Below are 266,220 nucleotides of genomic sequence, written 5' to 3' on the forward strand. Positions count from 1 at the left end.
CTGTTGTTCTGTCAGGGTGAAGGTGGTTTATTGACATCATCATCATCTAATTAAGGATGTTGTTATCCAGTCTCTCCCCTCCACATCCTGAAGAATGGCACAAAATATTCTGCTACATACATGAGGTCTTCCTTCTGTTGACCAGTCATCGTGATCGTTGAACAATGAGGTCTCCGTTGTTTCACGTCATCATCATCAAATAAAGCTTCAGTTCTTCTGCCTCCGATAGATTCATGGATGGTTAAAAAAACAAACAAAAGCAAGTCAGAGAGAAATAGAAAAATAATCAATTAGTTGGTAACAATCAGACATTATTACATCAGAATTAAATCATCAGATTAAAGTAGAAATAAAGACACTGGCACCAAGAAATCCACAGTCCAGGAGAAATCATGAAACTGAATGTAATCATAAAAATCTAATGTAGTTAACTTACTATCTGTTTTTCCTACACAGTGTATATCTGACAGCTTCACTGCTTTTTACCTGAATAGCTTTAGACATACAGCAGTGATCACAACAAAACACTGAATGTTAATGCTATAGTTTAACCACATGTAAGAAGTTACCTAAACATCATGTGAAATTGAACTATCACCACGTCCTCGTGGACTTTTTAAATTTACATTTTTTTCGAGCGCAACTGTTACACCTGGTTAACACAGGTAAGCAGCCCTGAGGGAACTAATAGGCCCAGCATTGCAAAGCTATCGGCTAACTAGCTAGCTTGGTTAGCATCGTAATTCACATTCACTGGGACAGTAACTAGCATGCTAACAGTTTCCTCCTCTCTGGTCAGAACATATAGAAACACACAGTAACTTTTGTGGACCATAGAGAACACGTGAAGATTAAGACTGTAAAACGTTAAGAGAACAAGACTTTACTCACCGAACAAACCGTGTCTGATACAGTCTATGGTTGTTGCTGAAGAACAAGCCTTAAACCCGGTGAACTCAAAACTAATAACCGAAGCTAAAGCAATAAGGTCCGCGTACGCTGTTCGGGTCGTAATAAAGACAAACTAACATTAAATGTGTCGGTGTAAAAACCTTCCCCAGTTACTGACATCGACAGAACAAGAGTAAATATCAGAGAAGTGAGTGAACACGATGTAAATTAAGCTCCAGTTTTCTTCGGGGATTCTCTCTCTCCTCTGGCCGGTCGCAGCTGCTGCCTGTCAATCATTCGGGAGTCTGTGTGTCAATCAAACAGACACACCCCTAAATGTACGGCTTTTCAACTCTGATATCTAATTAATTACGATATTATTTTCAGATTGACCACCAGATCTCTGATAAGAAGGACAGTATCTAGCGATTGAGACCATAATCACCGGTGGGAATTTCATGGGAGAAATCCAGAGATTTCTTGGAGCCAGTTGGAGCCAGCCCCTGCTGGATCTCCGGCGGTACTACACTTTTAAGCACTTCTGCAAAGGTTTCTTCTTTTGGAGCGGGAAGCTACGTCCATCTTTTATATACAGTCTATGAGACAAACACAGATATGACCCGCCGTACTCTGCCCCTGATTCGCTTACTCGAATATTCTTACCCTAACTAACCAATCAGAGGCAGAGTAAGGAGGGTGATGCTTTCACAGTCTAAGGAAAACGGTTTATTCCAAGGTCCAACCCGTGAGAACTGGGTTAAAAGAGAAAGCTAAATAAAAATGAATAAACATGGATACAATAAATAGAATGCATGTATGTATTCCCCTACAGCTATACAACAGGTGGCTTATCACATAGCATCAGCTAATGAATACACACATGTAGCAGTATAGCTTGCAGCTTAAACATAAATCCTTTGTTCATTAATAAAACATATCTTTGCTTACACACTACATACGCTTACATAGTAAATTATGCACTTCAAATATAGCTGAGAAAATATAAATTTAACTTTTGGATTCATATAATTATTGTTCTGCACTGCACAGCTAACTGATTATCAAATATTCAAACGTAAAAAAAAAACGACTGAAAAAAACATAACTGGAAGCCCCGACATTCAAATTAGACTAAATGGAGTAATTTACGCCATTTTTTTGCCTAGATGTCCTCTGATGTCCTCTAATCTCCTCTGCAAGCGCGTTCATGTTTTCACGCACACACCTGGAACACTGCACACACTGCGCACAAGCTCTCATCCAAGGGCACACGCAGGGTGCGCATTAGCATCGCTACTTCTGCTAGCATCGTTACTTCTGGTAGCAGACTTTTAGGACCCTACGCCGTACCCTGACATGCACCCCCCCAAAAATATTTAACTACGCGTTACAGCGACGCAGACCCCAAAAGAGCTGTAATCGTCTGCTTGATGTAATGTAAATGTTAACTGTCTGTGATACCTTGAATTTAATGTCTTTCTACTCCATGAACTTTCCTTTACCTTTTGCGCTTGAACCTTCCTTGTCATTGTAAGAAACAAATGCAGATGCAACCAAAAGAACTGGATTTGATTCAGTACTGGCTGCGCAAACTACTGAAATACTGATTGCGTTAATGGAAGAATTATTGTTCCATTGTTGTCTCTCTCCTATTCAGCTGAATATAGACTCTGACTTAGTATATACTTTTATTATTTTTTGTTATATTCTCTGTTGTATTTCCTGCTTCAATAAATTCACAAAAGACAGTTCGATCTGAGAATTCTTGTTTAATTTCTCTCACTGAGAATTTCCACCACACTTGGTAGCATTGCATTTCCTGCACAGTATTTCTGTAATCTTCTGCTTCGCATCACTCGGTTTAATGGTCTTACAGACCGTCTCCTCCAACATCTTTTCTTCGTTGCAGTTTTTTAAGAAAAAGTAATTGCTCTTCAGCTCCAGCATATTAACACTCTTCATTGTTCAGAATTTGAAAATAAGCGGACTAGAAACCAGAAGAAACTCAACACAGTAGCATAGAAACTCTGCGGCAAATAGCGTTTCAGCATGGTAATCGCAGGGCGCCATCTCGCTGTTATCAGACTAAACATATCCAAAGAAATAACTTGTTTGCTAACATTAGCCCGCATTAGCATTCCAACAGCTACCTAACTTCAGTAATAGAGCGCTGCCACAACGCGGTTATAACTACTCTATATATATTATATATATATATAATATATAAATATTATCCACTACAGTTTACAGGATAAACAATCAAATAACATCGATAAATATATTGATCTATAGACACCTCATCACTGGAGAGGAGACTTCTTGATGCTGTCATTGGCATTTTGATGCAGTAGAGCCACCATGGCTGAATTAAGGAGTATTTAGGCTGGCTGCCAATAAGCCACAGAATTGATTTTAAACTTTACTGCTTATTTTTAAATCTCCTAATGGAGCTGATCCCAAATACATAACAGATCTGTCAGTCCAATCTAATCCTATGACACCCATGAGCAATTGCAGACTGCACATCGGGAGCACTGGGATGTTTCCCCTCTGGCCCGATAGTCTTTTTGGCCCACCTTGAACTGATGCAATAATATTGCAAGCATGAGTTGATGGAACTTTCAAATCCACTTATCCGTCAACAGACGTAACCTACGTAATGTCCTCCGACGAGTTGTCTCTCGGTGACACAAATAGCAACCAAATGATATTACAGCTTCGCAATCTGAAATCGTTGTAGCAGCCATGCTCCCGCTTTAAAGTAAAAGCCCTTGGAAATTATTTTATATATTTTAATATTTTCACTATTTTGGTTGTAGCAAAAGAGGAGATTATGGAGAAAATGTCATTGTAAAGATGGCAGAATGCAGATAGTTACTGCACCGCCTACTTGTTTTACCTTGTTTACTAGTCTGGTAACTGTTAGATCAACAAATAGCGCTAGCCTACAAAATTAGAGGTCTGGCGCTTTGCGTGAAAAGGGTGGCCTGGAGGTGAGCTGGGAAGGTAATGGTAGCATAGAGCATCAGGTGCCAGACTCTAAGATTTACAAGTTGCCCAACATAACTTGAATTTGCATAGAGATGCGCTAGAGCGAGTTAAGTTCAAATGGGCAAAGAAAAATGGCTAGAACTGGGAAAAAAATTCTTACACAAGGTAAAAAACACGACGGATGGGTGGTGAGTTGACCGCAACAAGCTAGCAACGTTAGGACAACGTGCAGACGGGTACTGAAGGGGAGCTACACCAAGATGCTAATCTGTGTCTAATCTTGAAAGAGCTACGGGAATTCCGAAAGGACTCTAGCCAGCAACTGAGCTGCATAAGAGAGGATATAAACAAAATCTACGAAAGAGTGGAAGAAGCAGAGACGCGAATCAACCCGTATCCAGTCAGCGGAGGATGTATTGACGGAGCTGGTGAAGCTTCAGGTGGAAACAGAAGCAAAAATGACTGACTTGGAAGGATGTTCACACTGCGACAATATCAGAATATATGGAGTAAAAGAAGGAGCGGAGAGGAGTATGGCATCAGTCATTACTTTTGTGGAGGATTTGCTAAAGAAAGGTTTGGAGCGCCCCCACTCCCACGACCGAAGCCCCGCCAGGATCATTTGTGGTCAAGTTCTCCAGCTACAGAATGAAAGAGGAGTTGCTTAAAAGAGCTTGGCAGAAAAAGGGTTTCGACTTTCAAGGGAAAAGGGTTCATATCTGGACCACAATTACGCACCAGAGCTGCTGAAGAAGCAGAGAGAGTATGCTGAACCGAAAGCCGCATTCAAGGAGAGTAACATCCAATTCCAGACCCCTTACCCGGGCAGACTCAGAGTGTTTTATGAAGAAGGTACGGTGATCTACGTTTCAGTGGAGGAAGCAACAGTAGACATGGCAGAGAGGGGGTTACGGATGATGGTACTGAAAAAAACAGTTTCCCTGCTGGACCAGATAAACCAACTGACGTTACGATCGGGCAGAAAGCGAAATAGCCGGGAGAAGCTTCAAGGAACGTCTCTGGAGGATGAAAATATAAACAAAGGATAAACATAAAAATACACTGAATCAAAGAATAAAAATGGAAATAGACAGGAAGAAAAACCAAATTACTTGCCTACAAATTAAAAAAAAGCAACAGGCAGAGAACACAATTTATAAAATAAAAGACCCTGTAACAAACTCGATACACTCCAAATTAAAAGATATACAACTATTTGAAACAGCCCAAAATAGAAGAAATAAAAATGGAAGCCTTTTTTGATTGATTCAGTGAAATTACAGATGAGGAATTTAAAAAGGCAATATCAAATTTAAAATCACACAAGGCTGCAGGGCCAGACGGTTATCCTTCGGAGTGGTACAAAGATATGAAAGATCTGTTGATTCCTATATTGAAGGCTACTTACAACCACATGCTCAAGACTGGCATAACTCCTCCCTACTGGAGAGAAGCTGTGATTTCCTTGATTAAATTACATTTCATTTTCATAATTCCAAAAGAGGGTAAAGATAAACTAGATTGTGGGAGCTATCGGCCAATAAGTGTACTTAACCAAGACTACAAGATCTTTACCCACATCATGACAAAAAAATTCTCCCCCAGATAATAGGTCTAGATCAGAACGGGTATTATTCAGCAAAGGCAGACACAAGAAAACATTCGCCGAACCTTTCATGTAATTCAATATATAGATAAAAAATAATCTCCAGGCAGTATTGTTGAGCCTCGATGCGGAAAAGACTTTCGACCGAATCAATTGGAAGTTTTTATATTGAGTACTTCAAGATTTGGGATTTCATCAGACCTTTATTAAAACCATTCAAACGTTGTATGATAACCTGAGGGCAAGCCTAAAAGTAAATGGAGCCATATCCAACTCATTCAGCCTGAAAAGAGGGACTAGACGGGGTTGCCCAATCAGTCCGTTACTGTTTGCAATATTTATTGAAGCGTTAGGTCAAGGGATCAATCAGGATAATAATATCACAGATATCAAAATGCAAGGTCAAGTACATACAATTTTCTTTATTCGCAGACGATATTTTAATTTACTTGTCGAGACCAGAGATTTCAATTCTTAAATTGTTGTCTTTTCTAGATACTTTTGGTTACGGGACTCGGCCACATGAGATATTTTGGAGTAAACATCCCCCAAAACTTTACAAATCTGTATGACTTAAACTATAACTTGTTGAATCAGAGAATAAAGGAGCACATACAGAGATGGAATTTAATTCCAATATTACATTTCGAGTCACCAATTGAGTCGGTAAAAATGAATATCTTGCCTAGGGTATTATATTTGTTTCAGACTCTTCCAATTGAAATAAGTGATAAACAATTCAATGAATGGGATAAATTAATATCGAGATACATTTCGCAAGGGAGAAAACCAAGTATACGATTTCAAACCCTTCAATTGGTAAAGAACAAGGGAGGACTTGCACTCCCATGCCTAAAATTCTATATCATTGGTGCAATTCTGATTACCAAGCCAGGTGGTAGGGAATTGAGGAGAGCATGTCCAGGGGCCTCATTTATAACCGTTACGTATGTACAAAATGGGGCTTGAAACGTGCGTATACCACTTCTCACGCAAACGTTGGGATTTATAAAAACAAACTTGAGTACGAACATTTTGGAGACAGAAATGTGGCGATGCTGACGTGAGGTGGTGAACTGATACCAGAATATCGATCCACTAACATTAAAACCAAAAGCTTTAGTTGTGCTCGCGCTACATAACTGTTCCATAAGAAGCTTAAATTGAAAAACAAACTATAAAGTGAACTTTTTTTTTTTGCATACGCCATTTTCGGCTTTTGTGCGCACGTACACTTTTAGTATGAATCCCACGCACTGTTTTATAGAGAGTCCCCAGAGCAGTTCCAATCCAGGCACGGTTAGAGGACAAAAGACTAATTAAAGACGTAACGGAAATGGGTAATAGGTGGATTAAGTTATCCCTGAAAATATGGTTAAATATTATTACTAAGAGGGGCTGGTTTAAGGAGATTAAGATTCTAAGATGGTGCTCTCATGACTTTGACTTCACGCCAAACAAACTTGATGCAAGCTAAAAGAGACGGGTTAAACAGGAAATCTCCTCATACTGTTCTTTTTTAACCAGGGTCTAATGAATGCATGCATTTCATGCATTTCTCTGAAACGCCCTTCTTTTGTTTGATTATGTGTATAAAATGTATATTTGTGTGTTTGTGTTCTATAATTTTAATAAATAAGTGGAATATATGGATCACTTTGTACAGAAGACTAAGATGTTATGTGAATCCTAATAAAGGTACATTAAAAGAATAAAGAAAAGGGTGGCCTGGAAATTAGTCAAAATCCCCAGCCTGAATTATTGTCCCAGTCTGCCCCTGCCCCTGAGATCACTGGGGAGTGGTCGGCCAGTGGTACTGTCAGTGATATATATATATATATATATGATATAAAAAACATATATCTCTACATTTCCTGAAGGCAACATGATTGAGGAAGGTCCTGAGCCACTCATGATTCATTACATTACATTACATTACATTTCCTTTAGCTGACGCTTTTATCCAAAGCGACTTACAATAAGTGCATTCAACCATGAGGGTACAAACCCAGAACAACAAGAATCAAATAAGTACAATTTGCTTCAAGAAAGCCAAACTACAAAGTGCTATATGTAAGTGCCCCCATCCATGTTCAGGCCAAATGTTTGAAAGTGAAAATAAAATTGAGGTGGTTAAAAAAATCTGCAACAGAAAAAAACTATGAAAAATTATTTCACATATAAAAGTATTTTACTCAAAAGAATTCTAAAATAGAACCAAAATTATACTTTTCTCAAATTTATTTTTTATTTGAATACACCCATGTATTTTTCAGAGTTCAAGATCAAAACTCAAAATTATAGTTTTTTTCCAAATTAAAATTTATATTTTTTCAAATTAACAAAAGACCTCACAGAAGCTTCCTTTGTGAGTTAATATGTTCTCCCTGAGTCAGTGTGAGTATTCTCAGGGTACTCCAGCTTCCTCCTAAAGCCCAAAGATATGCAGATTAGGTTCATTGGAGACTCTAAATAACCCATAAGTGTGAATGCCTGTTTCTATTTATGTCAACCCTGCGATACATTGGCAACCTGTCCAGGGTGTACCCTACCTCTCGCACAATGTCAGCTGGGATTGGGTCCAACAACCCCTGTGACCCTCAAAGGATAAGGCACATCTATTTATGGTAAGCGGTGTAAGGCGCATGTATTCAAACATGATACATTTCTCAGTGCATAATATTAGAATGATAGACAAGGATTAGTTCATACATTTTTCAAGATACTCTCCTAGTTCTCATTGTGCATAGACATTCAGATTGTTTTGTTATTTATGTGTCCTTCATTCTACAATGTAAATACCTATATATCTGTCAATGGTGGTGGTATTCAAATTAAGTTTAAAATAAAATTACAATTTAAAATTTCAGCAACATTTCTTTGTCAAAAAAAGAAGCAGTACACATGAAAAAACAATATTCTACCCTGAATATTCATTATTGTTTGGATGTTGTTTTAAAATGTTCACTTACTTCTTACTAATTATTAATTAGCTGTAACATAACTCCTTCCAAAACACATGTAAAACAGTCTTATGGATCATTTTCATTAATATTTGAGCCAATAAACACATCTGTTTTTTTTTTTTAATAATTTTTTCTTTAAGATTTATGACACTTACTGTCTTTCCATTACATCCAAAACAGCATGTCCACAGAGAAGGGTGCAATAAAATGCATTAAAATAATTTTAATGATTAAAAAGAGCTTGTTTCATAAGAGGAAAAACATATGTTATCTCATAACAGAGCAAAGTTGTTTTTCAATGACACATGCATATTTCATCAAGTTTCAAAGTTGGGTCACAACTTTTTGTCAACACCGTCAGGCATTCCCCTATGCAGAGTGCATCCATGGCAGACAGGGTCAAATGAGTGTTATAGTTTTGGAATATTTTAATTCTTAATATTTCTTGTGTTACAACCATGATATGTCAAAACAGTCTTCAAATTTCTGAGGAAATTGTTTCGAAGGATTGGATCACATATATATATATATATATATATAATTTAATATATATACTACTTTGCTTTTGTGAATTGATAGTCATCAACTCTATCAGGGTTTAGTTATATCAGGAATATAGTGCTTACACACACAATGGTGAAGGTACATAGACACACTCCTTCTCTATTACAGGAAAATATGATTGATAATATTGAGTGTTCTTTTTGTGTGTTTTAGTCCAGCAATGCTAGGCAACATCTGTCACTAGAGTAATGTAGAAGGCGGAACAGATAGTATCAAAACAGCAGAGAGAGAAAATCAGTACACAGCCAGAATTAAAAGAAGAATTTGAGAATCTTCAGAATGCGTTTTTAAATCTTTCAAATATTTTGATAGCTGTTTAAAGTAAAGTTAAAATTCTATTATACAGGCCAATAAAAAAAACACAGATGAAAATCTTTATAATATAAAAATATACACATTTTGAAAGTAAATTACTTGAGGGCTCTGTCAGCCTTGGTGGAAATTAGTTTTGTTATAGTTTTTATAGGTCTAGCATAATGTGAGTGAAAAAAGTGTTTGACGTGTCTGATTGTGTTGACACAAAATAAGTGATGGCAAGGCAAAAGCACATTTTGGTAAATAAAGAGAAATATTGGGAGGTTTTATCAAAGCATAGCTCAGTAGCTTAGTACATGGTAGATGCATACATGTAGTTTAATTTGTCTGAGCTTAAGGTTTTAATTTTTCAATATTGGATCCTATTTTGTCCCACTTCTCAAGAATCAGTGACATGATTCTAAACTCTCAGTCAACTCTGAGCCACATGTGAGCTTTTATTGTCCATGAACTAATGTACAATACATTGTCCATACATATAAAATAAATGATATCTTGATTTCGATGTAAATTACTAAATGTCTAAATACTTTTTAAGTGGTGAAAGGGCTCACTGTGGGACCCAGACCTGCACTGAATCAGCTGAAGTATACTTGACTAAGATGCAACGTTAAAACATCATAGCTGTAGTCAACACAAAATCTTTTATTAATTTGATATGTGCTCACCTTCTAATAGTGTTTTTGCCTTTTTGAATACCAGGTTGTACACACACTGTTTTGTGAATAAAACAATTTTTTATTCAGTTTTCAGTGATGTTGTTTGAATTCAAGATTTAAAATCCCTCATAGTGGGAAACATGTCTTGAGGTGTCCACCCACGCTGGAGCCATTAAAAAATGGCATTTCTTAGTGAAGACACACAAATGTGTTGATAAATAATGAACACACGTACTGAAAATATAGAAAGAAAACATGTTGAGATGATGGTATGCAATAATAAGTACAGTCATACAGAGTAACAATTGCACTCTTTTTTTCTCCATACCGTAATTTTTTTACAATCATCTTAAAAACTGGACAACCGAAAAACCCATCTTCTAAAATCACAACATTTTTGAACGGTTTGCACTCTTTCACTCTGTCTGCCTCACTCGTTCTCTATTCTCCATCCAACCTTATTAGGGCTGGGTCAAGTCCAGGTGAACTGACAGCCAATTATCACTATGTCAAACAGAATGATGCACTCCACTTTCTTTCCTCTTTCTCCCCTTCTTCTTCCCTGGCCTTGTTAATTCTTGAAGCATTTAGATTTTGGGACTGGGAGAATACAGAACATGTCACTTTGCTTTAGAAAACTGTTTAAAAAATTGATGAGTTCTATAAACCACGTATGTGTGTAAATTAAAGACAGGCATGCAAACACACAGGCTGCCACACCAGACAGCATGGACATCATAAGGCCTATTTTAGGGGGGCTGGAGCTACCCAAAAATGTTGTTAAGCCCCCCCCAATTAATTAGGCAGGTTTTTAAAATTTATTTTTTACAAACAGTGCAGACAGACACTTAAAGGGATCGTTCACCCAGAAATGAAAATTCACTAATTATCTACTCACCACTATGGCGATGGAGAGGTGGGTGAAGTGTCTGAGTCAACAAAACACTTTTGGAGCTTCAGGGGTAAACAGTTTAGGAGCCGAATCCAATACAATTTAAGACATTAGTGACCTATCTTCAGACTAATAAAACAACAGAAACTAACAGAACACGCCTTCATACTGCTCCTGTGGTGTCATCCAAGTGTCCGCAAGCCCTGACATTCATATTCAATTCGAAACCAGGTCATTTCCACCGTGTTTTGAGCCTAAAAGTCCACCAGAAGTGGCTAAGCTAGCGGACAGTAGCATTTCCGACAGTCCCTGAATGCACCTCGTCAGAAGATATCAGCAGACATTTAGGCTTAAAACATAGTGTAAATGACCTTGTTTCGAGTCAGATATAAATGGCGGGGCTTCCGGACACTCGTATGACACCACAGGAGTAGTATGGAGATGTTGTGTTTTTTCTAGCTTTTTTTTTTGCGTCTGAAGATAGTTCACTAATTTCTTCAATTGTATTGGATTTGCCTGCAACACTGTTTACCCCTGAAACTCCTAAATTGTTTTGTGAACTCAAACACTCAAACACTCAAACACCCACCCCTCCATCGGCATAGTAGTGAGTATAATGAGTGAATTATCATTTTTGGGTGAACCATCCATTTAAATGATCATAGTTCTGGTTGTTCCCTTCGGGATGTGTAAATCCTGGTCAATATAGAGGGCTCCGTAAGTGCTTCCTTATCAAATCCATTCTGCTTTTTCATTGAGAGAATTCCCACATGTCCACGTTTTCACTGGTACCTTGTACCCAGGCGGCTACAGCTGCACCATATGCTGCCCAGTACTGAGTACTGCTCGCACCTGTTATCCACATGAGACTGCCACCGTGACAAAAAGGGATATCCAGAGATTTTTCAGGAGGAAAGTAAGTCATCACTGCTGATACTAGTAATTAGTTAACTCCAGCTAACTAACAGCAGAGAGTCCCTTGTAATCAACAGGTGCTCCCCATTTTGACAAATAAAAGCCTGGCTAGCCCAGTAAGTTAGATTGTTAGCATGATGTTGATTTCTGTCACTTGTGTTAGCAAAAAAAGAGAGCTTGGCCTTGTTCACTGACTTGTTATCATTATCATCAATGCAAAATAATAATACACTAAATAATGATCACCCCACCACCACTCTACTGCTAAGGTGAGTCCAAATAATTTGACAGTGTAGAGTAATTTGTGATGCAGACAATCTTTTTATGGAGGGCCATAAATAGGAAACATTTCAGTCAAGTTGGTAACTTTCATTTAGGAAGAAGAGGCAAGATTAGAAAGGAGAGAGAGATGTATATGAGCTGAATCAGCCTGACCCAAAATATTTTGGGGTTCTATTTTATTTAAGTATATTTCAAGTAATTTAAATCAGTTCTTTTAGCCCAAAGATCATCTATTAGGGGACAGTGCCATAATGCTATTATGATGTTAACCTGCTAACTTGATGGATTTTTTTCAAACACAGAACCTACAGACACTTATGAATTAAAGACTTTTGCTTTTCATGAAAGGTGGCAGGCAGTTGTTACACTGATGTGGAGAGCTTCTTGGTAGCAGTGTAATGTGTGTAAACAAAACCATCAAGATACCTGGCTATCAACATAAACTAGCTTTGAGACACTAGTGATTTGTCTTATTAGTAGTATACCTCATTGATTTAATAACATCAACATCAGAAATTAATTTTACAAAAGAAGCATGCAAGCATAAAGAGATCCTCAAGTTTCGATAAACAATGAGTGGATACAATTCAAAGTGGCTCTGAATTAGTCATGAAATTAAATTTATGTATTTTAGCTTTTTAATATCATAAAATATGTTCTCTGGCTGGGGCCAACCACTTCCTCTTCTAGTTCTAGGATAATAGGATCATAGTCTGAAGAAAGAATATACTGTAGAAAGAATACATACTGAGTTTTTGTAATGCCTTTTTGTGATTTTGTTGTAGATTTTTTTTTATAAACACTGTATCCTCATTTTGCCTGAATAAATTACACTTATTTGTGAAAAGTTTATATTTATGTTGTCATATTTAACTATGACCTTTAAATTCTGTCTTGGGTTATTCAGCTTTATACTGTATGCAAGTCAAACTATGAATCAAAATCATACTCTGATTGAACCAATCTACAGTACAGTACATTAACATGTGTAATCCAATAACATTATTTAGACATGCAACTTATCTCATAAGGAGAGGAATAAGATATGGTATATGCCTGTTATTGGCATTTAAATCATTGCTTACAGTAGAACTTAACAGGAGCCGAGTCTGGTCATGGTAACCCACCCACGCCCCATGCTTTGATTTGTATAAAAGCTAACGTCACAGTAACTGTTGTTCAACAGAAGAGAAATGGAAGATGTTGCTTTTAACTTGTTACCATCTTGGCTTCTTCACTGGTTTTTGTGTAATTCTAATACAGTGCCAAAAAGATGCAAGCACAAAAAATGTTGCGGCCATGCGCTTTGCCCGCTGACATATAGGCATCCCCTTGTGTTTATTATACACAATAAAAATTACCATTGAGCAGATGTGTTGCTGGTACTAAATTATAATCAGCGCGTGTCGCACTATTTTCCCAAAAGCTCACATACACATAAATGCATCACAGCAGCGACGTGGTTTTCATCATGATGAATCTCAGAGTGGTTCCTAATGAGAGCGAGGCACTCACACTGACTGCAGTGAGTCTGAGCGAGCACTGGCACTTGTGTCTTACCAAAGAAAAATTTAACTAATACATGACATAAAGAATGTATGTGTTGCACAATGATCCAGAAATGTGAATTTATATAAAAGAACATGGGCCACTGCATGCAGATCTTCTTTCATGTAAGATGCTCTGGCCAAACGGCATTTCAAAATGTGCTGAATTTATGCATCTTCAGCCATCTCAAAAGAAGAGTTATTCTGAGTTTGTGAGTCATTTTATAACTGTTCCAGCATTTCATCTGCATATTGACAAAATGTGCTCATAAAAGTTGACGTGGATCTATTTTCTAAGCATCATCTCTCAGTTGTTAGTTCATGTCGAACTGTGTTTCAATTACATGTGGTCAAGCTATAGCCTAATATCACTCTACGTGACATATATATGTAGCGTAGGCTGTGTAATAAGCAAACGATGAATTGATTTAATATTTGATTTCTTTTATGATTATTTTGTTGTCAGATTGGACAGCAATGAGCGTCGAGTTCTGTCAGATGTAAGTTCGGGTTGACGGAGTTGTATGAATATTCAAAGTTGAGTGTGCAGGTCGTTACTCTAACATTATCCCCACACAGCGCCGCATCTCTGACAGCTGACATAACGAAGCAATCACAAAGCCATGTTTGTAACTCACCATTTTCTGGGCTTCTGTGGACGTGGGTATGCCGTGGAAGATGCTGTAGAGCAGCAAGGTCCCCCTCACAGTTAATCTCAGAGTCGCTCTGTTCCTCCAGTCCACTTCCTCTAATCCTCCGCGGTTAACAGGAGAATGGTCCGTACGCACCGTGAGGAATGTCCGCTAATGTTCTGCTGGGCTGCTTTTCAGCCTGTATATCGGACAGTTCACGGTACGACAGCGCTATCCGTCTGCCTCCTGGCCGTCCGCTGCTCCTCCCTGACAGAGCAGCATCCCCAACACTGTCGGCATACACCTTCGGGAGTTGTCGGCAATGCTCGGCTGTTTCCGGAACCCCTAAAGCGAAGTATGGGCTGTCAGTGACGTCCAAGCACTGTGTAGCATATTGCCGATTATGAAATGATGTGTGCAACAGTGCAAATATTATTTTGACTGGTTAAAAGCTACAGGGATGCTGAGTTGAACAGTTTGATTCCAATTATCCCCTTAGATAAAGACTATTTTGACTTAATTCAAACATCACAATATTCGGTCGAACAGGCCACAGGATAGAGTCGCATTTAAAGAATAAAGAAAACATCAATTAAAATCATAATAAAATACCCTTATCATTTGGTTCGCTTTTGTCTTCTCACCTTTGTGTGTGTCGTGCGGATTAATAAAATGTTACCACTTAAAGTTGTTTAAAATATAAATAGCATACAGTTTATGAAGTAAAACTCTAATGATGGTTCTCCAACCTCTAAAGGATCTAATAAAGCCAGCGGGGTAGGCTAATTGGTAAAAAAAATATATACATTTGTGGTTTAAAGACATTGATATTTAAAGTATAAATAATTTGAACTCAAATATTGCAGTGGCTTGCATGACTGTGTGCCAGACAAAAAATGTAACCTAGAGGAAAAAAGGAAAAGGAAATCTTGTGATTATCTGATGTGTAAAATTGTGTTTCTCTGTTGCAAACAGGTTCAAACTCAGGCATTAAAGAAAAATGGGGAATGAAGCTTCTAGCAGGTGAATGCAGAGAGCAGGGGGGAGCTGGTGGCTGGGAGGGCAAAGGTGAGTTGGAAATGAAGGCTGGGCAGTAAGTGATGACTGACCAGGGCAGACCAGTGAAGGAAAACTGACATGTGGGTAAACGAGAAGGTTGAAGGAAGCTGGAGAAAACAGAGGATGAGCTGGTTTAGGTGAGGGTGGCTGAGGCCAGTACTGTGAAGCAGAGTTTGTGGTTATAATGGTAACTTCTGATTTAACTTGGGTTAATCCTTACCGTAAATCTCCATAGTCATTTATACTGAGTCTCTAACCTGCTCTGGACAAAGTTAGATTGAGGGAACAGAACAAGACCTGTTCTGAAGCACTGTGCCCCTAGGGGACCTAGCCCCTAGGGGACCTAGCCACTAGGGGCACTGCTACAGACTTGGCTGAGTAAAGCTACACTATACTTTAGTGTGGTTTTAGTTCAGTGTTAATTTGAGTTGCTACTCTGCTGTAGTGTGTGTGTTCTTCCAAAGAAAAGTAAGTATGTTGTTTATTTGTCAGCCACATTGTCACTGCATCTTTTTAAAGTTGTGTAATGGTGTGTTCATACCGAACGTGGCGCTAATTTTCGCGATGCCCTGAACGCGCTGCGCGATAATTTGTGTTTATCTGGGTTAGTCGCACATAACCCACAAATTAACACAACCAAGGAGTATTTTACTTTTCCCCCCCCGGAAGAGAGGAGAATGACTGGCTAAAGCGATCAAGTTGCTGCGTTGTATATGATATGGAAACACTGAGGGAAGCCAGCGGAAGGGAGGAGAGAAGTAATGGCTGAAGTAATTACAACTGCTGCAATGAACATGCGTTCTCATCAAATGCGATGCCCAGGGCTCTCGATGCAAATTCGTCTTTGCATTAACTTGGTATGCAATCTTGACGCTTGTCAAATTCGCGCCACGTTCGGTGTGAACACACCTTAATCCTTGTGACTAGGATGTTTGATTTTCTTGTAAACTAGTGTTTTTTAGCTTGTGCATTGATGTTAAACTGAAGGCTACTGTGGCTGTGGCTGATAATTAGGTTTATTATGATTGAGCTGGTATCAATAGACTCATTGTTTGGTTTATTTACACACACACACAAATACATCTTTATGTTCATTCAAACTCTGCTGGATTAAAGAGAAGGAAACTGAAACTGTCTCAAGAGTCATCATTTACATTAAGTCTTGAGGGAACATGGATAGTGCACTCTTTTTTTATTATTATTTTTATTTATAGAATTTTTACTTTACAATTAAGACAAATAAACAGGACAAGGTCAAACACAAAGAAGAACAGAGCAAACAAAGGAAATACAAAAGACGATCTTGGATGTCAGTCCATATTGTCCGAAAAGTCCAGAAGTGGCCTGAGGGCCAGAAACCAGTCCATGTGATTAAAACCAAGTGTTGTTGAGGAAGGTCCAAAGAGAAGACCATAAAACCCAGAGTCCCGGCAGATCAGCCACAGTGCAGTATCGTTCAGTGATAAGCAGTAAACAGCGTAATAAAGCAATATATTAAATTCTTAGACTGCTGCCTCCCTGCGAGTATGTTCAATGAAGGTTTCTCAGATCCTAAGAAACTTAAAGTGTGAACTTGACGGAGTTTAGCTAATTTCTTCGAGGTATACAGTAAATATGAAAGGAGGAGAATCAGATCTCCACTCTCTCAGAAGAACGCTTTTAGCTATTATCATATCGAACATGAAGGCTTGCTTTAAGGCCAATGGAAGAGTCAGGACGTCATTGGAGCAGCTTTAAAAACACAGAGAGACCATCATGAATTAACTCTCCATTGTATATGTCTCTCTGTAATGAAAACGATGTCATCCCAAAAACTCATAAGCTTGGGGCAGGATCAGAAAAGATGTGCCAGTGTCCCGTCACTGGACTCGGACTGCACTTATCACAGACAGAGGAAAAGATTTGTAGTTTAGTCTTGGAGAAGTGCATACGAAGCATAACTTTAAATTCAATGAGTTGTAGCCTAGCATTAATAGAGCATGCTTTGACCCTTGTCTAACCAATGTGAAAAATAAGCATCTGTTAAACCTGGCTTAAAGCATGAGTTATGACTTATAGGTGCGAAAATTAACAAATCTGAGAGGCTCAGCACACCCTTAATTTGCTATAAAATCTTAAATGAATTGTGTAAAAAAATTAGTAATCTTTAAGACGTTTTTTTTTATTTTTTATATTCTTTATTTTTTGACAGTTGTTTTCAAAAACATACATCAGCCCAAGGGCAATTTTCTTTCTTCTGCTGTCAACCTTTTTCAAAATTGGGTAACTTTGTACATTTTGGGAGAGGTATAGTGTGTACATGTAGACAATAAGCACAGATCAAACGAGAAAAAACTAATAAATGAATAAAAACAACCCAAAAAAACAACAACATGCTAGGGGGTGACTTGAGAGAGAATGGGATAGAGGTCGATGAGGCTTGCTAAATTAAGGCAACATTACAGGGTCAATCATTCAATACCTCCACAAAATCTGGCCTTAAGGGTTTTACATATCTCACCCATTTGTTCCATAATTGAATGAACACAGTTTTCCGAAGACGAAGGGAAAAAGTAATCCTTTCCATAACATAAATGTAATTTACTATATCTATCCACTCCTGTATCGTGGGGGGCCCAGGAAGCAGACAGCGCCTTGTGAGCGCTTTTTTACAAGCGGTTATTAGTATGACAATCATATATTTATCTGGGTGCCTTGTTTGGAAATCAACATTTCCTAAAAATAATGTTGTAAATTGCAGGGGCAGGTCAGTATTAAGAATGCTTTTTAATGCTTTATGAAACTCCAGAAAGGTTTTATCACTGGACAATCCCAGAATATATGCCAGTGATTTGCTTCCCGAGACCCACATTGTCTCCAACATGTGGGCTCCCCTCCAGCAAAACGTGCTTTCTGCTTCGGTGTAATAAAGAAACGAATAACACACTTCCACCCAAATTCCCGCCACACGTTGGTTGTGTAAATTCCCGCCACACGAGTTGATGCATTCCCACTGGAATTTACATACATCCAACCAGTCCTCATTTGATATTGAGAGGCCACCTTCTCTTTCCCATTTTTCTCTAACATATTCAGCAGTGTGGGATTTTTTTGTCATGAGGCCTTTAGCAGCATAACTAAGAGCAGGTCTAAGACAAGCCTGTACCAGCTCTAACTATAAGCTTTATCAAAAAGGAAGGTTTTAAGCCTACTCTTAAACGTACAGATGGTGTCTGCCTCCCGAATTGAAAGTGGGAGATGATTCCACAGGAGAGGAGCTTGATAGCTGAAAGCTCTGGCTCCTACTCTACTTTTAGAGACTTTAGGGACGACAAGTAAGCCTGAATTCTGGGAGCGCAGTGCTCTAGTGGGTTGATAAGGTACTATCAGCTCTTTAAGGTATAATGGTGCCATATTATTAAGGGCCTTGAAGGTGAGGAGAATTTTAAATTCTATTCTAGATTTAACCAGAAGCCAGTGTAGTGAAGCTAATACTGGAGAAATGTGGTCTCTTTTCTTGGTTCTTGTCAGGACACGTGCTGCAGCATTTTGGACAAGCTGCAGAGTCTTTAACGACTTACTGCTGGAGCCTGATAATAAGGAATCACAATAATGAAGTCTGGATGAAACAAAGGCGTGGACTAGTTTTTCTGCATCTTTTTGAGAAAGGACATGTCCGATTTTTGAGATATTAAGCAAGTGGAAGAAGGCGGCCCTAGAAATTTGTTTTAAGTGTGAATTAAAGGATAAATCAGGATCGAAGATCACTCCCAAGTTCCTGACTGTTTCATTGGAAGCAAGGGCAATGTCCTTTTTGGCCACATCTGAAGCACACCATGTCGACGCTGTCAGCTCCACGGTCATGTGCAGTTGCCGAGGTGGGTTTCGACCTGGACTGCACCCTCACCTTCATGACATTGTCAACCGATGCTGCTGAGCGCATTTTCTCAGTGTAGTAGTTTAGTCTTGAAATCAGCGAAAGGTATCTCCACTTCACTTTGTGTGACATGAATAGCAAACGGTTAGAATGACTCTGGCAGTCCCTTCAAAACCATTGCTACTAGCAGTCTGTCGCTTAATTTCTCTTTAGTGTTTCTGAAAGCTGTGATGATCGTCTCTGCACAAATGACATATTTAGTCACACTCTCACTACTTGACTTTTGAAGTGAAGTTACTTCAGTGTACAGGCCAATTTCCCTTGCCCGCATAATAGTATCTTATGTGCTTTCCGTCCATCTTCCGCTGCTTCTCGCATGACCAGCGACAAGCTCTTATCATCCAGAAACTGAATTAGCTCTGCATATGCCTCGGCATTTTTCTCCTCTTCTTCGTACAACATAAAGTAAAGTATTTACATTTGAGAGCATATTTTGCATACATAAGTCAACACAGTGCACCATACTGAAGTTGTTCACATTGGCAGTGTGTCTGTCGATTGTCTGCAGCGAAACTGCTTTGTGAGGTTTCTGGTATGACCACTGTATTTCCTTGAATAAAAGTACGGTTATATATGCAACTTTATACCAGGAAAAGCCATGCATCTTCCGGTCCGAGAATAAAAATCAAAACCCTGTTAAAATAAATGATTTGATTCAGTGAACAGAAACGCAAGGGTGCTTTGATTTTGAAAGGGGTACAGGAAGTGTTGCAAATATTTATGTTTGTGACATATTAACCAGATAAATTGGGGTTTACCTGTGTGGAGGTTGAGTCTACATGCCTTGCATAGGTGCTGTAAGACGTCTGAATTCTCTTAAAGTGGTTACACAGCATATTTTTGCATACAAAGAACTTTCTAGAATGCGTAATACATTAAAACCCAAGGAAATACAAGGAACTTTTCATTTCGTTGATAGAGAGCTAGTGTTTTCACTGTCTCCTGTAGTAAAAATCTCGATCTAGCCTGCCTGTGCATTTGTTTGGAAAGAGTGAAAGAAAGACTCACAGCTGTTTGCAGGATACATAGTGATGAGGAAAAGTATTTTTGATGCTGTATGATTGTTATCATTATTTTCTCTGGTTGGGAAATTCACATTTTTCTGATGTTTGTGTGATGGAAGTTTTCTGGAAGCTGGTGAAAGGAGAACTCAGGCAGCAGCTGATGTCTTATGCAGAAGATTTTAATGTAGACTTGATTCATCAAGGAGACCAGAAGGTGAAACAATACACAAACGCTAACAGAGTAACATGAGCAATTGTCACCCCCAAGTCTGAAGATGTCTTCCACAGCATCCCCATATATCTCTCTCTACTTGAGTCACCCATTCCAACAGCACATCCATGAAAGGCTACAATTGCTTTCACTCTCTATGTTACATGTAGGTGTTTGCATCCTATTGGATAGTATGCATTCCTACATCACATTTGTCCTTAAGTCTTGCCAGTAGTTTCTCTATCTGAGGCATCTGAGTTAGATATGAAAGTCCATGAGCATCGACACTACAATGTGCTGTTGGTTGGCCCTTTATCTATAACCTGATTTTGGGTACTGCTTGAAGAGAGAAGGGAGTATGAGGAACGAAACAGGCCCCACTCTCCCAATGCTGTACAGAAGTAATATACACTATATACATAGTATAATGTGTGAGGATGGTCAAAAATTCCTCAACAGTTTGGGCTTGATTAGTTTAAGATCTGGAGGATTGAAGTCCCCTGCTACGATGAGCACACTGTAATGCATGTAAGTCTTATAGTGAATGGATTTGAACTGCCATTTTCTCATCCTCCCTTGTTTAATCAATACTTGTTTATTATTTAATTATCTTAAAAATAGAATCAATTACAGATTCAGAACAGGATTAGAATAGATTTATATTTTAAATAACAGCCCTACAGAGTTTCAGTAGAATAAATAATATTCTTGACATCAAAATACTGTGGAAAATGAAATGTCAGTGTTGTGCGTGTGTTTTCAGTATTCATATTTTCTCATGATATTTCATTCTGCACTGCAAACATGCCTTGTAAAGAGAGATCAAAGCAAAAAAAATTAGAGGCTGGATTACAAAGAGCACAAAAGGTAAGAACCAGACATGTACTAGTTGTTCAGAATGCAGTTGCTCAATTTTAGAAAACAACAATAATAAACAACATAACATTGAAATATATTAGTTCTTTAATGTATTTTATCATTATTTAAGGTGGGTCTATTATTGATTAGGTGCAAGAGTAGATGATTATGGTTAATACGAGTATAGATTAATGCTGCAATAGTAAAGTGTGCCAGCAAGTGGAAAGTGATGTCACGACTTCAGCCAAATCTTAACAGTTTCATTGTCTGTTTTCTTTTTTTTTGCATCACTAACTCTCATGTCATTTCAGATGTCAGCCACTCCCCTCTGCTCTGCATCACGTCATCACACGGATCCCATTACCTGCCCCACCCCCAGACTCACCTGCTTTCCATTAGTCATTACTCACCCAGTATATCTACCAGCTCATTTCTCTTGTTCTCTGCCAGATCGTCTAGTGTGTTAGTGCCTAGCCTTCCAGCGATTTCCCTGCTTTATCTGTTTTGCCTGATCTCATCTCTGACCTGCTTTCTGGACCCTGGATTCCCTTTTGCCTGCTCCTTATTGGATTTGTTTGCTACCTGACTGACTACCTGGCTTTTGACCCCCGGATCGTTCCAATAAATCCTGAACTCTTGTATTTCCATAAACCTGTTTCTGTGTCGTGCTTTTGGGTTCACGCTTGACATTTTGCCCACCCTGACAAGTGATGAGTCAGATGAGGAGATGGAGACACAGCAAGGAGAGAAAGAGGGAAACATTGTACAGAGCAAGAGTGCAGGGATAACGTGTTTAATCAGCTAATATCTCTCCCATATATATATTTTTTTATGTCTAGAGTCTCAGATCAATACAGCCCTCCAGCAGCAGCAACAACAGTGACAGCAGCAGCCTCTCCAGCAACCCCCTCAACAGCTACAAGTTGCTGTTGAGGGGGCCTTTTTCCATTTGGCCCTTTTGAAATTTGAGCACCTGCCCCTCTAAAGGTCTCTGCACGGCCCTGGTCATGGAGTCCATAGGGGAGTTCGCTCCAAAGACAGAGTCGTGGTCGGCGTATGTTGAACGTGTGGAGCTAGTTAGACGAGGCGCTGCGAGACCGGTTTGTGAGTGGGATTCACAAGTGGGATTCACAATGAGGCATGCCAGCGGCGGTTACTGTCTTAGTCCAACCTGACTTTTGCATGGGTGTTAAGCATGGAGACTGCGGAGAGAGACACGCAGCAGCTTCGGGGACGTGTGCATAAAGTCCACGCACATGTGGCCGGCCAGGCGGGAAGGAAGTGTTGCAGATGTAACGGCAAAAATCACAGTCCACAGGATTGTCATTTTAAAGACACCAAGTGTCACAGCTGCAGGAAAACGGGCCATATTAAAAGAGCTTGCGAGGGAAAAGTGGCTCGTGCTCCGGCACACAGAAAAAGTAAGCGGTAGGCTGGGAACAATACAAGGTATGTGGCAGCAGAAGAGATTGTGTTGCCAATTTTTCGTCCAAATTTGTGGTTGATGACAAAGAAATTGAACTGGAAATTGTCACCGTGAGCATAATTTCACGTTCCCAGAAAAGCCACTGGGTGTCGCTAAAATCATACTGAAGACTTACCGGGGGGGGGTGGAGAGAGTTATACCTGTGTTAGGACAGTTTGAAGCCACTGTGAGCTATGAAGAGCAGAGAGAGCACCTACCTGTGATTGTGGTTAAAGGGACAGGTCCAGCATTGTGTGGCAGAAACTGGCTGCAAAAGCTCACTCTGAATTCAAAAGAAATAAAACATGTCAGTGGAAGGTCTCAACTGAAATCTATAGAAGACGTGCTGGAGCTGCATTCTGAGGTGTTTAAAGATGAACTTGGCACTCTGCGTGATGCTAAAGCAACAATTTTGGTGAACCCTGAGATCCCCCCAAAGTTTAGCAAAAACCACCCACTGCCATTTGCCATGAAGGCGCGGGTGGACACTGAATTGGACCGACTGGAGAAGGCCAACATAATCACACCAGTCAAACATAGTGAGTGGGCAGCCCCTGCCTAGCCTGTAAAAAAAAAGGACCGCACCATCCGTGTGTGGAGATTACAAACTAACGGTGAAACAGGCTGCCACTACAGAGACTTATCCATTGCCTCGGATTGAGGAGCTAATAGCCACACTAAGTGGGGGGAAAGGGTTCTCAAAGATTTACCTTGCCTCAGCGTACCTGCAGGCACTTCATGATGACGAGTCACAGAAGCTGTTGACTATCAACATGCACAGAGGGCTGTTCATCTACAATAGACTGGCTTTTGGTGTGAGTTCAGCACCCTCTATCTTCCAAAGAATCATAGAGAACCTCATGAAAGATCTTGATGTTGTGGTTTATCCGAATGATCTGCTCGTCACAGGAAAAACTGAACAGGAACACTTGCAGAAACTACAGAAAGTGCTGCAGCAGAGCGGATTGAGAGTCAAGAAGTCAAAGTGTGAGTTTGGAAAAAAACTGATTGAATACTTGGGTCAGGTGTTGAACAGCCAGGGCATCCATCCGTCCCCAGATAAAGTCAGAGCAATCATAGATGCACCAACTGTGGGAAAAAGTTGAGAGCTTTTTTGTGTCTAGTGAATTATTATGGAAGATTCATGCCCAGCCAATGCTCATGCCCACAGTGCTTGCTCCGCTCTACAGGCTGCTGAAGGACCTTGTGGCATTGGAGTGGAAAAGTCGGGAGCAAGGAGCAAGTGCAAGGAGTTGCTGACGAGTGAAAAGATCCTGGTGCACTATGGTTTAGACCTACCCCTCACTCTGGCTTGTGATTCGTCGGCATACAGCATCAGAGCTGTCATTCAACATAAAATTCCAACAGGGGAGGAGCGCCCCGTTGCAATTGTGTTGCGAACGCTATCACCTGCTGAGTAGAAATATTCTCAGATCGAGAAAGAAGGATTGGCTCTGGTTTTTAGAGTTTCACCAGTACCGCTGGGTCAGAAAATTCAAACTTGTGACTGACCATAAATGACTGCAAACGCTATTTGGAGAACACAGAAGCCTGCCCACTTTGGCTACAGCCCGGATCCAAAGTTGGGCATTCACCCTCTCTGCTTATGACTATCACATTGAGTACTGTGCTTCAGAGAAACACGGTAATGCAGATGGCCTTTCAAGAGTTCCCCTGCCAGACATGGGTGATGCAGCGACCACTGCTATTTCAGAGAGCGTTCACGCTCTGTTAACTGAACACTTTGAGAAGGCTCCACTGAATGCTGACCAAGTGGCACACGCAACGTGCACAGACATGGTTCTATCAAAAGTTTTGAAGCATGTCATGGTCGGTTGGCCAGATGTTGTGGATGAGAGCCTGAAAGCCTTCCATACACGCGAATGTGAACTATCAGTTGAGCGAGGATGCGTCCTTTGGGGCACCAGGGTAGTTATACCTGAGAAATGGAGAAGACTTGGGGCACCAGGGGATTGTGACAATGAAGGCCCTTGCACGCAAGTGGCCTAAAGTGGATGCAGATGTTGAGCAGTATCAGCGTCAGTAAAGGGAATGTTTTTGTTGAAACTGTTCCATAAAAGGAAGGACTGTTCTGAGAGTTTATTATGGACACATAACTGGACTGAGACACGTTTGTTTTGAAATGAAAAAAAAAGGCTATACTATGGTCCGTACTGTGCAGACATGTTATGTTATACAGGTTGGTCATATCAGAGATATGGCACTAGTTATGTTGAGTTAAGGTTAATGGTAACTGAATACCACCTTCATTTTAAATTATGGGGGTTATTTGATATGTTAAGCATTTGAGTTCGTTATTTTGGAAACTTGGTTGTGCTGTAGCTTTAGTCAGTGCAAAGGATGCTGGGATACCCTGTACTGTTTTCGTGAGCACGTTAGGTAAAAGTCCGCGAGCCGCTAGTGAAAAGCCATCTCCTGTGTCTTATATTTACAAGTACACCACAATGACTGGGTTGGAAAGCAAAGCCGCAGGCCCAGTGTGGAGGAGTCGAAGCAGAAAAAGACATGCGCGCGATCCCAAAATTGCGGGAAGAGCAAAGCTCAAGCGGGAAGCCATTGCTAACTGCTAAGGTAAGTAACTTGCACATCTGAATAGCGGTTAAACAACTGTGGGATAAGCGAGAATGTTGAGGTGGCAAAGAGACTAACCAAAAATAGCACCTTGGCTTCTCTCGCTCCTACTCGCCCCATCAATGCTCCACCCCCTAACCCTAACCCTCCACTAACCCCGGTCTCGGAGTGGCTCCCGCCCACGGGTCCCCCACTAGTACACCCTACCTACCACCCTAACCCTCTAATTCTTCAGGTGAATCCAGACACTGGGGAGAGAGAGAGAGAGAGAGAGAGAGAGAGAGAGAGAGAGAGAGAGAAGGGGGAGGAGCCAGACAGAGGCAGAATGCATAAAGCAGGGCTACAGACAGCTCACTCTGACCTTGACAAGCAAAGGAGAAAGACCTCCACGAAAAATGTGATTTGTAGACAAAACAGTAGAATACTATTAAAACTTTCACAGAAACAGTGATAACAGGAACTTCTGTTTAACATCTATAGTTCACTCGTCACAAAAGAGATTGTGACAATTACCGGTTATATACATTTTACAAGCCCACAGCCTAAAGAAGATATAGACTTATATCGAAACGTCGCGGCGGGCTTGACTATTTTACTACCATGGACAACTGGACAGTAGTGCGATATGGCAGGCCTACAGATAGACCACGCCAATGCATTCACTATCCCAATGAATACTTACCTGACAGAGGACGCTCCCGTACTTACGCGGAGGCGGCCAAATCGTCCGGCTGGACAGGATATAGAAACAGGATGGAGGAGACTAGACCCAGATGTTGGGACACTTCCCATTTTGTCAATCATCGTTATTACAATAGTAATTACAATAGTAATTACAGAGACCAACAACCAAACGCACAAAAGGGACGTGGATTCAGTAGAAACCTGCCCATACGTAAACAAAACACTCCCAAACAGGACTATACATCCCAAAAAAATACAGAACTGGGAAAACGAATCCGCAAAATGTACAACCTTATTAGGCAGGTACATCACCTAAACAATGTGAAAGTCAGGGGAGACGCGGAAAACAATAGACAACTAATCACTTTTAAGAGACTGATGGATTATCTAAGAGACACAATCAAACCAGTCTCCATGACAGCCAACACCAGGCAAGCACTGGATGGAAATGCCCGAAACTGGGCTTATACCACTCAATTAATCCTGGAAAACCATTACATTGAGGGCATACAGGATACCCTATCGGAGCTAGAGACCATCCTAACCACAGACTGGCGCTTAGCATTTGAGATAGCCACCAGGTGGTCAAGAAGAAAGTTTCAAAACAGAATGATGCAAGAAACCATTGATCAAACTGAGGCACATATAGTTGCCATGACCCAACAGGATGAACAAATGCAACAGCCAGATACCATAGAAAAGACAAACCCAACACGGGTAACGGACACACATAAGTCACCCAAAACATACACCAGAAGGGTACGAAGGCAGTCCCAAGAAGGAGAAACCTTCTCCATGGAAGTCTTTCCACCTCTGAGCAAGGTGAACAGGGGAACATCACCCATAATAGACCAAACCAGGTCTCCACAGACTTCCCCAAGGACACACAGTCCTAAAACACAGCGAGGACAAAGAACCTCCAACCCCTGTGTAGTAAAACACAACACTCAGACACTTGATTTGGAACCAATACTCACACGAGCTTCCACAACACCCGCGAGAGCGTTAATCGATCTACCTTTGCACCCTGACCCAATAGTTCAGGTTCACCAACCCATTGAGGGTGACCACACTCTTCCTGAGGATCATCTCTCCATAGATGACTATAACATCTCTCTGCATGAGGAAGACTCTTCATCTATGGAAGATTTTCCACCATATCAGGAAAACTGGCCTGAAGAACCACAAGATGAAGAACAGGTCAACACAGACTTAAATATGGATGAACCAGTGGAATTACACAAAATAGTGACCCATCAGATACCATCTCTATTCATTCTATTCATGTCTTCCAAAAATTGGTATGCTGGAACCTCCAAACCCATGATAAATACCTCATCATCCTCAATCTTTCCTAAATCCCGGGCTTCAAAATTCCAGATCTACAGATAGAAAGCTATCCAGGAGCTAAATACTCACACATTGAGCCGTTCTAACTAAATGTACGCCCACAACAACAGTGGAGAAGGTGGTCCTTTCGGTCGGAATAAACCACAGGGAACAAAAACCCAAGGAAACCTCCATTAAACAACTACAGAAGGCCCTTAGGGTGGCCAAAATCAAATTCCCATCTGCCAAGATCTGGATCCCGATCATAAACTATTCCTCCAGTTTACCTATTATGGAACAGGACAACCTGAGGATCCTGAACTCATACATTGAAGCAAACATGACATTCATACCCCCATTACCAGCCTGTGATTTTAACACAGAGATGGACAACATACATTGGACAGCAACTACAGCTATGGCTTTGTTGCAACACTGGTCCAACCAGTTAAACTTGTAAGCCCATTAAGACCCATTGTTAGGGTAGGGCTCCCAAAATTGGACTCAACAAACAATACTATTGTTCAGCAAACAGATACTAACAAAACAAATGGTCCTTGCTATAATAAAAAATCTACCTCTAAAAACGTGATTATTCTGGCCAAAAAATTCCAGCCAACACAGCCTGAATTAGAGATATTAAATAAGGGCCTCACTTTTATACCTACAGTGAAAATTCATAGAGGCCAAAAAGCACAAATGATGGTAGACATTCAAGATTATCATAGGAGAGTAAAACTAGCAACGTATTTTGAAAGAAAAAGAAATAAGGAACCCCTACCATTCATACCTAAGTCCAATTGGACACCTAAATTAAGTGCACTACCACCATCAATACGCTGTCTAGTTCGAGCAGACACATACACCACCAAAACCTTTAACTGGACAGTCAGAGATAAATCTAATTTATCCTCTGAAGAAGCCCAAGCATTAACCCAATTGAAAAGGAACAATCAAATTATCATAAAACCAGCAGACAAGGGTAGTGCAGTCGTGATCCTCGACAGAGATCAATACATATGGGAGGCCAAAAGACAATTAAACAATTTAAATCACTACAGAAGACTTCAAAGTCCTATTTTTCACAGTACCACACCTATGGTCACAGAAATCATTAATCAGATGTGTACAGAGGGTTTTATAAACCACAAACAAAAACAGTATCTCCTAGGGAACACAAATCCTCGTCCAAGAATATTTTATTTATTACCCAAAATCCACAAGGATCCTTCACAGTGGAGCAAAACCCTTTGAGATACCTCCCGGCCGTCCTATTATATCGGACTGTAACAGTGAGACATACCTAACTGCAGAGTTTATCGAACACCATTTAAATCCAATCTCGACAAAACATCCCAGCTACATTAGGGACACATACGACTTTCTAGAGAAAATCAAGAACATTAAAATACCTACCAATTCCTTACTCTCCACTATAGACGTTGATAGCCTTTACACGAATATTGAAACCAAATCTGGCATTGAAGCAGTCAAGAAATGGCTACATAAGTTTCCAAATCCCAAAAGACCAGACAGTCATCTGATTAAATTATTGGAAATCAATTTAGTCAGAAATGATTTTGAATTTGATGGTGTTTATTACCTGCAGACTAGTGGCACAGCCATGGGCAAAAGGTTTGCACCCTCTCATGCAAATATTTTCATGGCTCACTGGGAGGAATCAGCATTAGCTAAATCTCCACTTAAACCAGTTCACTATTACAGATTTCTGGATGATGTCTGGGGAATTTGGACATATTCCAGGACAGAATTTGACCAATTTATTGGATTATTAAATCACCACTATCCATCAATCACAGTGAAGCATGTAATAGATAACAACTTGGTTAACCTTTTAGATGTCACAACATTTAAAGGGATAAGATTCACAACAGAAGGACAATTGGATTTTAAAGTCTATTTCAAAGACACTGATACACACGCCCTACTCTGGAAGAACAGCTATCACCCACGACATACCTACAGGGGATTAATTAAATCCCAACTACTTCGCTTCCACAAAATTTGCAGTCAGCAACAGGACTTTGAAGAGGCCAGGACGACTTTGTTTCAAGCCTTAAGGCACAGAGGTTATTCACGCTGCTTTTTGAGAAACATCTACAAGACCTTTCTGTCTCCCAAACAGATAATGGAGGAAAACCAACACAAGATTACAACATACTCCAAACAGAGCCTGGGGTTGACTCAGATTGTACACCAGAATTTTGTCAAATTCTTGGGAAACACCAGAAACCTCCAAAAACACAAAGTCATTACAGCATATCGCAGGAATCCAAATTTGAAGGATTGGTTGGTGAAAAGTAAAATAAAACCATTAACAGACATCGCAAGGTCACCATGTTTGGGATACAAACATGTACATTTTGTGACCAATCTGCAGTCCAAGAGAGTGATAAAACTCGGATCTCCAATTGATCCCAAAACAATAAATTTTATTTATATGATTTATTGCTCAAAGTGTAATATGAAGTATGTTGGAGAGACCAAAAAATCAGTCAGAAAGAGACTGGCTCAACATAAATATAACATCAGACAGGCAAAAAATGGACACACATTTAGTACAACATTTTATTTTGCATAAAGTTGAATCAGTTAGGATCACAGTACTACAAGCTGGACCCTTATGGACAGACATCCTACGGAAAAAAAGACCAGAAAAACAGTGGATTAGTACATTAGGAACTAAGCATCCTTATGGTTTAAATGACAAGTGAGGAGCACCTTATGTCCCAGGATGGCCCGTGCAGTCCATGGATATTATCGCTTTCACCTAACCCTAACCCGCACCCTGACCCTAACCTCGGGGGCGGGGACCACTCCGAGACCTCGAACGATCACCTCCCTAACAACTCTGACCTCAAACCCCTACTAGTACCGTTACATTGTCTCTGGTCTCTGGTTGAGACTGTGTCCAGCTCCTTCACTGGTCCCAGAGAGTGAGCTGGTGCATCGCTGTGCCTTTTATATCCCATCTAGCTCCTCCCCCTCCTGGATTTCCTGGCGGCGTAGAGGTAGTTATTTAGACTCTCCAATTAAAGATTTATTAAACCAACTGGTGTTTTCGTATTTATTATACTCAGGTTACGTATACTTTGGGTTGTTTTTCCCTTTACAATAACACTGTTTCTCCTAGTTGGGTGGGGTCTTCCTCAGGGCTGCCATTACTGCCATTTTTCAGGTCTTTCTTCCTATTATACTCTAATTACAGATTCCTACCTATCGAACCAACTGATATGTATTCATTGGCTCCAGACCACATACTCAGGCCTCGACCTTCTTTAGACCCTTCGTCGTTTGCGATAGCTCTGTTAAACTAGCTGGGTGGGGTATGTCTCAGGGCATTGTTGCCTTCCTCAGGAATTGATGGTTAGGTTTAGGCAGGGGGTCCTATGGTTAGGGTTAGAATAGAGGGTCCTGGGGTTAGGGTTAGGATTGGAAGGATTAGGATTAGGGATTGGACAAATTCCGAAGATGTCGTCCAGAAATCTGAGGTAAGTGAGTGGTTTGTGGGTGCACTTGGCTAGTGCCTCTCGCTCCCACTCGCTCATATATATATTGGCGTATGATGGTGCGTATTGTTGGCCCATGGCTGTTCTGTGAATTTGGAGGAATTGGTTGTTACTGAATGAAAAATCGTTATTGTTAAGGCAGATGGTCAGAAGTTGAATGATTTCTTTGTCCGGTCTATTGTTGTCGGGGTTGTTGTTGAAGGTGGATCTAATAGCCTTTATTCCTATTTCTGTGTTGATGTTGGTGTACAAACTATCAATATCTATGGTGAATAAGTATGACTGAGGTGGAACAGCCATGGGTCAGATGGTGTCAATGAAGTGTGTAACCAATTGGGTTTAGGCAGATTGCGGACTACTAGGTTCGGTTGGAGCCCAATGTGTGACTGTAAAGACACAGGAGACACAGGTAGATTTTAAATAGAATTTGTATTTGCACTTAATAAAAAACAACAGTAATACAAACTTTCAACAAAAATAAATATTTCTCAGTTAATTTCTATTTTCAGTTCAGTCATATAATTTCAGTTCAGTCATGTTTTCAGTTCAGTCATAATTTCAGTTCATGCATATATTTTCAGTTCATTCACATTACTTCAGTTCATGCATATATTTTCAGTTCATTGATATAATTTATGTTGATCCAAGGATATTCTACGTTGGAATGTTAAAAAGGGAAAAAACAAAAAGGGGGTTTAGGGTGAGTTTGTTCCTACCACTCGTAGTGGCAAGGAGGTTGGGTCCATATTAATCCATTTTTGGGTAGCTCCCCATCACTGTCAGAGTTTGGGTCCCGCAACATCTGACCAAAGGTGGGGAAAAAACCTGACCTACAAAAGGTCATTGAGGATTGCTGGTGAGATTGGATGAAAAATTGGTAATAGGAAAGTAGATGTCCGCATTGGGAAAGGCAAGTTTGGCTTGTTTATAGAGTGCTTTTAACTGTTTGCAGGAAGTCTGCTTGGGGTCCTGGTCCTTGTTGATCCCGACGGAGATAACCAAAAATTTGGAATTGATTTTTCACAGGTTTTTAGAAAGTGGTACATGTTCGCCCCTGGATAGCTGTCTAATTGTATATGTGAGTTGTTATGGAGGGGGTTTCTATTGATATTAGAATCCCCCAACACCAGGACTGGTTTTCGGCCTTTAAAAAAACTGTCCTGGAGTTTACGGTTGGGTCTGGCAATATGGTAAGTTGGTTTATAGGTACCTGGTGGGATGAGCGTGAACTGTCGTAGACTGAGTGGGGAGGAGGTCGAGGAGGGTCCTGGGGTGCTGTCGTCGGGGGGGTGTAGGTGTGCTGGAGTCCGGAGTGGCACAACTGGGAGGTGGAGTTCCGAGGCGGCATTGTGGGGAGGTCTCAGATGCGGCTTCAAAAGTGGCAATGTTAGCCTTTAATGGCCCGCTCATCATGTTCAATGTCCCTCCCGTTAGTTTAACAGGGGCTCCTTGCTGTTCCATTGTGCCAGTCCGGGCACCAGCGCCACCGGTGGGTGTGGAAGGGGGAGAGGAGATGGTGTCATGGGTGAGGATAGATACATTGGAGTTACTTTGAATGGTGAGTGATATTGTTTGCAGTTCCATGCTATTGTTGTTTGTCTTTTACCTGATGAATCTGGGCCTCTACTTCCTGGGTCTTTCTAATGGGTTCTGGTCCAGTGCTGGTGGTTAGTAAGTCGGGGGTTATGGGGTTCGGGGGTGGTTCAGGTAGGGTGGTTTGTCTGGTCAGTGTTGGTAGGATGGGTGAGAGTTGGGGGTTGGGTCTCACTGTTTCTGTCTCCTGGGTGACCGGTTTGGGTCCCCAGGAGACTTTCTTGGCCCTCGCTGAGAGAGGGGTGGAGGTGTTTGTGTCTTCAGGGGCTTGTATGGGCTCCCTGGTCTGTGTGAATGAAACATGTTGTGGGGGTGCACTCTGGCTGCAGAGGCCCCTTGTTATATATGGGGTGGGTGGGTAGTCCGTCAGGTGTCGTCCATTGTTGTTTTAGTATGGGGGGGGGTCAAGCAGTGTGAGTTGTATGGGGGTCCTGGTTTGGAGCAGGGGGAAAGTATTTTGTCTGTAAATTGGGTGTGAGTTGTCCTGTATAAGTTGTGGAGGTTGTGGTCATCGAGTATGAATAGCTGGCCTTGTCTGGGGTTGTGTGGGGGTGGGGAGAAGGGGTGTCCGGTACTGTTTGTTTGTGTATGACTGTGATGTGATACCTTACTTGGACCTGGTAATGGTGGGAATTCCTCCTCGTCGGACAACTCGAGGATGATGGGGAGAGAGACCTTTCCAACCTGTTCTTGTTTTTGGAAGAAGGTGGGAGGTTGTGGTGGTTAATGATATTGTTATGTTGTGTGTGTTTGCTGAGAAGGCGTTCCGTGGCTGTAATTGTTTCTGACCTGAATCTTTGACCGTACCTCTTCTTAGCCCATCCGGTTGCTATCTGTAGGACTAACGGGTTATGATTTGTGTGGCTGAGGGTGCGTATGGTGTTGTGGTAATGTTCCTGTAGTATTTTCATGTTTGTTTGCATCCAGTGTGTGGTATTGTTTTGTACTTTGTGCCGTGTTATGTCTGAGGGTGTGGCTGGTTTAATGAAGTCTGTGAGTCTGTTGACTTGTCTCATCATGCCGGGTGGGAAAGTGTTGGTTGCTATAGAGTGATCTGTTGTGTGTTTGTGATGTATTGCCTATATCAGTCGGAATATTTGTTTGGATGTGGTTCTAGTTTCTGGGTCTGCTGCATGATTCAATATCTGAGTGGGTGTTCTGTCTATGTTTGTGATCCTGGGTGTGGTGTTGTGGTTGTGTTGTAGTGTTGTATGTGTGTTAATGGACATGAGTGGTTGTGGTGTCGTGTTCCTGTGTGTGAGCTGTGGTCTGAGCACTTTACCACTCGACGGTACGGTCTTATCTCTGTTAAAAAAACATTTCAATTTTCAAAGGTGTGGGCTCTTACCCTGTAGGCGTAGGTGGAGGTCTCCGAGGTCCAAAGTGGGCTGTGTAGCTTGTCCCTGGGCCTTCTGTATTGGAGCTGGGATGGTGTGTTTTGAATTCCCAGCACTGGTCCAGCAGGATAGATGTGGTGTTTGTGGTGTCCTGGTGCCTGGTGGGGAGCTCCCAGATGTCCGTTTTTATTAATAAAAAGCACACAGAGAGAAAGAGTTCCTGGTGGGGGTACTCATAAAAAAAGAGATATCCAGAGTGTTAGCTTTAGTTATTCCAACAAACATATAGAGGGTCCTTTTGGTAGTGAAAAAGGTTTTTACAAAAAAGAAGGCCTCAGGCAGAAACCCCCCATGACGATTAAAGATACTAACTTTAATGATTAAAAAACAATACTCCAAACAGTTAAAAGCAAGGATGCTTTAAAACAAGAGATAAGAGAGTCTAAGGTGACGTACCGTAGAGTGGTTTTAATCTGACCATACTCAGCAATATTCAATAGTTCTTTAAGTACAATATGCATGTTGTGGAGGAATAATGTTGGGTTGTGTTCAGGCTGCACCATCCCTCCTCCCCCCTCCTGTTGTACAAATCCTACAACAAGTCACCAGATGGTCTCCCCCAGGATTCAGTCACTGAAGGGATGTATGCTGAGAAAGGCATCTAATATTAGACATACTAGAGCATTTCTCGAGATACTTCCAATGACAGATGGCATAAAAGCATCTTTGACTCAAAGCACAATGTGAATGAAATGTAACCATGCAAAGCCATGTGAACAGCACTGGAAAGCCTGTCTATATCTAAAAATAGAGATCTACCTGGGTATTCAAAACATATCATTATCCCCCTTTTCTATAATGTGTAGGCAAAACTAAATACATTTTGCTCTCCAGTAAGAATTACTGGAAATGGAAAGATTGCAATATAATAGTAAGAGAAAGCCCCAACAGAACCAGATCTGTATATCTGCTCTCAACTGGGGTTGAGAGCAGATATACAGGAAAGAGAGGAGAACGAGGTTGGACAGAAGGGGACTTTCTACAATTTAAAGTATTTAGGCACTGTCAGACAGGTTAGTATAATGACCATAATAATAGGAAGACCTTTTTGGTGGTATCAATAATAATGTTGCAATCTTCCATTGTTGTGAGATGTGTTACATCGCTGTCTTTAGTTGTTGTCTAATATGGCTTTAAAAGTAAATTAATGATACTTAATAATGTTGTATTACCTAAAAACACTGTAATTTTGTCAGCTCTATTTTGTTCAGGGAAATACAAATATGTTTTTATTTTTCTAACTGATTAGCAGGCTCCAGAAATCACATCTGAATGGCTTTTGTGTTTTTGCCTCCTATAGTTTGTGCTCTCTCTCTCTCTCTCTCTTTCTCTCATTCTGCAGATCTAACTCTTTGCTGCAGGATCCAGATCTGACACTTCTCAACAATAACAACAACAATTGTTGTTATTATTATTATTATTATTATTATTATTAACTGTAGCTGCTATCACTAATAACATCATTACATCTATAAATATCTTATTCTTTTCATTATAACAACCAGTCTGATAGAGGTGAAATATGGTGAATGCTAAATGGTCTGTATTTATAGTCTTGATGACCACTCAAAGCACTTTACAGTACAGTTTTACCTTCATTAATTTACACACACAGTTATGCAGTACATCTATGGGCAGCACTTTTTCTAGGGGGCAAATGGCAGTTCAGTATCTTGCCCAAGGACACTTAGGCATGCGGATGGTGAAGACCGCTCTATCCCCTCAGACACAGCCGCCGCTATAAATATGACAGTTACACAACTCTTCCTAGTCTCTCTCTTCTCTCTCCCCTCTTCCACCCACCTCTCCTCTCCTCCCTGTTTTTTTTCGCTCACCCCAACTGGTCAAGGCAGATGGCCGCCCGGACTGATTGTGGTTGTAGAGGTTTCTTCATTTGTAAGGTCACAACCTTACTATGGAAAGAGCCATGAGATAATGTATGTTATGATTTGGTGCTATAAAAATAAAATGTTATCGAATCGTATGTTATTGTGTGCTGGAGAACCACAATGGAAATAAGCCATTAAAACTTGTTGTGATGGGGGTAACTATTGCTTCAGATTTAACATACATTTATAAAGACATAAATATCAAATAAGTTCACTTGATGTATATCATATTGAGCTGCTGGGAGCTGGACCTCCTACTGGAAGCTGCGGCTGAACCAAACACCTAATTCTGTTTTGGGAATTTAGTGAGACAAGTAATTTACAGCTGTGCACAGCAGCAAAAAAATGTGGCTGTGATTGTTCTGCTTCAGTGAGCATGGAGGCTTCCGATTGCTGTCCCTGGGCAGTGTTGCACAGAGCCAATAGACTGTCAAGCCTTCAGCTGGTTGCTCAATCAAATTTTCCACTGAAAAGAGAAAGGGACATAGTGTGTTAAAAAGTAACTGTCCATATGTCTTGACCAAAAGCAGGCCTCTTGCAACAATAATCAGTGAAAGGTGTAATGAACACACACTAATACAACCTTCTACTGATATGTAGGAATTAGTTTGATGTACAATGACTGAGCTTAGCAGCATCGGAATTAATGTTCACTAATTTACTTTCTCTTGAGATGCGATGTGGCAGTGCCAGTAGATGACATGTCTGACACAAGTCACTGGTTGAGATAATTCTCTCAATATGCCCCCAAAGCAGCCTTGAGGGCCACAGCTGAAATGTTTGCTCTTCCAAACAAACTTTAATGTTCTCATAAAAGTCCTTCAAGCCTTTGTCACTGGAAGTATGGTATGTACTGTATCATCTGATTTCTTAGCCAACAATACCTTTTGGATTGGCCAGGCTGGGGGTTTTCGGGCAAGGAGGAGGTTAGGGGAGCACCCTCAGCTTTTCCTTTGTTTTTCTGTTGATGTTGAATACACTGCCAAGACTTTGTGTGGTGGCCGCTTGTGCTGACGAATCCTCTGTCCTTAAATACAATTAAAGTAACTGGTGAGTCTTTCTTCAGACTTAATAAAACAGAAAAAACACAACATGCCTCCATACTGCTGGTGTGTTGTCATCTAAGAGTCCGGACGCCCTGAAATTCAAATTCGACTCGAAACTGCGTAATTTACACTGTTTTAACTGGAAGTAGTGATGTTAACGTGCACCCCCTGCACATGGCCTTGGGCGAGAGCTTGTGTGCAGTTTGTGCAGTGTGTGCAGCGTTTCCGGTGTGTGCGTGCGAACTTGAAAGCGGCTCCGAGGACGATATCAGAGGACATTTAGGCTCAAAACATTGTGTAAATGACGCCACATTGAGTCGTCACCTTGTAGTGTGGTCTGGGCTGTACACTAGTCTAACCAAACAATATGGTGGGTAAATCTGTTTTTCTAAAATTCTGAATTACACACAGACAGGAGTTCTTCTAAAGTTGACTCAGGCTGGAATATCTGGTGGTAACAGTGAAGTACATAAATTCACATGGCTTGCCGCACCCTATGGCTCTATCTCAGGCACTCTTTCTTAGCACTGCTTGGCAGTAAGAACCAGGTACCTAGGGTAAGCAGCACCTTAGAGTTTTAGAAAAGTATGTTGAAATATATGCTACAATATCAAGCTCTTAGCGTAACACTATGATAACTTATAGTGGGTGTTATTAATAATCTAATGTTATTACTAATTATGAATGAATACATTTCACCAGAATGCACTTGTTTTTAAGTACAGCTGCATGTCTACTCCTAGTAGAATTGAATGCAAAACTTTTGTTTAACATTCCACTTATTTTTGGCATTGGCCAAAATGAAAAAGGTATATTGCACAACTATGAATAATTGCCAACAGTACTCCCCCTCACACAGGGTACCATTAAATGTGTTGCCTTTGGGCAAACATATATTCACAATACATTCGGAATCTGAAAATATTTATTATTTAAAGAGAAAACTCGCCCATAACCCTGCTTTGGTTGTTGTTGGGCTGTTGTGGCTGACAAGCCTCTACAATGTTATCGGAACAGTACCTATTGGCAGGTTAGGGTGGTGTTTCCCATTTTCAAAAAGGGGACTAGAGGGTGTGGTTGAACTACTGGGGGATCACACCCATCAGCCACCAATTCTCTTTAAAATGTTCACGGACAGGATTTCAATGTGCAGCCATGTTGAGGAGAGCTTTCAGGTTGGGAACCTCAGAAGTGCATCCCTAGCTTTTGCAGCCAATTGTGAGGTGGTCATGTTTCTTTGCTGGTAAACAGTGGATTCCTCTACTCTGGTTTGTGGGCAATTGCTGCCTCAAGTCACGGAGTAAGTATCTTGGAGTCTTGTTCACGCGTAATGGGGAGACTGAGCACAGTAATGTGGGTGTTGCGAGCCCCTCGTGTCTTTAAAGAGTTCACCCACAGCGATTGCCAACTGGACAGTGGTCCCACGTCTGTGGCAAGGCCGACTCCTGGTCTCGTTCCTGTTTCCACGTCGGCTGCGCGGTCAAAGCCTGCTCCTCGTCCCTCTAGTCCCAGAACCTTTGTCAGAGCTGCGGCCACCTCCAGTTCCCCAACTGCGGCAGTCTCCAGTTCCTGTGCCTGTTCTGCAGCAGCTGTTTCCAGTCTCTGTGTCAGAGCCATCTCCAGTCCCTGTGTCAAAGCTGCAGCAGCCTCTAGTTAACCTGGTTCACATGTCAGACCCTCTGTCACCTGTCACCACACTTGCTGACCAACCACTGGCATTCGGTTCTCCTCTCCATTTTCACAAGCGGTGCCCACCAGCTCAGTCTCCAGAGTGGTCGCGTCTTCACTCGTGCCCACCTGCTTGGCCCCCCATGAGGATCTGCCTTCAGCACCAGGGATCAATGTATTACTACTGTTATGACTGTTTTCTGTGCACTTAGCGGCTGCAACCTCAAAGTTCATGCCCTTATTTGGTAATTTCACCTCCTGTTGACCCTGATCTGTGCAACTGGGTGCTGGGGTTGATTCCTCTTTCTGTAGCAGCAATGCCAGACGGCAGACGTTTCCTGTCTGCTTTCTGTTATGTTTCCTGTTTAATTATTCTTTGTTGCACTCTAAGCGATGATGCTGACTGTGTTACCCTCTGCAGAGCTTACAATTAAAACTCAAAGGCAACTCCGGTCTGAGAAACTCTTTATTTCACATCTCGAGATAAATTCCCACTACATTTGTCAGTTCAGGTTTGTATTTAAGTCAAGTCCTCTGTTCTGTCTTTGTCAAGGCAGGTTTAAGTTGTACTTGTCAGATAGATTCCAATTTTTTAACGTTAAGAATGTCTCCTCCATGGACACAAAAGTAATTTGACCCACACATAAAATTTGTCTCTAAGACAGCTTTCTTGCACCTGCACAATATTATGAAAATTAGAAAATCCTGTCTCAGAAGGAGACTTTTGTTACCTCTAGACTGGATTATTGTAATTCTTTATTATCAGGATGTCCCAGTAAGTCTGTGAAAAGCCTCCAGTTGGTCCAAAATGCTGCAGCACGAGTGCTGACAGGAACAAGAAGGAGAGATCATATTTCTCCTGTATTCATTTCTCTGCATTGGCAACTTGTAAAATTCTGAACAGAATTCAAGATCCTGTTCCTCACATAAGCTGCTTTCAGACATGCACTGAACTCCCTATTTAGACGTGAAATGTGTGAACGCAAATGTCAGAGTGAGACGCTCCGCAGTCTCTGTGGACTTTCGCCGCAGGTCAAGTTTACATTTACAGTTACGCTGTGCAATAATCCAACCACTTTGAAATGACGTGCAGTTTTTCATTTATTATGGCTTAGTTGGTCTTGTGCGACAGTCTATATGTATATTTTGTGTCTGTCTATGCTGTCTATTATGTCTATTTTTGTTGTGCTAAGGGTACTTGCCTTTTTATGTTTGCACATGGACCTGGGAGAAATTGTATGGTCTGAATGACAATAAAGTTCACTTTGACTTTGACTTATTCCTCTGCTAAAAAGAAAAGGAACCTTAGTAAAATACAAATGGATGTAAAGTATATACTCAGTGACACCAGGGACAGAATCAAAAATAACTGTAAAAACACCTGCTGCTAAATCATGACTCCCCAGTCACTGATTATAAAGTGCGCATTGCATGTCAAAAGTGGTCAGGCGATATGACTCCAACTTTGGTAATATTAACACCTGAAAATTATTCTTAACAATAAACATGGCTAAATGGAAAATTATACCAGCCAGGAATCTCTGAATGTGTGTGTCCTTCACATAAGAGAACTGCTTATCACATCTAGTTTACACTTGGTAGGTGTGTTGCTGGCGACCCACGGAAGTGCAGTGTAAGACTTGACATGTAACATGTTCAATATTATTAAACTTTGAATAGTACTCTGTGCAGTAGCAGTATTCTAACTCACTATACTATCAATCAATCAATCAATCAAGTTTTATTTGTATAGCCCATATTCACAAATCACAATTTGTCTCATAGGGCTTTAACATGGTGTGACATCCTCTGCCCTTAACCCTCAACAAGAGTAAGGAAAAACTACCTAAAAACCCTTTTAACAGGGAAAAAAGAAGGTAGAAACCTCAGAGAGAGCCACATGTGAGGGATCCCTCTCCCAGGACGGACAGAAGTGCAATGGATGTCAAGTGTAAAGGAGAACATCAAGATAAAGGTTTTAGCAGCATTGATTAGGGTAAACATTTTGAAGTATAACTGAAGGTCAGTGATTTGGTGGATTAATGTCATTAATGGTCAAGTGTCTGAGGAGAAATACTATGTATCGAGCAGTCCTGCTGCAATCATAGTCCATGGTCAGCAGCCAGCAAGATCATGATCCACCATCAAGATCGGATGCCACTATAGTCCACAGTTATTGTCCACTGCCGCCATTAGGATCCATCATCAGCTGCCACCTCGGTCGTGGTCCACTACCAGTATCTGATGCCAACACGATAAAGGATCTGCCTTTGTTATCACGATCAGCCAGCACGATGCAGAATCCGCCATACTGGATCCACCATTACGACCTCTGATACGTGATCCACAGATCCTAATCCATGATGTGGCCACAGCCGCGGCCCTGGGTCTGCGGACAATAAGGCAAGGGACTCCGGGGAAGAAGTCAAGTCAGTAACATGTATTGATGGGATATGAATTACTTTGATGTGATAATGATTGAGAAGAGGAAGGAGAAGCTGGAAAGAGAAGCTCCGTGTGTCATGTGTCCCCCGACCTTCTAAACCTATAGCAGCCTAACTAAGAGCAGGTCTAGGACAAGCCTGGACCAGCTCTAACTATAAGCTTTATCAAAAAGGAAGGTTTTAAGCCTACTCTTAGCGTACAGATGGTGTCTGCCTCCCGAACTGAAAGTGGGAGATGATTCCACAGGAGAGGAGCTTGATAGCTGAAAGCTCTGGCTCCTACTCTACTTTTAGAGACTTTAGGGACGACAAGTAAGCCTGAATTCTGGGAGCGCAGTGCTCTAGTGGGTTGATAAGGTACTAACAGCTCTTTAAGATATAATGGTGCCATATTGTTAAGGGCCTTGAAGGTGAGGAGGAGAATTTTAAATTCTATTCTAAATTTAACCGGAAGCCAGTGTAGCGAAGCTAATACTGGAGAAATGTGCTCTCTTTTCTTGGTTCTTGTCAGGACACGTGCTGCGGCATTTTGGACAAGCTGCAGAGTCTTTAACGACTTACTGCTGGAGCCTGATAATAAGGAATTACAATAATCCAGTCTGGATGTAACAAAGGCGTGGATTAGTTTTTCTGCATCCTTTTGAGAAAGGACATGTCTGATTTTGGAGATATTACGCAAGTGAAAAAAGGCTGTCCTAGAAATTTGTTTTAAGTGAGAATTAAAGGATAAATCAGGATCGAAGATCACTCCCAAGTTCCTGACTGTTTCATTGGAAGCAAGGGCAATGTCGTCTAGCGCAGCTATATCGTTAGATAATGTATCTCTAAGGTGTTTAGGGCCAAGTATTAGAACCTCTGTTTTATCTGAGTTTAATAAGAGAAAATTGCGGGTCATCCAGGTTTTTATGTCCTTGAGACATGCTTGGAGTTTAGTTATTTGATTACTTTGTTCAGGTTTTATTGACAAGTATAACTGGGTGTCATCCGCATAGCAGTGGAAATTTACCGAGTGTGTCCTGATAATGTTTCCAAGTGGAAGCATATATAATGAGAATAAAATTGGGCCGAGCACAGAGCCATGTGGAACACCATGGTTAACTTTGGTGCGCACAGATGACTCATCATTAATTTGCACGAATTGGGAGCGGTCTGAAAAATAGGATTTAAACCATTTTAGGCGGTTCCTTTAATGCTAATTAACTGTTCTAGTCTCTGTAATAAAATATTATGGTCAATTGTGTCAAATGCTGCACTAAGATCTAACAGAACGAGGACAGACACAAACCCTGATCTGAAGCTATTAGAAGATCATTAGTGACTTTGCCAAGGCTGTCTCTGTGCTGTGATTGGCTCTAAACCCTGACTGAAAGTCTTCATATATATTATTTTCCTGGAGAAACTCACACAGCTGATTGGCTACAACTTTTTCTAGGATTTTAGACAGGAAGGGGAGATTAGATATCGGACGATAATTGGCTAAAACCTCTGGGTCTAGGGTGGGTTTTTTGAGGAGGGGTTTGATTACAGCTATTTTAAAAGACTGTGGTACATATCCTGATGATAATGACAGATTGATTGTGTTCAGTAATGAACTGTCAATTAGGGGCAGAATTTCTTTAAGTAATTTTGTAGGAATGGGGTCTGAGATACAAGTTGTTGGTTTAGAAGATGAGATTATTTTGGTCAGCTGATCGAGGCTGATCAGAGAGAAGCTGTCTAAATAATTGGTAAGATTCTCGGCCGTTTCTGAGTTTTCTATTCTTGATGGGGTATTAGTGCCAATTGAGGGCAGGAGATGGTTGATTTGATTTCTAATGGTTAGAATTTTATCATTAAAGAAATTCATAAAGATATTGCTATTTAGGGATCGAGGAATACTGTGTTCGGTGGAGGTGTGACTCTCTGTCAGCCTGGCTACAGTGCTGAAGAGAAACCTGGGGTTGTTTTTATTCTCTTCTATTAGTTTTGAATAGTAGGCAGCTCTTGCTTTGTGGAGGGCCTTCTTATATGCTTTAACACTATTCTTCCAGTCTAGGAGATTTTCAACACGGTTGCTGGAGCGCCACTTCCTTTCTAGTTTTCTTGATACTTGTTTTAACTCATGTGTCTTGGAATTATACCACGGAGCTAATTTACTATGTTTTATATGTTTCTGTTAAAAATTCAGTATAAGCCCCAGGAGCACGGTAAACTACAGCAAATATGATTGGCTGTTGGTGTTTCTTGGATTGGCGTGGAAGACTAAGAACAAGACATTCAAATGAGTTGTAGCTTAGTTTAGGTTTAGTATTAATTAATAGACTGGAGTTAAAAATAGCAGCAACTCCACCTCCTCGACCAAATTCTCTGGGAACGTGTGTATTTACATGACTGGTGGGAGTAGATTCATTTAGACTGACATATTCATCAGGATGCAGCCACGTCTCAGTGAGGGACAATAAATCTATTTTATGATCTGAGACTAGTTCATTAACTAAAATAGCCTTTGATGACAATGATCTTATGTTTAACAGACCACATTTAAAAGTCTTTATTTCCTGAGTTGTTGCAGAGGTTGTGTTAATTTGTATTAGATTTTTGTGTGGAATTCTCCCTCTGTTATTGTTTGGTTTAAATAATGTAACGGGACGGTGGACAGACACAATCTCTATGGGTTTGTACTAGTGAGTTAAAAGTAGAGTTTGGTTCCATTTTAGATTGATGAGAGATTGCAACATTTTGTGACCCAAAAATGCTCGGTGGGGTCTCATTAAAATGCCTCCTTGACTGAAAACCCTTTCCACTGGCGCTGAAGTGGCAGGTACTGACAGCACCTTAAGCGCCAACATGTAAAGTTGAGGGAATCAACTACATGGTATTTGGCCCAGAAGACAAGAGCATTGTCAATGTCAGAGACCTGGATGGCATCAAAGTATTTGCTGATCTGTGTAACAATACTTGAATCCTTGCTTGAGCAGCTCTTCTTGTGGGCCTTGTAGCGTCCCGCAGAAGGCTAGTGTCAAGTTTAAGTTAAAGCAGGAGGACCCAAAAATGCAGAGGCAAACAGTTCCAAAGTGTCCTTTAATGCAGGTAAAATCCACAAAACCAAAAAGCACAGGAAAACTAGAGACCGGGTTTACAAACTCCATAAACATAAAAAACAAGGTTCTTACAGAACAAACAAATCCAAAAGTCCATAAACAGAAAAGAACTGGTATCCAAAGTTCTCCAAAAACTCAAAAAAAGGCTAAACAGAAAAAGCAAGGGAATACTAGGAGACACAAGGAACTTACAGGCGAGGGATGATGAAAGACGACGAACTGACAAAGACAAAGGGAAGCACAGAAACTTATATGCACAAGGGAGAATTCAGGGACAAAACATAAATCCAAACACAAGGAAAACAAAGGTACAGTCCAAAACAAACAAGGAATCTATCATAAAAAAAAAAACACTCTGCATTAAATAGGCAAAAGTCCAAAGAATAAAGAGTCCAGAGTCTTGACAGCGTGGACATTTGACTGGTGGTGAGTCATTGGATGAATCCATATCAGTGGCCCCTAAGTCTGTTGTATCTCCTAAACACTTCATGATGTCCCCCACCTCCAAGATCAAAGTAGCTAAAAAAGACTTTAATTTAAATGGTTCTTTATTGTTCATTTTGCAATGACATGATTACATTATAATACTCTCATTGGCCAAAATAAATGTAACACCACTATTAAAAAAAAAAGTAAAAGAGCTGTCCCATAATGGAGACAGGCCTTCAGTATATTTGTATATTTGCTCATATTTTAGGTCAAAGCGCCCTTGTTTTCTGATCTGCTTCTGTTTGGATTTATTAGGCACTGGTTGCATATGGTGCCAATATTACCACGAGTGTACGTTATATATTTTTCAAAATGGATGAAAACATACACTAACCAAAGTATTGTTTAAATGCAGTTGTTTAAATCTCCAAGGATAAATTTAGGTGCCTTCGGAAAAATGGAATCCAGTCTGTATGTGACGTTGGCAATCAGTTCAGCAGCAGCTGACTCGTTAGCTTGCAGATGTACAGTATATACACTAGTGTGTATACCAGCTGTTGGAAGTCACAGGGTAAATAAAAGGTGGAAAAGAGACCCTATCAACAGTTTGATATCAGGAGGAGGGGCGTACTTTAACTTACAGTTACTTTACTATCATCTCTGTCTCTCTCTCCTTTGCTTGCTCTCTCTCTGTGTCTCTCTCTCCCTTGCTTGCTCTCTCTCTGTGTCTCTCTCTCCCTGTGTCTTCCTGGTTCAAGGTTCAATTCTTCAGTTCTTATTTCACTATGACCTCTCAGTATATGTGATTTAAACCCTCACCTACATGACCATCAGACAACTGCGAATCTGCGACATACAAATGCGGCCGCAGCCAGTTTGGCTAATTCTTCAGCATTCAGTCACTCACTTACTTTGATTGCATGCAGGCAAGGACTAAACCATTTGTTTGTAGGGGTGAGACAGGTGACCTCATGAAGACCTCAGGGGACCTCCACTATTTTTGGATCCAAAAATAGTGGAGGTCAATCAATCGATTTACCCTGACAGTTTTCGCCATTTTCATTAAGTACCTAGAAATTAAATGACTAATATTAATTACATATATACACTACCGTTCAAAAGTTTGGGGTCACTTAGAAATTTCCTTATTTTTCAAAGAAAAGCACTGTTTTTTCCAATGAAGATAACATTAAATTAATCAGAAATACACTCTATACATTGTTAATGTGGTAAATGACTATTCTAGGTGGAAACGTCTGGTTTTTAATGAAATATCTACATAGGTGTATAGAGGCCCATTTCCAGCAACTATCACTCCAGTGTTCTAATGGTACATTGTGTTTGCTCATCGCCTTAGAAGACTAATGGATGATTAGAAAACCCTTGAAAACCCTTGTGCAATTATGTTAGCACAGCTGAAAACTGTTTTGCTGGTGAGAGAAGCTATAAAACTGGCCTTCCTTTGAGCTAGTTGAGTATCTGGAGCATCACATTTGTGGGTTCGATTATACTCTCAAAATGGCCAGAAAAAGAGAACTTTCATGTGAAACTCGCCAGTCTATTCTTGTTCTTAGAAATGAAGGCTATTCCATGCGAGAAATTGCGAAGAAACTGAAACGGTGTGTACCACCTTCAGAGAACAGCACAAACGGGCTCTAACCAGAGTAGAAAGAGAAGTGGGAGGCCCCAGTGCACAACTCAGCAAGAAGACAAGTATATTAGAGTCTCTAGTTTGAGAAATAGACGCCTCACAGGTCCTCAACTGGCAGCTTCTTTAAATGGTACCCGAAACGCCAGTGTCAACGTCTACAGTGAAGAGGCGACTCCGGGTGGCGTTCTAGGCAGAGTGGCAAAGAAAAGCCATATCTGAGACTGGCCAATAAAAAAAAAAGATTGATATGGGCAAAAGAACACAGACATTGGACAGAGGAAGATTGGAAAAAGTGTTATGGACAGACGAATCAAAGTTTGAGGTGTTTGGATCACACAGAAGAACATTTGTGAGACGCAGAACAGGTGAAAAGATGCTGGAAGAGTGCCTGACGCCATCTGTCAAGCATGGTGGAGGTAATGTGATGGTCTGGGGCTGCTTTGGTGCTGGTAAAGTGGGAGATTTGTACAAGGTAAAAGGGATTTTAAATAAGGAAGGCTATCACTCCATTTTGCAACGCCATGCCATACCCTGTGGACAGCGCTTGATTGGAGCCAATTTCCTCCTACAACAGGACAATGACCCAAAGCACACCTCCAAATTATGCAAGAACTATTTAGGGAAGAAGCAGGCAGCTGGTATGCTGTCTGTAATGGAGTGGCCAGCGCAGTCACCAGATCTCAACCCCATTGAGCTGTTGTGGGAGCAGCTTGACCGTATGGTACGCAAGAAGTGCCCATCAAGCCAATCCAACTTCAGGAGGTGCTTCGGGAAGCGTGGGGTGAAATTTCTACAGATTACCTCAACAAATTAACAGCTAGAATGCCAAAGGTCTGCAATGCTGTAATTACTGCAAATGGAGCATTCTTTGACGAAAGCAAAGTTTGAAGAACAAAATTAATATTTCAAATAAAAATCATTATTTCTAACCTTGTCAATGTCTTGACTATATTTTCTATTCATTTTGCAACTCATTTGATAAATAAAAGTGTGAGTTTTCATGGAAAACACGAAATTGTCTGGGTGACCCCAAACTTTTGAATGGTAGTGTATATATATAAATATATGTATATATTTTATCATTCAGGATTTTCAAGGACTAGCCTCCCCTTTGGGGCCCTGGGACGTCAGTTCCACTTTTCCCCCAGTCTGACACTATTGGGCTTCCAAACCAACTTATTCTTAGGTCCTCGTCCCGGTCCGACTCGCTTAACCATATTTCAGAGAAGCAGAGAAGACAAGTTTCTTAATTTCGGGTTTCCATTTGACCCAGGCATCGAACTCATCTGTCTTGTATCTCTTAGAATGCACGTTAGACATTAGGAAGGGAAGGTAGCCTGCGGTGGTTGTCCAGCCTGAGTGCCCACTTCATCATTTGATAACCACAGTGTGGCATCGACAACTGTATGTCTTCCACCAAGGCATTCAACTCTTCATTTGTCATTTGACTATACAGTGAAATCATTGACATGTTGTTCTCTGACAGTCTTCTGTGGCCTGTTTGTCTCGACACTCACAACAAACTTGCAATGGTTGTGACAGATAAAGGCATTTCAAGAAGATATGGTACTCTGGGCTGAACTATAGCGTTGGACGCTATGTGTGGTCTGCACCTTTTTGGACCTGATGGTTTGATTCCAAACCTTGTACACTGTGATGGAAATCTGAAAATACAAGAGGCTGGAATATCAAATTTGTACTTGTGTATTTTAATAGGGGCTTTCTGGAGAAAGGATCAACACAGAGAGTCACAGGGATCTCAGTGTGTTGATGGAGAACAGTCAAATGCAAGGATCTTATATAGGAGAACTAAGGCTGTTTGTCTGAGCCAGTTCAGACGAGTTCTGTAGGTGCAGTTTGAGACAGGAATTAAGACACAGGAAACTAATTTGCATAAGTTTCATTTGAAGATAGAGCATAAGTCCTTGGACGGTCAATAAGTAATAGAAAGGTCATAAAGGTAATAGAAAGTTCATACAGGTTACGGGTTACAAACAGTTTCAGGTCATTTTCAACTACAAAATAGTTTTCCACCACACTAAGTAATTTTTCCACTACAACACACTCCCTTTCAACCCTGATCAAACTACACAGTTCAGATAGTGTGTCTATTATGCATGAATAATTGTTAATACAACTTGCAATAGCACTACAAAAAGCCAGGTCTTGAGTACACGCAAAGTCCATGCAGTCCAAATCTAATGGCCTGTGGTCTAAAATGTGTAGTAGCCGAGAATGTAGCCTGTCAAGGATGCTGCGGTGTAACAGAACCTGTCAAATGCCAAATAAGTGGAATTGTGAACCTATTTTTTTTTTACATCAAACGTCTTGAAAACAAATTCACAGAATGACAGAACCAAACTCTCTATGGCAAGTCTAACCTGAATTTAAGTGTGGCGGGGGAGCTGTCTCAATGGGAGCCGGGTGGGCGAGTGGCAAATAGAACAGGGTTGAGAAAATGCCATACAGATTTTGTCCCACTGCATTAAAAACAAGCAGATATTAAAATCATTGAGTGTATACTTAAGGTATTGACACATTATTAGCATTTTGTTAATTTATCTAAAAGTGGCTGTGAGAATTACAAACAACTTTTAATTTTACAAACATGTTGGACGGTATTTTCTTTATACAATGCTTAATAACATGGGAAAGTGTCATGTGTTATGGAAAGGAACACAGTAATTGTAAGCAGCATCACTTAATGATAACTCAGGAGACAGAAATGTGTTACTCAAGGTATATATTTTTAGAAATCAGGAAAACAAACCAAAAAAATATATAAATAAATAAATAATTATATGTTTAACATTTGGCCATCACTGTTACGTGCTCCCTGGCTCCAACCTTCCTGTTCTTCCCTCCCCTTTACTCTTTGCTCTGCTCTGCTCACAGGTGTTGCGGATCTGATCATTGTGTCTCTGCCCTGGTATTTAAGGGAGGGTGCAGGGGAGGCTCACTCTCTCTCAGCCAGGGCCAGTTTGGAGCCAGTGCCTAATCTAGAACCAGTCCTTCTGCCAGAAAAAGGGTTCCAGAGTGGCACCAACTTGTTGCTTGTCTAGAAGTAACAACCGCCTTGATTATCGGGACTAACAAGACCACTTATAACCAGGGGCCTGTACTACGATGCTGGTTCAACCTACTCTGATTTAACTTGGGATTAACAAAGAAAGTCTGGGTTGACAAACCCTGGTTCAGTGACTTGGTGTGGAACAGTACTACAAAGCTGGTTCAGATTTTGTTCTGTTAAGTCTGTGTTAACTGACTCTGAGTATGTGAGAGTGCACTTCCACTTCTATAAAATGGGTGTGGTTGACAGTTTAACGGGCAAATGTGAAACTGTTGCAGCGAACAACGTAAGGAGGTTTATTAAAAAACATTGTCAGAGTACATTCATAAGAGAAGTGATTTTAATGTCACATTAATTTATTTGTAATATGATTGACATGTAACTGAACGTTAATTATGTTAAAACACTGAGGATAATTGAATTATAGTCTACACGTGCACTCAGTTTCTGAAATTGACTCGTTACTCACTGATAATGAATTCAGATATTCTCTCTTAAGCACTGAGGCACTTAGACTGTCTGTGTATCATGCTGATGTATAAAGTACTTACTTGTTTATAAAAAAAGTTTTAGCTGCAACCACAATGGAAACTTTACCTGCAGCAAATCAGGATGAAATATATAAACATTCTATCAAGTAATCTGTATGAATACTTCTATACTTCTAAATTGCTAAATCAAAATTGATGAAACTGAATCCACTTGAGCTTTATCATCACAGCAGAAGTGGTCTTTTAACAATGTGTTCACACTGTTTTATTGGGTTTTCACATTTGTATGTTAACACATTTTTCAACACAGATTTTATCAAAAGACACAAAGCTCTGTGCTAAACAAAAGGGAAATCAAAGGTACATATTTATATATTGCATAATTCATAAGTATGAACTCTCGGTTCACTTAGGTGGAAAGGGGGTAATACAGGAAGCATGCTGCAAGGCAAATGACAAGTGCACGTCTCTACACCCTCCCCCCACACAATATATGCTCGTATGTGGTCAAAGTCGACGTTGTAACATACATACTACATCCGTTAACTCTTTCAAAATAAAACCATTCCTCTTTATTTTATTTTTCTTGCAAATGTGTGCTGTTTTGTTTTGAAAGTTGACCGTTCTGTTTCCTCCTTGGCGAGACTGACACTCCTGTTCTCAGACGGAGGTAGAGCGTCAGTCCTTGTTCTCTGTGGTTAAGCAAATATGGCTCCGCTGAAGTTCTGTGCTAATATTTCCTGGCTGTTCACGGAGATGCCAGACTTCAGTCATAGAATACACGCCGCTGCCTCGGCTGGCTTCCAGGCTGTGGAGGCAGGCTGGCTCTACGACTCCGACTTGAAGGAGCTACAGAGGGCCAAAGCGGCTGCAGGCGTGGAGGTGGTCCTTATCAACACTCCGCCCGGTAAACTGCCCACAGGTTCATTCAGGGGCGGAGAACGTCCGGCCTCTGGGCCGTATGCCTCCCGAACGACTGTTTGATCCACTGCTGCAAAATTATTAGCAGCGGTTGGTTTGTACCGGTTCAATGTCTCCTGTATGTGTGCGCTCACGTTACACTTTCACAATAAACTAATCACAAGTTATTAGGATCTGAACTGTTCTGAAGTTGAATTTGTGTTTGTTTGATCCGCCCCAGAGTCAATGAGAGGTACATTGAAACATATTGCAAAAAGCAAAAAAAAAGTTTGCGCAGACTGCGCACTCTGCCACACACGACACGAGACGTAACGTGACGAGCAGCGCCAGGATATCCGAGTTAAAGTGACGAAAGTGTAAAGAGCGGGGAAGAGAGACAATCAGACACACACATGAAACGCTGCATCACAATACAAACTTAAAAGTTCATGTAAATCATCTTGTTTTGGTTGAGTGTGGTTTATTTTATTTGTTTTATTTATTGAGGATATTTAATAGTTGTAATTCATTTTAGGTGCACCTAAATTATGTGCAAGTTAGGCACACCAGTGCAACCAATGTTAAATAGTTAGTCTGGAGCCCTGGGTTGATATATGTGGTAATAATAAACAATAACTTAGTGGACAACACTACTGGTGGTAATGATGGAATGTGCGTGTGTGTGTTTTCCAGGAGATGTGAAGGCAGGTGATCTTGGTCTTGGAGCAGTTCCTGGAAGAGAGGCAGAGTTCAGGCAGGGTCTGGTTATTGCTATAGAGTACGCAAAAGCTTTGGACTGCAAAAGGTGAGGAATCAGCTGAGTGAAGATGGATGGAGCATAACAGAATTCTTTGTGAATATGAAAGGAGAATATATGCAAGTGTCAGGTCAACAGCAAGGCTATTCAATGAGGTTTACAAATATAATTCCTAAAAAGAATTTAAAAGAATCCCAATGCAACATAATGAAATACATACCGTATAAATAAAGAAAAAAAACAATCTGAAGATATAAAATATGATTAAATTGGTGAAACAGAAAAAACACCAGTTCTGTGAAAGAAGAAAAATATAAAGCCTCAGAAGTAATGTAGCAATATGATGAATTTGCACTTGTTATAAAAAAAGGGCACCAGTTACTCTTAGAACAAATTTATATAATTTGATTAATTAATGAATCAGTCTCAGTGTTTGATCAGTCTTTGATTAATAATCCTCTCAGCATATTTTCTTTCTTTTCATTGACTTTAGGTGCTGCACAAATATGTTTGTGCACTTTGTTGAAGTCCTTAATGGAATGGAAAACCCTGCTGTTAGATTTGAGGGGTGTGGTTTTCTTGTCCATGACAAGAAAACCACACCCCTCAAACCTGTAGAATCTGGGCCAAAACTATAAATAAATAAATACATAAATAATTATATAAATACATAAATAAAAGGATAAACACATAAATAAAAACATAATTATATAATTAAATGCCTAAATAAATGCCTAAATGTGTATTTATACATTTATTTTTAAAAAGAGAGGAAAAGAGGATGCGAGCAAGCGGCTGATGAATGCACTGCTCTGAATAAAGATTTAACTCATTAATAAAAGTATTGATCTTTATGTGATGATCAGTGTTGATATTGTGACAACAAACAAATCAACTTTTGAACTGGAGCAAGTCAGAGACGTCAGCTGAGAGAGAGAGAGAGAGAGAGACACACACAGAGCAGTGCGTTTTTGTGTGGCTGCTTATTCTTATTCAATTTGATTGCCGGTTAGCAACCAGATGCCCGCTACCATCTTTAATTAGGCAGAAGCAGTAGATTCATGTTCAACCACCAATCAGAAGCTTTAACCCGCCCCCTGACTTTTGATGACTGAAGTTGACAGTTTTATATTGTTCTGTCCAGCAGGTTACGCAAAGGATAAATAAAAGTATAAATGAAAGTATAAATAAATAGATCAAATTCGAAATATATAAATAAATGTATAAATAAAATTCGAAATATATAAATAAATGTATTAATAAAAATAATATATGTATAAATGTCTAAATAAATGTCTAAATACACATTTCGCCATTTAATTATGTATCTATTTATGTATTTATATATTTATCCTCTTATTTATGTATTTATATATATATATATATATATATATAGTTTTGGACCAGAAAACCGTCCATAGTAGCAATAGTGAACCAGTGTAGGTTTATTATGGGTAAACGTACTTCAGACATGCATTGATCTCCGCAGTTCCTCCGTATTTTCTCGGGAGGAGGTGCATGCGTGAATGCAAATGTCCGAGTCAGACATTCCTCATTTTCTGCAGACAGGGAATCCATCCCCCGCTGGATTCACTTTTTACTCTTCTAACATGTGAAAGACCCCAAAAAAATACTAAATGAAAACAAACATGTCCCGGTGAAAATGTGGTGACACACACATAGAAGACACTGACGAAGATGTCAAGAGATTTTGTGGTGATAAGAGCCAAGAGTAAGAGTCTCTGTATTGTCAAGAAAATCACGTAATCTCTGCAGTTGAGTTATTACGTCACTTCCTGCATCTGTCTGCTGCACCCTGCTACTCCACCGGTTGTTTTGAACGCGTCTGTGCAGAGAACCTCCTGCTTTGTTGTGCAGGTGTCAAAGACAAATTTCAGGAAACTCCAAACGCCAATTCTACTGATTTGACCCACAGGTCATGTCTGAAAATTGCTCAAAGGACTCCTATCCTGACCAATATCAGGGTCAGTTAGTTATTAAGTAAGGTATTTTCATTTATTGTCTTGTGTATTTAATGTGATTTAACTTCACTTGAAGCCCAATTTACCTGTCTGACAGGTTTTAATATGAACTGTTGAAGTAGAAGCAGTGCATCATCCATGTTCTATTATCAGGATCCACCTGATGGCAGGAAGGATTCCTGTAGGTTCACACAGGAAAGCGGTTGTCAAGGAGATGGAGGCCATCTTTGTACAGAACCTTACCTATGCTGCTGATATCCTGTCAAAAGTAGGTGACTTTTTCTGTCCAACATTCAATTTAATATTATTTGTATAGGGCCATATCACAACAGTATTTTATTCTGTAGCACATTACATAGGTATACAAGGTTGAGGCCTTACATTATTGTAGAGCATATCAGCATAACATGTTACAGCAAACTCATGTTGAAATAACTGGACTGAGACAACGATCTTGATGTCAGCTCCCAACCTGCACCCCATGCTTGGTATAATTGCATGTAGGATGATTTATGCAGCATTTAACGTAGGCACTTTTCATTTGAACAGTGACTGTACCCTTTCAAACACATACCAGAACTTAAAATATAAAACTTTACAATTTATAAATATTTCCTGAACATAAAAAAAACATAAAAACTACACAACTAAATTCAGAACATTTACGCAATATAACGAAGATAAAGTTATAAGAAATCTGTATTTAAGAAGGACACTTAATAGTTCCATGAGCCTTTGCACTCAGTGCTCATATTGTCCAACCCAGTTCCTGGATGATGGAAGGCATTGATGCCAGTGACCGGCCCTCAAGTTCCCCAGACCTGAATCTAATTGAGAATGATATTATGTACCGGTGCATCCGTCATCACCAATTAGCGCCACAGACTGTTTAAAAGCTCGCTGATGCCCCGATCCATGGCAGCCATACACACTACTGAACCACCTAATGAGTAATTTGATCAACCTGTGATAAAAAAAATTCACTTTGATTTTCTCAATGGGTTAATGATTGTTTTTTTCTTACTTAATTTGTTCAGTCATCGTATATCAATTGAGATTTCCAACTTGAATATTTTGTTCATTGAGATCCAATGTGTGATATTAAGTGTACGCATTATTTCTTGAGTGCCCTAACAATGCTCAACCCAGCCTAACTACCAAGATCAGACAAGCTCGGAGAAGAACCTGGTGGTTTGGCCAAATGCCAAGCTCTTTATATCTATTCAAATAACCAAGCAAATGTTGAAAAAAGGAAATCAAGATTATGAATTTCTTGCTGTGTCAAAAAATCCAGACACAAGACAAAACCAATATGATAAAAAACATATATATATACATATACATATATATATATGTATATACATATACATATACATATATATACATATATATATATCTCAATTGGCAGCGTTGCAGAGTTTACAGAGGCAACTTCCCAGGACATATCTTGTGGTTGCTCAAAGTGACACACAGTAAAAGAATAAGGCAGGGCACAAACTAAAAACAGCCTGGTTATTATTTTAACGATGTTCTTAATGTTAATCTGATTCATATGACTCTGTTCCTCGCAGGAAGGAATCACTGGATTGATTGAACCAATCAACACAAGGATTACAGATCCCAGGTATTTTCTGGATTGTCCTCATCAAGGTAAGAAACTGAGACAACACAATCACTAACCAGTATGCACAACTCTTTCTTATACTCAGGAACAGATTGATTGTTAATGCTGTTGTTAACAGGCAAATGTCTTTATTTGCCTAATATAACATCTCTGATGCTGTTAGAAAATAAAATGTTTTTGTGTTAAGACAAAAATATCTTTGGTTTAGTAAAGCTGGATTTGAGTAGATTCCTCTATGGCCCTTGTTCACAACATAAACATGAACGTATACAGTATGCTAAGTTAACATTACACTTAACCCTGGTAGAAACCCACTCTCTATATGACTCTGGCAGCACGAAAAGTTAGTTTACAGTTTGTGAATAGCGACCTCAAACTTGAGGCGACACTACAACATTCATAAAAGCTTACCGGTCGAAAGTACAGCTGTGTTTCATGTGAAAGGGTTCAAACAACGGGACGTGCAGCAAATGTCTGAGCAAGAGCAGGGAGCTTAGAGTTGGAAGTGGGTTAGGAAGAAGGAGGGAGGGAAGAACACGACAAACTTAATAAAGCACCTGGCAACGCACAGGATACATTTGGAAACAAGGGGATGCTCCGTGTTTGACTGTTTACGTACATCTCTTGTCCCAGTAGTGGGGAGACAGTTGATGAAGTCTGGAGCTGGAGTCATTTTGCTGTAGAAAGCACTGAAACGATTATTTAGTGTTAAATTATCGTAGTTGGTTTAGGTTTTCTTAATAGGGCAATTTTATTATATAAATTTGTCAAGAGTTTTGCACTTATTTATGTTTGTATTTTTTAAGTTAAGTATACTTTAAACAGTTAACAGTATGTAAGATTTGAAATTCCAATTTGCTTTCGCTATAAAAAAGCTGTCATTTTGTGTCTTTTTTAAGAAAAAGCTCAGGCACCGTTTAGGCACTGTCATCATTTTCAAAATATTGATTGCACCTGTATTGGGACCTGTTTTGGAATAAACCCCAACAATACCCATAACCCTCGACCAGGGTGAGGAAAAACTACCACAGTGTCTACCATTGATGGAGAGGTGTATCAATATTTAAAGTATTTATCCAACAGAAAATGTCAGACAGAGATGAAAGAATGAGCAATGCCAATTGTAATCATAGCAGTATTGCCAGTGATATTAGTATAAGTGTGCAGACATATTGTGCATCTAAGCAATCTAGATATAATCATAATCCACCATTAGATGCCATGGCGATCCACAATATGGCAGCAGCTGTGATCCTGTATCTGCAACAGTAAAGCAACAGGACTCCAAGTAAGAAGCCAAGTCAGTAATATGTATTAGTGAGATATGGGATGAAGAGGAAAGAGATGTTCCACGTGTCCCCCAAGAGCCGGTCCAAGGCAGACCTGTTAAACAGGCTTAGTTTCCGTATTTGGTTTGTTCTTTGCCCCTGGAAGCTTTATTAGATAGAACATTTTAGTGGACGTTTCAAATTAGTTTTACAGGTATGTTCTTTTACAGAAACTCTAAAAAGCTAAATTACATGCCATATTTTATATGAAGTTGTGGGTCCAAGCAATCAATAAAATTGTTAGTTTGCTAAGAAAAGTATATTTTTTAATTAATTTACTGTTAATCTTAGACTGAATGTGAGGCAGTAGTTGGGCATTATAACATTGAAGTAATTTTAGCAACAATTAAAGTTTGTGTTAGTCCTTTGATGGACGTACATGGCAAATACTGTTGTAAATAGAAATTACTCAGATTATATTAGTGTGCTCAGTTTATGCTGTACAGTTTGAGTACACCAGTATCTTACTTTGTCCGTCTAATCTGTCAGCGGTACATGTCTGGCTGACTGCCAGTCATGTCTCAGCTGATTCTCATGTTTGTGTCTGTAGCGGCTGTTATACTGGGTAAAGTTGGAAAGCCAAACATCAAGCTGCAAATGGTGGGTGCTCTGAAAATGTGATATAAGTTGAATAAAAATAACAAAACACAAGGAATGGCTTGACTTAACAAATGTTGACTTAACTGAACTGTTTCAGGATATCTTTCACTGGCAAATAATGGATGGTAACCTGACACAGAACATCAAAAAGTATTTCCCTATAATTGGTAAGATAAAAAAAAAAAAGGAAAAATCTACATGCCTCTGGAGGTAATACAGATGAAAAATGCATGATGCAGCAGTCAAAGAGGTGTGGTTGTGTTTCACAGGTCATATACAGATTGCTCAGGTTCCCGGCAGGAACGAGCCTGACAGTGCAGGAGAGCTCAACTACAACTACCTGTTCAACACACTGGAAAACTATGGCTACCTGGGATACATTGGCTGTGAATACAAGCCACTAGGTCAGTGAGCTTTCTAATTAATTAATACTATAAAAAAAAATAATTGTGATAAAGAGAACAGGTTGAGGAAAAAAACAAGCATAATCATCATCACTCTTCACTTAAGGCTCCACAAAGGAAGGTCTGGGTTGGATCAAAGATTACTGGACACAGCAAGTGACGACCAGGTGACTCAACCACAAAGCTAAAGATTTTTGCAACTCAAGTCTCAAATCTAAAGTTTGAAATTTGCTAATATGTTATAGTTAATTATTATGTATATGTACTGAACATCAGTCTGCTTTGATGCAATGTTCTTAGTAACTGGCATAATCATTGTTGTATAAAAATGAAATAGAGGCATGAATTGTTATAATTTTTCAATAAATCTTGCAGCCCTAACTTGAGTTGAGACATGCAGTCTTTGCTTCAGTCTTGTGTCGTCCAGTTCACATGCTCATTACTGTTGGTCTCCTGACCCTGCCTAGCAATTAGACTTTTACATAAAATGGATATACAGTCGACATATTAATCAGCTACAGGTGACAGATGGAAAAATGATTCATCACACTTATTTATCCTACTGGTTTATCAAGCATTTCACATACTGTATGAAGTGTTCTGTACATACATAATATACATTATACAGTTGGAGAGGGCGTAATCTCTATAAACAGATTCTGCATGTGAATATGTTGAATCTGTAAGCGAGGGACAAGATTTTTTAAAGTCTTATGGTTTCCCTCCCTAGTTTGACCAATCACGTTTGTCCAGTGTTTATATAACAGCGTCACAATGCTACGTATTACAATTCACATTTGCATCATAATATCCAGTGTTAAATATTTAAACAGAATACTGAGAGTGCTGCTCTGTTCAAAATCTCTTAATTTATAAGCTTAAAGCTCAAACCTCTATAGTTTCCTCGCAACGAAAATGTGCAAAAGCATATGGCTTGAATATGTAATTCATGACGGGTGTTTCAGTGGATATCAAGTCCCTATGTTTGCTGTGATTCAACACTTTTATATGAGGCTGGCTTCAAGCCTTCTTCTAAACTGAGGTATGATTACCAGCCACATGTCAAACTCATCACCCTGAACATTCTTTGGTACACTGTTATGACGACATGTGGCATGCTATTATGCAAATTTTCCATTTTCCTGCTTGTGGAAGGCCATTTTTGTCACAGTTATCAAAAGTGACTCAGGCAATTTCATGCATAACAGGAGGATATGTTTCCAAACGCTGTATATGCAGAGCTGATGGAATGACAACAGTATCACTTCAAAGGTTGGAGAATTCAAAAAGGAACAAAAGGCACTTCAAGGCTGCAGATACGTGGGGTGTAAGTGGGAAGCAAGTCTGACAATGATGGAAATCTAAACATATAAGTCCTCCCACTCTGTGCTGACATCTCAGCTGTCTGTCACTATAAAATACAAAACACTGATGTGGTATGAAAAGATAGCAAAATGTTATCGGAAGGCACAAGATCAGAGAAAACTGACCTATTAATCAAACTGCGAATATGAAACTTGTGCAGTTTTATAGTCAGTGTTTGTTATTGGTTTCTTATGACTAAATGGTGCTGTGTGTCAGGACGAGTCATCGAAATTGCTGGAAACCTGAACTTCTCCTTATCAGAGTATGTGTCATGCACACTACTCCAGGCAGGTCACCAACCTCAAAGCATTTTGTTGACCAGAGGAACTGAAAACAGGAACCCAGACTTTGTTCACCTCCACTTTTCCCAGGTTGTGCAATGAAATTACATTATCAGTTGCTTGCTGACCTGAATATTGATATACTGTCTCTTTATCAATGTAGTTGAAAAATAGAGAGAGTTATAGAGTTAACCATTTCATTCTATATGTGGTCTTTGCTGGATGAAGGCTGATCGTAACCGGCCTGGTTGCGATTGAGCAATTGTAGAATTGGAACATTTTGGCCAGATCAGTCATTGTGGTTGGCTGTGTGCAGTTTGAGCTCTTACATGTAGAGCTCTTGTTTCAGTAGTACTGGAGAAGTATTTTACTGTGAATGCGGTCTTGCTGATGGATCAGATTGTGTGCATCTTTAGTGTGAAGTTTACACTGTTAACAGTCAGCTGATCTGTACATTGTGAATATTCAAGTCTCAAATCGTGGTCATGGGCAGTAAGGTGGCGGTTAGCCTGTTGCTCACAGCAAGACGGTTCCCACCTAAAAATCCTAGTTCAGCCGGGGTCTTTCTGTGTGGAATCTGCATGTTTTTTTGTGTCTCAGTGGGTTTTCTCCGGGTACTACTGCTTCCTCCCTCAGTCCTAAGACATGCAGGTTTAAAGGTTAGGTTAATTTGAGACTCTTAATTGTCCATAGGTGTAAATGTGAGTAAATGTTGTCTATGTTAGCCCTGCAATACACTGACAACCTGTCCAGGGTGTACTCCCCCTTTAGCCCAATGTCTGCTGGGATTGGCACCACCCCCGTGACCCTCAAAGGAAAAGCTGTAGAATAATGAATGGATGGAAGTCGTTATATTTTGTTGTATGAGTTAACAAAACAAACACAATAAGCTTTTGGGTAAAGCCTAACCCCCCCTGTTGAAGCTTAGTATTTTGTTTGACAAACGTAATTTCCTCAGATGTTAGAGGTGTTTTATAATTTAGGACATTGTGGGAAACCCTGTTAGCTGTTAGCCTCACTCAGGGAAATTCCGTACAGGTAGTTTTAGTGTGTTTAGTTTATGTGTACAGAGAAAAATAACACAGTATCCTTATAAAGTACAACATTAAACTGCCCAAATGCTTGTGATGTACTTGCTTCTTAACAAATTATACATACTCGCCTACATAAACATAACATTAACCTAACACTAGATGGTGACACATGTATACTGCTGCCATTCTATATGGGTTTAATTCCACCTGTATTCTGAGGACATTTTTTATGTGGTTATCATACATGCATGATTGTATAGTTAAAAGCAAAAACACTACAGAATAAAGTCTGACACACCAGTTAGGAGACTTTTAGTTTTTTCTGACTTGTTTAGGGCTAGGTGAGCTAACTGATAACTAACTGTCTTGGAGTTTCAGATTGTTACTCAAATCTCATACTACTGTTGCTTCCCAATTTAATGAGTTAACTGTGGTCACATAGACATAGGCTCCAGCAGATCCAGCACTGATCAACTCTATAATAGTCCTGTCCAGAGGTTATAGCAAGCTGTGTTGATGACAGACTCCAGGTGATGATACATGGACACCAGCTGGGGAGGAGGGCTGCTGCTGGCTTGTGGCTGTGATGGCAGTGGCTCACGAAACACAACCTTTAGGCTCTGTTTGAGGAAGAAAATGTTTAGCTAAGACATTTTTGCAACAACAATATATTAATAATATAAATCAAAGTGTAATGACCTACTGTTTTTCCTGCTTGGGTGTCCAAGAAGACCAGAACAAAGCAGTCTGTGAACTTCTGGTTCAGAACAGCCTGAAACAAGATGACAATTTTTATAATTGAACATGTCAATTTATTGATCCTTATAATCTTCCTTATGATGTTAGACATTAAGAAATGGTTTTAATGTTAACATCAGAAAAAATATCTAATTTAAAAGTGTTAAAGCTGATATTATGTTTCTCAAAACAGCAACAGGAGATAATTATGTGAGGTTATGTCCAATGGTTACGCAGTTAAAAATGTAGTGAGGAAGTACATAAACACCAATAATCAGTGAGCCACACTGTTGCCAGAGGTGGGAAGTAACAAAGAACAAATACTTTGTTACTGTACTTAAGTAGATTTTTTCAGGTATCTGTACTTATTTCTGATTTATTTTCCTGACGACTGTTTACTTCTACTCCTTACACTCTCATAACTGGCTTGTTACTTGTTTCAACCTCCACGGATGACAACACGACGTAACAACACAGAGAGGGAAAGTCAACCACGGAGAGAAGGCGTCACGTGAGTGTACAGTTTGTGATACAGAGAAAAATACCAGCATGGATGAAGAAAGTGAACTATGAAACATTGCCACCGCCGATGACGGAACACATTCGGAAAAGCAAGACATTCCCCATCCATTGCATGAGCATAGAGACAGAGGAAAGAAAACAAATAAACAAACCCCAAAAAAACAAATAGAAATACCATGTCATAACATTTTACTTTTCCTGGCCCTCCAATGTTAAAAACCCAGATTGTGAAGTAAGTACCTGCACTACCTACCAATGTTCACCCCTCTTTCATTGACTGCTTCTCAATAGATATACTCAATACCTCCCCTTCACTGAAATAGTAAACATAATCATTGCTGAATTAACAGAAATACTGGTAACATTTAAAAAAAGATTACATTAAACAACTTTACCACTTCTTAATTAATATAGGTAAACATTTGATAAAGATTTTATAGCATTAATAGGGTAAAGAGGCAGCTGTCCTGGGCAAGTAAAATGCCATGTTGGTCTTGTAAATCTAGTTACTCACTTGCCTGAGTCATTTTTCTGACGCTTGCCAAACCTACCAAATTCCATTCAAACTAGAAAATACTGCATTGTGGTTGTATATCTCAGTGTTTCAGTGAACATAATACTATTAATTGTTTTTTCCAGATTTAAGTTCACTGTGACCTTTCACCACTGAAATGTAATCACGTATCTTTGAATCCTTTGAGCTGCTTGAGGGTAAAGAGAAATTCGCTCAAAACGTTTTTTTAAGGCCACTGTGACCTTTGACCACAGAAGTCTATTCAGTTAATCAGTCAGTCGATGTGTACATGTGTGCCAAAGAATTCCCATTTTCCAGAATTTCCTGGGATATTACATTTACAAGGCAAAACATTCACACCATGTTAAAGCCCTATGAGACAAATTGTGATTTGTGAATATGGGCTATACAAATAAAATTTGATTGATTGATTGATTTAGTTTGAGAGCTCACAGTGACCTTTGACCACCAAATTCTAATCAGTCCATGAGTCAAAGTGAATTGTGACAGGTGTAATTAAATTCCCTACTGACAGTCCTTATTTAAGACATTTCCTCAGCTGATCTTAACATATCATGTTCAATAAAAACAAACGTAATTTGTGAGGCCACCTTGACCTTTGACTATCAAAATAGAAATCTAACTACAAGTGAATGTTTGTGCCAAATGTGAAAGGATTCTCTCAAAGCGTTCTCGAGATATCATATTCACAAGGGAAAAAATGTGCTTTGTGAGGTTACAGTGACCTTGACCACTAAATTCTATGCCAACTGAATGTTTGTGCAACAGTAATGAAATTCCCTTTGGGTAGTACCTGATATATTATGTTCAAAACAATGCAAGATCACCTTCGACCACTAAAATGATATCTGTTCATCTTTGTGTCCCAGTGAATGTTTCTACCAAATTTAAAGACATTCCCTCTTGCTGATCTTTGTTAAGCCACAGTGACCTTGATCTTTGACTACCAAAATCAAATAAGTTAATCATTGAGTCCAACTGAATGTTTGGGCCAAATCTGAAAGGATTCCTTGACTATGTTACAGAGATACAACCTTCACAAGGCAAACAATGTGCTTTGTAAGGTCACCGTGACCAGTTTATTCTTGAGTCCAAGTGAATATTTGTACAAAGTTGATGAAATTCCCTGAAGGCATTCTTGAGATATTGTGTTCAAGAATGTGACAGACGTTCGGACATATGGACGGATGGAAAACCCGAAATAAGAATGCCTCCGGCCACACAATACGTAAAACACAATACAAAGTTGAAAGAAGGTGAATAAAACATACCCAACTTTAAACAATAATCAAGTCTAGTTTGGTCAAAAGTTACAACAGTGTAATTGACAATGATTACATTGCTACTTCTTTCTATCGCACACTTCTCCTACACTGTTAGTGTACATGTTAGCTGGCTTGTAAAACACCTTACTGTTTGAGGAGAAGCCACTAGTTCTCATACAGAAAGATGATAGAGATAAAGAACATCTTCTCACCAGGTACTGGATGCCATTGTCGTCGAAGTGTCTACAGCTCTGAGGGAAGCGGTTCAGCAGGACTTTGATCAGACTCTGGTACCAGGCTGGACTCATGGTCAGAAAACAGTCCTGTAGCAACACATCACACATTGCCATTCATCATGAACAAAATGATGAACACTGTCACTGAAGACTTTCATTGTTTTTTAAGTACACGTTCAGTTAGAGTAAAATATTACAGCCGATTAATGTAAAAAGTGTAATTGCTGAACTTGTCTGATAAACGGTCACAGGGACCTTTGACCACCAAAATCAGTTCATCCTTGAGTCAAAGTGAATGTTTGTACCAAATTTGAAGAAATTCCCTTAAGGTGTACTTGAGATATCATATTCACAAAATGGGAAGGACAGACGGACAACCCAAAAAACACAATGCCTCTGGACACTGGCTGTCACAGGTGCAGAGGCAGAAGACCACATATACACGTCTGAAAAAGCAAACAATAACGTTTAACAGCAGAAACTTAAATATTAATAAGCATGAAATTTAGAAACGTAAATTACATTAATTAACAGTTAGTCTGATACTTAATGGTGATGAAGCCTGAAACCATGCATCCATAGTTTGAACCTTACAATAGTGCAATAAAGTAGATTGAACACAAATGACTCACTACATCTCCTTGACAGAGGTCTGTACTCAGAACATTTTCTTGTTTTCTATTTGCAGCAGGTAGACATAATCTTGGACTTGTGACAACAGTTCACTTGGACTTTAGCCTACTGACATGGAATGATTTAATAAAAGCTAAAAGATGCTATAAAAAGCTTGAAAATTTACATTTCAAATCCACATGACAAGAATATTTTTTCATTCACTAAAAGAAAGTCAATGTGGCAACCATGCCAGTTTATTTCCAATTTAGCTGATCACTTAACTGCTGAAAGTTCTTGGCCCATCTTTCCATTTTTCTAGACAGATGCGACCATTTCCCAAATCTCTGCAATAATCCTTGTGCATTAATTGCTTTCATTAGGGAAATGACGGCCAAACAATGTCAACATGGTCTGGGTTGCAATAAACCAAATTTACCATTAAATTATTGTCTTTTATTGTATGTTAATTCACTATCCTACAAGTCAGCACTTTTCAAGGCCAGGTAAATTGTAAGACAAGGCCTAAGGGGGAGACTTACCAGTTGTGGGTCAATCTCTCCGACCGAGCGGCTCTGTACAGCTGCGAGCAGCTCCTCCAGTTCACTGAATGACAGCTTGGTCAGCTTCAGTTTGTCCAGAGCCAGGTGCTCTCCATGGAACAGTCTCCTCCACAGGTTATCCCTGCGGCAGTGACCCATGGCCTGCTCCACGCTGGCCTGGATCTGTCTGCGTGCTAATGCAACCTCATTGTTGAGTAGAGGGAACAAAGGGGAGGGGTAGAGCAGCCCCTGAGCTTCTGGGCCACCCCTCACCAGAGGATAAAACTCATTCCCATCGCTGGGGGCTGAGGTTGCTGGAACATCGGGTGATGTTTCCTCCCAATGGTCCTGCTCGGGGCTACGTGACCCATAGGCATCTGCTCGATCTGGGGGGAGCCGACCGCCCACATCTCCTGGATCACGTTGGATCTGTGGTAGCTTTTTGAAACGGCGCATGTCAGCTGTGAGGTGGGGGAAGAGCTCTCTCTGACTGGTCATGATCACATAGAACCGCAACCTACACATAAAAATAAGAATTATGAGGGGTTATTTTCAAAATAAGTTAAATCTTATTTCATCATCACATTTTGCTCTAGCAATAAGTCATAGACAAGCAGCTATGGCAGCCATCTTCTCTGCAGGGGAAGGCTAACAGCAATCATGAGGATCATGTTTTGATTCAGAGGTCATGAAAAGGAGGGACTATTCGAAAGCCCCTTTCATTCAGAGATCACATGATATTGCCCTGACGAAGACACCATGCTGGCTTTCCACAACATTAGTAACAGCATCGGTTACATGTCATGCTGTCCACTTTAAATATATGTCAATTTAGCCCTATGACTGGCTCCTCTTCTGGCATACAGGCAGAAAAACAATGCCCTCATTCAGTGTTTGTACCTTTTATACAGAATTGCGAGGTGGAATGAAGGTGCAACATCCCCGTGTGTAAGGCAGCTAATATCAACTGCTTGTGCAAGTGTAAAAGGGTAATATGTAGCAAAATGTTTACCATGGTCTCACCAATTAATTTTAATACTTGTTATTCTGCACTTTTTGTACCTCAGCAAATGCCGCTCCCCATCTGACTGCTCCTCAAATGGAGCTGCATTATGGCACACCACGAGGGACACGTCAAAATCATCGTGGTGGTGCAGGCCCTCAAGATCTTTGTAAGAGCCCGAACTAAAGTGGGAATGAAAAGAGGGTTGAAATAAAGCATCTCTTATAGAATAATAGATTTATTCTTTATTTTAGTGGCTTGTACCTGTTCCACAGTGTCACCAGAGCATACTCGTGCAGGTCAGGCGTGCCTTTCTTGTTGTCATTGGTGACTGCAGTCTTGGACATCCTTAGTGGCTTCATTCCATAGGTGCTGGCATGGTCAGTGATGTAGTTGTAGAGCTGGTGAGCCGTTATCATCCCAGTAGAGATGGAGATGCTCCCTGTTGCCCACAAGGAGAAAGTGTCAAGTATTTAAAGTTGGCATTGGACTTTTCATGTGTTGAGCAATCATTTGTTTCATAAATTATAGGGATGAAACTAATGACTCTAAATAAAGATGGAAATGACAGCCTCCATCTGTTTGTACATTGGACATCTGTATTCAGAGTCATTGGTGAAACACATTCACCGGGCCTCTTGTATCAGGTGCAACTCACCTGTTCATGCATGTCCACACACTTGTTGTCTTTCCACACTGTTTGCCTAAGATAATGACCATCAATAATAATAACTGTTGATAAGCAGTTGGAGAAGATAAGAATTTTAACCAGAAAGCAATTTGATTTGATTTTTGATTACTCTCACTGACAGTGAGAGAGAACGAGCACTCGGAACTATTGCCTTTCACCTATTGTTGTGATTTACTGACATAATATCACCTACAGAGGGTTTCTGCTATGACGGCATAGTCCACATGTAGCCTCCACTTGCTTCTATGATGTACAGTCTATTTTTCTCTTGTTAAATACTTGCTGGTGATAATGCACTTAATGTAATGATATAAGCCAGTGTGAAAGCACATAACTTCACATGAAGCAGTAATTCAGTGGCCGTGTCAATGAAATGTACACAATCTTGATTTGTGTTCAATTTCCTGTAAAATCCTACAGTCTTTTGTGTGTGCATATAAACAGATTATAACATCAATAACTAATGTTCTCTTTTTAATTCACTGAGTTAATGACCACTTTTTTTGATGTAGTCATTTGTATGACATTAATTTCCAGTCCAAACCTTTGGTTAATCTTAATACCAAAGTCACCTTGGACGACATGGTTGCGGCCAAACTTGGGAATGTCTGGGTGATGGGAGATGAAGTCATCCAGGAAGTCGGTGAGCTGGTAGCCCTGGCGCAGTGTCATGTGGCAGCCAACCAAGTACTGGTGAACGACTCGCAGATGGAAATCATAGCTGAAGGAGTGAACGTGCATCAGGTCCCGCACCTTATCACACTCCTCGGTGAAGAGCATGGAGAGCTAAAACAGATGGACACAGTCATTGCCAGCACAGAATGACTAGCTGATAATCACAAGTGTTTGCACAGCTGTAAAATGTAGTCTGACTCCATTTGGCGATTCTCTTTACTAGGATCACTGTAAAATGAGAACAATCTGGCAGATATTGCTTTCTCTAATTGGTTGTCTGTGTAATCATCCATTAGTGACCTTGATTTAAATTTGAAAACAACACCTTGCTGTGCTTTGAAGTATGCACTTTAAGTCCAACTGCACAGTGACTTCACTTGCCCCTTTGTGAGTGCCTTTTGTTAACAACTTAAACTAATTCATAATAGTAACTAATTAAATCTGACATCAAAAGGGAGGTGACAAAAGCATTAATTGCAAATGCAAATGGATGCATGGAAAGGCTACACTGTGCAAATAGTTACAGCACATAAAGACAGGAAAGGGCTACTGCTGAGTTTCTTTCAACCGGACCTTTTGCCTGGAACAAATACAAATAGGCTTTATAAAATCAAAGAAGAAAGAAAATAGTGCAGAGTGTCCTGTTTCAGTGTCTGGAACCTTTTCAGCTTTTTTTCTCAACAATTCCAGAAACCAGCAACAGGACAGAAGACCTGCATTTCTCCCCTCACCACAGAGACAAGAAAGAAAAAGAATATTTTTTGGCACAGAGATCTGAAAGATGAACGTTCACTTTTCTCTCCCCGGTGGTGCTCCTACAGTCTGGGTGTGATATTTTAGCCTGTTTTGTTTGGAGCATAGAAGCCACAAGGACTACAGACATATCTTTAGCTCAGAGGTAGCACATTTCCTGTGTGTGTCATCTTCACTGTCCAGCTAACATTTATTATTTCCAAACCTGTAATCACAAATGTTTCATCTTCTGGCTAATTGTACACCTTGTGTAACTCTGACAATAATAAATTGTTAGGTTGAGTCCCGGGGCTATAGCTCTTATCCTGCCAGCCTCACTCAGTGAAAGAGAAATTAAAGACAGCAAAATCTATGAGAGAAGCTGTCATCATGAGGTCTTCCATACAATACACATAGGAAGTCAATTGGACAAAAGACAAAAACAGTTATGATAGTAAAGCTTAAAATAACCACATCCACTGACTTTTCCCTTTGAGGTTGTAGCCCCTCATTTTCTGTCATGGACAATTGACATAATTAAACATGCATTTATACGCATACAAGCATTGTGTCAATCAAGTATTTCACAAACAGGTAGCTAGTAGCAGTGATTCAGTGACACCAGGTTCTAAGTAAACACCAACCATCTTAAAGATGTGTCTAGGTGTTAAACAGAAATTGTTGAATTCTCGTGATATTTTAAAGTAATAGAAGTTTAACTGTCTTCATAGGGCGAGGACTGTAGTGAAAGATGACATATATCAAAAATCTGAAATATTACGTTTCAAATGTGAAATGGTGAAAATCCACATACACTTGTGATTCCTGCATTCATGTGATTATATCATATGATTAGTTTTTTAAGCAATTATATAAAGTACCCAATTTTTTACTTGATCATCAACCACAAACATATTTGAATATGTGAATTCAACACAGGTGAAATGCTTATTTACATGGGATAAACCACACGTGCCTGAATGTAATCTTCATCATATTACTGCTGTCAACGAAAACCTTGCCTCTCCATTCATAAATCAATACAATTTATCATAATTTATGTCAGCTGAACCCTCAGGAGCCCCATATCACTATTGTTTGAAGTCATTACATAAACTAAGTTCTACCAGTTCAATAGGATCTGAATCAATCAGAACTAGGAAATCCAAGGGCCAAGCTTCTGTCAACCCCACTACTATAAAAGAGGAAATCCAAGAAGAAATACTGAAAAGCTGTCAGAGTAAAGAGCAGAAGTACGGAAGCGTATTGCATTCACTTGAGAAAAAACATCAAAACTCTGTTTTTTTTGTCTTATTAATTCATAAAAAAACACCAGATTTAAATAAAAGAAAATTTTCATTACAAAAAATGTGTTCTGCTAGTTTTTTCTGAATTAACAAAATAAATGGTAAAGGGTCTTTATTTATATAGTGATTTTATAGTCCTGATGAATGGTAAATGGTTTTGTATTTATATAGCGCTTTTCTAGTCTTGATGACCACTCAAAGCTCTTTACAGTACAGTTTTACATTCACCCATTCACACACACATTCATACAGTGCATCTATTAGCAGCACTTCGTTGTTCTATGAGGGGCAATTCAGGGTTCAGCATCTTGCCCATGGACACTTCGGCATGCAGATGGGGAAGACTGGGGATCGAGCTGCCGACCTTCAGGTTGGAAGACGACCGCTCTACCCCTCAGCCACAGCCGCCCATGATGACCAGCGCTTTACCATAAAGTTTTACATTCCCACACACATTCATACAATGGATATATGTGCAGCACTTTATGAGAAGGGGCAATTTGGGGTTCAGTATTTTGCCCGAGGACACTTCGGCATACGAATGATGAGGCACTCACTTTTATGGAAGCAAAGCTATAGTCCGTTTGGTTTTTTCAGATTTTATTTTTGTGTGAGACATTTGGAGATACTCTTACCTCTGTTGACACCGTAATGTGTAACTATGCAGCACTGTTAGAGGGTTTCTTATGGGTTTGGCTGATAGGCAGCAACAAGTGTAGCTTCCCTGCCAGTGAGAGCTTCTTGCAGAATTTTGAGGTATGATTTTTTTTTCATTCATCTTGGTAATTAACAAGATAATTTTCCTAAAAAGGAATCTGCTGTTTTTCTGAATTAACGAGATAATTAAGACATTGATTTAGAAAAACAGCAGATTTTTTAAGTCTCAAATGAATAAAATGTGCTTCTGTACAGAGGGGATAAAGGTGGTTGCACAGACACTCTGAAAATCACAAGCTGAGACACCCACAGCACCCAAACCAGCAAGCATGGAGATGGACAGTGTGTTGAAAGTCAAGGAGGAAAAGGTAATCACAGAGGAGCTTGACTCAGTGCTTGATACTTTTTTTTTCTTCCAGAACCTGAAATTTGTGCAAGTAAACCCAGTCTTTGAGACTCTAAATCCAGCCAAACCTGATACTTTTACAATCAAGCTGTATGATGGCAGCTGTAGCTCCTGCTGGTATGAAAGCAGCCTTCATTAAACACTGAAATCCATTCATTCCCAAAAAGACAAAACAGGCAAGTAGATTTGGAAAGGAATAGACCAGGACTGATGGCAGCAAGCAGAGAAGCGGGGAGGGGTGACGCCTGATTGTAATGAGACAACCCCTGCCCCAGAGAATAGCTGGGACATACCGCACAGTCAGATACTGGGGTGGCATCTGGAAACGGCTTGCAACGAGGTTTGTTGAGGATGCTGCCCTGATGGAGAGATGACATAAGGTGGGACTAGGCAGACATACAGACACAGATCGATGAAAAGGAAGACGAAAGAGATACTAAAATGTTGAACCATCTCCATACTAGAACAATCCAATAAGACACATTACATACACACACATTTACAGGAGTTCATTATCACACACACACACACACACACACACACACACACACACACACACACACACACACACACACACACACACACACACACACACACACACACACACACACACACACACACACACACACACACACACACGAAGTTAAACGGCGCAATCCTCTATGCATAATAGCGTATTATTATGTACCTGTGCATTGACAAAAGCAGGAGCATACAGCTACTGTCAATACCATACATTTTAATGTGGAGGCAGAGGTGGGCTTTTATTGTACAAATTAAATGATTAAATAAACATTAAAAAAAATTATAAAAAATTAAAAAAGGAATATTCTCCATTTTGTCCCATGTTCTAAAATAGGTGAGACAATGTAACTTGAAGGGCGTAAAAACTTGAGTTTGACACACAAGTTTATTTATATAGCACCTTTTGAGAGCAGAGACGTCACAATGTGCTTTACTGGGTAAAATAAGCTTATACATGCATACAAATAAGAAAACACAATAAAAACAAATAGACAATTACACAAAGGCTAATCTAAACAAATGGGTCTTAAGCTGCTTTTTTAAGGTTTGCACAGTGTCCACAGATCTTAAGACCAAATGGAGAGAGTTCCAAAGTTAAGGAGCCACAACTGCAAAAGCATAGTCTCCCTTAGTCCTAAGTCTAGATCGAGGGACAACCAGCAAACCCCATTTAGAGGGCCTTAGAGACCTGCTGGTGACATAGGGCTGAAGCAAATCTTTAATGTAGGCAGGTGCCTGACCATGCAGAGCTCTATAGGTGATCACAAGAACTTTGAATTGGATTATGACATTAATGGGTAGCCAGTGAAGAGCAATCAGAATCAATGTCACATGAGACCTTTTGGAGGACCTGGTAAGGAGTTTAGCAGCAGCATTTTGGACCACATGTAAACAATCCAAGAAGGTTTTGCTGAAGCAGGTGAAAAGTGAGTTACAATAATCAAGATGGCACAATATAAAAGCATGAATGAGAATTTCCATCTCTGCTTGAGACACAATGGGCCGGAGTTTTGCAACGTTTCTCAGCTGGAAAAACAAGAGCGAATCAGACATTTGACATGTTGGTCCAGTGTCAGGGCCTGGTCCATAGTGACCACTAGATTTCTTATGAAGAAAAGCTTAAGTTACAAATGTACAAGTCACCACAAGGTGCCAGAAGAAGTCGTCTCACTCCGACGAGGTAAGAGACCCAAGCCCATCCTTTATCTTCAGGACAAGACTAGGAGGGGCAGGAATGAGGACTTCTGTTTCATCTGCATTTAACTGCAAGAAATGATCCGTCATCCAGTTCTTTATAGCATTCAGGCAGTTATTTAAAACTGACAGTTTAGCTATGTTTTGTGGTTTAAAAGAGACGTATAACTGAATATCATCTGCGTAGCTGTGATAGGAGATACCTTTAAAGTGCCTTATTATCTGTCCAAGGGGAAGCATATACAAGGCAAACAGGATAGGACCAAGGACTGAACCTATCAGAGAGGTAAGAGGAGAACCACTGCAGGGCTGACCCAGTGATACCCACCCACTGCTCAAGTCTCTTAACCAAGATACAGTGGTCAACAGTATCAAAAGCTGCACTGAGATCTAACAGAACCAATACAGAACATTCTCCTGCATCGCCCTGCATCATGATATCATTTGAGACTCGGAGAAGAGCCGTTTCTGTAGAGTTCAACCAGCGGAAACCAGTCTGTAACTTATCAAGAATACTGTGTTCATCTATTGCAGTTGTGAGCTGCTTAGCTACCACTTTCTCCAAAATTAGTAGAGAGGGATCAGTATTTACATTTTTTTTTAAAGAGGTTGAATAACAGCCTGTTTGAATTGAGCAGGGACATTTCATGGAGGAGTGCTGTACAGGTTTTAAAACAGCGAACTGCCAGGATTTGGCTAGTCAGTAGATAAGTCCCGGCACTGCATGTCCTATTCTCTGTAAATAAAAGTAGGAGTGTCCGGGGCGTAGAGAGAGAGAAATGTAGCCAGTAGCCTGCCTGAGGTAATCTTGTAGGACTCTGGCATTTCTCCTCCTGTTCCTTCTCACACAAAAGGAGCAGATACCAGTCCTGCTATTTGGTTGATGTCTTCCTACGGCCCTGTCCAGCTCTCCTCGTGTAACGGCCGGTCTCCTGTATCTCCTCCATGCTCTTGAGACTGTGCTGGGAGACACAGCAAAACTTCTTGCGACCGCATGTATGGATGTGCCATTGTGGAGGAGCTGGACTACCGCCTCATTCTACCAGTAGTGACAAGGCCACTAGCAGAGCAGAAAACTAGAGAATAATCTGTCACGAAGGATAAGGAGAGAGCAGCTGTCTGTGGCCACCACATGTAAACCATTCCCTTTTTTGGGGTTGTCTTGCTTTTGCCTCTCCACTGCACCTGTTGTCTTTTTCATTTGCACCAAAGCAGGTGAAATTGGTTCACAATCACTTGTGCTTCCTAAATGGACTGATCGATATCCCTGAAGTTTAACTGACTTGGTGTTATACTGTGAAGATTAAGTGTTAAGTGTCTTTTTTAGAGCAGTGTATATCCCAGATATTGACACTTACTGCTGAACACACTTTAAGACTGTTTCCAGTTTGGTTATTGATCTCTGAACCAGGGTGATGCCCAGTAATTATAAATATCCATAAACAATTTTAAGAATACTGATAATTATCCCTCTCTCTGGTACTAACCAAATTTGCACCTACTAGTGCACATCATTGGTAACCAGGTTTCTTGTCTACATAACGACAAATACTTACTTGAGAGCATGTAAAGGCACTGAATATGATTACCTGGAAAATCAAGAGACCAGTTATGAGAGTGAATTTATTAACCACCTCTGATCTTTGTTCTACCTCAGCCTGCCCTTTTGCACTTGGAACTTCTACAACTAGCAGGTACGCAGGTACGCTCACACAGTTTTTGAACCCAAATCCACTTTGCACGTTTCTTTGCAATCAAAATAGGGCACCAAATTATATAAACTATAAAATGTTGTTTTGTTAAATTCTTAAATGAATATGTTATTAAAATGAAAATACATATTTGTGAGCTGTATTTAAAGATGTACAACTTCAGTAGGAGTCAAAGCCCTTGGAGCTGTGTGGTATAGACAGGACAGGGAAGTGTGAATGTATTGAAAGATGTAAATGGTAAATGGTTTTGTATTTATATAGAGCTTTTCTAGTGTTGATGATCACTCAAAGCTCTTTACAGTAGAGTACATTCGCATCTATTAGCAGCACTTTTTTATTCTATGAGGGGCAATTCAGGGTTCAGCATCTTGCCCAAAGACACTTCGGCATGCAGATGGGGAAGACTGGGGATCGAACTGCCGACCTTCAGGTTGGAGGACGACCACTCTACCCCTCAGCCACAGCCGCCCGTGGGTGTACTGTTCATTTTTGGTTGCCTGGGATTTTTTGTCATCAAATGGTAAATGGGTTGCACTTTTCTAGTCTTGATGACCACTCAAAGCGTTTTACAGTACAGTTTTACATTCACACAAACATTCATACAGTGCATCTATGTGCACCACTTTTCTCTATGAGAAGGGGCAATTTTGGGTTCACTATTCGGAATGGGGTAGACCAGGATCGAACTGCCAACCTTCTGGTTTGTGGAAAACAGCTCTAACCCCTGAGCCATCATTTACACACACATTCATATGGACAGCACTTTTAATGAGAATGGCATGGCTGTCAGGGGCAATTGTGGTTCAGTATCTTGCCCATGCGGAATGGGGAAGACTGGGATCAAATCGCCGACCATATGGTAAGAGAACGATCCCCCCGAAGCCACAGCCGCCCACAACAATCACATGACCAGTATTATACTTCGATAACTGCAGTTTCTGATAAGTCAAGAGCAGAGCCTGACAATCCTTAAACGAATCATCAACTGAAAACACAAGTAACGGTACATAGTGCAAAACAGTTTCGACTACACTGTTTGACTGACCATCTCAAGTTCAGTGTAAAAACACCATAACAGTGACCTTAAATAAATACTATATTGATAGCTACTTAGAACAGATTACTCTTTACAATGGGCTAGGCCATGTAGATAGAAATTTTGTTAAATTGTCTATTTATGTAGAGCTATTCTTGTCTTTATGACCTCTCAAAGCACTTTACAGAACAATTTAGTCATTTAAAAATTCACTAACACATTCATACAGTGCATCTATGAGCAGCACTTCCTCTATCACACATCAATCACACACTCGCAGCACACAGCCATCAGGAGCAATTGGGGGTTTAGTATCTTTCCCAAAGACACTATTTGAACCCTTATATGACTGTCATACCGACCAACTACATGATCGCAGTTTACCAACACAAAAAATATATGCAGTATTAAAGCCACTAACGGTTTACAGCACGGATGGACTTGGACCTCCAATTGAACACACATTACTCCCAAGACTGACGTTTTATATACAGTGCTGTGAAAAAGTATTTGCCCCCTTCCTGATTTTTTTGCATATTTGTCACACTTAAATGATTCAGATCATCAAACAAATTGTAATATTAGACAAAGATAAACCGAGTAAATACAAAATACAGTTTTTAAATGATGATTTCATTTATTAAGGGAAAAAAGCTATCCAAACCTACTTGGCCCTATGTGAAAAGTTGTCCTCTACCGGTCTAGAGCCCTCAAGATGAAACAATATTATCAATAACATGAATTTAAATAGCTAATAAACCTCAGCGGCCCATCCATACATTGACACCGAACAAAACCTCAATGTTTCCATTACGATCCGACAATCCACTATGACAAACCAAGAGCGGGTATAGTAACATACCCCATCTTATGCAGCGTTCGACATGATGACGGGAAAGATCTTGTATCGAGGGCATGTCCTGCATAGGTCATGGGCGCGCTAAATCGATAATTTGCCTAGCAAGAATAATTGCCCCATAAACCTAATAACTGGTTGTGCCACCCTTGGCGGCAACAACTGCAATCAAGCGTTTGCGATAACTGGCAATGAGTCTTTCACATCGCTGTGGAGGAATTTTGGCCCACTCTTCTTTGCAGAATTGTTTTAATTCAGCCACATTGGATGGTTTTCGAGCATAAACGGCTTGTTCAGGGTCATGCCACAGCATCTCAATCGGATTTAAGTCCGGACTTTGACTAGCCACTCCAAAACCTTCATTTTGTTTTTTTTGAGCCATTCAGAAGTGGACTTGCTGGTGTGTTTCGGATCATTGTCCTGCTGCATAACCCAAGTGCGCTTGCGCTTGAGGTCACGAACTGATGGCCAGACATTCTCCTTCAGGATTTTCTGGTAGAGAGCAGAATTCATGGTTCCATCAATTATGGCAAGTCGTCCAGGTCCTGAAGCTGCAAAGCAGCCCCAGACCATCACAATACCACCACCATGTTTGACTGTTGGTATGATGTTGTTTTTATGAAATGCTGTGTTAGTTTTACACCAAATGTAACGGGACGCACACCTTACAAAAAGTTCAACTTTTGTTTCGTCAGTCCACAGAATATTTGCCCAAAAGTCTTGGGGATCATCAAGATGTTTTTTGGCAAATGTGAGACGAGCCTTTGTGTTCTTTCTGGTCAGCAGTGGCTTTCGCATTGGAACTCTCCCATGGATGCCATTTTTGCCCAGTCTCTTTCTTATTGTTGAATCATGAACACTGACCTTAACTGAGGCAAGTGAGGCTTGCAGTTCTTTAGATGTTGTTCTGGGGTCTTTTATGACCTCCTGGATGAGTCGTCGATGCGCTCTTGGAGTAATTTTGGTAGGACGGCCACTCCTGGGAAGGTTCACCACTGTTCTAAGTCTTCTCCATTTGGGGATAATGGCTCTCACCGTGGTTCGCTGAAGTCCCAAAGCCTTAGAAATGGCTTTGTAACCCTTTCCAGACTGATACATGTCAATTACTTTGTTTCTCATCTGTTTTTGAATTTCTTTAGATCGCGGCATGATGTGTTGCTTTTTTAGATCTTTTAGCCTACTTCACTTTGTCAGACAGGTTCTATTTAACTGATTTCTTGATTCAACAGGTCTGGCAGTAATCAGGCCTGGGTGTGGCTAGTGAAATTGAAATCAGCTTTCCAAAAGATGTGGTTAATCACAGTTCATTCATGATTTATCAAGGGGGGGCAATTACTTTTTCACATAGGGCCAGGTAGGTTTAGATAGCTTTTTTCCCTTAATAAATGAAATCATCATTTAAAAACTGCATTTTGTATTTACTCGGGTTATCTTTGTGTAATATTAAAATTTGTTTGATGATCTGAAACATTTAAGTGTGACAAATATGCAAAAGAATAAGAAACCAGGAAGGGGGCAAATACTTTTTCACAGCACTGTATATATATTTCAAAGTAAAGTAATCTCCATGTTGAAGAGTTAAGGCGTATTGAAGTACCAAACTGAAAACTGCTCTCTTATCCTCTCCTTTTCAATCTCACAGAAAAATAGGCAGAGCTTACACCCGGGCCACAATGCCATCGTGAATGGAGCGTGATAGCTGCTCCCCGGATCTGCTGCGGGTCGTGGTCATGTGATGTTCACACAAGCAGCGCATTTCCTCAAATAAAAGTACTATATGTATATGTATATATATATATATGCGACTAAATACTAGGACTCCGCGTTATTAAGCTGTGCATCTTCCAGCTCTGCAATAACAATCAAAACCTTGTTAAAACAAATGAAAGGTTTCAGTCAACAGAAACCTGAGAGTGCTTTAACTTTGAAACTGTGGTGAAAGATCATTTTCTCTTTTGCTGTAAATTTGCATGTTATGCTGAGAAAATAGGCAAGACCCGACTCTAGAAGAGCAGCGCTGCTTACACGTTTGAGCCGAATTGCTGGCGCAGGCAGTGTAGACGTTCTGAAGTTGTTCCGCATAGCACACGCAGCACTCACAAAGTCAGTTTGGCCCGGGCTTTAAAGTTGTGTGACCCCCCAGCAGTGCCAAGCATTTACCTGGGAGTTGACTGTCTGGCCCATGGGAATGCGGGAACACTCCAGTGCATACTGCTTCACACAGAAGTAACAACCCTGTGAAAGGGAGAAGGCACACAGACAACGTGTATATTCAACAGCAAAAAAATCATTATTAGCATTACAGGAAGTAAAATGTATTGTTCAGACATTTTTGTTAAAGAGTGAAAAATATGAAAAATGACTGGATTGCTATGGCATGTTGTTTGGACTTATTTCCTGTTCGGGCTAAATCACTTTGGTGATGCTCCCGACTGTTAATCTGGAAGCATCATCACATTGGTTGCAGAATTTGTTCCAATACTTTAGTTTATGTCCAAAATAATGGCTACAACATAAACATCAACAAAAAATTGAACTGATATTTTAATTACAGTGAAAACATTGTAATTGTTTAAATATTTCGAAAGTTGCAGTCACATTGGGAAAAGTTGCTGTCATATGGGCCAATACTGTACTGTAAAGTGGTCATCAATACTAGAAAAGCGCTATATAAACACGGGCCGTTTACCATTTACTTAGAACAAGTAAAAGTTTAAGCTTTCTTAATAGTTTAAAACTTGTCACTAATCACAGTTCATCATCATCTGCAGTATGCTTCAGAAAATGGTTGGCATTGAATTTACACATGCATGAATTGCAGGAAATGAGCGTTCCAAGCAACAGATACCAAAGGACCGCCAATTGTGATCCCAGCAAACACTGTATGTCAATGAGCATAGTGATGAGCACCTCTAATGATCCGCATCATACCTGAAAAGCCAGTTCCATCAGCACAATCCCACCTGGCAATGCCCTCTGGAGGTGATATGCAGTGGTGCCAGATGCTGTAGTCTGCAATGTTTATTTACAAAACAATTTTACAATTAATTTGTCTGATATAGGTGTTCCACTCCATAAAATTATACTGTCCACTTGGTGACGATGACATTTGATATTGGCGTTTTTTTCCCTATTATAGTAAAAATCTGGCAGTCTTCAGATGATACTAAGTTTACATGCCTGAGATCTACAGAGCTCTCTACATACAGGCTTACTAGTGGTTTCTAGAGTTTCCTAGAGTGGAATGGGAATCAGCTCTTGAGGACCTCTGCCCTGCTCTCATGCAGACAAAACATTGGACCTCATTCACCAATATATTCTTAAGATTTTCTTAAATGTGCTTGCTAGACGGTTCCTAAGAAAACTCTACTTCAGATTTATGAATTTTTCTTAAACTGCATAATTGTTCGCACCTGTGTCCGTATATTGATGAATGCCACGTCTTCGTAAATTCCTAATTAGCATAGGTAAATGCCCCACCAATGCCCATAAAAGGACATGAGACTGCTGTGCTATGTGCACACAGAGAAATCCCAGAAACTGAGAAGAAAATGTAAGCAGTCAAGAATGTCTAAATGAAAATCTAAAGACGTTGGTGCACTGGACTCAAATTGTTAAAAATGTAGTTGTGTCAGCACTGGAGCTAAAATAACACAGTGAATATTAAATAACACAAAAAAACGATAAATTGAATGCAGTTACACATTGACACATACAGTGAAAGCTGCATTGGGAGAAAGTTGCACTGCTGAAAGAAAAACTAGTTTGATCCAAAATCTTGAGTCAAAAATAAACACAGCACAGCATGTGAACCCTAGGTAATAGGATGGGTGTGGGTCAGTCACGTTGATTAGGCCAATTGTTTACACTGCACATGTTGGTAATGTGTGAAAACAAGCAAAAACCATCTGTGTCACAGACAGAGAAACACAAAGTCAGTGCAGCTACATTAACTGCATGGGGCTCGGGTTGGGTCGAATGCCTGTTGGGTCGTTAACACCAGTATGTAAAACCAAACGATGGGTGACTATTTTGCGAATGAGTGTTCTCTTCTACAGTATGTCCATGTCATTGAAATCTCAGAGACACTTAAAGAGATAAATACAAATTTGCAAAATCTGAAAAAATGGTTGGTGCATAAGGCCCATTGAGAGCAAAGGGGGCAAAGGCAGAGAGGAGAGGCTGCATGTGTGACTATAAATTCCACCAAAACCTTATTTCCTTCTCTCCTCAACTCACTCCATGGTTTCTTCAAGTACAGATAAAAGAACCACTCTTAAAAAGTCTCAATATTTTGTACATATTTATAAAAGGTTCCAATTCAGAGCCAGGTTTTGGAGAGCATCCCTAGTTATGAGTTATTAAAGTCATCTGCGTGCTAAGTACAACAAACTTGTAATTCAAGCCACTTTGAAAAGGTTACCATATATATATATATATAGATATATATATATATATATAGATATATATGTGTGTGTTAAATATTTTTAATATTTCATGTTAGATAATTCTTCTGCAGACTGGGTAGAGGCTGTTTTTTGATCAAACATGACATCGTGCATAGCTTCTTAATGAAAATAAATTAAAAAAAACATTTTGAGGAATGAACCCCAACTGTCTTTGGGGAACAACTGAATACATGGACTAAGATTTAATAATGCATTTGAAATATATTTGAGGCACAGCCAGATCCCACAAAGTGTGTGCTGGCAGAATACAATTTCTGCATCTCTGAGGAGAACACTAACCTTAGGGCTGTCCTCACTCTTCTGCTTTACATAAGAAAAAGACATCCTCCCTTCCAGTGACACAGAGTTCAGCATCGCAGCGCGGGCCCGGGCAATGCTGTGAGAGATGGGGTTGGGGTGGAATGGAGAACAAGTCAGTTAGAGTCTGGTCAAACCAGATAGGCCTGGGCCCCAAGGGCTGATGGTACAATAACAGCACATTAGCCAACCCCTAAAATACATTTCAGAGGGACTTGGTCTGAGCCTGGAAAGTGACAGGCATGCATGACAGACATATGCCCTCATCTATTCTGCTTACATCAGCTATGGGCAGATGTGCTAGGAGGTCAAAGATCAGATGAGGATCAAAACAAACACGATAACTAATCGATGAATGCTGATTCCAATGGAAGATAAGAGGCGACTAAGAGAGGCAGAGATAGATGGATCATTTGTTTCACACAAACAATTGAGCAGATGCATGAGAAAAAACACTGTTATGTTGTGCTACACATACAATGCCCTACATTTACTAAAGGAAAGGTTAGAAAGTTCATATTTTTCCCAAAGCAAAACGAAAGTTTAGGCTGTTACTTGAATATTAGTATTTAGAAATACACAGACCTGCGAGCTGGAGACTGAGGCCGGACTTGGACCAAAATAAAGCCCATGCTCTGCAAGTACTGGACATACTGCTGGAGGAAGGTGCTGCAAATGTCGAGCAGCCAGGGCTCTTCCTTGAGTCGGCTTGGCAGCATGTCAGCTGAGTCTGTGCTATAGCTGCGGTCCCGACCTGATGCTGTGGAGTCACTGGAGCGATGTCGTTTCTGGGACACATTTCACAATATTATTAACATTTACAGAACAATATACATCACTTAAATGCCATGACCATTGGAGTTTTGTTTCCAGGTTGGGCCTGGTGTTCCCGATAAAGAGTAATTTATTAGTATAGAGTGCACCCCACTGATTCTATGGTGAAGCGATGGGGGAAGGGGAAGCTCCCTAGGCTCCATGCTCTAGCTCCTCTATATTTTCCCTTAACCATCCAACACTCCACTCAATATTCTATCATTCGTCCATACATAACATCTGTAGCAGACTGACTGTTACGTTGCGGAACATTATGATATTTATATTTTTCAATTATAAATAACTGAATGTAGATTTTGCTTTAACTACTTGGAATACCTCCTGTTATTTGTCATGGTTTTTGAGCTGGTCATGACAGGATACAAAAGAGTGACACTGCCTGTTACCTATGAGGACACATTTTTCAAGTACATTTTTATGCATCAAGCCATCAAAGTGTATGTTCATGCACTGTATTAACTCATAAAATCTGTCACACAACCTAAACTTCCTATAACGTTTCTATTCAGACAGCAGAAATACCTTCACCGGGGGCTGCACAATCTGTTCCTCTTGAATCTGCTTGCGGAAGATAGGGTCAAAGAGGAGAGGGGTTGCACAGTAGTGGACCAGCCTTGATGACTGCTTCAGGGTCTCCAAATCTGCCCCCTGTTGACACAAATGTTATTGTCACTATGGGATAAGATGATGGTGGTGATACAAAGACTACAAGGACTTTGCATTCAAGACTAATGCATGCCAAGGCTCTATATTATAGCTCTTCACAGACTTGTACGGTTTACAGGAAGCTAGGACTTTAAAGAGTCTGCAGATGGACACCCAATGCAATATAGAAAGAACAAGAGTTCAAATCCATCTGACTATGGTGCAGTCATATCACATTAAATAGATCATTTAATCCATGATGTGGTGTGAAAAATCCAAATGCCATCGGATATGGCTGTCGGTCCTGTTGGACCTGGGTCGGAGGTTTTTAGCTTGAGTTAGAGACTACTGTGTGGGTGTAAATCTAATGCCAACATGTAACCTCTATTGAGATGTCATTGAGGCTGACAGAAGCCTCTTTAATTAGCCCAGATATTCCTCACTTTAAAATATGGCAATACATACTAATTCCCATGAAAAGTGAACCTTAATTCTGGGTCCTCCAAACCGTTGACCTTTTAGGTTTTGTCAGGTCCAATTAGCTATATTTGATATTAAGCTACATTCACACTAGAGGAATTGAATACTCAATTCTGAGTTACTGGTCCAATCCGATTTTTGTTGGATGCTCAAATTATGTCTTAATATGTCCGATATCCAATACCTTTATAAAATGGTCAGCTTTCTGAACTTACCTATAAGCTTAGGTACAATACCACACCAGATTTCAATACCATGGATGAGCCTGGCTAAGTACACAGCCTGAAACGTTATTGTCCCCTAGGGGGGAGGTTTTTTTAGTTCAGCACATTTCAACACAGGCACTCCTGTACATACAAGTAACACTCACCAAGGCATTTATTTAGTGCTGCAATGGCAGCTCCTGCTGAAAAGGGCCCTTCTCCATTTAATAATTCTGTAGCGTCTGGATGGCAGTAATGTGAAATGGTGATTGAGGAGGTGGTCTGTGTTATTTTCTAAGACGTGTAATTTGTGATTTTTGTTGGAGAACAAACTCACTCTGGCTTGCCCTTCATAATCACATTGGTGTGCTGTCAGTATGTACGGGTGTTCAGAGCTTAATAAAAGGATTAAAATACATTTTAGAGTTTAGCTCTCAAATCAACCCCTTTAGAAGCAGTAGTCTTAAAACAGTTGACACTGTATTTAGGTTGACATCTGCCTGAATTCTCATTCAAATTATACATTGTGTGAAAGTATACACAAAGCCTTGGGGATCTGTATTAATAATAACAGACCCTGATGTTTTAAAAGTAAAATCCAGAGTTACATTTTAGAAGACACTGTATGTTCATTGCTATAATATAAAAGGTTCAAGAAGGGCAACAATTAAGACATCACATTTTAGCCGTGTAAGTATTGCTGCCATGTTGTCTTTTAAATTTTCAAACATGCAAACACTGAAGTTACAGTAGTTAATTTCCTTTCCCAATGTAGGAACATTATAAATAATTCCTGTTGCTCAGTGTCCCTCTTCTGATCCGTTCCAGAGCAGCTGCCGCCAGCTTTCCTCTAGGGTCATGATACATTGGAGTGAAACAACCATTCAGATTGAGGTTGCTTGCCTTGGCTAAGACTTAATCTAAATCTGTTGACACTATAGTTATAAAAAAAGGGAATATTCAGTGTGTATGAGTGAATGAATAGTAGCCTACCATACATTCTACTTTCCTTTGCAGTATGACCATATCCTTTAACTGATACAATACTGTATTTAAGTCACAAATATTTCATAAATGACTTACTGAAATGGGCATGTTAGACTGCGCTGACCTCTGTTGCCAAGTCACAAAGAGGTTCTCTATCTTCATCTGTTTCTCCAGTTCTGTCAACACAAATTCAAAGTCATCCCCACTCCTATTTAGTGTGGAGTTTGATGGAATCACAATAACAATAACAATATGTCATCATCATTAGTATTAAAAGTAGTTGTAATAATATCTGTATCAACCCCTCCTCTCAGCAGCTTTGATCTCCAAGAGCTGGCCGCCATGTCTGGTCACCACATCCCCCTCTGTCAAGGGTCGAATGGTGCAGATGTCCCTCAGAGCTTCATCAAAGGGGAGCAGCTCAGAGGGGAAGTGGAGTGGAGCAAGACTTCGGCCAGCGCTACCCAGCCTGCCCTGCTCTTTACTAGGCAAAGGAGGAACTGCACTCCGTAGCAATGCATCAGGTTCCACAGAGGGGCTGAGGAAACGGTCGGAATCCTGCTAAAGACGCAATGAAAGCAAAAAATATAGAAAAAAAGTGAAAGGACATCAATCAAATAGCTTGCTATACAATGATATACAAAGAGAGGAGAATGGGTAGATAAGAGCTTGGAAACAGTCTATCGTGCAAAATAAAGTAAGAAAACTGTGTTCACCTTCCCTGGTTTATTTATGACTGTTCATGTGTGTGGCCTTTATATAAGTTGGAATGATTTACTTAACTGATGTTACTTTTCCAAACAACATGTCGGCTGAGTTCTATTAAGCAATCGATACAATCTTCAGACATAAGTTCACAACTTTTCCAAATAAAAGCTTTATAATTCTGGTCAGTATAAAGCATTGCAACAACAAAATGAAAGGACAAATTGCCAAACAGTAACTGATTCTGTGAATGTTGTTGCCATAATGGAGATCTGCACCCGTTGTAAGTCTGTCCTTCTGTGTCTGTCAGTGTGACATGGTGAAATCAAAGTAAAAAAATTGTCGAAGTGATCTGGCAGCTATTTGAACTACGATTTGAACCAGTTACCGACCACTGCTATAGTTTATCTGAAGACGTATGGTCAACTCACTCTCACACTACACTGCCCCACTGACTGCTACAGAGTGCTAATCGTCTGTTAATCCAAATTTTTTTTAATAGCAGGTATCGTGTTTCCAAATTGCACCAAACTCGGCAATGTACTTTCTTGGACAATTAAAAACAGACATGCCATGTGTGAAACCAATTTGTGAGATATGCGTTCCAAATACAGACAGAGAGATATTTGTGGAATTATTAGGTACATTGATTGTAGATAGTTTGTGGAGGAGTCCCAGAAAGTATTATATCAGGTATGCACTTTTAAGGCCATTATCAGCTTTTTTTTAATTATTGTTATTATTAGTACATTTTTGATATATAGTTCATCAGTGGATATATCTTTAGAACCCTATTTACATCCCTATTTTCTATAACAGAAGAAGAACATATTGATTTGTGTCAAGCTCTTTGTGGAGGCTCTAAAAATATCTGAAATAAAACATCTTTAAACTCTCTTAACATAAATCAACTAAAAGGACATAGGCTTTCATATATATGTTTTTATGCTTTTTAAGAAATGTTTTTTGTATTTTTGTAGTGGGTTGCTGATTTGTGTCAAGTATGCATGGCATGGCTCTAAACATCTGAAATAGAATGGCACTCAGTAGAGCGCATGCCTCCACTAAGGCCCAACAGTCCCCTTAAATTCAGTCAAGATGTACCAAATTTCACAAATTCATAAATATCAGTTCCTTGACTGTGCCTGATTTTTTTATATTAGTTATTTCCTTGAATTGTAAGTTGTTTACTATTTGAGAGTGCTCCAACTTGGTGACTATGTCCATGTAAGTATAGTCACACAGCTAAAGTCAAGACATCTTTTTAACAGCTAGTCCCATGTCTGTGTGGGCACTACTAACCACCACTAACCAGAGGATCTGCAGTTTGACCCCAGTCTCCCCCATTCTGTCCTTGTGTGTCCTTGGGCAAGATACTGAACCCCAAATTGCCAGCAGCGTGTAAGTGATGTGTGATAGAGAAAGTACTGCAAAAAGAGGGCCTTTATGAATGTGTGTGTGAATTGGAGAATAGCAAAACTGTAACGTGAAGGACTTAGAGTGGTCATAAACACTAGAAAAGCGCTATATAAATACAAACCATTAAGTGAAGTAGTGAAGAGAGGTATATTTTTCTCATTATATTACACATTGTAAATTCACTGCACTATACATAATTGTTGATTAGTATTATTACTAGATACATGATAATTGTTCATGTGCCCTGCTTGCTGTTGAGTAGAACTTTGGGGCAAGTTTGTTCAGTGGAGCAGCTCAGGGCCCAGCTGCCCCAGTGTGGCAGAGCTGGCCTTGCCATGCCCACAGGCCTGAGGGTCAAACTGTGCACTGGTGCTCCCTCTGCTTCTCATCAGGACCATGACAGATGAAGCTCTGTTTAGGCAAATTTTCTGCTGCTCTGAATCTGCCTTCTGTCTGCACTCATTAGTAGTGCAGGGATAAAGAGCCAGGCCTTTGAAGGGAAAGGAAAAGTTTGGTTCTTCATATTCTTTTAATTGGCCATAGGGGGCAGGCTAAAGAGCATTTGGTGTCTTTCTTTGCTGTAAAATGCTGCTCTAATAAATCCCAAGTTCTGCCTGTCCCACACAACAATGTAGGAAAACACTGTGCATGACATTTTCCTGTATTTTTAAACCTTTTCATTTAAACTCAACCACATTTTGTCCTTTAAGTCAAAATCCCCATGACTGAATTGACCTAGCAGGGAAGAGCGACCCATCCATCCTCACTCCTTTACTCCCCCTCGTTCAACACATTCAGGGTGTTATTTTTGGGCTTGAAAAATAGGGTGACACAAGTTTTCATTTAATGGTAAATGGTCTGTATTTATATAGCGCTTTTCTAGTCTTGATGACCACTCACAGTACAGTAAATGGCTACAGAGCAGAAACCTCTTATTTACAAGGCAATTGCTCTAGGTACTGCCCTATGCGGCAAAGTATATGTTAGTGTTTACAGCTTGCTTCATCATCTCTAAGTGGCCAAAATAGTCAATAAAAGCAGGTTTAACTAATGTTGTAAAAACAATTTTCCATTATGTGTCAATGTTTGTGGAGTTTGCATGTTCTTGGTTTTCTTTGGGAAGACCGATTTCAACAGTACAAAGACCTGGATATTGGGGTTGGAGTGAACTGGAGAATCTAAATTCACTGAATCTAAATTCACAGGATAAGCAGTATAAATGATGGCTGGATCAATCAGTGATTGTAGGCATCAAATTAAGTTTTTTTTTCTATTTAAGCACAACAGAAATTAACAGCATGTCTCCTTGAAAAGCTGGCTCTAAATAAGAAGCAGGGTCAAGACAGACACACCACACATACACAAATTCCTTTAGCAGGGATTTAGTAGAACCGTATCATAACTACTTCTTGTTTAACCCTAACATTAAAATATAATGTATCAATCTATTTAACTATAAATTGTCTGTATTTATATAGTGCTTTTCCAGTCTTGATGATCACTGAAAGGGCTTTACAGCTTTACAGTTTTACCATTCACACACATTCATCAGTGTGCAGCACATTGTCTATCTCACGTCAGTCACACAGCCGTCCAAGACAAATCAGGGTTCGGTTTCTTGCCCAAGGACACTTTGGCACACAGAATGGAAGAGCTGCTGATAAAACCACCAAACTTTCTTGGGTGCAAAGCCCTTTATTACCAAACTCCCTTTGCTCTCTAACTACAGGCAGATTCCTAGTCTGTAAGAGCAGAATGGGAGGTAGAGCCTTCAGCTACCAGGCTCCTCTTTTGTGGATCCAGCTCCCACTCTGGGTTCGGGAGGCAGACACCATCTCTAAAATTAAGGTTAGACTTAAAACATTCCTTTTTGATAAAGCATATAATTAAGGTTGGCTTATCAGGGCCCTGAGACATCCCTTAATTATGCTGCTGTAGGCCTAAACTGCTGGGGGAACTCCTATCATGCACTGATCACATTGTTATATCTATAAGTTACACTATTATAAGTGTCATTATAATAATAGTGACAGTCACACAACTGTTCCTGGTCTCTCTTTCTCTCTCTCCTACACCCCCTTCTTACCTCCTCTCTCCTCTCCCCCAAACTGGTCACTGAAATGACTGCCCACCATTTTTTGTCTCCACTTTCACCAAGTGTTGGGTCATTTGCTCATGCTGGGTTTCTCTATAATAAAGTAAGATATTAACATTATTATGTAGACTGCCTTGAGATAATGTATGTAGTAGATTTGGTGCTACACAAATCAATTTGAACTGAATCAGTTAATTGGCCAAGCTTGGTTGGTGGTGGTTCCCTGCTGTGGATTTATTGTAAAGTAAATCATTATACTTATTGTAAGAACTGTAATCAGAGTGTTTTTCCAGAGCTCTTCTTTACATTTTCATTCCATTCTGCTGTTGATTTCAATAATGCTCCATTTTAGGAAGGATTTTTTTTACCTGCTTGGATTCCATTTCATGCATGGGTGCATCAGAGAAGCAGTAGTGATGGAATAGGCCCATCTTCTGGTTAAGCAGGCAATGGACAACATGACCCCTGGCATTCTGCCATTTAACAAGGCGGACCAACTCTCGGTTCATGGAGGCACCCAGGTCCACAGACCAGTTATAGCTGTACAGAGTCACCTAAAGAAATGATGGTAATGATATCCAAATCAGAAAATCATTGCAGGTAACTTTCTGAGATACAGCTCTTAAACAATCAGTTAGGACAGTGGAACAAAGTAATTGAAAATTGTAATAATAATCCAGTGAATAGAAAAATGTACATATGCAAATATGCAAGAAGAAAGTAGAATCACTGACTCCTGGTTTTCTGCCTCTGAAGAAAATATATTGCCAATATTCGCTTCTTTTTCTAATTTATAGTGTTGAATTAATAATAATTGAATTAATTATGGCCAGAATAGTACTTTTGCAGAACATGAGCTCACTGTGCAGTTGACCTCTCACCGTTTGTATATAAAATGTCACTTCATCATTCTATTGTGTAAGACATACAGTATGCATTTAATGTCATAAGTAGTGTATCAATTGCTGAGTTTTGTGATGTGAAATGTGAACACTTTTGTTTTTGCTCCCATTTTGAATTGAAGTAAAAGATGCAAGATTTCCTCTATGCAAACGAAATAGCTTATTTCGCTCAAATTTTTTCAAATCTGTGTCAGTGATCCCCTCACCCTTGCCAAGATAATCTGTCAACCGTAGAGGTGTGATATATCAATGCTGATAAAAAGCATGATTATTGTACAGATGTGCCTTGAACTGGTCACAATAAAAGGCCACTCTAAAATGAGCAGTTTATCTTGAATAAAGACCTTTATTTTGGCCTGTGGAATATTTGTCCATTCCTCTTTGATGGCTGTGCGAAGTTGCTGGATATTGACAGCTGTTGGAACCTGCTGTTGTATATGTCGATCCAAAGCGTAATCCCAAGCATGCTCACTAGACATGTCTGATGAGTATACAGGCCATGCATGAACTGGGATGTTTTTTTGCTTCCAGGAATTGTGTACAGATCCTTGCAACATGGGCATTATCATGGAGCAAAATGAGGCGATGGCGGTGGATGAATTACATGACGGGCATCATAAAAAGAACCAATGTTCATTGTCCATAGCTTTTGCCTGCTAATCCCATAACCCCACCACCACCATGGGCAACTCTGTTGAAAACACTGACCACAGCAAACCGATCGAAGTCATACTCGCTGTCTGCCATGTGCCCGATTCATCAGTGAATAGAGTGCAACACGCCATCGAAGCTGAGTATTTGCCCCAAATTGTATAGAAATAAGCCTTTTGTGTGCACAGAGGAAATCTCAGATCTTTAACTTTAACTTAAAAAATGTGAGTCAAAAGAAGAAATTTGCTTTTTTGCTATTTAATGTTTTTGTTGTGTATATGCAGTTCATCCTTGAGTTCATGTGAACATTTGTGCTAATTTCCCTCTAGGCATAAGAAATATTGTGCTCAATATGGACACAGGAACAGAAGAGGAGATTGTTATCATATTTTCTGCAGCCTTGCTGGTCTGCAGCGAAATACAATCATAAGGCAGTAATTCTATTTTTTGCACATTTCTATTTGCACATATTTCTATTCACTTACTGTGTATTCATTATTGTTACTATTTTAGTAGCACTGCATGTAGCTCTTGCAGAAAATTATTAAACCAATATTACAGAACCTTGTGTGAAATAGAACAGATCACTTGATGGTCAAGTCGTTGTCACTGGCATATGTTGCAACACGATTTGTTGGTGCCTCAATGAATGAAATGAAATCAGTCAGTTTTTGACCACTGACTGAATATGGGAACCAGTGAAGAGTGATGCACCTCAGTATTTCATGCAACAATACTTCAGTGGGCAGAGAAGCAGTCACAGCAAAGATGGAATGTTTTGAATTCGTCTCATTCAGCGCTTGGACTAAGGGATATTCACAATAGGCTTCCATATACCAAGTCACCTTTTTATCCAGGATGCTGATGAAAAGGAGCCTTTGGCGGGGAGCCAGTCCTGCCCCTGTCTGGCTTGGACTGAATAAATCACTCTGCTCCACAGCCTCGAAGCGCTGGAAGCCCTTATGAGCTGTGCAGAAAAGAGAGATACAGCAAACAAGGAAAATTAAAAGCTACACATCACACTGTGGCAAGTCCTTTAACACAGGCTCCCTACTTTTTGTCAGGGCAATCCTTCATCTGATCCTCCCCAAATTGTAAGAGTCCAGTACAGAAACATACGATTACTTTGAGATCAACCTTTTACATGTAATTAATTTACACATGTAATTTAACTGGATAACTGCTCAGTGGGTCTATGAGAGCCCTAAGGCCAAATGCACTGAAGTACATAAGCATCCTCTGAGCTGTTTCCAAGGTTTGGCTGAGAACATTTGTGGAGAGAAGAACATGGCTAATGAATATTCTTTGCATTGTGGTTATTCAGATTACAGCATATATCTAGGTGTTGGAGACATGTTCTTAGCAGGAAGAGAAGAGAAAATAATGAGCAATTAATTATCAGAGACTGATCAGTACTTCAGCTTCCAAAGAATTTATGGTCTGCTTCAACTCTTAACACTTTAAACAAAAAGCCGCCACTTTAAGATTATTTATGTATGTATTGGAATAAGACTAAAACTGCAATATAATTTATAAAGTTTTGTCTGTAATAATCTTGACAATGTTAAAGTATTTTATCTTTAAAATCTCTTCAAAAGAAAGTCACTGGGCTCTCTTTTCCTCCAGATGTGGAGCACAAATTGCGGCTCTGTACTTCCTCATGTCTCCCCTGGTTGGCGCACAAATATGACAAGACACACTGCAGGATATTTAAGCGAATCAGGAGATGATTAACATTTCTCTTCACGGATCTGCCATACACAAAACTGTGCACCTGAAGTTTACTAAAAGATAGTTTGAGATTCCACAGCACTACAGCAAAAAGGTTCCATGGACAGATGAAACTGAGGTTGAATAACAGAAAGAATACACAGACAAATTAGTGTCTTAATTATAATTGCCAGAGTGGTTTTTCACCAGTTGAAGCTCAAGATATGTTAGGTATTGCAGGATAACAATGCACCTGAATATACAATTCCAGACCTTAACCCAACAGAGAAGCTGTGGAATAAGCTCAGAGTTGTCCACACGGAATCTGTCTGAGATGAAGCAGCTGTGTTGGAAGAAAAGTTCAAAACTCGTCCTAAATATTCATCAGGTTTTATTTGCAGCTACTGGAAAAGATAATCACATTAATGGGTGTGTTAAATTATCCGTTCTTGCTACTGTTTATAGCATTAGGTGTGAAATGTTGAGTCGATGTAGAAGACACACTGAAATGAAAGATATATAAAAACTAGAGGGACTGACTCAAATGTTAGTTGTTTAAATTATTGAAATAACAGGTATACATTTTTAACTAGGAGATTAAAACTTCTGAAACAAATGTGAAATGGACAGCAGAACTTTTAACCACAAAAGAATGATCACATTGTAAATGCAACAACAATCAGTCAACTCCGATTTTACAATGACATTTTAGAGTGCTCTCTATGGCTGACACCAGCTTGTAGACAGCAAGCAACAGTTAATAAAATCTGCTGCAGCGACATTGGTAATTTTTAAGCTTGAGTACGTTGAATAATAGTCAAAATACATGGACCATAACTTGAATATATTGAATGAAATGTTTGAATGAATGTTTGAATATATGGACCATAACTTGAATATATTGATTGAAATGTTTGTATATATGGAATGAAATCTGACATCATCAGGGTAATGGCACTATCTAGTTTTCTTGATGTGTAGTTCTGTATTGATGTTGCGGCAAAAATATATTTTCTAATGGTAAGGGGAGATTTGACCGACAAATCTGTAGTGTAGTGTGGATATCCAACCCTAGACTGACCCATCGGGCCCTGGCAGGCTGTTCCAGGGTCTGACATAAAGTTTGAAATTATATAATGCCACGTTGGCTGGGATAAGGTTTTTACAATAGACATGTGCGTAATAGGGGAAAACAAGCAATAACCATGTGTGTCAGGGACAGGGTAACAAACTCAGTGAAGTTTATATTAATTGAATCGGGATTAGGTTGGGGTCAGAAGGGAAAATGCAATCCGAGCCGCACTTAATCTTGTAGCAACACGCATACAGAATATTACACATCAAAAAACAAGATGGCACCAGTGCTTTGATGACATCAGATTACATTTAATATATTTAAACTTTCATTGAATGTATTTGAACTTTCATTCTACATATTCAATGGACAATAATTTCCTAAATGGCATGCCATATATACACACGTGTACATACATTAAACATAATACAGTGGAAATCGCTTACAGTGATCACATTTGTCCTGGGCCAAAATGATCACTATAACTGCATTGCGTAGCTTCTGTATGATAGTCCCAGAACTTGAGGGAAAAGCAACATTGTGCACTTGCGTATACACACACACACACACACACACACACACACACACACACACACACACACACACACACACACACACACACACACACACACACACACACACACACACACACACACACACACACACACACACACACACACACACACACACACACACACACACACACATCTCTGACCCGCTACAGTTTACTGCGATTTGTTTGAAATAACGCTACAATATCAACACTGGGGACCACATAATGATCAATACTTTTCTTAATGAGTCAAACCTTTTTTTATAGCTGCACATTCATTCCTCAGCATATCCTGCTTGCCCTCTTCCTCTCTCTCGCTGACACAAACGAACACACCGACACACGTACTCAAACACTGTCATCGGACACGTGTAAACTCAGACTGGGCGAAAACTTTGTAAACTTAGACAATGTATGGAGACAAGAGCGTGAAAAGCGTGCGGTTTGGCTCGACTTGGTTGGCAGTGCGCAGCGCAAATGATAAGACACAGAGAGGAGCAGTAAATTACTGACAGAGCTGGTAAAGACTAAAAAATAAGACCCCAAATGAACACTGTCAGTGGATTACTTGATCACTTTAACCAAATTATTTAAACAGCATGTGTACAGGAACAATCACTGCATATCAAGGGCTGTATCTCCATTTAGAAACAAAAAACATAATTAGGTCTACCATCCCATCAGCATCAATTTATCAAGCTGAAAGGTAAACTTACGTGTGAACCTATTTAGCACTGGGGTGTTATCCTCATCTGAACTGTCTTCTGTAGGCAAACAAAGATGGTACAAAGAGCAAGGCGGCATGGACAGTGAGACTTACAGCTCGACACAAACTGATGTAAGCAGACAGTTTCAAAATAACAGGTAAGTTAGACAGCTGATAGCATGGACAGAGAAACAGCAGAGCATGTTGAATGACACAGTGGACTAATGCTAGGACCTCTTCTAATCTACACATAGATGTAAACAACTCGCTGCTGTAAGAAGTTGATTCAAGTCTTAGCACATGGTCATAGTATACACTATGCCTGCATCAACATTCATGCATAACTTATGGGCACCATAATCTTTTGTTTTCCATTTCAGTTTAAACCGAAGCCTGTTATATCAGACGCTAGGGTTTAACATGGAAAGGTCATATCCATTTGTTGCAAGGATAATGTTAGATGACTGGCCGAAATATTTCCAACAACTGAAAGGACATTTCAGAATTGGTGGTGTGGTGCACTTGCAAAAATAAATCATTATCTTTTGAGCAAACTACAAGAAAGCCTTGTTATAAACATCAGCCGATCACAGAGTTGTAAATTTTGTCATTGTGCTGCGTATGGTGAATAAAATAAATGGGTTAAGATGTTTAGAAATTTGACAAAGTTGGCGGTTGGATGTTCTGTTCTTAATGTGTTACCAGGAGTTCAGAGCAGAAAAGCAGTGCATTTCGTTTACCTCTTACATTTTTCACTGTGAGACCAATAGTTCTATTGAGGGCCAAAGCCAAGTCCTAATTGGTCAATGAGGTACTGGTTAGGGGTTTGGGTTAGGCTGTCTGCAATGGATTGAAGTCAATGTAATGTCCTAACTGTGTGAGGTTTATTTTTTTGGTATACAGTTTTGTTAATCTGGCAATATAAAATTATATAATTTATTACCTACAACACGTGATAGATTTTTTTGTTGAAAGATGTTTTTTTGTTAGTTTGGTTGCATCTAGTGCTAGTTTAATCAGACTTTTAAAGTTTGACATTAAAATGTTTTATACTGTCAAAGAAACAAGAGCAACGCTTTAATTATGGTCTACTTCCATATGCAGGAAAAAAAATTCCCAACACTTTGAATTTCATTTTAACAATGTGTCAACAAAAAGAAACACCCTAACAGTATGTAGAGATAAATCCTGTTCTGCTAACATACTAGTTATAGTTGCATTTAAATGTGAGTAGGGTGAATTCAGGTAATCTTGGACATTTTTGAAACTTTGACTTCTGCAAATTATTCGATATCTGTTTTACAAATTAGATCAAAATATTTTTACATGTTTATATAAATTGTTCATAGAAATGTCAATAATTTGTATTAACATGTAAAAGTCATTTTTTTAAATAAAATAATAAAGACACTATAATATCCATTGAAAACATCAAATTAAAGTTTTTTTTATCAATAAAAATGAATTCAACTGAAAGAAACAATAAAAATAACAGATCATTCATTCAGTATTTCTATTGGGGCTACTCAGGGAACAAACAATCCTTGCAGGTGAGAGATCATCATCATCGATCACCCCATTTTATTTCATACTGTAGTTCAAATGCTACATTTCTCTAGTTAAGGTTCAAGGCCCGAAGGGCCAGAACCCTATTGGATTTGCTTCGGTTTGTTATTATGGTTGGAGGCCTGAAGGGCCAGAAGCCTATTGTTTTTACTGTGGGTTGTTATTCGTATTATTATTATTTGTAGTCTGTCGCCTCAGCTCAAATTCCCATGAGTTGGAATGAGCTAGACACGAAACTTGGCACAATAACTGGAATGGATGTTCATTAACTTTCTTCGTAACATGAGCTCAATTGGCCTCATGGTGGCGCTGTAATCAAGCTTTGAAAAAAAATAGTTCACAGGCCACGCCTTTCACACCATTAGTCCGATTGACTCAAAATTTGACACACAAGTCCAGCCAATCTTCCTTAGTGAGACCATCGAAGTCCGCCATGATGATTCTTTTTAGGCTTAAAACACGATGTAAATGACCTAATTTCGAGTCGAATATAAATGTCGGGACCACACGAGCAGTATGGAGTATGGAGTATTTTTCTGTTGTTTTAATACGTCTGAAGAAGGACTCACCATTGACTTCAATTGTATTGGATTCTGCTCTAACAAAGTTTACCCGAGTCTCCAGAAGTGTTTTCTTGACTCAAACACTTCACCCGGCCCTCCATCGGCATAGTGGTGAGTAGATAATTAGTGAATTTTCATTTTTGGATGAACTATCCCTTTAATCCTATGTCATTTATCTTGACATGTAATTCCATGGGGGAGCTTCTGATTGACATTTCCCCCGCCCCTTTCTGTGACATCATCCATGAAGTCATGTGATTTCAGTCACATGATGTCCATGCTAACCTTTAGTAGAAGGCCTGTTGAATAGATTTTGTTAGAACACGAAATAAACAGACTGAATTTTAGGTGTCCCAGATTATCCAATGTCCCAGATTACCCGAATTCCCCCTACTTCAAGAAATCAATTAGGACATGGACTCGACATGCAAACTAAATATTTGGCAGAAATCAGTAATTATGACTGTGTCATAATTAAGTATTTAAAAACAAAAAACCTAATTGACTATAGACAGTCATGTTGAATCACGGACTGATAATCAATAATTGCATATATGGTACAGATTAGTAAACAGTACAGAGGATGAGCATCTTGGCAGAAGATGACAGCAGAGAATTTTTAGAGACACTGGTTTAGCAGTTACCTTGCTCTGTGCTACAATGCCACTGATTGAAGTTGCGGCCAACAAGAATGAAACTCCTTGTGGTATCTGGAGGCTGGCTGAGGTTCTGGATAAGAGCAAATGGTACGAATATGTCTCCAGATGGGGGGCAGCTAAAAAGGTTTAAGAAATGGAGAAAAACATTATTGTAATGTACATATAACACAGCTATTACACAATGCTTGTCTGAGATACTGAGGACAATGTGAAGTTAATATTTGAGAATGATGAGCTGTCAGATGATTACAGATTCACACTGTAAACAAAGAAGTATTATAAATGTTTGCATATGTTGCAGTTTAGGCTCTGCAGTGTAATGGCTGAGAGCATCTGAGATTTGAATTTTGAAGTAGACAGCTGTTGTCAGTAGGACGATTAGCTATTAACAAGAGGTGAAACCAGCTGTAAATGTAATAGAAAAACCTTTTTCTCTATCAGACACAAATAGGGGTGTAATTATTCATCGCATATATGACCACCAAATTCGAATCAGGTCATCCATGAGTCCAAATGAATGTTTGTAACAATTTTTAATAAGTTCCCTTAAGGCGTTCTTGAGATATCGTGTTAACAAGAATGAAATGGACCTACAGACGGCAGGAAAACCTTAAAATATAATGCCTCCGGCAACTGACTGTCAGCGTCGCAAAGGCATAAAAATGGGTTTGTTACATTAGTAAGGTACTGATGGCAGTGATTAGTGTTGAGGGATCACAGTGCAGCTGTTTGTGTCCTGGTTTCTGCCTCACTTTCATGCCTATTCACAAGGAGGTGTAACCAAGATTCTAGGTCAACAAAAAAAAAAAACCGTCTAAAGTTGAAAAAAATCTGTTTTATGTAAACAAAGGCAAAATTTACCCAGTTATGTGATGGTGTTCAGTAAGTTTAGTCTACCTACTGTGGAGACATGTCTGTGGAGGAGATCATTATTGTATTATCTTGGATCCCTATTTTCTACATCCAGACATTACAGAGAAAAAGAAGGAAAAAAGCTACTTGGCACAGTCACGTGCATTGCTGAAAGTGCAGGTTACTAATTTACACAAAATTATTGTGTTAAATGTTGAAAAATGATCTAGACACAATTGGTTCCGTGTTGACAGTGAGGACCCAACGTGAACATTATCACTGTCAGAAATGAAAACAGTGAATTTGACATTTAAAGTGGAAGAGATACAATTTCTGCTAAGGAGTAAAACTGACTGATGATGATCTGATGTAAATAGAATTATCAGCAATTGAAGCTGAAATCATGAGTTGAAGCGCCTGAGGTAGGTCAAGTCTCTGCACTGTAAATAATAGGACCATCAGCAGTATGTCAGCATTGAGAGAAGTTAAATGCCAGTTGAAGTAACTATTGCGGTGCCCATTCTAAGTCTGCCTGTTTGAAATGGGCTGTTTGGTTGACCTGTGGTAATACTCTGATCCGAATTATTCCTTGTCATTAGTGAGTACTCCTAAAAAAGACCCACAATATACTGTCACTTAAAAGTTTGTGATGGTATATACTTATACTTTGGCCCAATCCCATTTTAAGTATATGAATAATAGCACACAGCTTCAGGATGCTAGCAGTGGTCTGTATGCAACCCTGCCAGGATGCTTTGTTATTAGAGGAGAAGTTAAGTTCAGTAACATCGCTGCTCTACGTGGGTTCAATCAAGTGCATCATGTGTCTTCAAAGAGGGCGGATGCAACATGAAACCATGTGAAAATACGGGATTATCATGCAAAAAAAATGGATCTGTAGCATGCTAACTCTAGCATGCTAGCGCTTGCGATCTTTTTTTTTTATGTTGTGAAAAAATTACCATACTACATTGAAATGATATTAAAATCATTATCGTAATTTTTAAATCCTTATTAATGGAGAAAGTACTACATTTGTGGGTCTCTCTCCCAGCTTGACGTGATTCGCAAGGCATTCTGGGTACCTTTTAGTTTGAAGTGTGGGTCTGAAAAATCTTCATTTTGAGGGCTATACAGCCCTAACACGTGGCCCTACCCCTGCGTCGCAACAGGTATTGGGACAGGCTATACCCCTACACGTGAAGGCTGAAAACGAAAGGGAAGGGCTAAGGGCTAGGGCCAAGGGGTGAAATAGGATTGGGCCTTTTTCTAAACAGTCTATGATGCAGAATTAAGTTAGAAAACTTTGTGTTCATGTGTTGGTTTATCCCCAATGATTTTATTGTCAATATTTTCCATAAAATTTAACTAAATTTGCTTTATTACTTTATATTATATAAAGCATTGCAGCAACAAAACAAACATGTTTTTACTTTGAAGACTAATCGCTAAAGAGGAATGTTGTTATCATGAAGGAGATAAGCTCCCGTTACTCCAATGAATATCTGTGTCAGTCCGATATGACCCAATAAAAAAAATGAAGTGTTTGAGTCCACAAAACACTTTTTCGGTTTCAGGGGTAAACAGTGTAGCTGACTCGTGATCAGACGTAATAAAACAAAAGAAAAGACACTCGTGTAGTGTCATCTGGAAGCCCTGACATTCATATTCGACTCGAAGCAAGGTCATGTATTGGATTCTGCTCTAACAAAGTTTACACCCTGAGACTCCAGAAGTGTTTTGGTGACTCAAACACTTCACCCCCCCAATCGGCACAGGGGTGAGAAGATAATGAGTGAATTTTCATTTTTGGATGAATATCCCTTTAAGTCCTGTCCACTTTAGGTCACTTTGCCATGATTCTCAACAAATAATGAGGAACATAAATAAAGGAAATGTGTTGATTACAACCTTGAACATGATTAAAATTATCAATGATTTTATACCCGGCACGAAAACTCACCTTGTCCTTTCAAATACCTTCACAGTCGTATCACTGGCAAGAGTACTGACCAAACTGACAAGCTCTGCTAAGATAGAAGGCAGCAGGAAGTGTGAGGCGATATCAGCCGTGCACTGCTGAATGGAGGGGCAGGCTGTAAGGGAAGGAGCAGAGATAACGGGTAAGAGGTACATCACCTTACAGAATATAAAACCTCTACATCAGGAAATGCAATCCATCAGAAATAATTTTTCACTTTTTGGGAAAAATTATAAGAGAGCTAAATAATATAGGCTCAAATCAGGCTCCAATTAGGGTCACAAGGAATATAGCTTGTAAAGTGGTGTTTAAACATAATTTCAATGTTTTTAGTTGTAAATAGTCGGGCGAGAATACAACTGCATTAAGGAGTATGTAAATATCTTGACTTGCATGGAATGCATTGCACTATTTTCAATCGCCCCAGTTATGGGAGCTGTTAGATTTATTGACTTGTCTAGAAAAAATATTTATAGATGCAGCATGTTAGTTAACCATACAAACCTGCATGATCATTTCTAGCTTGTGCATTATTGGAAAAATGTATATATCCCAAAAAGACTTAAACTTATAGACAACAAAAGAGTCAAACAAAGGATATGAGTGGTGAGTCATTGTGGTTAGGGGTTAGGGTATTCGTGCACATATAAATACAAATCAGAAAACTGTAAAACTCAGTCAGCAGGGTTCTACTAAGCTGATGATCGCACATGGGGCAAGTGTATTTAGTTTGTCTAAATCAACATGTGTGAGTCTTACAGCAGAAAAGAGGTCATTGTGCCAGGCACATGGTTAAGAAGGGTTAGTCTTATAGTTAATCATGGGTGTGGAAAGGTGTTATAGATGTTTAGGAATGAAAAATGGCAGAGGGTCCTCTGCAACCCAGGTGAGTTTGCATGAATAGTTTATAGAGCACATTAAACCATTTTCTTCTCCAGCATTTTCAGATTAAATTTAACCCACCTGGGTCAGAGAGGAGCCCACCAACTCAACCATATTTGAAAATCTACTACAACTTTTGGACAATAGAACCCTCTTTCCTTTGTTAAGACACTTGCATAATGAGTGGACCACCATTGTTCAATCAAATCAGGTGTAAAGACAATGTACATGCAACTGTAGCTTCACAGATATTTTTACAAATAGCAATCTTTTCTATACATGCAAATTCTTTAGAGGTTTCAAAGGTTACGGTTAGGGTTCCAAACTTTGGAATCCCATGTGAACTTTAAAGGCTCAAAATATGTTTGACCCTAATCTAAGGACAAAAAAATATAACATTCACCAAGTTTCGCCATGAAAGTGATCCATGCTTGGCACGTATCCTGGTAGACAGGGTGAAGAGTGCCTAGATCTCCCTCCTCCAAATGAGACACCTGCCGCCTACAGTCACAAAACATGTATTCATTATTAAAAGACATGTAATCAATAAAGGATGGTTAAGCACTTCACATACACTTAACCTCTGGTCTTAAAGCTGTTTCTGCTGTGGTTTAACATATTGTTGATTAGCTGTCAATGGTGGTGGTGTCTTGGCAGTCTATGTATGGGAAAGGGGTCTCCACTGTATATAAGCAATTCTTCTAGTTATCTTTACAACTGAAATACAAATGATCATTTATATATTTATTTCAGTGGATGTAATGCGAGCAGTGGTGTTTGATCATTTTAGTGTAGACACTATTAACTGCTGTCCCTGAGCTGATATATAATTTTTTTAAAAATAGGTCTAACAATTCTGATCCTGTAGAATATGAGGATTCTCATATCCCATGACCACTTGTGATTGGATAATAATAATAAACAAACAACAAACAAACATGACCCAGATGAATGAGAATCTTTATAGACATTGATACTGGGTTATGTTACTGATACATCACCTCTGGGTGTGCTCCTGCTCCATAGCCTTTTCCTGGCTCCACTGCTGCTTTATGGTCTCTGTCTTGTGTCTACGTCGAGCGGCTCGGCCTTCTTCTCCTTTTTCTTGTACTATGTCATCAGTTGTCTTTGGGCTCCCGAGCTCCAATGAGTCTGGCTTACTCTACAACGATAGAAAGCATACATCTGATGCTGCGTCACACGTCATTCAAACACCAAGCTAAATGGTCCAAGTTGCCAAGCTTCCCTCCACTTCGGAGCAAGGTGATGCCCCTAGCCTGTGCACCTGTGGAAAAAAAATTCGAACAAGAACACACACCAGGTCTGCTCTGTGTGTCTCGAGGAACCCAAACCCGGTATGGACGAGGACAATATTCACGAACTGGAGATTCGGCACTGGGGCTCGACGATTGATATGCTAAACTCGCTAAATGATCTTGTTGGATTATGATGACGAGGATGAGTCCGAAGGCGAGGATTGTCTGATGTCTGTTGGTGACTGGTGGTAGCTCACCTTCACCCACGGCTGTCAGCTGCCTCGTCCAGGGCCCCCACCCTCCCCACGAAAGCTGATCGCTTCCAATCCGCCATAACTGAGCAAGCTTATAAAGCGGCAGCTTTGACATGATGTCAGCATACCAAGTTGAGCTTTTTGACGACATAGCCGACTTGTCCGAAAGTTCCACATGAGTGGATGTGCCAGTCGTTCCCTGGCAGTCCAGCTATCCCATGTGTTCTGGGAGAAATTCCCCAGTGCCACCCCTCCTTCTTGGCAACGTGTGGGCCCGGAGATCAGTTTATGCGCTCTAGTCAAGAGGAGAGACAAGGTTCCGATGTGGGACTGTTCAAAGCCACATCAATGTCTCACAAGCACTCACACAGTTTCAGTTTGGGAGGCAGACACCCTCTAAGAGTAGACTTAAAACCTTCCTTTATGATAAAGCTTACAGTTAGAGCTGGTCCAGGCTGGTCTTAGACCTGCTCTTAGTTATGCTGCTATAGGTCTACAATGTCGGGGGACACATGACATATTGAGCTTCTCTTTCCAGCTTCTCTTTCCTCTTCTGCCTCCTTCTCACATCAAAGAAATTATTGTCTCATCAATACATGTTACTGGCTTGACTGTTCTCCATTACACGTGGCATCTATTGCATTTCTGTCCGTCCTGGGAGAGGGATCCCTCACATGTGGCTCTCTCTGAGGTTTCTACGTTCTTTTTTTTTTGTAGTTTTTCCTAACTCTTGTTGAGGGTTAAGGGCAGAGGATGTCACACCATGTTAAAGCCCTATGAGACAAATTGTGATTTGTGAATATGGGCTATACAAATAAAATTTGATTGATTGAAGATTGAATTTCCACTGACGCATCCAGGCTCCCAGCCGAGGGCGCAGGGTTACAAAAACAAAAAGGTGCAGAGCAGTGTTTTTCCCCATAACACCGCAAGAGGGAGACAGCATCCCATGTGTGGTGAAATATTCCACTCCACTCGTCCCGAGTCAGTCAGTCCGAACATGCGCACTAGTACTCAGATGCACGGGCCGTTGTCGACTGCTAGGGGACAGCGTTGTACAGCTAGAGCGGGACTCCAGAGATCATCTGTGTCAGACAGAGCTTAACTCCCCCCTAACTTTAAGGTTAGAGATTTGAGAGGCATGCACAGCGTCAGAATGGGTATTGAGATACCCCCCCCACTTCAACGGTCTCATCGCATCCTGTGCGCAGGGAGAGTCGGCCCGGGTGTTACCACAATATTGGTGGTGAGGCTGGGCAGGCTGTAGATGAGAGATTTCCAGTGTTGGGTGGCTTCTCTCAGACTGGACCCTGGAAACAGTCTGTCAGGCTGGGGCGGTGTGTTCGAGGGAAGATATGCGATCCTCCTGTGGAGCACGGATCTCCGACATGCCCATATAAGTTATCTGGAGCTGTTGGCAGTGTTTCTGACGCTGAGACATTTTCTGCTGTTCCTCCGAGGACATCATGTGTTAGTGAGAACGGACAATATGACCACGGTGTTGTACATCAGTCGTCAGGGGGGTCTACGTTCTCCACAGTTACACACTCTTGGACACAGACTGATATTATGGAGCGAGGTGCATCTCCTCTCCATGAGAGCGACGCATGTTCCCGCTGCGCAGGGTCCTGCTCTCCCAGGAGCCTGGACAGATATTTCATCCGGAGCGGCTTGCCCTGTGGGTTTGGCCTGGGATTGGTCAAATCTGAGCCTCACTGGATTATCACAGAGTGTTGATGTTTTCAATGTCCAGTTGGTACAATCCTGTCCTTCCTGCAGGACTTGATTGATGAAAAGAGGGCATTTTCTACTTAAGTTGACTTGGCAGCTATTTCCGCTTGCCATGTTGGATTTGAGGGAAAACCAGCGGGCCAACACGGTGTGTATGCGGTGTACCCCAGGGAACCTTGGGGTGACGCTGAGGCCGAATCCTGCATTTGTTCCCAAGGTTGTTAATCCATGGTCCCCAGTGAAACTGTGAGTTCAGTTTCAGCCACCACCCTAAAGCTCTGCAGAACAGCAGCGGTTACACATGCTGTGCCCTGTCCGTTCTTTACACACATGTAGAGAGGACGAGATTTTTTTACGAAAGGGGATCAGTTGTTTGTGTCCTGGGCAAAGCCCCACTGGGACAAACCGATCACCAAACAAAGACTTTTTCACTGGATAGTGGACGCCATCGCGTTGGCCTACTCCAGCTCGGGCCTCCAGGTTCCTACTGGTTTACGGGCACATTCTACTATAGGTCTCGCGACGTCTTGGGCCCTGTTCAAGGGAGTCTCTATCCAAGACATCTGCACTGCAGCTAGCTGGTCTTCGCCCGTCACATTTGCGAGGTTCTACTGGTTGGATGTCACATCCCCTGGCCTGACCCACGCTGCCCTGAGCGTGGGCTCCCTTGTGGATCTACCTCATCCACTCACTTCTACGTGAAGGGGGGCTGGAAGGTCAGTTGTCGAAGTTAAGCTTGTCTGGCAATACGGGAGTCTCCATTTCCCATAGTGATACATCGAAACGAATGCTAAGAAAGAGAATTTTAGGTTACTTTCGTAACCCTGATTCTCTGAGTAGCATGAGTAAGATGTCTCACCAGATTGCCCTTCTTGCTGCTGGGGTGAAGCAAGATTTGGTATAAGTGCTTCTGCTAACTTTTAACACAAATTAATTGAACCAGGGTTTTTCAACCCTGACCTCCCTTGTTAGCCAAATTAAATTAGCATAGGTCAAACTTGCTTTGTAGTAGACCACTGACCTCTTAAAAATTAAATCAGCATATTAGAAATGTATAGAAATCATTGTGAATAATATCAGCTGGTCTCAGTTTAGATATATGCAGGGCAGTAAATAAAAATACATCACATGATAACTAATATTTATTTAACCCTTGGTTAATAACCCCTGTTGTTATGCACAACTCATTTACAATACTAATGTAGTTGTTGATGATGTTACACAGAGCATAGTTCCAAAATCCAAGCCTGTAACCAAAAAGGGACTGACCAGTATATCCCAGAAACTCCGGCGGGTGCTCTTGCCAGTAGGGGTGGTGGACTCAGGTGTGCTGGTCCCTGTAATGGGTGTGCTCCCCAAGGCTTGGGTTAAGGTGATGGGAGAAGGGCTGGTTTTAAAGACCCGTGAGCCACTGCGCTGCCTGGGGCTGTCCTTTACTTCTTTTACCTCAGGTAAGGGAATCAACGGTCCTTAAGACACATTTTAGACAGAAATGACCACAATTGCGTAACAGACTGAACAACAAAAAAACTAAACAAGGAAGCTCTTCCCAAATCTTACTCCTTTTTAGTTGAGCCAACCAAATAAAGAGTTAGTATCACAATTCAGCTTCCTAAGGTGAAGATAGTACACATCCATTATCAGATCTCTTGATTTAAGTAGTATACCCTGCAAACATGCTAAAAATGTAAAAAAAGATATATAATTTACTGGATTACATGCTTTTATTGGATTGCTTGGTGCTATATTTTAAATTTCTTGCAATTTGATTTAAAACAGGTATAATACACATTATACAGTGCAGAGGAAACAAACCATTTGGTGATCACCTCACCTTTAGTCTCTTCTTTCTGGGTTTTGGTTGCTAGGCACAGCATATCCACACACAGAGGATGTGGCAGGATTCTCAGCTCCATGACGACATCACAGAGAGCATGGCGCAGTGCCGCCTGCAGTTTATCACTTAGCTGTAAGGGGCTGACGTTGCCTTGTTCCCAGATGTCAAAGCGCACATAAAGCTGTGGCTCTGTTAGGAGACAATCACACACAACAGTGCATGATACCAATATTCAGAGTATGTGACTAAGTATAAGAAAACAAGAGAGAAATTATAAAAGAGGAAAAGCCTGTTGATTCGAAACATAATAATATTGTTTTAGTTCCCAAAGGGGTTCATGGCATCCAGAAATGTCATGGTTTAAAAATAGTTAAAGACATGTACGTAATATACATAGGCTAAGAAGTTGGGTGTCAGGGTTGGCACACAGAGCGCTTGGTTTCTGGAAAATGTGGTTTTAATATTGGGTCACCAGTATAAACAATACTTTGCGATAGAGGCTACTAATGATAATCTACTTTTTTCCAGGATTATTATATTTATCCTGACCATGATATATTGAGCTTTATAAACAGAAGTGTTCACTGTGCAGTAAAATTGTATTGCACACAACAAGGATAATAACAATTCTTCTCCATCTGCACTCACTCGGTCACTCACACAGACCTCTTCTACTTGTACTGGCTACTGAACGACACATCTTAAGAGGGATGATAACAAAATACGTGCACTGGGTAGCTGGACATTATGAGCGACTGCTTTAGCCATTTTAAATTACTTTAATAAACCCTGAAAACTATGATTGTTTTTTACCTAACCCTAAGCCTTTTTTAATGTATTGCCCTAAGGTACAGTGTCACATTTAACAATAAAGCTTCAAGGAGCAAAAATCTCTTCATAGTAGTGTTAACTCACCAATATGATTTACTCATTCAATTTTAGCGGCATTTAATATTTGGATTTTATATATTGTTTGTGCGTGAATTTGTATGTGTGTGTGTGTATGCACCTTGAGCTATACTCTGACTGTCACTGTAATAAGATCTCAGCCAGATATGCTTGTGTAATTTGACCTCAGCATCAAAGATTTAAAGATCATCTAATTAACTCTCTCCCTCTTCTTTTCATAATCTTGAAGCTGCCCAATTCAGAAAAATTCTTCCTCTGAAAAGTAAAACAAGTATAGCCCAGAAAGCAGCATTACTTTTGACTGTCTGGTGATGTGCTAGACAAGAGTCACAAGACCAACTAGTTAGTCAGGCTACTCAAATTAGGCGTAGGAGGACTTCGAGTGGTCTTCATCCTGTGCTTTGTTTGCAACTGGTCCTTACTGAGAACTAAAAACCAGGATAGTTTGAACATTTAAACCTTCATCCCAATATTACAATAATACATTTTGAAAGGTGTACGTAATATACGTTTCCTTTGGAATGTCTAGTAGTGGACTTTTTGGGACTCTTTCACAAGTATAGTAGTTTTTTGAGTTCCTTGACATCTTACTCGCATTGTAACCTGTGAGCTTGTCAAGTGTCATTGTCTCAGCGGTACTGTTATTATCTGAGCTGTGTCTCCTCTCAAAATAACAAAATAGTTAATATTGATGCATGATGGATAATGTTGGATGTAATGGGCTACTGTGGTTTTTATAGTAATGCATATATAATTAAATATGCATCATTCATATACTGATTTGGATGCTGTTTACTTAGGTGACACTTCAAACATCATAGTATTAGGGTCAACCTCTCAGACATTTTGGATCTAAATTTTTTGCTTTAGCTTGTGTTTTCAAAATTTCAAGGGAGCATCTGCTTCAAGGTCCCATTCGTTCATGAACCTTGCATCATCAGTGAACTGAGAATATTTACATTTACTTGACATTGTATTTAGCTTTATACATAAGAGGTAGAAATTAAAATAAATAATTTTATTCCAGAAAGATGAATTGCTTACCTTTTTGAAATATTTAGCTTTTTGTATACATTTGACTTACTAGCTCGTTGCTTCGGGACTTCCAATGTGTGATGAACTCCTCATTTGACCATAACTTAATTTTACATTCTATTTAACTCCAACCACCCCTCAAAAACAAACATCAAGTACATCTCAATGCAGGCCAAGTTGTTTGGCTACAGCTGTTCAGAGTTGTGTTGACTTGTACCTGAGCTGACAAAGATGGAGTCCACTTTAACCACACTGGTCAGCTCATCAAAATGGTCTATGTGAGGAGGGGTGATGCAGTTTTCTGATCTCTGTAATGTAGTGCAGTCCTGAGTTGAACCCTGAAGGGGATGACCATGGGCATCCACAAATGAGAGGGCAATGCAGGCAATACCTGAGAGTGCAGGAGAATGTGTTAAAAGGACCAACAAACTTCTATAAAGCTGTAAAAACGGAAATCTAGCCAACACGTTAGGTTTAAAATTTCGATCCACAGTCACAAATGATTGGCTTTCATTTACCATTACATAAGATCCTTGACAATGAAGCAATGTTCATCAAACCACAGAGTTAAACATCCTATAGTAAACCTGGAAAATGTAATAGTTTGTTTTAATAATTATTTTCTGTCACACCAGCACAGATGTAAAACTTATACAGTAGTGCTTAATGATGACAGTGAAAAGGGGATTCTCATTCCATTTTAAATTATGTTTTACTTCCTTACCACAGTTGTGCAAATGTTTAAAAAGAAAGTAGAGCTGCCCTATTGCAAAGCTTGTGACAGTGTTGCTGGATTCATCAGCATTGACATGGTACTGACAACTATTGTACACAATGAGTAAGCAGGAGCACCATGTATCTCAAACAAGATTATGTGATCAATCCCAAAAAATTTACCTCAGATGTAATGTTTCAAAATGTAACAACTGTGGTTAGCTACTGAAAATACTAACACTGCTACCTCATTGGATGTCATACACAAAATCTGTATCAGAGCACCACAGACTTCTGCTAACCCAAAGAAGATAAAGGAATAATGAAGGGGCGACGACCCGCTTGAACATCGGTAAGCGGTTTCAATGGTGGAGCATTGACAGACTGTGCTGCGGGCTGCAGAGCGATATGTAACATCCTCTGAGTGTGCAACAACCAGTCATTAACATAGGTGGTGCAGCAGTAACAGTACATCAGTGTCTGAGAGGTTGTATTTTGTCTTCAGATAATGCTATTGTTTGTGGTGGTTAATTTCCCGGCTTTACTACTGTTCGGGCGGACAGGGACGTTATACAGAGCGGTAAGAAGAAAGGAGGAGGGATTGCACTGTCTGTGAGTGAAAGATGGTATAATCCCAGATATTAATCAGAAGGAGCGTCTCTGTAGCCTGGACATTGAACTGCTAGCAGTGTGAATGCACCCATATTATTTGCAGAGGGAGCTTACATTCCTCCATCAGCTGATGTAGCTAGCGACACCATTCACTCTACTGTTGCAAAGCTTCAAACGCAACATCCCAATGCTTTTATAGCCATCACTGGAGACTTTAGTCATGTCACACTGGACAAAACTTTACCTTCATTTCATTTGTATGTTAACTGCCCCACAAAAGAAGGTAAAACACTGGACCTTCTGTATGCAAATGCTCTGGATGCAGACAGTGCCACTGCCCTCCCCCCGCTCGACAGATCTGACCACAACCTGGTATTGCTGACACCCAAGTATGTCCCTCTGCAACCACAAGGACTGTGAGGCGGTGGACTCAGGAGGCCATTGAGGCACTGAAGGAATGCTTCAAGTCCACTGATTGGGATATGCTTTGTGAGCCACATGGGGAGGACATCAACAGCATGTCAGAATGCATCACGGAATACATTAAATTCTGTAAACAAACCACCTTACCGGCCCAGACTGTATGCTGCTATCCCAACAACAAGCCCTGGATCACAAATGAGCTGAAAGTCCTTCTTAACAAGAAGAAGAATGCCTTCAGGTCTATGGACAGATACAAACTGAGGATCATACAACATGACCTGATGGGAAAGCTGAGGGAGTGCAAAGACTCCTACAGGAGAAAGCTGGATGCTAGACTCCAGCAGAACAATGTGAGGGATGTGTGGACTGGAATGAGAGAAATAAGTGGGTTCAAGGCGAGAGACAGACAGTCGGGGGGCAGCCTGGAGAGGGCAAATGAGCTAAATTTGTTCTTCAACAGGTTCAGTGCACAGCCCTTATCTGTCCCACCACCACTCTCCCAGACTTCCACACACGCTCACTGCCCCCAATGCTTCGGGCCCTCCCCCACTCTACTTTGCTGTGGTCTGTTGGGGAAGCAACATTGGAGCCTGTGACACAAACAGACTTAACCAACAGATTGAGAAGGCTGGCTCCGTCATTGGCTGCAAACTGGACACTTTTGAAGTGGTGGTGGAGAGGAGGGCACTGAACAAAGTGTTATGTTATCGGTCATGGACAATCACGAGCACCCTCTCCACCACCTACGGGACAGACAGCGGAGCACAGATACAGGAAATCTTTCCTGCCCACATCAAAAGGACTGTACAACTCCACCGTCAAAAGGTGAACCTTCAAAACCATAAGCCCTATAGTTTCTGTCCACACTAAAACTCTCGGATTACTCCTGCAATTACTGTGAACTTATTTTCTGCACATATTATATTCATTTTCTACTGCAAATCTTATAGTTATATTTATTTATTTTAGTCATGTTCAACAACTACTGCAATGTTTCAGTCTTGTGTCTTTTGTTGTCTTTTGTATTTAGCCTTTTGTTCTTTGCTTTATGTGAAATCCCCTTGACATGCTGCTGTGATACAATAATTTCCCAAATTGGGATCAATAAAGTACATCTATCTATCTATCTATCTACCTATCTACTCACAGATAATGTTACAGTCCATTATGAAACAACAATTCTCTCATTTTCTAGACTCCATTAATGCCTTAACTTTCCTTTACCTTGGTATTTAAGAGACCAATTCTTGATCATACCGAAACTAGATGAAAAAGGCTATTACATACAGACAGGTTCCATCTCCAAAATCACTACAACTAACAGTTGTACAGTTGGAAAAACACTCCAACTGTCAACTTTGCTTAAATAATAATAATTCTGAGTACACCATGTGGGTCCCAAATTGCAGCAGCAAACCTTGTAGAGTCAAGCCAAATGTTTGCATCCGTCAAAGCTCAGCAAGGAAACAATCTTGAGATACACCAAAGATAATCTTTTGCATATATTTGTATGTCACTAACTTCCACTTGACTAAGAAGCCTAAGCATGAGGTTTGGTGCACAATAAGAAATAGAGAGAAAGCTAGCTGCAGATACACTGTCCAGTACAGTAGCCCTAGAACCAATGGTAGCACCAGATTTATATTTAGACTACTTTTCTTTCAGAGCTGACTTCACTTTTCTCTTGATCTAAAACATTAACTTGTCTTTTAGACCGTATCCCTACTAGACTTTTTAAGGACGTTTTTCCTTTAATTAACAGTTCTACTTGAAATCAGAATCAAATATCTCTCTTAACCAGCTAAGAACTATAAGCTTTTAATGTAGCAGTAATTAAACCTCTGCTTAAAATGTATTCTCTTAAACCATATGTTTTAGCTTATTATAAACTTTCCTTATTTCTAAAAACCTTGAAAAAAATTACTTGCACAAGAATCTTCATGCTGACCATCAACCAGGATTTTAAGCCCAATCCCATTTCACCCCTCGTGTCTACCCCTACCTTTTGTTTTCGAGGGTTATTTTGCGAATTCGTTTCAAGGGGTAGTGGTTGAAATCTTCCCCTACGAATTGGGACAGCACCTTCAAAACCTGACACGTCATCAGTAGTCATCTATGTAAACAGACGCAACAAAAAGTTTTGCCAGGGAAGTCATTGTAACATTGTTGAGATCTTAAATAAACCAATGCTATTGCTTGCAGTTACTTAACTGACCAACCTATAATATCCAAATAATATCTATGCTAATGCAGCTGAATCAATTACATTTGCCATTCATCCAATGGAAATTGAAAAGCTTGGATGCTCTGTATTATTTCACGCATAAATCAAAAGCACATAGCTAACGCTAGCATGCTAGCGATTTTTTTATGGTTGAGTGAAAAAATCACCATCATACATTGAAACGATAAGATATTCAAATTATTATCATAATTTTTAAATCCTTATTAATGGAGAAAATACTACATTTGTGAGTCTGTCTCCCAGCTTGCTGGTGATATACAAGGCATTCTGGGAAACTGTCATGTGGGTCTGAAAAATCTCATTTTCGAGGGCTGTACGGCCCGAACACTTGGCCCTCTGTTTCATCAAGTATCAGGACACACTACGCCTATACGCGAACAACGGAGGGGAAGGGCTAAGGGGTAGAGAGAAGGGGTGAAATAGGATTTGGCCTTAGAATCCATTGTAGCACAGAAACAGCACTGTTGTGTTAATCCTAGTATACTAGTCCTAGATTACACAACTCGATCAATTCTTATGCAGATGACACCCAGCTGTACTTATCTATGAAGCCAGAATAATGTAGTTAGTTGAACTTCAGGAATGTCTTAAAGACATTTAGGCCCATATAACCATAAACTTTTACTTCAGTTGGGCCAAAAGACTGCAGAACACACACAGAGAGAGAGAGAGAGAGAGAGAGAGAGAGAGAGAGAGAGAGAGAGAGAATGTTGACTGACATTACCTTTGCCTCCTGTCCCTTGGCCTCCAGGTTTGTTGTAGAGGTAGACATCACCATCCACCACATCACTGCTCAAATGAAAGCAGTGCTGCATATAAATCAGGAAAGAAAAATTAGACCCTGGAAGCTCAGAACACGCAAGTCAGCATTTATTTCATATATCACAATGAGAGTTGTCGAAAGTGTAGGGTTTTGCAGAGGTGGGGGCTTCAGATATGTGGGATTAATTCATTTCTAATCAAAAGCACTTAAAAGAGAATTGTTTGCAACAGTCACCTCTCAGTGCAGGAAGGCATTTTTTTGTTTGCAGGCTGCAATTATTTATTTTCAAAAGGTAAATTACAGATTAAACCATTCTAAATGTTAAGGTAAACGGTCAGACTGACTGCGTTTTAATTACACTGACTTTTCCAGCCCTGTTAACACAGTGCACACGGACTAATAGTGTCTCTTCTTATGTGGATTATGAGCCATCATAGATTCTCTGGTGATGAGTGATTGATACCCCTTGAAGAAATGTTCCAAAGATTCTGCAATGTTCTTTGTTTTGAGAAATGGGGAATATGTTATTTCAGTTAGCTTGCTACCTATCTACGTTGTACCTAGAAGTTCATTTAGTGGCCCTGTGCAAGGTTACTGCATCATCAAACTTGTAGATCGTCCTCATGTGCAGATTAACTGTCACCCCAACCTCTTTTTTTCAGTGTTGTTTAGGCTGTAAACAAAGCAAAGAAAGATGCATATGACGCGCATCAGGGCTACGCTTGGTCAGGAATCCAATTATGAAAGTTGGGGTGTGGTGCATGTAGTCTGTCCAAGTGGCAACCTAGCATGATGTTACCCATTAGTTTATGAACTGCCGTTTTGAAGCCAAGAGTTTCGAATTTGATCAGTAGCATCTTGGTGATTTGGAGCCAGGCTGAGCTGGACGTTGTCCTATTGGATAAAAAGGGAGGAGCTGGGTCTGACCTCTCAACTCAAGGAGTGTTAACACGCCCACCTACACCGAGCTCCCGACTGCGCTGAGAACTAGCTGCTAACAGTTAGCTTCATCATCTGAGGAAAAGTTTAAGTCAGTGGCATACATGTCCAGGTAATTCATCGGAGTAATGAGTTGTAGCTGAAGTTAGTGTGTAAGTTAATGCTAATGATTAGTGTTAATGTGTAAAATATTCTATTCTATATTCTAACACTGTTTTAATCTGCAGAACATATAGTGATGTCAGAACAGATGTGAGCTGCGACATGAAATGTGACGAATAAGTGCTCCTGGACTGTTTCCATCACCATCTAAACATTTTAAATGTAAGAGCAGCTTGTGTTCCTCCAAGCTTTGGACTTAACTCTAAGAGTAAACAGATGACTGAATTAAGAGCTGTACAGTTTATATGAAGTACTGCTTTACTATTGTGCTTTCTCAATTCTAACATTGCTAGTGTAATTTATACTCACTAAAGATGAAGCACTAGAGATCCCCTACAGATCATGTTTACCTTGATCCACAACTGTATTTAATTTGTTGGATTATAAATTAATTAATGTACTTTAATGAGCAATAAAGTTATCTATGAAACTCTATTTTACTATGCATGATTCTAAGGAGAACATCTGGTATAAAGTAGCAACATGTACAGTATTGTGATAATACAAGAACACATTGATGAACGTGTTTGAAATTAATCACAGGCCTTTTACAGATTTTAATCCAATCAATCATTGACAATTAAGATATGAGTTAATACTTTCCTTATTTGACAACATTTTATGACAATGAAAACATTGATTCACCAAAGTGTCCTGTTTGATTTATTATAAGGAAAAAGGAAAATGTGCAAAAACCAGTCAACCAAGTCATCTGTAGTCAATTGAAAATGTACCTAGTACAGTCATATTGATTATGTGTGTTAAATACATACTTTTAAAGTGTTAACAGCAGTAAACATTTGTTATAGAAGTCACAATTAATCTAGGTAAACTTCAGGTTGTTCACAATTGAAGACCCTTCATGCCACATTGGTAAACACTTACCAACACACTTGCAGGTTGTGACTGCTGAAGTTGAACTATTTACTAATTCTAGCTAAATAATTTTCAAATTATGTTTTAAAAATGTACCTACCACCTTAAAAAGAGCAGAAATTAAATTAAGTAAAAGGTAAGAAACAGAATCTGAGAATAAAGAGAATCATATACAATTATGTTGTACTGTCATCTCATCAGAAGAAACTGAACTAAAAGGTGGTTTATTGACATCATTATATCCCATTAAAGAATTAAGGGCGTTGTTATCCATTCTCTCTCCTCCACATCTAACCCTAACCCACTAGAGATTTCTTGGAGCCAATTTGAGCCAGCCCCTGCTGAATCTCTGCGTTATTACACTTTTAAGCACTTCCGCATAGGCTTCATCTTTTGGAGCCAGAAGCTACGTCCACTTTTTATATACAGTCTATTGTTCTACCTAGTGACCAGGACTATTTAACTTGACACTGTATGACAACCACCTTCAACTTTCGATTTGTGAAAAGCTTGCTTCACATTTTTTTGTCCGGGGTCCCGCATAGAGGTGGACGACTCTGCATCGATGCAGAGACAGAACATAATCGAGTCATGTTTTCCGCTACGTTCATTGTTTAAGCGGTTTTCCACCGCTAGATAATTATAACCAATGCTGCTTCAGGATCAGGACCTCATTAAAGGTCCGGTCATCCTGTATGTGTCAGAGTCTCTGTCTAAGTCTGCTTCATCCTCACTACTGTTAAGACTAAAATCTATGTTTTTCTTTGTGTGTGTGTCTGTGAACTCTAAACAAATGCAGTATGTTAGACAGGGGTGGGGGCAGGGGCAGTTTGGGCTGAACATGTGGAGAATGTGTGGCCTTCACATAGTGACTTTTAGTAGCCGTTGCTGGCTGGTTTTAATCTTGAAGTTGGTTAGTGTGTGTGTGTGCGTCACATCGCAGTTCAGTCTCGCACCTGTCTGATAATGCCTGTTGTGGAGACTGTACATCTGTGGCATACAATACACTGTACTTTAACTTGTTCTCATACCTAACTTACTATATTACAGCCTAAACTCCATTAGCTTTATTCAAACATCACACATACATGAATGCACTGTTTTCATAAGAAACTGTGACCTACCCTTAGAAAGAATTCAAGCAGCTGCCACTAGGTTCTGAAGGACAGATGGGAAAGGCGTTGTTTTGTCTAGAAAATGTGCATGCTTACGCACAGAACATACAGCCGATAAAGCAGGAACGCAAGGTTTCTCACTCCAATGAACAACAACACCATATCTGCAAAAATACTGAAGACCCACAAGGCTTCAGCTGAAGGCCTGTCTGTAAAACTAGAAGCCAAACACTGTCAGAATGTGAAGATTTTCCCAGCTACTGTCACAGGAGGGGCGAACCTGGGAGCAGGTCCTCATCATTCGCAGACTCCAGGGCCAAGAGGATGGGAACACGCCTGCGCACCAGCAAGGGAGAGCCAAGGTCTGAACCATGGTGACTCCCCCTCGTTATTGACCAATGAAGTTATACCTACTATTATAAGTACTGTACCCGTCGTCCGTTCGGGGCGACTCTAGACTACCCCGTGCTATTAGACGGCCGGGGCTGTGCGTTGAGTGCCCATAGCTATGTTGTAGCTTTTCATTGCTTCTAAATAAATACTTGTTGAACCAAACCGAGACCGGCTCTTCTCATATCTCGGGACAAAAGAACACGACACTACCCCTCTGACCTGCGCTCACTTTAACAATAAACACCATCTCTGATTTTACTAATCACAAGTTATTAGGACATGTACAGGACTGACGTTTACTTTGTGCTTGTTGTGACCAAAATGATCTGGAGTCATGATCAAACATCGATTAATAAACAAATACATGTGGTTATTAGGTGTGTGTGAGGAGGGACAGACACGAGCAGACACAACCACACACACACAGTCCTGCAGACGGAAGTTATTTCCGCAGATTATGACGCAACGCTGTATTTTAACTTCATTGTTGCAGAAGAAGCGATGCCCCGTTTATCGAGGGAACATATATGAATTCAGTAGGTTTTTTATTAAGATCAGGTGTAAGTGTGAGTGATTAGAAAACATCAGAGGAGCAGAGTCACTTGTAAACCTGCACAGTGTAATGCATAATCAACGATTTGATTTATATCATGATATACATCGATATAGACTGATAGTAAAAAAATTATCGTGATAAGATTTTTTTTACATATCGCCCAGCTACAGATAATGATTTTATTAAATTTTTTCTGTTTGATCATCATTTCTATAAGTAATAAAACCATTGTATTCCAGTAAGTACAAAAATCTTAATGCACGATGTGTGAGTTCAAAATAATACCCAATATGCAACAAAGCATAATTTACTCCAGGCAAAAATGCACAGAACACGAACAGATATATGTTAAAATAAATGTATTCTTTTACATGTTCTGACAATAGTCAGATGGGATTGTACCTTGAACTGGTGTGCAGTATTGCTGTCAGTGTACTTGGGAACATGCAGGAAAATGAGGAGGTTCTGCCTGAGGTAGTGAGCCACAGCTGTCATCCAAGGAAAACAGTACTTGGGGAGGCTGAACTTCATCACCTCAGTGGCTGGAGATCCTGATGGCTGGATGAACTGTGCAGAAAACATATGATGAAGGCTTTTATCTAAAGCAATTTTAAGTGGTATAAGTGCATACAAGAGGGTATTAAACCACACAAAAAACACTGCAATTGGAAAATCTAAAAGTGCTTTTACCAAAAGAGAGAGAAAAAGACCAAGAGCACTTTACCTCCACATCAGCTGGTGTCAGTTTGCAGTTCCTGACAAGCATGACAGTGATAATGTCCAAGGTGGTCTCGTCCAGGCGCTTCCGCAGAACCTTAACCAGCTCGTCTGTGATCTCTGGACCTGAACAAAAAAGTAAAAAAAAGGGGTTAAAAAACATCCCTGTATCCCTCTCCTACTGCAAAGTTCATACGAAAGAATGTGATTGGATTTAGTGATTAAAAGTGTCTGTATACTTCAAATGAAGTACTAATTTGATTGTCCCAGTGGCAGAAATAGAAACAGCCAGTCCAAATAGCCAGGTCTTTGCAAAGGTTTGAAATTAGTATGGAATCTAGTCGTAGTACTTTCAGACTTAAATAATTTTTTTGACATTTTTATTTGAAGTCAATAGAATGTAGACATTTGGCCAGTACATTACAGTACTTTATGGCCTTTTGAGCAACTTTTCCATAGAGTTCTACAAGTCAGTGTGTGAGAACAAAAGCGACACTATGAATTTAAATGATCTAAAATTAATTTACAGACTATCAATTAGGGGCACCACCTAGTTTTGTAGTTCTATGAAAACTATTGCACTGACACCCAGATATTACATAGTATTATTGCACTAACTCAGAGAGGCGTGGCATGTGAATGAGATGCCTTGAACTTAAAAGCGGTGAGCAGTTATTTGACAGAGTTCAGTTCTTTAATAGAAAGTTTTCAGTATTCTGGAAAAGCAGGCCTTGATGGACCTGTACCACATGAAGGTAGCTGGGTGTTGTTAGCCACAGAACAGCTAGCATACCACACCCGGATGCTATAGGTGATATGCTCATATAGGTCACAGGTCATATGCTCTCCACTGGACACTAGCAGCTCTTTGGACAGTTTGGCTTTCCTCAGTGTCAGGTTGTTGATGGAGCACAGTTTACAGACTTCATCCCTGTTAGCAGACTCATCACCGTTGTGTCTGAAAACTTGATTGTATTGATGCTGTGGGTTTGTGCGCAGTCGTGGGTATAGAGGGAATAGAGGAGAGGGCTCAGCACGCAGCCCTGCGGAGCTCCAGTGCTGAGTGTCAGGGTCGGGGAATGATGTGTGCCCAGCAGTCTGCAGTCTATTTTTTACAGCTCTGTATATAAAATAGGAAAGTGGATGTGTTCTCCTAAATGTCTTGTACAAATATGTCGCAGTGACTGCACTCAAAACAGTCCTGGTGTTAAGTGAATCCTTCAGGCCAGATCTTGATGGTTTTCACAGAGAGCATTATTTTGCTAATGAGGTTTGTATGCTAGTGTGAGAAAAAGGGATAAGTGGTCAGACTGGCCTAAGCGGGTGAGGGTAGAGACTCTATTCTCCCCTAATGTGGCTGTAAACATGGTCCAATGTGTTTTGGCCTCTTGTGGGACATGTCATCCGTTAGTAGCTTGCTTGTTTGAAGTCTCCAGCCAAAATAAAAAGCCTGTCTGGGTGAGCAGATTGTAGTTTGCTAATGGCTGTTAGCAGGGTGCCTAGTGCCATCTTGGTGCTAGCACTTGGTCCGATATACACGGCAATGAGAATGACAACTGTTAACTCCCGCAGCAGATAAAAGGATTAATTGGCGCTTTAAATTTATTACGTGGCGGACACTTTTATCCAAAGAGACTTACAATTAGTGCTTTCAACATTTTTGAGGGGTCATTTTAGAATTTCAGTATCTTGCCAAAGTACACTTCGACATGCAGACGGAGAAGACTGAGGATCAAACCGCCGACCTTCTGGCTGGAGAACGACCGCTCTACCCCTCAGCCACAATATAGCCAGAAGATTGTGTCCATTGCTTAATAGACCTCTGAAATAGCAGACATGCAGTGACATGCAGTGTATAACTTTAGTTAAGTAAATTATTCAAACTTATATATCAACCACAAACATGGAACAAAGCAATTCAGATTAATTTAATAAAAAAACATTGCATATAAAATCTGTGCAAAAAAACATTAACTGGGTGATCATGGATGTATAACTGCTTTACTGTAGATTAATGAGGAAGGATCAACATTTTTTAACTTCTAATTTCTAACACTCTGAAACATAAGACTGTATATAAAATCTCTGCACTAAGCCAGCACGAAACAATTAAAAAAAAATGTAAGTACAGAAGTTGTCGATCATGGCATTAGAACGTTCATGACAATGGTTAAGTTCAAAGTTCAAGCTTCAATGAACTTTGAATAAACAGGTGAAAAGTTTTGTGTGCAGCAGCGGTGAAGTGGCTTCAGGGTTCGGCAGACTAAATCCCGCTTAATTACTGTAGGCCACTTTCAAAGTAACAAGAAAGCTGCAACCACTATTACCAAAGAGCCCATTCCAAACAGGCATATTTAGGACAGGGACTGCACTAGAAATACTCTAATTTCAAAATCACTTCACTTGCCTCTAGTTAGTCTTAGGATGTGTTTGAGGATCCAGCCTAGTAGCCTTTAAAAACCTTGGTAGTTTTCTTTAATACCCCACAAGTATTTTATCATGAATACCAGTGGCTAGATTTAAACATTTATTAATCCTTATCAGTCCTTGATGTTACCCAGTTCTTACCTGCATTTCCCACTCCATGCACCAGAAGCAGAATGTGCTTGTCTACTTGTCCAACTAGCCGAGATCCCTCAACAGAAGACCTGGATCCCTGAGAAGAGAGAAAGAACACGTTAACAATTTGACAGCAACACTCTGACATTGGTGATATAGTGTGTATAGAAGCACTGTCGGAATGTGTGTGTGAATGTGACTCTTAGTGTAAATCATTTTGAGTGATAAATAGGAAAGGGCTGTATAAATGGAGTCCATTTACCATTTGCTTCATCTTTAATCAGGACCACATGTATTCCCACAAATGTGATCATACATTCAAGCCAGTCCATACCAAAATTATTCTACTGCCCTTATCCTGCCAATTTACTGATGTACTGTCCTATTTAATTAAAGATATGAAGCGCAGGTAAACAATACATATTACTGTATCAATCAACATCTGTTTGTCTTTCTGCCTCTGCTAAGAACAAAACTTAATCTATTCTTGTGCAAGCTTATGTATCTAAAACTGTTTTAATTTGTATTGATCATAAATCAAATCTCCCTAGCTTATTACTGTAAGTCTCAAGTCTGTGTCTACTAAGGGGATTTTATTGTCAACCAACCTTTTCTTGTCAGTATCAAGTATTTCCAACATGAGCTGTAGTTTTCAGTCACAATGGGTTAATAATGCGTTTGTTCACTTACCGTGAAGTCCTCGGAAAACAAGGGCTCTTGACTCCTGAAAAGCCCAATGGAGTGGGTCATGTGGAGGTTTCCATCCACATCAGAGTACTTTCCGGTTAGCGACGTTTCACAAAGTCTAGAGATGAACACAATAAAGCAGAACAGAACTAGGTCTTAATGAATTACAGTATAGTACTAGTTGCTAAATACCCAAAACTGAAAAAATTTAAACTCAGCAGAAAAGACTGGTGATATCTAACAAGCTAAAAGCAGGAGGATGCAAAAAAAACAAACTACATGGTCACGATATAAATACAGACCAAATACCAAAAGTTAGACATTCACTTTCCTAAGAATGTATGGCAGACAGACAACTGTTCATGTTTTTGCTGCAGCAATCTCCATTCAACTAAATTTCGGCCTCAAAAACCTCTGTTGGTGGTTTTTCAGTTCCAGTAGACTAATGGACAAATCTCCACAATGCTCAGTTACAGATGAACTCTGTAGCAATAAACCCAAGGAACAGTTTATAAGAAACTTTGTGCTAAAAACACCTTGAATAAAATTGTTATTCTGAATAAGGAAAAACTAAAATCTGGGTGGTCAGTGCTGTTCTTGTGCCAGTGTCCACAAACAAATCAACACAGAAAAGCATAAAGATATGTTTGATTCATTGCGAAACTGCAGTGGGTCAGAAGTCATCAGCTGAGTAGGCGGTCCTTCATATATGGCCCAGGACGCATTTGCATGCATTGGCCTGATGCATTCCATACCACCTCTGAATGTGGTCTGAGTGATCCCATCTCAAGATGCATCGAGGGCACATTTAGGTGCATTCAGACCTGTACTCAATGCTCACCACTTGTGATTGGATCATTCAGGACAGATGTTAATACCAGGTCTGAACGAGGTATCTGGCTAACCTGAGGTAGAAGACTGATTTGGTTGAACGCTCCTGGTAGACAAACATGTTCTTCCTGTTGACCACACAGAAAGAATTCAACACAGACCGCAGGGCCTGGATTGCTGTGGCAGGGAGAAAAAACAAACATATTATGAGCAATGGTCACAATTCTTTTCTTAAAAAACAAACTGAGAAGTGATTTATTACTGTAAATATGAGAACATGAGCAAATACTGCTTGCACATACTAATTGTCAAATGTGCGCCTGCAATGAGAATCTGAATATGTAATTGTGTTTACATTTAGATTTTACAGTAGTATGTGCAAGCAGTATTTGCTCATGTTCTCATATTTACATAGCAGTGGTAACAGAGCTGAGTCATGTTTACTTTAAATATTTTTTGCCTTAGTCTTTATTGTTTGGCCGGGTTCAATCTAACTGACTTATGGGAGGTTTCAGGTTTTTAAACTCTGTGAGTCTCAGGGAGTTTAAATACCTGAAACCTCCCATTAGTCATTTTGAACTGAAGAAGCCTCTGGGATGAGGTAAAACGTCTTCAGGAAACACAAGTAGGTCCAGTTTGCCGACTTAAACTTGTACAACTTCTGAAAAAACTGAAATATGGTGTTTAAATAAAAAAAGAGATCTACCTTAGATCTACCACTTACCCCTGGACACCCCAATGTTAGGCCCCATCTTGAGACGTGGATGAATGTGAATGATTGTGCTCCACACCACATCACAGGCAAAATGTCCAGGGATGAACTGCATGGTGGCTGCCAAGTAGTCTCTGGCCTGGAAGCTCTCCTCTGTGTTGTAATCTATGTCGTCAAAAAAAAAAAGCATGGCAGCATGAGGGGACATAAATGTTAATTGACAGGGTTGCAATTAGCAGACGTTACAGTAAAAATTAAAGGGTCTGTTCATCCAAATTGCAAAAAAACTTTGTTTCCCCTCCATGACAGAGAGAAATCTATAAAACCTAACAGATAAAACCAAAACTATGCATTCTCCTCTGCCCTACCATCAGAAGTGTTGAGCCTCTGCCTGTAGAGAGATTCATTCTTCCAGATGTCTTCCTCACTTTCAGCAACCAGCAGAGAGTTACACACATGGCTGTCGTGTAGGTCCTGCAGCAGCATACGCTACACAGCAGCATACACGCACACATAGAGTTAACACAACAAACAGTAAGCAGCAAGCACAGGAAACATTCTACAAGATACTACCCAGACAGTTTTAGGACTGTGGTCATATGCATTTACATCACATCGCTATAAGTTTCCACTCTCAGTGAAGGTACTCAAACACCTGAAAATTCAAATTTACAGATGTAATGACAGCTCAGTAGGGAGGTAAATCCTATGTGTCAACAGCAATGGTCACCAACCTTTTCAAGCCCAAGTTACCTTTAATTCCAAATGCAAGCTGATATCCACCATGATATCTTCCAAAAAACCCACATAGCAGGGTCATATATATTTTTTTTGCAATTTCTGTTAAAGCCTCAATGTACGAGCATAAATATACACAAAGAAAGGCAGTTATGCAACTTTATATATTCAATGCACAATATTCACATTAATATCAATTCATATTTACAGCATCTGTTCAATGTGTTCTGTAGAGGAGCTGCTACTGCTTAATGTTTTCACATAGGCTTTGTCTTGAATATGACTATTTCCTTGTATAAGAGTAGTCCTGTGTACTTAAATAAATACCAGTACTATACAGTATGAAGGCATGTCATATTATACTTATTTCACAATACCCCCCCACCCCCATTTAAAAAAAACAAATGAACAGATTTGATTTGAAACGCATATGCGACGTGTATGCATTTCAGTTTATACATAAATTCAACAGATAAACATTAAAACTCAGGTGAAAGGTAATTTTATCTGTCTATGTCACAAACATACATATTTCCAACACTTCCCGAGCCCATTTCAAAGTAAAAGCACTACAGCATTTCCCTTTCTGAATCCCTTCATTTATTCTAAGGGGGCTTTGATTGTTATCACAAGATGCACGTCTTCATACCGTATAGTCCTGACTTTTAGTGTAATACATAATCCGACTTGTATTCAAGGAAATGCAGTAAATATACCAGCAGCTCCGTCGCCAGTAGCAGACATGCTGCCCGTGTGAACAACAGTCAACCGACACACAGTTGGTCTGCGGTGCAACCGCAGCCAGTGTGTCCAGAGAGTTACAGCGATCGACAGTGAAGACTGTCGCGATCGACGGGTTGGCAACCACTGATATACAGGAAAGAACATTACAGTTCAGCAATTGCTGAAACCACAACTAACATGTCTGGACTGTCTCTCTGATTGTCTAAATGTCAGATATACTAAAAAAAAAAACTTAAAGAAAATCTGTGATGCAGGCAGTTGAGTGCTGCAGTGGCCACCTGATTGACTATTCTGCAGATTTCACCAATCTTCCTGACCACCACTTGATGCAATTGTAGGCATTCGGGCAGATCCTGCTCTTCCTCCTTCTTGTCCAATTCGTCAGCACTGACCTCTTTTCCTTCTGTGAAGCACCTGCACAGACAAATCCTATGAAATTAATTGGATCCAATAACAGCCATCACGGCTGTGATGGATCGAATATCAGTCCTTGGAATAGTACTGAAAGTCTGACTTGGACATTATTATTACCTATTTACTTCATAATTCTTGATACGAGAAGAACATTTTCCCCATTTGAGTAAATAATCACAATTTTAAAGGGAAATTAATGATGACACTTCATTATAGTAGCTGAAATTTCCAGGAAACATGATGCAATTGTTTTACTTTGAAAAATGCAAAAATGGGCCAAACTAGTAAGAAATGACACCCTATGATGAGCCACAGACTACAGCCTGATTACTGAGCAAGAATTAACAGTGCTGAAGTATGTCTGACCTGGAGTGGGAGTAGACCTTAACTCTGTCCTGGTGGATCTTAACAATCAGCCAGAAGTCTGGCATCAGTGGTGACTGAAACTCCAGTTCATCCGGGGTGGGGCTCTCACACTCAGAGTCACTGCTTCCGCCATCATAACCTTCAAACAAACACAAAGGCCACATTAGGAAAGCAACACTTAAATCATTTTCATCATTTAAGTCATTTAAACCTTTGTAAAGGACATTTAATGACAACAGCATGAACGATCAACAGCTCCTTATCTCCCGATAGCCTGATTAATCAAGGTGAGTATTTCAAACATTGTAAAGAGTATCAAGCAGTACAATCAGTAGTATACCACAGGATCCAATGTCTGAACAGCATACTAATGATAAGAAACTAAAACATTGAATTTGGATTGTTGATATTAAAACATTCCAAAAGTCACATTAGGCAGGTGATACATTAATGTATTCTTCATTACAATCTATCAATAAATCCAATTATATTTGTATAGCCATATGGGACAAGTGCATGGACAAAATTGGCAGCGCTGTGGAGACTAGGGACTTTGCATATTTCCTTCCTTTTATGATCTGTGCATGACACCCTCCACTCACCATCACACGTGCACTCATGGGGCCTAAGAGAGGACCAAAACTGTAAAATCTGCAGTGAAAAGGGGACACTGGCACACATACTGTCTGGGTGCAAAACAGGACGATACAGGTGGTGCCACGATTAAGTCCTCCTGTCTCTCGCTGAGACACTTGATCAGGAGAGATGCAAGAAGAAGTCAATCAGCACCAGATTGGAAGAGGGCCATCACCTTCAGTAAAGAGGGGGTCAGACCTTTCTCAACCAAAGACCAGAGCTCAATTTTCTGCAAACTGCCAAATTCTAGGAGTTGAGGGTCGACGTAGATAATAGATAACCACATTTGCCAGATGTGGTACAGACAACCCTCCACCCGGACATTGTATTGTGGTCAAGTGGAGACAAGAAGATAATCATGGTTGAACTGATAGTGTCGGGGGAGGAGGGATGCGGAGAGGCACATTAGAGAAAGGCCTTGAAGTACCAATGCCTGGTTTATGAGTGCAAGGGCATGCTTGGTCCTGGTTGAGATCAGTTGCAGAGGTTTCCCAGCCAAGTCACCCGGGAAGTTCAGCTCTGGGCCTGGACGAAAGGAGCATGAAGCATGTGGGAGGAGGTACAGCAATACTCCTGCTGGATATGGAGTAGGCGGGAGAGGGGAAGCTTCAAGCCAGGAGCAGATGGGCAGTGATTTGGCTACCACTGATGGCCCACCAAATGATATAGGTTGGGTACCACCTGATGTCATCTGGTCCTGGCCAAAGCCTCTTAGGTATCCAGAGATTGCACCCCAACAGGTTTCAGAAAAAAGTCACTCCCCTAAACATGCCTGATCGTTGTCATCAAGATCAATAACTTATTCTCTAAGAAATCAATGAGAATGTTGAATAATGTCCCATCTCGAAAATGTTAAAGAAAAGTGAAAAAAAATATCTGGATCCGCCAACTGATCTGGATCCACAATAGAATTTAATGGTTTCTTCCCTGACCCATACCGCATCCTTCCTTTAACCTAATTAAAATCTGTTTGGTTGTTTTTGAGTAATCTTGCTTACAAACAAACAAACCAACCATTGAAACCAACCAACAAAAAACAAACGGGTGAAAACACAATTTTCTTCGTGTAGGTAACTAGAATGACAATTAGTAAATACCTATGCCAATCCAACAACCCCCCTAAAACCATATTTAAATTCACTGGATTTCAATTTGGATCTGCACCATTCTTTTCCAGTATAAATCTCCATCTCCTTCTTCTGCAACAGTCATCTGGATTGAATATTGCTGGTGGTACAAAGGGTTTGGTTTGAAGCAGTCAGAGATTATTTGGAGTGAGGGGTTTCAAGTCCAGTGGGTCATTGGAAGCTTCGGTGATGGGTCCATCATTTATGATGGCCTCCACTTCACAGAGCAAAGTGAGTCCTTCATCCAATGTTTGCTGGTGCATGAGAGCACTGAGAATACATCTGATTGTCTAATTTGTCTTTCAGAGATGCCTCCAGGGTGTGATCCAGAAGGTGATTAAAACAGCCTACAGAATTTTTCCCAGCTTTACTCTGTGAGGTTTTCAGGAGTGAGACCCAGCCGTCAGCGCCGGAGATAGACCGAGCCCACTGCTCACTAGCTGCTAAAGCTGCTAAACCAGCCCCAGGGCAGGTCATCCTTTGCTTGCACCAATACCAGAAAAAGGATCTTCTGGTCCGCAAGGCCCGGCGGAGAGGAAAGCTGGAATAACGCGGCCAGCAGATCCGAATCGTGGAGGACTACAGCCCCGAAGTTTTGAATCAGCGTCCGAGTACAGAGATGCAATACTTGCCTTATGTTTCCATTCTATGACTTATGCCGGGAGTTTTCTTATTGCTTATGTTTATCATTCTACATTTTCAGCTAAGGAGAAAGGTTAGCCTCCTAAATGTTTTTAGCTGGAACGTCAAGGGTTTAAACCACCCCATTAAGAAAAGGAAAGTGCAATCACACATCAAGCAATTCAAAGTTTCGATTGCCTTTTTTCAAGAAACTCATATACGTGCCTCGGACAACTCCCGTCTCACTGGGCGGGGCAGCACTTCCACTCCACATTTCAGGCCAAGGCTAGGGGGGTCTCAATCCTTATAAACGAAAATGTTCCCTTTGAACATCACAGTGTTATATCTGATATAAATGGTTGTTTTGTTATTGTCTCGGGGAAACTGTATAATACAAGGGTGGTGCACGCTAACGTGTACGCCCCAAGTGCAGATGATGTGCACTTCTTTGAACGTTTCTTCTCTTCATTGCCGGATCTGAGCTCATACTCTCTCATTGTGGGTGGGGATCTTAATTGCTGGTTGGATCCAGTGCTAGATCGTTCATCGCCTAACCCTGGAACTCTGAGTAAATCTACCTCACTTATTCAGTCCTTCCAATTAACGGTATTTGTGACGTGTAGTGCTGCCTCCATCCAAGCAGGAGAAAGTATTCCTTTTTCTCTCACGTTCATCATACCTACTCCAGGATTGATTACTTTTTTATTGATAATGATTTGCTCACATTTGCCCACTCCTGCGAATATCAGAGTATAGTGATATCAGACCACGCCCCCGTAGTACTAGCAATGAGCTTCCCTGATCTCCCTAAAGCAAATAGACACTGGCGCTTTAACTCTACCCTACTGTTGAACTTCAAGTCAGAGGTAAAAAAAATTCTTAATTTTCTAATTTAATTCTCCTCTAGAGGAACATTTGGCTAATTTGGGTGAATTCAAAACCTTATTCAAGCTTTTTCTACCTGCCTTGCATTTAACTGTATTATAATGCTGTGTACTAGCTAAATTTACAGCTGTCATCTATGATTTGTACTGTGAATATCTGAACCTTAACTTTAGGATATTGAAGAGGATTACATATCTGTATTAGATCATTTGCTTTTAGCCTCATCAATAGTTTGGTGCTGTAAGTGGCACTGACTGAAACAGACACCCCAAATCTGGCAACAAACTCGGAGCTCTTGTTCTTTTGTTTATTCCCATGATTGTGTACCACAATGTTATTTTATGTTAATTATATTTTTTTGTGTGATTTTATAAATCATTACAAGCAACTAAACATTCAGACTATAAATGTAGAGACACTGAAACGGGATATAGATAGAAACGTTTTTTAAAACAATTTCACAGAGACTAATTAGAATAGTTGACTATATTTTAGGTGATTTAACATCTTTACACTATTTCACCAAAAGGGTGGTAATAAGAGAATTTATCAGAATGAGACTGAATTTACTGTGGATCCATGCTCCAGCTGAGCTGTTGAGTTCAAGATTTAGTCAAATGTATTTTTACACAGGCTATTTGAATTAAAAAATTTACGAACTGAAGAAATAATGATAAATCCCTACAGCTTGATTCCATGATAGCCATCTTGTTATGTGCTCTTACAATGAGAGATTGGCAGGAGTGACTATGTGTTGAAACGGTATCTGTCACATTATTGTAAAGCTAACAACTTAGTGAGGATGAGTGACAAGATTTCAAACTTGTCACAATAACCTCATTCTTCAACAACTGATCATCCATGACTCACCTTTATCCAGCACTTACCTTGCATATCTGAGTCCATACTGCCCTGGCTTGAGACGACACTCTGGACTCGACTCGGCCTGAGTTTGCCGCAGCCTGAGGAAAGACAGTTGAACATTTGTCCGATTTTCTGTAAGCAGGATCACAAGCTGAAATATACATATATACAGCCTCTGAGTCTTGCTCCTGCCTGTCCCAAGGAGATGGACAGCTCATGTAAAAATCTGTACTGAGTCTTAAAATTTACAGCACCGGAAAACAGAGAAAAGCAGCACATCCTTTTTTCTATTTTGTTGCTTCAGGAATGACTTTAAAACTTAAATGACAATGAATCAATCATCAAACTCAATGAAAGGTTATCTACAAACTCAAGTCTGAACTCAGGTGAACATTTTAAATTTTGATATTCAGTCCAGCACCAGGCTTAAGTCTGATACCAGGTTAGCAGTGGATATTCTGGATTTATGGATTTGGATTAATTATCAAAATTGTTGCTGATTAATTTTCCTTTGCGATCTGTTGCTACAGATCTTGAAAACATTACAACATGTTGCAGGCATTAGAACACTTATTTCACTTGTAGCAAAAAATTAAGTGTCAGAGTTATTATGGTAAGACATAACCACAAAGTAATGTGTAATGCTAAAAACCACTCTATGTGCGTAAAGGAATGAAGTTTGATGCTGACGTAAGTAAAGAGCTGTGACAAATTTATGGCCATAGCAATAACTTACATACAGCCCATCTATATATCTCAGGAAATGTATTACAAATGTGTGTTTTTAACAAAAGTGCATAAGTCTATGATGCACCTGTTTACATTATGTCTGTTGGACTTACTATGAGAGGCTGACTGCATGGACTCAGCCAAGTTGACACTTGATGGCATCTTGGGGGGTGAAGTCTGCTCTGTACAGTAATAAGCTTGGAGCTGGGGGGCACTGGGCGACCCTCGGCCTCCAACCATACTAACCGAGCTCTGATAAGCGGTATGATCTTCTTCAAGGTTCAAGGCTTTGATTGGCTCACAAGCGTCAGCAGTTGTGTCACTGGGATTGTCAGTAGTAACACTGACAGTTTTATTGTCTTCACTCTGCAGTGGGATAGAGGTCCAGAGAAAATTAATATTAACAAAGGACATTAAAAGGACTTGACACACTAGTTAGTTGGTATTAATCAAAAGGGTCATTCAAAAAACACAAGAGTAAGAGGCGGCTCAAGGGGTAGGATGGTTGTCCTCTCACCAGAAGGTTGGCAGTTTGATTCCAGTCTTCAAGAAACTGAAGCCACAACATAACATACAATATGCCAATCCTGTTGCCCAACAGTTTTTTTTGGCTGGTCGTCGTGGCAGCTCAGCTGTTCTGTCTAGTCTTTTTAGTCTCTTTCTCTCATGAATTTTCTCCTCACGTGACCTCACCCCTGTGGCAGCTCTGCTGCTGCCTTTTGAATCCAGGGAGAGTTAATTGGACAACTAACCTCAGCTGCGCCAATCAACTCTCCCTGGTTCACCTGGAAGTTCTCTGGCAAGCTACCTCCACAGTCTGCCTACCTGCCCCCCGTCATTGTCCACAGTACCTCTGTTTGAAAAAGCAAATATATATTTTATTTTATTTTTTATTAAAAAAAATCTAACATTAACTATGATAACTTATTTAAGTATAATTATGTGTATTAAAAAAATCACAATAACGTGTGTTGTATAAAATATGAATAAATATGTTCATAGGAATTGTGTGGGAAATGAGTGTTCAGGGCTCATTTGGCCAATCAACACCGTCGAAAATAATGCCCGAGCCCGGTCAATCAGTGTCGCTGGTGGAGGAGGAAATCAGACGGTACTAGTACCAATGATGGCTGTACGATACACCAAACTCCATTTGTGAGGAGAACTTTGGTTGAAAAACTGCGAATTAAAGAAATTGTACTAGATCAACCTGATATTAAAATCAGCCAACAAGCCAGCAAAACGTACACCCGAGGATTTTCCCATAACTGGTACAGCAGAAAGGCTTGGCTAGCAGGATGCAGCCATGTAAATGCAGTCTTTTGCTTTCCATGTTTACTTTTTAAAACTGCTGGAACAGATACAACATGGACTGTTACTGGAGTAAGAGATATGAAACATTTATCCAAGAAAATAAAGAAACATGAGTCTACTTTGCTATGAGTCTACATGGAAAGTACAATGAAACTAGCCATGTAAGCACAACTAACACCGCTGTGCAGCTGGATCAAGGCCACAGGATTGGGGTGAGAAAACACAACGAAGAGGTGGATAAGAACAGGGACATTTTATCAAAGATAATTGAGTGTGTCAAATTCTGCGGAGCATTCGAACTGGCTTTGCGCTGCCACAATGAGACAGATTCCTCTTAAATCCCGGGTGTTTTCAGGGGTTTGGTAGATTTTGTGGCTTCTGTGGACACTGTGTTGGAGGAGCATCTCAAGACAATTACCGTATTTAAAGGCACATCAAAGAGTGCCAAACAAACTTTTGGACTGCATGCTGTCAGTTCTTAAAGATTGCATTCTGGATTAAGTATACAATGCCAATCATCTCGCCATTCAGACGAGTCATTCAGACATTTTTTCCGCCCACTGACAGTGGGTGCTTGTGCTACAGGACATCAACACTTGAGTTCATCCCGCTTCAGAATTGCCACAGCGCTGTTGGAGAGGCTGAGCATTATCCTTCCTGAGGAACAAGAGAGCAGGCTGATCGCCCAGGCCTATGACTGGGCTGCAGTTACGAGGGGGGCAACAGGTGGAGTACAGCATAAGATACTGGATGTTTACGGAAATGCACACTACGTCCACTGATATGCCTTCCAGTTGAACCTCATCATGCAGCAGGCAACATCACACATCCCCAGGATCAGAAAAGTTTCTCAGACCTCGCTGGATTTTCTGCGTTCTTCTCCCGGTCATTCAAGCGAACTGTAGTGCTTGATGAAGTGGTTGCACACAAACTTCCCGGAACTTCAACAACAAGGTGGAACTTCCACAGTCGTGCTGTTAACACTGTGTATGAGCACAAGGATGACCTTTCTACTGTTTTTCCCAGACCATCAGAGACTCTGGTAACTTTGATCCTCAAACTGTCAGAGAGGCTGGGGGCTTTGTGAGAATTCTTGAAGATAAAGATTTCGGGTTTTTCCTGGCATTGTTTCTCAAGACCGTGCCACACATGGACATGCTGTTCAAGTTGCAGATGCAGACTAGGAACATCGACCCGGTCTACATCTCAGGAATCATCCAGAGGTTCACCAACAGCATGCAAATGATCAGGTAAACAATTAATTATTATTGGATTAGAAAATATTAAACATTGAAACAATTTCCTCATAATAAGCAGTATGTAAAAACATGAATGTACGTGGTTTAACACACTAGAGCAACTAGTAAATATTTAATTAAATATTGTAAAGACAGTTCACAGGAAATCCAATTATGATAGTGTAGATAGTTTGTTTAAAACAGTACACGACAGACCTATTTTTATGTTTCCAGCAGGTTAGTTTCTGAAACAATAATTGTGGATTGTAACTTGTGTTTTGTATCAGGGACTCCATTCCTTCTGTGCATGGGCAAGCCAGTGGGTCTGTGCAGCAGAAGCCCACAAAGAAGCAGAGGACACTAGGACAAGGAGAACACCAGCGGTTGGCTACAGAGTTAAGCTGTAACATAATTCTGTTATCAACACAGTATTTGTTAATGTGTAAAATGTGTCAAATGACCCTTTATGTTTCACTGTCTGCCTTCTTAAATTCTGGGTTGAGAGTTGCACACTTTTTATTCTGACATGTGACATGTTTGTTATGTTTGTATGTTTCATTTCATTTCATTTCATTTCATTGGTACATATGTGATACCATTATGAGCCATGCCAGAGACCGGTTCTCTTTCACCAAGCACCATATCAGTGCCACTCTATTACAAGGAGACCTGTTCCCAGAGCACAATAGGAGGTTCCAAGATTCAGCGCTGGATACCACATTGGAGGCCTACCCCATGTTGAGCAAGGACAAGCTTAAAAGAGAGCTATCCCTTATATAAACCTTCCTGAGGAACACCATGACACAGCCTGAATGCCTGAATGCTCTGGCTATGCTCTCCATGGAAAAATGACTAGTCAGAAAGATTCCTGACTTCGATAACAGCCTTCTATTTCACAAAGAACTGGTATCCTGCAGTTTGTGTTAAATCATAGTGGGATGGTTACTGAAAACTGAGTATGGCACAGCACAGCCCCACCAAGAATATTTTTCACCAGCCGCCACTGCCTGGGTGTAAGCTCGTCCTCATCACTTGCCGGCTGCTGAATCTGTAATCGGGTCGGTTCGGACCAAGCTCCCTTTTGTTCTTCGAGTGAACGCCTTGTGAAAGGGTGTTTTTGTGAAGAAATGACCGAATTTTCCGCAGTTTCACTTGAATTCGCCATATCTTTGTCGGTCAGCTCACAGCGGAAGTAAGTCAGTGACAACGGATGTGCCTGAGATGGTGTCGAGGGTTAGAAAAAAAACATACATCAATACCTATTTGCTGGAAAATCTGCAACAACTAATTAAAGAGCAGCAATCAGGTCCCATGGTTGCCAAATGTTTAAAAACTTACATTCACTCTATTTGGCTTGCACCCCACACCAGGAAGTATATGTATTTAGATAGAAATTAACCAAATATAATTTAAAAAACTATTTCTATTGTATTTGGTTAAGAGTAAACTATTATTATCTTATTAAATTATGTCTAACATGTGTAAATAAGCTTTTTCTTCTCAGGATTTCAGAGGGGGCGGCGCCCCATATTAGCAAGCTGCCACTGACAAGGATCATAAAGATTAAAGTATTTACAAATTTACAAAAAAAGGTGATGAATTATTCCTGACAACAGAGTGTCTTTTTCTATGTTGCCAGATATTTAGATTATGATTATTGCAGATACAACTGAAAGACTACAAACTTGCTGCAAACATCTCATGTTTTATACCTCTATCTCCATGAAAGAAAAAAAAATACTCAAAGGACAACAACAAGGGAGGCTCAGGAAAGCAAAATGTGTGAATAGTGTGTGATAGAGAACAGGTAACAAATTGTAGCGCAGTGTGGATGTGACTTGTACTGTAACGCGCTTTGAGTGGTCAATAACACTAACATTTGTTATATACAGTCCATTTAACATTTACCCCTTGAAAGAATTGCATCTTTAAAGGTCAGAGGATAATCAAGACATTATCACAAAGCAAAGACACTAGATGTCGTAACTGAGGCAGATGTTTCATTTCACAACTAAATTGATCAATTGAACTCAATTGATCAAGCTGAGATTTATCAGAATCTGTCTCATTTAGCTCAGGAGGTAACTAGATTTATCACATCATATGTTGCATTCAATGCATCACTAATCAGTAGCTTACTTTAACAAAAAACAGTTTTCAAAGACAAATAGTTTACTATTGAGACAAAAAGAGTAAGAGGTAAATAGATGTGTTGCAAAATGTTGCTAGCATGGCAAATCTAGTTACACAGGTCCAAAAGCAGAACACAGCAAGGTTCACAGGTTCGAAAACAGGGACAGTCAGAGGGAAATGTCTCAGTAAGTCAGAATCGGGTAGGGACATGTGGAAACAGTTACCAGTAACTAGTGGGAACGCTGTGTTGATGTAAGTTTGGTAAAGGAGATCCTTAAACAAAAAGGAGTAAAGACAGACATCACTGTTAAAAATAACATATCTGACCTCGCTGTCTGCCTCTGCTGCCAGAGCCTCTGTTTCACTCCCCAGCATCATGTCCTCCATCTGTGCTCCAGCACTGTGTGATGGGGGGTCTGCAGTTTTCTCTGAGAGCCTCCTGGTAGCATGGATCCTCTGTGGGTGAAGTCTGCTTAGGGACATGTAGTAGAAGTTGTCCTGTTGTCCATTCAGGACATAGCCAGAGAATGACATTCTATGGAACTCCTGCAGGATCAGATGTTATCCAATCACACATCACAATTTTACACTTTTCTGTATGTGTCAAAGCACTGATACAGTCCTCTATGCCCTAATACAAGCACTAAATATTCACATTCTCTGTGATTCTGTGTCAAAGATTGTTTTTTTAGGAGGAAGGGGAAATAAGCCAAAATTTAGTCTGAATGCAGCATCAGTATGGACTGTGCATAAAATAATTACTGAAAAATGAAATGTCACACTCACCACTCAATGAAATTGAACAACTTCAGATTTTTCACAGGGAAAGTCTATCAAGAATGAAAGGGTGCAATGGTGTTTTCCACAACCATTTCACACAAGTAGTTTCTTTGTTTCTGTGCACCCTTTGAACCATTTCTATTCATATTTATAGTTGACAATATGTTGGTTATTGTCTTTCATGATAATGAAGGAGAATTATATTTGGACATTTGGGTTTTTCTGTACACCATACATTATGCAATATGAATTGTGACAATTAATCTGTCATTTAAAATAAATGAAAAAATTATATTTCCTGCTGTATCAAAAATATACAGATAATGATGACCCCAAAACTGTGGTATGAACCAAACTGCAGTTTTGTGTATTTTTTTTCTTTGTCGGTCTGTCTTTCTCTGTCGGACTGTGTGTCTCTGTGTGTCTGTGTGTGTGTGTGTGTGTGTGTGTGTGTGTGTGTGTGTGTGTGTGTGTGTGTGTGTGTGTGTGTGTGTGTGTGTGTGTGCATGTCCTTGCCTCTTTGAATTTTTCCAGGGACTGCTCAGGCCCAAAGACAAACTGAAGTGGGACATCTTCACATTGACAGTGTGGTCGGCCACTGGAGCGCAAAACATGTTCCGCTACTTTCTGTAGCGTGGCCGAGCTGATGACCCGTGTGTGACGCAGAGCAGAAACAATCTCATCCTCCAGTAGCCAATGGATCTAAACAGACACACAGCAAAATCAAGATAAGATCATCACTGCTGTGTGTATACTGACAGCAAAAGTATGGATGTCACTCTTTTCTTCCTTCCAAAAGCTTAAGGCATTCTAGTAGCTCCTATAGGCTGTAATAGACAATATTCACACAAAGTGTTTTTTATATAATTAAATCCTGTGTGTAAGTTTGCCCCTTGGTCATTGAACAAAAACTAGGAATTACTGCATGTCAAACAGTTTGTGCCAAATTATAAGAAACTCCCTCGAGGTACTGAGATGTGGTGTTCATGAGTGACAGACAAACAACCTTAAATCATAATGCCTGAAGCCATGGCTGTTGACCATTATATACTCAGGAAGAACAGTGCAGGATAAGAGTGGACATTTAACATAAAAAAAAAATGATGTTTTCTGCGCATTGGTTATAATAATGTCTGAGCCATCGGACATAGGCAGAGCCGGGGTCCATTAAGGTTTAGGTGTAACCTGAGCGGTAAATTATCTAAATTAATCTATGAGGTCTATGCTGTGCTTGAGATCCTGTTAGCCAATCAGGTCGTTGTGGCGGTGAGGGGGCTGAGAGCGCACCTTCACCACAGAGGATCAATCAGAACAGGTGAGAGCTGTTAGCTGATTGATCCTCATGCTTAAAAGGCAGCGTCTGAGCTGCCTCGGACTCAGGACACTCAGGAACACACAGGACACTCAGGAACACACAGGACACTCAGGAACACACAGGACACTCAGGAACACACAGGACACTCAGGAACACACAGGACACTCAGGAACACACAGGACACTCAGGAACACACAGGACACTCAGGAACACACAGGACACTGGCAGGGTCACGACGACGAGACCAGAAAGGACTGAGCTGTGAAGCTAGTCCCTTTAAGTTAGTTTATTTATATTTGTGTGTGTGTGTGTGGTGATTGAATAAAACATGCTTAAAAGCAACAGTTCTGTCTCTGGCTGTGTGTGGGAGAGCCCCATGGCATGGTCAATTGCCACAGTCGTTTATAAGAATGTGGTTCTACAGTCAGTCAGCTTCACTCAGTCAGCTGATTGAAATATCCATGTTAAGAAGAGCAGCTGATGATATCAATCAAGTTTGCTAAACAAACCCTGACTTCCTGAACTTTCATTGCAGAATTGGCCAGGATTATTGACTGGAAATTAGTGAAACAGGTTCAAACGAAGGTGAGCTAACCCATGAGCTAAAACCCAAGGGTCCAAGTTATGATCAGTAATCTTCATCCTGCCAGTGTGGTAGGATAAGGCAGCTAAACTTTTCACCTACATTCAAATTTCCCTTGATCCACACATACACTTGGCCCAGCACTTACGCACACAACTCTCCTACTCTGCCTAAGAAAATGTATTTGGTGTTGTGCATTATAAAATATTTTTTTGTGCGTCATATGGGGTGTTTCTTGTTTTTTTTTGCATATTTTCAGATGAATTGTGGACAATGGTTATATTGAATATTAGCATTGGTGCACTGAATTGAAACTTAAAATGAAACTTAAATTGAACTTCTTAATCTATCATAATAATCAATAACAAAGTTCTGAAGGTCCATATTTGTTTAATTGTTTATCCCACTAGGTAACATAATTCGCACACATGGTGTATCCTTCCTCTGTTATACTGACAACACACAGCTCTAGGCCCACTCGCCTCACTTAGCTGAGTTCTTTACAGGAGTACATTGTGGATGTAAGAAACTGGATGTCTAAGTATTTTCTTCAGTTAAACTAATCCAAAATAGAAATAATTTTTCTTAGCTCTGGTAACACAAACAGTCAAATACAGCCATCTACTGGACACCAGTCTACATGTATTAAAAGGGCCCTAATTTTGCACTATTCTGTGGTTTAATTTGAGGTATTGGTACCCCTGAGATGATAAATCAGTGGTTTCAAGTCGGAAAAAAACCTACTGCAATGTGTATTTGTGTATGAGAATCATTAACACCCCGAGGCTGTAATAAAACAACAGAAAAACCATAACATGCCTAACGTCCGTTAGCTTAGCCACTTCTGGTGGACTTTTAGCCTTAAAACTTGGTGTAAATGACCTCGTTTGGAGTCAAATTTGAATGTCAGGGCTTGCGGACACTTGGATGACACCACAGGAATGGAACAAGCTCTTGCACTCATATTATTTTGGAGAGACTGTAAAAGGCAGATTAGCAGTTTAGACTGGGCTATATTTTTTGTTGGAATAATGCCTTGCAGTGCATACTTTGTTATATATATATATATATATATATATATAAATGATACAAGTTTTTTATATTATTTTTGATAAATTAATTATATTAATCAAGTAATACAAAAATATCATTAGATTAATGGACAAAAAAATTATCGATAGGTGCAGCCCTACTCCTGACCCCCAAATGTTTACTAATAGTAAAAGCACAGAAAATGTAATTTTCACACTGTGGGGCCTTTAAGGGTATCTCTGGATGATAAACTTTTGGAGCTGATCGGTCAGTGGTGGGGGTGTGGTGGACAACACTCCTGCAATACAGAAATGTATGCCTGTTGCGTGAGGCGCTCAGTGAAAGCAGTATCCACCAAATTTGTGTTGAATCCTGCCTGCCAGCCAGAGAAGACGGGTAAAAGACTGTAAAATATTTATGGGTGGCCACCAACATGGACAAGATTATTCTTGGCGGAAGGTTTTTAAGGGGGATGTTTTATTTGGTCATTTGGGTTAAGGGGATGGCTCCCCTGTCTTCCCTTCAAATCACCATCTGGGTAAAGATCATAGGTAAGGCTGTCCACTTCTGATTTTGTATTAATTATTTGAGTATAACTGTGTTACTTCTTTTATAGCTCACACTAATGATTCTTGCTGTTCTAGGTTTGTAGCCTCATAGTTCAATGCACTTATTGTAAGTTGCTTTGGATAAAAGCCTCAGCTAAATTGAATGTAATGTAATGTAATAGTGAGACTCACCTGATCCATTGTGGCCAGAATTGCTAACTTGTGAGCACCTGGGAGTTTGGATAAAGGATCACCAGAGACCCTGTTGGTAGAAAAACTGAAATTGAATTGACAGAATTAAACAAAATTTTCAAATTAGAGAACGTACAGCTCGCTATTGTCCTGTAGAACAAACTCACCCATCAATTTCAGAACCCCTGAGACTGTCCAACACTGCCATCAGCTCCTCATCAGAGCGATAAGAGGAGGGCTGTCCTGGTGAACGATTCAGGGACACACTGCTTTCTGAGGTGTACCTGCACTCACAGAAGAGATCTGACTTGATGTTTGCTGAGGAAGACATTTACAGTGTTGAGCCATATTCTACTTATTTCATATCTAAAGACGTTTAGGTCCAGGGAGTGCATCTGTTACTGTGCAAGATGAGATATTGCACAGTCACAGGTGAGATCCTGCTTATTCAGACATTTAGTTTACTATGGCATAATGTAAACCTGATAATTGCCAACATTTCTGACTGAAAAATGAATGAAACAATTAATTTTGAAAGTAGTTGGGCAATACTTTAATAGACTGATGGATTTACATATTTTTCACTGATTGAGTGAACAAAAGTTCTATAAATGCACTAAAGAAACAGTCAAATAAATGCATCCAACACAATTTGTCAGCCTTCAGTGATGTACACAATGCATTTTATACTTTTGTTCACTTGCAAGGAAACTATACAGAGGAACTTTAACAGTGGAATGTGATTAAGAATCCAGATTAACCATTTATTAACTAGGTTAAAATCATAGACTGTATATAAAAATGGACAGTGTCCATGACGATACCTGGTCAGATCAGGCTAAGGAGCTGGGCTAAGGAGCGAGGCTAGATGCTATCCTGTGTTTCTAACCAGCAAGCGCTGCAGTCTTGTTGTGTCTGGATAGTGCAGTCATTCAATTGAATGTAGTTACAGGTACAGTAAGTTACCCTGAGACTAGTGAACAAAACCTGAAGTACTAATTGATTTGTTAGCATAATAATACTACATATGCTTAAATGATTCAAGTCATTTTAAATATGTGATATTTTACAGTGTGTGTAAGTTTAATGTCTTTGTGTAAAGTTTTACATAACTTGTGTATTTGGTTGTCACTTGATTGTAATTTTAGTTAATGTTAATAAACGGTATGTGTAAGTTGCATGTGATATGTAACTATCTAAATAAAAATTATAATCTCCCACACCACTGTTGTAAACAATGTGCATAATTATATATTCTGACACTGATAGAAGTCGAGGAACCTGAAGTGGAGGGCTATCAAGAGCACTGTTAGAGATCGTCAACTTAAATATTACAGATGAGACAGACATTTTATATATTCATTAAAACATGTTTATTTATTCTTTTAGTACAGTTCCTGCTGTGGTCATGTGAGGCTTCCACCTGCTGCACACAGCATAAACTATTAGTACCAGCATTTATAGCAAAGTTTTCCTCATTATATGAAGCATTTATCACATATATATCTATATGTATTTATTTATTCTCCTCTTACAGTCACAATGTGGATTGCAGTGATGATGTCTGGTGTGGTGCCCAAAGAGCTGCAGAGACCATGGCATGGTTGACATTTGTGTCTATTGGTTTGGTGGTGGACAAGTATTCTTCCCCCTCTTTACCTATTGCCTGCAAGGATGAGCAGCACCCTATGTCCTCAGCATCCACTGTGGCAGCAGTGGATGGGGGAGGTCAGGCCGATCAACATTAGGGCAACTTGCACCAGCTTCACCTGCACTTCATGTTTTCCTCTCTCAACTAAAGATGACCTGTAACTGCTTACAGTTAGTAGTGTCACTGATAAGTGTCATGGATATTTTTTTTAGAACATAGGACAAGATAAGGAATATCCCTTGTATGATTGAAGGTCTTCTGCCTCAATTAATAAATACCATGTGACCAGCTGAGTAGATCAAACATTATTACCTCTATGAACAGTGTCCCAATTTTAGAACATAGTACAAGATGGAGAATATCCCTTGTATATACTGCCGCACAAATTCATGCCTACCACCAGCTGATGTTAGCAGATGTTAGTGACCACCATATGGACATATCTTTAGTTCTGTATCTTAGTGTCCTCAGGTGTTTTGTCATTTTAATCACAAGACACCCTCTTCTAAGGCAGATCCACCACAGGTTGATCAGACCTGGGTGCATGTCCCTAGCATCTTGGGGCCCAGTGAGGATCTTTTCTCCTGATCCAGAGCCATTGTCTGCAGTGTTCTGCAGTGTGTGATGCTTTTATGGTCTGGCGCAGGGCGTGTCCGTGGATCCCAAGATCTCTGAGTGACCATGAAACCCTTGAAGCCAACCTCCACAGGGCAAACTTTTGATTTCCAAGTTGTTCTGCCCCAAATGCCATGTCTGCAAACTGCACCCTTTTCTTCTCATTCGCTTCATCAACAGCATCCTCCCAGGGTACTGTCAATTCTACAAATTAGACAACGCGCAGGGTGTAGGACTAGAGTCCAGGTCTGGTCTTAGGTCGGAAGGGACAATATGGGATGCCCAGATTACGTCCTACGTCCACCGACATTTCCCAGTCTCGGGCTTGCTCCAACTGACCACTCCTGGTCAGTTGGAGCTATCGGTGCTATCGGTGCATCCCAACTGGGATAATGTGCTAGTAAGCTAATCAGACAATCAGTTTAAACAGACAGGGACAGACTATATTTACCATTAACTCCTGTCTGAGAACTGCAGATCATTTGCTACATCTCTTACTTTGTTTTGTTTTTTTTGTTTTTTACTTCAGGCAGTCCTTAAATGCATATTTACCCATTTAGAGAACTTTTGTCTGTCCCAGATTACCCAAAGCATGCTGTCCCACATTATCAATCATGTTGATTGATAAAGTGGGACAACAAAAAACTGAACTTAAAAAAAATTAAACACATTTTAGACAACTCAATCGATATTTTGTTCCTTGATTACATTACAAACATAAATTGAAAACAATAAGCATTGTCTAATTTGTGACATTTATATGCTTAACATTAATCTAGCCTGAATCCTACATAAGGACCTTATGTCATCCAATTCCAAGGGGGAGCTTCTAATTGATACTAGACCTCCCCATGATGTCATGTGATTTCAGACACATGTTGTCCATAATAAAAGCAAGGGTTCTTATTTATTGTTATTACAATTAACATTGGTGTTGACAAGTTGAGGATATCGAGGAAAAGTATTCGTGCACTTTTTTACCTTAACATGATTGTTGTTATTCTTATTATTGTTATATTATAATTTGTATTATTGAAATATATATATACACACACAATGTATACAGAAAAAACACAGAATAATCCACATTAACAAACAGAGATCAAATTTAGTCAATCCTCTTTTGTGTGTGACTGACCTGTTGTGATGGAAATCAGCCATAACATCTATCTCCAGAGGTAATGTCAGGACAAAAATATCCAAAGTGACGGAGAGCTCATTCAAATCCACAGACTGTAAATCCTCAGCATTCTCCAGGCAAGAAATAATCTCACCTGCAACCAAACAACTAGAATCAGCAATACAATAAAAGCATTTGTCTCAGTGGCAAAAATTCTACTTTTCAATTAAACAATCATCCATTCATAGATAATGAACCCAGATATCTTAACCAGACCTCTCATAGTCATTTTATGATTGGTGTTATTTAACATGTTGCACCCCTATTCTGAAGAAGTGAAGAGACAACCAAGGCTGTACTCACCAAGGCAGGTAGGCAGTGTCTGTATGGGCATAGAGCCATGGCAGCTTTTCATATTAACAGAACATGTGATATGAAGAAACAGTGGTGGCATGTCCAGCTGTGGCCCCTCAGGCTGGAGCAGATAGTCTCCCTCCAGGATGCTGAAGGAGTCCTGGTCCTGATTGACAGTGTTGGAGTCTGACAGGGACTGATCTTCACTCTCTCCGCAGGAGCTTGTTCCTGGATGAAGCTCATACTCCACCACCAAATCTGTGTCACTCTCTGTGGCAAAGCATCCTGGTATATTTTCTACACACACAATAAACTGGTCATTATCATATCACTACAACACAAGCAGATTTTGAAGATTTGAAATACCAAAATAAAAACAAAAGTGAAGCAAAATAAACAATAATTGGAGGTAGGACGTGGGAGTGAGCTTTCTCTTTGCCCATTTTAATGGTAAAATGAAAACCTATCAACTGTACAATCTCAGTTGTGTGGGCTATCATCTCTTTGTTAAAATCAGCAACAGTGCCTTGTATTTACATATGGCAGGTCTGTGCTGCCCTCTGCTGGACATCACTGAAATACAAGAACCCTATTCACTTCGTAATCTGTGTTATTGATTCAATTTTATTGTAGCATGGAAATAAGACCATCCAGCTATTAAAGACAAAAGGCAGAATAACAGTCATTGAACAATTGCCTCATTTAATCATGACCAAGTAAATACATCTATATAAAGCTAATAAACATAGTGTGAAAGAATCTACGAGAACTTAATTAGTGTCTTGTACTGCTTTTTCACATGGTTTTAGCAGAACCGATAATTTGTGATTTAACCGTTCAGCATCACAACTTTAGAAGAACTATTCACAGCAATTTTGTTGCTATCTCAACTTCATTTGAGGAGCAAAGGGAAACAATCTATCAGACAAACATATTAAGGATGCCATAAGGCATGAATGTTTTATTGAATACCAAAATCTATTTCCTCCCCTGATCTTGAGTTCATACTAGAAGACTTAGTTGCTTTTCAAACACAAGCATTACAGTCAGAATTGAGATTATTGAAGATGATGTTGGAAGTTTGTTGAAGTTTGCAGATGATAGAATAGCCTTACTGAAACGATGCTCCAATTTCTATGCACGTACATGGTCTGATGCATGTGATCAACATAGCAGTGACAAATTATATTTCCAAACTGTCCTTTAAAAAAACATGTAAGTAACTTTGAACAGTGATGTGTTGTTTGTCCACAAAGCAATCAGTATATACTCTTCCTCTACAGGACAAATATTTATCTAAACCTGACAGTGCTTTCAATGACTACAAATTATTGATTTCACTCATATGCCAAATGTTAGAGATTATTAATATCTGTGGGTGGTTGTTGATAACATGTTAAAGTGGACAGAAGCATTAAGTGATTAATTCCAAGATTTAGAATTCTCTTAGGCATTGATAGAAATTTACTTCTTGAGTGAAAAAGCAATTAGTAGCAGCACAGGGAATTAAATGGACAAGTCATATCCCATATTTTCCCCAAAGTTCAGGACAAGTAGGATGAACAAAAAAAAAAAAAATCTGAGGTAGATAAATAAATTGGCTTGAAGCATCACCATCAAACACAGGTTTGTTTCCGCTTAGGTGCAGTGATGACACAGAAACTGGTAGAAGATTTAACACAATTGCAAGAGTAAAAGCAGGATTATGTGTACACCTTTTGTCTTTACTCTCTTACACAGATGATACATGATTTATCATTACCATGTGAGAATCTTTTGCATAATTTCCAACCAGGTGAAAAGATTATGGTTGAAATCTGAAACCCTGAAATAGACCAGGGTATGGACCACCAACAATGTGAGTAACAAGAATTGCTATTAAAGTTTAACAACCACAATGGATCAATGCAAGTCAAATCGCAGTAGTCCAGTGCACAAAAGTTAGTTTTTAAATTGAACAATAATTTGTCCATTATTGTCAGTGCGTTTATTTGTATCGATTGACAGTCACCATGATGCAGTTAGCGATGACACTTAACAGCTACATGCATGTTTCCTTCATCCCGACCATGACCTGACATACAGAGAGAAAGACCGCCACTCTAGGGAACATGTTAGTCTAACATTTTTAAGTTGGTTTTCTTGTGTGCTATATAGCTCTTGGAGGCCAGATATTCCCCTCCCATAACTTTCGAAAAGGCTGTTACAGAATTCCAATCACAGAAATCTGATAGATGTTTAGAAGTAATTTTCATATCAGGAAAATTTAACTGAACCAGACTTAATCTTAATTATCCAAACCTGTATTTAACTTAACCAAATGTAACATTACTGAATCTTAATTATCCAAACCTAAACAAAACAGACAAGATCTATCTCAACTGTCTGAAGTTGTAAAAATAACTTCACTTAAAAGTTCCAAGGTCCAGGCCTATGACAGGGGGACCATAGTTTTGATAGGCGCTTTTGAAATTATTATTTCTTTTTTATTATTATTATTACTAACTGCTAATTAAGTCTATATCTAATTACATTAATCTGCCCCATCCAGCTTCTTTCATAGTGGTCAGTGCAAGTAATAATAGAATCATAAAACGGGAAAATTTAACACTGAAACTAGGTCTTTTTTTCTGTAGTTTGTTATTGCTCTGTGAAGCACTCATAGGGCCTCATTCACAAACAGGGCGTATACAAAAATCTGTGCTTAAACTGTGCGTAAGAACGTTTGACACGGAAATCTGGGATTCATCAATATCTTAACTAAATTTGTCAGTACTCTGCGAACAAATTAAGAATTTCCTCAGACCATGTGTACGCACAGATGATGAAGGCCCGGCTGTCCTAGAAAACGTAAAGACACAGCCTTTTAACTAAATGCATAGTATTTTTATTTAAATAAAAATAGTAGATAGACAGCAATAATTTAATTTACTAATGCATTGACCAAGTGTATTAAAAAACTATGAAATTGTCGCACTTTCATCCTCATCTCTATAAAAACCTACTGAATTCATATTTATGTTCCTGGATAAACGGGACCGCTTAAAACACCACGTTGCGTCATAATCTGCAGGAAGAACTTCTGTCTGCAGGGGTGTGTGCGTGTGCGTGTGTGTGTCTACTCGTCTCTGTCCCTCTTCACACAAACTGAAAATCACATGTATTTAGTTATTAATCGATGATGTTGGATCATGACTCTGGATTGTTCCGCACAGTTTAACTCTGATGTCCTGACTGTGCGCGTCACGTTATGTCTCATGTTGTGCAGCAGGTTTAAACATGTGTCTCATAAACTCTAAAGCAAATCAAACAAACACAAAGTAAACGTCAGTCCTGTATGTGTCCTAATAACTTGTGATCAGTGATGGTGTTGATTGTTAAAGTGTAAGGTGAGCACAGGTCAGAGGGGGAGTGAGGAGGAAGCAGACTCTGACAGAGACTCTAACACATTCAGGACGACTGGACCTTTAACGTGCGTCTGTCCTGATCGTGAAGCAGCGGTGGTCATAATTATTCAGCGGAGGCCACGTCCACGTCGTGATGCATCTAAGAATCGAGAAATGTCCACAGCTCTCGTGCTCACCACTGTGCAGAAGGTGCAGGAGACTTGGAGGGAAGGTAGAGACTAGTCTAATCTCCCGAAATTGTATTTTGACTTTTTATTCAATCCGTATATTTGTTCAACAGGGAAGCTGTGCATAAACAGGAAGATAATCTTTATTTATGTTTCCAATTTTTTTTTCTTGTCTGCGATTCTTTTTTTGACATCAACTTTGATTTTCTGACTTGTGCCACGGTCCTAACCTCAGGGGACATTTACCGCCTCAGTTACTGAAGCCCATGCTTAATTTTTTTAAACATCGTCACTCCTGAGGACAGACTAGAGAAAAGTGTGCCTTTTGTGGCTTCCGACACAATTATTTCAGTTTCTGCTGTTGTGGAATTCTTCTGTATTTTACCTTTTGGGGCCATCTCTTATAACTTCAACTTCTCTGTTCAGCACACCGCTCTCATCATCATACACCAAACGGATGTCCTTATATGGAGAAATAGTGGCTTGGTAGTATGCTAATTGAAAAGAGCGGACACGCGCCTGTCAATATAGAATGATTCTAGTTCACAAACATACACAAGTTAGGAGAACAAAATTGGCTGGCGCACACGTTTCATGACTCCGGGTGCGTTTCTGTGCACGCACTTATTATGTGCGCAGGGTAAGGATATTTCTGCACACATGTTACTGAATGAGGCCCATTGTGAATGTGCTTCAACATTTGAACTGCCTGTGTTTTACACTGAATTAATACAGATTAATGATAGATGTACACAAAATTATGCCTTAAAAATCTTGGAATTCTATTGTCCTTAGAAAACCACAGTACAGTACAAGCTGACCTTTCTTACCAGTAAGAACAAGTCAAATAAACCATGCTGTTAATTCCTGGGCAAAAGCCAATGGGTGATTTTAGGTTTGAAGTTTGGAGTGATAAAAATGATAGAACTCCTAATTTTTAATTATCCTCACCGTCCTCTGTCGCCAGCTCAGCTTCTGACACCAACTCCTCACCGGGTCTACTCTCTATCTCATCATCCTCTGAGTCCTCCTGAGAAGACAATTGATCCACTCAAATGAACAGCAACATTCATGTGGGGAAGTGAGAGTGGTTTCTCCTTCCATGCCAAAGCTAATGGATGTGATTTTGATAGATTTTCCTGTATATCACATACACATTCATCAAGTTTTTTAAATCGGTTCAAGGTTAACACAATACAATGTTGTTTTTTATTAACTTTTTTGTCCAGCCAATGTAAATCCAGAATATTTTTTTAATATAAAATATCTGACTCTTTTTCATCATCAGCAATAAAAAGAAACTATAGCAAAGCAAAGTCAGTCTGGCCAACACAAAACAACATTGGAAATTGCAAATGCAATGTGTCAACTCACCTCTTTCTTTGATGAAGGTGGGCAGTAGAAGAAGTAGTGTGGATTGGATGGCACAGTTTTGAAATACTGAGACACAATCTCCATGAATTTATCCTGTCAAATTATTTATTTCACATTTGAATATCTGTTTGACATTGTCATTTGAAATAATGAACTAACTAACAACTGAGTCTACAACTGAAAATAATGACAATGTGAAATTGTCCATTGGAGTGGAGACTGCAGACAATACCTGTATTATTTTGTGAAGATCAGGGTACACTTCACACTTGGGCTGTGTCTGAAGCAGTGTCAGTGGGAACTCTGGGATCTTCGTAGTCTTGGATTCATGCATAATCAACGGAGATGGACCAGACAACTTCCCGACACAATCAGCTCCACTGGCAACCACCATTTCAAGATTCCTGCAAAGGTTTACAGTTATTGTTGAGGGTTTTGTGTTCATTCAGGCAGTTGGTTTTTCACCAAAAACCCAAGACAAACTACAAATACCGCATTGCGGTTGTATCCCTTTGCCAATTAGTGCATTTTCTGTCTACAGAATCTGTTCCAGATTTATATAAGGTCACTGTGACCTGTACCTTGCACCAACAAAATCGAATCAGTTAATCCATGAGTCCCTTTACCTTTGACCACCAAAATCAAATCAGTTAATCTGTGAGTCCAAGGCCCTGTAAACACCTGGTATTAAACATGTGGATTTTGTGATCCTATCTCAAGTGGACAGCTCTAAGTACAGGTGTGAACGCAGTCATATCGGATATAGATCTGATCACACCAGACCACATTCTTTCAGCAATGTGAATTCCCACATTAGCTCACCAGCTGTCTGCTCTGTAATTACTGATGAGTCCCTCTAATAATAATAATAATCTTAATATTTATGCAGCACTTTCAAAACAAAGTAACAAAGTGCTTTATGTGAATAAACAAGGATTAGGACATTTCAATACTAAGGCAAATTAATTCAGGCAATTCAAATAATACAGAACATAAAATTGAATAAATCATAACGGTAACAACAATAACAACAGATAAGAAACAGAGGAATAAAAGGAAGCCAGCACCCAGCAATGAAAAATTATAAATAATTATAACACAGATAAGACATGGTGACAATCAAACATTGTGCTAGATGAAATAATAGGCTCTTTTAACAAGATGTGTTTTAAAAAGTTATTTAAAGGATGTCACTGATTCTTTAAGTCTCAGATCCCCGTGCAGTGAGTTCCAGAGCCTGGGGGCCTTTCATTTAGCTGTAGAACGTCTTTGGCCATCCAGCACCATCTCAGCGCTAGTGAAGAATGATGAAAATTGCTCACAGATCACAGAGGTGAGTTTGTGGTCTAGAAGGAGGGTTGATTATGGAATCGATAGTTTTGAAAATAATTCTGGGGTTATGATGGTTTGCTGTTATGTTTGTAACATTTCATGCTTTGGTGATAGACTGTCTGTCCTTTTCAATTTCTGCTCTACTTGTGTGCATTTTCTCTTTATTTCTCTAGTGTTGTTTAGCCATGGTGTGCTGTGAGTTGATTTGACTTTTCAGATTTTTTCAGGTGCTATGGACTTCAGTAAAGCTTGATATGTATTGTTAAAGTTGTATAATACTCCCTCTGTAGTAATATTTCTGTTATTGCTATATGCAGGTGCAGTGGTGAAGGTTTTGTGAAATCTGTAGAGATAAAGATGCGTGAAAAGACATGCGCAGGCACAGTTGGAGCAGGAGGTGAAAGGACAGTCTTAAAAATTATCTTTTTATGGTCAGACACATGAGGCACTGATAAAGATTGAAGACTGCACAATGGCCATATAATGTGCGGTAAAAGAGGAACCAGATGGGCAGCAAATATGTATGTTAAAATCACCTAAAATCTGTTTATTTTGGGGGTCTGTATATTAGTTTGTAGGCGAAAGTGATGCTAGCGGCAGCAGGAGCTGGTAACAGTGTAAACTGTCTAAAATTCAAGATCCTGTGATCTGATAGGTTAGATATCACATCTTCCTACAAAGATTGTGATTATAAGCTGGGATGTTACCTGGTCAAGTACAAGAAAGAAGCTTAGACTTGGTAAATGTCGAGTTAAGATTGTAGCTAGCCACAAGATGGGATCCAATCAATGAGATCTGACATCTTGCTACAAGAATTGTATTTATAAGTTAGAATGTTGCCTGGTCAAATACAAGAAAGAAGCATAAACTTGGTTAATGTCGAATCAAGACTGTGTTGAGACAGAGCTTCTCACAAGGCACTTACAACCACCTTTGGAATGTAGTGTCTTACAACAGAACTAGACCTAGACACTGTGAAGCTGGTGTTAAATGGAGGGAACTGGGTCTTCACAGAGGATGGAGGAGCCCCTATATTAGGCTTCAGTGAGGTAGAATGTGACCTACTAACATATGATTCAGTGAACTGAAAGGTAGGTAGAGGTTAAGATTCTCCTGTCATCCACAAATTTCATGAGCTGGCAGGCTGGCTTTGATGTGACCCATGATCAATTGTTGCAAGCTCTTCAGAATGACAGAGATCCGATAACCCAGCTTTGCTTTCTTTATGGCTTAGGAGAGGTCAGCTCTTGCCGACCTGAGGGCTATCTGTCCCCCAATCTGAAGACAGCATCCTTGGTTTCTAGCCTTTTCCGGACCTTATGGGGTCTAACCAGAGCTTTCTGCATTCCAGAGGGATGTTAGCCCGTCCAGCTGCATTGCTACGTCAGAGAGACACTTGTGCAGTCAGGTTTCAGTCAAAACAAAAAGTGTGTAGTTGCAGCAGAAGATAATCCAGTTTATTCACCAGGAAGCGGACATTGGCTAGTAAAATGTGTAAAAGCATTGGGATGGTCGGCCTGTTTGGATTGGCTTTTAGCCTCGCGCAGACACCAGCTCACTTTCACCGCTTTCGTCTTCTCGCACACCACTTCCTGTGTGTTGTTACCCAGACAGCTCTCCCATGCTCCACCTCCATGATAAGAAGTCCATAGCGTTCCAGTCTTTTCGAGATTGTGCTTTATGGTTGACAATGTCTCACAATAGTACCTTAACTTGAGCTGCTCAGGACAATCACAACAATAACATATACATTTAGGGTATAATGTCACGCAATTGATATCATATCATACAGATATTGTCATTTGTTTGTAAATGTTATGGTTACCATTCACTCACAGTACTCTGCTCCTCCGCTCCCTTCACTGGTTACCAGTGGCTGCCCGCATCCATTTCAAAACTTTAGTACTTGCGTACCGTGCTGCGAACACATCGGGTCCAGTCTACATCCAGGACATGGTCAAACCTTACACCCCAGCCCGTTCACTCCACTCTGCATCTGCCAATCGGCTTGTTGCTCCCTCACTGCGAGCTAAACACTCATCAAAATCACGACTGTTTGCTGTCCTGGCTCCTAAATGGTGGAACAGCTCCCCAATGACATCAGGACAGCAGAAAGACTACACATCTTCCGCCACAAACTAAAAACACACCTCTTCCGACTATACCTTGAATAAAAGTTTAAACTAACAATTTAGTAGCGCTTAAATGGCACTTACTTATAGCACTTTGTAGTTTTTTTTTAAGAAATTTACATTCTTGATTCTTGTTGTTCTGGGCTTGTACCCTCATGGTTGAATGCACTTATTGTAAGTCGCTTTGGATAAAAGCGTCAGCTAAATGAAATGTAACGTAATGTAATGTAATCACAGTAGCATTAAATGAGTATGTGTTTATGTGCTGCAGTGTCACAGTAATTTGTTTAATGCATCTTAACAACAAGTTACAGCTACAGGGTTTTATTACAATACCTACCCTTACAGTATGCACTTGTCTATGATGTGATACAAAGTTTGAACTATTGATATTGTAGCAAATGCTAAATATTTTTGTGATTATTTCCATGTTGTCTTTAGCTATCTACAGCTACATTCAGCTTGTCCGTTGAGATGAGGAAGAACGATTGAATTTACAGTTGTACCTCCAGTAAGGCCTGAACAGCTGTAGATTGGGTTAGGATGACGGATCTCCTCCAGAGATTTGTCCCACTGTTTGACCACCAATAGCCTGAAGGTGTTTGGTCGGGAATTCGTGCCAACCAAATACACTGGTATGTGTAATGTAATGTTTGTTTTAGGGCTGCCCGATATAATGAAAATCTCTCGTCATCGCAATATCAACATGCGCAATAGATGTATTGCAAAAGAAAATTGCGAAATAAATGGTGTTCCATGCGCCACGGATTCACGCTCTGCATGTCAATATATTTTGTCAATCAGAAGGGCCTTGCTTCCCTAGATGATAAATTAAAGATATTCAGATCATTGACACATTTTTCCTTCAATGGATCATTGTTGGAAGAAGAGAATAAGAGAATAGAGAGAGAATTGCAAAGCTTATTCATGATCCCAGAACCTGAGGTAAAAGTAACAGCACACACAGAATGACTCCGCTGCTCTCCCTGTGTGTGTGTGTGTGTGTCTCTCTAAGCTGACATCTCTGACTCGCTATAGTTTAAAAGTTGTGTGTTTGTCGCCACAATATCAGCATTGATCATCACATAATGATCAAGACTTTTCTTAAAGAGTTAAGTCTTTTCTCAGAGCAGCGCACGCATTCATCAGCCGTCTCGCCCTCTCTTTTCCCCTCTCTTTTCCCCTCTCTTTTACACACACACACACACACACACACACACACACACACACACACACACACACACACACACACACACACACACACACACACACACACACACACACACACACACACACACACACACACACACACACTTTGTAAACTTAGTAAAAGAATGTAGAGCTGGTCGGCGCTCTCCGTTTGGTTTGACACGATTGGTACAGCGCACAGTGTGAATGATAGAGACACAGAGGAGCAGTAAGTTACTGACAGAGCTGCTAAAAATTGTAAAAAAAAAAAATTCACAAGATGCAGAAAAACTAGTCCACGCATTTGTTTCATCCAGACTTCATTATTGTAATTCCTAATTATCAGGCTCCAGTGGTAAGTCGTTAAAGACTCTGCAGCTTGTCCAAAATGCTGCAGCACGTGTCCTGACAAGAACCAAGAAAAGAGACCACATTTCTCCTGTATTAGCTTCGCTACACTGGCTTCCGGTTAAATCTAGAATAGAATTTAAAACTCTCCTCCTCACCTACAAGGCCCTTAATAATATGGCACCATTATACCTCAAAGAGGTGATAGTACCTTATCAACCCACTAGAGCACTGCGCTCCCAGAATTCAGGCTTACTTGTCGTCCCTAAAGTCTCTAAAAGTAGAGTAGGAGCCAGAGCTTTCAGCTATCAAGCTCCTCTCCTGTGGAATCATCTCCCACTTTCAGTTCGGGAGGCAGACACCATCTGTACGTTTAAGAGTAGGCTTAAAACCTTCCTTTTTGATAAAGCTTATAGTTAGAGCTGGTCCAGGTCTGTCTTGGAACAGTTATGGTTAGCTATTATAGTTATGCTGCTATAGGTCTAGAATGTCAGGGGACACATGACACATGGAGCTTCACTTTCCTCTTTTGTCTCATCAATACATGTTACGGACTTGACTTCTTCCCCGGAGTCCTTGAGCTCTATCGTTTGCAGATCCAGGCACGCAGGTGCGGCCAGATCGTGGATCAACATGGTGGATTGCGAATCAGAGATCATGATGGCGGATCGTGGATAGTGATCGTGTTGGAAGATCGTGCTGGTAGCTGATCGTGGATCATGACGATGGATTGTGGTGGCGGATCCTGATCGCGGTGGCAGCTGATCGTGGAGTATGATCAATGTTGTAAATACTGTTTGTTTTACTGATGTTCTCAGTTAGAGAAAAGAAAGTAGTTTTTCTATATAGTTATTCTTTACAGTATTGTTTTTCTTAATGTCCAGAGTTCAATCCGTATATTTACCCCCAATACACTTGCTTGCAGTGAATCCAGCAAGGGATCTTCAGTTGTGTTCACACATAGGATTCTCCTGACTTTATACTAGGGGGTCAGGCGGAGAAAGACTGCAGATAATCAGGAGCCTCTCACTTGGACTTTTCACATATGCACCTCCTCTGGAGAAATAATGGAGAATATGCGGATTTCAGTGTATGTCTGAAAGCAGCTCAAAGAAGATGGCAGATGCCAAAACAGAGTCATAGGAGTTCTTCAGGAGTGCCCCCTGTACTTCAAAAGACCTAAGTCTCCTAAGCAGATACATTTTGCTCTGGCTCTGTTTATAAAGTACAGTGCATTACCAGTCTAGTCCAGTTTATTGTTCAACACCCAGGTACTAGGAAGTCACTACCTCAATGTCCATTCCCTGGATGTTCACCAGGGTCGGGGGGGGAGTGTCTGGGCCAGCGGAAATCTACCACCAGTTTTTTAGTTTCCCCGCGTTGATCTGGACGCAGTTTCTCCAACACAGTCCTGTGTCAGTCCTCTGTATTCCTCTCTGATGACTCGCCGATTAACTTCTACAGGCGACAGGAGGATGAGTTGTAGAGGAAGTCTGCAGTGTATAGGGTAAAGATAAACGTAGCCGTAACCGTTCCCTGCGGGGGCCCCTGTACTATAGACACCCGTCTCCGACACAGTCCCGGATCCTCATATACGTGTGTGAGGTGGATATGCTTTCTTGGTGTTTGCATAAAGAGGTTCAGTATTTTATTGTCTCTTGTGTGGCATGTGACGTACTGGGTGAAAGTGGGCAGAGTGGAGGATGGAGAGGCATGACTGAAGTCCACAGAGATGAGGAGGAGAGCCTTTGGGTGCTGTGTCTGCAGCCTGCTCAACACAGAGTGGAGGACATCACAGGCTGCATCCTCGGTAGCAGATGCAGCCTGCAGGAATTCCTGTGGTAGGTAATGGGGTCTCATGCTTACCGCTATCAGTTCAATGTCCCAACAGCAGTGCTGTCCCTTAGTAATGATGTGCCCAGAGTTACACAATCTATCATTCACAAACACTACAAGCCATCCTCCTTTCCTTCTACCGCTCTCCACTATCCTGTCCGCCTGTACAGTGCATTCGGAAGGTTTTCAGACCCTTTCAAGTTTTCCACATTTTGTTATGTTTGAGACTCATCCTTAAATCGAATCAATACTTTTTTTTTATCATCAATCTACATTACATTACATTACATGTAATTTAACTGATGGTATGCTTTGGGTCGTTGTCTTGTTGAAATGTAAACCTTCGCCCCAACCTGAGATCGAGAGCACTCTGGAAAAGGTTTTCACTCCATCTCCCCTCTATCCTGACTAGTCTCCGAGTCACTGTCGCAGAAAAGCATCTCCGCAGCATGATGCTGCCACTACTGGGTTTGACTGTAGGTACGGTATTAATGAGGGGAACCTAAGTGCCTGGTTTCCTCCACACACGTCATTGGGAATTGTGGACAAATAGTTCAATCTTCGTTTCATCAGACGTTTTTGCTTCTTGCGGTCTGAGAGTCGTTAAGGTGCTTTTTGGCAAACTCGCAGCAGGCTATCATGTGCCTTTTAGTAAGGAATGGCTTCCATCTGGCCAATTCTACTATAAAGGCTTGATTGGTGGAGGGCTGCACTGATGGTAGTCCTTCTGTAAGGTTCTAACCCTGACCATAACCCATCTCCAAAAAGGAACCCTGGATCGAATTCATAGGGCTGACCATTGGGCTCTTGGTTACCTGTCTGACAAGGCCCTTCGTCCGTGATTACTCAGTTTTGCTGGGCGGCCAGATCTAGGAATACTGTTGGTGGTTTCAAATCTCTTCCATTGTAAAATTATGGAGGCTACTGTGCTTTTGGGCACTTGCAGAAATGTTCTTATATCCTTCCCCAAATCTATTTTGACACAATCCTGTCTCAAAGGCCATGGACAATCCTCTCGACCTCACGGCTTAGCTTTTACTCTGACATATACGATCCAATGTGAGACCTTCTATAGACAGGTTAGGGTTAGGCAATAAAACGATAGCGAGAATTATCACGATATAACTTTTCCTCCACAGAAATTTAAGACGTGGTCGATATAACACCTATAGAACTCATTCCATCCATGTTGTGACAGACAAAACGAACAACCAATGATAATGAGAAAAGCGCTGCGCCGAACCAGTCATTTGGATGGAATAGAGTTACAGCCACGCAGTGGTGTATAAAGTACTTGAAAGCCATACTTGAGTAAAAGTACAGATATCTTACCTGAAAGTGACACCGGTAAAAGTTAAAGTCACCCGTAAGAAAATGACTTGAGTCAAAGTCTTAAAGTAGCTCATATTAAATGTACTTAAGTATCAAAAGTATCTGATGTTGAAATGTACTTAAGTATCAAAAGTAAAAGTACAAGTACCAAAATTATAAATGCAAAGGGCTTTTTATAGTAGGTCTATACAGACACAAAACAACCAAAAATTGTTCTCTTCAGGCTTTATTTCAACTGACAAAAATATACATATACTGTATAATTTAAAAAAATTTGGAACCCCAGATGATGAGTCTCAAATAGTATTGGACTAGTGCATCTGAACTTCTAGGGACAACAAAGAACCAACACAACAGAATAAACAAGTGCCTCTTGTGTCTGCCTGAGAACACTAATAGACCAGGCCGAGAAGACGATCAAACTTGACTATCTAGAGGAAGTAAAACTCGTAACAAGGTTTCTGAAGGTGAACCTGCGGAGAGATCATTACCGGTACAGCCTGCTCGACCTCGGTCGACCAAGGCAGCCCGACCAACCTCCTGACACTTAGGGTCTGGCATTGCCCCCCCCTCCGACGGCAAAAACGTTGCCGGGCCTTCGCATCTCCCGAGGCAGGGGGCACGCGAGTGAGCGAGAGACAGGTGCGCCGCGCGTTGCGCCAACCACCGATGCTCAAGTAACGAGCCAGTTTTGAGAATATAAGGAGTAGAAAGTACCGAAATTTGTGTTCAAATGTAGCGAGTAAAAGTACAAATTTGTCATGAAAATAAATACTGAAAAATCTACTTAAGTACAGTAATTAAGTATTTGTACTTCATTACTTCCCACCTCTGCAGCCACGTCAGGTTAGGTTGACGCACAGAGTGTAGAAGCAGCAGCACACGTGCTAATGTTTGGGCTGCTGCCTAGAGGTGGACGAATCTGCATCGATACAGTGACTGAACATAATCAATTTAGGTTTTCTGCTACGTTGATTGTTTTAGCGGGTTTCCACCGCTGCATAATTCTAACCACCGCTGCTTCAGGATCAGGACAGACGCTCATTAAAGATCCAGTCATCCTGTGTCAGAGTCTCTGTCAGAGTCTGCTTCCTCCTCACTTCCATGGAGATTAATAACCATTTTAAAATATAGGACTAGATGAATATTCTATGTGAATATCAGTCTGTGTGTAAAGAGGGACATAGACAAGCACACACACACTACTGCAGACAATAGTTCCTCCCACTGATAATGATGTAACGCAGTGTCTTAAATTCATTGTTGCAAAAGAAACAACGCCCTATTTATCCAGGAACATAAATATGAATTCAGCAGGTTTTTATAAAGATAAGTTCCAAGTGTGAGTGATTAGAAAACATCAGAGGAGCAGAATCTGAGTAAATATATATATATATATAAGTAAAGTGCAGTGGCACAGGATGATTGTACAAGTAAGTGAAAATATGTTTAGTGCATAAGCAAAAATGTTTGTAGATAAGGAGAAAATTGTCCATAAACAAAAATGTATATCGATATCGACTGATTATCGTGATACGATTTTTTCTGTATCACCTAGCCCTAAGTGCCTTTCCTAATAATTTCCAATGAATTCAATTAGGCACAAGTGGACTCCAATCAAGTTGTAGAAGCATCTCAAGGAACATTGATAGAAGTAGGATGCTCCAAGGCTCACTTGCAAATGTCATAACAAAGGGTCTGAATACATGTAAATGGGATATTTCACTCTAATTTTCAATACATTTACAAAACGCCAGCTGTACGTAACAAAACAGTTTTTCCTTTGTAATTGTGGAGTATTGTATGTAGATTGATGAGAAAAAAATGTACTGAATCCATTTTAAGGGGTAGAGCGGTCGTCCTCCAACCAGCAGGTTGGGGGTTCGATCCAAGACTTCCCCATCTGCATGCCGAAGTGTCTTTGGGCAAGATGGTGAACCCCGAATGGCCCCTCATAGAGTTTGAAAGCACTAATTGTAAATGGCTTTGGATAAAAGCGTCAGCTAAATGACATGTAATGTAATGTACTGTAGATTGTAAGGATGATTCTGAAACATAACATAATGTTGAAAACTTGAAAGGGCCTTAAAACTTTCTGGATGCACTGTATCAGCTGGAATTCATCCAGTGCGGTGACCGTGTCCGGGGTTGCTGGCAAGATCTACCTAAATGATCTGTTCACTGTTCATTCTCCTAGTTAAAAAAATGTTTTTGTAGACTATTCTCATTTTTGTTCATGTTACCATACCTACATGCTGTATCAATCCATTTAACAATTAATACTGTTGCTGTAGTGCTGGGCTCTTTTTTTAGGCTGCCCCATATCCACTTGTGATCACAGACCAACATTGCTACATATTACATGTCTATATTTCAATCCTTATTGTCTTTTTCCCTGAGTTTTATATTTTGGGTCTGCGTGTTTGTCATGTGGCTAATAGGGCAGCCACCAACACATTCATGTCTCTAATAAATTTTCTCCACTCAGCGACCTGCCTGCTGCTAACCTACTCTGGTTATTTGCAACTCAATTCTGAGATACCTAGTCATATTTAAACCTGCTGGCGCTTTGGTCAGTCGGAGGTCACAAGAAGTAAAATCAATTTGGTGGGTACTTATGCAAAGACAATGTCGGACTCTGTAGTTTTCTCTGGGCCCCTGCCTAATCTGACAATTGATGTACGGATGTCATTCTTTCAACACTGGCTATCCAGAAAATATTGTGAGCTTTGAAGATAACTGGCAAAGCTTTTGGGGAAAACTTGTTCTGGTAAGGAGAGACGGCATTCTTCCAACTGTGGATAGAGCTACACTCATATCTAGAAATATGACGTCAACGTTTATTGAACAGTCAAAACCTTGACGGTCCAGAGTTGAGACCAGGTGGCAGAGTTGCAGTCTTACACGCTTCTCTGCACTTCTATTAGTTTTCTCAGACCTTTTACTTGAGTTAATTCTTAGCACAAATTAAGTCATTATAGTAGGTGATTTCAACATTCATGTAGATGTTACTTATGATATTAGTTCTGTATTTAATTCACTAATTGACTAGAACACTGCTTTTCAAAGTGGGGGTTCCGACCCCCAGGTGGGTCGCACAATGTGACAATAAAAATATAATTATAAATTATTAAATTTAATTAATTAATCACTGCACATCGAAATCTATGTGTGGATGCCAATCTTTTTTTCTTCTAATGACAATCTTTTAAAAAAAAACACATGCCGCTGCATCAGAAAGTTCCTGTGTGCCTGAGAAATAGCTAGCTACCTCCTGCTAAAGGCAAAAATTTACACATTTTTAAAAAGAAAAAGACCATCAGACAACCAGACTTAAGATGACTCAGCTGCAAAACTGCCACAACCACGGAATACCACCTTGGCATCTAAAACTCTGAGGTATGAAATCTCTTCTTCCATTTGCCACCACATACTCTGCGAGTCTGGCTTTTCTACATTGAAGGTATTGAAAACAAAGCACAGAGCATGTCTGCAAGTGGAGAATGACATTCGTCTGGCACTGACAGCCATAAAACCTAGGATAGATAAACTGTGTAGGAGCCACCAAGCCCACCCCTCCCACTTGTGAGGGACCAGGTATACACACAGAGACAAAGATACTTAAATGACAAGCACTGTTTATAACGGAACAGAGACACTGAATGTAATGAATAACTAACAAGAGAAAAACTAGAATACACACACACACACACACACACACACACACACACACAGTATGTTTACAGTTAATATTACTGTACAGAAATGACAAGGAATGTTTGTAACAGATATAAGACAGATTATTAGTTATTAATAAAAATAAGGGAAATATATTAAGAAGCTGTACGTTTGATTTTGGATATTTGCCATCATATTGCACACGTAATTTTTTTTTAAGTTTGCAACTCGGGGGTCCCCGCCAGAGACATATGCTATATGGGGATGGGGGTCCTTGGCATGGAAAGGTTTGGGAACCCCTGGACTAGAATATCAATATAGATTGTGTGAATAACCTCACCCACTGGCATAGAAATGGAAAATATTAAAATATATCCCCAAAACCCCCTTCTGTCTGAACATTTTTAAATTCAATTTCAATTTACAATTATTAACTACATTGACTTTGGGAAAAAAAATTATATCAGTCAGTATTTATCAGATAATAATTTCCCTGAGGTGGCTCAGAGAGCAACTCCAGATGAATCAGGCAGAGTTGATTGGCACAGCTGCTCTACCTGAAAAGGTTATCGGACAATTTATGTTTTGTTTAAATTTATGTTTGTTCCTCATTAAGAAATAAAGATGCTGAAAAGCGAATGGTTTGTCTCTGGCTGTTGTTAGGAGACCCCGGTGCCATCGTCGATTTTAACCACTGGATCAGTCTAAATTCCAGTCTTCTTAAAGTAAAAGTGATATCATACCACAAAAGTATATGACAGGTACATGACCTTATCACTGTCTGCTCCGTGGCTGCCCCTCCCCTCTGTGTTTGTGTGTGTGTGAGAGAGAATGAATGAGTTCTGATTAGTGTGGCATGTGAGAGTGTTTGTGTGATTTGCATGGCAGATCTGGGCATGGGTGTGGCTTTTACCTGCAGCTTATTTCATGGCAACTGTATCGCCTTGTTCTGCTTTCTAACAGCGAATTGCTGGCAACTATTTGTGCAGGGTGTGGATCTTGGCTGGCATATACTGTATCAGTCAGTTTTCACATCATCTACACAAATCTCATATGTCCTTGCTCAATCAAGCCTCTTGGCACTGAGTCGAAACACACACACACACACACACACACACACACACACACACACACACACACACACACACACACACACACACACACACACACACACACACACACACACAATTTTATATATATATTATATAAGCGGTTTATACTACTGTGTATATAGTTACACTTACGAACATTCTTTTAATTCCAAACAATAAATGTTTAAATTCTGTTTTAGCTTAATAAACAATCCTCATTCAGTTTCCTGATCAAGTAATCTGATCCCGTGAATCCTTGGTCTTACCTTGACAAGAACGCCATGGCAGCCCTGTCATCTGGTTGCTCCTCAACATCACCAATGATAAAGTTGGCAGTTGTCTTTGAAAGTTTTGGATTCCCTCCCCATCCTGGAGCCCCGCCATGTTCACGGAAGACCCTAATGTGTCCACAGAGGGTATGTAGAAAGGTGGTGACGTCGATCTCCTGCAGGGATTCTTCACAGTAGTCCATGGCTGTCAGGACATCCTGAGAGCTGATGCTGTAGGACTGCTGCAGACTGCTGTACACACCTGAGGAACAGGGAGGAAAAAATCAATGACTGGTGCAAATCAAAGTTGTACAGCAGGCAAAAATGTCATTAATTCATTGTTAATCAATGGTAATCTGTGTTAATTAGTAAAACTGTATTGATCAAGAAGGTCTGCTTGGGATTCAAAAGTAAATTTTATATTATTCAATATTTTACTTGGATGCAGAACAAAAGAAATTAAAAAGCTCAATCGCAGCTTTTAAAAGTTTCAATTTGTACATTTACTTCCCCTGGTACTTGAAATTTCCTTTCACGTCAATGATCTAAAGAATAACAAAATAGCATATCCTCAGACAACCCCTACCAGGTAACTAATTTGCTCTTTACAGGTTTTAACAATCGAATCATAGTGTAGTTACTGGACTCATTTTTACACAGCAACAGCAAAGAATAATAATCAGTTTAAAATTATTAATAATTCCGAGGAGGAAGGTCACCTTTGACATAGCTCTGGTGGTAATACTCATGCAACAGGCTGCAGTAGTTCGCCAGCTCCTTTTGTTTGTGCGGCTGAGCCAGGAGGTCTGTCCAAAGGGATGGAATGCTGCGGTCCTGAGACAGTGACCTGATAGAGGGCAATGGCAGAGCAAAGACAAGAAGGCAGGAAACAAGAGACTTATTAAGGATCTGCTGCTTTTCCAGTGGATACGTGTTCATCCACATAACTAACTCTTAACTCTTAAATAACTCTTCTATATCTGTAACAATACAAACCATCTTAAAAGACAGTTGCATTGCATTTAATTGGTATGACTATTAGTCCACAAAAGACTTTCGGAGGTTCAGGGATAAACAGTGTTGCAGCCAAATCCAATACAATTAAAGTATATGGGGACCGATTCTTTAAATGTAAAAAAACAGAAAAAAAATAAAATGCCTCCATAATGCTCGTGTTATGTTATCCAAGTGTTCATCAAATTCTACTCAAAAATGAGGTCATTTACACCATGTTTTTAGCGTAAATAAGGGAGGGAGAGAAAAGCTACAGGAGGAAGATGGAGGACCAGCTGCAGCAGAACAATGTCAGCGGTGACTGGAGAGGCCTGAAAACCATCTGCCCCTTCTCCCACCCTGCCAGTCCAGCTGCAACCCCCCTTGTCTGCTCCCCCAGTAAACTACCCCACCTCCTCCGACACAGCACTCAGCTCTCAGCCACTCATCACCACCAGCCCAGCCAACCCTCCCACTCCATCCAGCCCCCCCCCCCAAGACAAGGCAAGAAAGGCGGCTCGTCCCAAAACATCTCGGCCCCCTGGTGAGACCATCGATGGACCCGCTGCAGTTCACCTATCAGCCTGGCAATCGGGTTGGATGACGGCATCATCTATCTACAACACAGAGCTCTTTCTCATGTGGAGAAGACTGGGAGCACTGTGAGGATAATGTTCTTTGATTTCTCCAGTGCTTTCAACAGCATCCAACCGGCACTTCTGAGGGACAAACTGGAGCACGCTGGAGTGGACCTCCACCTCACATCCTGGATATTGGACTATCTGACCAACAGACCCCAGTATGTGAGGACCCGGGACTGTGTGTCATATAAAGCTGTCTGCAGTACGGGGTCCCCGCAGGGAACAGTCCTGGCTCCGTTCCTCTTCCCTGCAGACTTCACCTACCACTCACCCTCCTGTCACCTGCAGAAGTTCTCTGATGACTCTGCGATTGTCGGCCTCATCACTGACGAGGAGGACAGGGAATACAGAGGACTGATTCAGGACTTTGTGGACTGGTGTCAGCAGAACTGCCTCCAGATCAATGCGGGGAAAACAAAAGAACTTTTCGCCGCATCAGAATCCTCCATTTGTGTTTTGGCACAAACAAGACTTAGTAGTCCTGCCATACAGGCCAGCTTTGTGTAAAGCTCCTGAGATCTATACAGACCTACCAGCAGCCATTAACCTTCAAAACTGCCTTTGTTATGATCAATGTCCTCTTGGCTTGGTCATCCAGTTTTAACAAACGCCCTGTTCTAGGCAAGATGGTGCCATATGATTTCCACTTCTTAATGATGCTCCAAACAGAACTCAGAGGGATAGCTAAAGACTTTTAAATATTTTTGTAGCCCTAACTTGTGCCTGTCAACAACTTGAACTGCCCTGGTGGCCTGTAGAAAACTGTTTCTCGACCTTAGTAAATGCCATTTCCCCTAGTCTAGTTGTGGAATCCTCAAGAAGTAGTCGATTTTATGTTTGAAGGAACCGGGGCTAAGGAAACTGTGACTGAGGAGCATGGTGGTCTCTGAGCCGTTCGAAATGCTGACAAAGGCAACCAGTGCTGAATGAGACGCGCTGCTCTTCTCAAGATTCTTAGTCTCGTCTAACTTCTCTGCGAGCCCCATTCAGTTCACAGCAAAGAAACAGGACTATTAAAAGTTACCAATTATCTTTTCAAGGTCTCAAACATTGGACTCATCTCCATACACATCCTTCTGGACCTTAGTGCTGCATTTGACACCAATGATCACAACATTATCCACAGTTGTGGGGGTTAAAGGAACAGCACTAGGTTTATTTAAGTCCTACTTATCAGATATATTTCAATTAGTTAATGTTGATAGGGGAGGGGAGGTTGAGTGAGTGAGTCAGTCAGTCAACCACCTCTCTGTTATTATTTACATAATAACCAGTCTGAAAAACAAATATGACAGTTACACAATTGTTCCCCCTCATTGCTCCCCTCTTAACTGTATCATGGCAATTATTAATAAAATGTACATATGACACTTTGCAGAAAGTTACTGGATTTTAGTACTGTGCTGTCCCTTGTGTTGTGTTTTGCTACATTAAACATTGGGGGTCTTTGCCGTTTTAATGGCATGATATTCATGTAAGAATGGAATCCTGTTTCTTTTGGAATAAAACTTTATCTTTATCCAAAGGTTTGATATTATCCTCTTGTTTAACTCCATTTGAATTTTGTTGACAAGCAATGGTGGGAACTCGTCACTGATCACTGTGATTTAATTTTTTTTGTTACATTACTTGCAACTCTTCCCTTTTTTTTTTACATCCTGAATAAGATAACATTAAAGACTCTTCAGTTTCATAAAACTTTTTTATCTTTAAATATGACTTTAAGCCAAAGTCATGTTGAAATTCTCTTTCATACAATACACCACTGGCTGAAAAGATTTGCAGTGATGCTCAACTTTTGGGTTGTGTTCAAGAACAGCACAGTGTTTCAAGTTTTCTTCTGTAAAACATGAACTTGCAATTGCAGGACAATGGAAAAGTTGGGCTCAACATCGTTATGACTGTTATGTCTTCTATCTGTCCAAACCTAGTGTCTACAAATACAAGGCTGAGAAGCAGGCACAGATAGAATGGGAAGGGGGGATGGAGTTGGAGATGCAGTTACAGAAGCAGAGATCACTTTCCCACTCTACAGTAGACGAGCACTTCCAATAATAAAAGCTGAGCAGCACCTCAGTAGAGTGGGAAAGGGCGCAAAAAAACAGAAGCAAGCATTTCTACCTAAACTTCATCTGCTGATAAAACTCCTAGGTCTCAGCATATTAAGCTAGAGCTTAATATGGGTTAGCATAGATGCTAACCCGAAGACAACAAGACACACACACACACACGTTAACAACTGAACTGTATACGTTCTGACAAAAAACAGTAATATCATACACTGATGTCAAAATTATTCAACTAAACAATAATCTACATTTATTCCAACTTGGTTCTTCTTTATGTAGTTTTGTCCATCATTACACTGTACTCACCAAAGTAATTACTGAAATATGTAAACAGCAATGTTAGCTGACAAGAACCTGTACTACTTGGATGAACCAAATTAGGACCAATAATATAACTTTAGTTTGACTACAATATCCAGAACAATCATGTTTATGTGATGAAAAACACAAAGACACAAAGACTGTTCAAAGAAAATCCCTAAATTTGGAGCTATAAATTTCTGCCATTACTTTCTACTTTCTACGCTTACATATTATGTAGTCCTCATGAATCCTGTCCCGCATGTCTTCTTTCAAGTAATGTCACTGTAGTCTCATGAATAACCTCGGTGAGTATCATTATTACTGTTAGGAAAGACAGTCACAACTACAATTGTTGTAATAAACTGTAATTAGCCTTTTATTGCAACATCTAACGCCTCGTGCTAAATAAATTTCTTAATTATTTAGGAATTAGCTAACTGTCAGTATATCTTGTTCCTGTACAAGTCACTGGATCTCAAAGTGTTGTGTGGAATTGTTTATGAAGTGAGTGTGGCTCTGCTGCAGAACAGGACCACTGTTTGAAAGACATGCTGAAAGGAAATTTAAAAGCTGTACAGCATTAATCAAAAATCTATTACCCTAATAACTACTACCAGTCGTCTGCATCAGTACCTGAAGATGTCTCTGGGCTGGCGAGTGAAGTTGGTGTGTAACAGGTGGTCCTTTAGGTGCTCCAGAGAGCAGTTGTAGACATAGACTGGACACTTTAACTGGCTGCTATAACTGGTGCTCTGCTGGGAACCATGTCTGTCAAAGCTGAAATCTGCTTTCTGTGGTTCAGAGAACTGGACCTCTTTTTCTCCCACATCTGGAAAAATTTGAAAAGTAGATGTTATTTTCATTTATTTCATTCAAAAATACATGATGTAACAGTAAGAGTTAAGTGTTGCAATATTAGTGTTTTTATACAGGTCCAGGCTGGTTAGAGTGGACATCACGTCCAACCTTGAAGTGGACAATCTACAGCAGCAGAAGACCACGTCAGGACCCAATCCTGTCAGCCAAGAACAGAAATCTGAGGCTGAAGTGACACTTAAAGACTAGTGGGGATGGTGTGTATGAATAAGGTGTATGTTTTCTTGACACACTTTGGTCACTAAATACCAATCAATCATGGTTTGAATGCCACAGCCTACAGCTGTGCACATTCATTCATTAACTCAGCCCGTCTCTCGTACTCATACACGTACTCACACACACAAACAGTAAGATCGGACACATGTAAACTCAGACTGGGTGAAAACAACAGAATTGTAAATAATGTATGGAGAACCGGAGGAGATGATGGGGCGCATTCAGTTTGGCTCCTTTGGCTGGCAGTCAGAGGAGCAGTAAATTACTGACAGAGCTGGTAAAAACTGTAAAAAAATACTTTTTTACTGTCCAAACATGTATGAAATGACCCAAAATTAACAGATTACTTGATCACAATAACTGAATTATTTAAGCAGCATTTGTATACGAAAGATTCTGTCCCTAGTCTTTTGATCCATATAAATGGTTGATTACAGTATCAGTGATCACTATAAGCGGTTTCCACTGAATACAGTCTTGAACAGGGCTCTTCAGCCCCTCCGCAGTGGCTCCCTGTACAGTGTTGCGTTCATATTTTTCATGAACGAAGAACTGAACGAATCGTAAATCATATCAGGCCATCATGTGATAAACCAGGAGCAAAAGAAAACGTGTGTGTTTGTGTGTGCTCCCAGACAGCGCACGCACACACAGGTCCCGGGGATCCTCCCCCCGCACCCACCTAACTCACTCGCTCACAGCGACACACGCAATGAGATCAGAGCTCGTTCACTTGAACCAGCCGGTCAGTGACTTTGTTGAAGAACAGTGGAAACAGTAAAAACACAGAGTTTCTCTGGTCTCAGCTGCGTCATGATCAGAGCAGAAGCTGCAGTTGGTTTGTACCGAGCTGGAGTTCCTGTGTCCTCCTCCACTTTGACCAGCTCTCACTTTAACTAATAAACACTCATCACTAGTTATCAGGACCTGATCAGCACATGAAGTAACTTAGTGTGTTTGATTCGCTCCAGAGTTTGAGACTACATTTAAGCATTTTGTGCTCAGTACAACATGAGACGTGACGCTCACAGTCAGGACTCAGTGTTAAAATGAGCGGAGCGACACGCAGACATGATCCGACACCATCGATTCATAACTAACACATGATTGTAAGTTTGTCACCTAAAACATCCCAATAAAAAAATAGAACAAATGAGCATGAACTAGTTCATTTTTGGAATCGTGAACTTAGTTGAACATTTTTTTTAATTAAATATGAACGTGAACTAGTTCATTTTTATTTGCATCAACTGAACTTTGAACTAGTTAATTTTAAGTGTGAACTGGCACAACACTGAGTATAACTATATATAAAACTTTATAAGCTCTGTTATCAAATATGTTTTGCGGCCCCAGACAAATTTTATTTGGTGGAAGAGGGCAAAATGGCTCTTTTGATAGTAAAGGTTGCTGACCCCTGATCTAGAAGCACACCAGACCGTCTGATGTAGTTTGTCTCCTGATCCAGCAGAGGGCGATCACTGTCAGCTTGAAATATTGCCTGCCCTCTTGACCTGTCAGTAAAGTAAGCCAGTAATGTGTGTTGCCAAGCTATGGAAATGGAGGACGCTAGCAAGCAAAGCCCTCCTGAGTGGACAATCATGACACAAGAGCATCTGAAAAGCCACATGTGGAAGTATATATTTTTTTTTTGCAGAGGACACCCAGCTGTATGGATCAATGAAGCCAGATGAAAAAGTAAGAAACTAATCAGATAGTTACACTTGATAAATGTCTGAAAGACATAAAGGCCTGGATGGCCCATAACGTTTTACTTCTAAAGTCATTGAGCCTAATTGACCAACCATTCTTCTTTCTTCTTAAAACACACTTCTGATATTCACCCATGTTTTCCTATTCGGGATTTGAACAATATCTACACACACTCAAGAGTACTCATACACATACAAGACTGCTTACATGCTTCTGCAAAAGAATCTCTTTTCTTTCATCTACAGTTGTATGGTAAGATTTCAATTACCTTAATATTTTATAATTTTTCCCAAAAAAGACAGGTTTCAATGCATATTACTATTTTTGCAAATTTGTATTCATTTCTTTTAGTGTGTCAGAGATTTTAAATCATCCGCCATTAGGTTTTACACTAGTTTTGTTGAATGTGTCACATGTTTCTCCAGTTTTTAGTAAAAATGTTCTGTCCAATTGTAGCCTGTTAATTCTGAAAAAGGAGCTAACTTTCTGACTCTGAGATGGGAAGTGCCCAGGAGATCGCACAGGCTGCATTCGTGCACAGTACACTCTGTGTGCACACCGCGCACCGAGCCCTTCTCGAACCTGTCTGAACCTGACCCGAGCCTGAAGCAGTTAAAGTAAGCTGGACTGAGTTTGTGTTACTCTGTCCCTGACAGAAAAGGTTATTTTCCTAGATTAGAGACACAGGCAGTGTAAAAAAAAGCATAACAGTCAACATGACTGACCAAAACTGGATATTATAAAAAAAAAAAACACAGTACTATGTTGCCAATGATGCAGTGGTCCAGCTCAGATAACTCTGTGCAGTATACTTGGGAACTGGGTTGTTTTTTCTGGAACTATTTTAAAATGGATACAATCGTATTTGGAAGGCAGGGATTATTTTGTCTTCGTTGGAAACCACATGTCGGAACCATGCCCTTGATGTAGTGGTGTCTCTCAAGAGTCAATTCTGGGACTACCTATGTTCTATCTATATATTACTTGGCCCTATAATTCACAACAATAACCTTGCCTACTACAGATGCTGATGACACTCAGATTTACCCAGCTCTCTTATCTAATTATAATGGTCCCATTATTTCACTATGCAATGGACTTTGAACAGGACTTCCTTAACAGACAGTCAGGCAATTGCAACTCAATCACAGCAGTTGTGTGTAAGGGTCACCTAAGTTCGCTCCATTGTACAGAAAAGGTGATGGGGGGGGGACAAGTAATCTGTTCTATTTGCCTGCACATAATATAGTCTGTATATGGTTTGTCTTTCAGAAGCCTGAATTTATAATGATAAGGGAATGAATCTCAATCTTTATTTTATTGTTTATTCTTTCTACTCACAAGTTATAAATGGGGGGGAAGTGTTGTGCCAGCGGGGTTCGCATGCCGATGAGGGACCAGCGAACAGCGAAATTCTGTCAAGCAGCAGATTGGAGGAAATCATTACAAAGGATTATTTCCAAAAAACTGGATTATAACCTTGGTGAAACTTTCAGGGAATACCGTGAGACCAGGGGTCTCATTTATAAAACATTGCGTAGGATTCATACTAAAAGTGTACATGCGCACAAAAGCCGGAAATGGCGTATGCAAAAGAAAATTCCGATTTATAAAACCGTGCGCACACACACCTGAACGCAATGTTCACTTAATTAATCATAGTCCACCTGGAAACGTTCGTACTTGGATCTGCCTCATACTCCGCCCTCTACACGCCCACTTTCAACCATAAATGGTAGATTCAAAGCACCTAATGAACACTAAATTCTGCTGCTGACCAATGGGTTTCCACAGTGAATCATGACAGAGTCACGGCATCAAGCGATGAGAAGAGGAAGCAAAACTTTCTGACACTGACATCGAGGTGTTTGTTAGTGAGGTGGAGGTGAAGAGCGATTTTATGGGACAGCAGTGATGTCGATAATAAAGAAAATACACTGATACTCTGCTGCTGCTGCGGATAATACAATGAGTGAGTGAGAGTGAGTACGATAGAAAGAACAATGCCTGAATTTTCAATTGAAGGTTTGTATGGAACAGTTTTGTCGTGCGAGCACAACTAACGCTGTTGGTTTTAATGTCAATGATGAAGTGGATCAATATTCTGGCTTCAGTTCACCACCTCACGTCTGCATCGCCACTTTCCAGTCTCCAAAACTTTCGTACACATGGGTCAGAGTTTGCGTGGAAATGCGCATTTTCCAGTCAAGTTTGTTTTATAAATCCCAACGTTTGCCTGAGAAGTGGTGTACGCACGTTTCAGGCCCCGTTTTGTGCGTACGCAAAGGCTATAAATGAGACCCCAGGACTCTTTTTCTGGGTGGTCAGAGGTGGTGAGAATAGTGTGGATATTCTTATTAATTCTGTTTGCGGCAATCTCACAGCGCCACACCAGTTTGAACTTTGTTTTGGGGCATTTTTTCGTTTTGGGACTAAGTCAAACAGTCTATTTAATTTGATGATCTGGGGAATTATATGAATGTGGGGTTTAGGGGAAACATATTGTTTGTATGTAAATTGTTTGGGGTTGAGATCTTTTTCTAACCTTCCGGTCTTTGTTTTGGGGTGACATCCAGGTGGGACGAGTGCATAGTATTTTTTTTTTTTTTTCATATTTTTGTGATTCGTTTGTTGTAAGAAGAAAAGCTGGCAGCGTGTCAGAACCAACAGTTCTTATATTCTACATAAGGTGAAATGTTACATGTGTATGCAAGAATACAGCCCAAATCAACCCGTCCTTAATTCTCCTCACTGGCTGCCAGAAGTTTTACTGCTAATCTTTAAATCTTTAAGTGGAGCTGCTCCCAAATACATAACAGAAACCTTTGTCCAATATAACCCTGCAAGACCCCTGAGATCAGTTGTGAGTGGTCTGCTAGTGGTACCCTGGGAAAATTCCAAACATGGAGAAGCAGCTTTTGGTCACTATGCAGCACAGTGCTAGAACCATAGGAATATAGGAACCTTAGGAATACTCCATCCATTGCAGATTTTAAACCCAGGTTGAAAACTTTTTTAGTCACAAGTGCCTTTAAGTTATTTTAAAAGGTCATATCCTCATTGTATATTATTCAATTTTATTATCTTACACAGTTGTATTTAATTTGTATTATTTTATTTGATACTATTTTTGAACCTCTTATTGTTTTTCTTTCTTTTGTGTGCGTGTTTGTCAGCCAAAATGCTCTTGGACGTCTTCACCTCGAAAGACCAAAAAATAAGGCTAGTTCCCTCCGTCAATACAGCCCCCTGGTTAAACAACAACTTTTGCTCTTTAGAGAGATTGTGGAAATGATCAAAGCTCCATGTGCATCGTGTATATTATAAAGACCTCACAACTGAGTTTAACAACATGGTCAAGAATGCGAGAGCTTCTTATTTTGTCAATGTAATTGCCCCAAAAGTCCTCTTTGATACCATAAATAACATTTTTACTCCTGCATCTCCTAACATACCAGTTTTTTCCACAAATGACTGCAACAACTTTATCTCTTTCTTTATGGATAAGATTAGAGATGTCAGGGCCAGTATCATCCCTTCTGTTGTTCCTTTCTCTACTCATTCAACTTACCGTCCTCTATTATTAAGGACTTCTGGGGTCTGTTGGTCCATGCCTGGACATTATAAATGGCTCCTTAAAAACATTTGGGTCACAGATCATTTTTAGCTTTAGTCTTTTGTGGACTCAAACACTTCACCCACCAATCCATCGGCATAGTGGTGAGTAGATAATGAGTGCATTTTTCTGTGAACTATCCCTTAAAATCTTGGATCAGGGCCTACTGGTAGTCCCTCACACTTATCTGGCAACAAAAGGTGATCGTACTTTTGAGATGGTAGCTACGACTTTGTGGAACCCTCTTCCTATGGACATACGTTTTGAGTCTCTGTTGACATCTTTAAAAAGCAGTTAAAGACTCATTTTTAAAACTTGCCTTTTGTCAACTTGTTATATAGTGCTTGTGATTTAGTTTTGTTTTGGCTCTATATATATTTTCAACAACTCTTTTTTTTCTTTTGTGAAGCACTCTGACTGATCTGTGAAAGGTGCTATATTAAATAAACTTTACTTAACTTACTTCTTTTAATTTTGTCTCCGTCTCTGTGTTGTTTTCAGTGTCGATGTACAGCACCTTAAATCCTCCTCTGTGTACGAAGCATTCTATATAAATCAAATTGCATTGCCTTGCCTGAACCATCCCTTGGGTCTGCTGTTATAGACAGACAGCTGGTTGAACTCCCATCATACGCCAAGCACCTCTTTCTCTCTTTATCTCTGATCCCCAGTATATTTGTATCACATTACAACATATAACTTTGTTTTATCTCTCTCACCTTGTCTCTCTGTCTGTCTCTAATCGTTTTCATTTTAACAACCAGTCTGGCAGAGCTAAATATAACATATAATATAACTCTATACATGAATGTCTGTACATCCAGGAAGAAAGAGATCCGTCCTCTGCTGTACTTCTTGATGTTGCTTCAATTTTGTCAATTTTTGGAAGAATTTATAGATCCAAAAACCCTTTAATATTGATATTGGCCTATGTAAATTTAGATTTTGGACTGTATTATGCCAAGGTGGTTTGAATAGAATCCCAGACAAGAGCATTAGACTGACCTGAGTTTGGGGTCCCATTCTCTATCTCTGTTACCCTATGGTCCCAGCTGTCTTGGTCCAGCATCAGTGAGTCAGTAGGCCATGTCTGGCCTTCGGACTGAGGTGAGAGCACAGGGGATCTGGCGGAAAAATGTCCACTGGCCAAACTGAGGCCGCACTCAGACCTCTCCAGCCCACTGATGGAACCAGATAGAGTGTCAACCTGAGATTTGTTGCTGGGAGTCATCAAAGTGTCATCATCCTGCATGCTGATGTTACTCTGAGGCTCTGTCTCTAGCCCTGTAGCCATCAACATCAAAACATCTGCAAAATAATTAACATCAACATTAAACTTTTTTGTATTATTAGAATGTGGATCAAACAGAAGTCAAGAAGTACCTGTGAAAGAAACAGGGAGGAAAGTGAGGAGGATCTGCTGAGGGCTGATATACTTGGCGTAGCACCTCCACTGTGGCACAGAGCAGCTGCTATCCAACAGCAAGGGTTCATCATCCACAAGGTCTGCATTACTGAAACTCTGCCAAAGGAAGATGGGAAACATTTATTAATAGAATGAATAGAATAGCACATAAAAATGTAACACACAATGTATAGAAAAAAAAAATCGTATTTTTTTGCCAAAAAAAACATTATATATATATATCGCAGTCTTTATTTTTGATTTCCCTGTGTTTTCTAAACACAATTTCACCAATTATATGCGTTACATTTTCCCAGATATACGAATATAATTCATAATCATTTGAGAAAATAAAGAGAAAAAAGGCAAGAGTGGGAAAAAATATATAAGGATTAGGAAGAAAAAAAGCACACGACAACCAAGATGAGGGAGATTGTGGAATGAGTGCGAGTATAAAGTTGGTGGTTGTGATGTGTCAAGACCTCTCTGAATGTGACCACACATTCCTTTGTTCTAAAGTCAAAGGAGGGCCATTAAAAGTAAACCACATTCAGACCTGGTACGAACATCCATCCTGATCCAAAGATAAGATAAGATAATCCTTTATTCGTCCCATCCAGGGGAAATTTGCAACATAACATCAGCAAGAGGGCAGTCATAAATAGACATCAGTAAAGTGAAAACAAGTGGTATGCAATACTTATAAATGTGGGAGATATAAAAAAATATATAAATAAAAATGGAATAAAAACTAATATATACAATTGTAAACAGAATATGTACCGTGTGAACATATTTACAATGAAATGGATTGTACATTAGCCAGAGTTTCACAGACAGAAATGTATATTGCACAGTGTTATGGCTGAAGCCGTCTCTTGTCTGTTTCTCATTATTCATTGGAGTCCCCAGATGCTCCTCCTTCTTCCTGGCCGGTGGTGGAGGCAAAGACGGAGATCCTGATTGGAGCGGCATCTTCCCTAAGCATCCAATCAGTATGAAGCACTTTGGGCTGACAGTATAAATTATGCCCAGCTGTGTCAGTCGTGCAGCTGTATGTCCTGTGGGAACAGCTCGCCAAACTAGCTCTTGCATCACATTTGTATTAAGAGATATATTCTTGCTGCAGTGGCCATCGGAAGTTTGGCCTATTTTGTTACAGTTCAAAATTCACGGGAAAGGGAAGCTGTAGCTGCGCTTCCTGTGGAGGACAGTGTTAATTATAACTCTGTTAAATCTTACGAGCATACAAATTAGTTCCTGAGGCTTACCGACAAAAATTCCGTAACCATAACAAAATCGGAATCAGACTTATATCTATCTATATAGATATATATAGATATATATAGATATATATATATATATAGATATAGATAGATATAGATAGATATAGATATATATATATATAGATATAGATAGATATAGATAGATATAGATATATATATATATAGATATATCTATAGATATATATATATCTATAGATATATAGATAGATATATAGATATATATATCTATAGATATATAGATATATATATAGATCACACCCTAGTTATATATAGTTTTTCTTTTTGTTCTTTTTTTCCCCTTGTTCTATGTGAGTATACCTAAAATAGGCATCATCTGAAGATCTGTATATAAAGTGTAGATTGTCTGAAAGACATCTGTAAAGGTCTGATTGATGCCAACTATCAATAAAAAAGAAAAAGAAAAAAGATATAAATCATTATGACGTGATCAGTGTTGATATTGTGGCAGTGTCCACAAACAAATCAACGTATGGTCACTGATAAGCATAAAAATATGATTGATTCATTGTGAAGCTAAGTAGGCGGTCTTTCACACTCGTCCCAGACCACTCTGATGTGGTCTGAGTGATTGTTTTTCAGGACACATTGAAGAGGTTTAGTTTCCCAGGGTCCTTCACCTTTTCACTCCTGAGTGAGAAGTCTGCCCCTGGATTCAACTTCCAGAAACTTTCCAGAGTTCATATCTGAAAACAGCTTCCGTCTTCCAAGGGGAGAAGACAACTTTGCTCTCTGGAACTTCTGACCTCCACACATGCCTGCCTAGATCACTACACTACACTACCAGTACATCTCTTCCTCAAAGGCAGTGATGCAAGTGCCTGCCTAAGGATCACCCAAACAAGTGGGATTTAATACCAGCAGCCACGACACAGACTCTAACCAGCTGATGTTTTATGCAAGAGGAGCAACAAAGCAGAGTAAATGTCCATAACTAACTATGTGGCTCAGAGGGTAGAGTAGATTGTCCTCGGACAAGACACTGAACCCCTCTAACTGCTCCTGATGGTTGTGTTGACCATGTGTGATGTTGTGTCTGACTCTCTAATTCTCCTTTTACATTTCCACAAAACTGCAGATCTATAATACTTCACAGTTAACAGTGCACTTCCTTGGGTAGTCAACATACACATGTACGTAAAGTGTTAAGTATATATATATATATTATTATTATTATTATTATTAATAATAATGTTTTTATGGGATTACCTGTAAAGTGCTGGTAGATCCCATCACCTCTTTGCTGCTGCCAGTGGTGTGAAATGATGTCATAGTGTCCTGTCTGTCTGGAGTCTTTACACACTCCCCTGACACGATGCAAAACATAATAAGGCAGAAATTGTGAAGGACTAGACGATACACAGTAACTCATCAGGGGGCCTCTATGTATATGACAATCCTGGACACCACAACCTACAGCAAATGTCATCACCTCAAAGCTTGTCAGGTCTATAATGAGGAAGTAAACCTTTTACAAAGTCACACTAGGAACAGCTGCAATGAGATGCAGACACACTGACCTTTGATAATAGGAAAGGAAAATGGAGCGGATTGGCCGTTTCGTTCTCGCTCTAAGATGTGGTGCATGAAGGCGACATGATCACTGTCAGCCAACAGGATCTCTCTGTCATTGAGCTCATGCTCCAGCCTGCTGTGGAAGAGGCTGAGCAGGAGCTCGTTTGGCAGACAGGGGGAGCTGTGATTCTGCTTTGTGTTCTCCATCACTGAGGACAAAAAGGTGAACACACATGACAAGGAGCATTCATTATATTTTTGTTAAAAGGAAACATTTTCTGCCTGGTATTATTTGACTTTCAAAAATGTTATTTAAGTTTGTTTATTTAATTATAAAGAGCTATTTTAAAAGGATTTATTATAAGAGGGATTTTTATGATTTACATTTTTGAAGTAGAGTTTAGTACCTGTACTGAATGTGTGGAAGAGGAGTTCAACCTGCTGGCATTTTGGAAGCAGCTGAATAAGGTCAAACTGAAAAGGAATCATGTGAACATTGTCCTCAGAGGCCACAGCTCCTCCTGCATACACAGAAAAAACACACTTTGTTAAGCTACTGTGAATGAAACCCAACACTTCATGTTAATATATTACATTACACGCCTGGACTACAAACAGTCTTCCATAGGTAAATCTGATGGGATGGAACAAATGTGTGTATATACAGACAACTGTAATGAAACCTAACAAATTGACAATATTGGTTATGTTTACTGGTTATGTTTTTTGGTCATTTTTAGTCATATTTATTTATTTATATATAAGTTAAATGCTTCGTATATGCAGTGATGTGTAAATAAATGCACATCAGTTAATAATAATAATAATAAACTTGTATTACTACTCATACTCAACAACTCTCATAATGGCAACAATGAAAACATTTACTTCAGATATAGCAAGCACATTTTGCTAATGACTTTCACACTTAGCAAACTCAAATTTGAAGTATTCATATAGAGTGGTAATGCTGCTTTTACTTGACTGAAGCATCTGTATGTTTCTACACAACCCCCTGGACAAAATTTATGAATATTCAGTATCTGCAGTGTCAGTCTCATAAACTATATATAAAGATGGACAACATGACTGCTTCCCAAATGTGAAGCCGAAGCGCCTTGATTGCCAGCTAGTGGCTGCCTGCAGCATACATTATAAACCCTGCCTCCTCCAATTTAGCAGATGTGAAAACGGCCAAACTAAAAGACAAAATTCTGGTCAAATAGTAGTTATTATAACATTGATGTATGTATAAGTTTTAAGTTTTAATTACTTATTTGACATTATAAAAATGTGTTGAAATGTCATGACCACTCGGACGGACTCGCGAATGGTTGAGCGTGTGTATCGGTGAGACCTCATAGCTCTACCTCCCAAGGATATTAACTTCGCTTCATTTGTAGATAGTGGGAGGAAGTGGAGATGTGTTGTCCATATTTATATACAGTGTTTGGTCAGTGTTGTATCACCTCTCACATCCTTGAGTCCAACTGGTAGTGAGCAGATCTGGTCCTTATTCTGACACAATAGTCTCAAATACTCAAAGGTCATCATGGTGGATATACAAGTCAGATCCCTTGGGAAAATCTAAAATAACACAGTAGGTCATCATGAAATAAACATGCAAATAATCTTACATACAGAGCAGTAAACTGGGATCTTTGTATGTTAAAAGATTTACACTATAGCCCAAAAAAAACTCTTGAACAATCTGCAGTAGAATCTAGTTATACACACTGCTTGAGGGATCTCCTGGTAACTGAGGCCCTGGAAGTGGCGATGCTGGTCCATGCAGTTCATCACCGCGCCACTCTGAGGTTCTACCCAGCACTCTGTCACCAGGCTCAGTTCTGTGTCCATGTCTACAGCCTCCACCTCTGTGTCATTATCATCATCGGTGGAGAAGCTACAGTCCCATGAAAGACAAAAGGTAAAGTTAACAAATTTTACCATACAGTTCAACTAAACTTGCAAATGTCTTGCAATGACATGTGTTTCTAGGGTATTAGTTATGGTTAAGCTTCACAAGGAGCTCAGTCACAATATAAAGTCAGTGTATAGTTGGTGTCAGCATTCATGAGGGTGATTCTGTTTGAATGACAAGCTAAGCAGACCTTTCATTTGCGTTACAACATTTTTTGTGGGGGCAGCCAATCATTTAACCCCATTGCCTCAGTTGGTGTGCTCTCTGGGTTTCTGCCTATTCTTTGAGGACTGCTAATCAGTACACGTTAATTAGAATCTTTTGTTGGAAATAAAATCTGCTGATTAATAGTGGTGGGACTAAAGCACCACAAAGCAGATGTGAATCAAAGCCAACATGTTTGATATGTTTGCATTGGACTTCTGGGGTTTCATACTACTGGACTACTTGGATTTAGGCTCAGTATATTATATATATTATATAGGCCTTGCACTCGTTCACACCATTACCGTAACCTTTCCTCTCTTATCTATCCCATCCGTTCCACACATACCCAACACCTTGTCACAGGGGGCCTCTGGGGCCACTGCCAGTCAGCTAACCGCAAGACAGACTTCACCTCTGGCTTTGCTACCCAGCAATCGCTTGACTTCCTTGCTCTCACTGAGACTTGGATCACACCGGCCAACACATCCACCCCAGCTGCTCTCTGCTCTGCCTTCTCTTTCACCCACACACCCAGACAATCTAAACACCCTGACGGCCTGCTCACTTATCAGTCTCTTCTCTCCTCTTTCTCTGCCTCTATTTCTGCTGCCAAAAGCTCTTTTTGCCAAACTAGAATTCAATCTTCATTTTCAAACCCCAAAAAACTCTTCTCCATCTTTCCAACCTCCTTGACCCCCCCAGTCCCCCTCCTCCTTCCACCCTTCTACCAAGCCACTTTGTCAACTACTTTACAAAAAGATAGATGACATACGCTCCTCATTTTCAAATCCACCTTCTAAAACTACATTTCCATCTACTTCATCCCCTTCACTTTCCTCTTTCACCCCCCTGTCTCCAAATCAAGTTCTTACCTTGGTAACCTCCGCCCGCCCAACCACCTGCCCCCATCCCATCTCACATTCTCCAGTCTATTGCTCCTGACCTTCTTCCTTTTCTCACCCATCTTATCAACACTTCCCTGTCAACTGGCTGTTTCCCTAACTCTCGGAAGGAGGCAAGAGTTAACCCTCTCCTGAAGAAACCCACCCTCAACCTGTCTGAAGTAAATAACTACAGACCTGTGTCTCTTCTTCCCTTTCTTTCCAAAACTCTCAAGCGAGCCATCTTTAATCAACTCCTCTATCTCCACCATAACAACCCTCTTGACCCTCACCAGTCTGGTTTTTACATTACATTTCATTTAGCTGGCCGTTTTATCCAAAGCGACTTACAATAAGTGCATTCAACCATGAGGGTACAAACCCAGAACAACAAGAAAGTACAATATCTTCAAGAAAGCCAAACTACAAAGTGCTATAAGTAACTGCCATTTAAGTGCTACTAAATTGTTCATTTAAACTTTTATCCAAGTTATAGTCGGAAGAGGTGTGTTTTTAGTTTGTGGCGGAAGATGTATAGACTTTCTGCTGTCCTGATGTCATTGGGGAGCTCATTCCACCAGTCAGTCAGACAGGCAGAGATTTGTGCTGCTACCTGTGTTTCAGATTGGGGAAAAGAGAGGATTAGTTGGGTGTCATCAGCAAAGCTATGGTAGGAAAAGCCACGTGAGTGAATGACAGAGCCGAGAGAGTTGGTGTACAGAGAGAAGAGGAGGGGACCCAGGACGGAACCTTGAGGCAGGCCACTCAACTGAGACTGCCCTCCTTGCTGTCTCTGATCAACTTCACACGGCTAGAGCAGCCTCTCTCTCCTCTGTCCTTATCCTTCAAGACCTTTCTGCTGCATTTGACCCAGTGAACCACCAGATTCTTATTTCCTCCCTTCAGGACCTGGGTGTCTCAGGCTCTGCTCTCTCCCTGCTCTCATCCTACCTCAACGGCCGCACTTACCGGGTAACTTGGAGAGGATCTGTGTCTGAACCTTGTCCTCTCACTACTGGGGTCCCTCAAGGTTCCGTCCTGGGTCCCCTCCTCTTCTCTCTGTAAACCAACTCTCTCGGCTCTGTCATTCACTCACATGGCTTATGCTGATGACACCCAACTAATCCTCTCTTTTCACCAATCTGAAACACAGGTAGCAGCACGAATCACTGCCTGTCTGACTGACATCTCTCAGTGGATGTCCGCACACCACCTGAAAATGAACCTTGATAAGACTGAAATACTTTTCCTTCCAGGGAAAGTCTCTCCCACCCACGACCTGACTATTACTTTTGACAACTCCATCTTAGCCCCAACCCAGACTGCTAGGAACCTGGGTGTGACACAGGTTCTGGTCCAGGCTCTGGTCATTTCACGCCTAGACTATGGCAACTCCCTCCTGGCATATCTACCTGCTAGTGCCACCCGACCTCTAAAGCTCATCCAGAATGCAGCAGCTCGACTGGTTTTTAACCTACCGAAATTCACTCACACTACTCCGCTCCTCCGCTCCCTTCACTGGTTACCGGTGGCTGCCCGCACCCGTTTCAAAACATTATATCGCGCTGCGAACAGATCGGGTCCAGTCTACATCCAGGACATGGTCAAAAGTTACACCCCAGGCCGTTCACTCCACTCTGCATCTGCCAATCGGCTTGTCGCTCCCTCACTGCGAGCTAAACACTCAACAAAATCAAGACTATTTGCTGTCCTGGCTCCTAAATGGTGGAATGAGCTCCCCAACAACATCAGGACAGCAGAAAGTCTACACATCTTCCGCCGCGAACTAAAAACACATCTCTTCCGACGATACCTTGAATAAAAAAAAAAAGTAGAGATTTCGTAGCACTTATATGGCACTTACCTATAGCACTTTGTAGTTTGGCTTTCTTGAAGAAAATTGTAATTTCTGGATTCTTGTTGTTCTGGGTTTGTACCCTCATGGTTGAATGCACTTATTGTAGGTCGCTTTGGATAAAAGCGTCAGCTAAATGAAATGTAATGTAATATGTAAATCAGAACTTTAACAGGGTAGTTAAGATGGGGGGGGATGTCATATTCCAATATTGCTAGATTATTACTTATATGCTTGCATGTGTGAATGGCAAAAGCACTATATAAATACAGACCATTTACAATTGTACACCTCTCATCCAAGAGTCTTGTTCAGTTCTAATTGAGCATTGGAAGGGTGAGGTGCTTAACCTCTGTGGGTCTTTAACTATGTTGGGAGTTGTTGTTGTTAAACATGTTACAGCATGTTAAACATGCAGGTCATTGACACCCATTGACCCCAGCCAAGTTCTAGGTTGTCAAGGTGTCAATGGCTGTATATAGCTGAAAGTTGCAGACCCTGCTATTGTGCTATCATTAAGCCCAATTCATGCTTCTGCGTCAAAGCTACGACTTAGGTACGCATGTAGCCTACACACAGGGCCGAGCTGCGCATAGGTGAATGTGAGTCATGCAGCATTTACACCGCCGAAGCTCTAGTGGCGGTAGAGTTTCTATGCTGGTGTTGAGTGTCTTCCGGTTTCTTATCCGTGTATTTACAAATTCCCTGGCATCTCTATTTACTTCAGAACAATGGTGAAAGTTACTAAGCGGATTGTGTCGGAGTTGGAGCTGATAAATGTTGAAGCACAATTAATTTTCTCAAAGAACTGCAATGAAGAAAAGAAAGATGCCGTCCGTGTTTAATTCAAAAATGGTGCAGAGTCTGCCGAAAAATAACAGCCGCTCTTAAACATAAAATTGACAAATACAATGTCCAATTCAATCCACATATCAGGCAGATAAATGCATACGGACACAGTTCATAATGACCAGTTTTTAAAATTAAGGTGTTTTATACAAATAATCACTCCCAGTCTTACCTGTCCTTTGTTGAAGCAGAGTGGGGTGGAAACAGGATGTACTGAACAATACAAGAGTGACTCTCTTTGTTCGTGTCTCCTGACATCCCCTGAAGATTGAAATTTAATTTATTAGAGACTAATTACAAGTAATACCACCTAGAGAAGAACATACATATGAGAATGCTGAATATAAAACCATCCAAATGAAGCAGATGCAAAATTTCAACATTTAGTATCCTAAAAGAGATTTTATTTGCTGATGTTCTCTACCTTCATTGGCAGCTCGATCACCATGTTTACGATGCCCTCTCCACTGGCAGCAAAGTGGAAGCCTTCCGATATACGGATGCTACACAGAGATTAGGAGAGTTTTTTAGGCAAAAAATTATACAAAGCTGCTTAGCTCACATAAAACCAACACAGCTGTATTTATTTTGGCTTTTATGTGCCAAACAATATTAAAACTGCATTAATCTAATGACATAAGAAACATCAGTTTTTACTCTATTAACTGTTTCATTGTTTATTTAAGTCTGCAACATTGTATCATTGAAAATACAGAAAACATTAATAGCCTGTGTATATCTTTTTACTATAAAATCCAGAATCTTTGTCTGTCTGTCCATCTGCTATCTCAAAAACAGTTCAAAACGTATCTTGAAATTGGCAGGTGTTGCTTGGGGCTTGAGGAAGTGCAGTCAGTGGCAAATTTAGTACAATTTGGACAGATGACATTTCAATATCAATTAATTTTGAATAAGCCAGTGAACAGTGCTCTACAGCAGCGGGGGCTAGTACTAAGCAACATAAGTAATGTCATTGATAGTGACAGCAGTGCGTCACAAAGATGACTGTGCCTGCTCCAAAACATCCATGGGTACATGAATAGACCATCTAAAGTATGGAAGTATTTTAGACTGAGACTCAGCAATGTGGTTCTGTGTCACCTCTGCACATAGGAATTTTGTTTTCACAGCTGCTCTGTACAAGCACTTACAGTGAAAGCACCAGGTTTTTTGTCAAAACAGGCAGGAAGACAGCACAGCACCATAAATCCTGTTTATTTTATGTGTATTGTGTTTATTTGTTTAAATTTTCAAAATTTTTGTTCATCCCCAGTAATTATATACTGCTGCTGTTATTTAAAAAGACTCACCCATGAACAGTTACAATATGTTGAAGTATTTTATAACAAGGAAACAGCTCAAACTGTTGTCACGGTCTGTAACTCATTTTAGTGTCTCAAGTTTCTCAAGAAAGCTGCTACCAGCAACGCCAGACTGAGCAAACGGCCCACTCCAAACATGTTTAAAACAGGCACTGCAATACTAATCTTAAATGTCATACTGTACACTGCTTTCAGACACTAGTCAACTAAAATAAACCCTTGCTCTACCCTAAGAGGTACACTCAACATCCCTGTTAGAGGTATATACATAATATTATACAGCTAACAATTACATTTTTGTGTATATTGATTGTTTTAGCCACAGCAAGAGATCATCTGCAGGATCACTGTGAGCATGTGTGTGTGTTCATTTCTATCATGCGACTAACACAAAAAGAAAAAAAGAAAAATAACTCAGCGATGATGTCAAGAAAGCTTCTGGTGACGAGGGCCGACACTGCTGTCAATGTGCTGTAAACAAAAACATGCGGTCTACCACAGCGGTTGTAATACAATACATCCTGAATCTGCCTGCTGCGCCATCCCTCACCTGAACACTCTGGAGATATATGTGTAGTTGTGAATGCATCTGAGTGGAGAATCTCCTGCTGCATTGTTTGTGTGAAAGGCAACCTCTGGAGAAAGTTCGGACCCAATTCTGTGGACATCCCCCGGAGTTCATGGACACAACAAAATTAACACTTCATAAGAAAAATAAAGTGCTTGAACTCACTCAGAGAGCATCGACAGGATGTGAGCAACAGCTTGCATTGCCACAGCCGATCCTTGGCTGCTCTGCACGGCCCACACCCAGCGCTGGTGCAAGAAGTAACGGGACAGAGAGGCCAGGGTAGAGGAGGCTGTTCGGTTGGCTGCCATGCTTAGTGGCACAGCACTGCTGGAAGGCTGGAAGTTCTCCATGTTTAAAATGAAGGGGGTCTTAAAGTCTACCGGCAGCTTCTCATACCTGCAAAGCATAAACAATTTAAGCCTCCCTCATGCAGAGAATACATTGTCATGGCTTTTTGTCTTTTTAAACATCACAGCTGTACTCATTTGAACTTGCAGCCATTCGTAACTAATATTTTTAATTCAGGAATTCTAACAATAAATCAGTTGAAAAAGAGAGAAAGAGAGAGAAATGGAAGAGCACAAACTCTCTGACTGACAATATGTTTAATGTCTTGTACAGGACCTTTATTTGTTCATATTTTATGTGTATGTGTATTATGAATTTCAACCACAGTCACTAACCTTATGAGAAGCTTCTCCAGGGGCTTGTTCAAGACTACCACACAGGGTCTGTCTGACAGCGCAGGTTTGGGAGCAGGGATGGAAGATTTAGATGGAGATTGATTCCTTTTGGTCTTGGGGGTGGCCTCTTTGTTTTGAACACGGTGAGGAAAGCGAAGTTTGAGGATCTGTTCTCGAAGCTCATCGGCAATCTAATGACAGACACAAACAGTGGCGTACCAGTCTTTGAATTATAAATGTAAACTCATTTTAAAAAGCATTTACATTAAATGCACCTGATGTTGAGTGTAAAGGTTCACGCTTAAAAAATGTACTCAAGGTGCACTTACTAACTCTTCAACGAGCTTTCATTCTTATTTCATTTCCAACTCACAACATGTGTGTCTGCTGCTGTATTTTCTACACTTATATTTAAAACACTATTGACATATGTCTGGTAAATGTTACATTATTAAGCCTGAGAAGCACACGGGTAGATTGCAACCCACAATACAGTAACTACATGTTGTCACATCCTATTAACATCCCACAGTATAATGGAATCCATCACCACCATTAAACTACAACACTGTGTAGTACAAAGTCACTGAAAATCTAAAGCAAATCCTGAACTTTACCATGTTCAAAGAGGCAGGTTCTGCTGCAGAGAAATGTGTCTGTACAAGTTTTCTTGACACTTTATTCACTGGAGGTACCTTGTTTCGGACATGGGCAGGTGTACCAATTGGAAAGCCCAGACGAAGCACCATGCAAGGTGTCTTAGAGATCAGCCGGACCAGGTAGAAAGACGTGGGAGGATGGTCAGATGAACTGTGGAGACAATTCATTAAATGTTACTTTGTTTTCAGGAAATAAATTATTTTGATTGAATTTCTTATTTCAAAGAACAAAAATGATGGTCTTAGGCTTGTGATCCGTTAAACAAGTTATCTACTTAATATCTTGACCTTAGCCTTACTGTGGACTATGGACGTCATACAAGAACATGCTCGTATTCTCATCCTAAATTTCTCCTACATTTGGATGTGAGCCCTCCGAAATGTAAAAAAGTGGAGAACAAAGTGAGAGTGCAAGAGCGTCATCAGCCCCAGGACCAAACGGTGTCCCTTACAGGGTATACAAGAATGATCCTGATGTTCTACGCTTCTTGAATGAGGATCAATCCATTAAAATCAAGAAGCATTTCAATAATGAAAGGTAAGAGATGAGACCATAGGTTCTACATTGATTTAGAATCCATTCAAATGGTGTCCGAGAAACCTGTTAGAAGCCTTGGACGATTCTACGACGCAAGCCTCAAAGACTGCAAGCAGGTCCAGCAATTGAAGCAGGATGTCAGCAGCGGCCTTAAGAACATCGACCAGTCCATGCTTCTTGGCAAGCTAAAGCTCTGGGGTCTCATTTATAGCCGTTGCGTATGCACAAAACGTGCGTACACCACTTCTCACGCAAATGTTGGGATTTATAAACACAAACTTGACGGGAACATTTGCATATTTCCACGCAAACTCTGACCCATGCGTACAAACGTTTTGGAGACGGGAAAGTGGCGACGCAGACGTGAGGTGGTGAACTGAAGCCAGATTATTGATCCATTTCATCATTTACATTAAAACCAACAGCTTTAGTTGTGCTCGCGTGACTGATCTGTCCTACACGGACCTTTTAATTAAAAAAATATATATATATATAAAACAATTTACAGCAAATTACGTTCAGATTCCATTACACAGCGGAGTTACAGAGCCGAGTCATTAATAGGTTTTAATATCTTCTAACTGTGCGTGTATCATCAAATCACTGCAGTGAACGTGACTGTGCCACAGGCGCTCAGAGCGACCTGGAGATCACTTACACGAAATGAAGAAACTTTCCAAATAATATCCCAGAGTGGAGGTTAGGATCCACTGATGTGAGGTAATCGGTCCGATGCTCTAAATAAATAAATAAATACTGCCGTGACACTGGTGCGTGATTCTGCGTGTTGGATGCACGCGAATGGAAGGATGAGAAGGAAACGCGGGTTCAGCGATGTCTGATCAGCTGATATAGATTCTATGGATCTGTGATCTCTGAGCTGAACTGAGTCCAGTATCACACAGATCGACCAACGGAACCGAACCATCCCAGTACAAACACGAGCATAAAATGATAATTCTGTTAAATCTATAGATTGGGGACATCACAGCAGTCTCTTAATTTAATAATCCTGCAGTTTTGGATGATTAAAATACGAACAGACAATACAACAAGTTCCCTCATATTCTGAGAGTGTGTTTTTTAATGCCCCCACCTTTGAATTGGATCTTTTTTTTATTTCAGGCTCCGTTCTTTCTATCGTCTTCACTCTCACATTGTATTATCCACAGCAGCAGCAGAGTATCAGTGTATTTTCTTTATTAGTGACATCACTGCTGTCCCATAAAATCGCTATTCACCTCCACCTCACTAACAAACACCTTGATGTCAGTGTCAGAAAGTTTCGCTTCCTCTTCTCATCGCTTGATGCAGTGACACTGTCAGGACTTATGGTGGAAACCCATTGGTCAGCAGCATAATTTAATATTCATGACGTACTTTGCATTGACCATTTATGGTTGAAAGTGGGCGTGTGGAGGGCGGATTTGAAGGCAGATCCACGTACAAACGTTTCCAGGTGGACTGTGATTTATAAAGTGAACATTGCGTTCAGGTGTGCGTACGTACACTTTTAGTATGAATCCCACGCACTGTTTTATAAATGCGACCCCAGGTGTCTACAGTTTGGCCTGTTGCCCCGACTGATGTGGCCACTTACAGTAGTAAGTCTTGAAAACATGGAGAGAACGATCAACTCCTATGTGAGAAAGTGGTTAGGAGTCCAATATGTCTAAGCAACATCGGCCTGTATAGACATGACATCCTGGAGATGCCTATCTCAAGTCTTGTAGAGGAATGCACCAAGATGCAAATGCACCAAGACAAGGCTGTACATGACCCTCTCAGAGTCCCGAGACAAATCTATATGGGCTGTTGAACCATCACTGACAACAGGATGAAAATGTACACCAAAAGAAGCAACTCCAGCATGCTGTCATTATGGGCCACGTTCAGCAGAAAAGAGGAGGTTTGGGCCTAGAGACCCCTGAGGATCAAGGCAACTTCTGCAGAGCAGCGAAAATTGGTAGTCCTGGAAATCTGGCATCAGGAATAGGCAGCTGCAAAAGCTGTCACTCAATCAAGACAGGGGAAGTGGATGAAATGGGAGAGCATAGAGAAAAAGAAGATCAGCTGGAGGGGCCTGTGAGGAATGGAAGCAAGCAGGATAAGCTTCCTGCTAAGGGCAACCTATGACATCCTTCCCTCACCCAAAAACTAAGAAGATCCATTCTACCCACTATGCTCAACTCCAGCTACATCAATTATCCGTGGGGGGGAATAGGGATAGAAAGGGCCTCCTCCACTGACCAGGAGTGGTCAGTTGGAGAAAGCCCGAGACTGGGAAATGGTGGTGGACGTGGGCCAATGGCTTACAGTCCCATCACATATTGTCACTACAACCCTGAGAGCAGACCTGGTAATCTGGTCTAGCACCCTGCACGTTGTTTACTTCGTAGAATTGACAGTACCCTTGGAGGATGCTGGTGGTTGGAAAAGCAATAGCAGTGTTGTACCAGTTCACACTTAAAAATAACTAGTTTAAGGTTCAGTTCATACAGATGGAAATGAACTAGTTCACGTTCACTGTAAACCTTTTTACATTTTGAACTAAGTTCACAGTTCCAAAAATGAACTAGTTCATGTTGATTTGTTCAGTTTTTTTTGGGATGTTATGATTAAAAGACAAACTTGCGATAATTTATTTATATATTAATCGATGGTGTTGGATCATGAATCCGGATCGTCTGGTCACTTTAACACAGAGTCCTGACTGTGTGCGTCACGTCTCATGTTGTACTGAGCACACACATTGTGTTTAAATGCAGCCTCATAAACTCTGAAGCGAATCAAACAAATTCTAAGTAAACTTCATTTAGTGATCGGGTCCTAATAACTTGTGATGAGTGTTTATTACTTAAAGTGAGAGCAGGTCAGCAGGAGTGTGAAGGGAGGACACAGGAAACTCCAGCACGGTACAAACCAACCATCATCAGATTTATTTTTTATTTTAAATTGATCAAAACTAATACTGGTGTTTTTGCTGTCTCACCTGTATATGAGTTTAACATATGAGTAACCCTCCACAAGCACAAAGCTGCTCCAGTCCTTTAACAGTGATGTGAGGGCAGAGTGGGAGATTCGACACTGAATGGTGCTGTAACGTCCGTTATTTCCAGCTGTGTGCAGGTGCTTGGGGACAGGCCTTGAAGGAACAAATGATTAATGTAATATGGCAGACAACAAGGTTAACACCATGAATCAGTACAACAGGTAGAAAGATAGTACGAATAATTTTAATTATGATCAATGACGCTTCTAAAACAGGACAGACGCAAAAATTTAAAAAAGAAAACACAAGTCATACAAGTAGAAGACGAAGCTTTCAAGAGAGTTTGTGCTAATAGGAGCCGCTGGGGTGGTGTAAACATGATCATATGATCTCAGCAGCGGAGTTAATATGGCGCTTCCAGCATCGCCTGCTGCACCCGGCTGCTCCACCTCTCGTCTGAATAATGCAGGGGATTTAATGCTGTTGTGAAGGTGTCTATAGAGAACCTCCCGCTGTGTTGTGCATGTGTGAATGGCAGACTATGGGTAAACGCTGTAGCCAATTCTCCTGATTCAACCCGTAGGTCTTGTCTGAAAAAAGGGCTTATTTCTCACATGTCATGTTCAAGGATGATGGTGATGCGATGCATATGGAGCCATCTCTGCCAGAAGTTGGCATCCATGGAGAGGATGGGTTTCCAGTAGGAAGCAAACTTGGACTGAGGGGAGTCTTTGGATCCACTGTGCTGCAGGGACAGAACCTGTGAAAAGAGATAAGTCAGTTGCAGGAAGTGTGAAAATAGAGTAGAGAGGGTACAAGGATAAAGGCCAAACCTCATCACCACAAAGAAGGCATGTAACAAAAATTGTATTTATTTATTTATTCCAGAGGCAGCCTACATCTAAAAAGGTGAGCTGTTTCGAATTCGAGCCCCACTTGTCAAGTAGGGAAGTTAATTAAAATAGACCTACCCCCTCACCAAGTGGCCACCCATAAATCCAGAATTATCTTGACTAATGTTCTTATATTTTGCAAGTGCTGGATCTGTAAGAATATGTTAAAGCAAGCCAGGCATGCATGATGCTCTTTTGTTGGCTGCACAGAGGAGCATGCCTCTCTACAGACCCCCAGCCTCAGGTTAGAGTTAAATGGATTGAGTTTATTTATCGTAGTACCTTTGTCCACTATCACTACCTGAGCCCTGCCTCAAACAGGAACCTCGCCCTAAATACTGTAACTGCTGCCTATGTTCACTGTAGCCCTAGAAAGCATGCAAATCGCATCAATCGTACTTTAAATGACTGCTAATACTCTCGACAGGGCCTCTGCCCCATAACATTGACCAAAGTCAGCAGCTCAGAGACACAGATGCCCGCTCAAGCTACTCCTTTACTCTCTTTACTTCCTTTACCAATACTACTCAGTTACTCTTGTACACACCTTCCCACATCTGCACCTTAACCAAATACAATTCAGACACCAGGCTACTGAATTGGCAAGGTTTAACAAAAACACAAACTGTACATGTCCACAAAGCTGGTATTGAAGATCATGCTGCTTCATGCTAACAACACAAGCAATCATATGAGCCTAGACTCCACAGATTCGAACAGTATCTTTCTTGTCTTTCTGTGACCAATACTCACTGAACTAGCAGCAAAAAAACATAGCCATGTACATAAAAAATGTCTTACCTTTGCCCTTTTCTCAACATAGATTGCATCTTTTTTAGTTTGAAATGGTCCCAAACCTTTTGTCTCTCGGCTTTGCTCATCACTATTTTTCCCTGTTTTTCCATTGCGACATTACCTCAGGTCTTATCATGTCATGTAAGCAGGTGACAGCCTATGTATTTTGCGTAAGCATGTTTGACAGTTATAAAGTTCTGTGGGAAACACCGTGACCACTGAGTAATCCGACAGCTCAAGTTGTCACTTTTGACAATTTTTACCGAAACCAATTACTTAGTCTAATTTGTGGTCACTTTGACTTTATTATTGCACAGTACCGGAGTAGTAGAGCCAGGGGGGATGTAGAACAGAGGAACTCCATTTTTGGTGCTTTCAGGAATCATGAAGTTCTCAGGAACTGAGTTGAATGCCTGGAGGTGCACCAACATCTGATCAGTCTGGTTGATGCTGAAAGAACACACATGAGTGCACAGGTGGTTAGTAGATTTATCTAATGTGTTATGATTATTTCATGTTCTATATGTTGGAGAAAATGAGCAGACTCTACATTTGTTATTTTTATAGACTGGAAATTATACTTTCCTCTTCCAGTCACAGATGTTGTACCTCTGCAGTGTGTTCCAAAAGCGGCGGATGACAGAGGTCCGGTACGGGCTGGTGATGGGTTTCCTCTGGGTGCAGCTGATGTCATGTAGAATGTCATAGCTTCCCTCCATCGTCACCTCCACCTTTGTGGTTCTCTTGGTGGGGTCCAGTGGCCAGGAAGCTGCTGCCAGGTACTCGATATGCATGTTGTGTTTCCATAACAGCACCAGTTTCACCTCCAATTGAGTTCCACCTAAACAAGTCAGGAGGTCAGGAGCCACATTTTCAACAAGGATTAAAAGTTCAAGCAATGCGTGTAGGAGCCAAATACTGGCAAAGGGATTTTCACTGCTGTGGGGCAGAATGATCATTTGGTATACAAATGTGGACTTATTTCTATTCTCAGTGCAATTAAAAAGATTATAGCTCCAACAAAAAGAAAGCATGCAGACTCTTTGATGAACACCACACACAACTAAGCCAAGTGAAAGATAAAATCAAGTGTCAACCAGGTCATTGCTAAGGTTAGACATCACAGTATCTTTGTAACAGACTGAGCTTTGGAGAGCTGCTATGAGCAGTAATTTCTGTTTGCATAATGTGAGGACCTATTGGATAAAAGATCCAGAATATCCAGTGCTAATACTGAAGCTAGATGTCTGAACAATACTTTACTGCATGAACCTGAACGTAGTGTGACAGTGTTTAATGGTCATTTAAATTGTGTGCACACATAATGGGTAAAAACCCAATGCTTTGGTAACCAATGACAGATAATAGACTTTGTGTGGACTGTTTGTTGCTGTGAATTATTGTTTGATTGCCTGATTCATCGTAGAGATGTACAATGCGGAGCCAGACAAAGCTACAGTGCGAACTGCTGGTCAAGCTAATAGCATTCATGTAAGTAGTGGTGTTGAAATACACAAGTAACAGATATGTAACAAACTGATTGAAAAGCTAACCCTAACCCCCTAAAAAGGCAACCAGTATAAGAAATCAATCCAAGGTTTAATGGTAAAGAAGGATAAAACACTGGTACAAAATAATCTGGCAGAAAATGTGAATCTCTGTTGGCTCTATTGCCATGTGATGAAAGGGAAAACCATCAAGTATGGTATACAGCAAAAAGGCTGTTTAATCATGAGTGCATTACTGAGCCATAACTGTTTCCTGCAATGAAGAGCATAAACATGAAAGTGGGAGCTCCCACACTGCATCTGATTAAGCGATATGTCCTTGGACTTTCCACATATTCTTAATTTTGCTACATAAAGATATTTACCTTTGGTGAGGCTGATTTCTCTGATGGTGTAGCCCTCTCTCAGTCGCACAGACACTACACTGATTAAATGAGCATGGACTTCCTTCTCTGTGTGCTTCTTCCTCCTCATGACCAGGGCGGGGTTACCACTGGCTGACACCAGATGCTCATTAAACAGTTTGTGCTGGGAAACTACAACACAGTGAAGACATATTTATTATCATCATCATTATCAGTACCAATTAAAATATGTTGTGCTTTTTTATGAAGATAATGAATGAGTGAAACCTACAAGACAGACACAGAAAATTTCCCAAAACATAAATCTGACAGGAACGAGAAGAGAGATGCACAAGGCACATCTTGTCACCAGAACCCCAAGTGCGCACTGGCATGCTCCATGCGCACTGGGTATTTAATCGCATTTACACACAAAAATAGAGCCCTACGAGCCCTAGACGAGTGATTGAAAATGTTTCCACCACAGTGTGGCCTAACTTAAAGTCAGAACCCATAAAGTCTCTAATGGAAACATTTCACCTCTCATCAAAGAGGCTACTTCAGTTCAGTTTGCTCATTGGGTAAGGAACAGATTCATATCTTGTGGCTAAGGCAATATTAAGACATAGCCACAATTTAGTTATCTCATGGCCACAAGTTAATCATCTTATTACCACGCCTTATTAACTTGGGGCCATACAATCATTCTTTTCCCACCAATGTCACCAGAAGGGCTATATATTACAGAGATACAAGAACCATTTCTCTGTGACTTATATTACAGGAGATATGGCCAGTCAAAGTCTGGCCATATCTAGAGTCCACCCAAAAAGCTCAAACTTCATTAGCCCAAATCTCCCTTTAATTGCCATCTGAGGCGCATGCAATTTTGGTGCCACGGATTTGTTATATGACCAGATTAGCAGGCCAAAGTATATTTATATCTATGATGGTGCAGCCTGTGAGGATGTGATGTGTTGATTTGATATTGGAATAACCCATGTGTCTCACCACAGTAGTACTCTGAATTCATTGACTCTGGGGTCTTGAGGAAGGAGTAGGTTAAGAAGGCCTTGTGGTAGGCATTCATATCTTGGCTGGGCAGGTCAACTTCAGGGCAGCTGGGCAGGTATGAGCCAAAGGTAGCTAATGAGATGAACTTCATCAGCTCTACATTAGGGATATATCCAAAGCTGCAGTCATAGGAGTATGCACCACCAACCTGGAGCAGAACAAACGCAGTCAAAAGAAGAGCAGCCCAACTTTTCAGTGCAATAGTTCTTATATGTCTCCTCCATTCTGGATCAAGATGACAGAATCATTTTCATCACATAGTCCTACATATAAAAATAGTGTTTTGAGTGGAATGATTAAGTACATTGTTAGGAATTCTACTCTTATTTTCGTCATATTCAGATAGTGTTTGTGGAACACAGACCATATTTATGATCCTGTTAATTATAACTCTTTACTGTCATATCTGTACCACCACCACTACAATTTAAACTGGAATATTTGTCTGTCTTTTAAACAAGGAGGTGCCACATCGACAAAACACCATTTCTGGCATTGCACTTTGAAAATTAAGCTACATCAGTAACAAATAACACAACTGCAAACATTGTGATGCTGTCATGATCATATTTACCTGTACAAAAGAGCAAGCAATGGTTCCACTTCTGAGCTGGTTCAGCAAGGTTTCGCACACTGCTACATCAGGGACACTTGTCACTCCATCTGTAATTATAATGATACCTGGACACACACACACACACACACACACACACACACACACACACACACACACACACACACACACACACACACACACACACACACACACACACACACACACACACACACACACACACACACACACACACACACACACACACACACACACACACACACACACACACACACACACACACACACACACACACACACACACGGAGGGAGGGAGGGAGAGAGATTAGATTTTTTTTTTTTTTCCCCCACCTACGTTCAGCTTTTCGGCATTCCCTTTCTCTTCTGACCAGCATGGCATGGAGATTTTTTCTTACCAGAAACGACCTTCACCTTTTTAGGAGCAATGACATTTGTAATTTTAGAGTTGAAGTGATTTTCAAATTTGTTGGCTGAGAGACAACATTTTTGCCCACTCAGATAGAACTCTCAAAGAAAATCTAAGAACGATCAGAAGGAGCAACATCACTCACTACAACCTTAGAAATGTTCAGACCATTTGGAGATGATTAAGTCCAGAATAACCACACTGTCATTGTCAGCACAGATTAAAGACATTAGTTCAGCAAAGTCATCAAAAAAGGTTGCACAGAATTATTCCTGTGCATTAGTGAGCCTTCCTCACACATGCTGACAAAATACTGTAACTTTTTTATTGTTTGTGTTCTGGACATTGTGTGCAGAGTGAAGTTAGAAAACATTGTGTTCATCCTACCTGATAAAGTCAATGTATCTGCAGTGAAGCCATTAGGTGTCCATGAACAACTGGACTCTGTTTCTTTGGATCGATTTTGTCATCAATGTTTTTCATTATAGGAAACTGAATTTGCTTTGTTAATGTGGCTTATATTTGCTGACAGGCAAAGAGTGACATCTGGGGCACCCATTGTGCAATTTTGTGTCTTTATCTTAACTATATTATCATTATTAGATATAGGGTTAGGTGGCCACTGGTACAGTATATACTATAGATGCACAACAAATATACAGGTAGGATTCAGCATAAACTCTACAGATACCGCTTTCACTGTGCTTGAATAAAAGTTATATAGAAGAGAAAGTGACAAATATGATAATGAAGATGCATTTTATGTCCAGGAGAACATTACAGTTGTGCTACTGACAGATATTATGACTACTAACATTGGCTGAGGAGTAGAGCTTCCTCCAACCAAAAGGTCGGTGGTTCGATCCCAGGCCTACCTTTCCTTTTTTAGCGTCTCTGTCAGTAACTTACTACTCCTGTCTGTGTCTCTATCATTCGCTCTGTGTAACGCCACCCACACACACCCACCCACACACACACATACACAAAAGATGACGGTCATCTGTGAAGCTGTGTAATAACCCAAAACACATTTTAATGCAGCTGTAAATGTGGTATTTCTTATTTATATTGTTAGGGTAAACCGACCTGCACTTGAGTTTGGAGGCAGCAGCTGAAGGGCCAGGATGCCCTGGCGTACCATGCTGAGCAGACCCATATCAGCTGACACCATAGAAATGCCCTGCTTCCTGTGAGGCTGATTGTCCATGTTGTTCCTATGAAGGCTTGGGTTTAGGACTGGCTCCGTAGACTAAAGGCAAAGGAAAAAATAAATGTATTGGTGTAAATTATATCAACTTTCAAGACTGTAGAATGCAATTTTAACATTGGGCCGAATACAGTTAGATGCAAATCTATCAAATCACAAGAGGGGTTGATTGCCCTATTAAAATGCATGCAGTACACTATGCTTGTGTTGGCAATTCACACAGTGAAAATTCTGCAGAGAACAGTAAAAACAAAGAGTGCTGCGCACAGCTCTACAGTAAGGCAATGGCGCAGAGCAGATATATTTTATATTATTATCAGATGTGTTAAAACTTTTTGGATCAATATGAAGTTGTAGTGGGACAAATTAGACTATGGCTGGCTTATACAGTCAAGGTAATTCTTGGGAAACACTGCTTCCTTAAATGATAGCCTACAATATGAAATAGCGAGGCTGTTAATCCTTCTCAATACTTTGGCTTCCTGATTCTATTTTCAGCTCCAAGCCCATTGGATGTAACTGAATCAATTGGACAACTGTAGGGGCTGTGTCATATATAACCTTGTGCTCATGGTAATGAAGGAACATATCACCCAGGGTATGGATCACAGACTACATTATGTCCCACTGTATAAGAATTATGTGAAAATATCTCAACATGTGAACATAAATGCAATAAGTGTACATTTCACATTAGTGTGATAAGAAGTACTTAAATGATAGAAGTCCTATTTGAAAAACCAATATTTTGACGTGTACTTTGACTCTTTAGTTTGGTACATGGTACACAGATGTTCAATGTTTCTATGAAGGCAGCCTCACTCTTGTTCTGCACTTGATTTTATGTGTGTGTAAGTCAAAAGTGGTACCTACAGATGCTGCCACCTTCATGAAACAGGTTAAACATCAGGTTAAATATAAAAATGTTGCCAAATAGGCACTACTCCACAGAGCGATGTGCCTCTGCAACTAGACCAAGCAGACACTTTTTATCTGATGATGTATACCAGAGATATGAGAAATTTTAACAAATGAGTTTTAGGTCAACAAAAAAATAAATAAATAGTGGGGAATTCCACAAATGTCTCCCTGTCTGTATGTGGAACGCATATCTCGCAAACTGTTCATCTTATCTACTTAAGACTTGGTATGTGTATTTGTAATGGCAGTGTCGACCTCTGTGCAATTAATACATTTTGCATAAACCGGGGACTCTATCAGTCAGACGGCAGAAGGCAGTTATCAAAATTGCGACTAGATCATATATCATTTGTTTCTTTTATGTCACCATATCGGACTGACAGACATTTTTAAGGGGGCTGATCTCTATCATCATAGCTTCAACTCCTCTTTAGCAATTGTCTACAAAGTAAAAGCATGTTAAGTTCCTTGCTACAATGCTTTATATTGAACTGAATTAAAAAAAATTCTACTTTGAAAGGTTATGAACTTGGGTCCAAAGGTCGGTCAATTCAGGCTTAAAACACTGTGCAAATTACCTAGTTTCAAGTCGAATATGAATGTCGGGGCTTGCGGACAGTTGGATGACACCACACAAGCAGTGTGGAGTCATGTTATGTTTTTTATGTGTAGGTTATTAAGTGCAGGTCGCCAGTTACCTCAATCGTATTGGATTCGGCTGCAACAAAGTTTACTTTTGAGACTCCACAAGTGTTTTGTGGACTTAAACAATTCGCCCAGCCCTCCATTGGCATAGTGATGAGTGAATTTAAATTTTTCGGTGAACCCCTTAACAGACCTCTGAAATAGCCGACTTGCAATGAATAGAATTCAGTAAATCATTCAAACTTAATTACAAGTTACACACATCTTTCATTTTTCATTACATTACTTTTAATGAGATCCTTTAATTTGTCATCTTTGAGATATTTTAATATTACATTGTAAATATTGTTCATCTGCACTTGCCTGTTCATGCTGCTGATGAAGGACTTCAGCAATGTTGCTCTCCACAGCTCTGAGCTGCTGATAGATGTGATGCAAGAACTCACTGAGGTCTGTTCTTTCAAGTTGACAGCCCTGTACCAAAACCTGCAGGAAAATGAAAGCTGTCAAAGGACTGCAACAACACTGACAAAAAATTCTGCATCACATGGAAAAATGTGAATATGTACAGAAGTTGGTATTAGGCATCTGCCATCAGAACCCAACATATACATACAATAATCAGAGCATGTTGCTACTGAAAAGTAAACTACAGAGGACTGTCCCAAAAGACTATTACATTTTGATGGATTGGATTGCACCCGGTTTCAAATTAGTCCAGTCAAAGCACATACTCCATGATGTGACATCAATGCTGGTTTTAGTTACATGCGCAAAAAAGAAAAATTCTGACCACTCTTAACCACAACCTACAGGGATATTGGCTGAGTTCAGGGATAAAACACAACAGCCCTCTTAAAACTTTCAACCAGACAGGACAGAAAAAAAACCTCCTATTAATCAGTGTGGCTGCTTTACCTTTTAGGGACATTTGGAATCTTGTTAAACATTTGACATTTGTAATCTTGTAAACACCAGTAAAAAAACTGAGATGACATAAGCTGCTGTCCAATGACCTGATGGGAAGTGAGGCCGATAATTGATGAATACGCCAAGATGGTGATAAAGATCTTTGGCTTGAAAAGCTGATCAGTTCCAGGGATTGTGAATGGTTGGGCCAGACCAGCCAGGCACCTTGACAAGGCATGAAAAACTTCATCAAAGATCATCTCTCCTGTGCTGTCATCCTGCAGAACAGAAAACAAAACACAAGTACAGGTTAATGTATTAATTTACATACTTCTAAAGCATCTGTGTTTTTTTCAAACAGTGGCGTTCACACTATACTGACAGTTGTAAAACAGATAACCCCATACTGCTTTGTACTGCCTAGATGATGCTGATGTCTGCCTCTGCTTTGGTCTCTACATCAGAAAACAATATCCAGACTATCTCTTCACACAGTTGCATATTCCATATGTCCGGGGACTGACCCACTGGGGCAGTTGGCATTGATATCTCTTTAAGACAGTGGCAGTTCACAGTCAGGGGAGTATAGGCTGCAGACCACTACTTCTTTGGACCAGGCTCTAGCAGCTTTGGGGTCTCTGTCCAAGTCAGTCCTTGGGAAAAGCAGTTTCCTAGCAAGAACTGCAAAATTACAGATGCCTTGCTCCCTAAGATGCATGGCGCTATGGCAATTCAGACCCAACTGACAGAAGCAGATGAGGCAGCTGGGAAAAGCCATGGCAGGACTCTGGGGAGTCGGGCGCCACCGGTGGCTGTCGCAGTCCATGCTGCAGAAAGAGGACAGGGCTTGTCTGCTCAGGTTGTCTGAGGACCCATCCACCACTGGAAGCTTCCAGTTGAGTTTATGAGCACCCGTCCAGGAGGCAGATCCACTCTCATGGCAAAATCAAGCCATCAGGGAGTTGCGGCGGGAAAACTAGCAGGCAAAATGCTAACTGTGCTGAGAGAGGAGCAGGCCATCCTTGTAGGTGACTGGTTTGCAACAGTCGACCTCAAAGATGCCCATTTTCAGGTTCCAACCAGATTGCTCAATTTTGCCTTCAAGTGCAGAACCTTAGAGTTCTGTGTTTTCCATTTCGGTATCTCACTAGTCCCACAGTGTTGGGGCCTCTACGAAAACGGGATCTCAGGATATAGAACTACCTCGACGATTGGCTGGTATGTGCTCGAACGGGGGAGCAGTGTTGTCACCACATATCAGTGCTCTTGACACACATCCAAAGTATGGGGTTGCGCATCAACTCTAGGCCTGGCCCCTGAGAGGGCCAGTTTGTTAGGCATGGGTCTCGCATAGTCAATGGAACAGACCATGCAGAGAGCTTGAGTACCATCAACAAGAGCTGCATATTAATTTTTATGGGGTCTTGTTGAGGCATGGTACAGGGCAAACCAAGTCAAGGCACTGTCCTGCAAAGTTCCGTAAGTGCTCCAGCATCTCCAAGGAAGGGCTAATGGAGGCAGGTAAATCACCATCACCCCACAGGTGCATGGTGGCAGCAATCGAGGCCAACGGTTTTGAGGATAAAAGGGCATGGGTGACTGCAGCCTCATCTCACAGTCCCTGAAAGGTGCTCAGAGGCTTACACTGCGCAGCAGAAAGTTGACCATCACGACATGGGACCTACGTCTCATTCTGGCTGCTTTACAACAGGAGCCTTTCAAGCCCCTGGAGTCTGTAAGCATCAAGTGGTTATCACTCAAAGTGGCATTCCTCATTGCAACAACATTGGGTGAGCTACTGCCCTGTCGTTTCTGTCGACTTCTGCCAGATGATGCATGTGCAATATAGCACACGAATCCAGAATTTCTGCCGAAAACAGGAACAGCTCGGCGGGTTTGTGATCCCTCTGCCCTACCCAGGAAGAGGGCTAGTAGGATCAGGAACGGGTGCGGCTTTACCCATTCAGAGCCCTTAAGGTAAGGGGACAGATGCCCATGTCTAAATCTAGTCTCACTGGGTCATGGAAATGTTTCAGCAGGCGTACAAGGGAGCTGGCGCTCCAGCTCCAACGGGAGTGAGGGTGCACTAAGAGTATAGCAACCTCCTGGGCCTTGTGACAGGGTGCCAGCCTCTCGGAGATCTATGCAGCTGCTACATGGTTTTGACCAGACTTTAGTGCTTGAATAGGGCTACAGGCCCCTCCTCTGGAAACGTGTGCTAGGTGCCACTACACAATAGTGGGTGCCGGTAGAGCCAGTCCTAGTAAAGCCCTCGGACCTATCCTTGTAAGTCAGCCTTGCAGCGGGCAGTCCTTCTGAGTGGCTTCTATACTTCAACACCCAAACTAGGTATAGTGGGGAGTACTTGGGGACATGCCTCTCCGTCTCCTCAGCTTCCTCGCTGTGTTTCTTACAGATTCCTCGTACATATTGGATATGTGTGGAGAAAACGTTCGGTTACATTTTAACCTTTGTTCTCTAAGTGAAGACACTATCTCTACAGGTCAAGACTGCTCGGAATCAGTTCCAATCAATGTTAACCAGTGAATGCATACACACCTGGGGGTTATAAAGCTGTGCATGGGCCAAGTACTGGTGTGTCTTAAAAAGATATCCACGTCAACTGCCCCAGTGGGTCAGTCCCTGTACTAATGGAATATGTAACTTTGTGGAGAGATAGTCTCTTCGCAAAAAATTTGCTTCATAAGGCCATCATGACCATCACTTTTCAGAGATGACCTCCGGAGCATGTACAGAGAATTGGGTCCGGACTGTCTCCAGAGGTTACCTTTCACACATGCATAATACAGCAGGACACGTTAACAACACAGAAATCGCAAATGTTTTTGTTTACAGCATATCAACACCGACAACTGCCCGTATCAGCAAAAGCTCTCAACATCTTTGTCAGTTAGGGCTGGGCGATATGGCCTAAAACAAATATCGCAATATTTTTAGGATATATACAGGATTTATATGTCGATATTTTTGAAATCTCGAAATCTAAGGAAGTAGCTAAGCTAGTGGACGCTTTTACCACCTGTGATGTCTAAAATTACTTTGAGTAAAAATTGTCAAGAGAATGTTTTAAGCAGCATGAAATTCTCTTTGAGTTTCGCTTCTCTCGCTTCTCATGCCCTTCACAGCATACTGCTCACTCCCCCGAAAGAGAATTTCATTCTGACGGCTTAAAACATTCACATTTAAGACCTGAGGCATAAATTATCTATTTAAATGCAGTGTGTGACCTGCACAATAATACTGTATATATACAAATTAAAACTGTACAACGGGGTGTGCAGAAGAGGTCATGTAAATTAACGTGAACCAAGTAAGACTTTCTTCTGAATATTCTTAAGATACTATAGATTGAAAAACAAATATCTCTCTACTATGGGTCGTTGTGCTGTGTTTATTCAGGAAACAAGCTCATAATCATTAAAATGTGTTTCTATCTTACCACAATCCCTGTGGAAGGGCTGAGATCCAGCTCGATGATGAATCTGTACCTCCGAGCCAGGAAGGTGGCCCGAGTGGAGGGCACCAACATGTAAGGGTACATGGTTGGAGAGAAATCTGGCTGCCATCCTTTCGGTAAGATGCTCAACAAGTCCAATTCATTCTCTGAGTTCAGCTGTGAATGCAGGCAAACAGAGTCATCAGTGACTAATTATTCGCAACATTTATAAGGTTCAGAAAATTTGCAAATTATTAGTCAAATATTCTTTAAGAATGGAATTCAGAGCTAACTTTTGTTTATCATCTCTTCATGCAACTACCTACTAATTCCACAAACGTCTGTCTGTCTGTATGTTGAAAGCATTTCTTGTGAACCATTAATCTAATCAACTTGGCATGTGTATTCTAAGTGGGCGGAGAGGTAGCGGCATGTCTTAAAAGGGAAAGTTTACCAAGAAATGGAAACTCACTCATCATCTACTCACCACTATACCGATGGAGGGGTGGTTGAAGTGTTTGAGTCCACAAAACACTTCTGGCGTTTCAGGGGTAAACAGCGTTGCAGCAGAATCCAATACAATGAAGTTATTAGTGACCTTTCTTCATAACAACAGAAAAAAACATAACATGCCTCCATACTGCTCGTGTGGTGTCATTCAAGTGTCCGCAAGCCCCGACATTCAAATTTCGTCTTGAAACGGCCTCATTTACACCAGGGACTTTAGCCTAAATGCTAACATCGGCTAGCTTTGCCACTTCTGGTGGACTTCTAGGCTTAAAACACGGTGTAAATGACCTTGTTTCGAGTCGAATATGAATATAGAGGCTTGCGGACACTTAGATGACACCACACGAGCAGTATGGAGGCATGTTCTGTCTTTGCTGTTGTTTTATTACGTCGGAAGATAGGTCACTAATTACTGGATTCAGCTGCAACACTGTTTACCCCTGAGACTCCAGAAGTGTTGTGTGGACTCAAACACTTCCTCCATCAGCATTGTGGTGAGTAGATGAGTGAATTTTCATTTCTGGGTAAACTGTCCCTTTAACAGTTTTGTCTTGCCAAGCACCTTCAGGTAGCTGAAACTTCCATGTTTTTGCTCAAATTACTGTGAAACTGTATTTGTGTTTTAATGAACCAGCCCGAAGAGTTCTATATGCAAATATACATTAATACTCACAGCGCCCCCTAGCTGTGACAGGAAGTACCATGTTTTATACCTTGACATTCTACGCCTAGATTTTTCATTTGATAGGTCAGGGAAACCTTGAGACGCTGGTGATGTCATGTTGTGACACTTAAGCCTTTACATTGAACCGTAACGGTGTGCATTTGAATGAAATGCCAACAAACAGGAAGTGGCTGTATCGCCAGTGCACATGCTCCAATCTGAGTATAGCGCCCCCTAAAGTGCAGCCCTGGCACCACGATTGACCGACATGTACAAAAATCGGTAGGGAGATGTGTCTTTTCATAATGAACAAAAAACGTTCTTGGATCGATATGCTAGACCAAACCAGGTATCGGCTATTTTGAATTAAGTGGACAGAGAGCCAGGCGGAGTGCACGGTGCACATTGCCAGGCTAGACACACACGGAGCGAGCACCCCTCCTCACCTGCCGAGTATTTGGTGTTATTAAATAATTTTTCCAGGGTTCCAGAGATCCCAGTGCCTGCCCCATCAAGTTGACCAACACGCTTTTCTCTGTGATGAAGATGAACAAAACCCCACAGGAGTCGTCTCACTGATGCACACCTTCACTCCATCTTGAGGGTTTCCACATCACAGAGCCTAACCCCAAACATTAATGAACTGGCAGCCATGAAAAGATGCCAAACATCTGGCTCTGGCATATGTACATAAAAGAAGAATGTAGCCTGCCTGAATGTTTTCTTTTTGCACTTTATACAATATCCTTTCTATCCTGTTTAATAAATGTTGACCTGGTTTGGCCCTCGACGTAGTCCCAGTTTGTAATTTTGGACCTCTCTGTCCTAGAGCTTTCATCAGATCAACTTTAAATTCAGTGAGTGTCATCTTAACAACATGGAGATTAAGTTATCAAACGTTTTAGGGTACGTCAAAATGTACGTATTTTACTGTGGTCGTGAACGTGTGTCCAAAAGTTTGATAGTGACTTCAGTGTACTTTGATCAATCTCCCTAAAACTACATGTTTGTAACAACAGCCCCCCTGAAAACATTCATATGTTTTTTAGAAATGCCCCCTAAAGAGCAGCCCTGGCACCACGATTGGCCGACATACTATACAAAAATCTGTCATTTCATTTCGAACAAAAACAAACTCTTGGATCAATATGCTAGACCAGACAGGAAGTCAGCCATTATGAATTAAGTGGCCATTTTTTAACATCTACACACGTTGTATTTGAATAAACTCCTCCTAGAGCTTTCATCAGATCAACTTTAAATTCAGTGAGTATCATCTCAACTCCATGGAGCTTAACAGTTGTTAAAAGTTTTAGTGTACGTCACACGGTCTGACTGTGGCGTAGCGTCAAAGTTTGATGATACGTCAGAAAGAGGGATTTATTATAACTCCTCTGTGCTTTGTCCAATCAGCCTCAAACCTCTTTCACACGATCAAGGTCCTGCTATGATCAGATCCATATGTCAATATTGCCTTATCGTCACAGCGCCACCTGCTGGTGACAGGAAGTGACCTGTTACCATACCTAAATCACAGGACCATGGTCAGAATTGTGACATTTCCTCAAAGCGTGTAAACATTGAGGTGCGACGAAGGTTAATCCTTCACCAAAGGAGACAAAGTTTTCATAGCTCCACTGTGCATTGTCCAATCAGCACCCAAATTCTGTCACATGAACAGAGTCCAGGCATGAACAGCTCCATATGACAATATTACCTCAGGGTCAAAGCGCCACCTACTGATTCACTGTGAAACAGGACGTTTTTTTACTCCACTGTGCATTGTCCAATCAGCAATTAAATCCTCTCACATGATCAGAGTCCTGGCCTGACCAGATCTAAAAATGAAGTTGTTGTAACTCAGTCTTCATCAGAGCCCCCACCTGAAAAGATCTATTAGTCTGTATGTAGTGATAGTGATAGCGGCACCTACTGTCAACAGGAAGTAAGCCTTGTTTTACAACTTTAATTCGATTTACATTTAATTTTTACCGTGTGGTCTGCACTAGATGGCTTAGACCGTAATGCGTGATTAGTGGGCGTGGTTTCGGCGTTGCGTGATGGACACAGAAAGTGAAGCGTTTATCCTTCCCACGGTGCACAAAACGCTTGCAACATGGAGCCATTTCGCCCGGTCACTGTCTGCCCTCCCCCACGGCCACATCAGGTCCCGTGTTCGCAAGTGCCCTGGCCGGCACAGCGCTGCTCGCAGCCCTAATTATTTTAGCATTTTCTGTTAAAGGCTGAATGTACGAGCACAAATATACACAAACAAAGGCAATTTTACAACTTTTATCCATTCAATGCACAATATTCAAATTAATATCAATTCATATTTACAACATCTGTTCCATGCACAATATTTAGCCTCTCAGTTCAACAATTTGTTCTGCAGAGTAGCTGCTATTGCATCAAAAAAAAAATTGCATATAGGCTTTGCCTTGAATATGGCCATAAATGTGACCATTTCCTTGTATAAAAGTAGTCCTTTGTACTCAAATAAATACCATAACTATACAGTGCGAAGCCGTGCATCTTCCACTCCTGCGAATATATAACATTAAACTTCCTTTGTTTTGTTTTTAAAGAATGGATTTGATCAAAAGAAACACTGGAATGCTTTTATTTTGAAACGCATACAGAAAGTGTTGCAACCATTTGTTTGTAACATAAATTCATCAGATAAACATTAAAACTCAGGTGAAATATATTTTTCTGTTTATTTTGCTGTGAAACACTGTTTATCTGTCTGTGTCACAAACGTACCTATTTCCAACACTTCCCCGAACCCGTTTCAAAGTAAAAGCACTCCAGTGTTTCACTTTCTGAATCTGTATATTTGTTCTAAGACCGGAAGATGCATGTCTTTATACCGTAGTGTCCTGGTGTTTAGTTTAGTACATAATCCGACTTGTATTGAAGTAAATGCAATAGATACACCAGCAGCTCCACCACCAGTAGCAGACACACTACCTGTGTGAACAACAGACAACCGGCATACAGCTGATCTGCAGCGCAACTGAAGCCAGTGAGTCCAGAGTGTTACAGGCATCGACAGTGAGGTCTGTCGAGATCGACCAGTCGATCGCGAGGTTTGCGACCACTTCTCTAGCACAACAGCGCAGCCAGTGTGGCCCTGGCTTTAGTCTCCCCATGAGGACAGTAAATGCTGGCTTAACTCACCAGTTCAGGCTTTGAGGCTGGCCAGATGACTTGGTTAAGCTTACCAAGGAACCATGCCAGACGCACATTCCTAGAAATCCGATACTCCTCCTTCATCAATAAGTAGATTTGGTCAGCCTCCTCCACCTTATAAAAAGAAGCATATACAGTGGTTTCAGACAGTATTCAGATCCATTCCCTTTTTGCACTTGTGATTGTAAATGGCAGATCAGACCAATAAAACAAAGCACATTATACATAACAGTAAGCGCAGTCACAATAAATAAGAACAAAATTGTGTTTTTTTTAAAGAACAAATATTTATGTACACATTACAGTATTTAAAAAGAAAGATAGAAACACATCAGGGTGCTTTGAATGGGACTAAACACATTTTTTCAGTGAAGGTTCTCTTTTCTTGTCAAACACACCTCCCCTCTCTTCTTTTTTTAATTTCAGTCACTTTGGGTGTAGTGTGTTTGCCATTTCTTCCAACCACAAATAATATGTGGACAGGGGCTGACTGGGACAATAATTCAGGCTGGGAATTTGACTCGTTTCCAGGCCACCTGGACCAGGCCACATGCAAGGCACCAGACCTCAAATTTTTAAAGCTAACCCTATTTGTTGATCTAACAGTTACCAGGCTAGTCAACAATCTCCTTCTCTGTTGCGACAATCAAGACAATTAAAATATGATATTTCCAATGGCTTTTACTTTGAAATTCTACATCAGATTGTCCTGATATTATCAGAGTGAGACTGTGAGGTGGTGATCCATTTACAGGAAGTTTTTATTTTGAAATCACTTTGAAGTCTCTCTCCTTCCGTGTGTGTGTGTGCGTGTGTTCAGATGAAGAAACAGGTGGAGCCCAGTGATTTGCAAATTTTAAAAAGTGCTGCCTTTGGCATTCGACCAATTAAGAGCAGAAGTCTTCTTACTCTCCAACTGACAGCCACCTCTCCATCAACAAAGAGCCAGCATATAACTGAAAGACACCTTGTTCTCTTTATCTCTCCCCACTTCCAAAAAAGAGCCAGCATATGAATGTGGTTTTTGTTTAAGCTCCGCTCTTGTAAGTAATAAGATCCTGCAGAATTTTGTGTTGTGAGATAAGAAGAGAGATCCACTAGTGAATGTGTGGATTTAGGAGTTTCTGTGAGCTTGTTTATTGTCGTGTTTTAATTTGTATCCATATCACCTCACCACCTTTAGTAGCAGTGAGTAGGAGGGAGAAACTATTTTAGTTTTATGTATCTTTTTCCCTTGTTCATGGTTTAGGAGGTAGGTTATATTTTTGTCATTTCTTTAACTTTTGTTTTTGCCAGGGTAGTTTAGTTTTAATTTTAGTTTGCTGTTTTTGCTCCCCTCTGAAGCTTATAAACTGCTCATCTCTTTTAGTAACTTATGCTCTGTGCTGCTGGCATTTTCTTGTCTAGGATTCCCCTAGGCCTAGGCCATGAACATAACACTTAGAAATAGGGCTGTAATGATTCTCGGACCAAAACCCGAAGTTGGTTTGGCAGTCCAAGTGGCATTGGAATTAGACAATTGTAGTGAGGCTATCTCATTCATCAATTAAAAATGTTTGGAGTTTTGAGATCTAGCATTTGTTAGACTTTGAAGATGTCATATTACTCTTAAGAATAGTATCCCTCAGGCTTAACATTGTTTAACAAGGTTTAAATATCCAAATCATACTTTTAACATTTATGAGGCTATTTCATTAATTTATAATTGTTTTTGTTTGACTTCAAAAATAACTAAGTAGCCTGCAACCTCAAACAAATGTGGACTATTGCAAATGGCTGATTCTTGACTTAATCCAGAAAGTAAGGTGGTGTAGAAATGCAGGAAATTCTTTAAATTACTGTATATTTGATTTCTGTCGATGAGGGCCACATGACACCCTGCCAATTATGTATCTTCCCCATTTTAAACATGACCAGATGCTATGCACAGGTTTGGAGCTTTTGCTGCCATCTAATAGGTTCATGTGGACCATGTTCATGAGTCCATGTGAACACCAAGTCTTGTTCTTTTCAACCAAGTCATGACCTTGGACCACAAGTTCATCAGTTGTGATGTTTTTGCTGACAATTTCAGAAAAGACAGTGGCCGTTGAAGTTTATTTTTTGTCTGATGGTAAATTCATATATTATCATTTTAGTCATATGGAGTTTTGCTTTGTAATTTTATAATACATCTGATCTGGGATAAATGTCAATATTCCAAAAGTGTTATCTGTTCCCTCTGTCATTATGCCTTGTCATTTACTGCATTGTTATCTGAATGCTCGCTTGCTATATTGTTAGCCTCTGTGGCTTCTAAACACTGACAGTAATGTTAACACACCAACAACTCCCACATAGTAACCATAAGATCACTAGTTCCATTTGTAGACCACTCAAGTAGTCAATTCAAATAAGCACACCAACTAAAGGGGACTGCAGGTTCATCCTAGTAATTAATAAAGCACTGAAAATAAAAAAAATACTATGAGGATACAAAATATGTATCAAATAATAAATGTTGATTTGTAAATATGATATTCCAGATGAGTTTAGAAAATATATACTCTGATTTTACCGCAGAGTGCGTTATGCTCACTAATATAAATTAGTAAATATGTTGAACTTCATAATGGAAATACAGCATTTGAGCCTCTATATATTTCTAACAAAACTAAAACAAGTTACTTCCCCTTGCTTCGCAAACAGATCAAATATATTAGATGACGTTTAAATATTATTAGAGTTCGCTTTTACATTTGGTATAGCTACAGTTACAGTTCAGTCACAGCTAGTTCACCAAGCATTTAATTTAGTTAAATAATAACTTATAAATATTTGTGTTGTTATCTCCTTAACGTTTCAGGCGGACGCTGACAAGTGCACACCGTTTCAAATTCAGATATCAACACAAAACATGTTTACGGGACACTTAGCTAAAACACGTGTATTATCAGCTATTTTGGTCCTAAATGAAAATAATCTACAACTATCATTATCTTCATCTGCATTCATCTAAGTACTGTTCTCACAAGACATGCACACAGGGAATTGTCCAAACATTGATGTAACTATCGACTCGATCTAAGTGTTCACGTTAACTAATAGCTTAGCGGGTCATGCTTGCTAGTGGGCTAACGTGTCAACTACAATCATTGAGACCCGTCTGGATAAATGAGCACAGCTCTTTAAGGAGACCGCTTTTGTTAACGGGTCACCTTAAACAGCACTTTAACGAGTACTCACTGTTAGGACAAATAACCAACTGGAAAATGTGCCGTCTCCCCCACTGTAGCAGCCCCTGTGCTGCTTAGTTCAGATTGAAGCTATTATTTACCTCATTGTCCTGTTTCTCCGCCATGCCTTGAAAAGCATATGGACTGTGTGAGTGTTAACGAGCTTCAGCGGACGAATATCGCTTTGATTTGCGCAAAATAATCTGTTTTAATGTTTGTTTATCTGTCTTCTCTATTGGTCTGTGTCATAGGCAATTGTCAGTTTAGACATGGTGACAGCCCTTGCACATCCGGTCAAATCATTCAAAATAAAACGAAGCACATAATAATACACGTCAAAACGTCACTTAAAAAGCATAAACTTATTATACATGCACACAGTATATGTAAGAAATTAACTGCAAAATTTATTAAAAACAGCTACAAATATAAACCTAATAAGTTATATTTTCAGAGTAAATACAATATGGGAATAATAAAAGTAATAATGGCTCAATTTCATTTAACTTAGAACAGTCTCATTTAACTTAGAACAGTCTAAATAAATGCAAGTAAAGAAATAAAAGTAATGACAACAGTTTATATAAATGTAAACCAAATATTCCCAAAAGCTTTCAAAAATATGTATGAACAAGGAATGAGATGGCATTTTTTTTCACCTCTGTGTGTACAGGGGGTTAATCACAGAGGCAAACAGACGTCTAAAATGGAGAGCTGGAATTGTGAAAAACACATCAACTCTGGTTATGTTAAACATCACACAACTTATTCCAGAGTGCCAGCATGCTTTGTAAAATCTCACATATGTGCAGCAATATGCCTGCTTGTTTGGTCCAGGATAAACAAGCAAACCCAGCATATTGAGTCTTCTTCAGTCTAATACAGAGATATGTATGTATAAAAGGGGATAATATGGGGAAGTAAACCAGGATAGTCCTCAGCCTCAGCACTAAATGCTCTAATGCTATGCACTGTAAACAATTGCTGAGTCTGCTGTTTGATAGGAATTTGAATCATTTTCAGCCAACAATACTAAATAGTTACTATCATGTTTGTCAACGGCTTTTTTAATTTAAATTTTTGAACAATTTTACACTATTTATACAGTAAATCATGTATTTTATTCTTATTTTCATGTTTTTGTTGAAAGGTTTTCGATTAATGTATCCACTTAGTTGGAACAATTTCTTTAAAATTCTTCATAGTTTTTATTTTGAAATCCAATTCAATAAACTTCCGTGGACATTGTTTTTCGGCGGCATGTGATAAGAGGCCTGGGGGGAAGTGGCTGAACTACTTCTGCTTAAGTGAAAAGGTCCAGCTTGAATTAGCTTCAATTTACACTTGAGGCTTAAGCCATTCCACTAACACAATTCAGCCGGGTGTCATCAAGGTTAATTCTAGACAGGCTGTAGTAAGCTTGTGTTTGGCTCGTGCACGGACGACTTAAACAGCCCATTATAATCGATTGTAGAAAACTTCTTCTTCTGATGTTTATTTGCGGTGGCAAACAACTTATCAGTGCATTACCGCCACCGTCTGGAAAGGAGTGCGAGTCAGAATGGATATTTACCTATATTCTGTCATAGAGTCCTGTGTTTTTTTAGAAACCTGAATATCGCCCTATATCTTGCATCACCTGAGTCCCTTTGTAGTATTTATCTTAGAGTTAATGTTAAACTGTTTCTTTGGAGTGAGTTTTTAAGTGTCTGTCTCTGTTGATGGTATTGTGGACATACTAAAAATATATCCTCCACTGTTTCCTGCCAATTACAATTGTCACGTCTGCCTGTGTCATGCATGTTCATTATCTTCAGGTTGCTGTTTAAACCTGTATGGCCAAACCTCATTCTTAATATTATCGTCTCTTCCTTTGTATCTCTGGTGGTTGTTCTCATTTCACCTACTTTCTTCTGAATACTATGAAAGTGTCTGCCCTTATTTCCTCTGTCCCACTCTTCCTGCCATCTCTTTTTCAGTCCTGATTTGATTATACTTTTGATCTCAGCCTTGCTATAATTTACTGCCATATCACTATCTCAATCAACAAAGCAAAAGAGACAGCATGGCAGAAAAAAGCTGACATTATAACTACAATTTTTTTAATGTGGCAGCAATCCTTATCTGTCATAGTAAATTTATGCATTCAATCTAAGTTATGTGTAGGAAGAGAACCTGCAGCCAGGGGAATGAATATGAAGATTATCTGTATTTGATTTACAAAGAGAGTTAAATGTCAGTTTTAGAGTTAAAATGTGCAAAAAATTATTACAAACTAGATTTTTCACGTGGTGTTAAACTTTCTCCACAGCATCTGCCTTTTGTTTTTTTTTGATAATTGCACTGGCAAATCACTAGATACAATAAGACTGTGGGTATTATCAGTAAGCTAGATAATATAAGATAAGTTTGAAATTATGGTGCAGGGAACTAACATCAGTACAGGACATTTACTTTTAATTAGCCTGACAAAATGAGGTATGTGTGAGGCCATCATCAGGCATTCCCCAAGGTGATCAGGGGCTCTATGTCCGAGGTATTTGCTTCTTTTCATCAACAGGTATCAGTCTGTCTTTGCAATTGGCTTCGCTAACAGTAGCTCTTTATATTTCAGGGAGTGGATACACAATATTGCTTGTAGAGCCCCCTTCACAAGATGCTGAAGTTGTATATGACCCATGTAGGTTTTGTTTTACACAGCATCTAATGTTATTCATTCTTTCATTTTGAATTTTCTTTGCCAACTGCAGTGTTCTATTTGCAGGAAGATGGTGCCAGTATGACTGCAGCAGATGATTAAACCTTATCTGTAACTACAGAAATACAGGAAGAAAGAGTTAAGACCGAATTGCGAATGTTTTACATGTGTGCATCTTTGAATTAGGTTTAACTTAAATTTTTGCAGCAGGCGGCTGAATCACCAAGCAGGCCTACTTTGGCAAGGAATGTGTAAGCCTTTATTTCCATCATCAAAATATATAATCAGTTCCATATATAAAAGGCATCTTCTCCTTGGTAGTGATGGTCAGAAACTTGATCTCAAATACAAAAAACTGAAGTTTAAAACCGGAAGTTTGAGTTACAGAAATTAGAGAGGGATGCAATACTAAATTCAATCACAGCAGAAGGTCATCATGGTAATGTTTTCATATCTTTTTTATTTTTTACAGCATGAAAATAATAACTTATAAACAGTGGGGGGTGTAGAGGTTCAACAGAGTTCTTCAACCATGTGGAGCAATGTGAAAACTTTCTGTCACTATGCCCCCTATCTGACAGAGAACTTGTAGCCTCCTTGACCGCTGTATTCAAAGGCCCGACTAGAAGCTGGTTGATGGCAGTAAAGGCAAAAGTAAACTACTGGAAAGATTTTAAAGTGCTTTTCTGAGCGCCTTTTTGCCTACTGATTACATGACTGAAGTAAAGGAGAAGGTGAGGACCGTGATCCAGGCCTCAGACCAGTGTCTCAGAGACTTTACCTATGATTATAGGGCATTGTGCCTGAAGTGGAAACCAGACACTGAGATGATTAGAAGGATAATGAACAACTGTAATCCTTCCCTAGTCACCAGCTTGCGATGCACTTCGTCATACAGTGGAAAAACTGGTCAAGGTGGGGTCAATGGTGTAAAGAGACTGGGCTGCCAAAAGGAAAAGAAATTACAGGCTCCGAAACACAGTGACAGCTCACTAACTCATTACATGGCTTCAGCCGAAGCTGTACACTGCGTCGGAAAAAAGTTGTGTGTGTGTGTGTGTGTGTGTGTGTGTGTGTGTGTGTGTGTGTGTGTGTGTGTGTGTGTGTGTGTGTGTGTGTGTGTGTGTGTGTGTGTGTGTGTGTGTGTGTGTGTGTGTGTGTGTGTGTGTGTGCGTGTGTTTTCAGTGTATCATATTTTCTCATGATATCTCATTCTGCAGTGCAAACATGCCTCGTAAAGAGAGGAGGTCAAAGCAATCTGAGATCTGATTTTCTCTTCCTGTAGCATCCATCTCCTGTGAGCATCTCCTTCTTACTCCCAGCCATCAGCCTTGTCTGCAGCATCTGTCAGCAGCAACTGCAGCACTACAGCAGGTCAGTCACAGTGAGCCAGTTCCAAACTCTGTCAGCAGTGTTTGCATCTTGTCGTGGTCACATAACTTGTTAATCAGCTAATATCTCTCCTCTGTTCCTTTTAATGTCTAGAGTCTCAGATCAATACAGCCCTCTGACAGCAGCAACCTCTCCAGCCACTCCCTCAACAGCAAATTGTAGCTTTAAGTTATGTCGGCATATGAGCCTTTTTCCATGTGCCCCTTTTGAAGTTTGAGCACCTGCCCCTCAAAAGGTCTCTGCACGGCCCTGCTGAACAGCCACCCGTTTTGATTGTTCTCATGGAAACTTGGGGCTATAGGGGTGATGCTGTGGTGGATACAAACAGCACCTACACTTTAATGCAGAACAGTGTTTGGCAGCAGCTGGCCAGGCCACGTGAACAGATGGTCCAGGTGGAGGCGCTGCCCTTTGTGTTAGCTGATGGGAAATCACACGCTGCCATGGGGATGGTGAAGATGACCTACGTTTGGCAGGGGTCAGACTGGACAGCTGATACTTATATCATGGACGACAGACACCTGGCTTTCCGGGCTGGTACCACAAATTTATACCTCACTGTGCTGACCTGGCGGCTCCTCTTTAGCAACTGCAGCATAAAGGAGAAAAATGGGAGTGGTCAGCAGCATTTCAGCAGGCGGAGGAGAGCTGAAGGCTGCCTTGGAAATGGCTCCAACCCTCGCCCAACCCAACATGGCTCTGCCTTTCCAGGTTCACACTGACGCCAGCTCTGTGGGTTTGAGGGCTGTCTTGACCTAGTACACCCCAGAGGGGGACAAGGTGATTGCTTATGCATCCAGAGGGCTTAAAGGCGCTGAGTACAACTACTGCACTTCTGAGAAGGAGTGCCTGGCTGTTGTGTGGGCGGTAGAGAAATGGGATCGTTATCTGAAAGGAGTTCCGTTTGATGTGTACACCGACCATGCAGCCTTATCGTGGGCGTCAACACCCCTAAGAAGACCTCTAGATTAACTTGAAGCCTGTGGCTTCAGCGTTTCCAGTTTCGAATACATTACCATAAAGTCTGCATAAACGCTGTGCCAGATGCTCTCTCACAAGCCACAGAGCCACAGAATGGAGTGCTAATGGTTTCCTGTGTTGGGATTGGATGGGAGGTAAACCTGGATGTTTTATACAGGACTATACCGACAAAAGGAAAAGGGAGGAATTATCAGCTAAGTCTCTTGTCAGCCGTTTACTCCAGCATTTCCATGACAACCAAATAGCATCCCACCTTGGGCCAATGAAAACCTTGTTGAGAGTGTTGGAGGTGGCGTTGATGATAGGCCTGGACTTCATGGGGCCTTTTCCAAGAAGTAAAAAAGCACACATGTATCTACTGGTGATAGTGGACTATTTCTCAAAATGGGTTGAGTTATTCCCATTAAAGCACAGTAAAACACACAAAGTTTGCCAAATCCTAAAAGATGAAATCTTTACACGATGGGGAGTGCCTAAGTGTTGACTTGGGCAAAGGCCATTTCATGCCCTAGTTTTGGTGCGGGCATGATTGATAGTCCTCTCCGCATCTGTTTCAGGGTCTGTATAGGGTGCAAGTAAGGCAGGCAGTGATAGCTTCTATCACCAAGCAGAATTCCATTGAACTCCCCTGCAGAATGAAGTGTTGAATATGGGACGAGATGTTGAATATCCCTTGTACGTTTGAAGGTCTTCGGCACAATTTAGGTTACCAATTATCAGTAGATCTTTGCGTCTTCAAGTGTTTTAACCATGTAATCAATGATACAGGCCGAACATGACGGTAAGTTGAGGCTAAAGGTAAATCTAACTGGCTACTGGCTTGTATGGCAGTACTATGAAAGCCATGTGGCCTGCTCAGTAGATCAGACATCATTACCTCTACGCCTTTTTAAACTAAACACTTTCCCATTTTAGACATAGGACAAGATGGAGAATATCCCTTGTACGTTCTGTTGCACTAATTAATGCCTACCCCCACTTGATGTTATCGGATGTTAGTGACCACCAGCGGATGTTAGGGACATATCTTCAGTTGTGTACCTTAGTGTCATCAGGTGTTTGGGCCTTTTAATCACTCTTCTAAGGCACGCCCACCACAGGTTGATCAGATCTGGGTGCATGTCCCTAGCATCTTGGGGCCCATTTGGAATTTTCCTCCTGTTCCAGAGCCATTGGCTGCAGCTTTATGCAGTGTGTGATGTTTCTTTTATGGTCTAGGGCAGGACTTGTCCATGGATCCCCAGATCTTTGAGCAACCTGATGGTGGAAGTTTGCAAGGAAACCCCTACAGCCAACCTCCACAGGGCAAACTATTGCTTTCCAGCCACGTTGCTCTGCCTCAAATGCCATGTCTGCATGCCGCAGCCTTGTCCTCTCATTGGCTTCATCAACATTATCCTCACAGGGTACTGTCAATTCTACGAAATAGACGACCCAGAGTATCAGGTCAGGTATTAGGGTGGTAGTGACAATATGTGATTGTACTGTAAGCCGCTGGCTCACGTCAACCAACATCTCCCAGTCTCAGGCTGGAGGCTTTTCTGTCCCTGTTTCCCCTCACAGACTTAAGTTGTCCGTTTGATGTTTTTGATGGCAAGGCATTGGTAGCGGTTCTCTTTGTTTCTATTGTTGTTGCAAGGCATTTGAATATGTGGTTGTGTCTCCACCTATAGCTACCTTGGGAGAGACTTATTTTACAACCAGTGAGGATATGCCTGAGGGTAGCTGGAGTTGGCAGGATGGATCTTCGTTCTTTTGCTTGTTGGGTTGCATCTTTTGGTGTCCATTTCAGTCCTGTCAATGATGGCCCAACAGCCCGTATAGATTTGTCTCGGGACTCTGAAAGGGTCATCTTCAGCCTTGTTTTGGTGCATTTAACCTCCTCGAGAATTGAGATAGGCAGCTCGAGAATGCACTGTCCGTACAGGCTGATGTTGCTCAGACATGTTGGACTCTTAACCACTTTCTCACATAGGAGTTGATCGTTCTCTCCATGTTCTCAACTTTTGTGATAGAAACAACTACTGTAAGTGGCCACATCAGTTGGGGTAAAAGGCCAAACTGTAAGCACCAGGCCTTTAACTTTCCAGGAAGCATGGACTGGTCGATGTTCTTAAGACCTCTGTTGACATCCTGCTTCAGTTGTTGGACCTGCTTGCAGTCTTTGAGGCTTGCATCATAGTAATGTCCGAGGCTTTTTATAGGTTCCTCAGACACTGTTGGAATGGGTTCTCCATTAATGTACAACCTATGGTCTGATGTCTTACCTTTGCTTATTGAGATGCTTCTTGATTTTGACAGATTGATCCTTATTCTGGCCCATGTGATGTTGTCTTCAAGATTCCCTAGCAACCGTCTGGTGCATGGTACTGTTGTGGTCAGGGTTGTCATGTCGTCCATGTAGGCCCTGATTGGTGTTAAGGGGACCCCTGACCTTTGTCGCTCGCAACCTACTACCCATTTAGAAGCTCTAATAATCACCTCCATAGCCATAGTGAACACTAGTGGGGAGATAGTGCAGCCAGCCATGATGCCCACTTCAAGACGCTGCCATATGGTGGTCAAATCTGAAGCTGTGAAGCAGAATTGCAGATCTTCGAAGTTGGCTTTAATCAAATTTGTGATGGGCTCTGGTACTTTGAAGAAGTCGAAAGCAGCCCAGAGGACACTATGAGGTACTGACCCAAATGCATTAGCGTGATCAAGGAAGATGACATGTAGATCCCTCTTCTCACTTTTGGCTGATTGGATACCCTGTACTGGACACCGTTCAGGCCTGGGGCTGATGACGCTCTTGCCCACCTCACTATGTTCTCCACTTCTTTGAATTACGGAGGGCTCACATCCATTTGGTGTTCTGGCTGCTCAATGGGTGGGATATCAGAGGGAATAACTATCAGATCATGTCTCTTTGGATCAGAGTGTATTCTTTCCAGGTGCTCCTCTATGTCCTACTTTGAGGTCCTCGCGGTCCCTCTTTGTGGTGAAGAGAGATTTCACGAACTTGAAGGGGTCTTTAAAGAAACGGGTTCTTCCTTGTTCTTTTCTTTTCCGAGCTGTTCTTAGGCGTTCTGCTCGCCTTACGGTTTTCAGTCGGCTCTTGATGTTCTCCTGCAGTATGTTAATTCCCTCCTTCTGCTCTTTTGATGCTTTCTTCCACTGCTTATTAAGCTGCCTCCTCTCTTGTACCAGGCGTTTTATTTTCAGCTGCCTTTTGGACTTGTTTTCCATTGTTGGTGATATCCGTTCTTTCTGTGTCACTCTAAAATCTTCCGCTCCGTAGTCATAGATGACGTTACCCATCCATTCAAGTTTTGTCTTGTGGTGTATTTAGCTAACATGGATCATTTTGACACGTGTGTAAAACATAATGACAGGTTTAAAGCTAGCGGCGCCTGATTTCTGGACTCTCAGACTTCCTAAGTATTATTCCATATGTTACTTGTTAGTTCTCTCCTTCTGAGAATGCTCTTTGACCTGTTAGATGGAGGGGTTTCCATCTTCAAGTAGGAAGCATGTTTTGAATTAGATGCCCCTATGTGTGACGTCATTTTATCTCAAGTCTTGAGCGTAAACAAGTTCCCTATATGAATGCTTGTCCGACACCGGCGACTCAGACTTCTTCATTGGCCGAGAACGTCTCCGGGTATACCTAGGTACCCGTCCTGACCTGTAACTTCTGTGTAATAAACCTTATTATACAAGCAAGAATGGTGTCCGCGGAGATTCCTTCATCATCATCTTCAACATCACTGCTGCTTAAATATACGACAGTCTCAACTGTGCCCTTTATCTTTTAAAGGATAGGGCTTAGGTCTGCATTGATGGCCTCCCATTTTGCTTTTTCTGATGCTCCAGGCCAGTTTACCTTTGGTTGGTTTTGTAAATGTTTCTTCTCCCTTGTTGGTTTTCCTGGCTGAGTGGGCTCTATAGCCTTTTCTGCTACTGCCTCTGTGCTTGAGATAACTTCCTCAGATACAGGTGGACTGATATCAAGCGAACTTTGGGTTGAGTCTGGTCGCTGGACTTCACTCGACTTCACTGACTTCTTAGAGAGTACTGATCAATGCGAGATCCCTGCTCGCTTTCGATCAAGCACTTCTTCTTTCCTTGGTATATTTATAGGCCCTTTGCTGATGTTATTTCTTCCAGCCACAGGGACACACCTGGAGCTTTTTGTCTGATTCTGTCGTGTTAGCTTCTTGAATTGTGCTTGCCTTCCTCTTTGTTGTTTCCATTTCAGGGTCATTAGCTGTGTGGTCTGTTAGTGAGTCGTCTTCCGCCCCCACTCTCGCCAACTCTGGGGGTATTTTCTGTTTAGTTTCTTACCAATCCATATTGAATCCTGCCAGTATTGTCTCATGCCGAAAAAAGTTGCAAAATACGTCCCATCTTAGACCTAAGGTGGTTAAATGCCTTCATAAAGGTACTTCCTTTCAAGATGCTGAACACAGGTCAGATCTTAGAATCTCTCGAAAAAGGGGAGTGGTTCACCTCGATAGATCTAAAAGAAAAAGATGCGTACTACCATGTGACCATCTGTCCAGACCACAAACTCTTTCTTCGGTTTCCATTCAAAGTTACATCAATCTGCAACAATGAAGTTCCGATCACACTGTTTGTTTGTGTGTGTGTGTGCGTGTCTGTGTGTGAGAGGGAGGAAGAGAGAGAGAAAGAGCAGAAAAGAGTGCGCGGAATGGCTGATGAATGCGCTGCTCTGAAGAAAGATTTAACTCATTAATAAAAGTATTGATCAATATGTGATGATCAGTGTTGATATTGTGGCAACAAACAAATCAGTTGTGAGACTTCAGCTGAGAGAGAGAGAGAGAGAGAGAGAGAGAGAGAGAGACACACACACACACACACAGCAGCAGAGTCTCTTGGTACACAAGCATAAGTGATCCTCATGACCATACAACTTTAATGTGAACAATATACCACAGGTTTTAAGGTAACTTCGGGCTAGTTTGTTCACTTCTTTGTTAAGACCAGGCTTTGGACGCAGAGGCAGAGAGAGGCTTGAGGCAGAAGTCAAGTCAAACAGGGTTTATTAGTATGACCGTGTGGAACAGGTAGGCAGGCAGGAATCCGAGGCTGGAGCCAGGGGTGATGAATGTCCGTGTGGAGCAGGCAGGCAGGCAGGCAGAAATCTGAGGCTGGAGTCAGGGCTAATGTCCAGCTGTTGATCCTGGGCAGGGAGACAGGGAAAGTCAGGACACAGCAAAACAGGAAGTTCAGAATCTTCTAGTATCGTTTACTAAAGGTTGTGGCTGGCAGTACTAACGGTAACTTAGTCTATAGTCCGGCGAAGACTGAGAGCAGGGCTGGAGCTTATAAAGGCAGCTGACCGATCAACAGCAGCTGTGTAGCCAAGGCCCCAACTCCAGCACACCAGGTCCTCATCTGCAATTAGTCTCCACACACACACACACACACACGCGCACCGAGAGAGAGAGAGAGAGAGAGAGAGAGAGAGAGACACACTAGGGGGCAGATGAGGCAGAGGGCATGACATTCTTACTCTGTTAAATCACCATGTTTTCACTTCACCTCCGACTGTTTCACCGTGTGTCGCTCTGTGTGAGTGATTGTGGGCGGGGCAAGCCCAGAGCATGTTTGTGTGAATGTAAAATCTGCCTCGCTCTCACACAGAGAGGAGCAGCACAACTCGCTAAATGTCGGTGACATTCTTATGCAAATAAACACGTATGTAAACACAATGGGCAATTTATCTAGCTCAGCAAAATGAATGAGTTCATGTTTATATATCGTACGATAAGTTGATTTAGTAATTATGGCGACATACCTGCTCCATGCTTGTTAAAAAAAAGTCAGCTCAGAAGCAGAAGTCATAATTCAGCAGAAGCTAAATGCATGTCGGGGAAACACTGCCTTTAATCCATGCAGGGGAAACACTGCCTTTAATCCATGCAGGGGAAACACTGCCTTTAATGCAGGCCAATTTTAAAGACAGTGTGTAGAATTTAGTGACCTCTAGTGGTAAAATTGCATGTTGCAGCTGAATACCCCTCACCTCAGCCTCCCCGTCCAAACATGAAAGAGAACCTGTGGTAGCCTTCAGTTGTCATAAAAACTCAAAAGTCTAGTTTGGGCTACTGTAAAAAAAACATGGCAACCCCCTTAGAGAGGACCCACTCCAGATGTAAATATAAAGTATTTAAATATAAAGGGCCCATTCTAGGGTAAAGAAAACAACAATTTGTACAATTTAGATGATCACACACTAGTGAAAACATCACTGGGATTATTCTATATTCAATATAACCTAATTCTTACACACTGAACCTTTAATACAAAGGAAAATAAGGGCAGAAGAAAAGCAGGGTCCATAAATCTAAACAATCTAAACAAAGAGAAACACTATGAAAACCAAAAGAGCTGGAACACACAACCGATAAGGATCCAGATGAACAAGATGAACCAGGGAAATAAGACGAACGGACAAAGGGAAGCACAGACTCTTATACTAACAAGGTAGGCAGAGATAATTGAACGCAGTTGAGGATTAGGAACAGGTGCAGACCACTGATCACACGGGTGGGAAACAGGACAAAGACAGAAAATAAAGCTAAAGACACACAAGGAGCAAAACTTCAAAATAAAACAGGAAGTAGAGAACTCAGAAGCAACACAACACAAATCTAAACAAGAAACCAACGTAAAAGTCCATAAACTAAAGACTACATAAAACAAAAAAATTATTTTCAATAATTTTAAGTTGCAGGGGCCGAATCAAGTTGCAGGGGCCGAATCAAGATCATCTCTCTTACAATCATACTCTTTTAATTTCCAGTGTCAAGCACACATTGCTGAAGCTTTAGGTGCGTTCAAGATGAAATTGTATTTTTCTTTAAATATGTAATAATTACAACCTGACTGATAAATCAATACACAGTACACCAGTCACTTACTACAGATATATCAGTATACATGCATATGCTGGAAGACAGAAAATGTGTACTCAAAAATAGCAAAGATATTTTAATTAATTTAGAGAATTTGCTTTTACATGGTTTTTCCACTAAAGAACGCTAATATGTTTATCAACTGCAGGATGTCCTGCTCACTACATCTGGGGATTTACCAGAGTATTTGGCTACACGGGCTGTTGGACATTGTTCTTAACATGATAATAACAGTAAAATCAACAAATCAATGGTGACATTTCTACACACCAGAGCCAGCTACAAATGGATATAGCTTGAAACAATTAGGGGATAGAAGAATGGAGGTGTACATGATAGTTCTAGTCTCATGTACACCTCCACATCTTTCCTTGTCCTGCTGTATTTAGCCTGGGTGTTGGACCACATCACAAGCAAAACTGCATGGGGTTAAGTTCACACTAAGCCATGGTTCAGAAACATGTGCCCCACACTATTAACATTTCAATCAGGAGAGACTTTGATTTATCGGTTTAACAAACATTTATTGACATGCGGACAGAGAAAGTGATGTGAATGTTATACTTCTTTTGGCGTTTTAGAACCCTATGTGATGTCATCAGAATTAGAAGGGGGTGGAGCAGAACGTAGGATAGGCATTCCCCCCAAAAAGAAAGAAAGTAAAGGAGTAGAATTGACTCTTAGGTTGAGTGAAGAACAAAATATAATATTTGCAAACACAATATATGGTGAATGAGGGGTCTTTAATGTGGAACATAATAAAGGGTCAGCAGGGACCAAACTAAAACAAAAGGTAATTCGACCGAAACAAAAATTATATATATTGCCAAAAGAATACACACGCACACTCCTGAGGACAGAAGAGTTCCTCCCGCAGAATATTACTTCACGCAGTGTTTTAACTTCATTGTTGCAGAAGAAGCGAAGCCCCGTTAATCCAGAAACATTAATATGAATTCAGCAGGTTTTTATAGAGATGATGAGGATGAAAGGGCGTCAATTTCATAGTTTTTTAATACATTTGGTCAATGCATTAGTAAATTAAATTATTGCTGACGGCCAGGGACTGCAGGGTGGTCGTCAGAATATTATCTGTAGCTGAAGTGGGTGCATGTGTTACTTCTCAGCGGCGGGGGGGCTGGATTGTCCTTGGGATGGGATCCGCGATCAGGTAGAATCGATAAGCAGATTGCTTGAACCGCTAGCTCGCGGAGCCGAGAAGGAGGCTGACCTGGAGCTGGCATATTTTTGAAGCTGGGCGATGAGGAAATCCGCCTCGTCTGTGGGAGATTTGTTGTGTTTGCTTGGCGAAGGCTCCTGTGCCGACCACCAGAAGAATTGGAGGCGGTCTCTTGGCGATAGAGGCGATGCTTGGGTCTGAAACTTCCTGGAAGATAATCATTGTAAGAGTCCGACATCGAGATAAACGATGTGAAAATAAGCATGGTGAGCGAAAGATTTGCCTTATGCGCATTACTGAATAACGGCTGACTGTGGAAGAGAGAAGAAGGGATTTCAAGTTTGACAGCTGCTGCATGATTGGCTGGAAGCGACTGTGGCAGAATCTGATTGGCCTTTTAGAAATTATTAATCGATTAATAAGCATAGAGAGAGTGAGAGAATTGAGATTGATTGAATGGGGGAAGGTCTGAGCTTCAGTACTGAACTTTTTTTGAATAAAGAATTTAGCTTCGTTGTCAGACTTCCTGCTTTTTAACTGTTACTTTGTTATTCATGTTATTCCTTGTCAACAAAAAATTGAATAAAAGCTTAATTGCCATATTATGGAAAATACACCTAATGTTAGTTTAATTTTGTGGAGGTGGGCTTGGTTTAGGCCCTCAGCTGTGGGAGAGAGAGGATGGTACAGAGCTGGCTCAGCAGAAGCAATGCCAGGTGAGTTGATTGGCACAATCACATTGAGTTGAGTCTAATCACACTCTCCTTTAAATGAAGTAGCAGCTGGACTGAAGAGAAGAAGAGAGAGATGTTGATCGTGACTGTGGAGCCGTGGAAATCGCAGCCTGAGAAAAGCACAAAGGAGCGCTAAAGAAAAGATTTACGTGAGCGTTCTTGAATAAATATTAAAGAAGGATAAGCTGAAGCACTGTCCTGTGTGTGTGTCGAAGCGAGAGCACTCGTCGTGGTAACAAAGTATGTTACAATTTTTCATACCAGCACCTTGCAGTGTCACAGAAAAGCACGATCAGTCTGTGTAAAAAAACAAACATATTGTAATAAATAACGATAAAATATGTTTAGAATATGCCTTTATATGCAAGTAATGGGACTGTAGTTAGCAAGCTCAAGTCTCATTTAACCTCTTTTCTTCACTCCAACCCCCATAACCCCATAAAAAAACACTACAAACACAAATTAAATAAAACTTTAAAAACCCAATTTTGTATTTGAAACATTCCGAATAACTTTCCCAGAAGAAGCTAGATGTCCCATTTAAGTAAAGTGGCAGGGGCACATACAATAGTGAATTAATCCACATTTGTATTTATGTCAACAACAATGCACATGTAAGTGAGTCAAAATAAACAGCATATCACCCATTGCAACACTGTGGCACACTGATGTGGTTTATTAGCTTTTGAAAAACAATGCTTTGTGGTACAGAGAAATAAGATATATCATGCTTTGATTCACACACAGTAAGCTTCTTGTTTGTTGGTTCAAATTCAGCACACACATATACACACAAACACATTTATCCATGGTGTGTGTCAATACCCACAGCTGTGGTGGTGTAGGAGTATGGGTTTAGGAGCAAGGCCAAGGTATAGTGACGATGACCATCAGCATGGGCCTCAAACATCAACTGCAAACACACAAAAACACATACATGGTGCCACAGCGTCAATGACAAACTGTATAATATGTACAGTGGAACACAACTTTGCAGAAGAAATAAATCTGATGATATTCATTCACTCATTGTGGGTGGCTCTGGCTCAGGGTGAGTGGATCGTCTAGTAAAAAGTCAGTGGTTCAATCCCAGGCTCCTCCTTTCATTCCAAAGTGTCCATCACTGCATGAAAAGAAGAATTTGGGTCAGTTAGTGTCGCTGCAAATTTTGGTGGAATTCCAGGAAAACGGCTGTTCACAGGAATCTGCAGGCAGCACAGAAAACTGCCAGGAGCCTGAGAATGTTGGCAGGTGACCCCCCTTCTCCTAGGCCTAGAGGAGGCTTTCACATGTAAATGACAATGCTGTGAGCTTTACAAATCCAAATCAGGATAGTTTCACTCAGTGGTGCAGAGGTAACACCTTTTTCTAAAAGGTACTAACTAAGGTACCAACTAAAATATCTGGCATAAGTACACCAGGCTTAAAGTAAATATAAAATCTGAAATTGTAGCTTATATAGATTTATCTTATGTAAGTAGGTGTGCTATAATGAATTACATTGTATACCATGAGCAAAGGTCAATGCTATGAAAACATTTTTAAACAGTGCAATTTATTTCAACATTTGCCTGTCAAGTTCATCCAAGATAATATGTTGTAATGGAGAGAGTGGCACCACTGTACAGTTTTCTAAGAGAAGTCTTTCTGCTGACACTGTGCTTCACATAAAGCATATCAGCTGTGTCATCGCGTGTCAACGTTCCAACCATTTGTCCTCCCAAAATACTGGCAAACTCAGCACCATATTCACATGTCCATGGCATACTAAGCTGTTGACTCTGCTAAAATTGCCTCATAATTTGAACTTCAATTGTCCTATTGTTGTTATTAAACTTTCTCAGTATTCCATTAAAACACTCAACACTTTTATCCAAAGCGACTTACAATAAGTGCATTCAACTATGAGGGTACAAACACAGAACAGCAAGAATCATGTAAGTACATTAACTTAAAGGGGACATTGTATGCCCATTTTACCACAAGTTGATATGGTTCCTTGGGGTCTTAATGAAATGTCTGTAACATCATATAAAACAGCACCCTTTTTACCCTGTATAAAACAGCCCTCCACAGAGTGACCTGTTTTGAGTGCCTGTTCCTTTAAATGCTAATGAGCCAGCTCCCCCCTCCCCCCTCTCCCCCCATGATTTTAAACGATATAAATTACATATTTTATATGATATAAATGATCAAATATGCATCCCATACTTTGTATTCCCCTTGTTGTCCTGGAGTTTTAATTTTCCCAATCACATAATTAAATGTCCCCCTCTGCCCATCCACTACAAGCACACAAGCAGACAGACAGAGAGAGAAAGAGAGGGGGGGGGGCTATGAAGACCATCATTTACCCCCGAACCCCGACATTCAACGGGTACAACAACAAGCGGAGAAAGCAGAATCGCGGGCTGACCTTATATATACAGTCTATGGGGCTGACCAGCCGGAGAAATGCGCGTCCCGTGTGAACAGCCAGGCGGCTGCGCGCTTGAGAACGGCGCTGCGCTGCCTCGCAGCCTCGCTGCGTCCGGTGTAAACCCGGCGTAACGAGTGGGGGGGCTCCGTGTGTTTGTGCCGGTGTTACAGTAGTGCTGAACACTGCGGAAGTCTTCCACACTGCTGGCTGTGTGGTGTCGACACAAATTCCAGCTCACGCATGGGAGAGCGAGCAGTCGCACCCGAGCAACTGCTGCAGTCTCCCAGTCCCAACGATCCAGACAAATGCCACATGTGAGTGAATCGCGGGCTGACCAGCGTGGAGAAATGCGCGTCCCGTGTGAACAGCCAGGCGGCTGCACGCTTGGGAACGGCGCTGTGCTGCCTCGCAGCCTCGCTGCGTCCGGTGTAAACCCGGCGTACCGGACCTTGCAGCTCTTGCAGCAGCATTGAGAAGTTCAGGAGTCGACAGAGAAGAAAGAGGGTAATATTAGATTCATTAGATCATTTTTCAGTTACATGTATAGGTGTATGTTGTCATTGAACTGTGCTAATTGTACTGATTGTGTTTACAGCTGATTGAAGCGGGACAGATGACATGGATCCATCCTTCCACAGCCAGGAGCTCACCGACCTGTGTGCCACACCTCAAATAAGACTGGAAGCTACACTGAATTTCACAGCTACACATCATAGACGTCTACACACTGGAGCAGATTCAGACAGAGTCCCACAAAGAACCCAGAGGCGACTAAGAGACATTTCAAGCTTCACCTGATTAGTTTTTCAATGGCTAGGCCAGTTGTGTTTTTACATTATTTGTGCTGTATGTCAATAAAGCTTTGACTCAACATATACTGTTGACCTCAAAGCAGAGACTGGAAACAGACTTGGAAAGAAGGCAGAGTTTATTATATGGATAAGCAGAGATGGCAGGCTGTGGAGGCAGGGTGCTGGCTGGGATGTCCACAGGAAGGCACGAACACGGGACATGTTCGTGCCTTCCTGTGGACATCCCAGCCAGCACCCTGCCATGGTCGATCTCATATGGACCAATGTACCTGGGCGTGAGCTTCCGAGACTCAGTCTGGAGCGGTAAGTCCCGGGAGGATAACCAGACCTTCTGACCGGGCTGGTAATCCGGGGCCGGGGTGCGATGGCGGTCAGCGACTCTCTGGTTGCGAGCAGCGGTGCGGGTGAGAGCTGCCCGGGCTTCGCGCCAGACTCGACGAGCACGCCGGAGATGCCCCTGAACGGAGGGGACTGCCACGTCTGTTTCCTGAGCTGGGAAGAGTGGAGGTTGAAAACCGTTAGAGGCCATGAACGGGGACATCCCTGTGGCGGAGCAGACCAGGGAGTTGTGGGCATATTCTACCCAGGGGAGGTGGGTGGACCAGGAAGCCGGGTGATGAGATGTGACACAGCGAAGAGCCGCCCCCAGTTCCTGATTAGCCCGTTCCGTCTGGCCGTTCGTCTGCTGGTGGTACCCAGATGCCCCCAACGCCTGGCAAAAGGCTTTCCAAACCCGGGCGGAGAACTGCGGGCCCCTGTCCGACACAATGTCCACCGGAATACCATGGAGTCGGAACACATGCAGGACAAGCAGATCAGCAGTCCCGAGGGCGGAAGGCAGTCTTGGCAGGGGGATGAAATGCACCGCCTTCGAAAAGCGGTCAACTACGGTCAGGATAACCGTGTTGCCTTCCGAAGGAGGCAGGTCAGTGACGAAATCCACAGCGATGTGGGACCAAGGCCGGTGAGGAATAGGCAGGGGATGGAGCAGACCAGCAGGAGCCTGATGAGAAGCCTTGCTGCGGGCGCAGACAGAACAGGCGGATACGAACAGCTTGGTATCTGCAGACATGGAGGGCCACCAGAAGCGTTGCTGCAGGAGGGCCAGAGTCCGGTGAAAACCAGGATGGCAGGAAATCCTGGACGCATGTCCCCACTGGAGGACTGGAGACCTGGCAGATAAAGGAACAAACAGCCGGTCGGGCGGACACCCTTGAGGGATTGGCTGATCCTGCTGGGCCCCCTGGACCACTCCCTCAATCTCCCACCCAGCTGCTCCCACCACACAGGAGGATGGCAGGATGGTACCTCCCGACGAATCCTCCACAGGAGGGGCAAACTGACGTGACAAAGCATCTGGCTTGACGTTCCTGGAGCCCGGTCGGTAGGTGAGTGTGAAGTTAAAACGGCCCAGGAACAAAGCCCACTGAGCCTGGCGCGAGTTAAGCCTGCGAGCAGAGCGGAGGTAAGATAAGTTTTTATGGTCCGACCAGACTATAAATGGGTGAGTAGAGCCCTCCAGCCAGTGCCTCCATTCTTGCAGGGCTAAAACGACCGCTAGCAGCTCCCGATTCCCCACATCATAATTCTTCTCCGCTGGGGAGAGCTGGCGGGAGAAGAAAGCACATGGATGCTGCTTCTGGTCGGAGGTGGTTCGCTGTGAGAGGACTGCCCCAACACCGGAGTCGGAGGCATCAACCTCCACCACGAACTGAGCTGAAGGGTCAGGGTGAATCAACACAGGCAGAGGAGAACAAAAACTTCAATTTGGAAAACGCAGCCTCGGCTGCAGGTGACCACCCGAAAGGGACTTTCACAGATGTTAGCTTGGTAAGTGGTGTGGCAACTCTGCTATAGTCACGGATAAACCTACGGTAGAAATTGGCAAATCCCAGAAACCTCTGAAGTTGCTTCCTTGATGTAGGAGTGGGCCATTCGGCCACTGCCTTAACCTTGGCAGGGTCGGTCTTAATTTGCCCTTTCTCCACAATAAACCCCAAAAAACTAACAGATGAAACATGAAAATTGCATTTCTCAGCCTTAGCATACAGTCTGTTTTCTAATAGTCTTTTCAAAACTAGTTTTACATGTTGTACATGTTCACGAAGGTTACGGGAGAAAATCAAAATATCGTTGAGATAAACGAAAACAAACCTATTCAGCATATCCCGCAGAACATCATTGATGAGGGCCTGAAAAACTGCAGGTGCATTAGTGAGGCCGAAAGGCATGACCAAGTACTCAAAGTGTCCTAGGGGACTGTTAAAACCCGTCTTCCACTCATCCTCCTCCCTGATTCTAACCAGATGGTAGGCGTTGCGGAGGTCCAATTTAGAAAAAATGGTTGCTTCATGAAGGGGCCCGAAGGCTGAGTCTATGAGTGGGAGGGGATATTTATTGTTCACGGTGATATCGTTCAACCCTCGATAGTCTATGCAGGGGCGAAGCGATTTATCCTTCTTGTCAACAAAAAAGAAACCTGCCCCCAGTGGTGAGGAAGAGGGACGAATGAGACCGGTAGCCAGAGAGTCAGAGATATATGCCTCCATGGCCTCCCTTTCAGGCTTGGATAAATTATACAGTTTACTGGACGGATAGGGGGCGCCAGGGAGCAAATCGATCCCACAATCATAGGGTCGGTGAGGGGGAAGAGACAAGGCACGGTGTTTACTAAATACCTCCTGGAGGTCATGATACTCGGAGGGGACTGAGGTGAGATCAACCGGCTTGGGTGGCAACGGTGTGGTTGCTAATGTGGAAGGAATGGCGGCATGCAAACAGTGTGAGTGACAAAAAAGGCTCCAGTTGGTGATGGAGGAGGTCGACCAGTCTATGTGAGGATTGTGGAGTTTGAGCCAGGGGAGACCTAACACAAGTGGTGAAACAGGAGATGGGATGATGTAAAGAGATATTGTTTCATGATGGTTCCCGGAAAGTTGTAGTGACACTGGGACTGTACGGTGAGTGACACGGGCTAGGAGCCTCCCATCGAGGGCAAACACATTCTTTGGTTCCGGTAGGGGCTCAGAGGGAAGTCTTGACTGGGAAATGTAATCAGCGTCAATGAAATTGTCATCCGCACCGGAGTCAACAAGGACCAACAGAGGTAGAGAGACCTGAGACCACGAAACAGTACCTTTTAGTTGCAGGCGAGGAGGAGACGAAATAACTGAGGAATGGCTCACCAGCGCTCCTCCTGTGGCTGATGAGCCTGCCCTTTTGGCAGAGCCGGACAGTGGGCTCTCCGGTGACCGTCCTGGCCACAGTAAGCGCAGAGCTTCTGGAGGTGACGACGCTGACGTTCGGTCGGTGTGAGCCTCATCCCTCCCAGCTGCATGGGTTCCTCGGAGCAGAGGGGTGAAGAGGCTGTCCGCGGAGGAATCACGCAGGAGGAGGATGGTGGAAGAAGAGAGTCCGCAGGTCCCCGATGGTGAGGGCTCATTGTCTGACTCAAGGGAGGGGCGTGTCTCTCCCTGTCTGATCTCTCCCTGGTGACCAATAGCAACAGATCTACCAGCCAATCACAAGTGACTTTTCGTTTCAAAGGTCTGTGGTTTCATCCAATGGTGAAGTGAGATAAGTTCTAACAAGCGATTTTCGCTGCGATTCATATGCTAATTAGATCACACCTTCGCTCCGCGACTCCACGGCGGCACGCCCCCTTCCCCAGCCCCCACCACTGCGAAAGCGGGGGTATGTTTCTGCCCGTTTGTGTCACGGGCAAACGCCGAATTCGCCTCCTGTAAACGGGCACGAACTGCCAGGAATTAGGCGAGTTTGCAGTGATGAAAATTCGGCTTTTCGTCTAGTGCTTGATCCCAAATCCCTCAGTGTATGATAGGAAAAATTGCAGCATATAGTAGTGCTCTGTGAATGTGTGTGAATTTGTATTGTTTGTAGAAGTGCTTAGAGTGGTTGATAAGAGTAGAAAGGCGCTATAGAAATAGAGTCCAGTGACAATTTAACCCTCCAAGTCCAGAGCTTTATAGACCAGAGGAGTTGAATCTTTCTGCTATTTTTGCACCATCCCCTTCAGAATGCATACATTTCTGTGTGAAAATTTAATTAAAGTTAGAAGGAGCATGGCTGATATGAACAGAGTTTACAGCTAATTTAAATGTTTGAATTAAAGCCATTTACAAAGGTTATAGAGTGTGTTGCAGTATATCTAGTGTACTCTATCAAAACTGATACTTTGGAAGCAGCTTTGGAAAATCTTCCCCATAATTTTCTGATACCAGATTAGGAGTTGCTGCATCCCACAGTTTCTGTAACCTTCAAGGGAAGTAAGACAGCTCTGACAGTAAAATGGAGCACGAGATTTAAAGTAAATTTATGCAGCACTGGTAGAAATGCATGCCTTTTACCGGACCATTGGGTTAAAGAGGGATAGACCATCTACCAAAGCCCATATATGCCTTGGAATATTTCAGAGTGTGCTGTGCACATCTTATTTTTCATCACAAATGGGGGGACAAGCGAGGCACCAACAGTGCATCACAAGTGACATAAAGAAGTCCCATTATTGAAGTGGAGGCTAACCTTCATGACCTGCCACAATCATCATTGTGAGGTGTCCAATTGACTCTTCTTTAAAAAAAAAACATACAAAGACAAAAGCATTACTTTTGGCATTACTTTAGGTTGATGACTTTTGCACAACCCGGCCAGTGAAACATACAAGCATGTTTTTAAGCTGAATATGGGACTTACCTAGCACATCTCTGTTGGCTGCAGTTCAGCAAATGTCGAACTGGGGGACCAGAGTCAACATCTGACCAAACATGAATTTAGATTTTCAACCAACATACCTGTGGCAGTTGACCATGCCATGGGGCTCTCACCACAGCAGCCAGAGACAAACCATTCAAGTTTTAACATATTTTATTAACTCAAAACACACACGAGAACAAACATAAATAAACTTCAACTTAAAGGGACTAACTTTGCAGCTCAGTCCTTTCTAGAGTCTCTCCGTGTCTCCATGTGCTCGGGTCTAAGGGTCTGAGGGTCTGAGTGTCTGCCTTTCAACCAAACCCACCTCAATCCTCCCACATACCACCCTCTCTGACTGCCTACAGGAAATCAAGTCCTGGTTCTCCTGCAATTTCCTAAAACTCAATAGCGATAAAACCTAGGTCTCCTTAATGGCATTAAATACACCTTATCAAAATCAGACAATCTATCTTTAAATATTGATAACTCTAGTTTCTCCCTCCCCTCAAGTTAAGAGTCTGGGTGTCATCCTTGACAGCACTCTATCTTTCCAAGCCCACATCAATAATGTCACCTGGTCCGCATACTTTCATCTACGCAACATTAATCGCCTCTGCCCATCCCTCACACCCAACACCGCCGCCATTCTCGTCCACACCCTGGTTACATCCCGCATTGATTACTGTAATTCCCTTCTTTTTGGTCTCCCTCATAAATTCCTTCATTAACTTCAATTAGTCCAGAACTCTGCCACTCGCATTTCCAGAACCCCCTCCATTAATCACTGTCCTTCAGCAGCTTCATTGGCTCCCGGTCAAATACCGCATTGTTTTTAAGATTCTGCTCCTCACCTTTAAGGCCATCCACAAACTCGCTCCACCATACTTTCTGATCCCCTGCACATTGACAAACCCTCCCACCCTCAGATCTTCTTCTTCCATTCACCTCACTGTAACACCTGCCAGTTTGTCCACCATGGGATCTAGAGCCTTCAGCCGCTCTGCCCCCCGCCTCTGGAACTCTCTCCCACCAGACATTCGCAACACTAACTCTCTCTCCATTTTTAAATCACATGTAAAAACTCATCTATTTACACAGGCTTTTTCAGTTTGATTGTCTTCCATTTTTTATTCAGTGTTCATTTCATTTTATTAATTTTATTGATGTTTTGATACATTGTTTCTTATGTTGTTTTTATCTGCCGTGTGAGGTGACCTTCAGTGCTCTGAAAGGCACCTTTCAGAGCACATGTGCTAGGTAAAATGTATTATTATTATTATTATAAAGTTGTTGTTTTTCTTTCTCTGTTTACCTACCTGTTTTAGACAGTTTATAATGGCCTGTTTCTTGTGGTCTGTTTTTATTGGCCTATGTTTGCTGGTCCCTTCAATCTATTTTTCCACTGTTGACTAATCAATATTTGGCTATTTCTTTGGACTATCTTTTCTGTCTTGTAATATCTCCGCTGTGCCATATTATTTGGTCTTTCTCAGTTAGGTTCTCTTTATTGTACCATTTGTGATGGTCAGTTTTTCAGTTTCTCTTTGCTGGTCTTGATTGTTGGTTCAACACTATCTTTTCTGGCCTTTGGCCCTTTCAAACAGTAAGTACTATGTACAGTACTTAAATGTTCAGTTCTGTGCTTATTCCTTGAATCCCAAAACTGCCTGGATCTGGATATATATTTCATCAACAGTAGAGTAGAGAGTATAGTAAGCACACTGAAAAGGTATGCAGTCTATTTTAATATCAAATTAATAGAAAATGTTCACATTGTTGTGACCTGAAGCTGTGACAGCGGGCTTCTTCATGGAATAACATGCTCCCTTCATTCTTCTAGTAGGCTTTGGTATTAAACTGAATAAGATACACGCCTGCTGGGAACTGCTCCTCTGTGATCAAATTATGGATCTCTCTAGTGGCATCTGTCACTCTGCAATGCGGACAGTGAAATCTGTCTTAATGGTTTGCAAAAAGACAAAGTATACTAAATAATTCATACTGTTCATACCCGGTAGCAATCAGTCTCCATCCCCCATCAGCAGTCTTTTGAGACACTTTCAGTGGCACTGATCCGGCTGGAGTTCCTTTCAATGCTTCAGAATTTTCACCATCAGAGGACACTTTATATCCGAGCCCCCATACTTGTCCTTCAATACAAGCCAGGACTATATTTAATCCTTTGCTGCTCATTGTCACAACATAAAATGTCACAAACAGCACAAGATAGTACAGGACTGTCTGTTGTGTACACACCATTTTTAATATACTATAATATGCTTTAAAATACTCTACCAACTAAAACACTAACAGTAATACAGACTTGAACAGTATCTCTAATAAACTGTGCATTAAATGGTCACTCAAAACTCTGATGTTAGGGATTAAAGGGGAATTAAATTATGATCATGCAGGATAATCATTTGGTATATTTTGCTCTTGTAGGAGACAAAACAAAAAACCTAAACAGCTTTTCAATAAGGCAACTTTAAAGTCCCCCCTGCGCATCATCATTTAAAGATGAACAAATACCAACACCTATGGCAAAGATCCACCATGCCTTACTTCACTTTCTATATTGGCTTTCATTTTTCATCTAGTAAGTGCCATATAAGTGCTACTAAAGTGCTACTATTTTTAAAGAAAAAATTTAATTCAAGGTATCGTCGGAAGAGCTGTGTTTTTAGTTTGCGGCGGGAAAATGTGTAGTCTTTCTGCTGTCCTGATGTCATTTAGGAGCCAGGACAGCAAACAGTCGTGATTTTGTTGAGTGTTTAGCTCGCAGTGAGGGAGCAACAAGCCGATTGGCAGATGCAGAGTGGAGTGAACGGGCTGGGGTGTAAGGTTTGACCATGTCCTCGATGTAGACTGGACCCGATCTGTTCTGCCCGCACGGCACGCAAGTACCAATGTTTTGAAACAGATGCTGGCAGCCACCGGTAACCAGTGAAGGGAGCGGAGTAGTGTGAGTGAATTTAGGTTGGTTAAAGACAAGTCGAGCTGCTGCATTCTGGATGAGCTGCAGAGGTCGGGTGGCACTAGCAGGTAGACCTGCCAGGAGGAGTTGCAATAGTCTTGGCATGAGATGTCCAGAGCCTGGACCAGAACCCGCGCCACCTTTTGAGTTTGAGCCAGGGAGACCTAACACAAGTGGTGAAACAGGAGATGGGATGATGTAAAGAGATATTGTTTCATGATGGTTCCCGGAAAGTTGTAGTGACACTGGGACTGTACGGTGAGTGACACGGGCTAGGAGCCTCCCATCGAGGGCAAACACATTCTTTGGTTCCGGTAGGGGCTCAGAGGGAAGTCTTGACTGGGAAATGTAATCAGCGTCAATGAAATTGTCATCCGCACCGGAGTCAACAAGGACCAACAGAGGTAGAGAGACCTGAGACCACGAAACAGTACCTTTTAGTTGCAGGCGAGGAGGAGACGAAATAACTGAGGAATGGCTCACCAGCGCTCCTCCTGTGGCTGATGAGCCTGCCCTTTGGCAGAGCCGGACAGTGGGCTCTCCGGTGACCGTCCTGGCTACAGTAAGCGCAGAGCTTCTGGAGGTGACGACGCTGACGTTCGGTCGGTGTGAGCCTCATCCTCCCAGCTGCATGGGTTCCTCGGAGCAGAGGGGTGAAGAGGCTGTCCGCGGAGGAATCACGCAGGAGGAGGATGGTGGAAGAAGAGAGTCCGCAGGTCCCCGATGGTGAGGGCTCATTGTCTGACTCAAGGGAGGGGCGTGTCTCTCCCTGTCTGATCTCTCCCTGGTGACCAATAGCAACAGATCTACCAGCCAATCACAAGTGACTTTTCGTTTCAAAGGTCTGTGGTTTCATCCAATGGTGAAGTGAGATAAGTTCTAACAAGCGATTTTCGCTGCGATTCATATGCTAATTAGATCACACCTTCGCTCCGCGACTCCACGGCGGCACGCCCTTCCCCAGCCCCCACCACTGCGAAGCGGGGTATGTTTCTGCCCGTTTGTGTCACGGGCAAGCGCCGATTCGCCTCCTGTAAACGGGCACGAACTGCCAGGAATTAGGCGAGTTTGCAGTGATGAAAATTCGGCTTGCCTAGTGCTTGATCCCAAATCCCTCAGTGTATGATAGGAAAAATTGCAGCATATAGTAGTGCTCTGTGAATGTGTGTGAATTTGTATTGTTTGTAGAAGTGCTTAGAGTGGTTGATAAGAGTAGAAAGGCGCTATAGAAATAGAGTCCAGTGACAATTTAACCCTCCAAGTCCAGAGCTTTATAGACCAGAGGAGTTGAATCTTTCTGCTATTTTTGCACCATCCCCTTCAGAATGCATACATTTCTGTGTGAAAATTTAATTAAAGTTAGAAGGAGCATGGCTGATATGAACAGAGTTTACAGCTAATTTAAATGTTTGAATTAAAGCCATTTACAAAGGTTATAGAGTGTGTTGCAGTATATCTAGTGTACTCTATCAAAACTGATACTTTGGAAGCAGCTTTGGAAAATCTTCCCCATAATTTTCTGATACCAGATTAGGAGTTGCTGCATCCCACAGTTTCTGTAACCTTCAAGGGAAGTAAGACAGCTCTGACAGTAAAATGGAGCACGAGATTTAAAGTAAATTTATGCAGCACTGGTAGAAATGCATGCCTTTTACCGGACCATTGGGTTAAAGAGGGATAGACCATCTACCAAAGCCCATATATGCCTTGAATATTTCAGAGTGTGCTGTGCACATCTTATTTTTCATCACAAATGGGGGGACAAGCGAGGCACCAACAGTGCATCACAAGTGACATAAAGAAGTCCCATTATTGAAGTGGAGGCTAACCTTCATGACCTGCCACAATCATCATTGTGAGGTGTCCAATTGACTCTTCTTTAAAAAAACATACAAAGACAAAAGCATTACTTTTGGCATTACTTTAGGTTGATGACTTTGCACAACCCGCCAGTGAAACATACAAGCATGTTTTTAAGCTGAATATGGGACTTACCTAGCACATCTCTGTTGGCTGCAGTTCAGCAAATGTCGAACTGGGGACCAGAGTCAACATCTGACCAAACATGAATTTAGATTTTCAACCAACATACCTGTGGCAGTTGACCATGCCATGGGGCTCTCACCACAGCAGCCAGAGACAAACCATTCAAGTTTTAACATATTTTATTAACTCAAAACACACACGAGAACAAACATAAATAAACTTCAACTTAAAGGGACTAACTTTGCAGCTCAGTCCTTTCTAGAGTCTCTCCGTGTCTCCATGTGCTCGGGTCTAAGGGTCTGAGGGTCTGAGTGTCTGCCTTTCAACCAAACCCACCTCAATCCTCCCACATACCACCCTCTCTGACTGCCTACAGGAAATCAAGTCCTGGTTCTCCTGCAATTTCCTAAAACTCAATAGCGATAAAACCTAGGTCTCCTTAATGGCATTAAATACACCTTATCAAAATCAGACAATCTATCTTTAAATATTGATAACTCTAGTTTCTCCCTCCCCTCAAGTTAAGAGTCTGGGTGTCATCCTTGACAGCACTCTATCTTTCCAAGCCCACATCAATAATGTCACCTGGTCCGCATACTTTCATCTACGCAACATTAATCGCCTCTGCCCATCCCTCACACCCAACACCGCCGCCATTCTCGTCCACACCCTGGTTACATCCCGCATTGATTACTGTAATTCCCTTCTTTTTGGTCTCCCTCATAAATTCCTTCATTAACTTCAATTAGTCCAGAACTCTGCCACTCGCATTTCCAGAACCCCCTCCATTAATCACTGTCCTTCAGCAGCTTCATTGGCTCCCGGTCAAATACCGCATTGTTTTTAAGATTCTGCTCCTCACCTTTAAGGCCATCCACAAACTCGCTCCACCATACTTTCTGATCCCCTGCACATTGACAAACCCTCCCACCCTCAGATCTTCTTCTTCCATTCACCTCACTGTAACACCTGCCAGTTTGTCCACCATGGGATCTAGAGCCTTCAGCCGCTCTGCCCCCCGCCTCTGGAACTCTCTCCCACCAGACATTCGCAACACTAACTCTCTCTCCATTTTTAAATCACATGTAAAAACTCATCTATTTACACAGGCTTTTTCAGTTTGATTGTCTTCCATTTTTTATTCAGTGTTCATTTCATTTTATTAATTTTATTGATGTTTTTGATACATTGTTTCTTATGTTGTTTTTTATCTGCCGTGTGAGGTGACCTTCAGTGCTCTGAAAGGCACCTTTCAGAGCACATGTGCTAGGTAAAATGTATTATTATTATTATTATAAAGTTGTTGTTTTTCTTTCTCTGTTTACCTACCTGTTTTAGACAGTTTATAATGGCCTGTTTCTTGTGGTCTGTTTTTATTGGCCTATGTTTGCTGGTCCCTTCAATCTATTTTTCCACTGTTGACTAATCAATATTTGGCTATTTCTTTGGACTATCTTTTCTGTCTTGTAATATCTCCGCTGTGCCATATTATTTGGTCTTTCTCAGTTAGGTTCTCTTTATTGTACCATTTGTGATGGTCAGTTTTTCAGTTTCTCTTTGCTGGTCTTGATTGTTGGTTCAACACTATCTTTTCTGGCCTTTGGCCCTTTCAAACAGTAAGTACTATGTACAGTACTTAAATGTTCAGTTCTGTGCTTATTCCTTGAATCCCAAAACTGCCTGGATCTGGATATATATTTCATCAACAGTAGAGTAGAGAGTATAGTAAGCACACTGAAAAGGTATGCAGTCTATTTTAATATCAAATTAATAGAAAATGTTCACATTGTTGTGACCTGAAGCTGTGACAGCGGGCTTCTTCATGGAATAACATGCTCCCTTCATTCTTCTAGTAGGCTTTGGTATTAAACTGAATAAGATACACGCCTGCTGGGAACTGCTCCTCTGTGATCAAATTATGGATCTCTAGTGGCATCTGTCACTCTGCAATGCGGACAGTGAAATCTGTCTTAATGGTTTGCAAAAAGACAAAGTATACTAAATAATTCATACTGTTCATACCCGGTAGCAATCAGTCTCCATCCCCCATCAGCAGTCTTTTGAGACACTTTCAGTGGCACTGATCCGGCTGGAGTTCCTTTCAATGCTTCAGAATTTTCACCATCAGAGGACACTTTATATCCGAGCCCCCATACTTGTCCTTCAATACAAGCCAGGACTATATTTAATCCTTTGCTGCTCATTGTCACAACATAAAATGTCACAAACAGCACAAGATAGTACAGGACTGTCTGTTGTGTACACACCATTTTTAATATACTATAATATGCTTTAAAATACTCTACCAACTAAAACACTAACAGTAATACAGACTTGAACAGTATCTCTAATAAACTGTGCATTAAATGGTCACTCAAAACTCTGATGTTAGGGATTAAAGGGGAATTAAATTATGATCATGCAGGATAATCATTTGGTATATTTTGCTCTTGTAGGAGACAAAACAAAAAACCTAAACAGCTTTTCAATAAGGCAACTTTAAAGTCCCCCCTGCGCATCATCATTTAAAGATGAACAAATACCAACACCTATGGCAAAGATCCACCATGCCTTACTTCACTTTCTATATTGGCTTTCATTTTTCATCTAGTAAGTGCCATATAAGTGCTACTAAAGTGCTACTATTTTTAAAGAAAAAATTTAATTCAAGGTATCGTCGGAAGAGCTGTGTTTTTAGTTTGCGGCGGGAAAATGTGTAGTCTTTCTGCTGTCCTGATGTCATTTAGGAGCCAGGACAGCAAACAGTCGTGATTTTGTTGAGTGTTTAGCTCGCAGTGAGGGAGCAACAAGCCGATTGGCAGATGCAGAGTGGAGTGAACGGGCTGGGGTGTAAGGTTTGACCATGTCCTCGATGTAGACTGGACCCGATCTGTTCGCAGCACGGTACGCAAGTACCAATGTTTTGAAACAGATGCTGGCAGCCACCGGTAACCAGTGAAGGGAGCGGAGGAGCGGAGTAGTGTGAGTGAATTTAGGTTGGTTAAAGACAAGTCGAGCTGCTGCATTCTGGATGAGCTGCAGAGGTCGGGTGGCACTAGCAGGTAGACCTGCCAGGAGGGAGTTGCAATAGTCTTGGCATGAGATGTCCAGAGCCTGGACCAGAACCCGCGCCACCTTCTGAGTGAGAAGGGGACGTATTCTCCTGATGTTGTGCAGCATGAATCTACAGGAACGGGTTGTTGCAGTAATGTTGGAAGTAAGGGAGAGATGGCTGTTGAGTATCACACCCAGGTTCCTAGCAGTCTGGGTGGGGTCTAACACGGAGTTGTCAAGGGTAATAGTCAGGTCGTGGGTGGGAGAGCCTTTCCCTAGAAGAAAAAGTGGTTCAGTCTTATCAAGGTTAATTTTCAGGTGGTGTGCGGACATCCACTGAGAAATGATATCCCTCCTAGCATAGGTCTATAGGATGTGACGTATGTAGGAGGAAGGGATGAGTTATCTAACACATTAGTGGAACGAGTGAGAGTTGCAAGGCCAAAAGAAAGTCCTTACTAAACAAACAGACAATCCCAGCTGAAGCTCAAAAGGCATCATATGATGTGGCATATTTAATTGCACAGGCAAAAAAGCCACACACAATCGGCGAAACGTTAATTAAACCCGCTGCTGTAGATAAAGTAGCCCGTGATCTGGAATCAGTGCCGCTGTCTAACGGGACTGTTGCCCGGCGCATCACCGACATGGCCCAGGACATAAAGTGCCAGCTGGTGGATAGAGTTAAGAAAGGGAAATATGCTTTACAGTTAGATGAATCCACAGATATATTAAACTCTGCCCAGCTGCTCAGATACAGTTTTGACGGAAAACGTAATGCTGTTTTGCTACGCGCTCCGCGCTCCGGAGTGGACGTGCACAGGTGAGGACATTTTTACAAAACTAAAAGAAGAGGGACTATATTCTGAAAGCTGTATTGGTGTGTGTCGGGACAGGGCTGGAGGAAAAGAAAGGACTGAAAGCAAGAGTATTACAAGTGGCGCCGCACGTAAATTTCACACTCTGTATTATTCACAGACAATCTCTTGCAAGCAAAACACTTGAACCAAAGCTTAAACATATTCTTGACATTGCGATAAAAATGGTCCACTACATAAAAACACTTTTTTATACTTACAGCATGTGCTCACTCAGCCCTGCTGTTTATACAGGGAGTTTCCCTGTATTCTGGTGATATTCTATTTCTTAAATTGCTATAAAATAATATCATGGCTGTAAGGCTGTTGTTCTTTTGTGTTGTATTAATGCCCGTGTTTGCATAGGCCTAATAGTGCGTGTGCGTGGCTGTGCGCAACATTATATACCACATCCAGGGTAGGTGGGGGTCGCCAGTCTCTGGCACCGTTATTTTGGGGGTGGCGGGCTGAAAAGTTTGGGAACCCCTGAGTTAGTCAACCACCAACATTTTCGTCTCGTCTCGTCAACGAAAGTTAAAATAGATTTAGTCATAGTTTTTATTTTCAAAGATCCGTTTTCGTCACTTCTTAGTCTCGTCTTAGTCATGGGAAAAAGGTCGTTAACGAATATTTTTCGTCAACGAAATTAACACTGATCACAACACATAAACAGCACTGTTACTAATGACCTTTTCATGGCATCAGATAATGGACTTGTCTCTATACTCGTCCTGTTGGATCTTAGTGCAGCATTTGACACCATAGATCAGTGGTTGCCCACCCGTCGATCACGATCAACAGTCTTCACTGTCGATCCCTGTAACGCTCTGGACTCACAGGCTGCGGTCGTGCCACAGATCAGCTGTGTGTAGGTTGTCTGTTATTCACACGTGCTGTGTGTCTGCTATTGATGGCAGAGCTGCTGGTTTATCTACTGCATTTCCTTCAATACAAGTTGGATTATGCACTAAACTAAATGTCAGGATTCTACGGTATGTAGACGAGCATCTTCCGGTCTGTTGATAACTAAATTAAAGCCCTGTTAGAACAAATGAATGGATTCAGAATGTGAAACGCTGGAGCACTTTTACTTTGAAACATGTGTGACATAGACAGATAAACATTGTGGTTCACAGAAGAATAAACAGAGAAAATGATCTTTTAGCTGAGTTTGAATGTTTATCTGATGAATTTATGTCACAAACAAAAGGTTGCAACACTTTATGTATGTGTTTCAAAATAAAAGCACTACAGCGTTTCTGTTGACCAAATCCATTCTGTTTTTAAAAAAGCGGGATTTATTGTGAAACATTTGGATGAGCGGAAGACGCACGGCTTCATAATGTATAGTACTTTTATTTATTTGAGTACACAGGACTACTTTTATACAAGGAAATAGTCATATTTATGACCATATTCAAGGCAAAGCCTATGTGAAAACATTGTGCTGCACTAGCAACTGAGAAGCTAAATATTATGCATGGGACAGATTTTGTAAATATGAATTGATATTAATGTGAATATTGAGCATTAAATAAATAAAGTTGCATAACTGTCTTTCTTTTTGTATATTTATGCTAGTACATTCAGCCTTTAACAAAAATTACAAAAATAATAAATATGACCCTCCTAAGTGGGTTTTTTGGAAGATATCAGGGTGGTAGCTCTCGGCTTGCGCTTAGAATAAAAGTGATCTTGGGCTCGAAATGTTGGTGACCACTGCTGTAGATCATAAGATTCTGTTACAGAGACTGGAACAAGATGTAGGGATTAAAGGAACGGCATTAGGCTGGTTTAAATCATATTTATCAGATAGATTTTAATTTGTTAATGTTAACAATGACTCCTCCTTAGTAATTGAGTTCTACAATGTTCTGTCCTTGGGCCGATACTCTTCACCTTATATATGCTCCCTTTAGACAACATCATCACAAAGCACCACATACACGTCCATTGTTACGCAGACGACACCCAGCTGTACATATCTATGAAGCCTGATGAATCTAATCGGGGCGGCTGTGGCTGAGGGGTAGAGCGGTCGTCCTCCAACCTGAAGGTCAGCAGTTCGATCCCCAGTCTTCCCCATCTGCATGCCGAAGTGTCCTTGGGCAAGATGCTGAACCCCGAATTGCCCCTCATAGAACAACAAAGTGCTGCTAATAGATGCACTGTATGAATGTGTGTGTGAATGGGTGAATGTAAAACTGTACTGTAAAGAGCTTTGAGTGGTCATCAAGACTAGAAAAGCACTATATAAATACAAAACCATTTACCATTTAATCACTTAGTTCAACTTTAGGAATGTCTTAAGAACCTGGATGACCCATAACTTCATACTTCTAATTATAATTATTCTGATTGTGAACAATAATACTTATTTCTAATTAATTCTTACATGAATTTTTGCTGCTATCATTGATATCATCTTTACACTCTTATTGTTTTCATTATAACTAGTCAGCTGAAATCTGATGTGCACAAGTGTTCCTGGTGTCTCTCTCCTCTATCTCCCCCTCTCCTCCCCCTCCCCCTATCTCTCTCTCTTCTCTCCTTTCTTTTACACTCATCTCTCCCCCTTCCCATTTTCCCCTGCTCAGCCCAACCAGTCGAGGCAGATGGCCACCCACATTGAGTTTGGTTCTACTCGAGGTTTCTTCCAGTTAATGAGGGAGTTTTTTCTCTCCTCACTCACCTGTCCTTGCTCATTGTGGGAACTGTTGGTTTTCTCTATACATTGAGATAATGTATATTAGGATCTGGCGCTATACAAATAAAATTGAATTGAATTGAATTAAACTAACACAGGACAGTGGATAAGCTGATTCTGTTTATTGCATGTGTGATAAATTAAACAGATTAAATAAAAATAACAGTAAAGGGAGCTGAGAAATAAGGTATTTACACTTCATGAAAAGGGTTTTATCTTCCAGGATAAAATGGGCTGTTAAAGTAAACCCACATTTTTTTTTAACATTACTCAAAAAAACTTGATTCCTTGGAATGGAATATTTTACTTCACTTCAGCTTTTTGCATCACTTCTAAAATGGCACATAGTTCATCTTTGCACTCACATTGCTTGTTACATTGGCCATAAATGCTGCAGTGTTCGCTCAATTGACATTAGGCCACCTGTTTGGAAAGCATTGCTTTTAACATGCTCAAAATGAATGCCAATGGAACTGTGCAATACCACCTGATGGACAATGCTTCAAAAAGACGTAAATTGTATATACAACGTACTTATTAAAAAATACAAGTTGTTTATTAACCATATTTAGCAGTCTCACCGGAGACTTGTGCGCCAACATTTTGATTCTACACTTACCGTATACTTAGGAAAGTCCAATCTCCTCAAACAGCCTCATATTCACCCTGATGGAATGTCACAGGGTAAAGAAAAGACGTGAAGGAGAAGCCATAAGGAGTTGGTAAAGGAGAACCATTGAGCACAGAAAATCTTACATTTGTTGTTCTTAAAAAACAATTATTCACCTGAATAAATTATTCATAACCGAAGAAACGCACAAAATGTACAGTACTATGTTCTGTAGGCTGTGAGGTGAGTTATAATAAAGCTTCCTGCCTCCCTACCTTTTCAGTTCATACAGAGGGAACATTAAATCATCTACCCACAGGAAACAAAACAGATTTTATTTAAAATCAAAACATGTTTTTTTGAATGTTGAAATTATATAATAATAATAGGAATATAGTTGGAGAAAAAAATTGTGTCCATTCCAGTCAGGGGATGGATAAAACATGTATATTTGTGTTTAGTTGTGATGATGATATTGTGAAGGTCATCACGTTTGTGACTCCTGACAGGATGGATATGAAGAAATCATGAGCTCAGACGATCTTGTGAGGATTCACATCAGATCATGTCAAGAGAATAAAATAGCTGTTGTTTTTTTACGTCTTTGTGTGTTCAGGTGTAACTACGAGGTTGTGTCGCTTAAATGTTGCTGCTTTAATGAATTGTGGGGCGACATTTTTTCCTGTCCTTTCATAAAGGATGGTCCGATGTTTCCTTTGTTAAATTAGATGGGTTAGGAAACATTAAAGCTCCTTTCCTTATGCTTTGAGAATTTGAACAGCTCTTATTATGGCAGCGGCTGGGATACTTCCGGGTCATTTCATTCAGTTCGGAAACTTCCTAAGCAAAAATGGAGCATTCGAATGCAGCCCAGTTAGTTTTTGCCATCACAAGCAATAACCATCAGAGAATATATTGCAGTAGATGCTTTCAATCAATGAGTTTCGTACCATAAAGCCTACTTTTAACAGGACCCGTGCCGCTGTTGTAGAATTCATTCAATTACCATCACCTTTATATAACAATACAATATTCATGCACGGGTTTGTTAATGTCTCCACCAACAGGCTGGAGGAACCTTTGAGGATGGAGATTTATCACTGAAGAGGTGGAGGCGCCACCTGCTGGAAACAAATGTAACTGGATTGTTTCAATTTAAGGAAAATTATTGGGAAGTGGTTAGTGTGAATGCGGTGCAGTGATGTGTTCAAACCTTTAAGAATTTTGTCAAATTAGATATTACATATGGATATATTTTTGAGTTATAGAAGTAGAAATTATTAAATTTGTCAGCATGTTATTTTCTAATAGTAAAAATGTGTTTTACTACATGTCAAAAATAATTTGTGGTTTTCAATTTTAAAACCCCAAGAATGTGACTTGTCACAAAGAGTGATACATGTCTCTTCATGATTACATCATCGAATCATACTGTTTTTGTTGCAAGTGCATGAGCAAGACTGTTCTGAAGACAGCACGTTTTTGTAAGGTTTCTTCTAGGTTTAAGGTTTTATAATCATTGAGAGAAATGGATTACAAAGCACAAATCCTATTTCTATAGACCCCCTTCCCCTTTTTTTTCTTTTTAATATTCATGAAATATATATCATTTCATGCAATTAATGTGCCCGTCTGTATGCCAGCTATGTGTTGTTGCTTAATATCTGCATTTTTATTCACCATGTCAAATTGCCTTTTTCTTCTATGTTACTTCACATTCTACTGAATCTGACTCAAACATCAAAAACAGCATTTAAAATTGAGGAGCAAAGGATAGCAAGTGCCATTTTCAATTATTAACTCAACAGTCATCACATAAAAGGTAAAATATTGAGGACAAATAGGGTAGTACAATAATTTAACACATGTTAAATGTGCTTTGTAAAAAAAATCTAGAAGGTAGATGGATGCAGCCAGGCTTTTCACCATGCTGGATTAACTAGATTATATAAAGCAGATTGAGACATGAGTTTATGACTGAGCTTCTTAAAGGGATAGCTCAACCAAAACTGAGAATTCACTCATTATCTACTCACCGCTATGCTGATGAAGGGGCAGGTGATGTGTTTGAGTCAACCGTATGGAGTTTCAGGGCTAAACAGAATTGCAGCCGAATCCAATACAATTGAAGCAACTAGTGACCCCAGCTTCAGACGTAATAAAACAGAAAAAACATAACATGCCTCAATACTGCTCCTGTGGTGTCATCCAAGTGTCCGCAAGCCCCGACATTCATATTTTACTTGAAACAAGGTAATTTACAATGTGTTTTAGGCCTAAATCCCTCTGATATCTTCTGACGAGGTGCATTCAGGGACCGTCAAATACTAACGTCCACTAGCTTAGCCACTTGGTGGACTTTTAGGCTTAAAACACGGTGTAAATGACCTCGTTTCGAGTCGAATATGACTGTCGGGCTTGCAGAAACTTGGATGACACCACACGAGCAGTATGGAGGCATGTTAGGTTTTTTCGGTTGTTTTATTACGTCTGAAGCTGTGGTCACTAGTTACTTCCATTGTATTTGATTCTGCTGCAACACTGTTTACCCCCGAGACTCCTTAAGGGTTTTGTGGGCCCAAACACTTCACCCACCCCTCCATCGGCATTGTGGTGAGTAGATAATGAGTGAATTTGCTTTTCTGGGTGAATTATCTCTTCAACACCTCTGATTTAAAAACCCTGTTGATGTAATTTGATGATGATACATCAGCATAATGTCGGCTTAGCTTAAGGAACTGCAAATTTATTACAAAAAGCCTGCATTATAAATGTGACAGATGTGGACATTTAATAGCTATGGGGATTTTAAAGGAACTCTGAAAATGTATTTTATTTGTACTGCACAACAAGTGAACAAATTAACTTCTACCAACGTTACAATCATTGATTATTTCAGCGAGTTGTTTAAAAATATGTACATGTACTGTATGAGCCAAATAATACATAACATGAATCATAATTTTATGACAGCTTGTGGGTTGTGTGGTTATTGTCAATCAAATCTGATCAAATCACACAAACAGTCCAAATGAGGCACATTGGCTGAGTTTCTCCAGTGTGAATCTCAACAAAAATAGATGCATTGGACTTTGTTGCTGATGTACACACAGATCCCTGGTGAGAGATCTCAAAATATACGCAAGTGCAGAATCAAAACACTTAAGTAGCTCTTAATTGTTGTCACTTTTTCCTATAAACACCACCAGACTCAAAACCTAGCTACAAATGGCACTTCTGTTTGGACATTTTCTCATTTAACTCTTTACTTTGTTTTTTTATTTAACTGATTAGTTCATCAACACTCCCCTTAAACCCCTTATCCCATTTTCTCTACTTCATTCCCCCTAGCAGATGCAAGACTAACTCCTCATCTTCGGCCAGAGAGAGACCAGTGTCCAGAGGTATGTGTTCATCATTTAGCTGTCTTACTTTCTTCCTCTTCCCTGCTATAAGCTCTTCATCACTGCTTTCACTGCTTTGTTGCCTTTTTGCTGATCTTCTTTGATCCTTTTGGCCCTCCTTTTCCTCCTCCAATGATCGCAAATTGTCAGGGTCCGGAAGAGCACTGGGGTCAAACTCATCTTCGCCGTGCTTGGCCAGGTACGCTACCACCTCTTCCTCTTCTTCAGACTGCTGTCCGTGCTGCCTGCTGGCCTCCCTCCTAGCTGCCTTGGCCTTCAGCCTCTTCTCTCTGTGTTTAGCTTTCACTTTGCAGCTGTACTCCCGCTTGTCAAACACCTGGTCTTCATGTTTCAGCCTTTCCTTGGCCTTCTCCACATTGATACCTGAAACCTCTTCATCTTCCTCATCAGTCACTGCCCGTTGGACAGGTGGCCACAGCTGCACAGCATCTCCTTCTTCATTAAAGGTCACTTTGGTGTTGACATGGAAGTTTCTCTTAAGGACCTTTTTGGCATCTTTGAACTTTGTTTCTTTTCCAAATTCTTTTTTGGAGCCCTTGGAGAGTTCCTCCTCATTTTCCTGCTCCTTTGTAAGACTGAAGACATTCTTTGTTTTGACTTTAAGTAGGTCCAAGTCTCTTAGGTCATCATCGTCATCATCGTCACCCAGAAGTGTTGTCTTCAGCTGATTCGCATTTTGTTCATCACCACTTTCCCCATCCTCATCTGAGTCTTCTGACTGATAGTTTTGACCTTCCCCATGAGGAATGTTTCCTCTCAGCTGAGCCTTAAAACTCCTCAGGTCATCATCTTCAGACTGCTCTTCCTCTTTCTGTTCATCTCCCTCAGCTGTCTGCGCCTGAACTTTATTTAAGAAGCGCACCCTTGGAGCCACAGCAAGGCCCAGAGAAACAGCAAACTCTTGAATCTGGAGTTTTAAAACATCAAAAACCTCTTTGTTCTTCATCAGGTAGACAGAGCGCAGGTAGGAAACAAAACATCTCTGGGCTCTCTCCTTCTGCTCTTTCTCCTGGGCCAGGAAGGCGACAAGCTTCGGCTGGACAGTCTGCAGTTTTTCTGGGTTCACCTGGAATCAACCACACAATGAAATTAATTAATACCGATGTTAACTTTTCCTTTTTAAGAGTTATGTATAACACTTGTAGCACTATGGAACAATATATTGATGGAGGGTCTCATATACAATGGTAAATATACAAAAGAGAAAAACCGACATGTCTCTTAAAATAAACAACTAACTGGTTTCCTTTGTAGAAAATCCAACATTTATATTGGTTATATTGCATACAACACCTGGGTTATTCACAGTCAAATCATCACACTTTTGGGACTCACAATCAGAGATATTAGTAACATTTTAAATGCTGATTTGATCATGTGGAACTAATATTTCCTTTGTTTGGGATCTTACTCAAGGGGAATATGGACTTAAAACTTTTTGGGGGGGCTTTGACTAGCCTTTGCTATTCTCAATGTAAAATATAACATTATGAGTGATTTTATCCGGTTAGGTGGAAATGCCAAAAGAATCCATATGTTTTAAAATTGGTCAAAGTTTTACTAAAGTTAGTTTATGATGTCATCAACCCTTCCAGAAAGTTTGGTATTAGTGGTTGTTGATATAACATTACTTATCTGAAGGGGCATCACATTTCTAATTCCTTACAATAAACTTGAACAGTTTGTGATCAGTAATACCAATACAGTACTTGGTTGATGGCATCTCAGGCCAATGGATAGTGTCTAAGGAAATACAACATAGGGGGAAATCATAATTTTTAAGCTCAATGTTAATTCAATGTACAGTGACAAACGCTTACACTGATCAAATTTTTCCCAGCCAAATGATCACGATAAGCTAGTTTTTAGCACAGATTAAGTCATTATAGTAGGTGATTTCAACATTCATATAGATGTTGCCAAAGACAGTCTCAGTGAGCATTTAATTCACTGATTGACTCAATTTGTTTAACTCAACATGTAAATAAACCCACTCACTGTTTAAATCACACTCTTGATCTTGTTCTGACATATGGCATAGAAATTGGAAATGTAATATTTCCCCAAAACCCTCTTCTGTCTGACTATTTTTAATTACACTTGAATTTAGTTTAATTAACCACACTGATTCTGCACAAAAATTATATTATAGTCAATTTGTATCAGAAAGTACTGTCAACAAATCTAAGGAAAGAATTCCTCTGACATTTACTTCACAGCCATGGGTCAGTACAATACAGAAAGTTATCAAAACTTCACTGACACATTTTATTAATCTATGTGTCACAGGAATCGTTTTTAGGGCTATTGTTACTAATATAACAGCAGTGATATAGAAATTATAATAACTTTAAAATATGCCACAATTACAATTATTCCAATGTGCTTTATGTGTCAGTTTTTCAGGATGAGACAAAGCAATTTGAAGGACTTTTTCCACAAAAGGAGCCAAAATGCATGCATACCCAAGATATTCTGCTGAGCTTGGGGATGTTTATCAATCAATCAATCAAATTTTATTTGTATAGCCCATATTCACAAATCACAATTTGTCTCATAGGGCTTTAACATGGTGTGACATCCTCTGCCCTTAACCCTCAACAAGAGTAAGGAAAAACTACTTAAAAACCCTTTTAACAGGGAAAAAAGAAGGTAGAAACCTCAGAGAGAGCCACATGTGAGGGATCCCTCTCCCAGGACGGACAGAAGTGCAATGGATGTCAAGTGTTTATCAAGGACATGCTTACTGTAGAGTGTACTATATTCCTTTTACTTGAGTGGAACAAGCTCTTATACTAATTTAAATTGGAGAGATTTTGTATGGGACTGTAAAAGGCAGATTAGCAGTTCAGACTGGGCTATTTTTGTTGTGGAAGAATACCTTGCAGTGCATACTTAAAAAATAAAAATAAATATAAGAAGTTAGATATTAGATATAAATCCTTTAAATTTGGAATATAATGTATTTAGGGCTGCCCCTTTTTTTCAAAAAGGGGCAACATTTTATGGTGTGCCGTCTAATTACCTTATGCATGTACTTTGTTATAGGACAGAAAGCTGTTTGAATGTTGCAATCCTGTATATTGACCGTTCAGTGTCTTGTCTTTGTTTGCATTAAACTGTTTACTGAAAATGAACACAAACAACAGCCTACACATAAGGTTGATTTGAACTCTTTTGGATTATAATACATTGTTCCCTCCGTTTTGGTCACTTTAAGTATAGCGTGATGGTGTATGTCTGAGGTCTCACCTGGATCTTATTGATGGGAACCCTCTTCTCCTGCAGTTGGCCGACCATGCCCCTCTCCTCTGAGGGGAGCAGAAGTAACAGGGCCTCTCCACCCTGCTTGTATCTGGCAGTCCTGCCCACCCTGTGGATGTAGGTGTCTGCATTCTCTGGACAGTCGAACTGCAGCACCCAGTTGACTGCAGGAAAGTCCAGGCCTCTGGCAGCTATATCAGTGGCAAAGAGAACAGCATTCTGCTTTTTGATGAAGTCATTGTAGACCTCCACCCTCTTCATCTGCTGTTGCTTGCCATGCAAAGCCAGGATGGGCATGCCGGGTCTTAGGCGACAGAAAACTCGGAACAGGTATTGTACCTCCTTGCAGCAAGCAAAGAAAACAATGATCTTCCTCTTCAAGTGACTCTTAATGAAAGAGTAGAGCATGTTAACTTTATGGTGGAGCTCACACACCACATAGCTCTGCTCCAGGGTGGCCGGCGTGCTGAACTTTGCTTTCTCGTGTACCCACACATACTCTGGGTCTTTCAGACTTAGCCGGGCCAAGTCTTTGACTGACTTAGTCTGTGTGGCGGAGAACAGCAGCGTCTGCCGGGACCTAGGAAGGTTCTCCAATATGGCGTTTAATGTATCGGCGAAGCCCATGTCCAGGATGCGGTCTGCCTCGTCCAGGACCAGCATGTGGAGGTCGGATGCGTGAAAGGTGGCCGTCTCGTCCATGTGCTGCAGTAGTCGGCCCGGGGTGCAGATAACGATGTTGGTGCGGTGGATTCTCTCCGACTCGCTCTTTAGCTCCTTCCCCCCGATGATGAGCCCCGCTGAAAACTCGTGGTTCTTGCCCACCTTACGCAGAACTTCGAAGGTCTGGTAGGCGAGTTCTCTGGTGGGGGAAATTATGAGCGCACCGAGGCCGTCCATGGAGCTCCATTGTTGTCGGTACAGACACTCCAGCACCGGTATGATGAAGGCTAAAGTCTTCCCGGAACCAGTCTTCGCCGCACCGAGGACATCTTTACCTTGCAAAGCGAAGCCGATGGTCTGTCTCTGGATCTCTGTGGGCTGTCTATACTGAGCTTCCTGTAGCCCTAGCAGGGTTTTCTTTGAAATGGGGAAATCTGAAAACCTGACAACGTCTTTGGTGTTGATCTGTCCGTACCTGCTTTCAAGTCTGTGGATGTAATCCCGTTCGACCTGCCACTGTGGTTTCTTTTCCGCTTTCTCTCGATTTACTCGTGCTTTCCTCTTATTGTATTTTTTCTTCCACTTCTCGAAGTTTTTCACCGGGTCAGCACTGTCCTTCATCTTCGTAGGTTTGGTTTTCCTCCCTAAATATTCTGAGTTTTCGGCTTCCATAATTTCATCCAAACCAATCCCGAGCACCAGCGGTCACTCCAAACACACGTGGAAGCACCTTCTAATACGTTTTACTTGACGAATTCAGAGCTGTCCTCTTGCAACCGGGTTGCCACAGACATATGCTGATGCAGGTTCGAACAGGGCCTGGTTGTTCGCGTTCCGCAATTTAAGACAACCAAACCCAGATACCAAGAGTGGAACCACTAAAACCATAACCCGACCCCCGAACAACGTGGAAGAGGCAGTTCACCGGCGCTTTCAGCGTGACGTCATCAGGACGCGACACAAATCTCTCTCTGATGTAAGGGTTGCCAGGTCCGCTGAGTATAAATGAAATAATTTAATTATTCCATCAAAATCACAAACTGCCTGAAGTCCAGACCATCTCTCACGCATACGCTGAAACGCAACTAGCGCGATCACACACACTACTTTAATGCATCACATGAATGTAGAAACTGAAATCTGTTTAGCTAAGTAGGGTAGACTTGAATTTAAATTATACCATACCTGTGGTATTTTATTTTCAGTTGCTGCTAAAAACATTTTAATCTGTTGGGTTGCACCTGTATGGAACTTAAAACACACACCATGCATGCACAGTAAACAGTATTTTAACAATACACATATTCTGACATTCAACAATGTTTTCCTATCTGGAATTTATTCTTATGTAAGAGCAGAATCTATGCACTCAAACACTCTTGCACACACTTGACTACTGACATGCTTGTTTTTTGTCAATTCTGCAATTGTATAACATAATTTAAATTAAGATATTTTAGAGTTTTTATCTTAAAATGACAGCTACATTTATATTAATTTCATTAAGTGTCTTGGAGATTTCAAACACATGGCAATGTTGAAGAGGAGAACACTTTAACACTCTACATGTTAAATATGTTACAGTTTTGCAGCCACAGCTTTGAAATTGTGCAATTGTAGCCTTTTCATTCTGTAAAATGAGCAGATTTTCTGAATGAGACGGGAGATGCCCCAGGAAGTACAACCACACCACACTGTGCTACTATTCTATACAATGTATATATATATATATAGTGTGTGTGTGTGTGTGTGTGTGTGTGTGTGTGTGTGTGTGTGTGTGTGTGTGTGTGTGTGTGTGTGTGTGTGTGTGTGTGCGCGCACCTGTTGCGCACCTGTTCAATTTTTATTTCAGTGCAACCCAAGGTATAAATTGTTACTGGCAGCAACTGAAGTTGAAGGTATAATTTAATTACTAGGTGTTATGGAACTTTTCTGGAAGCTGTGAAAGGAGAACTCAGGCAGAAGCTGATGTCTTATGCAGAAGATTTTAATGTAGACTTGATTCATCAAGGAGACCAGAAGGTGCACTGCAACAATATACAAACGCTAACAGAGTAACATGAGCAATTGTCACCCCCAAGTCCGACGATGTCTTCGACAGCATCCCCATATATCTTCCTCTACTTGCGTCACCCATTCTAACAGCACACAGAATTGCTGTCACTCTCTATGTTACATGTAGGTGTTCACATCCTATTGTATAGTTGAGCCTAAAGTATGCATAACTAAATCACATTGTGTCCTTGCGCTGCAATGCATTGTTGGTGGGCCCTTTATCTTTATCTTTAACCTAACCTTGGGTACTGCTTAGAGATAGAAGGGAGTATCTGTGGAATTTAGACAGGCACTATTCTCCTATACCAGGGGTAAGCAACCTTTACTATCAAAAGAGCCATTTTGTCCGCTCCTCCCCCAAATAAAATTTGTCTGGAGCCGCAAATCATATTTGATAACACAGCTTATAAATTGTATATATAGTTATACTATATATATATATATATAAATTATAGTTTGTTGCATTTATGAAATTATAGAACGACAATAAAGAAAACTGTTGACATTTTATTGCTATTTTTACCTGTTACAACAAAGGAAAACACCAAATTCTTATGAAGAGGAGAACAAAATACATTGGCATGTGTAGGCCTACTTTGAAATAAATTAAACACAGAACTATGCTTTTTCGCTCATCTCCAGCTTGGTACTTTTCACCAAATGCTTTGTGCTTGTTCTGGAAATGTCTTTCAACATTACATTTTTCATACAGATAAGGCAGCATCGTTGGCAGTGAAAGCAAATTAATCTGTCCACGCATAATTAAACTCTCTATTTTCCTCCGAGACTTTTCTTAGTTTAGTTTACCGAGGCTTGGGGTCGGAAACTCAAGATTAGCCACCTGCAGGGAAAAGCGCCGGGCCGTAGACGTAATAGGATGTGACGCATATTTAAGTTGACGAAATATTTTTTTTTAAAAGTGAGAGCAGGTCAGACTGGTGGCGGACACAGAAACTGAAGCTCAGTACAAACCAACTGCAGCTTCTGCTCTGATCAAGAAGCTGCGGCGCTGATCTCTGAGCAGCTGTGACCAGAGAAACTCTGTGTTTTCACTGTTTCCTCTGTTAAGAAGCAGCCGGTAAGTCACTGACTGGCTGCTTCCCAAGAACTAGCTCTGATCTCACTGTGTGTGTCTCTCTGAGCGAGCGAGTGGGGGCGGAGCCCCGGGGCCTGTGTGGCACGCCCGCCCGCTCCTGGTATTTCATGACGGCCTGATACGATGATGATTTTAAAAAATGAACGTGACGTTCACTCACGTTCAACATATGAAAACTGATTAGTTAAATTCACCGTTCGCGAAAAATATGCGCGAAATGCACAACACTGTACAGGGAGCCACTGCAGAGGGGCTGAAGAGCCTCATGCGGCTCCAGAGCCGCGGGTTGCCGACCCCTGTCCTATACAGATATGTGTAATATACAATTGTAATGGGGTCAATCCTTAATAAAAAGCTTTAGCTAAAACAGGATAGTTTTAGCAGTGTTACTTTACCAGTTATGCTTATATATCATTGTAGATATAAAATCACAGCTCTAATTAACCTGACAGGACGGCGATGCCTATAGGATGAGAGGAGTTGGCGAAGTTTATTTAGGGACACCGTAGTCGCTCTCTCTCTCTCTCTCTCTCTCTCTCTCTCTCTCTCTCTCTCTCTCTCTCTGCCTGCACTGCCGGTCCTGTGAGGAAGTGTAGCGTGGGCGCAGCAGGTGTGGACGCCAATTGTTTGTTGCGAGCCCAGCGCACAGCTGTGTGTGTGTGTGCGCGCCCGTGTGTGAGAGACGGCATCAGCGTCGCCATACAGGCACGCTGTAATAATCTCAGCGTGTACACACAAACTAATGGGAACGATACTTGTAAGTAATGCGCCGCAACATTTATCCAGAGTCCTATTGTGTCTGTGACATTAAGTGTAATTGTCCTTTTCCTGTTTTAGTACTTGTCATCACGACAATAAGGACGGCGTGGGTCTCTGCTTTATTTAAATTAATTGAAGGTATGGCATAATGATGTGTTTTATATTTGTAAATGTTTTTAAACATTTTGATAAACTTGTTTAATAATTGTGTGACCTAATATGACATGTTTGTTTCATAGGGCTGCCTTCTGGCAGAATATTTACGGTCACTGTTTTTTCCCACATTTAGATTTCATTTAGATTATTTGGCCTTGTTTAGATTTAGTTTCTTTCTGATTAATTGGTTTGATTTCTGGTTTCTTTGTTCATTTTATTTTGTTCTTTGTTCTGTGGGCAATGTGCAATATGGTTGACGGGTACTGTGCAATCCTGGTTTAATGGCTTGAATATTGGTGAGTTATTGGCTCCGTAAACTAGAGGCCCTCTTCTGTTATTTCAGTGTATAATATCGCTTGCAGTGATAATCCACTGGTGCAATCACACCAGTGTTGGGATTCTTAAAGTGTGCTGTGTTTGTTTTATGCATGATATTTTAGCTTTGTTAAATTGGGTCTGGAGCCTTTAATTTCTCTCTTTTTAATCTGTTATTTATATCAAGTATAGGCCGGTACTCCCTACATTGCACATGATCCTGTGCTGTTTGATCAGTCTTTTTAACTCCTTTGTCCAACTTGAATAAATTGTCTATTTCTGGAATCATCAGCCTCCCGTCCCGTTTATTCTGGATATATGTGGTGAACCCAATTGGCATTCAACTGTCACACTAAACTTTTGACCACTACAGAATTGGCGTTGTTGGCAGGGTCGGAGGCTGAATATACAATTTTTCTGTTTATTTTCAACATTTTTTTATTGTGTTTGTTTTTTTTGGGGCCCTATTGATTAGTAGAAACTAGGCCAGAGTGGGAAAAGACAGTGGCTGGTCTACAGGTGAAGAGGACCACGGGCTGATTTGAAGATCTCTCAACATACTGACTGTTTATTGGGAGGATGGAAGAAGTACAGGCCCTTATGGAGCAGCTGCAACAGCTGAAAACAGCCAATGAACAGTTGAGAGAGCAGTTGCAGAACCAATCAGAGTTACCTGAACCAGTTCCAGGGTCATCCACTACTTCTCCTCTTGTGGTTCCAGCAGGCAGCCTAGCCTGTGATGCAACCAACCTCCGTTATGTTTATGTACCTAGAGAGCGTAAATGCCCCATGTTCACTGGTAAAATGTCAGTTGATCTGTTAACAGTTGAACAATGGATTGAAGAGGTACGTAGATGTCTGGAGGTTCGGCATATGCCAGTACTTGAACAGTTGCTGTTTATCACAGACCATTTAGATGGAGGTGCCAAGTCAGAGATAAATTTTCACTCTCGTGCCGACAGAAGTACTCCTGAAAAAATCTTTCGGATTTTAAGAGAAAACTATAGTTGCGCTCAGTCCTATGTTGCGGCACAGTTACAGTTTTTCCAACGTACTCAGCGTGAGGGTGAATTTTTGCGTGATTACTCGCATGCCCTTAAGTCCTTAATGGATTTAGCGATACGTAAAACGCCTGGTGGTATCCCCAACTCTGATGTCTTGTTGCGTGATCAGTTTATTGAACATGTGCTTGATGATATGTTGCGTAGAGAGTTGAAGCAGCATGTGGTCCAACAACCAAGTATTCCTTTCGTAAACCTTCGGGCTATTGCTATTAGGTGGGCAGAAACAAGTAGACAGGGAGGTAAAATTAGACCTCGGGTCTACTCTTGTGACACATACTCCCAGGCAGTGGATAGTTCTGAGGGTAGCACAAATGCGGTCACTGCTAGCTCTAATGATGAAATGGCAGAGATAAAAGAGTGCCTTCGCAAACAACAAGCTCAATTAGATACTATTATGAAGCATGTCACTGCCCAGTCCTCTCAGCCTACTCAGAGCCCTGTAGCCCTGACCCAAGCTAAGCAGTTACGATTTCCAACAGATGGCAAACTAATTTGTCACCGTTGTAATAGAGCAGGCCACATAGCCAGGTTCTGTAGGGTAAACCTAACTGCTACTACAACCCGTGAAGGATCTGTTTATGAAGTGGGGGTGCACAGACAGGTAGGGGGAGGGGGTTCTGATTCTCAGCCATCGGGAAACTAGACCCCTCTGGTGCAGAGAGCCAGGCATCAGAAAAGGGTTTTGTGAGCTCACCTGAAGACCAAATGGATGATCACTCGACTTATAGGAGATTGCCCAGTTGTGAAAATCAACATGGGGGGTGTGGCGGTGTCCTGCCTTTTGGATACCGGGTCAATGGTAACCACGATCAGAGAAAGCTTCTTTGAGAAACACTTCAGGTCGCAGGGTGTTGGGCTTCTAAAGACATGTCACTGGTTACGTCTTAAGGCAGCCAATGGACTAAAAATCCCTTATCTAGGATATATGGAGCTCAATGTGACTGTTTTGGGTAAAACCCTCTCTCAAATGGGCGTGCTAGTTGTAGAGGACCCCCTAGATGAGCCCACACCACAGCAGCAGGCAGTATCTGGCCTCTTGGGAATGAACATCATTCACCACTGTTACCGTCTGCTTTTTGAACAGTATGGACCTCATCTTTTTGAGTCACCTGTCCTACAAGCTGCTAGTAAGGAGTGGAAAGAAACTCTTTCCATGTGTCATCGCATTGAGGCTTTGAACACACAGGGGTGCTTGGGTATAGCCAAAGTCCATGGTCGAGCTGTTCGCGTTCCTGCTGGTTCCCTGAAATGGATACGCACTTCCTGTCCCTGCACTTTCAACACCACCCTCCCATTAGTGCTCCTGGAACCCCTAGCAAAAGGAAATCCTCTCCCAGCAGGTGCCCTTGTATCTGCAGCCCTTCTTTCTGTCCACCAGGGCACGGTGGAAATTCCTGTAGTCAATGTGGGAACTGAAGATGTTTGGCTGCAACCTCATACACAGCTGGGTGAGCTGCACGTGGTTGACCTGCCAAAATCAAAGAGCTCTATCCTTATCAGGGAAATAGACGACCAGAACACGCTAGCAGTGATTCAGGAGGTGACTGCAGTGAGCCCCCCGGCCATTGATCTGTCTAGGCTGTCATGGCCTAGCCTTTCCTCTGAGCAGACGAAACAATGTATAGAGCTTTTGCAGAAGCATATCACAGTTTTTAGTCAAGGAGAGGGAGACCTGGGATGTACCACGCTGGTAGAGCATGAAATTCCTATAGTGGATGACGCCCCAGTTAGGCAACGCTATCGCAGGCTCCCGCCGTCACAGTATGAGCAAGTCAAAACTCACATTCAGGAGTTGTTGGACAGAGGGGTTGTACGCGCAAGCTGCAGCCCATACTCCTCGCCGATTGTGGTAGTTTTTAAAAAAACTGGAGAAATTCGCTTGTGTGTGGACTATAGGTTGCTCAATGCCAAAACAAGGAAGGATGCTTATCCGCTGCCCCGAATCGAAGAATCTTTGGATGCCCTCACAGGCGCTCAGTGGTTTTCAACATTGGATCTTGCAAGCGGCTACAACCAAGTACCCATGGCAGAAAAGGACAAAGCAAAGACTGCTTTTTGCACCCCTTTTGGACTTTTTGAGTTTAATCGGATGCCGTTTGGGTTATGTAATGCCCCTAGTACGTTTCAAAGGTTGATGGAGAGGATCTTTGGAGACCAAAGTTTTCAGTCCTTGCTTTTATATCTGGACGACATTGTTATTTTTTCACAAACTTTTGACCAGCATCTCCAACGTCTCGAGTTGGTGCTAACTCGTCTCAAAGAGTACCATCTGAAATTGAAGCTAAGTAAATGTCACTTTTTTCAATCTGAGGTTAAATACCTGGGTCATGTCATCTCAGCATCTGGCGTTGCCACTGACCCTTCTAAGATTAGTGCAGTGGCTGAATGGGCACAACCCACTACTTGTACAGAGCTTCAATCATTTTTGGGATTCGCATCCTATTATCGCCGCTTTGTGGAAGGTTTTGCGAGGTATGCTGCTCCCCTCCACCGGTTGGTGGCCGAAATGGATGGCACCAAGAAGAAACGCAGAACCCTTGGGAAAGCCATTATAGGCGACCGTTGGAGTAATGAGTGTGAAAATGCTTTCCAAACACTCAAGAGACTGCTTGTGACCGCGCCAGTTCTGGGATATGCTGACTTCACCAAACCCTTTGTCCTTGAAATCGATGCTAGCCATGCTGGACTTGGTGCTGTGTTATCCCAGGACCATGATGGAAAAGGCGACCAATTGCTTTTGCAAGCAGAGGCCTGAGGCCCACGGAAAGAAACATGTCCAACTACAGCTCCAGAAAGCTAGAATTCCTGGCCCTTAAATGGGCGGTGACCCAAAAATTCCGAGAGTATCTGCTTGGACAGAAATTTGTAGTGTTCACTGATAACAACCCCCTCAGCTACCTGCAGTCAGCTAAACTGGGGGCAGTGGAGCAAAGGTGGGCATCGGAGTTGGCAGTTTTTGATTTTGAGATCAAGTACCGCCCAGGACCAACCAATCGCAATGCAGATGCTTTGTCACGCCAGTTGCACTCTCAGAGCACATCACTTTTATTCCCCGGCTTGAAGGTGCCGCTAGAAGTCCACGAACCAGCAAAAGTCTTACTTGAAAGTGCCCACGCCATGGCTGCAACCTGCCAAGCGATAGCTGCTTTCCCATCACGGCCCAAAGCTGACCTAATTGCTCTACAGGCCACAGATCCAGTAATCGGTACCTTCCTACAATATTGGAAGAGGGGCACACCTCCAACTAAACAAGAAATGGCCAATGCTGGTAGAGGCGTAAAGAAGCTGGTGCAGCAGTGGTCCAAAATAAAGTCAAAGGATGGTGTCCTATACCGTCAAATACAGCTACCAAGGGAAGGACAAGTGGTGTTCCAACTCCTGCTGCCTCAATGCCTGTATGGAGAGGTACTTAAAAGCCTTCACGATGACCAGGGCCACCAAGGCATTGAGCGTACTAACAGTCTGGTGAGGCAGAGGTGTTTTTGGCCATTTATGGGAAGTGACATTGACAGATACTGTCGGGAGTGTAACCGGTGCACACTGGCTAAAGTAGTACAACCAAAAGTCCGTACATTCAGGGGGAGTCTGTTAGCCTCTAAACCATTGGAAGTCATTGCCATCGATTTCACTGTATTGGATAAGGCCAGTGACGGAAGAGAGAACGTGCTGGTGGTCACGGATGTGTTTTCAAAGTTTTCCCAAGCATTCCCGACACCAGACCAGCGGGCCAGTACAGTAGCCCGTGTGTTGACTGAAAAGTGGTTCTACATTTATGGCGTACCCAAACGCATCCACAGTGATCAGGGAAAGTGTTTTGAAGGGGACCTTTTGAAAAGACTGTGTCAACTGTATGGAATAGAGAAAAGTAGAACCACACCTTATCACCCCGAGGGCAATGGACAATGTGAAAGATTTAATCGAACATTGCATGACTTGTTGCGCACCCTCCCCCAGGAAAAGAAGAAAAAATGGCCAAAATACCTACCTCAGGTTCTTTATGCATATAATACCACAGAGCACCAATCCACTGGTTATTCACCATATGAGCTGATGTTTGGCCAGAAGGCACAATTACCTGTGGATTTCCTGTTGGGCGCATCACAGGAGGAACCCACGTCTAGGTCGGCAGAGGATTGGATGGATGAACATCAAAATCATCTGAGTTCAGTCTATCTTCATGTTAAGGAACGACTCCAGCAAGCAGCAGAACAGAGGAACAGACACTATCAGCCAAACGCAACTTCTCTTCTCGCTCCTGGAACCCTGGTCTACAGGAAAAGTCACCCCATAGGACGCCACAAAATTCAGGATGCCTGGGATCCAGCTGTGTGTGGTGGTGAAAAACATGGATAAAGAAGGAAGGGTATATAAAATATGCCCCAGAGATGGTGCTGGCCCAGAAAAGAATCTTAACAGGTCAGAACTTAGGTTTTACCGACCGCCACCATCAATAGGCCCATGACCCAAAACCAACCGGTACCTGATCCAGGCCTGGTCGATGATCCACCGGATTTTAATAAAGACGACCAAGACTATGACTCAGGTGGGGTCGGAATCACCATGGAACCCGAGTGGTGTAGAGTTCAGGCCCCCTCCCTCACTCCCCTTGAGCTAAATGGTCAAACCATGGGCACAGAATTACATAGCTCTGGCACCCCACTATCCAGTTCAGATCACAGCCAAGAAAATGGCCCAAACAATGTTAATATAGTAGCAACAGGGCAGCCAAACATATCACAAAGTAGGCCCAAAGGAACACCGCACGGCCACAAACCCTTTAAACCTTCCGAGGTCAGTAAATGAAACCGTTGATACCTCAGTTAGAACCTTGCAGGTGAGCCACGCTGCAAATCATCACGTTGTTGCGACAGTGTTTAGACCCTGGTTGTAATTTGTCACCGGGACGGTGACCTTTTAAAATTGGGGCCATTGTAATGGGGTCAATCCTTAATAAAAAGCTTTAGCTAAAACAGGATAGTTTTAGCAGTGTTACTTTACCAGTTATGCTTATATATCATTGTAGATATAAAATCACAGCTCTAATTAACCTGACAGGACGGCGATGCCTATAGGATGAGGGGAGTTGGCGAAGTTTATTTAGGGACACCGTAGTCGCTCTCTCTCTCTCTCTCTCTGCACTGCCGGTCCTGTGAGGAAGTGTAGCGTGGGCGCAGCAGGTGTGGACGCCAATTGTTTGTTGCGAGCCCAGCGTACAGCTGTGTGTGTGTGTGCGCGCCCGTGTGTGTGAGGACGGCATCAGCGTCGCCATACAGGCACGCTGTAATAATCTCAGCGTGTACACACAAACTAATGGGAACGATACTTGTAAGTAATGCGCCGCAACATTTATCCAGAGTCTATACTATTGTGTCTGTGACATTAAGTGTAATTGTCCTTTTCCTGTTTTAGTACTTGTCATCACGACAATAAGGACGGCGTGGGTCTCTGCTTTATTTAAATTAATTGAAGGTATGGCATAATGATGTGTTTTATATTTGTAAATGTTTTTAAACATTTTGATAAACTTGTTTAATAATTGTGTGACCTAATATGACATGTTTGTTTCATAGGGCTGCCTTCTGGCAGAATATTTACGGTCACTGTTTTTTCCCACATTTAGATTTCATTTAGATTATTTGGCCTTGTTTAGATTTAGTTTCTTTCTGATTAATTGGTTTGATTTCTGGTTTCTTTGTTCATTTTATTTTGTTCTTTGTTCTGTGGGCAATGTGCAATATGGTTGACGGGTACTGTGCAATCCTGGTTTAATGGCTTGAATATTGGTGAGTTATTGGCTCCGTAAACTAGAGGCCCTCTTCTGTTATTTCAGTGTATAATATCGCTTGCAGTGATAATCCACTGGTGCAATCACACCAGTGTTGGGATTCTTAAAGTGTGCTGTGTTTGTTTTATGCATGATATTTTAGCTTTGTTAAATTGGGTCTGGAGCCTTTAATTTCTCTCTTTTTAATCTGTTATTTATATCAAGTATAGGCCGGTACTCCCTACATTGCACATGATCCTGTGCTGTTTGATCAGTCTTTTTAACTCCTTTGTCCAACTTGAATAAATTGTCTATTTCTGGAATCATCAGCCTCCCGTCCCGTTTATTCTGGATATATGTGGTGAACCCAATTGGCATTCAACTGTCACACTAAACATTTGACCACTACACAATATACATTAATATATAGTGGCATATACAGTAATGTGTGAGGATGTTCGAAAATTCCTCAACACTAGGCATGGACATGTCAAGCTTACCCATAACAGATTTCAGTGTTCGCATTCAATCAAAACATGTGACATGTAGTTTCTGACAAGATTCTGTTTTCACAACAATATCTAGTATTTCGGAGAGGCAAGAAAAACAAGCCTGGCTCCTCTTCCACCAAAGTGCTTTTAACCTGACAAAATACATATATGACTGGCACTGAGGATTATTTAGATGGAACTGGCTGAAGGGGGAAAGGACGCACAGAACCCATGTAACTGAATGAAGAGGACTTTCTCTGCCTCTTGTCCTTTCTCAGAGAGAGAGGTGTTTATCTTTTGATGATGAACAGATACAATCCATAAATACAACATTCCACTCTGAACTGAAAAACAGCAATTTGTTTTGAATGTCTGAAACAAAGAGAATGTTTAAAATGTTTGTGATTTGTAGAGTCTTATTTAATAATAGATTTCAGGTAATTTGATAAAAAATCCTATAATGACTAAACACTTAATGGAAGCTAAATTGAGAATTTAGAGTTATGAAATATTAATGTAATATGTAACCATATACATCTATCATGTATACATTGCAACTAGTAATGTTTCATTTGATTCCCCTTGTCATATAGATGCATGTTAGAAATTGTGTTATTTTATTTGTTATTATTACTAATGTTATAATGGTTGATTATACTGTATCAAATTCTCTTCTTGTATTGTTTCATATTGAACCTTCAATGATTACCTATATATGACCTACATTTCTGCTATTCACATTCTGCCTTACATTGTTTTATCATGTGGTTTAACATAGAGATAATGTTTATTGGGTCATGGTGGAGATCAATAAGGCAACCTCACCCTTTAGACATTAGGTTACAAAATGAAACCATGCAAAACCATTCTCCCCCAAAGTGAAGATCACAGTGTGACCGTCTCTAGGGATGCCCAACCTATTTAAAGAACCCTGGTTATGCTGAGTACAGGCCAGCACCGACAGTCTCATTCAGTAACCCAGTACTTGAAGCGCCTGGAGAAGAGGCCTCACAGCCGCAACCCCTCAGCTGAAATCTGACGTTGTCTCAAGGAGGAACCCTCATGGACCTGACGTGAAGGTCCAAAGTGTTGAGGAATTTTTGACCATCCTCACCCATTACTGTATATGCCACTATATATTATGTTTATTGTATATTACATTATATCTGTACAGGAGAATAATGCCTGTCTAATTCCACAGATACTCCCTTCTCTCTCTAGGCAGTACCCAAGGTCAGGTTATAGATAAAGGGCCAACCAACAGTACATTGTAGTGTCTACGTTGAGGGACTTTCATATCTAATTCAGATGCGCCAGACAGAGAGGCACCAACTTCCATCCTTTTGCATATTATATTAGTGGCAAGACGTAAGGACACAATGTGATTTAGGAATGCATGCTTTAGGCTTAATTATCCAATAGGATGCGAACACCAACATGTAACATAGAGAGTGACAGAAATTCTAGCCATTAATGGATGTGCTGTTAGAATGGGTGACAAAAGTAGAGAGAGATATATGGGGATGCTGTGGGAGACATCGTCAGATTTGGGGGTGACAATTGCTCATGTTACTCTGTTAGCATTTGTATGTTGTTTTACCTTCTGGTCTCCTTGATGCATCAAGTCTACATTAAAACCTTCTGCATAAGACATCAGCTGCTGCCTGAGTTCTCCTTTCAAATGCTTCCAGAAAACGTCCATTATACAAAGCACAGCGGCACTCATTCAATTAGGCATGGTCCAATAATTTGATACTGCTATCATTGACTGGGTTGATGTCGTTACCAGAATCACAATCTCTACATTTACCTTCATTGATTCATTCTCTTATGTTGCCATTAACATTACCGCACTTTAAAATATCATCTTCCACCATCTCACAAATGATCACCTTTCAATTTTTATAAATCCTTTTGCTCATTTATCCCATTATGCATATTCTCTGAATTATCATCCTTGTAAATATTCCCTTGTATATAGTAAGAACCCCGTGGCAGTTGACCATGCCACAGAGCTCTCCCCACAGCAGCCAGACTAACTAAAGGCAACTAGCTTTCCAGCTCCGTCAGTCTCTTCCAGAGTCTCTCCGTGTCCTGTGTGTTTCAGTCTCCCGACTGTTCTGCGAGTGTCCCAGAGGCAGCGCAGACGCTGCCTTTTAAGCGTGAGGACCAATCAGCTAACAGCTCTCCCCTGTGCTGATTGATCCTCTGTGGTTCAGGTGAGAGTGCTCTCCCAGCCCCCTCACCTCCACAAACCCTTAGTTAGTTTGTGTTTATACTTTTTTAAAAAAATTTTCATAATAAATGTTTTTCATAAACACACATGCTGTCTTTATTAATGTTGCATACAGTAAGTGTGAATTTTGTCAACCTCTACACACTGTCAGGAACTCCATATCCTTCAGCTTTGCTAGCTAGCTATTGATGTGGTAATTTTGGTTAAAGTTATTAATCAAATTTGTAATCATAGCTCCAAATTTGTAGTTAGTACTTTCATGAGACTTAATCGATAAATTAGCTATCTTTTCCCTTCATTTGAAGGGTGGTGCCCCGAGGTAGCTTTAATGTAAATTTAAGTTATTTAAAAAAAAAATGTTTTAATTAATATTAAATATAAGGTATAATAATCACAATTAAAATTGTAATTGCTGAGTTATACAGAATGTAACCATGATGAGGTGTAATTTATATATTTATTTATAATTGCTCCAAACTAATGAAATGTACAACCCATTATGGAAAAACTTGATTTAAATAACAACAGACTCCCAGGACAGGTCAGCAGCACTCATGAACTCTGTTTGCACCTGTAAGAAAACTCAAAATATTACAAAATTGGTGAATACGGCAAGTTCTCCCAAGTCACTGCTCCTGACAATTCAGAAAATATCTGTTCAGACAAACAGGCCTCATGCAAGGCCCATTGTCTTAAAAAACAGTCCTAACACCAACTTGGAGAAGCTAAGAGTCGGCACAGGGATGGGGGTGTATTGTTATATATTGTAGAGCAGCACAGATGATGAAAGAGCTGAAGTGGAGTGTGCAGACTTAATGATACAGGCATTTTAGCTCTGTATCAGGGATAATATCCATCGTAATGTCATGAGGTCACTCGGGCAGGCTCAGGTGGGGAAGTGCAATATAACACAGAAAAACTGGCAAAAATTCTTATAAACAGGCAACTCAGATAATTCTCTATCAAAATCAAAATCCAAGAACAAACAAAAAAAACGTCCCGGAGGAGATAAGGGTTCTTTAAACTGAACAGCATTAGAAAAACTCAACATAGAATGTCCACTGCTTCACAGGCTACAGGGTCTTCTTTCTCTGAATAGTTCTCAGCCTGGTCTCCTTTATGTAGTTCTCCAGTCAAAGTTTCTTCTCCGAGCTCCTTCCAGCCGTGTGCTCTCTGCCCCTCTCCTCTCTGCAGGTTTCCAGTCCTGCCACAATTAGGTGGCTTAAACACCTACACCTGGGTGAGTGGTGAGGCATTCTGGGAGCTGTAGTGTGTGCATCCTCGGCCATTTTGTGGTGTGGCAGCCGATCTTGAATGGGAATGTGGCACCCCTCTACCACCTGGCCCCTAGTGATGCCACCTGAAAACTTATATTACGGGACCTTTCTCATTCACACTGGGCACATATGTGCTGAAACAGCGAGCAAATTGTCTATTCTGCATCCAGTAGCTTAATTTAAACCAGAAAATACTGCAAACGAAGCACAACAATGGTGAAGGGAAAAGGGATTTGTTTTTTTTGGACTGACCAAGGTGGTTTTGTTTCATTTGGTTTTCAAAAGGGTTAGCACATAAATAGACTGAAGTAAACAACTCTTAGGTCAAATCAAAATTTGCAGGATGTGTCCGCAAAGTTATCCAAAGTCTTAATGATTAATTGATATAAAGTGCTTTGAGTTGTTAAAAAGTTTAGACAAGCTCTGTACATTTACCATTTAGATCTGCCAGTAGAGGGCACTAAAATGCAAATCATAGGGCTGGCATAACAGAAATTTGACTATTAATCAGAATTTGTTTGTACAAATATCTATAAGTATATATTAGTGCAGTCTTTTACAATCTACATGCAACAAATCATTGCTTGTTCTGTGAGTTGTCAGCATAAGGCTTACTTTCGTAGCATAGTAATGAATATACAGTATATCATAAGGGATAATAAGACTTTGCTAGGCTATGTGACGCCTGAACCGTGCTCATTGCTGCTCATGGCTGTGAGCTGCCTCCTTCAGTTGAGTTCAAAACAGCTCGAAACTGAAACTAAATCTTAAAGGCACTTCTCAGATATCTAATATCAGAATGTAATAATTGAGGTAAATTTACTCAATTTGCAAGACCATGTCTGAAAGACAAGAACTTCAACACAATGTAAAATTGATTGGTGACTAGGGATGCAAAGTGAAAAGGGTTCCAAATCCCATGTGCCGGGTACATGGTACCAGTGAAAAAAGTTACATTTTGGTGGTGCTTATTTGTTCCAAAAAGATATAAAATTCATTTATTTTTGCAAGGAAAGGCTACCTGCCAGGAGCTTTTTATTCATCTGCCAGAACCTGTCTGTCTGCATCTCAAATCAACGTTACAGCTAGCGCTTTGAATGCACAAGTGAAATCTGAGCAGCAGGGTGAAAGATGGATCACAGTCAACAGTTAAAAGTGTGGCAGTACCTTGACAAAGAAAGTTACTACACGGCTAAGTGCAGGAAATCCGGGGCGCTTATGAGCTGCAGGTCAGATTGCACCTCAAAACTAGAAAAAAGTAAAAGCAGCCTGGCACTGATTTGGAGCAATATACAGTGTTTAATCTCTAACGCTTCCTCAGATAAAGCCTGGGACAATGAGCCACCGGGAGACACCAGATAAGTGTTGTACACGGAATGTACTTTAGTTCTCACTTTATGTAATAATTTCTTTTTTTATTACGTCATTATGTCTTATAAAAAAAAGAGCAGCCACCAGTATCTTAAAATGTATATAATGTTATGTTTATGTTCAGTTAACCCTTTAGAGCCATTCTCTGTCTGATCATCAAGCTTTTGGGACACACTGTCTCAGATATTAATATTATTCATGCTACCTTGGTCACATGAGAAACATATGGAACCGACATTTCATGTGTCTTGGATCACAATTAAAGGAAATACAGGCCAATACATTTTGGGGGGGATTCAGACTTTGGCCATATTGGTCACAGCGAAATAGTTTTTTGGTCATTTTGAAGATCTTTTCCAGCTCAATATGTATCTGAACAGTATGCTATCCTCAATATACAAAAATCATATTATGGGTGTTAATAACAGTTAATGTTGAATTGCAAAATATATATTAATATTGGTTAAATTCTCACCAAAGTTAGTTAGGTCATCAGACCCCTGCAAAGTTGTTGCTGAGATATTTTTACTAAACTAACTAATGTTATTGAAAAGCAATTTGTGATAACTGCATGGTCAGGCATATGCAAAATACCAATGCACTTCTTTGTTGAAGGGCTCCCAGGCCACTGTATATTGTGTAGAAAGAAATACAACATGTGGATCATAATTTTTAAGCCAAATGTTAATTCAATTTATTGCAAACCTACGTTTGAATGTTGAGACAGTAATAAAACTCAAATAAGAAGTGGCCATTCTTTTATTAATGTTCAGCCTCTTTGATGCAAAAATGTTGTCCTGGAATTCAGTCGGAACCCATAAGGATCAGAATTAGTAAGCAGAATCAGCTTTTCAGTCTAATCTGATCCATATACTACAACCATGGCTGCAGCAAGAATTTTAGGAAGGGAAAGTAAGGTTGGGGGTAGGATTGTCAAGTCATGTCCACTGTGATTTTAAGACAGCAATTCTTAAAAAACTTTGAATTATCTGTTTGGTGGTGCTTTCAAATATAAAAACAATACATTTTAAACTAAAGGTAGATATTAAATATCTACCTTTACCTATCTATTATTTACTCTACAAAGCTCCTCAACTCTTTTTACACAATTTCTGCCTGTTTAAGACTTCAAAAATATATGCAACTCCAAATGACATTTGTTATTAAAGCAAATAACCAAACCTGTTCTGTAAAAAGGGGCGCAAACTTAATACTTCTGGTTATGACACTTGTCTTGTTACACAGTGAGCTCAATCACAGCTTTGCTACTTAAATAGAAAACATTACATTTAAATTACTTTATCTGCTGATAATTTTCTCCAGTCAATTATTTTGCCAATCCCAATTTTCCAAGGTGATTTCTTCAAATTACTTTTTTGTCTGACCAACAGCCAAAAAGCAATAATATTAACTTTATTATCACAAAAGATATATTCACATTTAAGGTGGGCTCAGTAAATTTTTGGCATGTATGATTCAACTCCACATTAATGATCAAAATATTCGCAGGATCACCTTTGTCAGTCAATTAATAGACTGATCAAAGAACTGTTTCATCATTTAAAACAAAAATGTAATGCAAACAGAACAAAGTCATCTTCCAAAGAAATTGTAATCTGGTAATTTAAACTCATGAAATCCAATGAAAATTAAAGGATCATAGCACTTGGGGGGGAGAATTATTTCATTAATCTGGCCTCCTCCACTCCAGGTGTGGTGGGGGGTTAATGCACATGCTCGTTGCTGCAGCTTTGAGATTGCTAAAAGTGTTCAATTACACATACTTAAAAAGGTGCGGGTGAGGCCACACATTTCCCCCTGTTCAGTTCAACCATTTCTTCTTTTAGGCTTGAAGTTCCTTC

General features: G+C 40.8%; 3 protein-coding genes and 1 long non-coding RNA gene across 10 annotated transcripts in view; 1 reads left to right on the forward strand and 3 right to left on the reverse strand.

The window, feature by feature from the left end:
• LOC124854754 overlaps nucleotides 1-569 on the reverse strand; it is a 3,611-nt gene extending 3,042 nt beyond the window's left edge. For both annotated transcript variants that reach the window (XR_007034829.1, XR_007034828.1), the window contains exon 1: nucleotides 121-569. This is a non-coding gene — a long non-coding RNA (uncharacterized LOC124854754). The remainder of the gene's footprint in view (nucleotides 1-120) is intronic.
• Nucleotides 570-50,299: 49,730 nt separating this feature from the next.
• Nucleotides 50,300-57,647, forward strand: hyi (hydroxypyruvate isomerase). The gene is made up of 8 exons (XM_047342859.1): nucleotides 50,300-50,573; nucleotides 51,260-51,371; nucleotides 53,459-53,573; nucleotides 54,877-54,955; nucleotides 56,808-56,857; nucleotides 56,955-57,024; nucleotides 57,127-57,261; nucleotides 57,368-57,647. The coding sequence occupies exons 1-8, from the start codon at nucleotides 50,375-50,377 to the stop codon at nucleotides 57,430-57,432; spliced, it is 825 nt and encodes a 274-aa protein (XP_047198815.1). The 5' UTR covers nucleotides 50,300-50,374; the 3' UTR covers nucleotides 57,433-57,647.
• szt2 (SZT2 subunit of KICSTOR complex) lies at nucleotides 55,026-206,657 on the reverse strand. Of its 6 annotated transcripts, none has more exons than XM_047342858.1 (74): nucleotides 206,472-206,657; nucleotides 203,144-203,269; nucleotides 198,790-198,963; nucleotides 195,437-195,607; nucleotides 194,784-194,906; nucleotides 192,734-192,896; nucleotides 191,222-191,328; nucleotides 190,585-190,795; nucleotides 189,595-189,765; nucleotides 188,331-188,562; nucleotides 188,042-188,171; nucleotides 186,648-186,793; nucleotides 186,034-186,186; nucleotides 182,540-182,654; nucleotides 181,845-182,035; nucleotides 181,324-181,557; nucleotides 179,693-179,771; nucleotides 179,441-179,529; nucleotides 175,290-175,458; nucleotides 175,022-175,139; nucleotides 173,960-174,073; nucleotides 173,558-173,761; nucleotides 173,247-173,344; nucleotides 170,712-170,850; nucleotides 170,334-170,636; nucleotides 163,538-163,733; nucleotides 159,618-159,745; nucleotides 158,896-159,160; nucleotides 145,925-146,096; nucleotides 145,693-145,785; nucleotides 145,270-145,348; nucleotides 140,754-141,041; nucleotides 140,409-140,544; nucleotides 137,172-137,288; nucleotides 137,005-137,074; nucleotides 133,851-134,036; nucleotides 132,882-133,100; nucleotides 127,983-128,235; nucleotides 127,164-127,238; nucleotides 123,008-123,146; nucleotides 122,506-122,641; nucleotides 121,114-121,234; nucleotides 120,758-120,910; nucleotides 120,108-120,210; nucleotides 119,206-119,320; nucleotides 118,525-118,612; nucleotides 115,964-116,082; nucleotides 115,642-115,806; nucleotides 111,160-111,244; nucleotides 106,659-106,832; nucleotides 104,495-104,686; nucleotides 103,930-104,129; nucleotides 100,421-100,581; nucleotides 99,823-99,920; nucleotides 98,520-98,652; nucleotides 95,690-95,820; nucleotides 92,927-92,974; nucleotides 89,718-89,839; nucleotides 87,688-87,873; nucleotides 83,403-83,658; nucleotides 83,197-83,276; nucleotides 81,308-81,433; nucleotides 80,537-80,739; nucleotides 79,934-80,030; nucleotides 78,117-78,197; nucleotides 77,346-77,420; nucleotides 70,156-70,221; nucleotides 66,658-66,871; nucleotides 65,659-65,836; nucleotides 65,454-65,576; nucleotides 64,392-64,908; nucleotides 63,214-63,324; nucleotides 60,645-60,713; nucleotides 55,026-60,561 (listed from the first exon to the last, which is right to left on the reverse strand). In XM_047342858.1, exons 1-74 carry the CDS (start codon nucleotides 206,493-206,495, stop codon nucleotides 60,418-60,420), a joined length of 11,070 nt encoding a protein of 3,689 aa, XP_047198814.1. In that variant the 5' UTR covers nucleotides 206,496-206,657; the 3' UTR covers nucleotides 55,026-60,417. The 6 variants fall into 6 exon arrangements, with proteins under 6 accessions (XP_047198814.1, XP_047198811.1, XP_047198810.1 ...); XM_047342855.1 differs by having other exon boundaries at nucleotides 83,403-83,661; XM_047342854.1 differs by having other exon boundaries at nucleotides 137,005-137,089.
• A 36,580-nt stretch (nucleotides 206,658-243,237) lies between these two features.
• ddx10 (DEAD (Asp-Glu-Ala-Asp) box polypeptide 10) lies at nucleotides 243,238-248,742 on the reverse strand. The gene is made up of 2 exons (XM_047343144.1): nucleotides 247,100-248,742; nucleotides 243,238-244,913 (listed from the first exon to the last, which is right to left on the reverse strand). Exons 1-2 carry the CDS (start codon nucleotides 248,444-248,446, stop codon nucleotides 243,756-243,758), a joined length of 2,505 nt encoding a protein of 834 aa, XP_047199100.1. The 5' UTR covers nucleotides 248,447-248,742; the 3' UTR covers nucleotides 243,238-243,755.
• Nucleotides 248,743-266,220: the final 17,478 nt, after the last annotated feature.

This window comes from Hippoglossus stenolepis, chromosome 14, assembly GCF_022539355.2.
Source record: "Hippoglossus stenolepis isolate QCI-W04-F060 chromosome 14, HSTE1.2, whole genome shotgun sequence".
In the NCBI taxonomy this organism is placed as follows: domain Eukaryota; kingdom Metazoa; phylum Chordata; class Actinopteri; order Pleuronectiformes; family Pleuronectidae; genus Hippoglossus; species Hippoglossus stenolepis.

Bases quoted from the DNA above. Each gene is read 5' to 3' on its own strand.
- hyi (XM_047342859.1), top strand. From the start codon at position 50,375: ATGGCTCCGCTGAAGTTCTGTGCTAATATTTCCTGGCTGTTCACGGAG. The intron at 50,574-51,259 runs GTAAACTGCCCA...TGTGTTTTCCAG, and splicing joins CCTTATCAACACTCCGCCCG to GAGATGTGAAGGCAGGTGAT. The intron at 57,025-57,126 runs GTAAGATAAAAA...TGTGTTTCACAG, and splicing joins AAAGTATTTCCCTATAATTG to GTCATATACAGATTGCTCAG.
- szt2 (XM_047342853.1), bottom strand. From the start codon at position 206,495: ATGGCGGAGAAACAGGACAATGAG. The intron at 192,897-194,783 runs GCAAGTGCAGAT...CTTTGCCTTTAG, and splicing joins TTCATCAGCAGCATGAACAG to TCTACGGAGCCAGTCCTAAA. The intron at 77,421-78,116 runs GTATGATGCGGA...TCCCTTTCACAG, and splicing joins TGATGGAACTGGCTTTTCAG to GGTTGTTACTTCTGTGTGAA.
- ddx10 (XM_047343144.1), bottom strand. From the start codon at position 248,446: ATGGAAGCCGAAAACTCAGAATATTTAGGGAGGAAAACCAAACCTACG. The intron at 244,914-247,099 runs GTGAGACCTCAG...GGTTGATTCCAG, and splicing joins TTCCCATCAATAAGATCCAG to GTGAACCCAGAAAAACTGCA.